Source organism: Anguilla rostrata, chromosome 10, assembly GCF_018555375.3.
Source record: "Anguilla rostrata isolate EN2019 chromosome 10, ASM1855537v3, whole genome shotgun sequence".
Lineage (NCBI taxonomy): Eukaryota > Metazoa > Chordata > Actinopteri > Anguilliformes > Anguillidae > Anguilla > Anguilla rostrata.
The window spans coordinates 43,803,604-44,089,498 of record NC_057942.1 but is presented as its reverse complement, the minus strand read 5'-3'; the positions used below and the strand labels follow the sequence as shown (position 1 = coordinate 44,089,498).

The following is a 285,895-nucleotide window of genomic DNA, read 5'->3' as shown; positions in this document are numbered from 1 at the left end:
TGATTCCGATCAGTGAATGTCCATGCATGACAGTTAGACCTCATTTCAGGTATTCTTACAATAATTGATTCTCTTCCAATAGAAATAAAAATAAAACACACACCAACTATAAACTGCTTAAACTACAGATGAATGATGCTATATGGAGTCTGATAAAGACACTGTTCCTCACTGGCGGTGAATGGCTGTTTACGCACCGGATCACAGTTTGCACGGACGGGGATGCGTGATTCCATCTGCGCGTCCAGACAGCCCGTCTGTCCGTTCAGCTGCCCAGACCTGTGGCAGCGAGCTCCGGTACAGGGGGCTGCTGTGATGATGGAGAGGACAGGACCTTATTTCCCTTCCTTTTAAATTTTTTTTTAAATCGCAGGCGCACTCGAGGTCGCCGCTCCATTTAGCTCCTCTGACAGGATCGCCCGGGTCACTCCGCGGCTCGCGGGGAACACGGACCGAATTTAATGAGCTTGCGCAGCGCGATGTGCAGATGAGATTTAAAGCACGGGGGAGACGCAAAGGCCACTGCCCGCCGCAGACCGCCATCTCACCGGGCGCCGGCTTCTCTGTGTGGGCATTTCAGAGCGGTTTTAATATGGCACTGCTGGCCCACACTGGCCACCGGGAGAGCTCCCCGCGGTCCGCCTGCTCGGATTGGACGGCCACTTCTTTCAATAGGCTGATTCTCGGTTCAGAATGTATAATGCCAGGGACAAAAAAAAATCTATTTTTTGAATTAAACAAAATGGAACACGAGCAAAAAAGTAATGCTTAGAGAAGTATGCTATAAAAAACACTGTGTGCTCAGTGTTATGATGGGGCTCATAGTGGTTTGGTTTAATCTCAAACACTTGATGGACATACTGCCTAATAAGAGCTTCAAATGTGAACACGGTATAATATTTGTTACTTTATACAGTTCATCATATTATATGTAAGGACAAAAAAAATTAAGAATCATACACGATTAAAGGGTTTGTTCCCGTTGATTATTTCCACAAAGTACTTTCAAACTCTCAGAGTTCAATGTCAAATCAGTCAGTTTGATTTATCAAGAGTGGCCCATGGCTTGCGGTTTGCTAGCTAAAAATTCTGAAGTCATTTGCCAGGAAAAACATTGGGTTTTGTAATCCGCAATTTAGTACACAGTACAATATCCTGCGTTTAACTAACTCTAACACAGTACATATGAGTCAACAGGGACCATACTGTATGTACTTGGGAACAGCTGATTAACACTGAACGTTTTATAGTGTATCAGTCACAGAAGATCGAGTATTTGAATGCAGACGGAGCATCTGTAGCTCATGCCAGTCAGCTCAAAAGATATTGACAAGAAAATTGCAGTGGGAAACACCGGAGGCCTTTGTGGTCAACCAGGGAAGTGTTCGGCAGTTTTAGACCATCATCCATTGCAATAAAACACTGAAGTCAAGGCAAGTCTGCACAGTGGTCTAACGGAAAGAGTAATCGTTTCAGCTTTCTGTGACCTCTAGCTTTTGGGAGAACCTTAAAAGCAGCCTTACAGCAATTTTACTAAAACATGTTAGTTAATGAAATCCATTGCCTTTAGTTAACATTCCAGCTATTTGTTTTATATATATACACACACACAAATTGAACCTCCTTCAGTGCATCCTGTGTGGTTAGGTTCCTGTGCCTATGTGGCACTGAGTGTTAATTCCATCTTTTTCTGTGTAATTTACACAATATTTTGGTTTAATGAAATAAGTGCACTTGCACATTTAAGCTGCTTGCGAGCTTCAAATAAGGCATTTTCTATGTAATCAGAGTGTGTCCTCCTAAGCATGCTATATGTAAGGTAGCAGCTTTTGCTGTCTAGGGTATTGCTAGCATTTAAAGCTTTGTTTCACCTTCAAAGAACCCAATTTGTTTGGGCCCAGTCATAGCTTTTTCGAACACAAGCTGCAGCAGAGAGATGAGCTTTAAGAAATATTTCTAGGTTGTTCTAAAAATCCGACATTGCACAGATGCCCATACAAGATGTCCTAAAGCTGGGTAGTTTTCTTATTAAAAAAAATGTTGCCAACTTGTTTCATTGTAACTTCGATATGAACTAGATCAAAGATATAATGGTAAACGGTTGTTACACCTGTAAGAACACGGAAATAAACAAAATACATAGTGTCGCTTTTATCATTAGCGCTTCTCCTGGGGTAAAATGGCTAACACACTTACAGTATGAACTATAACAGCAGCAGCAGCAGCACTCTCCCTGGAGAGGAATGCCTGGACTGGAGGGCTTAGAGCAGGAGCACCTTGCAGAGATGAAAGAGAGCTGAGATTTAATTCAGCTGGAAAACACCACCTTCACCTGTAATTCCGGCCGCTGACACAAACACACAGGCGAGTCACATCGCTTTCGTTTGCAGCCCGTGGCAGTGGCCGGCTTTGGGATAACAGTTGATGCTGCAATACTGCGGTGTCAGGACTGCTCGGCTATTCATCCTGGGCTGCCATTGTCCACCGGTGCGGTTCTGACATCAGACTGAACGGACTCGACACGTTCGCCTTTTCTTGCTCAAAGGCAATCCAGACTGCAGCTAATGATTAAATTTCTGCGGTGGTCAAGGTTGACTGGTGGAAACAGGCAGGGTTCTGAGAGTAATACTGCCGCGTCACGTATAGCCAAACTCGCTCGTATTCGTGTAAATAAAATTAAACACTGAAAGATACAGTGTATCATCGGAAAATAGCACACACTGTCCATAGTACTCATTCTCCTGCACACTCAGCCTGTGCATACTGGCACAGTTTGGCATCCAAGTGTATTGTTGGGTTTCTGTAAATCTGGATCCACAGGCCTGTTAAACACTGTGCAGCCTGTGAAACACTGTGCGAAAGTGAATCATCATGGCACCACATGCGCAGGGCTCAACATTAAAGCAGCCTGCCAATATCCAGTCAAAAACCAATATAAAGCTAGTGGGCCAATAACCAATATGTGGGAAATATTTATTATATTGCACTTTGAAAATTGAGGTACTGGTCATTTGTTGTTGTTGTTGGTTTGCTTTGTGAGTGTGCCTTTGTATGTTCCCTCCAATCTCTGCCACACCAAAAATAAATAAATAAACAAAGAGAGAGAGAGAGAGAGAGAGAGAGAGAGAATCTCAGACATTTTCTAATCCCTGTGAGAGCAGAATCTTCCTGGCTGTTTTTCCCCCAGGGCCGGAGTGGAGATAAGTTTTGTGTCCACCGACAGCACCCTTACACTTCCAGGACTCGGAGATAGGACTCAATGAGACAGGAAGAACCAGATGGGCTACATTTCTTTTAAGATTAATATAACTGTTTTCGTACCTGTGTAATGTGATCTACTACAGAGCGCTTGGCTCCAACCCCATCATGTGTTTCCACAAACTTTGCACGCACCATTTGCTATGTCCCATCACGTCATCACGTTTTCGTTCAAATACGAGTTTCCTTCCAAACAGACAATTCACCCAACAGTGTACGTCACAAATTCTCTCATGCAATTGCAATGTGCAGTTTTTAATATTCACTGGGTGAAAAACAATGAAACGCCATTGACAGTGGTATTGGGAACCCACATAGCATTGTGGGAATTCACACCAGTACACCTAAAAATAAGGTGCACAGCCCAGCTCTACCATCAAAGAATGCCGTCACTAGGGGGGTGAGGCAATGTTTTGAGTGCATTGCCATTTTCTGGGGTAACACTTGAGAACCCAAGCAGAAGAATTCCCTAAGCAGGGTATTATTGGTTAGCAGAATTGTTATTCTTGAACAGTGCTGATAAGCAGCTAGTTGAAATCCGCATTGATGCTAAAAACTTATTGGGAGGATCCAAGCCCTGCTGAAAACAGCTACACAAAGGGGTCTTTAGCAAAAAAAACACCACCACCAAAGAAAAATAATCAACGTAATACAATGAGTATGACGCCAGGAGCCACTTAAACTCAGCGTTTAAGATTTTGGTTTCCTGCTCAGTGCCTTTCAAAAAAAATAATGTAAGAACACAAATTGCTACTGACACTGGAGAAGCGTAAACAGAGTGCTCTAATGGGTGATCTAGATGCCAGTTAAGGACATATTTCCAAAAACAGTATGAGTCATTGGCTTAATGGACAGCATTTAGAAAATTCTTAAATAAATGGGTGAATGGAGGGAGGTGTAGTGAACACCTACTCTTTATTTAGGAACATCTGCACTGACCCACACAAGAAGACCCACAAATGTTTGGCACCTCTTAGAACCAGTGATCAGATGCTTGAAGCCATTCTAATTGTTATAAATTCACTCATTCTAACCAAAGCCTAATCCTTTCGTAATGACATGGACCCAGAGGACATGGGAGTGTTGTGCTGCATCGTGTATGTCCTGCAGTCCTTCACCAGCAAGGGGTCCACAAGCCTCTCTTTCAAACTACCCATATCAAACTATCAGTCAGTCCCTGCAGAAACCATCTTGGCAGCAATTTATATGAATGTCCACCAAGAAAACTAAAGCCTGCTCCTTTTAGGAAGAGGGGTAAGGCTGACCTGAAATTAGTGACCTGCCATACAGTGTTAAAATATTTTGAGATGAAAAACAAACTGCTTGCAACAGGGGCGTGTAAATAAAAATCAAAGGCAGCAGTCAAATGTCATACATTTAAGTAAAGTAAAATGTCTGGTACTGTAAGCATAATCATTGTAGGCTGGTTTATTCTTGTTCCATGAACCGGCATTCATGTGTGAAAAGCCACCCATTTGAAAATGCGCTTCTCCTGGATCGCACTGGATTGTAACCATATGAACTGACACTTCCCGTTTGGTCTTCTGTGCTAAATGTCCTTTAATTTGCAGTGTTGAAGTTCAAAGTGACAGTCCCCATCAGAAATTTGTGAGCCGTCATATTTGTTATAGCCGATGTTTTAATGCATTGACCTTTTATTGTTCTACCTTTGCTCGGGACGTGTTATGCCAGCGTTCGACATTCACTCGTCAGCTACCCTCCTTTATTGAGGGCTTTATGAATTCTGTCGAACCGACTCTTGAACTACTTGATGGGGTCAATGCTGCACTATGACGGAGCCATTTTGTCTAACCATGAATTTCTTCCAACAATGTCTTCAGCTCCTTTAATATACCACTACAGGGTGAACCGTCTATCTCCACAAACCGTGTATAACATCTGCCGTATGTCTAAAGGTTCTCCATTGCATAACACCAAATTGGGGGAAAAACCCCCAATTCGTCTATACTTTTTAGCTAATGAAAAATGCTCCCATTTAATAATCAAAAACATTGATGTTTCAACCCAAACTGGTCTTCCTCAGGGTGTTTTTCCCTGTTGATTTGGGCTTCTGCCAGGCACTGGTCCTACGCTATATTGGATGTGCATGTTCCAACCCAGCTCAATGCAGAACACTAAGTTTACATCTGCTTTTTCCATGGTTGAATAGGCAGTCTTATATTAGTAGAAAACTTTGCATTTATCTGATGTTCTGTTTACCTAATTTGTGAAAGGTTTCAAAAATCATTTTAATGGTGGTGACCAGTTTGGCAACTTTCAAGAAAATATTTCCCCCTGCACTAATTACACTCTGTGCTTTACATGCCAAAAGCACTGCATTTGGCAACTAGACCCATTGAAGGTCTTGCCAAAGTAGCTCACTCTGTCTGAGATGAACACCGCCAGTTGCTTATCGCCAACCTCAGACAAACGCATTTAAACATCTGACAATGCCCCCGGCCCCTGAGGAGTCATTTCGGTGCAGATACAGCTGTGTTTGCCTGAATGACTCTCAAATTACCCGAGAATAACTGTTCCTGTGAAACAAAACAAAATGTGCAAAACACTGTGATCCTTTGAATCTGTGGATCCATCAATGACAACAGGCACAATGTCAACTGTTTTGACCGGTTCTTTGATGTTCTCTTTATAGAAATCATTTCAGCAGCTCATTCCAGATATTGGTTGTCTTTCTAGCGTTTTTTTGTCAGTCTCTTGTACTCTTTGTACAATAATTTGTGCAAAATAAATGAAATGTGTCTGTGTGCACTCAGGATGTTCCTGATGTTTGTTTGTTCATGCTTCCTCGTTTTATTGTTTTGCACTGATGAGCACATCCTTTATAATTAGTCTCGTATCTGTGCTTACTTCCAAAAGATTGCTGAGCCTTACAGTGCCTACAGTGACCCCTGGAGGACAGGCGCTGAACTTCAGCTTGACGGCCCAGACGGTCACAAGCTCAAGATCAGTCATACAGCATCTTAAACCAGGAAGTTCTAACCTGAGTGTGTACATGCGAGAATGGCAAAACAAACACCCCACACTTTTTAGGAGGCACTTACACAACCAGGCCCGAAAAGAGAACAAAAAAAAGGAGTAACATACCCAAGTCATGAACACAAAATCTCTCCTGGCATCTCTTCACAAACATTACACCCATGATTAAGGACATAAAACCAAAGCATTAGCTGGAGAGAGAGTCTGCAAATCAAACGGAAATGCTTCACGCACACAAACAAATCCAGCTGTGATTACGTGCGCCATCTCACTCTCCATTTCCCTCCGAAAGCTCAGCCAATCGCGGCTGCACAATTACATCATGCGGTGAGCCCAAAATAAAAGGATAAATCCATGCACAGTACATGTAAGGAAAATGCAGGCATGACGGAGTGTTAAAGAAAGCCTAAGGGTCTTTTTTTCTACTGCGTGCAATTAATTACTGTCTGAGGAATCAAGCCTGGACACCTCGAGAGCCGTCAGTTACCGACTTAATAACATTAACATTTGAAAAAATGATTAATTAGTCATTTGCAATTCATGCCACTGCTGTTCCATATTCCTTCCACGCTTAAGTGATGCTTCTGGCATTCTGCGAGATTCAAGACGCTGGGCCTATTGCAAGAAGCTCTTTCTGACTTCAGGATGCACAGAGCATTTTGAGTCCTGTGAGAGTCAGTGAACTGGCGCAGGTCCTAGATGCAAATGGAGTCGTTTCCCTCCTTAACTAAAGGAAAGGCACATTCAGCTTAAAAGCAGATTCATCCTGTATGTGCAGCTGAAAATTCAGCTCATTTTCTCTGCTGCCATTAGAGCTCCAGGAATTTTTTCCGTTGTATACGAGCTCATTCACATTTCTGTCTGGAATTATTAAAATCTTTAAAAAAAGATACATGTTGCTCATTTTTCAGTAGCCTACATTAACCAAAGATAGCCTCTCCAGCTGATACCAGCTCAAACATATACACTTCCTAATCGTTCACTGCACATGAAGACTTGAACCATGGAATTATTTGACATTATGCATGCATGCAATTATTAGAACCCTAAGAAAAGGAAATATTTGTCGTTATAAAACAGACTTAAGTTTGTCCACCATAATATTAACAAGACCAGAAGCAGAGATTACAGATGTATTGCACTCCAGCTGTAGGCCTGGAAGAGAACTGGTTGAGAATATTTGCTTTGAAACCCCAGTAATCATTAAACTTAATCTGTGTCACAGTTTTCCTGTTCTGTGAAGCAGAAAAGCTTGTGCCTCGGCAACAAAGCCAATTAATTCTGTTTATTTATCACAAAGAGCTTATTTTTATCAGAAAGGTCTCGCATTAGAAGGAATAATCTTTAAAGAAGAGTGGGAAGATCTTTAATTAAGAGCTGATTGCCCCTTGTACTGACTTAATTTCCTATTTCCGGAAAGCTCTGGCTTTATTACAGAGCCCAGCAGCAGTTAAGCCACTTAGAGAACCATAATGCTTTAACCAACTGCTCATATATAAGTGTGTGCATTCATGGGTGTGAATGAACATATACATACATTATACACACATACATATTAATTATATATATATATATATATATATATATATATAGAGTGAGAGTGAGAGTGAGAATATATTCCTTGTATTTGAAATTAAACAATGAATGTAAGGGTAAAGTGTGGACTGTCAGCTTTAATTTAAGGGTATTAACATCCATATCAGGTAATCCTTGTAGGGATTACAGCCCTTTTTATACACCCCCCCACCCAATATTAGGGGACCAAAAGTAGTGACAAAGGACAACTGTAGCTTCTCAGCTGTTCCTTGGCCAGCTGTGTGAATTTGCGTGATTTTAATAAAAAAAACAAGCCAGCACAATCACTGCGATAGGTTCCATTTAAATTGTGAAGGAAGAAATGTACCTATAATGACATGATCTTATTTGCATTGATTTCCCTTGCTCTCATTACTTGTGAGGTTGATTTACAGCTCTAAGGAGCTCCAACACTCATATCTGATCCAGCCAGGTTTGGATCTAAGCAATGTTTGCATTAATGTTGTCATATGCTGTATAAAGCCATAATTTTAGTGCACATACTTATACTGCCCTTTGCCTGTGGTTAGACCCCGTAATTCAGCTGTAGAGAATTTTTATTTTATCTAATAGTCTGAATAATTAGCAGGAATATGCTCTGTGTAGCCATCATAAATATTCAATGTGTTGATACTTATCTGAGCAGAATCCAAATTGTGCCTCAAGTAACCTTTTTTAAAACGATTCATTTTCCACCTGAAAATGCAGCATTGTTCTCGCCCTGCAGTTAAGGACAGTGGCGATCACTGTGCGGAACCTGGGGAGTAATAGCTACACTGTGGGCTTTATATTGCCAAAGTCACACACCTGAAAATGTGTTAAGCTTGCTGAAACCAAAAGACAGAAAAAAGGGGCACATTTCTCGTATTTTTATTGCAGCTGCCCTGCTTATTACAACTGTATTTGCAGAGAATACTACTAATATACTACAATATGCATATTCTGGAGGAGACAGAAATATTTGCATGAGACATCACATGGGTCGGTAAGTTGCTTCGACTTGCTTCCGATTCATTTGTGAATCAGCTGTTAGCATGGCATAATTATAGGCTTGGGCTGGCATTGAGACTTTCATTTTGTTAATTAACAATTAAATAAAACAATAAAAGCTTTGGTTGATCCATTGTGTCACAAAGCCAGCTGATTCTTCAAGACAACAAACGAGCCAGACATGCAGGCACTGAGGACATTTACACTTAATTGTTTGGACATTAATCAGCTCATTGATCTTATCGATCTTAAATAGAGCCGCAATTAGACACACCTGGAAGCATTCCAACCAATTAGTCACCTGCAAGACTCCATGCATGCTAACCCAAGAGTCCGTCGAGGAAAACGTTGAATAGTACATATTATGCAGACATTAAAATATCTGAAAATTACACACACTGTCTGTGCACTGATGGCTACTCCTTCACACATTTGCATAGTCATTCAGGTAATTAATCACTGGTACTCACCAAATTGGCTGTAGAGGTCTCCCTTAAGTGATCCCTTCCTTCGAGCAGAATATGACAAAAATTAGACCTGCACAACATCTGGAGAATTCATCCCTTCACCACCTACTCAACCCAGTCCAGGTGCTGGTCATGCTCCGTCTGGACTACTGCACCTCCCTTCTGGCTGGCCTTATATCTTCAAAGGCTCAATCAGATCCCACACACCTGCCAGATCTCTCAGTTCTGCTACCTATGAGCGCCTGGCCCCTCCCCTAACCCCTAACCCCTCCCCCCCGCACACCTGTACCACCAGGTCACATCTCCTATCTGATCTGGCCCCCCAGGGGTGGAATGAGCTTCCCATGTCAGTGTGGAGAGCTGAACACCTGACAAATTACTAACAAATTGCTTGTTAGCATTGGGCAGGAAGTCCACTTTGACATAATAACTGCACAGCCCAGATGGAGGTCTATGGAGTGAAAATATTTATATAAAACCCTTTTCTCCTCCATAGCATTTAATCTATTCCACTCCATTTGATACATATCCTGTTTCCACACCACCACAAACACAACTAATGAATACATTTATTCACTTAAAGATAAATGTAAAGATAAACCAATATACTGAGATGCTGAAAGTCACATTGGAAGTATAATAACGGAGGTTTCCCCATTCACAAAGTTTCCTGATTGAAATGACTTTCTCAGTAAAAGAAATAATGTCCCCGGGCTTTTAAGATTTTCTTGCGGCACCATTTCTTTATTTTCTGTAAAACGGATTGTTTGGAAATATAACAACGGACTTCCTGATTTTACATCCCAAAAGGATCTGATATACCGGCTGTCATTATTCATTAAATGTATTCGTGTAGTTTAAAATGTGCTTCCATGCTTAGTGTGCAAAATGTGCTTTTTTGTGGCATTTATAAAACTGGAGATAATACCGTTTAATGCTGTTTCTTGGCAACAGCAAAGTCTTCACTTCACTTCAAATGCCACACTGAAAAATAATGATGACTATTCAGAATTTTTACATTGTGAGAAGAATGTTGGAGAAGCCCGTTAGATGCAGGGGCAGACAGCCGTTCGGTGGTTTAGGGGAAGGCTTTGTTAAGAGGGTCGCGTGGTCCACAGTGTTTACAGGCTGGCGATCCCATAAATCAGTGTTAAAGGAAAACAGTTGGATATACTGTAAAATTAAATGTGTTCAAACAGCCTAGTGACATAATAAATGGGAGAAAATAAAGATGCAATTTCGGACGTACGTCGTAAGTCTTACTTTGGTGATATAACTGAGTGGTTGGCTGCACTAACGTCTCACTAAGTTCACAGAAAAAGGCATTACAGTGTTCTAATTATGTTTTACAGTACAAAACGCAATAATTACTGCTCAAACCTGGACCAGAGCCATTTTATAAATCGCAGAATGCAGCAGGGATTTAGGGTAGTTAAGCTTCTCATTCACAGAGTTTTTTGTTTGTTTGTTTGTTTTTGTTTTTATCTGTGTAAGGTACAGCACCTTTGCCTCAAAAAGAGGCCCATGTAGCGTCCTGCTCTGTAGTTCTGAAATCAGATCCTGACGATGACTAGCAGTTCTGCCGCAGAGCAGCTAATAATTGTTTTATTCCTTTTTTTTATTCTTTTAACCTTGTTAAGCGACCTTGGGCTCTGAAAAGACGCTACATAAATAAAATGTCTTCAGAGAGAAAGAAAGTCCAGCAAAAACGAATAGGGTTCAAGCACTATGTGTTGAACGTAGGGGTCAGATGTTCACTTTTAATAGAAAAAGAAACTCCTGGAACAGCGTGCTATAAAAGAAAAACCAGAACATAAAGTCACCAAATGTTTCTCTCAGCCTGTTGGCAATTTAAAATAGACTCTCGTCCTCTAAACCACAGCCCAATAAATTTACTCATATTCCACTTCCTCGTGCATTTACAATTTGGCACTTCTTTTGAATTTTTTTATGTTTTATTTATTTAGCTGTGGTTCTCATGGAAACAGCTGATGGAAAACAATCCCTTTTTTTGGCATATCGCAGTACTGAACGCTTATTTCACTGGCTGCTGCTGCGAATCCTTCGCCCAGCGCTGAGCGGGCGTCGGTGTTCAGCTCGATACTCTCTCACAGCGCGTACGCCACTCCCAGGACCTGACACACCTCGCCTCTCAGGGTCTTAGGCAGGGGGCCGATTTAGGCGGGAACACACCCAAATTTCCCAGAGAATCGTTGACTGATTTGCAAGGGCATTTAAAAGAGAAGAGGCAGGAGTACTGAAGACCTGAAAACCCAACGAAAAGCACCTTTGCCTAAAATACCTTAATTCCTTAATTAAATGCTAATCTTATACTGACCACCACATACATTGTTGAATGCACCAAGTATACAAGGAAGAGTAAACAGGAAGTTATTTGTTAACATTCAGTCATCCTTTGACATACTAAAGAAGGTATAGATTCAGAAAAGGCCAGAAATTGCATGGTCAGTTTAATACTAAAAAACAGAATGTTACTTTCAGAATATGAACGTATTAAAAATCCTTAAAATAATTAGAAAACATCTTGTCATCCACAGGAAAAGCGAGATAATTCATATTTAAGCACAGCCGCACAAAGAACTTGCTGTAAATGCTTCTCTTACTCCACAAAATGAAGTTTTCAACAGCAAGCAGCACAGAGGACTGTAGAGAGCTCACTTTATTCCCTAATTTTGCATGCATTATTAAAAAGGAATAAAAAAGAGAAATATGACCGCCTCATTCGCAGTGTGCCTGCACAGAAGTGGCTGACAGAATGTGCCAGATAGCTACTGTTCCACAGGAGGTCGATTACACGGGCGTGTTGAGAAAATAACTCGTATTTTGTCTTTTCCCGACAGCTTTTTAAACCCCACCCTCAAATTAAATTGACACTCCAGTGCGCCCCTCTTCTGTGCGTACTGTGCGTTCAGCCTTATTTAAGGCCCCGCTCATTTCCAGCTCTGCAGCACCTCTCAAATTGGTCATAGTCCTTTCGCATCTACTGAAGTGGCGCTTTCTAAAACAATTCCAAAAAAGTCTAAAAGTCAAACTGAAGTGGGAAGGGAGAATGCAAAGCTGTTTTTTTTTTGTAGATCCACTTGTAGGTGATCTGTGTGCGTACAATATGCACTCACTGAAGATGTGTGGCCATCCCATAGCCAGTAGAAAATTCTGCTGATCAGTAAAAAGCTTTGACTTGGGACATGTGTGCCAACCATGACAACAATAACCTGTCAACATAGCCGTGCATATGCCTCTCACACAATGAAGACAGACCGAGCTCTCTACATATTTACATCTCTACATAAACTAGTAAATCAATGAGAATGACAGCTCTTTCCTTGGAAAAAAGTTAAAATACAGTAAGCCTACAGCAATAATCAGAAAAAGCAGAATTTGATTGTTCACTCCTAGTAAATCAAAGAGAGTATCAGTTCTTTCTTTAAAAAGAAAAAGAAAATAAGCCTACGGCAATAATCAGTAAAAGCAGGATTTGATTGTTCACCCCTCTTTTTGATTGCTGCAAATTATTCTAAAAAATTTCTCGCTAGAAGAATAACTAGCTTCGAGTCCTATTCTAAAACATTTCGTCCCACTATTCTAATAACTGGCCAATCACCCATAAATCCTGGTAAATGAATTCAGCAAGCACTAATGAGAGAAAACATAAAACTCTTTTCTCTACGATCCCAGTGGAAGCGGCTGTTTACTGCGAAACCCCAACCATCTCTCATCTCACCACAATTACCATCTTTTCAGCCGGCTAGCCTGCCAAGGTTACGGTGCTTTAATTCCAGGGTTTTTAGCACGCTCCAGACAAACCTGCGCTATGTTTGCCCGTCTAATCCTCTCAAAGAAGACTAAATCAGACTGGAGGGTGGGGTAGACTCACTAACATATTAATATATTTATCCATAATTTTTTTGGGGTTTGAGGTTTAAAAGTGGCTCAGTCTCCCAGGAATGAAGGTGCTGGAGGGAACGGGACAGAGGAGAACAGTCACTCGTCTCAAAACCCTTTCCAGACTTAACCAGCCCTCCAGAAACAATTCCTTAACAGCAGCTCCATGCGGCTGAATTTCCCTTTACTTCAGGCATGACTCAAGTGATCTTCCCCTAAAGAGAGGCCTTGCCATTGGCCATCAAGTTTCCATTTTAAACACATGCAACATTCTTCTGTCATTTGCTGCAAAAACATATTTCAGGGTAGCTTGGTGACTCATCTGGCTTGGACACTTTTTCAGCAGAGAAACACCGTATAGCCTTCACAGCAACAACTGTGGCTAGTATCCCTGTGACATAGCTTACATTTGGCTATAGCATCATCCAGAGAAGAAGGGTTTCAGTCCGCCTGATTGCCCTTGTATCACTATGCAGGAAGGACCGGTCATGTTAGCTGAGCGGGAAGTCTGCTTCTTTGACACAGGCGCAGTCACGGGCCGATTCCGTGACGAGCCTGTGAGCTAGGCTACGTGATTCGTTAGTTTGTTAAAGACCGCGCAAACTCCGTGTTTCCCAAATGCCGGTTGATAATACCGGATAAGGGCTGCTGGTGCACGTTTGTAATGTTGCGTTTGTCTGTGTTATTTTTGCTGCTTATATGTGTTAAATGTTTCGCGTGTAAATGTTTCTGTTTAACGTTTTTTTTTTTTGGCTGACTATTACAAAGATCACAGCAATTTTCATTGACCGTTTGCAAACACAATGTTAATTTTACTCACTTCCGCGCCTCAGCTCCACGCACTGCCAAACGGAGCAAGGCACAAACCAACCTAATGTACACGGGGGTAGATGGAAGCTACCACTGCAGTCTAGGTTGACAGGTGGGAATTTTTTATTTAGTATAATGTGCATGTAATTAATTTAGGGTGCCTTTATTTTATTTTCTTATGTTATAGATTATTTCTGCAATTGGTATCATGTTTTCTGTATTGTTCATTTATTGCAGTTTGGCTGTTGTTAAGTTAATTGGTTTAATTTATGGTAGTGTACGTCAGGGGAGGAGCTACTTAGCATAAAGTTCCTCCAGTCAATCATGACTCAACTTTGGGCCACAAAGTGCAACAAATGCAGCTGGGGACTCCAAGTTAAGAGAAAATAAAAGATAAGGGTAAAGGTTGGTTGGGGGAAAAGTTTCTTTTAACAGATTTTAACAGATTTCAACATGTAAGTCTGCCGTATTCAGAGTGGCAGTCTAAGAGACTGGACCACACATCCTGTCCCGTGCCCTCTGTGCGACGCCCTCTCGTCCTGCATGTGAATCAATGCCGCCACTGTCTGCACCCGAGCCGACCGGACCGCGGCCCGGCTCCACGGCACTGGCCTGATCCCGGGGCACACAAACGCCTTTGGGTGGGAGGGCTGAGAAAATTCAAAAGGCCTAACACAAAAATTTCAGGAATGTGTGAAACAAGTTGCAATTAAATTGACATTTGGGATCAAGTGTTCACATTTCAAAAGAAAGATTCCTGAGAGAACGCACTGTTCAAGGGTGAAACAGACTATTGATTCTACAAGCAGTGGAACAGAGAAAATGAGAGATGGGTTTTTTTTCTATTTTCTTTTCTCTTTGTGCAGGTTTTAATTAAAGCTGACAGGAGGTAGGAAGCTGCTGAGGCAGAACACATTCAGGCTGGTTCCTCTGGCTGATTAACTCCTACAATGAAGGAAGACTGGCTGGGCTTCTCATCTTATACCTTTACTTACCCTCCATGTTCAATATATTGAATTTATGACACAAAATGAAATGCACTTTTTTAATCTATGTACAGTGGTAGAAAAATGGAGCCCATCCCAGCATGCAGTGGTCGAGAGGCAGGAACGCACTCTGGACAGGTTGCCAATCCATCACGGGGGCCCACACACCATTCACTCACACAATTTAGAGCCTCCAATTAGCCTACCCCTAGCCTGCCTTTGGACTGTGGGAGGAAACCGGGGTGCCCAGAGGAAACTCGCACGGACACGAGGAGAAGATACAAACAGAAGGGCCCTCGGTCGGGATTCCAGCTCCGTACCTGCAGGGCCCCTTTCAGGCCACAGAGCTGTTCCCCTGCGCCCCCTTCTTCAAGGTATCGGGGGTGGGGGGGGGAGCTGTGAGATTCAGCGATGATCCTCCCAGTGAGTTAATGCCTCAGGCGGATTTGCCAGACACCTCTCATTAACAAGAGAGGGGGGCTTAGTTCCGGGCTTCGTCTGTGATTTAGAGCAAGTCTTTCAGTTGTGAACGTAAGTATTTAATGCCTTAAATACAGCATATTAAATTATGGACTTAAGACAGTGCTGATCCTTTAGATACGTGTACACGCTGGCTCATTAATTTCCTCGGTGGGTTTGTTTTGGGTGAAGTTTAATATATTCTGAGAACAGACAAATGCACAGGAGAAGACTCAAAACACAAACGCATGCAGCCACACATTCTGATTAGTGCAATCTGCACGCCAAGCCTGCAGCTCTGACTACATCTGAACCATCTTATCTGTACATTTCGGCACAGATAGCAGTTCCTCATCCAGGGGAACATTGGGGTGAACATGAGACAGAGAAACATAAACCCTGCTTCTTCATCCTTAACTTTCCTAAAACAAAAAACCATACCCACACTGGCTCTTTTTGGTTAAGACTGGACACTCCTGCTCCAGAGCAATGGTTTCTGGGACTTGGGATGAGTCTTTGTAGAACTCAGTAGCATATTAAATGTGTGATTAGAGCACTCTTTGATTTTAAAATGTAGTTATGGGAGGGAGCAGCTTTTATCCAAAACAGAGGTAGAAGACGTCCAGTACACGTCTTACTCCCTGTGCAGGAAGCGTCATGGAAACAGGGTCTAATCAAAGCAAAGGCAAATGTCTCACATCACAGGGAAAATGAATATAAATGTGCCTTAAATATATAAAAGCACTCTACTCTTTTTCAGGGAAATTGTTATATTATGCTTTTATTCTCATAGCCAGGTGTGTATTAAACTTGCCTTTTATCTGAAATAAACACCAAGACTATCTGTCACTTAATGAATGTGGAAAAGATCCATCTTGCGCAGAGCATTCTGTGGGCAGGTTTGCTGCAGAAACTTGGACACTCTGAACAGGGCTGAGCATCCCCCCCCCACCCCTACACCCCCCTCCCACCCCCCCACCCCCCCCCCCCCCATAGCTCCCGTAGGTGATCACTGTATTTCAGAACTCAAACCTACCCGGTTAAATAACAGTAAAAGTTAAAAAAGAGACCCTGAATGCAATCAACAGCTATGCTGTAAATAAAATCTAATAAATCACTCTCATTTTACCTTGCTTTAGCACAATACTGCATCTACTGGGGCTGTGGTTCAGGCACAAGCCTTTTAAAGACCATTTAAATTATGTTCTAGGCATTTAGCTGATGCTCTTATCCAGAGAAACTTACAATTAGGGCACAAAAAAAGGCCTAGATTCACAAATCACCAACATTCCAAGTAGCAGTCAATGAGAGTGTAATGGCCGAGCCACAACACACCAGCGAATCAGGTAATCCTTTGTCACTAGAATTAACATAGGGAAGGGAAGGTAGGGTGGATGGACGGACAGACAGACAGACAGACAGACAGAGAGCTAGACAAATGGGAAGAGGAGAGGCCCCAGGACTGAGCCCTGGGGAACCCCATTAGAGAGGGCCTAGGACAGAGTCCTGGGGAACCCCATTAGAGAGGGCCTAGGACAGAGTCCTGGGGAACCCCATTAGAGAGGGCCTAGGACTGAGCCCTGGGGAACCCCATTAGAGAGGGCCTAGGACAGAGCCTTGGGGAATCCCATTAGAGAGGGTAAAGAAAAAGACCTCCTCCATACCACCTGACAGGAGTGGTCCATGAGAGTGCAGGCCCAGAGATTCTCAGATCCATCATGGTGGTGAGGAGTAGCTGTGGAAGCTGTGTTGATGGTTAATGATGCTGAAGGCAGCAGACAGGTCTAGGAAGACTAGGAGTGAATATGAAATATACACGTAAATGTTCAAATACACATATGAATAGGAATTGTTATGCAAAGATGACCCAACAAAACCCAATCCTCTAATGAGTCTTATCTCCTGGAATTCCTATCCAAACCAATGCAGGCTGTTCCTGGTTTCAAAACTAAGACAGTGGCCAAAACGGCGAGTTTTTTTAGGGGGGAGGAAATGCGTTGCGGTGAAGAGTGGAGACGTGCGTCCTGCGTTAAAGTTTTCCTTTCCCTTTTTCGGCATCTCATTAAGTCACCCTGGGAGCTGGACTGAAATTTTAACAGCTTCGCTAAATAACTTCCAGCTTTAAAAAGCCCCACGTTTGTTTATTACGTCACAATTGTTGTTGGGGCGTTGTGGAAATAAGTTGCCTTAGCAGCTGAGTTACCATGTGGTTCCTTTTGCACATGAGGCAGCAGAAGGGCAGTATGGGTAATATTAAAGTACAAATGTTTGGGGTCACTGTCATTGGCACTCCAAACAGAAGAGCTTGAGCAATGACAAATGATTTACTGGAGAATTGCAACATCTTAAAATAATATAAACTGTTTTTTGCACTAAGGTTCTTTCAAGGTCCTTTATTGAGCAAATAATACTGATGCTGTCTGATAAGTTTTTTGCAAGCATATATATATACAATATATATCTGCTGTCAGGAGTCATTCCACAGGAAATGGACTAGGGTGTTGGGTCTGTGCATGATCACTATGCATGATATCATTATGTTTTACTAATTTAAATACACAAATACTGCCTGAAGGCAGAAACATTGGAAACACGAGCCCATAAAACATCAGATTCATGGTTGAATTTTGATGGGCAACCAGTTACAATTGTCCTTTCTCTGGTAGCTAACCAAAAAGATTTACTAAATGGTGGATAGGAATGTTCAGATTCCATTTAACAGCTAAACCCAAGCAGGAAGCTCTACCTACCAATTCACTGTAATATTCTGAAAAATTGCCCCAGTCACAATATCACTACAATACCGAAATGCTGATTGTTCAAGTAATTACATTTCACTTCTTAGCTCATGTATAACAAGGTGTAACACTTTCTGTCCAGAGACCAGATGCGACCGCACATCAAAGAATAAATCCACACTATGAACCTCCAGCATATTTGTATTTTGTTGACTGAATTCTAAAGGCTTAATGAGCCCAGCGGAGTACGCCAATTGAATGTAATCCTTTTTTTATGAATTTAAGCAGCATTAAAAAGTAAAACCTTATGAATACTTATGAGTTTAACTTGCATTCCGCTGTATGGGGTAAACAAACCACCGTGACTAAAATATGGATGTATTATGAAGTCCACAATGTTAAGTCTCAAAAGGGACACCACTGCTTTGGTCTTTTAAACTGGAAAACCTCCTCAACGCTGGATTGTTTCTGCAGCACGTGAAAATGGTGTTTCTGACAGGGTACAATGATACAGGGTACAATTATACAGCCGCTTTTATGGAAGCATTCAAGATGCACATGCCTTAATGTGCCCACACTGCACATGTAAAGGATGTGTATTTACTACATTTGAGGGACAGTTAATCGCAAACTCACAGTCTGATTCATATCTTCGTATGCTCTTCATCTGAACCTCATCTGGCTGAAGGCTATGCTCATCACTAAGGAAGTGCACATTCACTGCCACCAAGTGGCTGAAAGGGTGAACTGCAGGGTCTCATTCAAATGAAGAAACCCTTAAACAACCCCCAGACTTTGATGGCCATTTTAGTGTCGCAAAATCTAATAACACCATTATTGCTTCGATCATAAATTATGTATTCTTCATTTCTGAAAAGCAGTGCCTCTCCATTAAGGGGCGGCCAAAAGCATGAACTGCCAGAGTGGGTCTCGTTACGAGGAGTGAAGTACATCTTAAACATCGTCCATAAAACCGTACGCACGCATTCACCGTGTTACCTATTCCACGCTAACATTACCGGTAAAATATAAAACTGTGAAGAGCACCTTCCAAACGTTCCGATTTGACAGTCACTCCAAAGTTAGGACAGTAAGTGCATTTTATACGCACTATTATAGAAGGGTTCATTTGCCACCTATTTGCTACAGAAGGAAGCAGAGCAGAGGATGGGGTCTTTAAAAAGCACATTGAGTGTGTCGGAATATTATCATAAAAAAGACACGAGACGTTTTAAGATGGATAAACTGCCACTGCCACAGTACAGGGGAGCATTAAAAGGACTCATTTTTGGGGAGAGGTGGGCACTGAACCAATGAACCAATTGAGCCAACTGAGCAAACGAACCAAATGCTGCATGTATAAATGACCAGGAAAAGAGTTTGTATCCCTGAACATATGCTAAATCTACCTTTCCTTTGTTGATAATTGCATAAAATAAGGTGAATGCGAGGATATGCAACACACTTTATTAAATGCATAAATTCCTTTAGAGAAACATCTAACATTGAAACAGGACCATTGCAGATCGTGTCATAAAACCCTGAGGGGTAAAATAGTCCTCACAAACATGAGAGGATTATTGACCTGAAAATTAAATAATTTTTTCCTCATTTGTTAATTCTCAAAACATGTCATTTTACACTGACTGTTATTTTAAGGTTGCGGTACTGTCCAGCTAGTAAAAAAAAATACTTAAAATGACACAAGCTACCCAGACCGAGCAAACAGCATTCTAGTGTATACATCATAATTTACAAAAGTAAGCTGTAGGTGTCTCGCAAGGTACTACCATTTCTGGTTTCCAATTTATTTTATAAAACAAATGAATAAATTTCTTATGCAAGACATTTTGTCAGCAGTACATTTTTTATTTCAACAATTTACAAGTACAGGATTAAAAAAAAAAAAAAAGAAATAAAATATCCAATAAGAAAAAAAAAAAAATAAGAACAGCCAGTCAGAATCAATGTTATAACATTTCAAGTCACTGGGAGAAATTTAAATGATCTAATGGCAAAAAAAAAAAAAAAAATTTTATCCTCACAGCCTGCAGTTTTATATTTGTTCAGGGCATGGATTTGAGCGAGAAGGTCCATTCAAAACCTACACTCAGATATACATTATACTAAAAGCTATTAAAAATGCAACAAAATGTACATATTGCTTATTATATTGTAAGAAAAATATACATACTGACATTAAAGCAGATGCCTATTATGAAAGTCTATGAACAAGAGAGGGGACAGAGAGATAAGGGGGGGGGGGGGGGCACAGGGGGTCCACCTCAGACGAACTTGATCAATATTGCAGGTGTCCAGTAATGCTTGTGCCCAACAGGACAGATATTCCAAAGATGTTGTTGTCACTACAGTATCATGCTTCCACTCTTCCAAAACTGCATTGCCCAGTTCAGCACAACCTCCTGACACAAGGACACACCGACATACTCGATGATCCAGAATGTCTCGGTTAACATCTGCAGAAAATTTGCACAACAACGCACCAACACTCAGCCAGCGCTCACACCCAGCAGCATGCCGATGGTGCGTTCCCCGTTAAGGTCCAGTGGTCATGCCTGTCTCCAGAGAGCTGTTTCAGTGGCCTTAGACCCTCACGGTCAGTGTGTCACCAGCAGGAAAAGCACAACTACTTAACGCAGAGCAAAAGCCATTGTGTCACCAAGCAATCACATAACAAGGGCTGGTTATGAAGAAAAATGGGAATCAAATGTGAATCAATGTATATAGCACGCCTAGCACGGCTCATTACAAAAAGTTACAAAAATGTTTCCTCAACAATAATGTTGCATTTTTAAATCTTTTAGTATATATCATGGTTCAAATGTTGCAGGTTGGGAAACTGGTTCCACGTGGGTTTCAGAATCATCCTCTAGTCTGGCACTTGGACCACCCTGTATTATATTTGTCTCTTGCAATACAGGTGACACCTGTAGCTACTGATAGTTCTGCTGACTTTATATTCATCTTAGAAAATATGGGTAGTTGTGGACTTGTGCTGCTCAAAAAAATTTAAAAACAGCTTCTTATTAATTGGCAAAGCAGAAATCAAAGCCCTCCAGGCCAAGCCTTGCTAGTCTCCAGGAGCACTTGGCTAAGCGTGGTCCCGCTATTGGTCAGTGGTTTGGGAGGACCGTTTCCACGGTGAATGTGTTACTACAGACAGACCAGCTCTCACTGCAGATTTGATCGTGTCTTCATTTACTTCAATTTATCTTATTTTGTACATACAATGTGTGTCTACCAGTGGGAAAATATCTTATTTGTCCAACAATACTTCTAACAATATCAAATCATAAGGCTCGGTAAATCTTTCCTTAGATACACGAAGCAGAACACAGAACAATGATGCCATCACTCCAGCGGTTACAAAGTCTTCTGTTTTTATTCCTGTATCCAATCCATTGAGTTGTTGAGCTGCTGCCACCGTCTCTTTATCCAAACAGTAGCAGCAAGACAATACACACCGAATTAACTATTATCAAGGGCACTGTAAAACAAAAAAGAAACATGATTTTGATTATGAAATTATACAATTCACGAATAATAATTAAAACCGAAATTTACGAATTTGTCGTTGCATGAAAACCTATATTAGTTGCTACAAAACAACAGAACCAGGAACGAATTGTCAGCTGATGTGTATAGTCAATCAGTCTACTTAATTCAAAGGAAAAACAATACTATACCTCTACACAAAAATACTAGCAACAGGAGTACCAATAGCTGCCACTAAACGGCATTACTGCCATTATAAACGATTGGAAGGAAAAAACTTGCTACCAGACAATGAACAACCACAAGTATCTTGCTTGCAGGGGTTTTGGAAACAAAAGGCTCCATTAAGCATGGTTCTTTCTTAGAGGCCTAGTCCTGTTTACATGTTTTGAAGACTGTTTTGTTTAGTTTCCCCAGTACCGTTCCGCAACATACCTCTCATAACTGTCCTCACAGAGCGAACAAGATTCAAAAGTTGAGATTTAATCCCTGGTTCATCACCAAACCCTCCGATGCCTTGGTCCGCACCCCAGCCAACTGAAAGAAAAACAAAACATATTTTAGGCATTTAACTAGCGAACGTTAGAGCTAATGTTAGGCCATACAGCTATATATAGAGGAAGAACAGTACTTCCGTTTCTCCAGCAGAAAAAAAAAGATATTTGACGCGAGGTATTGTATTGCACTGTCACAGTAACAAAAAACTGTTCCCAATCTCCCACCAAAAAAGAACAATAAACATCAAACACTGTGATATTAATGATAACCAGCCAACTAATTGTCGTGCCTTCCGACTTCAGATTTCATGGGTGGACTTGGGAAAAGTGTAGCCAGCTAGCTTGCTAGCTTAGCGCGAATAAAACAGGTATTAGAAGATATCTCTGAGAGGCTAGCCTCACGTTAACGTGATCGACCGATAACCAAATCAAATGACCCATAACAGCTGCCTAATACTTCTTAACTAACGTCCTCTAGCTAGTAATTAGCTAGCTAGAATTTCCTCCACTCTCAGCCAGCGAACGTTACCACTGCATATTGACTCAAGAGCATTCTGTCATTAAATAACAAGACACAAATTCATAGCTACATGCAGTGATTAACATTACATACACACCTTTACTCAGGAACCTCTCTTCGTGCAAAACTGCAATTGCATTTACACATAGAATTGCAGCCTGGATAAGGGAGTATAAAGTAAACGCCATGCTGGCACCGTCTTTTCAGGACTGGTGTCGTCAGCTATCTGCTATGGCATTGCAAGAAGGACAAACTGTGCGACCAAAACATGAAATTGCGTTTTTGAGAATCAGGCCCCCCCTTGTTTAAAGAAAACCGACATTTTTTTCTAGTTAAATAGGGCGAAATGACATAAAGAGTGCATTGTCATTATTTAAAAAATATCTTTAAAAAAACTACTGCTCTTCAGGTTTGTAAACACATCGTGTGCGGGTTCAATCAATAAGAGTGACTGCTAAACAATTTAATCAATATTCATATGCAGACCAACAGCTGTCAAATTAAATTAGGTCAATTTGATTCCTGTTGAAAGCTAACGAAGTACAAATTAAGCTTCCACAACTTGTAGCTACCTCTGATCTTCAATGTGAAATGCAATGTGAAAGTTGGAGCAGACGTATGTGAGATAAAATTTTACAGTTTGTGGTATTATCATTTCACATAACATTAATATTCACAACCAGTCGCAGTTTCAAGATTACAATTTTGACAACATTGCTTGACCTATCATTAACATCCTGTAATTCACCATTTTACATTACATTATATCTTCTAAATATTCTTTTTTTTTTTTTTAATTGTTTTTTTTTTTGGGAAGCATTTAGGTTTTAGGAAGATAAAGCTATTCAGTATTTGAACTTAGTCTGTCTCTATGGAATGGACAAAATAGCATTTTCTCGTTAAATTATACTTGACATTTAGGAATAAAGCATTAGTCTCCTCTTTGTATGACCAAAAGAACGGTCGTCAGCCCATTAAAGGAGTGTGGGTAGGATGTCTCCCTCTAGTGGACGCAAGACAGAATAACACGTTCTAATCAAGCCTGGCTTCAGGAAAAGCACGCATTGACATTCTGGAAAACGTTTTCAGCCTTTCATCTGTAATGTATGTTGTAACTACACTTATGGGTAAAGTGTAAAATGTTAAATGCATTAATATGGAATGGTTATATATAAATGGATAAGACTTTATAGCCCTAATGTTATTAATATATATATAGAAGTGCTTCTCAGTAGACATTAAACTTGCAGGACTTACTGAACATGGTCTTACTGCACAGCACTTATCCTTTTCCAAACTTATTTTCACCTGAGCAATAAGCAAAACGGTCTTTTAATTTGCCATCAACTTCAGTATGTAATCGTTTACAAAATTTTATTATGGAAAAGATCCACCTTTTTATATTTAGCATTGAACAACTACATGGAATTTCAAAGTTTTTTAATATGAAAGTTGTGCAGTGACAACAGTTCATCTTATCTGAATGAATTGCGCTTTGTGTGCATTTTGGTACTTCACCAACGCAAGGGTTTACTTACTGGTGTTCGTTTTAAATAAAGCCAAGAGTTTGGCCTTGGGAAGGCAAGTTAAAAAGCAAGATTCTGAAGGGGGTAAAAACCAGCCCTTTTGTTGAACACATTTTAGTCAAAGCATTCCTTTCTTCAGACAATAACAGCCAGACAGCCAAGGTCATGAGAATAAAAACCTTTATTAGTGTATTCATGAAGTCTGCATATGCAACACACCTGAAAAGCTTATAGTCTGTAATTCGACTGTTCTACCAATACATCCCTCTACTGGTAAAACAAGCGCACCAACTGTTAAATGCTTTTGCCAAAATTAAAAATAATTATATACACACATATGTATGTCTGGTCCACGTTCAGTTGTGTTCGGTTTCCTTTCCTCGCTGTCTTCAATAGCAGGCAGGACGCTCTCGCTGTGTCTATACGGCCACCCAATCAGAACATTAACACTGGCCACGTCATTCTGCTCTTTGAATCTAAACCCACTAGCTGCACTTACAAAGTACAATCACTAGTGCAATAAGATGATCAACTCAACAAAATGGAAGCGGGAAGGGGGGAGAAAGACGTTTACAAACCCTGCCGCTGCCGTAAAATGCAAAAGAATGACAGAGCTGGATGACAGTTGTTAGTATGTTGTACAGACACAGAGACGCGCGCGTGTAAACGTCCCGTTCTCCCTCACAGGCCCCTCCCACTAGTCATTCCCAATCCGAGCTGACAGAACACTGCCGAGTTTCCGGAACATTCGACATTTCGTCGTTTTTTTTATTTTTTATTTTTTTATTTGATTTTTGTTTCTTTTTCTTTTTTGTTTCTTTGTTCCCCAGTGAGCACCCACAGGCTTTGGGAAAATGGTTTGTAAGAAGAGCGTGGAGTGAAAGGTTTTTCAAATCGCCACATCGCAACAAAATCAAGAAGCAATGTACTGTACTTCATGAGCGACATGACCAAAAGTTACACAGAGAGTAAAAAAACTAGTCTATGTAGATAGAGGTTGGAATAAAAGGCATTTTAAGTTCTAGTGGCCATAAATTTTATTGCACCCGTACATATTTTCCGTTAAAAAATGTAAATAATTACGTCAGGACTTGTTTAGTATCAGGGGCAGTGTGTTGACCAAGGCAACGGATTTTCCTGGAACCAGACTCAAAGTGAGAACCCACTTTTTTTTTCTTTTTGGGAATGATTCGTGCTTTTACAGATCGTGAGGCTCTTCTTAAAAACAGGACAGTCTAAAAAATATTCAATTTCAATAAAAAGTGAGCGAGCTACAGAGATTTTAAATATATTTATATATAAAAATACATGAGAATACAAAAAGTAGCTAAAGAAAAACAAAAACGAAAAAAATCTCGCCAGTGTAGATGATATTTCCCGTGGCCCTCCTCCGTTATCCTTCGAGCTGTAAGAGCGAATCGTTAAAGGTCTGAAACGTTGCGTTCGCGATATTCTCGCCGTCCGGCCCCAGTCCAGAGAACACCGCCTCTGACCGAAATGGGGCGGGGCTCTGAGGCGTGTGACGGGTGTGATGCGTACCGAACGCCCAGCGGGTGACAGAGTGAGAGAGCGCTGGAAAAAGGGACAATGCCACACACTGGCCAAGGGCCCAAAACACGCTCGTGGTCAAGACTGGTTGTTTCTGTACTTTATTTTGTCGTTTAACATTCCTATCTGTTCATGGACAGGTGTGTCTTATAACAGCACACCTCTGGAATAAAAAGGCAACATTCTAAGAGCGGGGAGAAAATGGGAAGAATTTAACATTTGAAATTTTTATATATATTTTTTTTTTAAAGAGATGGGCTTGAATTTTGCATTCCTTTCAGAGAAATAAAAGATTATGAAAAATCATGGCTGCAATCGTTATAACTTTGCCTCAAAGCAGAAGGCTTCTCTTAGTGAATTTAATTTTGGGAGTGAAACATTTAGCAACACAAAGTAACCCTTGGTCCAGCTGATAAATGATACAACAGTGTGCCGTTCACACACTCCGCACAGAAAACTGATGCTTCCGTCAACAGAAAACTGTCAAAACTATAATACTGTGCCAAATATCAAATGTCTTCCATTATCGCTCTCTCCCTCCCCCTCTCCCCGAGTCTCCAACAAGTAATCCCTGGACTTCTCAATCAAAGATATATTTCATCTGTACCACTAATAGACTTAATATTCAGGGTTTTGGGAAAATAATTAAACAAGGTGCATGAAGCCGATGTGTTCAGCAAGTGCCATGTTCTATTCTGAACAGTGGGAAAGTCCATGTGAGCGTTTGGGGTTTGGGGGTTTTGGTTGGGGTTCAAGGGCAGGATTGGGGTGGGGGGGTGGAGGGGGGGGCAGGGTCACAAGTACTATGAAAGACTGGTTATAGCAAGTCTTTTTTTTTTTTCCTTTTTAGTTTTTTCTTCTTTTTTCCGTTTTGTCTTTTCATGGTCACGGTGGGGGGGTTGGGTTGGGGGGGGGTGTTTATGACATGCTGGAGCAGCGCACAGAGGGGGACCCCATCTGGGTCAGAACTTTATCCAGCCACTGCAGCGGCCCGTTCAAATGCAGCTCGATCCAGCAAGGAGTGCTCGTCACAGTCTGCCGTCTGCGGGACACAGCCACAAAAAAACAGCCTTAATGTAAATAATCAATACCCAATACCGTACATACTAGTCACCATGACAGCAGGAGGAGGAACACGATGGCAGTGCCAATCTCTCATGGGAGACCCCTTTAGTATTACTAGCACCGAGGGGTTCGCAGGAGGAAGACTACTACCACCCCAGACTATGTTCTGCATTATATACCCACACTACACCCATACACATACTAGACCCATTCTATACCCATACTCACATACCCACACGATGCCCCTCTCCCCGCTCACCTGTACTCCGCCCCCCAGCCCTTGACGAAGCTCATGCGGATGGTGCACATCCTGGTGAGCTGGTACACCGCCTCGAAGCCCTGGTTCACTGACTGGGCCAACAGCGCCGCAAACTCCTGGTTATTAAAGATCTTCAGATTACACCCTGAGAGAGGAGAGAGCGGTGGGATTAATCTTTATTAAAGATCTTCAGATTACACCCTGAGAGAGGAGAGAGCGGCTGGATTAATCTTTATTAAAGATCTTCAGATTACACCCTGAGAGAGGAGAGAGCGGTGGGATTAATCTTTATTAAAGATCTTCAGATTACACCCTGAGAGAGGAGAGAGCGGCGGGATTAATCTTTATTAAAGATCTTCAGATTACACCCTGATAGAGGAGAGAGCGGCCGGATTAAATCTGCTTCTGCGTCCTCCTCAACTTCCACCATCATCACTGACCGAGCGTCACGATTGGCAGGATCTGCTCCCATTCAGATATGCCCAGCTGAGTTTATGTTCTCTGTACTGCAGTTTATCCAGACAGAATATATAAACTGTGGCACGTATGCTACAGTGAGCTGTAACAGTCTGATCTCCCGACATTAATCAACGGGACAGGCATCTGCTGTTTTTCTCCAGTCCTCTGTGCTTCCCAACTCTCCTAGCTCTCTGGTGGGTAAAATGAGTTTCCGGTCCAATATTACGGCTTATGAATATTAATGAAGAGGCGTGCTCAAGGACTGAACTCCACTGCCAACAGTAGTGGGACATGAATATTCATGAGATGCATCAAACTGGAATGTTTCCACTTCAACAACAGCTGAAGCTGGTCGTATGGTAAGACCAGTGAATCCATGGCATCTGCTGTGTTTGAAGCCACAGCTAATTATTAAAATTCGGTGTAACCCAGACAGGTGTAGTGGGCGGTACTGAGAAACACCATCATCACCATTAAGACAGAAACTGGACAGATAAGAAATTAATGTGCACCATAACTCACACATTTCACTCTTCAGCTCTGTTGTGTAAATGATTGTACACTTTGGTACAGTAGAGGCAGCAGGTTTAAATTAGTTCCTGTCCTATTCTGTATGGAATGCATCAGAAACCAAGATTTACAGACCACAGGTACATTGACACTTTTAATACAGACACAGGCTTCTCTCACCTGGAGGAATCTTGCAGACCGTGGCTGGGTGCCACCCATACCTCTGGTTGCAGTTCGGACTCTGAACAAAGATGGCGCTGTCACTCAGACACTCAGCGAACACCTCCCCTCCGATGTAGTACAGCCTCACGCCCCTTCCTGTTGCGACAAACGGAGCATGCATCACTTCCACTTTTTTAGATTATATTTTTATATTAGCTATACATCCTTTCATAGCCTTGTGAAGAGAAACAGTTACACTCCTCTTCCTGCAGAACACTCAGACATCTGGGGAAACCCAGACAGTTGGGCCCGTGCACCCTACAGGGGTCTACTGTACCTATGTGCCTGCGGGTCATCTCCACGGTGGAGGGGCCTACTGTACCTATGTGCCTGCGGGTCATCTCCACGGTGGAGGGGCCTACTGTACCTATGTGCCTGCGGGTCATCTCACGTGGAGGGCTACTGTACCTGTGCTCGGGTCATCTCCACGGTGGAGGGGCCTACTGTACCTATGTGCCTGCGGGTCATCTCCACGGTGGAGGGGCCTACTGTACCTATGTGCCTGCGGGTCATCTCCACGGTGGAGGGGCCTACTGTACCTATGTGCCTGCGGGTCATCTCCACGGTGGCGTTGCGGTTGACGTTGGACAGCAGGCCCAGGCAGAAGCGCTCCGAGTTTGAGGGGTCCGTGAAGCCGTCCACGGTCAGGGAGGGCTGGGAGGCGTGGAAGGTCTCCCCCACCCGCTGGTTCAGCTCGTAGTACGCTATCGAGCACCAGAAGGCGGGCTCTGAGTACGTCACCGGCTGGAGGTCTGAACGGGCGGGGGAAGGGGGAAAGGGGTGTGAGATACACCTGACTAAATAACTGTCAATTTACAGGGTTTGGTGGGATTTCATCATTGTGGGACAGCAGGTTCAATGCGTGACTCCAAACCTCACCTTCACAGTGATGGGAGTCGGTTTAGGGTTGGAGTTCCAAACAGAAGAAGCACAGGCAAGTGCTAATGGCACGGAAGGGTTTATGGCTTTTTGGGGTTCTAAGCGGGACGGTGCAGCCTATTAGCATGCGCATAATAAACAGGTAGAGCCTTACCCATGCTGTGATTGACAGGTGACAGTGTACTGGGCGACAGTTCTGCAGGAGAACCTGGAGAGGGAGCAGCAAAGTCACTTTTACAACTCAGAGCAGAGCTGTAAGAAGCACAGGGGACATCATTCTGAAACGGGACAGGAAAGGGCACCCAAAACTATGGCTACAGCACTCGCCCTATACCCCAGGAGTCCTGGGGCTCTCTACTCAGGAACATGATGTTTGGATTCCCCCCCACCAACCCACCCACCCCGCCAGCCCCGCCCCTGTTCCTTTTACTCAAAGATATCCAGCAAAGCATGACGTTTATTCCCATTCACTCTACCTAATGTTAAAAAAAGCACCTAACGTGCTACCTAACGCTAGAAGAGAATGTACCTGTGTCCATACTTTGATTCATCTGTTGGTCACTGGTCTCCCCATCTTCGCTGATGTATCCAGGGGGTGGGGTCTCTGATGGCAGAGAGATGAGAGAGGAGTGATGAGGAGGAGGAAGAGCACACAACGGTCAAGCATATCCCCTGATTTTAACCAACCCTGCATTCAGTTCTGATCTATATACCGATATACAAATCACTTCAACATGGGGGTTACACACAGAACTTTATTTTCACAGAGACAGCAGGATTGGGCGCGGGGTGCGGGGGGGTCAAACCTGGTATGTAATTGTTGGGGGGCTCAATCCCGACGGGGAAGCTGGTGTTCTCGGGGATGGAATGGGTGTAGTCGTCCAGGGGGGGCAGCTCGGTCAGGATCTCGGTGTGTCTGGGCACCAGGACCGGAGGCAGCACTAGGAAAGGAGATTTTCAGAGAGAGGTTTCTCAGAACTGGGATTCCCTTCCCTTCAGACAGAAAGCCTCTAATTCCCCAAGTCTGCTTTTATACTGAGGAGGACATTCATCACAAAACACTCCGAATTATAGGGCCAAAAAGCAACTAAAGGACTTTCATCCAGACGCCAGCATATTCATCAATTACCCAGTTATATCCTGCACAATAACGCCTGATATGAACACCTATGGAAAGTGCACGCTGATATTATGTCTATCGAATATTTGAATTCAAACTTAACACTTTCACCCAGAAAGACTGTGTTCAATAGAGCAGACCTGTGCCAAGGCAAATGTCCCTGCAATCCAGTCATTACTCTGATATATGTTTGGCCTGATGGTGGCGCTACAGGAAAGGTCATGAGGTTACAAAAAAAATCAAGACAAAAAATGCACGAGTTACATTAGAATTGGGAATTATAATTAAAGGAAATTACAAATAGTTTTATATTCTTGCAAGACTAGATAAAACACGCCAGAAAACTTCCAGCTTGCGCTGGTATGCTAAACGTGGTGTGTCCAGCCAGGAAGGTATGGTCCATTTTCCCCCCCAAAAGAATTCTGCCCCAATTATTATTTGTTCATTTAATGAAATGCAGCAGCAACAGAAAAGTTTACACACACAAACCACAATCTGCCTCAAGTGATTCAGGGCTGAAATGCAAGTGGAAAACAGCTGAGGCAAGACGTGGATGTTTGGTGAAATCCAAACAACAACTCTCTGGGCACTGCAAGGGAAAAAATAAACAAAAAATCCCAAAACAAACAAGTGTGCTGCTGGAAGCTGTCCGGTGGGAGAGGGAGTGAGCGGTACCTGGAGTCCCCACCCGCTGGTTGGGGTTGGGGGTTGGATGGGGTTTGGGGATGGGGTTAGTGCTGATAAGAGAGAGTGCGTGGGCAGTACCTGGAGTCCCCATCCACTGGTTGGGGTTAGGGTTGGGGGTTGGGGTTTGGGGATGGGGATGGGGTTGGGGGTTGGGGGTTGGGGTAGTGGTAGGTGTAGGGGTTGGGTTGGGGTTGAGGTAGTGGTGGGGGTTGCGGTTAGGGTTGGGGTTGGGGTTGGGGTGAGGTTGAGGTAGTGGTGGGGGTTGCGGTTAGGGTTGGGGTTGGGGATGGGATTTGGGGTTGGGGTTGGGGGATGGGGTTGGGGGTAGGGGTAGGGGTAGGGGTAGGGGTAGGGGTAGGGGTAGGGGTAGTGGTGGGGGTTAGGGTTAGGGTTAGGGTTAGGGTGGGGGTTGGGGATGGGGTTTGGGGATGGGGTTTGGGGATGGGGTTTGGGGATGGGGTTTGGGGTTGGGGATGGGATTTGGGGTTGGGGGTTGGGGGTTTGGGGTTGGGGTTGGGTTGGGTGGGGTTAGGGTTAGTGCTAATACGGGAGAGTGAGCAGTACCTGGCGTCTCCACCCGCTGGTAGTGGTAGGGGTTGACGCACACCTCGTCCTTCTTCAGGTTGAAGGCGTACTCGCAGGTGTCGATGGCGCGCAGCTCGTGGTGGCTGTGCAGGTCCGGCCATCGCCACAGCCGGCAGTAGATGACGTGAGGAAGACCCTTACGGTGCGAGACCTGCAGGCGCCCGTCCAGGGACCTGGCAGAGCGAGGAAGAGGAAGAAGGGGAGAAGGAGGAGGAGGAAGGGGGGAAGAGGAGGAAGAGGAGGAAGAGGAGAGACGAGAGGGGAGAAAGAGGAGGAGGACGAGGAGGGGGGAGGAGAGACGAAACAGGGAGGGGGGTGCGTGCGACCAGAGCAGCAGGGACAGAGTGGGGGGGGGGGGGGGTGGATGCGGGTTGGACGAGAGGGGAGGAGAGGGAGAGGTGTAAGAGAGAGATTGTGTGAGGGAGGAGGAGAAAGTAAACAGTGCTGTGGCCTCAGTGGAAAGGTCAGCTCAGTGCATTTATAACGTTTATAAATCTTTCAGTGCCCTCGCTCTCTAATGCAAGCGTCCATTTCATGCATGCTTTGGCTGAACATTCAACCACTTCTAGAAAAAAATAAAAACTAAAAATGAATTAATAAAACCAGGAACGCATGAGCTTGTAGATAATGCTAGGATTGCTGGACACAAAGTCCCAAAGGAAAACAATCAAGAACTGAAGATTGCAACACACTTTAGAGGGAATGAGTATGTCATGAAATGCAACTAGCCAAGAGAAAAGTACATATTATTCAATACTCGTCCATTTTGTTCACAGTTAGCAGCTCACTGATATTATTTTTATGTATAAGAGGAATTGTTAAGTTAAACTGTAAAATAGTGTAACTAGGAAATTATCAAAATTAACCATTACATAGGATTCATAATGACAGAATGGGACCATTCACAACTAGTTATCAGCTAGCAAGTACCATCAATGCATCTTCTACTTAATTACAAACTGAGCAAGTTTTCAAAAAATCACTTTTAGCAGAAATAAATGGCTAAAAGGTTGGCCTGAGGCTATACTGTAATATCATGAACACAAACAGATTGCATTGATGATACTTGAACTGCTTAATAATACTGGCTTGGAACTTATTATTACCATTAAGAAATGATATACCATAGTTTTAAAGCTATGAAACTGCAAAAGAGGGTCAGACAAACACGTGGACTATTAATCTGAAGAAATTTTTTAAAAAAGCAATAGAGAATGTTAATTGTTAATTCATGCACACACATAATCACTTTACAAACAAACAACAAAAAACATGGTTAAAATAAGCAGCATTAAAAGACATTGGTGGAGAGATCCAGCAGCCCAGTGGAGTACCTGCCCCATTGTGGCTGTGTGCTGCAGTACTGGACAGGAGGTATTCACCTGGTTTGGTCAGGGTAGCTGTATAGGCCTGAGGTTTCCCACTGTTCTATCGTATTTGGTGTACTCAGTCCCCAAATTTCAGAGCAATTGCTGTGCACAGAAAATCAAAACAACAAAAAACAAAACAAAAAGAAAAAAATATGATATAAACATGGGGCATGATTCATTCAAAAATACCAAGATGAGTTTAGAACATGAAGGAAACACAAACTAGGCCTCTTTTACAGGAGAAGGTCGCAGAGTCCATGATTATTATCATTATAATTATTTTAAGATCTCGTTATGACCCACCATCTCGAATAAGGGAGGCCGTTCTAATGGAGAAACAAAGGAAAAAACAGGTAATGATGTACAATGGAAAACCACAGCTCTGTAGGCCTCTACAGAGGAGGCCCAGAGACGAGCCTTCACTACACATGCATCTCAGTTTCAGTGTATTCATCAACCCAGAGCACTGTCAAAGGAGCAGGAAATGGCCACACAGCAGTTTCCTGTGGCTGCTTATTAGAGACAGGAAGTATGATCATCTCATGAATATAACAGTGAATCTGGAAAAGTGTTCACAAATGCATCCACAACACACATTTTAATTTCACATACGGGCACACAGTGTCAGAATGTGTAACGGTTTTCAAAATAAGACCATGGAATGGAAAATGAAACTCGTACTTTGATGGTCACATGACAGAACATGTATCATCTAAATGTGGTATGCAATGAATGAAGCCCCGCCCCCAGTCCTAACCTGAGGACCAACACTCGTAAGGCTAGTGTCACTGCCTCTGAAATGGGACTGACTCTTTAATTAAGCTTAAATAAAATTCCAAATTACACACACAAGTGCACACACACAGACAGGCACGCACACACACTTTAAAATTAAAATAAATCAGTTTTTTTTAAATCTTTATTAAGGTTTCTTAATTTCTGACGTAGCCAAACTAACATAGCTAAACCATATTAATCTCAGAAAATTTATTTCAGTAGCTACCTTCTAGACTTTAAAATGCATTCATATCCATTTAGTTGTGGTACCTCGTGATAACCTACTACAGCTGACTACCTGTGATTCAATACATTTAACCTACAAAACATTTTGCAAGACAGTAAAGTTTTACCCTTTTTGTTATATTTTCAGGCTTGTGTTAAAAGAGGGTGCTACAGAAGGGGTTAACTGCGAGCAATGTACCACTTTTAAGGAAAAAAAAAAAGAAACATTCTGTAATCAACCAAAATGTCCTGAAGTTCCACAAAAAATGTCTCTCAAAGTCTGCGAGGAACCCAGCATGTTCCTATGGGAACGTGTAATGGGATGTTCCTTAGGGAGCACGCGATGGGAACACTGTGCCAGCTAAACCTCGCCTCCCCTGGGCCCCCCTGCTGAACGGAGTACCACTCTGACCTTGACCAGCAGTCAAGGTCATCACCGCCCCAAAATCAAGCATCTTAGCTGGGTACAATGGCTGGCCACACTAGCCAAAATTCACCATTCTGGTAACCCATCAGGTTTTTGAGTTGTTACTGTTGGTGCCTCAGCAATTCTGCAATCTCACCTAACATTAAAACATTTATTGAACTATTTAATCCATTCCTGAACAAGCCAACTCTGACTGAAGCGGGGGCAGACCCCAATGCAGATACCAGCTTCACTCCCAAACAAACACATCTGGCCATGCTGTGCTCACCGTCACAATGAGCGTCTAACCAACCAAACAAAACCAGCATCAAGCGTGTGTGTTACAGATCAGGTCCGAGTGCTGAATATTTAACCCAAATCAATACGGGATTACCCAAGACTGGCGCTAATCTGGATTATGAAACTCCAGCAGTGGTTGTTTTTGCCGAGCGTTACGGGAACGGTGCGGAAGACGGGCGAGGTCACCATACGCACCGCGCGGCGTATCCGGCCTGCGCTCTCAGGTCACACGGGGGCACAGGCCGAGCCCACGATGCCAGCTACTCTGCTGAGGGCTCTGTCCATGTCCTGACTTCACCCCGGTTCAAATAAGGCCTTGCACAAATCTGGCCACGTAAAGCACAGGATAAGGCTCTGGAATATGGAATCCTTTGTGCAGATGTCGTTATTTGAAGTACACACTCCTTAATTAACCCCACATGTAGACCTCACCATTGTGCCACCAGAACAAATGGGTTCACTCTGCATGCTGCATGAAACGCCCAGTCATTAGGTCTCAGAAAAACCAGTGAATTTTCACTGGGTATACTTTTAATGTTAAAATACAGATCCCCCATCTTATTGTACAAGAGCAGATCGATATTCATATCCAACTGGACCAGACTGCATAACATATACTGCAACCCAACGGCTGTGCACAGATCCATATGCAACTGGACCAGACTGCATAACACATACTGCAACCCAACGGCTGTGCAGCTCAGCTGGTGGTCTCCACAGAGAGTAAAGACAGCAGGAGAGAACATGCTGGCCTTAGTGCTCCTAAACAGACAAAGGAAGGCCAGGCACTGAAACAGGGGTGCAGATGTGATCAGGCATTACGGAAACGGAGCGTTCTGAGGGACGTGAACCCCACACTGTACCAGCGATAGAGGGATGTGACCCCACACTGTACCTGCGATAGAGGGATGTGACCCCACACTGTACCTGCGATAGAGGGACGTGACCCCACACTGTACCTGCGATAGAGGGACGTGACCCCACACTGTACCTGCGATAGAGGGACGTGAACCCCACACTGTACCTGCGATAGAGGGACGTGACCCCACACTGTACCTGCGATAGAGGGACGTGACCCCACACTGTACCTGCGACAGAGGGACGTGACCCCACACTGTACCTGCGACAGAGGGACGTGACCCTACACTGTACCTGCGACAGAGGGACGGACCTCAGTACAGAATTTACACTCTAGCGCAACACACCAGGACAGGCGTGTTTTCCGAGACGCTCTTTACGGGGCTGTGCATCCGCACAGGAAGTTCACCCGCGTGCCCCCCCCCCCCCCACTCACACCATAAACAATAATTACATCTACATCCTGGAGGAGGGGGCGGGGCCCAGCTCCCCGCCCGGGGCCAGCGGCCTATCGGCTCCGCTGCAGATCCGTGACCCACTTTCGGGGGAGTTAAGTCCTCTTCCTGGTGATCCTATTGCAGCTAGACCACGGTTCCATCTGTTTCCACCCCTCTAACAAGCAGCGCCAACGCATACATACCGCATCTTATTTTAAAAATAAATAAAATGCCACCATTCAAAAGCTGGTCTGACACTACTCCCAAGTCTCTTTTTTTTTCTCTGGTGACCAGAAGAGATAGAAGCCTGACAGTTCTCAGCGGTACACCAATATCGGGTTTGTTTGTACCGCTTATCTGAGAGCGAGACCTTCTCGGATCAACCTGGGACAACGTTCTCCTGCGTGAGGGGCCTTTGATCAACCTGGGACAACGTTCCCCTGCCTGAGGGGCCTTTGGAACTGGCCTTCTCACAACAAGTCAAAGAGGAGAGCAGGGGACGCAGTCTACAGTGAGACTGGCACACACAGCCTCATACAGCAAAATGGAAAAAGAGGTGAAAGCATCGTTTGGAAATGCGTATGTCATGAGCTTTGGACAGTATGAAACGCACACGCCACCCGACTCTGACAATAAAAGAACAGGCTACACCTGAATCAGAACAACAAAGCAACCAGGGGGTTTACAATATTTAAACACGTGGACAATACTGTCCCAGCGAAAATCTAACCAATACAGTAAAGACATTTCCAGAATAACTGACATCTTGGCACTTTAGCACAGAAAGCCAAGTCACACAGCATCTCAGAGAGATATTTTTAAGGTTGCCCTGGGGAGGAAACTGCTATTAAATCCCTGAAGAGACCGAACCTCCACCTTTAATAAGCTCAGGCCCTTCAGTGAAAAGGATTAGGTCTCCAGCTTCACAGAATCCTGCTCATCGTTTACGTGTTAAACACATTTCACCTCACGGCGTCAGGTTCTGTACCGGGGCTCAGAGACACATGCGAGGCTGACCCAAGAGCCACTGATGAGCAACGACAGGAAAAGCATCACATGCACCCCTCTGAGGAGCGAGGGGCTCTCCAAAGGTCTGGCACAGAGATCACATTCGACAGCTCCCAGAGGGCACAGGCCGCCTCCTCAAGCTGAACCGGCCAATAAGGAGCAGAGAACACAAGTACCCGGTGCTCTACACACTGCCCTGCCCACACACACACACACACACACACGCGCACACACACACACACACACATGCACAGACACACACACACACACACACACCCAGCGCTCTACAAACTGCCCTGCGCACACACACACACACACACACACGCATAGACACAGACACACGCACACACATACCCAGCGCTCTACAAACTGCCCTGCGCACATGCACACGCACACGCACGCACGCACGCACACAGCTGGCTGTCACGTTCAGCAAACCCGCGCAAGACGTGCCGTTCTCTTCATTGCGGTACAAACGACCTTAAACTTCAGTGACGTCTTGTATAAATTATGAGCGTTACCTTGAGAACAGCCCAGCGGTTCGGACTTGGCAGTCTTTAACTGCATTCTGTGCAGCTGTGATAGTGTGTGTGTGTGTCTACACACGCCTTCCAACCAGGGATCTGCTACACAACATGCTGCACAGTTTTAAGAGGCAACTCGTACTGAATTTATTACGCAATACAAACGGACGTCGCAAAGCCTAAACACTGCACGCACCTGGGCCTTTATGAAGTGCCTTGGCAGGCACTATTTAGTTCTTGTTACAAGTTTAAATTAACCGGTTTTATTTGTTTCTATTTTTAGCGCTGCACAGTGCAAGGAACACAACAGCTGACTCAGAAATGAAGCCCATTCAAACCAAAACTTACTCCTCTGTTTACATGCCTCAGGCATTCTGCTCAGTAGCAGGGTAAGAAATATGCATGTACATGAAAATATTTCTGCTACTCTTCTATGCGGAAATTCAAAAAAGATGACTGAGGTAACAACCTTGTTACGAAGTCAAGACCGCACGGAAGGAGAGTTCTGCAGCCGCAGACGACATCCAGCAAATCTGAAGTTTGTTTTTCATGAAGTTGAAACCAACGGTTCACGAAAAAAACGTCATCAGCGAAAGTCGCTGAGCAAAAGGAAGACCGGGCTGCTAAATGGCAGAATGTGAATTCAAATGTAAAACTAAAACATCCCACCATCGAGGTGAAAACCCCTGAAACCACAGAGTCATTTAAGCTAAAGCTTCACATGTTTCAGGGGAGAAAACACGCATTTCTGGGCTCTGCTGAACCGATAGCAGAGGCTGTAGCAATAAGCGCTGATATTTACATTAATGAATGGGCATACCACATTAGGGAGGGAAAACGATCTCACTCATGTTACTTTAGCAGACTGACGGGGGGGGGGGGGGGGTGAGAAAGTCTAATTGCTGTACAGAGCAAGCCACAAGCTTTTAATGTCCAGCAACTGCAAACACTGAGGCTGGCACGCGATAAGCTCAGTGATCAGGCTAGCCAAGTAGCCGGCTAATGGAAATGTGTGTGCCTTAGCACGCAGGCTGTAACGCACAGTCTCTGTTCATAGGGCGAGAGTGGGGAGGCGCGATGCTACTCTGAGTTAACCTTCAGGTTCCTCAGTCTGAGGAGAGAAGCTGAACCTTCCCCCAGTGCCCTCACACAGGCTCCATCTTAAATCAATACACAATCTGCAGCTTCTGTCCCCACTGCTGACCAGCAGGAAAAGCATTTTCCCCAGTTTCAATCTGCAAACATCTGTCACAGAGCAAAGAGACTGAGCCCAATGCTTCTGCCTCAGCACGTCTTCAGCCCAGAGGCCAGCTCACTGCTGAAGTGCTGGAGACTCATCCTTACTCTGGAGAGCATATGCAGTCACTGCAGCTGATCTCCTGACTGCTGCTCATCCTTACTCTGGAGAGCGTATGCAGTCGCTGCAGCTGATCTCCCGACTGCTGCTCATCCTTACTCTGGAGAGCGTATGCAGTCACTGCAGCTGATCTCCTGACTGCTGCTCATCCTCACTCTGGAGAGCGTATGCAGTCGCTGCAGCTGATCTCCTGACTGCTGCTCATCCTCACTCTGGAGAGCGTACGCAGTCGCTGCAGCTGATCTCCTGATTACTGGCCGTCGGCCCGGCTGGTTGGGGTCACAGGATACTGAAGGAGTCCGAGAGCTCGCACAGCTTTGAGGCTCTGATACAGTGTCTGCCAATCACAGGCCAAAGCATCAGACAACACAAGTTTGTGTTCTGTGGAGATAAAAAGCTTTGTCCCTCACAGAGACATCATACCAACGCAAGCTTCATTTCTAACCTCAGCATAGCTCCCTTTCCCACTGAGCTAGCGACAAAAGCAGCATCTATGGGCATGTCTAGCTGACCAATTAAAACCACGAAACGCAACAACAGACTTTCAAAATGTTTTGGGAATTACGAGCACCAGCTGGATACATATTAACGCGTGACCGAGCCTCTAAACAAGGGAACAGACGACGGGTGGGCTTCCAAAGCCACACACTTAATTTATCGTCTCCATACGGATGTGTATTAAATGCAAACACCGTTCAGAGCGCTTGAGTTTGTCTGCAGAGACGACACGCAGCGTACAGAATGAAGACCAGGAGACCAAACAGGCCATGCTAAGATGCTAACGCAAAGCAGGACTTACTGCCTAAGTTGAGGGTCAGCTTCGGAAACGCTTTTTTTCCCCTCCTGAAATGCTCTTAGAGAACGCTAAACAGAGTAGCGTCAGGCCAGGGGACACTGAACCCTGTGCGGTTTGATTGACTCAGCCATTATGAGGCCATGGTCATTAAGCAGAGTAGTTTATTCTTTGGCTCAGTGAGATTAATCCCCCTCTCCACACATGCATGGAATTCACCACTTAATATCAATGATTATTTTTATTTTAATTGATTCATAGCGTTTCCATCCTAACCCATGTTACTATGCCGCTGAAGCTTTCTGAGCTCCTGACTGCCCAGATTCAAGGACACACAAAACCTGCACATTAGGCTGCATCACAAGCACTACGAGCAGTTCATTCTGTCTAAGCCTGAGCTCCTTAACACCAGCACCCATTCCCCTGACATTCAGAGCTGAACACAGAGCCTGATTAAGAATCAGTCTCCAAGGACATCATTTCTGTAAAATCAAGACTTAAAGCTTCTCAAGATGATTGCCAAAAACTCTCATCAAGTCAAGCACTTTTTAAGAGTGCAGTGTAAAATGCTACCTTCATAAACTTTTGAAGTGCTCCATTAGAGTTTTTACACAGCTGAGGATGTTCCGGAACCCTGTGTTCCCTGTGCCTCTGGATGAGGTCACACGTCCAGGTGCTGCGAACTGACAACAATTTCGGAACAACGACCCATGATGGGGAAAAAAAGTCTCGCAGCTCATTCGGAAAATAAAAGTGATTCTGCATTTACTCACAGAAAGTTAAAATTGTTTCATAAAACAACTGCAAAGAAATGAAGAAGCGCTACACATAAGACTGGGCGTTCAATAAGCTACCGATTGATATTGAAAACGAGCAAAAACTACTAAACATTAAACTGGAAAGAACGGCGATTTAAAAATATACATTTCCATGTTTGAACCGTACGGCACATCCGTTTACGGGCTGCACACACGCTCAGGTTTACTGGAACGCCTGACCCAGAGGGAATATTGTTTTAAGGCGTTTCAGATGAAATCCATCCACTTTCAGAGGGATATTTCCATGTCTTTGCCTGGAAAATGGTGGAGTTTAAACAACCTTCAGCAGCTCAGCAGACAGGCACAGGGGCTGGTGAAGGTCAAACAGACCCCAACGTTGGGTCGTTGAACAGTGAGGCTCACTAACAAAGAGCACGAGGGAGTTTTTCACTACGATACATTCTTCTCAAAGCGCATGTAACCTATGCGAGGTGTGCGAACACGCTGCTCCAGATTTTTTAAATTAAAAATGAAGACTGAGATCATTAGGATTAAAGTGCAATGCATCATCGGTGTAGCTGTGCGCAGCAGTGGCTGCTCCCTAATCCCTGCTCCTCAGGAAATGTGGCTGTGCACTGCTAGAGCATCACTGAAATGAAGAGGAAACATTTTTAAAACTGAACTGAATTAAGCACTGTGATCTGATTAAGGGCGATGATCACCATGCACCAGCAGTTGCATTGGAACTGTGCTGGATTTTCCCCAAATGTTTCCCTGGATAATGTTACAGAACTGGGAGCATAATTCACATTTAAAGTTCCCATTACTTTCCAAAGGAAGCAACTGTATCCAAGCTTTTCTTTAATTGCAGGGTTTTTTTAATGAAATAGAGAAGAGGGGCAGTTGGTAAAAAAAAATATATATATATAATAAAATATCCTCCATAGCACTTTTATGAACTCATCTGGATTGTACAACTTGTTTACTCCTTTCAGTCTGGGGCTAAAGCATCTCTAGCTGGGAATTAGACTTGGAGAACACAAACACTGCAGTATACATCCTGGTGTGTAACACTTATTTTTTACGTTTATAAACCGTATCATAAAGGAATTCTCAAAAGGGAATACTGCCATTTTTAAGGCAGGAAAGATTCCACTTTCAGCTGCGCATTTGAGTGACAGCAGTCACAGACAATGCCCTGACCAGGAGAAAACATTCCTCCAGGTGGAAAGAGCAAAGAAAACGTGCTTGTTCTGGTAGGAGCCAGAGCCTGCCCCATTCTTAATTATGTTTCCCGGGACCTCAGGTCCAGTTTGCACCTCTTCCTAAAATATCTGCTGCATATTGGGAAGAAAGCACACCTATTTTCTTATGATACGACACAGCAGACCACATGTAATGTTAAATACACCGAATAAGACTCACGTCTCTCTCTTACTGAGTCCCTAAGGCCAGAAACCTGCCGTGTTAAACCTGGCTCCTCTCCAGCCAGAGATAAGCAGATGTAAACAGCAGAGGGCTGGAGAGCTCAACCACGTCATTGTGCAACACTCAGACAGCGAGGCAGAGATGGGACGCAGACGGAACAGGTCAGTAAGAACGGACGTACGCCGTTCACACGTTACATATACCTTTCATTACATTCAAGATGTCAACATGCCAGAAACTGCACACCCCATTTTTCTACAACCATGGAATCTGCAGACTGTGGATTTCAGAATCTGAAAACGGAATTAGTAATTCCAAACTGGAATCCATCATTCGGCATCACTGTTCTATCATCTGAACCAAAGAAATAAGGGGAGCGTTTTGTTCGTATCGATCGAGACTCGACGCTACGCGAGAGGCACAAATCGATCCGCTCTACCTGGAACAGGCCGTGCGCACTGCGTACTGCGTGCCGACACATTTGTCATGTTTCATAAAAACGTGCTCGTAAAAAAGCAAATAAATCAACTTCTTTTTCTGTTTTTCATTTTTTAAAACATCAGTTAGGAATGCGTGATCATAAGCGTCCCGCTGCAGCGTCCTCCCACAGGCAGAAGGGCAGGGAGGAGCGCGCTCTCTGAGGAGCTCGCTGGGGCGGGTAACGTCAGCACGCAGGCTCCTCCCCTGTCTCAGGCTGCTGGGTACGCCGCTGCAGCGACTGGGCCGGGAGACCGCGAGGCTCGGAGGCCAAAGATCACCCAGGAGGCCGTGCGGCTGAACGGGGAGGTACGGCACGGGAACCCCGACGAGCAGTAACCGCTCCGGCGTGCGCGTAGATCCCGCCAAAAACGCAGCGCCACGTGCCGTTTCCTGCCACGGCCGGCGCGGGCACCACCCGGGCGGCTCGTCACCTGACGACAGAGAGAAGCTGCTCCACAGGCTGCAGGGACGGCGTCTTCACCGCCAGGATACAGTCTAATATCAGCCAGAAAGTGAGGGAAGCGAAAATGACTCTCGCAGTCTGATTCCGTCGTTTCACTTCACGTTAATTACTGAAAGGGACTCGTCAGCACTGTCAGAAAAAAGCGTCATGTCACGGTTTACACACAAAGCCACAAAAACGAGAGTGCTGATGACTGAGAGGCCAGGATCCTCCTGGAGCAGGACAGGATCCTCCTGGAGCAGGACAGGATCCTCCTGGAGCAGGACAGGATCCTCCTGGAGCAGGACAGGATCCTCCTGGAGCAGGACAGGATCCTCCTGGAGTGGGACTGCCACTGTCTGTGAAAGTAGCACCGCTCATTCACAGACACGGCACTGCTTTCCTCTCGCTGAGGCCTTTACTGGAGCTCCCTGCGCCAATTTCTCACCAACACAACCAGGCCAGAAAAAGAGTCACGTGTCCTGACATCTAAATGCTGTTGGGGAGGGCCCACTGCAGAGCAAACTGGGGAAAAGGCTTCTCTATCCTCGGTTTCACTTAATCCAAAAACTGTCCACACACCCCCTCGCCCCCTCGCCCCGCCAAAAACAAAATCATACCTGAGAAATGTCATTTTAGCAGGAGAGTCTGCAGGACGAGGCGCTCGTTTAGCGAAAGGAAATCGTTTCATTGCAGGGCAAAAACACTCCTCAGAAGACGATGTTTCACCACAACATTAATCAAAACAGTTTGCTCCTGATCGACTCCAGCATGGATTATGCATGTGCCGGGAGTATATTTAGAACAAAAGTACTTACTGGGATTAAGGGGTCCATTCAATCTACCGCCAAGCTTTCAGGCTGCGCGAAAACCTGAACGATCAATTCTGAGAAACGCAGACGCTTTCCGCTATTTTGGTGACATGCGTCACCTTTCAAACAGACATTCCAGTAATGATAATAATAATAATAATAATACCCTGCCTTCAGTTTGCCTGTTATCTTTTTATTTATTGTTGTATTAAATGCAATGAGACAGACTTCATTTCTCCCTTAATGGATATTTTTATTCATATAAATAAAACCCAACTATAAAAACGAAGAGATTATGACACAAGTTTATAAATGACTTAATGCAATCTCACCAATGCTTGAATGCTACATAATCGTTGCCAAGCAATCATCCACTCTGGCGGTCTCCTTTAATGCTCCAGGAACAGATCAACCAGTAAATCATTTTGGGGACGCTGGTGCTCATAGATCCCCTCTCCTCTAGCCCCCCCCCCCCACACAGCCCCTCCTTTCCACACATTTTGATGGTTCATTAACTCCACCACCTCGCAATTTAAAGAGGCCATAAAGTCTACAATTTTAAACATTTTGCAATGTTCTTTATTTTTTTTGAGCCATTTGCTGAAGTAGAATATCAAAGACAAATAAATTAGGCTCCCCCCGCCCCCCCACCCTCCCTCACACACCCAACACATATGCATGCATCAGCCACCTGATTAAAAGCAGAATTGAGACGCGCTGCTGAGCGAGGTGTGGGCGTGGCCAGGGCCCGGGGCTCGGGAGGGTGGGGGCTCAGGGGGGGGCTCGGGGGGGGGGGCGCTCCGCAGCCTACCTGGGGATGGTGACACACTTGGTGTTGCAGTTCTGCGTGGTGATGGCCTTCTCCAGCTCGTCCAGCTGGCCCGTCTTCTTCAGCTTCTTCACCAGGCTCTTTACCGCCTTCTCGCACCACTTCTCCTCCTGGCCGTTCTGCTCGCCCCCGCCCGCCCCGCCCGCCCCGCCCGCCGACTTCTTCCAGCCCAGCAGCCGCTTGACCACCGGCGGCGTGAACGGCAAGATGGAGGACATGACCGGGGCTCCTCGGGGGGGTCAGACGCAACACGCGAACGGCGGGGGAGGCGGTAAACACAGAGCGGCGCTCTCTCGAACCTGGGCTCGTCTCACCGGGGGGTGGGTCTGTTTTGGGTTTTTTCTTTTTGAGTGAGTGCTGGACAGGAGGGATGGAGGAGGGAGAAACAAGAGAAGGAGGGTGGGGGTGCAGAGGTACCTGAGCAGAGACAAAAGAAATCGACAAGTCTGTGATGGCAGTTCTCACAGAACACAGGCTCAAAAGATTATAAATCATCAGCTGCAACAGTATGACACCCCCACCGCAGAGAACATACTAAGCCCTGATTGGTTAGCATACAGCCTGTCACTTCGCAAGACAGAATGAGCAGTCAGCAGCCAGTTCCTGAAAGCAAATACTTTTAGGCATTTTAGGACAACTGTAACGTTATTTTAGAGTTGGCCTTTCGGTCTTTCGTTTGTTTAAAGCAAGGGTTCGAGCCACACATAGGGCGGCCATTTTATCAATCTGAACACTTAATTACTACCTTCAGTTCAATTACAGTCATTTATTCATTTTACATTGATAACTGCAACATACAGATACAACCTACTGGATTGTAGGTCTCTCTGTCTGAAATTGCGAGGAGTTGTATTACATTCATATTTGTTTCATTTTACACAAGGCAACCTTTGCAGTTCACAACTGCTGGCAGTTAATCCTTTTACGGTCGCCTCATACTGGTTTATAGAGACTAAACAAACACACAGTAATGGTACAGACTGGCTGATGTCATTCAATTATACAATATCCTTGGCCAAGTGAATAATAAAGAGCATTATATTCAGACTATACACCCAGTGTAAAATAAACTGCAGTCACTGGGTTACATCAAACCTATTTATTCCTAACAATTAGGCTAAATCATACCAAATCAACTCAAGGCTGTTCTCTGAAATGGTAGTTTACCTTACAATTATCTGTAAAGTACAGATAGTGTTATTTTTGCAGGGATGAGGCAAAAAACATGAATGATCAGGAAAACAGATTCATTATATTAGCTTAATGACATTTCAACGGCAAATATACATTATAGCATTCAACTAAACAAATGCACAGAACATAAAGAGCAATAACAAACTAGTGATGATATTACAAATTCTTTTCATCTAATATACTTTTATTTTTCCTCATAATAGCCGCTCGCCTAAATCAGAATACAGTAATCCAGGTACAGAACACGGGCTGCGGAATGTCCACATGGGGTGTGATCACCAAACTGCGCAGCTTCAGTGAAAATGACACACTGATCGACACAGGCTTCCAGAAACTCCACAACTACATTTGCGATGTTTTACTTGTACATGCTTAGTACCCTATAAACATAAATATCCTGTGAAAAGCTTGCCTGTAACATGTCAGGCAGTTATTCAGTAGCCTAGATAAAGTAGAAATGCCTCCTATTGATCTTTGGAAAAAATGTTTGCCTAAACAGTGGATCCTAAGTGTGCACTGTGTGTGTATATACACATGTAATATTTCTTCAATATACCTTTATCAATTGGAACATATTGATATGGATTAATAGAGGCAGAACTAGACATATTTCAGATGAAAGGGAAATTAACGTACAGATCTCAGCTGAAACGTGTTCATATTACTCCACCGATCAGGCATTTTCAGTTAAAGCTAAACTCAGACATGGATGACTAAGAAGTTTGAAGTTAATTTAAATGTGTCTTACAGAAGCAGCGTAAGGTAAAACACTGGACAGTCCGTAGATAGCACTCCAGTCCACCACAGGGATTCTGTCTTAATCCATCACTCACTGCCAGACATGAAGCACGAGGTAAATGGGCATCGAGCACTAAAGGATGCAGGACTGTTCATCTGGGGACTGAACCCCATCCTGAGGTACGGAGAGGAGCACAGACTAAAACTCAACTAATGATTACTGAACTTAACTTTAAAGGCTTTAAACAGGTTATCTGAGTGCATTCTGTGTTTGCTAAGTGATATGGTTCAGCATTTCAGAACAATATTGACATCCCTCCCCCAAAAACGTAAACAAAACTATACACTAGTGCATCAGCGTTGGCTAGTAAGATATGAAAGAGCTGATTCTACAAGCAGGTATGCTCCCTTTAGCCAAAGTGCCTGTTTGTGAGCAGAACATCACTGCATGCAGGGACTGAAACTTCCAAGGAAAACAGTGTCCTTGCTGAAGAAAATTATTCTTGATTAAAATGCTGCTAATGTATTTCTAAGCTTCTCCATCAAACCAGGTTATGCTGGCAGCGTGACCACTCAAAGTAAGGAGGGGATCACACATGTCAAACGTTTCAGGGTTCTCTCATTTAGAGTGGCTTTGAATAAAACAGCACACGCTCAGATTTCCCTGGAGTTTCCTCTCATGTGCAGTGTTCTGGACTCAAACACACTTCAAACAGCAGGTAAACATCCAGGTGGCCTGAATGGTTTCAGCTTGACAGAAAGATGCAGAAAGGGTGAATTCAGGAGGACCAACCAGTTTGGAAAAGATTTTCATGTTGGCTTCCCTTACGCTCAGATTCTTGGGTAATGTGTCACCATGGCTGAACTGCACTTTCATGTCAACTGCATCCACATGACAAACAAGCCTAACAAAGAGCTCCGGCAAGGCCCTCCTTCTCCAGCAGGGCTAAGCTCGAAAAACTCAAATTTAAACTGCATCACCCGTCACTAAGTCCAGAGTGATCTACAGAATCTATTTATTTAAAAAGTCTGGAAACCCTTGAGCTTTATCTGGTATGTTCTAATAGCACGATGCAAACCAATGCAAATGCCCGCAGTTACAATGACTTTCCAAGGTTTACCGTCAGGATTCCAAAGCTTTGCATGGTACAATAGGGGGTACCACACCCAGCAACATGGCCAAAGCTTTACCCAAGCATTCTTAAAGCATAACTACGCACAGGAAAACGTTCTTTCCCTGAGCCTTATGTACCTGTAACACTGCAAATGTTTCAGTCACTGCGGTGGCATCCATAAAGACCAGTCTGTATATTTATATGCCCTCAGATTCTTGAGCGCTTATAAAAAATTAAATCTGAATTTTGGTAAGTCTGCACACGCAGCACATAGGCTTCTGTGTATATATGTCCACTCATATGTGTGGAGTATTCAGACTTACCCCCAACTCCCATTTAAACTTAATTTCAGTGCATCATGTCTCTCTGCCCTGTAAAGAAGGAGTCCTCATGCTATAGGGTAGCAGCAGGTAAAGTTCAGGAGCTGGAGCTGGGTTCTGGGTTCAGAAGCAGTAAACAAGCTGCTAATATCCCAGGCCAGCTCACAGGCTTTAATCTTTTCAATTATTTTCAGGTGAGAAATGTGACACAAGCACTCAAAACATTGCAATGTTTGTCACCTAGCTGAAATGCTGAATGTGTCATTAAAATGTGTTTCAATATTTTATCAATAGTTTGTTTGATTAACTAGCACCCCAGCAGTAGTGTTAGTCATTAGCATGTCCGCTAGTGAGAGAATCTTGTTATGGTTTTCAAGTTTTGTTTCATAATATACAACTATTTCGAGACAAAAGTAACATTATCATGACTTTGATGACTACGTTGTTTTAATGTATTTCACAGCCTGGCTAATTTAAAGCTAGCAAACTCATGACAACGTGAGAATCTGTTCACTCAACTGCACTTAAATTAAAATGGAGTTTCATTAAGTACGACTGTTGTAAGAAAAACACAACTGTTCATGTATCGTTTTGATATTTTAGTAGGCTAAATGAAATACTGTTTTGCATTTAATCCTGTAATGAGTATTCACCTTAAAGCACTTGAATCTAATGTTTGAGCGTTTTCCATATAATGAATAAATACTAAATCTAAAGCCTGATAATTATTGTGAAGGAGGTGGACTCAGTGACCCCTTACTTGAGGACGGACTACTCATCGAGTCATCACAAAGAAAAAAATAGTTAAATCTCCCACCCATAGACCTGCATGGTACACAAAACCTCTGATTTCATTAGAAAGACTTAGGGTTGTGCTGTTACAGACACAGGAGTCTTAGAATAAACACATATATGAACTAAGGGAGGAAAATGCTGAATATATACATTGCCTATTCTTCCATTTAATAAATAAGCACACAGTACACTGTGTTAACTTTCTTTCTCCCTGCCAGGGGTCTCCGTACGGAAGGTGGAGCTACCTGACTCAAGTAGTTTGAAGCAAAAATAATGACAGATTTATTATAACCTAAATCAACAGCAACGCAAATACAATACGCTTTCACGGTGTGAACTGTTGTTATCACTGAGGGAAAACAACAAAGATGCAATTAACAGATCATAAATTGCATAAACAAAGGTACGGGGAAAACCCCACTATGACCTCGCCATCTGAAACTTTTCAATAAAGGCGCACAACGGGAGGTCCTCACGTGCAACACGTTTGCATTAAAGTCATAAGTCAGTGTCACCCAAAAACAATGCATTATTCAAATTGTGCCCGACAAGAGAACTGACGGAATTATTTTGTCTACCGAAAAAAGACATCACCAACTGGGACATGTGATGCGTCGAACAAAAGAAAATATTTAGCGCGTGAAACCTTACAATTTTGCACACAGCACGCAAGCGCTCGACATTTTACCCATCTACTCCGAAATTATCACCAGTCCTGAAAACACAGTTACTCCAAACACATCCTATACCGAGCGGTATCTAGCCATGTATCGAGAGGTTTAATTTTATCCATATTCAGCGTAGCTAAACTAAACAATTAATCGAACTGTTCGGAAAATGTTTTCAGCCCCTAATTGGCTATCGTCATGCACTGTTACCCATATCGTAGCCTACAACGAGTCGGCTACACCAGCCTATTGGTATTTGACACACAAAGGTTTCCCTCTCCGGAAAGTGTCTCTTCAGTAGTGTTTCTCTATCAGGACAAAAAAGAGCCCAGTTAACCATTCGGCAGAACCGTTCTTCTCATTCCAATAACCTGGTGAATGATGCAGTCGCATCGCTCTCCACGACTGGGAAAAAACACAATTAAAATGATATAATTGTATGTTCTTAACGTTATCTATTGAGTTAGGCCTATTCATTTCCTCATCTTTACTGTCAGCAACAATTGCCGTTACGTAACCGTTACCGTCATTTAAGTATTCCTACAGCCATACTAACCCAACAAAGCATAGCCTATAGCCTAGCTTCTTTTCAGAGCAATTTGAAATATATTACAAACGTAAATAACCACGGCAATTCGCTAGCATATATAAAAATGCATATGTGAATGTTACTATTAAGTGAAGCCCGTAATCATAATGTCGTTGGCAAAGAATCTTGCCATGTATACAAAATAGGCCAGGCCGTTCCTGAAGAGCATTATAGCCTACACACGCACACAAATAGCCGACTGAAAAAAATACACGTTAGGCTAGATAAAGAAAAAGAAAAAGAAAATCCAATACTCACCTCAAATGACCGGGAAAAGTACGCCGAGAAACAAGCTATGGTACTGTGTGTTTGAGTTTATCAAATTCCTTTTGTTTCATCTGATTCTGCCGATGTAGTACCACAATCTTATTGCTGATACTTCTGAAGCTACAATGAAACAATACACCCAGGACAAAAATACATAGCCACCCCCATGATTCAACAACACAGCACCGAACAAGAGTATGCCCCGGTAAGAACTAGTGATATGATCGACCAGCTCTAAGCTACCTTGCTTTTTATTTCAAATTTTAGCAAAGATGATAGATAAAACCCGAAATTGTAGTAAAATGCATCAAACCCGCCCTTCTTCTCCCCACAAGCATATGTTCCCCTTACACAGCAAAACACCGCGCGAAGACGATAAAGGACCGTAGGCTCACTAGAAAGAAATGGCCTGGTTTCTTTCTGCAAGATTTATGAATTAATTTGAAAGAGATTATTTTTTTCTTTCGCCGAGTCGCCCTGATACACTTTCAGACGAATGGCCTCGCACACACCAACCAACCTATGCTCAGACGCGACACTTTCCTGTGATTAGTCCCGCCTTCTTACTTCTGATTGGATACAGACGGTAATTCAATCCCCAGAGCAAAACGATATTCCCGTATTGAGTTGGCAATATTTAATGTCAATCGTGCCGTTTCGTGCGCAAGCAATCTTTTTGTCATACACGCGGACTGGAGGTCTGATTTGTCAATAGTCTCAGTAGACTTAACGACCGGACAAAGGCATTACTTATCTATGAGCTCGTCTTAGATTCGGTTAATTTCGGGGTGGGGTAGATGTCCCGTTTTTTTAATTGAATTATTTCAAAATATTTACCGCACACTGCAGCAGTTTATGCAGCTCCGCTAAGCAATGAGGTAAATAGAGAACCGAACTGCTTTCGTCACTTTACACGTGACTCGTACTAAAGCGAAATTCCTAGAACGGATTTTTCCATAGCCTACACTTGACAAACAAATTAAGCTAGTTAAAAATAGAAAATTAATATTTTATCGTGTCTATTTGCCATATGTTTTATTGTATACATTTTACACAGGCCACGCAATATCATGCAATGCTAAAATTCGCAAAGAAAAGGCTAAAGCTCTTATTTCAGCTTGGTTACTGGACTACATTTCCCATGAACGAATAGGTTGTGCTTCGGGGTTTGTTTTTTTTACGCTATTCACTGATCTGTACAAGCTCTTGATCGACAGACAGCCGTCTGTGAATCAGTAGATCTGCAACTAGCCCCTGCTATGTCGTCCAGCGGCCGTAACATCCGCCATTGTGATTGGGGGACATCGTGTTTTTAACATTGAATATAGCCTACCGGCGAACACTTAGCCTAGCTGATTCCGAATATGTTTTCACACCGAAGCAAGATCTAAGATTCTACTAGGCCTAGAGCAAACGCGTGGTTTCCTTGTTCTTATTTTCTGGACAAGGAGAAATGCATGTTGGACGTGCTGGTTGAGATGGCTATACTCTCTTATGGCCTGAATTAGGCTCTAAACACGAGTAGGCACTAGCCTACAGTATTATTTTTCCATCATGACGATAATTTTGTAAATTTTTTCATCTTGACATCCTTCACAGGCTGTTGTTTTTCTCAGTCTACATTATAGGATAAGTAAACTGCAACTAACTGTAAACACAAAAATGAGAAAACATTTTTTTAAAATAGGCTATGTTGCTTGGGTGAGGGGAAAAACTCAAAAAGAAAACGTGTCAATGACTGAATTACTTATTAACAGAAATGATTAAGCACGTGAGAAGGGTGGCTCAAGAGTCGAAAAAAGGATCACAGATGGAGAAATGCAGAAGTTGGTTGCATGTTGGGGTTACCAAGTCTACAAAACTACAATTACACACCACCTCCATCCCAACAAGCTATTTGGAAGGCTTGCCAGAAGAACGCATATACTGTTATCAAACCACACATTTACGTTTAGTTTGCCAACCACAGTTGAGACTTTGCAACCTGGTTCTGTGGTCAGCTTTTGTTTGAAACGAATTTTATATTTTAGGTTGAAAACAGGAGGTTTTCACTTACTATACTGAAATAAAACCAGGTCTTCGACATATTTGTGGTTTTCTTCTGCACAAGAAATCAGTTTGATCGAGCGCTGAGTTGCCACGTTTGGACACTGAAACATTCGATGAGGAAAACAACGCCCCCTAGTCCTAGCTTGAGTATAACACCACACATCGTAAATCAATTAATCGCGTAAATGCTTCTTTAATTGTACCACGTGGTAAGCTTATAAAATGCGTTGCTTTGGCCTTGGGTCTGTTTGACACAACTTTATCGGCGGTCATGGACTTATTGGTAATATTATGTCTGATAGCCTTAAGCAACTCCGGAGGTTTATCAGGTGGGGCACCGTTCGGCAAGATGGTCTTTCCCCCCAAATGGAATTACAATAATCGGTAGCTATAGGAAATCACTGCTTAGCCCAAAAACAATACAAGGTCATGTAATGCACAAGTGGTCAAAATTGAGAATTAATTGGACACAGTCATTACGCCAATCACAGTTATAGGTCGTATTTTTAGGTTGTAGTTATTTAGGCTACCCTATCTAGTTTGGTGTACAGGCCAATGTAAAATCAAGAGTATAAGAATCCGCTCAGACTGACCGAACAAACGGTAACATATCTTGATATTGGCTATTGAGGACTACAGACAAGTATCCAAATTTTTTTGTTTTGGATAGGGTGATTCCTAAAAGTGTTCATGTTAACATCGAGAATAAAATGCCGTAAAAACTTGGAAATTGGCATTAAGACATTGTAACGCTTTCGCTTTCAATTTAAGAGCCTACCAAGTAAACATTTGTAACGGTGTCAAGGGCCGGTTCTTTGTTTATTATTGTTTGGTTTGGTTTCTAATAGGAAGAAACAAACCTGTTCTCCAATCTGTCCGCAGATTTAGACGGGGCTGAAGCTGCGGAAGCGGACACACCAGCGCCTCGGAGGTGCACCATTGGCTTTCAACTATGCAAGGATGGCAGTGAGTGCGTCCTCATCCGAAATCTCTGCGACGGAGAAGAAGACTGCAAGGATGGATCTGACGAGGAAGACTGCTCAGTAGGATGCGAAACAGGCGAGTTTCTCAAACGAAACCAATGGAAAGAAAGTTAGGTTTTTACACGGTGGCATTATGTTTGCCATCATCTGTTCATTAAAGCCCCAACGATACAGTAGAGATGCGACAAGCTGTGATAATATTAAGGTAGGCTATTGGCTCTTCGAATTTGAACGAATGAGTCCATATATAGCCGGAACACACTCCTGGCACGTGTCAAAAACAAAATGGTGCATATTGTATTTCAATGTTAAGGATTTTAAGGTTTGAATTTTAACTTGTATGTGTCAAGATGATTTGCCTAAAACAGGTAAAATTGGAAATATCTTGGAGCACAATGTATCCCCCTAAGCATTTCTCTCCGAAGTATTTGAGATCTGATCATAGCATTTCTGCAGATATGTTATTTGCTTAAATAAAACTGCCTTTGCAGTTTTCACTTAATGTATAGGCTTTGACCCTTTTCCGGCTTGAAGGTTAAATCCTCTTTATGGCGGCTTCACACGCTGGCATACTGAAGGGTTTAAAAAGGCATCTTGTAAAAACGTGTTGCATGATGCGGTGCCCCTTCAGAGCAGTTTCAGTGCGCTCATGGGAAGAAGTGCATTGATAAGACGGAGGTGTGCGACGGAGTGGCTCAGTGTCAGGACCGCTCCGACGAGACGGACTGTTGGAAGCCCACGCCGACCTGCGCGCTTCGCTGCGACAACAAGACGCGCTGCGTCCCGGAATCCTTCCTCTGCGACGGCGAACGGGACTGTCTGGACGGCACTGACGAGGCAAGTTGTGGTGAGTTCCCACACCACTGCCATATTAAACCAGAGTGCAGAGATTTGGGCTCAGCTGTGCTGCTATAAAGGGCCCAGATTACGTATAGAGTTTATTAAACCTTGGTAGCTTTCCCTACCGAGGCCCCGTGGTTTTAAATGGGGTCATTTTTGCTGTATTATACCCATTGGAATTCCATTTACGAAGCAGCAAGTGGAAACGGTGTGTGGACTGCAGTGTGTGAGACTGTAAGAGTGATGCTCTGTAGAGCTCCATGCACTGATGTGATGGCGATCTTGCGCGGGTTTCCGGTTTGCGTAGTTAGCGGTTTGCGTAGTTAGCGTGTTTCTCCCCCTCCAGCGGACGAGGCCTGCGGCAGCGGAGAGTTCCGCTGCGGCAGCGGCCAGTGCCTGTCTGAGCACGTGCAGTGTGACGGGCACGCGGACTGCCCGGATCGCTCGGACGAGAAGGGCTGTGGCAGGGCCTCGGACTGCCCCACCCAGCGCCGGTGCCCCCGCAGCGGCGAGTGCCTGCTGGACGAGTGGATCTGCGACGGGGAGGACGACTGCAGGGACGGCACCGACGAGAAGGCCAGTAGAACGGCCCATATGATTCAGTCTGGCAGCTTTCTGAGAATCAGTTTCATAGAGACTCCTATCCGTCCCCCCGGATCGGGGTAGTTGTATAAGCTTAAAAGTTGAGACCGTTCTTTTGCTCACAGTTTGGTCCCCCCCCCACTTCAGAAATCTCTCCTGCGCCCCTGACTGCATGGGTAAACTGCTGCCTTCAGTACTGTCTGCACTGGCTTCCTGAAAACTGTCCAACTACAGTTTTTCAGTTCTACAAAACTGCACAAGAGTACTTCACTGCAGCGTGCCGTTAGCTTATAAGAGTTCTGATTTATAAAAATGATGTAACTCGTACAGCGAAGTGGTTTTCTGGGGGATTATTTGAAATCATTCCTGAAGTGCACCATTTGTGTTTCAGGACTGTAAGGTGGCCCAGATAAAGTGTGGAGAGTTCCAGTGGTCCTGTGCCTCTCAGACCGAGTGTGTCCCGACGTCCTGGAGGTGTGATGGTGTGAAGGACTGCAAGGATGACAGCGATGAAACCGGATGTGAGCCGAAGGGCCTCTTGCTAAAAACATAATCAAGCTCAGGCATATTATCTCCATCATAACCAGCTTCTGCATTCCTTCTGCTCTACGCTCTTACTGTAGAATGTTCCAAATATACACGCATTAGGATGGATCTGGTCAGAGTAAGGAATTTGATCATGTTGTCCAAGTTTACCCTCCCCAGCGCAGCCGCCCCCCCTTCCCCATCTGTCACTGGGCCGTTCCCAGCTGAGTGGTGTTCTGTGTGCAGGCCCGGGGGTGAAGTGTCCCTCTCACCAGTTCCAGTGTGGCACAGGAGAATGCCTGGACCCTAGCCTGGTGTGTGACGGGACCTCAAACTGCCCCGACGGCTCGGACGAGGGGGGGGCCTGCGCCAGCAGCAACTGCTCCGGCCCAGACGCACCCCGCTGCGCCCAAAACTGCTACCGCGTGCCCCAAGGCATGGTGGGTAATCTGGGGGGTAAAATGTAAAATTACATTTTCAGTTTTAAAGGATTTGAGCACCAGTCCATTTTTACCGTTTCTTCCCCCAGAGATGTGCCTGCATGGCGGGATTCAGGCTGCAGACGGACGCCGTGTCCTGTGTGGACGTTAACGAGTGTGAGGAGACTCTTCCACGGGCGTGCAGCCACACCTGCCTCAACACCCAGGGGTCCTACGAGTGCAGCTGTCACCCTGGTTACCTGCTGGAACCCGATGCCCGTAGCTGCAAGATCACAGGTATAGAGAGGATAAATAAGGTACAGGAAGTCTAATGTCCTAAAGTTTGGGAAGAAGGCTGCCTGCTTAGGCTCTTTTGAAGCATGAGCTGGGAATTGAGTTCTCAGCCAATGGCAAGCTTTCTTTGAACAACCAAATATCAGGACCTGTATTGGTCATCATATGGTGGTAATTAATAACTTAAAACAAAACAAAAAACACCCACGTCATTTTAAGACACTTCTATTTAAATTCCTTAACTTGATAGTCATAAACCTGGAGATATTTCATAAGGCTGTTGCAGTGGTAAATTCTCCAGGTGAGCATTCCCCGCTCCCTCAGCAGGAGAGCCGGCGCTGCTGGCAGCCGTGCAGCACGAGCTCCTGCTCTTCAGCCTCCGCAACGCCACCCTGGACGTCCTCTTCGCTTCGGGCAAAGGCGCCGTCCTCTCCCTGGACTACGACTGGAGAGAGCGGACCGTCTTCTGGGTCAGCCGAGACGCAGACAGCATCAAGTGGATCTCGCTCGACCAGAGGCACATGGGCACCATGATCAAAGGTCAGCAGGGTCAAAGGTCAAAGCGAGAGGTTGGGAGGGCAGAGAGGTTAATGGTAGGTTGCCATGGCAGTAAAACAGACTTCAGACTAGATTAAATTAAGTCCAGTACTCTGAACAGATAAATGGTCAGCGCTACTGCTTTTTACCCGATTTGTATTGCGTGGATTTGTAAGAGCCTGTTCTGTACTGATGAATTCAGCTGAATGGTCTCCACCTCTCTAGGCGTCAAACTGGACTGCATTGCAGTGGACTGGGTGGGAAGGAACCTGTACTGGACCGATGGTGTTGGGGGTCAGATCCTTGCCACTGGACTCAACACCACTGCCACCGATGCTTGGAGCTTCACTGTGGTTCTGGATGAGGATCTGGAGCAGCCTCACTCTCTGGTGCTACTGCCACAGAAAGGGTAAGCAGTTACCCCAAGCAGGGGCAAAGGACCTTATCTGTGTTACGATGCACATGGTGCTCAGTTGTGGCATTTTACTGCAATGTTAAATGTCATTTTAAAATTCTAGGTGATTTGAAGTGACTAAACTTTAATTATTGGTTTGATAATGGTAGATTGTTATAGTTTAACTGTATTTTTTGGGACACGCTGATCTTCCATTTTGTGGCGTGTCGCGCGGCAGGCTGATGTTCTGGTCTGAAATCGGGAGCGAGCCCCAGATAGAGCGAGCGGGAATGGACGGGTCGGGCCGGGAGGTGGTGGTCAGCCGGAGCCTTAGCTGGCCGGCCAGCCTCTCTGTGGACCCTCTGGCAGACCGAGTCTACTGGACCGACGAGAAGCTCAAGTGCATCGGGTCCGCCACGTTCGACGGAGGAGACATCAAGGTACGGAGGAGAGGAAGGGGTGGGTGGATAAGGAATCCTAATACTACCTGGGAAGCAGACATTTGTGGATGGGCAAAGAATGAAAATGATCATCATGGTGGAAATATTTTAGAATCCGCCCACTGTGATTGGTTCGGACAAGATTCTGTGATCCATGGAACAACCATTTTCACCAAATTATGCCAATCTGAAACTCTGGCAATGGCAATGAACAAGAATGAGTAAGCCTGTGACAAAAATGAGAGGGAAACCCACATGGTCACAGCTTCTCTCCCCTCCCTCCACCAGATCATCCAGTTGATGGAGATGTCCAGCCCCTTTTCTGTCATGGTTTTCAATGATAGGATTTACTGGTCCGACACCAAGAGAAGAACCATACAGAGTGCTCACAAGGACTCTGGGAAGGACAGGGAAGTTCTGCTCAAACGGCTTGGGCAACCTTTTGGGCTTAAGGTAAGGCCCTTTTGGCTTTTATTTTGGTTTGGATGGTCATGTGATCAAGTTAGCTTTGTTTGTACTGGTACCGCTAGGGTTGTGGGGATATCAATTGAGTATTGAAAATTATTTTCTTTGTACAAGAAAATATTTGAGCTTGGCTTCTATGCTAAGTACCATGTAGGAGTCTACAGAGCTACCAATTCTTTGTGTAGCTTAGCTTTTGGGAAAAAGGCCTGTTTAATGCTCATTTTTGAGCATTGCATTTTCCCTGTATTTTCAGCATCTGCAGCTCATCAAATGCAGGGCCTCTATTGCGCACGTGCGTTCTCACACATCCCTGATAGAAAGATCTTGTTCAAGTTATTGGAATGGTTACCTGGCCAGTCCGAAACCAGGACTCTGACTTTGGACCCCTTCTTCCTGCCCAGGTGATCCACGAGCTGCTGCAGCCGAACAGGGGCGACCCGTGTGCCGAACCGGCCTGCTCTCACCTGTGCCTGCTGGCCCCAGGTCCGAGGGGCGTGTGCCACTGCCCGTCCGGCCTCCTGCTGGCTGCCGACGGGACCACCTGCGCTGCTCCTGCTCCTGAGGATGAGTCCTTCCTGCTCCTGCTGTCCCCCACTGCAGTCACACAGGTACACCCTTTCAGCACTGGTACGGTGCAAATGTGTGTTAATGCACTGCAGATCTACCTGCGGGGGGGGGTAAGTGGGGGGTAAGTGTGTGATGGGGTAATTTTGTGGGGGGGTAAATGTGTTGCAGATCTACCTGCGGGGGGTGCGTGGGGGGTAATTTTGTGGGGGGGTAAATGTGTTGCAGATCTACCTGCGGGGGGTGCGTGGGGTAGAAGGTTGCAGATCCGGGCGGGGCGTGGTATTGTGGGGGGTAATGTGTTAACACCTGCGGCACTGGACAATCTACCGCGGGTGCGTGGGGTATTTGTGGGGAAAGTGTTGCAGATTACCTGCGGGTGCGTGGGGTGCAGCTGCAGTGGCGAGCACCGGCGGTCGCTGTCATGTTAGAGCGCGGCCCTGACTGCGGTGCGACGCGGCTGTACCTGGCGGACGCGGGGCAGGGCGCCATCGGGCTGTACGGGCTGGGCGTGGCGCTGGGGCCGCAGGGCGTGGCGCTGGAGCCGCAGGGCGTGGCCGTGCAGCTGGAGGGCGACACGGTGGCGGCGCTGGCGCTGGACTGGGTCACGCTCAACGTGTACTGGAGCGGCAGCGAGCGCCCGCACATACGGGTCACCGCCCCCGGGGGGAGGCGCAGCGCCACGCTGCTCCACAAGGGGGTGCAATCCCCCGCCTCCCTGGCCCTGCACCCCCCCTCCGGCTGGCTCTGCTTCGTGGACCTGGGCCGGCCAGACCACCCGGACCCCGCCCGGCTGGAGTGTGCCTTCATGGACGGGCGAAACCGCACCCTGCTCTGGAAGAGGGCTGCCACGCCCACCTCGCTCTCCTTCTCTGACGACGGAGCCCAGCTCTACTGGGCCGATATCGGTGAGGAAGAGGAGGAGTCTTCACCCTGTTCTGCACTAACACTCTACACTCTGAGTAGGGTTGCCAGATTGGGCACCATACGGCAGCTTTAACACGCAGTTGAGGAGGGTGAGAGTGATGCTGTTGGAACCAAGCGGGTTAAGTGGAGATAGATGATGGAATTCCTTACAAACTAGTGGTCAAATTTAAATCAGTTATTCAGACCAGACATTTATATTGTCCAGTCAGGACCACAACCAAAATGCTTTAAATCATATACATATCTGAATTGGAAAGTAAAATCTTACACATTTTTTTTAAATCAAGGTTGTACAAAATTACTGCAAATTTGCATTCCTGAATTCAGTCATCTTGTGTGGGTTGATTTTGCAGATGCTGGGGTCATCGCTTCGATCCGACTCGATGGTTCTGGATACCGGGAGCGTCAGACTGGGGGCGGGTCCATTCAGGCGTTCGCTTACGGAGACGGGATGCTCTTCTGGGCCACACGCAACGGTTCTGTCGGACTAAAACATGAATATCCACTCGCTGTAACCCACATCCCTGCGCAATGAGCCTCTTACGCCAGGAGATGGTGCTGTGACTTTAACCTGAAGACCAATTGCTCCCGTTCTGCCATTTTTAAATTATGCAGCATTTGGTCTTCAGATATGCAAATTGATTAAAGTTGGCTCATTATTGGACTGCCTACTTTGTACAGACGGTGATTTAAATTAGGTGTAAACCTGATTGATCCCAGCTCCCCAGGACTATATTTGAATGTTTAGGCAATGCATATTTTTGTGTGATTCAGATTTTAGTCTGGACACTAAGCTGTGAATTCTGAACTCTGCTCACCTGCGTTTATCAGATCGTGACTGAAGGTTTCTTGGCCTGATCTCTGCAGACACGAGCAAGGTTTGGTTCGGGGACGGCCTGAAGTCCAAAACGCTGTGGTTCGAGGTGAAGACGGAAGTGGTCAGTTTGAAGGCTTATGGCAAGGGCAGTCAGAAAGGTCAGACTCATTTCACACCTGTGGTGTCAACCCCACACCGTTTAACTGTGATGCTCTCTTTGTCTTCTAAACACATTGATTTCAGTGTTTACCATTTAAATGCCTAGGGCAGGCCGCCTACATGTTTTTTCAAGCCGCTTAAGATGCCTAGAGGAGAAGCTGTGCGCAAAAAATTAAGGAGGGTAGTCATCAGCTATTGTTTCAGTGATCCAAAGATCCTTGTGAAATGACTGTTTTTGACCTTCCCTGAAAAATTGAATTTACTCGTCTTGCTTTGGATTATGTTTTCTTTGGTGGCTTTGTGATGTTCAAAATTTAGTCCTTAATTCCCCCCCCAACCCCACCCATACTGATGTCAGGATCCAATGGCTGCTCACACAAGAACGGGGGCTGCAGTCACCTGTGCCTGGCCTTCCCTGGGGGGCGAACCTGCCGGTGCGCTCAGGACCATCGCCCCGTCAACACCACGGACTGCGCGCCGGACTGCCCCCCCGACTCCAGACCCTGCCGGGACGGGCGCTCGTGCACCCCCCTCTCCAAAGTCTGTGACGGCCACCCCGACTGCGCGGACCAATCAGATGAGGACTGTGAGTCAGGTGAGCCTCCCCCCACCCCACGGCGATGCTGTGACTGACTGGACAATTTACAGTTAGTTATAAATTGTAGAATTGATAATCGTATTGTATTAATAATCAATTCTGAGCTAGTCCAGCATGTAGTGGAGCGCATTTAGTTGATTAGCCAGCTTTAATTTTAACGGTTATTACTGATATACGATTTGTCTGAAAAGACTGTTGGCTTTAATTGGCACAGAAGAAAACCAGACTCATTTCAGACAGATTTCCTGTGGTTTTCTGCAGGTTTAAACAGCTCAGTGAAGACACCTGCCGATCCCCAGGACGGTACGCTCCCCCCCGTGTCCGTATCCGGGGCCACGCCCGTCCTGGCCACGCCGGTCCCAGCCAGGCCCACGTCCCCCCCAGAGGACGGGCGTGTCCCGGTGGAGAGCCTGGACGCACAGCCGTGCGGGGAGCGGCTGTGTAACGGGCGTGGCGGGTGCGTGAGCCAGAACGGCGAGGCCGTCTGCGAGTGTGAGGCGGGGTTCAGTGGAGAGTTCTGCCAGGACGGCGTCTTCGCCTTCGCCGCGCTCCGCACCCCCCTCGCCTACGGCGCCATCGCGCTGGTCGCCGCCGTCATCGTGGTCGGCGTCGTGCTGGGTGTGAGGAAGAGGAGGATGACTCAGAGGTACCCGCAGCTGTTAATTTTCCGTTGTCCAATGACGTGCTGTCGTTGTGGTCAGTGTGCAAATTGCTTACAGCCTGCAGCTGCTAATGACCCTGAGGCTAGCAGGCAGTCACATAGATGTTGAAAGCAGCTGCGTCTTGGTCAAGTTCCAGCATCTGTTTTGAGCCTCGCATTGTAAACCGTAATTTACATTGGCGTATCTTGCCGTTGTTCTTGCACATGCTCATTTGAGTCTTGTCTACAGGAGGGCAAGAACCGCTGCCAAGGAGACCAGCTTGATGGACATGGAGAAACGGACGGAGGCGTCGTCCAACCAGAACGGCAAAAAGGACACATGTGACCCCACAGAGGTAGTGCTGTCTGATACGTGCACTTCAGAATCGTAAAGGAGTATCCATTCAGTTAATATGCAGACCATAGCCCTGTCAGGCAAGTTATTGAATGCAATGTAGCAGGACATATTTTAACTACGTATATTCCTTATTCACAGGAATTACCTCCCCTGTAGACCGAAGTTCTGCATCACCTGAAGTGTGCACCCTTTGTATTAAATAAATCAGATTTTTGCATAACCGATCTGGTTTTTCTGTGAACTCATGGTTGAGCATCAGATCTCCAGTTTGAGCTGGATCTTGGATGAGTCGGCCTAAGAAATGAGTCCGTTTATTGCATTGATTTAGGAGCCATGGCTCATTGCTAGTCCCTGTCCTTTATAGATCCTCAGCAAAAATGTTTGCCGGGTGGGGGGGACTGTTAGAACTTCGGTGTTATTTCATAATTTCTGAGGCTGCTTCGAACTAAAATATTGGTCCCAAATGTCCCATTAACAGTTTAGTAGTAAGAAATTGATGCCATGTGTATCAACTAAAAATTTATAGGCCTATTGCCCAAACAACTGGTTGCGGCAGTCACAATAATTGCATGTTGTTCTTGAAAGCTTTTCTCTCCAATCATTTCTCCCGGTTTGGAATGTCAGAGACTGCTCTTAAGTGTATTTAGAGGCTGTCTATCAGAGGTTAGGTTGGTTCAAATATTAATTTTTTGAAAGAATTTCACTTGGATATTGTAGGATGTATAAATAAAGGTGGATTCAAATCATATTGAGTGTAATTTTGTTTAAGGCTGTAATGCAGATAGTCTTGTACATATACCCTTTCCAAATGTTCATTTTATATAGCCTCTGTAGGTCTACATGTGTACTGAGTCTGAACATACCCCATTCAGTGCGCTGCTGATACTGATCAGGTATACTGTAATTCAGTCTGAATGCGGGCCATATTGACTGAACCCAATACTTCACCCCAGGCTTTCCTGTTCAGGGCCAGTGCAGTCCTACTGTACACCACACGGCGTTTACAGTCCATAAGAGCCTTCATACCCGCTCCTTAACCGATTCCTATTTTTCCTGAAATTCTGCAACCCTGGTGGCGTAGATCAGATCTCCAGGGTGGGCTGATCTCCATGTGCCTGAACCTGTCGACCGCAGCTGCTTGCCTTCACTTGTGGACGTGAAGTTCAGTTTTAATCTCTTCCAGCTCAAAGAAATGGGAAGGTATTCTAATGGAAGAGAAGAGTAATTAAAAACCTGAACCACATAAATATTCCTATGCACAGAAACTGTGGCTTGATTTCAAGTACCTCAATAGCCAAGGAATTCCATATGGAAAACTAAGGTGTGTCATTGCGTTCTGAAAGTTCGGCAGAATTTGCCCTCCCATAGAAACATTAACCCCCATCAATTAAATCACTTATTTAAATATTCAACCGTGTATTTACCACAAACTATTTGCCACTGAAGTAAAAGTGCAAAGAGTTAGTTATCCTTGCTATAGATCTGTTGTATTTGTTATTTATAATTCATTTCTGCTGCCAGGGAGTTTAAGAGAAATCTGTATTTTACAGTATTCTACATCAAATTCCTGATTATAGCATTTTCTCAGAAATATTCTTCTCAGTTGATGAGCCTACTAACTTCATTTGAAAGGTGGTTTTTCCCACATTTACACGAGTACTCACTGGAAGGTGGCTATGTTTAAATACAGGTTACCCGGAATTGGGTAGTGTGGTCATGCCTTTCTGTTGTTACAGTGAACTATGATGTTTACATTCTTGGTGTAAGTACATAATAGGCACACGAGTTTGAGCTTGTTCATTGTTTTGAGCAACAACGACACCACTCATTCATTATTGGGCAGAAAAAGGTTGTGCAATAGCCTTTCATTGTGGTATTTCTGTTCCCAAAACAAATTTGTGTTTATGAAGTGTTCTCGGTATTTCTGATGTGCCTTGAAATATTACATATCCTGTTTTCAAATATAAACTGTTTAGGGAATGGTTTATTTTTATTTACAACTTGGGACATTCTTTTGGACAGTTTCCACTAGTTTAGATCTCAAAAGCCATCCACCTATTACTTCTGCTAATTAATCCAGTTCATTTTTTACCTTTTTTTTTGTTTGTTTTTAAAACATTAGTGTACTTTCAATGATGACAATTAATAAAAATGTTTTGGAATAAGAATGGCCCAGTCCGGTATATTTGTCTGTTTCTTTGTGAGCCTTTAAGCTAAATCCTGACATTCTCCTCTGCTGAAGTAATGCATGTTATTGTACTGCATGTAACACAATGATGTCTACATTCCTATGGTGTAATTAACATTGTTAATGTGCATAACTATCAGTCTGAAAAGTATGAACCAAACCAATAGAGAGACTGTCCACTCGGGCCTAAAAGACTTGCAGGTCTCTCCAAAACAGATGCGGTGATCAATATTGTCAATGGGTGCACTGAAATCTTAAGAGCACAATTATGGAAATACAGCATCTGTCAGGAGAGGAGTAGGTCACAGAGTACTCTGGGTTTCAGTGCTATGATAAGGTCTAAAACCAGACTTCCAAGATATTACTGGAGTGCGTAATGCAAGCTGTTTGAGGCAGCCTTTTCTAGTACCTCAGGAATGGAAGGTTGAGAGAGGTTTGTTATTAGACGAATCACTTGCATCCTGGTTCAGTATATTAAGAGGCTTGATGACTTATTTTAAGAGGTATGTGCCCAGATGCTAAGGGCACTAAACCTTCCGATGACATTACACTGTAATATTCAAACACTCATTTAGTCTTCCAAAATATTTCCAGACTGCCAGACCGAAAAATGTCTCCTCCTTTGGACCACTTGTTCTGTAATTAGCGGCTGCTTGTTTTGACATAACAGATCGCTGATGGTTTGTTTTAGCTCTTTAATTTTGACGTCTGCTTTTGGAGTGTGGGGTGCATTCCTGTTCAACCACAATAAAGGTCCTCAAAGATTCTGAGCAAAATGTGTCTAAATTCATTATGAAATGAATTTTGATTGATTGAAGCTGAACAATGCAGGAAAAAAACTTTCCAAATTAGGAAGCAACATCCGACTCAGACTTCATATAAACATCTGCAAGACAGTCTCTCCAGCCTCCAGCTAACTGTCGTACTGAAGTCTGGGACACTGACAGCTCTCACAGTCCAGCATCTATAGAATTAAACCTTTTTAGCAATTTACAGGACAAACGCGGACATACTATCAGTACAAGGTAATACCACTGTTTTATGTTTTGTAAGTAAGAAAGTACTACCATATGCTATGAAGTACTCTAAAGCTGAATCAGATTGAAATGGTGTATTGTTGGATTTAACATTTTGTGGAGATTTAAAATATATATATTTCGGAAGTTATTTTTTCATAACTAATGCCATGGAAAGATGAATGACATTACTAGTCTCAGCATAATACATAATATGTATATCTTGATGTCTTCCAGAAAGGAAGATACAAGAGATGAGAATTTTAAAGATCACAATCGTCATTTTCATAATAGTGACGACATCTTCAAAACCAGTAAGAATGTCAATGGTTGTTTTCCACTATACATACAGTACACGGCAACTAGGTACTATTTTGTTATCATACTCCTTATGCATGACAGCAAGAACAGAATATCAGGACAAAAGACAGCAGCAGGGCCCATTATACTGTCTGTTATTTCTCATCAACAGGTCCGCCGTTTTAAATACCATTTTGTGAACACGAGAGATGAGAATTTTAAAGATCACAATCGTCATTTTCATAATAGTGACGACATCTTCAAAACCAGTAAGAATGTCAATGGTTGTTTTCCACTATACATACAGTACACGGCAACTAGGTACTATTTTGTTATCATACTCCTTATGCATGACAGCAAGAACAGAATATCAGGACAAAAGACAGCAGCAGGGCCCATTATACTGTCTGTTATTTCTCATCAACAGGTCCGCCGTTTTAAATACCATTTTGTGAACACGATCGACAGCAGCTCGTCTGAGTCATCTGAATTATCTGAATCCTCAGAATCCAGCGATTCAAGTTTTTCTTCAGAAGAGACTTTGGTTCGAGAGACAACGCGACAGCCAATCACTGCAGATCGGACGACCCCCCCAGACTTTTCAGGGACGGTGGTGCCCGTCATCGCAGAAACCACACCTCAGCCAGCCGTGGCAGACACAGCCCCGCCCCTAACCGTCACCATGGCAGCAGTCAGACTTCTCATTGCCAACACCACTCCTCAGGAAGTTACAGATGAGAGTCCCACAGTCGTCATGACAACAATGGCACCAGTAACTGCAGAGACAAACAGTCAAACAGAGGCTGGTAGAACTGCTGTGGCAGAGCCTGTCACTATGCTGTGTTATACTGTTAGAGCAGATAAGGTAAGGGACCCTAAAGTTACAGAGAGTAGAGGGGATAGCTTATAGCTCATGACATGCAAAATCTTGGGACTTTGGGTAACATGATTAAATGCTATTGCTATGGATCAATTTTACAATTAATTTTTATAGGCCCAGTTTTTTTAAATGTTTTTTTGTCTGGATGAGTGTGTTTAAGATACACCTGGTTATTTATATGGTATTCAATTGCCAAACTGCCCAACATTACATTCACATTTTGTCCAGCTCAACTACACGTTACTGTAGAACAGTACAAACTGCAGAATAGAATAACAAAACAAACTGCTCACACATTTTGACTAAACCTAAAATTACAGCACTCATTTTGTGCATATTCTAAACCTTCTCTCACATGCTTTAGAGAGGATTATGTGTTGTAATTGTAACAAGTGTGTGTGGTTCACTGTAAAAAAAAAAAAAAAAAAATTAAAAAAAGACCAATCAAGAGGATTGCCAATTTTAGCACTGGAATTAGCAGACCAATAAGAATATCACCACTCTCTAGAACATTTATTTACATTTGTCTTTCTTTTACAAATAAAGCATTACCTACAGAATAAACCATACAAGAAGCACTCTGTCTACGATTCCTCTCTCAGCAATACCAAGCTGTTCAATATAAGCCCAGCAGGAAGAGAGATAATATAATTGTTCTATACAAATGTGACTTTTTGTACAAAATGGTTCAATTAGCTAAAGCTAATTAAATAACTAGTTGTCATCAGGCTGCATTGGGAAGTCACGTGAATCGGCTTGGTTTTATGCAAGTTCACAAACAAAAATTTTAAGTTCAACAACACTTGTAATTTTGACAGATTGCATGTCATTACACATTTAATATCAATATATACTTGACTTTCCTGAGTTTCTCGAGAATGGAAAAAATTACAATAAATTACAAGCAACTAATGCACGTAAAGACCACCATATGATTCAACACAGAAGCTGTAACAAGGTAAATAAAAATATATACTTGCAGATTATAAAGAAGCTGGAAAGAATCCTAACTGAAATGAGTGGTGAATTAAATCACCTTCATTGCCCCAATGTTAGTATTGCAGACAGCAGGTGGTCACATGACCAGAGGGGAGGGCTCAGTCTGTAGGTCCTCCCCCACCGCCCTGGTTATGGTTCAGTCCACCATGTTCGAACACCACTGCTCCAGCCAGCCCACAGACAGAAACGCTCCCCACTCAATCTGCATTTCTGCTGAACCACTACGATTCTTCATTTCGGGATCGAAGACTACAGAAGGACGCTGGGCGAAAAGCTCTCTGTGAAAGACTATGTGAAATATTGCAGAATAAAGCTCCAACAGCTGTGAGGGACCAACACAAACCGCTACACCACCGCAGGCACTCAAACCCAAGAGATGGGTGCGATTCGAAGGTCGGATCGGAGAAAGTGAAATTTCAGGCAATTTCCGACACGGATGGAAGAGGATTTAAAAGAACGATATTCAAGGATCAATCCGAGTAGACTCAGAGAGACTGACTCCATGCAGAACACTTCACATTCTAAAACGTGTAGGCTCCATTTCACCGACACGTGGCAACTAAAATAATAAAGGAAGAAGTCACCCAAAAATGTATTTACCATGTTTAGATGGCAATACTAAACCCAGAATGTGATGCATTTAATACTCTGTCAGAGTACTCCTAAGATTCTGATACATCACATACGACGACACGAAGACGCGGCTCCCACGCTAGCGCTACCCTAACTGCCCGCCGAAGATTACGCTTTCTGCTACCTGCCATCATCTTCATCATCTGTGAAGCTGCAGGTACGCGTCTGCCAACCAAGCGATTCAGCGTCAACAGGAGGCTCCCCATCTCGTCAGCTTCATCTCGAAAGAGTTCACTGCAACATCACCGTCAATGTTCACCAGATGCTGCTGAAACACTCCATACAATGGAAACAGTGCTACAATGCTACACTGGAAGACCCCTTTTGAAGACCACAACAGAATTTAATAAAAATCTGATTTATAATTTACGAATACCAATCAGGCTATATTTGGTACAGCTATATATTCAAATATTTGAAAGATTACTCCCACAGCAAACATAAGTAGCAACAAAAGGATAGAGCCAACTGTGGTGAAAATGTCCTTTAACACAATTATAAGCAACGGTTTAGTTAGTAATATTGACAAATCAAATCACCCCTTGTGAACAAACCAATTGTATACAATAAGCAACAAACAAAATTAATTAGAGGAGCCTGAAGTTCTGGGACTTCCTCCGGGAAGCTGGAGACTGGGTGGCAGGAACGGGGTCCGGGATTGGTGCAGGCAGCGGAATGCGGGCGTGTCCTCCTCCTGTGTCACTACGGCGACTGCTGCTGTTGCTGTGGCTGCGGTTGCCGTGGCTCCAGCCCCCCATCCTGGGCAGTGTTGTAGGAGCCGCAGTTGCTGCACTTCATGCCCAGGACGTGGAAGGGCACTGTGCAGTGTGACTGGCAGTCGTTACAGATGATCTGCAGTCACACAGAGGACACCAGTCAGAACATCGCCAAAAGCGCTTTATAATCAGCCAACAATAAAGATTAGTCACACCAATTACATAAGTCTGGCAGCTGTTAGAAACTGGTTTGGAAAATGTAAAAGCGAGCTCTTATTTTGACACGCTACGGTAGTCAAGTGACATGGCTGGAGCCAGACCCTTCCCAGAGGTCAGAGGGCAAATTCCTAACCCCAGCATGGAGGGCGGTCCTTTTCCAACGCATGCATTTCTTTGAGTGCAATGAGCAGGATATTCCAGGAGTGGCTGGGTCACAGCCCTCCTGTGTCTGGGTTAACAGACTGCCCCACCCCCCACCCCCCACCCCCCCCACCACCATCCACGAACGACCCGTCCCAGACGGTCCACAGCACTACCTTAACGGTGGCGTCCTGGTACTCGCTGGGCATGGGGGTCTGGGAGATCTCCTTGTCCATGTCCTCCCAGCAGTCCTCCATGTTCCAGGCCGAGCGCATGCACAGCGGGCAGCGGTACGCGCTGGAAAGGAAGTGAACTTCTGTTAAAAATACTACTTCCTGCACCATATACTGCAACCCTACTCAGGTGCTACACACAAGCTATGGTACTATATATACTTTCCACATTCACTTGAATCAAATTGAACACTTCACTGGTTATTATGCATGAAGTTACTTTTTACAAGTGATCCACCCTCATTTAGATTTAACCGTCTTGTTTGTATAAATTACACTGATCATCTGGAAAGTTTGGAGACCCCTTCTATAGATTAACTCAATATTCAAGAGGGAAGCAAAACCTTGAATAATTTTTTCAGTACAAAAATAAAAAATAAAAAAGAAACAAGTCACCAACTACAAAAAAAGTGGTAAATCTTACCCAGTTTTACACATGTCTTCGAAACAGGTTCTGTAAAAAAATAATAAATGTTAAGTAGAGTATTCAAAATGGCTGCCTAAACAGGGCGGCTCTTTAAGGGTATTAAAGTGAGCGGTCTGAATATGTCTTTGAAGCTTCGAGATACTCATCTTTAAGAAGCTTTTGGAAAAACAAATACTGCATTCACCTGTAAAAATATACAGTTTTTCCCCAAACAATTGCTTCTATGGACTTAAGAATCTGACAATATTGCATCAGTAAAGACAAAAAAAAAAACCTACTTGTGTAGAAGGTGACCACAAGGAAGAACATGAGCTCCTATTCTGGAGGTGTGGATATCCTTCATTTGAAAACAACAAAAACAAACAGAGATTTAGGTTAGACTGATAACTCTAAGTGGTGCAGAGGCACCCACTTGCAGGACAATTCAAACTGCTTTAAATGATTTGTCAACCTGTCAATTTTCTCAGTTAATTTATGCTACATTTTCCTTCTATTTAAAGCCCCTTGTGAGGGGAAAAATACCTACACGGTCAATTTTGTTTGCCAAGTCAGTTAAACCACAATTTCTGCTGTGCAAGCTGGTTAGGCTTAGTTACTGATTACACAGCCTCAGATACAGGCTGTATAAACGATCACCTAGTGCTTCAGAAACACGTGCGGTTTGTAAATCTGGTTAATGCCTTAACAGTACTGTAAGGTATATCATCTTTTAAGAACTTTGAATGCATACACACTTCATCACGCATTTTTTATTTCACATAATCAGATGAGTGCCCTCCAAAATGATGTGCGTTGATTGGTTCAGGACGTTAGTGAAATCTGGTGGTGTAGTGTATGGTTGGAGCAGATACCTGCAGACACTGAGGCCCACAGGACCTGGGGTTGAGCAGCCCAGTAAAGAACATAATTCAGTAGGTTTATGTTTGCAAAGGGAGGATACACAAACTACTGAAAACAGGGCTGACCGTAATTGACACCCATATTTTTCTGACTTTATCAAAGTTTTGGGAGCGAGTATCTCAGTCTCATCTGTGCGTAAAACCCGGGTCCAATCAAAGTTCGAATGCCGATCTTCAATTGAAACCAGATGTATATATTGTATGATGTATACAAGGAAATACTTTTGGGGGGCAACATAACCAGTAATCACAGGAGCCTAAGCCATTCACACAGACGGACTACTATCGATACGTGGGATTGCCCAAGCTTACCTCCATACACACCGGGCAGTTCTGTCGTGAGACATTCTCAACACACTGAAACCAAGAAATTATAATTACTATCAAATAATCAAGGACACTTATTTTTACGCAAAGGTACCTTTGATTTATTTTTTTCCTCATCATAAGGGTGGTTGAAGCCATTAACATACAGGAGCTAATGATCTGGTTAGCCATACATGCACACTGAAAATAATTTTAAATAATGACAAATTATTTGCAAAAAAGCACCTTGTGTTTTCCTTGCAGATCGCTAACCAAGCATAGATTACACTTCGCACAATGGAAGTACTTTTCTCTTGGTCCAATCCTGAAACAGAAAATAAAAGGGTGTTATTTGACATTCAGTTTGGATGCCTAAAATCAGAAGAATTAATATTTAAAATCCTTCTGAATATGAATAAACTGACTACAGGTCAATCCGGATGGTCCAAAGTAAAGCACTTTCCATACCTGTTTGACACGTCCTTCAGCTGAAACAGAACTGCTTGTGGCAGAACTAATTATACCCCAGATTCATTCTGTCAGCAGAAAATGTCAAAAAGACAGTATGTGCAAACTGAGATATCCATCCTGGCCTAATTCTAAAGATTAAAACATTACTTTTGAAATCCTTACAAGGGATAAAAAAAAATGTTTTAGCAAAACACTGCTGAAACACTCAAAGAAACAAACAGTCAGTGAAATGTAGAGCCATGTTACCAGCTCACGCCATTTCAGCTTCTTGAGCTACCACTTGCACAAAACAAAACAGAACTGGTGTAAACACACACAAATGGCTTTCTGAGCTGGTTTACAAGCGGTGCACACACTGCATGCACCGTCACTCTGACTGTCGCGTATGCTTTCCAGGAATTATTAGGCAGCACCAAGTAACTGTCGCCTGCTGATCGACGGTTCAGAAGGAGCTGCCTGGAAGGAGGCGTGTGCAGTAGCCGCAGGGCTCGGGGAAAAGCTCACCGACATATGCCACACGGCTGACAGTGGTACTGCTTCTTATCCTTGTCAAACAGGTGACAGACGTCGCAGTAGTACTCCCCGAATTTCACACCGCACTGCTGGCATGTCTGCTGTGCCTGCACGGGTAAAGGAGAAAGCCACATCAACACTGAAGGGGGGTGTTTTCACATCACGGTACCCGGCGGTCATTCTGTGGGTCAGACTGGGTGTTTAAAGAGGCAGCTCAGTGAACACTGACCAACACGCTACAGAGCAACAGAAACGGCACGCGCAATGCACGCTGGACCGAGTCATCCCAGGATTTTCACACAAAAGGTTATTGTGCTATAAAAGTTGCTTGTTGGCACTTTTAAAGAATTAAGACTAATCTGCCTCCAGTTACAGTTTGAACAAACAAAACAGCTATGACCTGGAAGTGGTATTTAAAGCTCTGCTACTGTATGCTCCACAAAGAGGTCTGACCTGTAAAGATGGTAAACACCCTCCATGAATTACGATAATTGACTTGCTGTTGAACCAGCCACTGTCCAGACACTTTCTTTTTTACCGCACAATATGAAAATGAGAATCACTGAAATGCATGAGCATGCTTTTGTAAAAACAGATTTCACAAACGATTAAATGAACAAACAATAGTAAATACAATATTTTGCCTTTTTTCTGTAATGAAAGCCAGGCTGACCACCTTAGAGCTTCATCTGTAATAAAACTTAAAACACATGTCACTCAGGTGAGCAGTGACTATTTGGGGTCACAAAGCTTGCCAGGTCATGTAGCAGAGACAGAAACTCTGGGGTATTCAAGACCAGGCTTGTCGTTTGTAGGTAAACTGAGCACTAGGTACACTTTTGTGGAAGGAAAATGGTGAGTATTGTTGGTCTGAATGGCACGTTCTCGTCATTATATGTTGTGTTGATGGCATTCAGCACAGAACACGACTTGCTCTTCAGCCAGAATACCAGCCATATCTCTCTTTAGCCTCGCTTTGTACTTTGACATTGTCACTGAGCAGCAAACACAGGTTTCTTAGGACCCTACTGTGTGTGGGGCGGCAGCGAGAGCTTACCGTTTGGACCGTGTTACACACAGAGCATTTGACCTCTTTAACCTGGAAGCGATCCATCTGATGGTTTTCTTCAGCATCGTGGCACAGTCGACAAACATAGAACTTCCCGCAGCAGGGAGCCTGGAACAGCGCAGGTGGAATCAAGCGATTAGAACCGGGTTTAAGTCCAGCTAAGCACACGGCATTTGAACCATAATGTTTCGTCATTTGTAAGCTCTCAGTGGTTAACTTAGTAACCATAAAAATGAGACTGATATCTCTATTGCACCCACACAACAAGAAATTATATCTGAAAACATGGCCTCAATAAAATATGATAATTGTAAACCTTAATTGCAACTTCCTATCTCGAACCATTTAGAATTAGGGCCTAAACCAGAGGCCTAAACTCAGACTATAGCCTGTATCTCAGACTGTGCGATTTGACTCACTTTTATCCCAACCAACCAAAAAACCTCCATCTTTGGACTAAATTATGGCCTCTGCTCAGTTCAGAGCGATTCCTAAATCACACAAATCAAAGTGACCACAGAGGCTCCCAAGTTTTCAGTGAGCACCCAGACAGGCTACATGTACGAACAAACTCAAATCATAACACCTGTGAGTGTAACGTAAGGTGGACTGCAAGTGCACAGCAGCCAGCCAACTATTCAAAGTGGCACAACCAGCCCGGTGAAATGTCTGTCATCGACGCCTTTAAATACTGACATGGCAAAGAATCAAGAAACGTTTTGAATTAAAGGCTGACTCTGCCCTGGCCTTTGGGACTGAATATTTCAGAAGACAATAACTCCATTAATTTACCTCGGGCCAATTACATTTAAATGACTAAACTTAATCCAAAAGTTGTATAACTTCTCTCGTCTTTAAACATTCAATGGGTGGTAGCCAATACATACAAGGGGCGACATAGCTCAGGAGGTAAGCGCAATTGTCTGGCAGTTGGAGGGTTGCAGGTTCAAACCCCGCCCTGGGCATGTCGAAGTGTCCTTGAGCAAGACACCTAATCCCTAACTGCTCTGGCGAATGAGAGGCATCAATTGTAAAGTGCTTTGGATAAAAGCGCTATATAAATGCAGTCCATTTACATACATACGTACGTGTCAAGTATAATTACCCTGTTCAGCAAGACAATTTCTGAACATTAACATTCTCCGAGAGCAATGGGAATAAAAGATCAGAGCAGACAAGATTTTGATTGTGTCTGAAAACTAGGTGTAAGCCTCGCAGTTCAAGCTAGCTGTTCAGGGAAATAAAAACATGGGTGGCAATTGCTTTTTATCCAGCTACATTGCCTCCGTATGAAGGATGCGAATTGGCAAATAATCAAATACGTTGACCATTGTGTCTGCCCGACAATGCAAGTAACAAATGTTGGAGCTGACTGTTGAATTTGACCCGGACAATGAGCCACAACATACCAGTTAGCTTGCTAGCTTTCTAGGTAAACTCCTCAAAATTTTCCGAGGCAAGGCGTAGCCCTGGCAGCTTTCTGCTTTTGCATGCTACTAGTTCTGACGCTAACGCTAGCAGAACGCAAGACAAAATTTTACCAGACTCCAGAGTACCCAGTTAATTTAGCTAGCTCACCGTTACATTAGCTAGCTAACTTAGCGACTCATTTTTGAACAGCTTATTAACGTGTTTACGCGAAATACACCCGCTCCCAGCAACAGAAGTGCAGAAATGTCTACCTAACTAGCAAGCAGCAATAAACTCATTGCGCAACACACTGGGTTAACGTTACGAAAATGTCATAGACTAGACCTAAATTATTACAAGACTCCCTAGTTCACCAGCTACGTAGTTAGCATTATGTAGTTTTATACCACAGTGATCTACTTCGCTGCACAACGTTAGACTCGACAGTTGGTCATATGCCTAGACTACAGCGCTTACATATTTTTCAGAACGCATTTTGTACATAAAATAAAAACAGAATATGCCTTACTTTTAGTAAACAGCTGCGCACATAATGGACACATCCAGACTCAGAAGCAGCCATTTTTATGCTGGTGTCCCATCCAAATATTTCCGCGGAAGTAATTAGTCTAGGCGTTTAAAGGTAAAGCGTGACTTGGCTTGGAATATATAGAAGTAGCAAGACTAGCCTATAATATGCGATGAGGTTAGTAATTTGGTCCACAAGTAGTGGACGTGAACAGTAGTTGGTTAAGCCCACTCCAACTCCAATTTCACTTTCTGGAGTTCATTTCACATTTGATGTTAAAGGGATAGCTCATTTTCTAGAGTTTTATTTTATGTATTTCTTTCTTTGGAATATTTCACCTTTGGCGTGTGTTTTCAATTGGGACAGAGAGTTTTCGTGTGCAGTGATTATTTTAAACACAGAAGTTTCTGACAACCTGCCAGCTGTACAATGGCAGGTACTGGGGATTCAGGTGTTCGTGATCTAAAGCACTTCATGTAACAACAAAGCACCTTGTACTAAAGCATTATGCCTGCAGAGATTGTAAATGTGTTATTCTATGATACCTTTATTTACCCAAATTAATTATATGCCAATTGCATTGGTAAAAATTAGCATATTGAATGCAAATGATTTGTTCACCCTCCCATAAAGTTTAATTGCTTGGGATTTATTGTGTCTAATTTCTGATCATCAGCACCCAAATAGCAATATTTATTGCCCTCACTGTGCATGTTTTCCCGTATTCGTGATAAACAATGAAAAATAATTCTGCTGCAGTAATTGTTCATTTCTTCCTCCATGGATAAAGTGCCTTAATCTCCCTATTCTTAATGGATAACGGATTACCCACAGATTATTCTATATGCAAGAGGACCCCGCCTGTCCAAGGCAATGCCTTTAGCAAAAGCATCAATGATAGTAAAATGAACTTCTACATATTTGTATAGAGGGCATGGACAATGTTCTTTTTTCATTTTTATTTAGCGAATACGTATATAATTCAGTGTATACTAACCAATTCAATCTAGAAGCTTTATAAACAGACTTTGTCATTGTCTGGCTGCATTCGAGAGATAAAACCGTTTATATTCAAATTTTCTTAATTGTCACTGCATTGTCACTTCATTTATATTCATGAATCTGTTTCCTTGCTACCTCCTTGGTTGAGAGGAACAGGAAGTGTTAAAGCGCTCCAGCCTAAAAACACAAAGGGTACAATTCAGATTAGGGCACCAGAACTAAGTCACAATGAGAACTCACCTGAGAACTCATCAACAGAAAAGTATCGTATCTTCACTATAGCTCCTAAATCAGTGGCACTTGCTTCCATTAATATTGGTGTTGTTTTCTAAGGTTCTTATCTGTTTTCTTTCATGTGCAATGTTGACCAGAAAATTATGGCAGAAACAGACATGGGGAAGGACATAAATTTGGCGTCAAAATATTAAGATTCGATATTTAAACAAAAGAATATAAACCATGTTCATCCTGTCAACTGCTGAGTTATTTTCAATCAGAGCAGTATTACAGGATGTCAGGGTCCACCCAGGAGATTTACGTAGACAAGGCAAAAGGAAGTTGAGAGCAGGAGAGTGCATGCAAGAGGATAATAATGTATAAACAGCCTGTCAGTGCACAGATCCTTTCAGTCAGTGGCGTTACAGGGTCAGCGCTGCCTCTTGCTAGCATCCTCCGTTCTGGTGTAGCGGTACTGGAGACACGCAATGCTGCCAGATTTAGAGGTCCCACCTGCTTAACGCTTTGCGGCTTCTTCTGCCAGCCAACGGGAGTGAAAAATGCTGAGCCTCAGGAGCAGGAGGGCAAGCCTTTTCCCTAATTACAAAGTTGGGCTGAGCGCGTGCGATGGCAGAGACTCCGAGGGGGACTACAGCATCCCATTCGCTAAGGACAGCTGGGTCAAGCAGTGGAATTCCATGGAGGATGTGAGCAGGGACATTTACGACATCTACGCCGAGTATGAGGAAGAGGAGAACCAGTCACCTTTCAGACTCTCCTTGCCTGCCAAGAATTACATGCTCAACCTCAACGTAGGGGGAAAGGTGTACCAGATCTCCTCCAGGGAGGCAGCAAGGTACCCCAAAACCAGGATTGGGCGGCTGGCTATCTACACAGATCACAACAGGAAGCTGGACCTCTGTGATGACTACACCGTCCAGAACAACGAGTACTTCTTTGACCGGGACCCGGACATCTTCCACAACATCTTCAACTTCTACAGGACGGGCATGCTCTGGATTAAGGATGAGCTGTGTCCCCGGAACTTCCTGGAGGAGATCAACTACTGGGGCGTCCGCATCAAGAACGCCCACCGCTGCTGCCGGATCTCCTTCGAGGAGCGGCACGACGAGCTCAACGACCACCTGAAGGTGCAGCAGGAGCTGCAGGACGAGGTGGAGATGGAGGAGAACGACGAGCTGTTCGAGAACATGGCCATGGGCCAGGTCCGGCGAGCCGTCTGGCACCTGATGGAGAAGCCCTTCTCCTCCATCAAGGCCAAGCTGATGGCGGTGGCCTCCAGCTTCTTCGTGCTGGTGTCACTGGTGGCCATGTCGCTCAACACGGTGGAGGAGATGCAGAACGAGTCGCCCGCTGGTAGGCAGCGCGGGAGGACCTACGGGGAGTGCGTGGAGAGCTTCTGCATCGCCTTCTTCACCGTAGAGTACCTCCTGCGGCTGCTGTCCACACCCGACCTGCGCCGATTCGGCCGGAGCGTGCTCAACGCCGTGGACCTGATCGCCATCCTGCCGCAGTACCTGCAGGTGGGGCTGGAGCTGCTGGAGACCGAGGACTACGGGGTGCAGGACAGCGACCTGAAGACGGTGGGGCAGGTGGGCAAGGTGGGCCAGGTGCTGCGCATCATGCGCCTGATGCGCATCTTCCGCATTCTGAAGCTGGCGCGCCACTCCACGGGCCTGCGGGCCTTCGGCTTCACCCTGCGCCAGTGCTACCAGCAGGTGGGCTGCCTCTTCCTCTTCATCGCCATGGGCGTCTTCACCTTCTCCGCCATGGTCTACACCGTGGAGCGTGACGTGCACCAGACCAACTTCACCAGCATACCCCACGCCTGGTGGTGGGCAGCGGTGAGTAAAGCTGTATCTGAAGTAACAGGCCACTTTGTGTCTCTTGTATCTCTTCTAGAGGTTCTGATCAACTTTCCATATGATATACAACTTAAAAGAATGACAACAGTGCTGCGTAAGTCGCTCTGTATAAGAGCGTCCACTAATTGCCTGTAATGTAATGAAATGTAATGTTTGTGTGTGCATTTCTCACTACATAGTGCACAGGTGAGCTTGGTTATGGAAAGGCAGTCATGGTTAATTTGAATTCCCCCTGTGCCCCAGGTCAGTATATCCACAGTGGGATACGGGGACATGTTTCCGGAGACGCACCTGGGCCGACTGTTCGCCTTCACCTGCATATCCTTCGGGATCATCCTGAACGGCATGCCCATCTCCATCCTGTACAACAAGTTCTCCGACTACTACGCCAAGCTGAAGGCCAACGAGTGCATGTCCAATTTCAAGAACCGCGGCAAGGTGCGGTTCGCCAAAAGGGCGGCCAGGAAAATGGCGGAGTGCTGTGGGGGCACTCGCCACTCCTGACCAATCAACAGCCGCCCCGCTCTCCTGAAGAATGTACTGTATGTGAAGGGAAAGCATAACTAAAATGCTATACTTTTTTTATCACTACATAGACTGTAAGCTGAGCTGCATTTAGTATACCGTTGTGCAATGTCCATAACAAGCCTAGACAGTACAAAGAATCTGAGCCAAACGTGATAACCGGGAAACTTTTGTGTGCCACTGGTCCGATAAGAAGAGGGAAGTATTTTCATTGTTGGCTTTCACTCAGCTATAGCCTGAAGTTGTAAATCTGCCCCAGTATATCAGGGGAATATTGTTCAAGCATAGGGTGGGATCAGAGGTAGAAAGTCCAAAGGTCAGAAAGTTAAAGTCCTGCCTTGTGTTTCTACCACCTATGAACTCAGCCAGCTGAATACACAAGTTAGTTCAAATCTAGTTTCTGATCCTGGATTTTTCACCTGTGTGTGGGACGAATTTCATTTTCTTGATTCAAATTCAGGATTTTTTTTTTGTGTTCTTTTCAAACCCTGTTCTATAGTTCAGCCAGATCATTGTAAACTTATTTTTTGAATGACTTTTTTTTAAACTTTAATTATTTTGATTTATATTTAACTGTATGATGGTGTTTAGAATATAATTGTCTTGTTTCTTTGCCAAATATCTGTGAAGAGAAGTGAATAAACCCTCTGGTCACGTTCTGGTCAAAACTGACTGACTTGCAGCTTTCCTCCGCCAGAAAAGTGGTTTCTTTCATTTAACTGCTTCAAAGCTCCATGAATTTATTCATACTAGGCATTGGAACGTATGGCATCACCACTTTCATAACAATTAATGCTTTATGATTGCTTTATAAACAATTATCTCTATCAGAAATTTCACATAACCATCAACATACTGTACTGATATGTCAAGAGGACAGAAATGTCCTCTTGAACCAAGGGAAACGATCTGTTGTGAAACAGCGTTTGAAATAATCCCAATAACCAAGGGAAACGATCTGTTGTGAAACAGTGTTTGAAATAATCCCGATACAAGATGCAGCATCTGGCTGAATGTTAGGGGAAAAAATGGTTCAATTATTTCTTTTTGCCTAGGAGCGTGTGCAAAAGATTTAAACTATCAAAGCCGAATTATGAATTTATAAACAGCTTTCCTCAAGCTACATGTTTCAGTGCTTAGGAGCAGATTAGAGGATAAAGTCATATACTGTACAATGCACAGTCACATACAGTAAAGCACTGCAGGAGATTTATATACAACTAACTCTGATCAACAGTGTTTTCAATATCACCACTTTTCTGCCATAATTTCAAAAAAATAACCAAAAAAGCAGCAAATTACTGGATGGATTCATATTCATATTTGATTCAACATGTTCCTTTATGGTGGTCTTGTGTATTTATCTGCTACGCTTTTATGCAGTAAACCACTACAGCATGGGAACTAGGTAGGGGTCTGCATCTCAGGCACATCAAACGTTTTAGTAACATACAGATACAATAGAAACAACATATAAGAGCTAACTGATGAATCACTTTGAAAATACTGTATGATAAAAAAAAGACAGTGCTGGTGTACATGTTGTAAGTAGGTGTTACATTGTCATGCCACAAATGTAAATGACAATCTTTGGATGATGTTCACTTAATCGGGTCGTCTGAATCAAAACTGATCTCTATTTGCATGCAATGAACAGCTACAGAAATTTCTACAGAGACAAAGAAAATAAAAATCCTTAATTTGTAAAAGAAATAATGGATTTTAAAAAAAAGACAAATAAAATATTTAACTCAGCTCATGAGTATTAGAGCAGTGAGTCATCCATTTACCACAAACAGCCAAAATATCACACTGTTAATCGCCATGGTGGCTCAGGGTGTGACAGTTTTCAGTGCATCTGCTACTGTAAGATTTAAAATGGTCCAGTTGACAACCTATGTTGTTCAGTGTAAACATATGCCATCATCAAATCTGAATAGAATGTCATTTTTATGTAAAGTAACAAGCAAGCCTGTGTCATATAATTATCAAATGTTAGAAGCTAGCCTTAAGAATCTTTATCAACAGTGACTGAGGATTATAGAAAATTACTGTGCATGTATTTACAAAGCTCTCGCTCACATTCGCTGGCGTGCTGTGTAATTGTGTTTTAACTGTACCTAAAACAGGATTCTGCCCAACCTCTCACTCCTTGCAGTGCCCGAGAGTCTAGATCCGGTCAAGAGTAAAGACTGGACTGGAAGCTCGCTGATTAAATCAGTCACAACAGCAGCTGGCACTGTCCTTAAGACACAGAAACAAACCAGACTTATAATGCTACAGATGCGCAAGCTGCGCAAATTATGTGCTGTATCCTTAAAAACAAAAACAAAAAAATCATCAGCACAGACCGAGTCAAAACAAATTTTGTATGCGGAATACAAATAAATTGCTCTACAACTACTCGCTATAGCAAGTACTGTACATACCTCTGGAGCATGCATACCTGTGCTTTTTATAGACTTAATTTGTACATTTTTGTAAATTTACACTTTACATATGAGTTATGGGTGTTAATATGGGTGCTCTTGCACATGATAAATGATATAAGCTTGCCAGGGTTTTGACCTATTGGCTTTCAGAAATCTCCGAGTGCTTCATATAAAAATGAACCATGTTAATCTCTAGTTATTGTTCTTTAGATACAGATTTCCTACGGATGATTTCTGTTTGGCATCTGGATGGTTATTACTGCGAGCCCTAATCCTCTGCTGGATGGCCTCTGGGGGCATAATCACTTCCTGTTAGGAAGCTTATGTCACAACCAGTTTGCCCTCTACCCCAACCTTCTTCATGCTGAATCATGCAGTTCGCCCTCTACCCTAACCTTCTTTTTGCTCAAATTTTGCTGAATCAGCCATTTGTAAACAGGGAGTAAGCGTTCCTTGGTGTAACTTAGCATTTGATAAAGCAGTCAGAGACAGGAATCAAGGACCAACTAGTCATGAACAGATTTGGGCACTGTGGATTGGCATGCGATCTATTGGAACGTACTGGAAAGCGCTGCACTTGTGTGGAGTGTGTGGATCGCCAGAAACAATAAAACGTGTCCTCGTGGGGTGTAATAAGGAATACAGGCAGTCACGATGGAGAATCAACATGTAATTAGTAAAAGCAGTGCTTAGTTTCATAGCCTCCATCGACTGACACCTTTCCATGAAGCGGCAAGTGTGTAATAAGCTGTAATTCACATTCCGGACTGCAGGAGGCAGCAATTTTACATATGGCAACCAACCAGTCTGAAATGGGAAGCAGAAGAAGAATTACATAATATCCGTGATGCGTTCTGCGTCACAACCTTCTACTGTCCTTCTGCAAAATGGTTCCTCCAGTGCAAGTCTCACCACTCATTAAGGTAAATGCTTTCAAGTTTCAGCTTGTAAGTAATAAATAAATTGTTTACTACAATATTAACTCTTTGTAGTTATTGATCAGTCGAAGTTGCGGGTTGTTGTAGGCAAATTGAACGTTGTCTATCTCAAAGTCGATCGCCACACCGTTAGCAGTTCTAGCTATATGGTAACGCTAATGGCCAGCTTAAGTAAAAAAAAAAACCTATTTTCAATGTGCCTGCTCTGTGCGGCGTGCATGAAGGTCACTGTCAGCGTTAGCTATCTATCTTGGACTCCATATTTGCCGTCAACATTTATAGTAAACTGGAAATTGTCTAATATTAACTGACTACCGAGCTTGTAAGGCCTTACGAGCTTTCTGAAGGAGTTTCTGAAGTATTTGGTTAATCTTACAATTGGGTTTTACAACGCTTAACAAAGGTCGAGGTTATTTCTAGCTACTTTTAGGTCTGCATTGCAGCTTGAACCATGGAAGGTTTTATTTTAATTATTTTGTTTTATTCTCAAGTAGTCTTGACTAGATTGTATGTGGGCAGGGGTGCACAATTTGAGGTCCAGATTTGAGTGTCCATGCTCAAGTGGGACTTGCCCTCCACAATAGAGACTGTGATATTAGGAAATGAATATGATGACCTAGAAGCTGAAATAATTTCATAATTTTAGTTCAGAATCAGTACAACGCGTGGCCCCTCTGTTTGGTGTTCTGGAGTTCGGACTTAAAGCAAAAATAGTAACATTACACAGAGGAATACCCCAGACTGTATTCTCTGGAGTAGGAGGCTCAGAAGCCTGCATCATCTACATATCGTCTGATCCGCACAGGTGTTCTATCCCCTGCCCATCAGTGCTTCTGTCAGAATACAGAATGAAATTGTGTAACTTGCACAAATTTATGTGGTGTGTTTACCCTGGGATGTTTGCTGTGCAGTTTACATGCTTTCTTGCATATTACATAATTTCTACTTCTAATTCCAGACAGCGAGGTGGTCAGCCTTGCTGGTTGGGATCATCTACGGGAAAAGGAGATATGGTGAGTCGCAATGTCAGTTGTGATTATCAACCCGCAGGCTTACTTTTAGTGAGTAAAATAACGAATGTTCTGCTATTTTGTGGGCCGGTAAGTAAAATAAAGAAAATAATGAATATTACGTCTTCCCCTTCATTGTGTCTGTTGTGGTGTGATTCTCAGACCACCTTAAGCCCATCGCTGAGGAGGAGAGGAGGGTAGAGGAGGCGGAGAAGAAGGTGAGAGAGGAACAGGAGCGCATCGCCAAGGAGCTGGCAGAAGGTAGGGTCTGGAACCTTCCGTACCACATAACCCTTACTAAATCTGCCATCCCTGTTTACCTGTGTTCCTGCATGTGCACAATATATTTATTAATCTGTAATAAAGAGTAGCTGCATACCTTACAATACTGTATGAAATCAGACAAATACTGTAGCAAATGTTCATTTGCATATTAATATTTTCCTGCAAGAATAAATGCAGTTTGTTATTTAAGTTTTGGAATTAGAAATGAGTAGTTTTGTTTACAGCTCATTACAGAAAATAACTATATCACTGAGAGCAGAAACATAAATACACTGCACCTTGGGGAACAGATTTGAAGCTTAAATAAAGGTCACTGTCAGTTAGATCTCACACTTGTTAATGATTTGGAGCCTTTATATAGTCATTTATTTTGTGGGTGTTGTGGATGTTTTGCATTTTATATGGGTATTTTTGCTTCAGTGGACCTCAAGAGAATGGCTTGAAGAGATGATTTTGGCATTAGCTTAGTGATGAATGCATATTGTGAAGAAGTGTTATTGCTGTATGTGATGGCCAACTCTCTGCTTTTTCAACAGCCAATGAAGACACCATCCTGAAATAAATCACCACTGGATCAATATAATTTATATTTCAATAAATATGTATCCTCTTTCTGCTTTCTCAGTTTTCTCCATGTATATTCATATTTTCCAATATTATGTTCTTCATTTTTCCCGCCTCTGTCACATTGAAAGAGGGTGTGTCTGATTAAAAGGGTGTGATCATCCGAGGTTAAAGAAACCTGTTTGTCCCTTCCTTATTTCTGCAGTACAATCAGTAATTGGCACAATCACTGACTGGTGCGTCATTCTGGCAAGAAGCAGAATCTTTGAGGGAAACCAGTTTCTGAGGGAGGGACATGAACCAGAACGCGGCTGCCTAATTGTGTGCAGTACATTCTGTACAGTAGAACAGGCGTTACGAAAATGGGATAATTTCTTTGATAAATGAGTCAGAATTTTCTCAGGTGCCCCTCCCACCAGGTTTTCCTTTCCGTGTCCTTGTTTCAGAAGATTAGAGAGAACAATTACAAGGGGATCATCTGAAAATACTATCATTTTTGTTTATCTTTAAATCATAAGGATTCAAAACAAATGACTTTTCATCCCAGGGCTATGACATAATCCTCCATCACTCTGTTGTATGGAACCTTGATCCAGTACACACTGGAGCACAGATGGAGTTAAAGATTTAAGAATGAAATAATCTGCCTTAAACACTAGAGACATTCAATATTGATATTTCTGGATCCAGGTTAAATAAATCCTAAGGATATGCAATACTGTATTTACCAATAGCTCTAAACGTAGATCACAAAAATGTACTATTATTATTTAATCAAGCTATACAAATGTTGCAAAAATTAAAGTAAGCCATTATCAAATCCAAAATGAATGAAATCTCTGAATAGGACATGCATGGAGTTGGGGCTTGACCCTGCCTGTTATATGACCTGCTTCAGTGTCAGAACACTGGCCCTCTTTCACAAAGCTTTTCTGAAAAAGTCATGTTTAGTGTTCCATGTGTCATTAAAAAAAACAGCAATAATAGAGATTCTGAGAATATTTTTTAATTTTAGAAAATTATAAAAGTTTTTAAAGGTTCCTAGTGTTGTTCTCCGAACATTTATAAATGCATCTTTGAAAATTGAACTCAGGAGAGCAATTTGGTTGCACGTACACACAAGCGATTTGCCACTCGTTATAAAATTTCAGTATTGCAATGGAATTCCCTGGGGCACTTCTGGCATAACACCCAGAACTTTAAAATAAAAATATGTATATTTACACAATACGAGTACCTTTCAGCACCGAAGTCTGTAATTAGTACCGAACTGATCAGCACTCTTCAGAGTACTTTTTAATCTGAGAATATTCTCCAGATCTTCCCCAGTAATCCACAGCTCGAACTCTGTAGAACCCACAAACGTCCAAGTTTTCTGTGAGGAAATGACAAATGTCTACCATCAGCAACGTGCAAACTATGAAACTATGAGTTTCAAATGAGTACTACAGCAAATCATTTTTTTGATGTATAATCAACTTTGCATTCTTACCTGGGCTAAACACATACGATGTAAAAATGGTATCTTGAGAATTTATCCTTTGGAACATGTTCTGGCCATTGGAAAATTCTACTTCATAGGTTATTATACATCTTTGAAGAAAAACAGACAGGCCACAAGGCTGGTCAATAAATGGATGCTTTCAATTTGAACTTTGTCAAGTGCATGTTTGCTTAAACAATCAGAGGTTTGAATGCAATTAATACTAACTTGGAATTAACGCAATGATCGCTCCACGTTATCAGAACTTGGCCTTGGGTGACGGCAATGAAGTTCAAACCATTTACCTAGGATGGGAGGAATTAGACTGAAGACATAACTTGTAGACTCACAAACCATTTTTTTTGAAGTTGCATTATTAGCATGATAAAAAAAGACACCGTAAATGGAGTGAACACACAATATCATATGCAGTAATAAACAATAACAATAAATAAGTTCATTTAATATTGACCTTTGGAGTTGAATTTCTGAGCTAAAGGCAGCTATAATTTCCTAAAATCTGCACTATTAAAATAAAGTCATCGCACATTTGTAAAGACTCCAAACAGGTTAGACCATTCTGGGAGCATTTACCCACAATTCCGACAGTTGTGGAAGCCTTTCTCCACTCACCTGGTCGGGCTGAGCAGCAGCCAGCGCACACACGTGCACCAGGAGGATGGAAGGCACCGGAAGCACCACTTTCAGCGACAGCGTGCCTTCAGACGGGAAGGGCAAAGGTCCAGCCACCCGGGCATCCTGTGTGCGTGTGTGTGTGTGTGTGTGAGAGAGAGAGAAAGAGTGAGATTGAGAGACGCACACACACACCTGCTAGTCCCTGAGAATGTATTCCATGTTACACCCCTTAGCTCCACCGGTGCCTACAGTGGCCTTCTGAGACACACAGCACAGACAGCATAATAATAACTGTTACAGAGCGAGAGGTGTGCATTTCCTGTTTCTTTTTCCCTGGAAAGAGTCACTTGTATTTGTTTAACGCTCACTTTTTCCGCATAAGTGATGAGTGGACTAATGCCTGTAAAACGTGTAATCCCCCTGGTTAAATCTCCCTGCAGGGAAACGGAGTTAGTGCCCGCTCGCTGTACCGTACCTCCTGCCTCCTCAGCTCCCTGAACTGCTCTGCTGTGGGGAAGTCTGGGCTTCCAAAGCTCTCCCACAGCTGATAGGGGCTGGTGGCGTTGTTGTCCAGGTAGTACGTGACATACACCAGGCCTGCAAAACCGAACATGAAGCAGTTACACTGGCCTCCAGGATTACCGGATCCTTCTATTAACACGAGCAAAAATGCTGGACGAACAGTCGCTGTATTGCTCATCAAATGCTTTCTATGCTCAGCAATATGAGAAAATTACATAGTTTTGTTGTGACACCATCGCTCAGATAGAAAAGTTAATCTTCCTAAAGATAATGCGTTTTGAATGTTTGCAGTGAAAAGAATAACAGCGTATGAATCTCTCACCCTTCTGACCGGAGAAGCCATTGAGCTGGACGGTGACATCGTTGGTAGAGGCTGAGGTTCGGTTGTCCATGCTGCTGTAGATCAGTACTGTGGCCTGCCAGCTGTCTGAGGTCCCAGGTACCAGGGGCTCATGGACGCTGGCCAGGACACCCACCGTGTCATCCTCCAAGTTCCCCCCTGCTGAAACCTGCGCAAACACCTGCCTTTCTCCTGTGGATGAGACAGAACGTTATTATTCCCCTGGGAACGTACTGCAGCCCCACAGCGCCCTCCAGTGTTTCAGTCTGAAAATGGTTATATGATCAAGTCGTTCCTCTCCTGTTTAAAAAATAAACTGGTTGTTTGTGAACCAGAGTCCATGTTTAATATATATTATTAGATCACTAATTAGGTCAGATTCAGTAGTCCTGGTCTTTGTACAATTCTGCACAGAAGAAAACCACAGTGCCTACAAAGTGAAACAGCATTAGTCTATAAAGAAAAGATGATGTAGCAGGAACAACCAGAAGTTAAAAAATGTTGGGACAGTCACCTAGCAGCGCCAGGAGCCCAAACGCAGTCAGGACGGGCTTCCGCAGCAGCTGGACGTGCGGCGGGCGGGTGTTGTTGACCTGGAAACGTGCGGTCAGGGTGCGCTGGGTGAACTGGTGCGGGTGGTAGCTGAGGAAGGCGTTGTCGTTGCTCAGCAGGGCGTAGTTTATGGTGCTGTTAGCGTCAGCCATGAGCTGGTTCTGATGCTGGGAGATCACCTAAATAATAATAATAATAATAATACGTGTATATTGTGCACTAAGATTTCAGAATCTTAATCTCTTGACGGTAAAGGGCACTCTTCCCCTCCTCACCTTCAGTGCCATGGCTGCGTACGTCACGTCCGCCCTCCAGGTCTGGGGCCTGGACCAGCCCACCAGCGGGTCCGCCTCGTCGTTGAACACCGGTGTGGATCGGAAGCGGGGGAAGCGCTCCTGGATCTCCCGAACCGTCTCAATTTCCTGCAGCATGATGGGAAGGGACCCGCCACCTCCCTGAAAAAAAAAAAAAAAAAGCTCTCTCAGTACAAGTCTCCATGGAGACATGGAAACATATAAATACAGAAATACAATGTCTCAACACATTGAGTGAATTGTATTTCTTATATTTTGCACCTGAGAGCTGCAGTATAAGACCTGCTTTTTCCGAGAGGTGCAGTACCTTCTTGTGGAGGGCGATGTAGTCGAGCCGCACGCCCGTCTCCCCGGTGAAGAAGTTGGTGCCATTGTGGCAGTGCTCCAGCATGGCCCAGCAGTATGGGGAATGGGGGGGCGTGTGGCAGGAGTCCCCTGGGCCCCCAAAACGCAACGCGGGGCTGGCGTCCCGTAGCCCCTCAGAACAGGCATCGTAATAATTTAAGAACCCTGAGGAGATCACAGATACAATATTGTACTGTATATTGTAAAAAAATGCAATACAGTTGTTCAAGTTTTACAGTTATTCCAAGTTCACAAAGCCATTTGGCATTTCAGAGTTTACCTTGAATTGACATGGTCACGTTGTCGAAGTCATGATTGTTCGGTTCATTCCAGGTTTCAAAGTTCCACTGAGAGACATACCCGAGGCCGTATTTCTCTACAAGCAAGCGTGAACGTTGCGTCAGTAGGACAGACATGGGCAGCAGACACAATAAGGTGTCAAAGGAAGGAAGAAAACTCAACGTGCACTTCAAGTGATCCACATCATTAGACATGAGAGGGAAAATCCAGAATCCAGATCAATCTACAGCATGTTGCCATGGTGAACCCACCGATATATCTCTTTGCAGTATGACAAACCAGCTTTCTCCATTCCACCACCTGCTGCTTATCTTCAAAGTCAGTGAAGTAGTTGGACACACTGCCCATCAGCTCAAAACCTGAAAAACACACATAAAATGTTGTTTCAAAATGAATGAACACACCCAAAAGTCAAAAGTTAAGAGGTCAGGTGCACACATTTTGTTGTAAGCACCTGGATGTGAGATCAAAAATGTCTTCCAAGGCCAACGTTACCTGGTCTAAGTCCGTTTTGCCACAGGAGATCTATCAGTTGGTCCAACTTTGTAAAGTTGTAATGGGGTACTCCATTTACAACTCTGCGAAGACATTGCACAAAAGGATTCATTCATTAAACACGAAAAATTAAAATTATGATGACAGTACAGCCAAACTGTAAGGCAGCAATACTGCTTCCAGTTTCACTCTCGGTGGAGAATGTAGTTCAGGACCGAAAGCCCATCACTTCAGAATCACCCGGAGCTCTGGAGCTCCTGCACTTACCGAGCTGTGAGGAGCTCCATCAGCCAGTGGATCCGAACCTGCTCGAGCCCCCTGTGGGGAACCGAACCCACATAGGCCATGTTCAGCTGCTCGTCCCTGCTCAGGTCATACTGGTCTGCACGCGTGTGAGGAAGAGGAGGGCTGAGGAAGGAAACGCACACCAGAACACTTTTACGGAGGGCTCACAGCTTAAACAACAAGTTTTTTAAATGCAATTATTAATCATCAATAACAGCTTAAAAAACCAAGTGCCCATATGTCAAGAGAATAAAGTGACATCACTCCATATGTATGTTCCATTATCGCTTAGAAGTATGGAATAAAAAACACAGCTCCTTTTCAAGCTGCTGTCTGCCCACATCGGGAAAAGTACCATTTATGCGCAGTCTAGCTGATGTGGCAGAATACGAACGTCCAACTGAGCAGAGAAGTCAGTCTTGCTCTATGGGGCCGGTTCGATACTGCAGAACTGCTCGAGCGAGTTGCCACAGACAGACGAGATTTGATTCCAGACAGCCTGGCTCGATTAGTGACACTTTAAAATGCAGCCACAAAGACGCCAACGGTTGGCAATAGAGATGCATCTGGAAAGCTAACCTACCAAAACCCTGTGCTCCTCCAAAAATGTTTCAGATCCCTCAGTGGAGTTTTTGCGTCCACAGTGATCACGAAAGAAGTGCCGGAAGTATTCGGATATGTTGAAAACAATACCGAAAACAGCAGTAGCAATTCAATGTTATGCTGTATCACTTCCATGCTGAAAGTGCGCTGATTTGAGACTGTAGCAACTAGCGTGATCTGATCAGAAACGGTGTCTCCTTTACACGTATATTTGTCAATGCATTCATATTATACTTTTTAAAAACGGATTGCGTTCTCTACACAAGCCAAAGAAAAACTTATTCATTATGGACTGAAACGTAAACAACAGCTACAACAAATCTCGGAAAACACGCATTCGATCTATTTAGGCTCGTTTGCTTTCTTGATCAGGTGACCCGGTCATGTGACAGGCTCACAACTTTTAGCTCGAGCTTGTCGCACATTTCTCGATATAGACAGGGCAGAAATAAAATCAAAATAAAAGCCAGAATTTATTTTTCCGCATTGTTAACCAAAAATAACGAAACATTATCGCAAATGCACATCTCTGTGCATTTTGGTCTCTTGTTCTTCTTGACTGCTGTGAAAAATTGCATTTTCCAGAAACACTTAACACCTGTAGAACAAGTCGTGCCCTGCTTCAAATTTTTCTCTGTGGTGTTTTTCAACATTTTCTTATTGAGAAGTATCCAAAAAATGAAGCTTGCCTTTAAGATGTTATGCTAAAAACAAAAAAGAACGCATTCTGGCTTTAATTTTGAATGCTTGTAATTTTGAATTAATAATTCATTTATTTTTTGTGAGCTTACATATTAGGGCTAAAACGGCTTTGATCAGAACGCGAGTGAATCAGTGTAAAACGCAGATTCTGGAAATGCCCTGAGTTCCAAAGATACAGCGTTCCATGGGATAGCACGACCACCGGCGAAGAGCAACAGGGTGACATCTTGCCCACTTCTCCCAGACAGTGTGGGAAGAGTTTCACTCAGTTAAACCAAAGCAAACTGAAGTCACTGTCATGTTCGAGGAGCCAGCGTATTCAAGTTGCAAACGGGTAGACTGCAGCCAAAAAGGGATGCATAGGCTACGGTCACCAACAATGCTTTGGCATGATGTGGTTAGGATGATGCTCAATGTGTATTAACGGATATTTCCCCTGTAATCATGCACGCACGAGCAGATCTCTGCGCGCATCATCCCAATCAGCAGATCGCCGGTTTTATGTCGTACTATTGTTCAGCAGGTGGAGACATCCCTGAGCCAATCACCTTGATGTCGACGTGATCGGAAAGAAGCAAACATTTAGAATTTCAGTTAATAAGCTGAAAGAAAGGTGCCAGTTTCTCGGAGACAACCGTACAACTCTGATCAGTAGACTACTGGGAACATTTCAGCCTGCAAAGCGGCCCGGGAAAACCAATAAGAAGTTTACCAAATATTTTCTTCGCTGAAGATTAGTTACCTTGTTTGTCGTCCATCGCAGCGTTTGATCGGGCGCTTATTATTATGCCTGGTCGGAAGAGGTAAGGGGCACGAGCACTGATTCATTAACTTGATTAGTTTTGTTACAGACCAGATGATGTGTACCATTAACGATTTCGAGACGATACTTTTGCGTTTAGTTGCGGTTAACTATGTAACAGTTGAAATAAGCAGTACACGTCAAATCAAATCTCGGGTTAAAAGCAAGCAAAGCTCGTTTTAAGATCAAAAGTGAACTGTACGAGCAAAGTCGGGGCGGGATAGGCCTACGATATGTCAGAAATAGGCAATAAAATAGTTACTTATGAATGGTTTGTTAACTGCTCATTTGAGGGGAAATGCAAGTTCGATGGACTAACCTAGTATTTATTCTCTATCTGTAGCGAAGCTCTTGCATTTTCCCTTGTGTCAGGGATCAATCTGGCAATGGCACGACTAGCGGACATTTGGGATAGCATCGGAATCATGGAGGACCAGCGGGTGGAGCGCATGCAGACTGTGAAGAAGCACATTGAGGTGGGAAGCGCTCTTGTTTGACATTACCTGCAGAGTATGTATACGGAGTCTGAGTAATGCCGGCTGCGGCTCGCCCTTCTCCTGTCATCACTGAAGACGTTAACATTTTCTTGTCTTCATTCATACTTTGTTTTTGTTGTTGTTGTTGTTGTTGCTGCTTAGCCTAGATGATTATCTTGCTCCAAAAAATTTGAATGGGAAATGTTCTATTTTGCACAACTGAGAAGAATTTCCTGCATTTCACCGTTAGTTCTAAAATAAATGTTTTCCCGTTTTGGCCTTTCTTGAAGGGTCTTCTGAATCAAATGATTTCAGAGGAGGAATATTTGAAGAAACGCATTGGAAACAATATCAACACTTTCCAGAAGCAGCTGGAGATCTTGAGTATGGAGATGTCTGTGGAACCTTTTGAAGTAAGTTAAGACTGATTTTGTTTCTGCTGAAGGCAGAAATTGTGATGGTTTTAGCGCTTTGTGATGGTTTTTAACGCTGTGTGATTGTTTCAGTGCTGTGTGATTGTGTTACCGCTGTGTGATTGTTTCAGCGTTGTGTGCTGGTTTTAGCGCTGCGTGATGGTTTTACCGCTGTGTGATGGTTTTACCGCTGTGTGATGGTTTTAGCGTTGTGTGACGGTTTTTAGCACTGTGTGATTGTTTTACCGCTGTGTGATGGTTTTAGCGTTGCGTGGTCCGTTTCGGTGACGCATTTCTCGCGCCCCACAGCTGGAGGATGACCTCTCGGTGCTGCAGATGGAGAAGAACCTGCGCCTGCGGGTGGAGGTGCTGGAGAAGGAGCGGGGCGAGCGTCTGAGGGAGCTCCGGACCCTGCAGGAGCAGGACGAGGAGCTGTGCGAGGAGCTGAGCGCCACGCCCTTCTACCTCCCCCCCGGCAGCCTGCCCACCCGCGCTCAGCTGCAGGAGCTGCGCCTGCACATCCACACCCTGGGCCAGGAGAAGGTGTGCCCAGTGTGTGTGCCCAGTGTGTGTGTGCCCTGCATGTGCCCAGTGTGTGCCCTGCATGTGTGTGCCCTGCATGTGCACAAACATTGGCGTCCCAGTATGATGGTATTTATCAGAGTTTGATTTGAGCTACCTTCCAGCGTGATTGATGGATGGACTGTTTCCTCTGCCGCCCCCTAGAGGAGCAGGGTGTTGGTGTTCTCGGGCCTCAGGGAGGACATCCGGGGTGTCATGGCGGAGATGGGCCACGAGCCGGAGACCAGTCTGGAGAAGGAGGCCGTGTGTGACGACACCGACACCTTCCTGCTCACGCACGACAACATCAAAGCCCTGCAGCTGCTGCTGTGCCAGGTAGCGTGGGACGTCTGTGGTAGTGCGGGACGTCTGTGGTAGTGCGGGACGTCTGTGGTAGTGCGGGACGTCTGTGGTAGCGTGGGACGTCTGTGGTAGTGCGGGACGTCTGTGGTAGTGCGGGACGTCTGTGCTATTGCCGGACGTCTGTGGTACTGTGGGACATCTGTGCTATTGCTTGTGGACATTAGCAGATCCAGGTAGATTAACGTGTGTGTGTGTGTGTGTGTGTGTGTGTGTGTGTGTATTATTTGGACAGCTGGAGATGAAGAGAAAGTCGCTCACGGCGCTCAGAGATGAGCTGAGGGGAAAGGCCTTGTGCCTGTGGGCCCGGCTGGAGAGCCCGGAGCAGGAGCAGAGGGCGTTTCGGGACGCCCTCCCCAGGACCCTGTCTGAGGAGATTACGCAGGTCAGCCTCTCTTCCCTCCCTTCCCAGAGTGGAGCCCAAGCGCGCTGGCGACCTCTGACCCCTGTCATCTCCGCGCAGTGGCAAACGGAGGTGGATCGGCTCGCCCTGCTGCAGAAGGCCAAGATGGAGGAGGTGATCGACAAGATTCGGCAGGAGCTGGTGGCGCTGTGGGACCGGTGCATGTTCGGGCCCAAGCAGAGAGAGCCCTTCAACACCCACTTCTGCAGCAGTGAGTGCCGCACTTGCAAGCACTACTGCCCTCTGCTGGCTGCTTTTAAAACTGCTGCGCGTGATCCCGCTCACCTGTGACCCGCAGGTAGCTTCACAGAGGAGCTGCTGTCCCGCCACGACAAGGAGCTGCTGAAAGTGAAGGCCTTCTACGAGAAAGCTCGCCCCCTGTTGGAAACCGTGGAGAGGTGGAACAAAAACTGGGTGCTCTTCCACGATTTTGAGGTGTGGCCAGTACAAAGGGAAAAGGTCAAAGCCTGGCTAGCTGGCAAACATTTTAGCGCTCCGTTTTAATTTGAGTGGAATAACACCAGGTCTTATGAAGGTGGCGCAGGTGCAGTGTCTTGTATGTAGCCATGTCTGTCCCTTCTCTCCGATAGAAAAAAGCGTCCGATCCCAATCGCTTCTCCAACAGAGGGGGCGCTCTGCTCAAAGAGGCCAAGGAGAGGGTGAGAGTTCAGAAGCTGCTTCCCAAGGTACCACAGAACTTACCTGTCTTTCATTACACTGCAGTTATTTGGCAGATGCTTTTATCTAAAGTGACAAACAATAAGTATCTTTCTTTTTCCTGTGTGCTACAGTTATTATTATTCCATTTTAACAGTAACCATGCATGTTGATATAATATTTTTAAACAGAGTTCTTTATATAGAAGTGTGCTATATGTTTAGTTTTTAATGGTGATGTGACGAGTGGGTAGAGTTTTTAATGGTGATGGGGTGAGTGGGTTGAGTTTATAATGGTGATGGGGTGAGTGGGTTGAGTTTTTAATGGTGATGTGATAAGTGGATTGAGTTTTTAATGGTGATGGTTGAGTGATTTGGTAATTGGGGCTGTAATGGTGAGTGAGATGAGTGGGTAGGGGTTGCACTGGAGAAGTGATCATGGGGAGGTTTTCAATGGTGGGAGAGTGGGCTGAGTTCTCACAGGTGGAGAGTGAGTTGAGGGTTGAAGGGAGACTGAGGTGGTTGAGGTTTATATTTTGGTAATGGGTAGACTGGTGACGTTTTATGGTGATGGGTTGAGTGGGTTGAGTAATACTGGGGCTGTACCTGGGCAGCTGGAGGAGGAGCTGAGGAGCGGGGCGGCAGCCTGGGAGAAGGATCATGGGACGGTTTTCCTGGTGTGGGGCGAGAGGGCCGCTGACCGCATCACCAGCCAGTGGGAGGAGCTCCAGCTGCAGCGGGGGAAGGAGAAGACTGAGCGCGTGCGTTCAGCCCAGCCGAGTCCCACTTAACCTGCACTGTTCAGGCTGTTCAAAATGGCGTTACAGAACCTGCTGTGATCTGTTTTACTGTGGAAAGGCAAAGGCCATGTTGATTTCCTCTAGTGGTGATTTCTGTGAAAAGGGTAATTTGGTTTAATTTTGGTTTAATTCCAGATGACAAAGAAAGGAGAGAGCACTCCAGTGAAAGCTCAGGGGAAGAGATCCCAAACTGGAGCCAGTGGAGGTGTGACACCCAGCAAGACTAGAAAGGTAGCATCTCTTGACGGCGCCATTTTAACCCAATGCCGCATACTTGCATATGAAATTTGAGTTCCTTTTACCAAACCCAAATGGTATGCACATTAGTTCAGTTAAGCATTTTGAAGGCTGCTTTTCAAACTGAAACAGTCTGCTCTCCTGTTTCTCCCTGCAGGGGCCCAACCAGACAATGCTGCGTACGAACAGCATCAGCTCGTCCAGCTCCAGCAGCAGCACCCCCAGCGCCTTCCTCAGTGTGTCCATCAGGCCCACACTGTCCTCTCAGAAGGTAAGAGCCCACTGAGCGCCCTACGCTATCCTACGCTAGCAGTGTAAACACTGAAGTCAGCTTTACGCTATCCTACACTAGCAGTGTAAACACTAGAGTCAGCTTTACGCTATCCTACACTAGCAGTGTAAACACTAGAGTCAGCTTAACGCTATCCTACGCTAGCAGTGTAAACACTAGAGTCAGCTTTACGCTATCCTACACTAGCAGTGTAAACACTAGAGTCAGCTTTACGCTATCCTACGCTAGCAGTGTAAACACTGAAGTCAGCCCCCCCACCTGTGCCCCCCCCCTCCTCAGGCCCAGCAGAAGAACAGGACTCTGGACGTGAGCCAGCGCACCCCCCTCCAGGAGTTCAGCAGCGAAAAGAAGCACTCGAGGGTCGGCAGCTACTCGGAGTTCACCGTGAGCCCTCCTCCCGCCCTCTGGGTGCCCCCAGTCCAGTATTTCACTTCTGCTAACCGACTTCTGCATTAGCAGTGCGAATCTAACTGCCCTTCATATGCTTCTTACTGTCTGCATTAGCAGTGCGAATCTAACTGCCCTTAATATGCTTCTTACTGCTCCAGTACAGTGAGTGTGTAGGGATGTTCGTAGGTGCAGTCTTTTTTAAAATATTAATTTTTTTAGATAAAATGTAAAATGGTGAATGTGCTTGCCTCGAAGTAAAAAGGTCTGTGTGTGTGTTTGTGCCTGCATGTGGCATTTGTGTGTGTGTGTGTGTGCGCGTGCAGTTCTAAGAACAAAATAAAAAGAAATGAAGAAATGCATAATTATGTTGCATTATGGGAGTTTAACCATGTGTGTGTCCTCCTGTTTCAGAGTGAACTGTCCAGGAAGGTGAGCGGAGACGCGATCCTCAACTCCACAGCCAAGGACATCCTGTGATGGCCGCCGTACGCTGTTCCTCAGTTCAGAAGTGCCTTTATCCGAGTCAGTCAAATACAGTTCAGAGGTGCCTTTATCCGAGTCAGTCAAATACAGTTCAGAGGTGCCTTTATCCGAGTCAGTCAAATACAGTTCAGAGGTGCCTTTATCCGAGTCAGTCAAATACAGTTCAGAGGTGCCTTTATCCGAGTCAGTCAAATACAGTTCAGAGGTGCCTTTATCCGAGTCAGTCAAATACAGTTCTTTCCTATATTTTACCCTTTGCTTTTTTAGGGATGATCATTTTTTTGAGAGAACTTGTGAATTTTGAATTAGTGTATCGACTGTCATGATTGTGATTCGAAAGGGGGTTTGTTTTTGTTTTTTTTACCGAATTGTGGTCATAGTGGTATAGCAGTGTGTAAAAGCTCTGCTGCTTCTGCAGGAGTTTGCTGTTTCTTAAGTAAAGCAAGCATACAGGGATGAATTGCTGCAGAGTCTGGAGGTTCTCAGGTTTAGTAATGAAAGCTGCCTGAACCCGTTTATTATTTTTAAAGGAACATTTTGTTTTCAGATGTGCTCTCTGTTGCTGCTGTTAGTTTTTAACCATTTTATTAAACATCATTTCCAGAGTTTGTATCGCATGCTCAGAAGGCATATTTAGCTTTTAAATGTTTTACGTTTATCCTCAGAACCAGACTTTTTTAACCCTGTGATTTAATCTTGGGGCACGCTCCAGTCTTTGTACGTATTCTGGCCCTTGAAAAGAGGTGTTCATACATTTTATTCTTTTAGGCAACATTGATTGGTGCTGTTCTCTTCTGAAAACCCTGTTACTTGATTTGTTTTGTCTGTCTGCATCATTTTTTGTTTTCAAATAAATATGTAAATATTGCATTTTACGTTGTACTTCTGTTTTGTAAAGTTAATTTGAACCTTTTGCCTCTTTTATCTTTGGCATAACATTTAGAAAGTGTCTGCACAAGTTAAAGGAAATTCTGTCGAAAAATGAAGTCATCATGATTTTTTCAGTCCATTGAGATGTTTTGTCCAAATATGTGGGAGCCAGTGGTCCTGTGCACTCAAACTACATTCAAATCACAGACTTCAGTTCCTCTAGTTTCCTGAAATCCCAAAATCAGATTTTAATATGAAATAATGACGACGAGGTAAATCCATACTTAATTGTAAACGTAAAAGAATAGTTTGCATCTTTTATTTTGCCCACTGCCATCTAGTGGCGCAAAGCAGGAATGCATTTCATTTAAATGCAATAAAATTCCATTAAATGCATTCCTGCTTTGCACCACTAGATGGCAGTGACAGCTCAAAAAAGATGTATACCTGTCTCACTATCACCATTCTGTTTTAAAGCACAAGTAAAGCTGATGAGTTTGAAATTGGGACTGAGAAAGGTACTCTGAAATGGCCAGCTGCCTAGAATCTCTCTCTCTTTTTATATCACACATTATGTGATTAAAAAGCGAGTCATGTTAGATAAGAATAATCCATCCAGCATTGCTTTTGTCTGTTTCAGGTTGAATTACATCAGATAGTCAGATACAGTTCATTTTTATCACAAGAAAGCAGGTAACATGGATAATGCACCATTTCAGATGCCGATAATTTATAAGCAAGCAAGAAGATGTCGTGGGGTAGAATCTGTGAATCAGGCAAAACACAGGGCCATAAATAGGTTAAAAGAGGTACTTTAACGCCCTTGCTCACAAGCATCACTTTACCACATACACACACACACACCTTCAAACAGGAATGTGTGTTTATTGTCAAATTGTATTTTGATGGATCAGATACTCCACTGTACAGTAATAATAACAATAATTCAGAAGCCATACAGTGTTTAGTGAGCATGGGATTGCATTATGGCCTGTACCTACAGATAGCTGGAAAAGGGGTGCAGCGTGCCAGCTGTCCTGCCATACCACCATATAGACTGTAATTTGGATCATCTTCAAACAATAGTGCAGTTTTTGTAGCTGCGATGGCCGAGAGGTTAAGGCGTTGGACTCGAAATCCAATGGGGTTTCCCCGCGCAGGTTCGAACCCTGCTCGCAGCGTACGTCGTCTTTAACGATCTTATGGAAGTGAACAGAATGTCAATCAATCACGTGCTTTCATTGAGCCAAGCTAACATTTCACCTGACTGTAAGGCTATGATGGCTGAGAGGTTAAGCTGTTGGACTTGAAATCCACTGGGATTTACCTGCGCAGGTTCAAGCTTGGCTCTTGTCTTCTAAAGGTTTCTTGAATAACATGATCTCATGCAGTAGGTCTCCGTGTGTAACACTGACTGCAAGACAAGGGAGCACAACAAGAGTCGATCCGTTTCAGGATCTTGTGCCAAATTATGCTGTTAATTATATATCTCAATCATACTTTAATCCGACATTTGTACGAACACCCGCTACAGCCACAAACTACAAGATTTTCCGGAAGATTTTCCTGTGTTCAAGGACAGGAGTGAACCAATTTAATTCACAGAGATGTCAGAAAACTAAAGCTAACGTAATTGGTTGGAACCAAAACCAGTACACAGACCAGCCCTCCAGGACCGGAGCTGTGTGGCCCTCCTGTAGGAGAAGGGCATGATGTCACTGGAGTTCGAACGAAGGGCTTTGTTTTGTCAAGCAGACATGACAACCACTATACCAGGCACCTGTAAGTTAGTCAGCCTAACATACCACGGGGTAGATTGTACTTTGGATCATCTTCAAAACAAAGTGATGTTTTTGTTTGAAACCACCATCAAAGCTAGCCAGGGCTGCGATGGCCGAGAGGTTAAGGCGTTGGACTCGAAATCCAATGGGGTTTCCCCGCGCAGGTTCGAACCCTGCTCGCAGCGTGGATCTCCTTTAAAGATCTAACGTAAGGCTACAAGGGTTCTTGGAAATGACACATACTAGCAGAAGTGCATGTGTTATGTTTCAGAGAGTGCTGATCATGCACAGGCTTTCATTGAACCATCTTAAAAAACAAGGTTGGTTTACCGTGGGGCCATTTTTACCAGCAATAACTGCACCTTGGCTCCTCACTGACTCACTCAAACACCTCTATCCAGCCCCAACACATGGAACCCCAACACAGGGAACCCCAGTCTAGTCCAAAAAAGGCCCAGTTTTAGCTGAGAAACCGAGAAACATTTTTTTTCATACGTATTTTTCATTGCACACTCCTCATAGGAGATTTTGCAAATCAAATAGAGATAAGCATTAATTTCAGCCCAGACAATTAAGGAAACGAACAGAAATTCAATTTAAGTAATTAATTAAAAGATCCCCATAGAGCGCGTTTCACTTCATTAACTTAATTTCAATTCATTTCCCAAATTGACCAGGAATTGGCTCCAACCCTGCCAACAACGCTCTTTTTGCAACTATCAAATTTTGCTTGTATGTTTGGTCCTCATATTTTACATTTGTTAATTTTGGTAAACAAATGTAGGGGTGTATGTTTTTTTTTCAGCGTGTACACTATTGTTTTCTGTTAATCGCTGCAGATCCTGAACTCATAACAATAAAGGACTGAATAAAGTAACTGCAGCCCACTTTCATCAGTCAGTGAAACGTTAATGAGTTGCGGAGAAACAGCCGAGCAGCTCCATGTTGTCCAACTCTTCGTGTATTTACTCGTGTAATAACCCAGCGGCCACCTGTCACCGATAAACACCAGGATGTGGGCTGATTTGGCGGACGATGAGGATGGCCTTATTTCAGTAATGTTCCGCACAAGCAATTAACGCTCCTGCCAATAGCTTCATACTAATGCAGCGACGGCCATTTTATGGCCATTGTATCATGGCATTGTTTTTCCCCAGTGAACAGAGCCCAGTGGGCACTGCCTATTGATTCCTGATCGACACACAGGAAGCAGCGGTAACCCGCGGAAACCGGGCCTGTTCCTCACGGTCTCAGATGTCATGTGACCCGGGAGCGATGGCACGCATTCGCGGTGACCTCAGCCTCTCTTCACGCATCAGCCCATCAGGGTGATCGATCGCTCTGTGGCTGATTGATTGCTCTGTGGCTGATTGATCTCTGTCCAAGGGCAGGGCAGTGGAAGTGATGACATCAGCGGTTGTGTCTGTTGCTATTCCGAGCTCTTTGCAGGAGGCCAAGCCGAGTTTTATCTGGGATGGCAGTGGATACTCATTCAGGGCGATGAGCCTGAACCTTTCTGTTCATTGTAATGCAACGGACTCACCACTTCTTACTCAACCCAATTTAACTTGTTTTTCTCATATACATTTTTAATCAATGTTTAAGGGCTAAAAAAAAAGATATCTCTTCATGCCAAAAATTGATAATCAATGTTGTTCTTAAAACATGCGCACAGCCCATTTTGAGTGTTCACCCCACTGCCCTCAACCCTCAACCAGCAGGTAACTGACTTACATCTGGTGTAAACATTGTGTAGAGGTGAGATCGCATGCACACCACATTCTGATCTTATAAATAACCACTTGGTCATGGATTTCTGCATAAGCCGCAGTTTAAATTAAATTCTGATCATAAGATCGTCTTGTAAACGAGGCCGTATGTGCGGGTGAATCTGCAGCCAGTATGAGGATGAAAGTGTACTTACAAGCGCGGCAATTAGTCCAGCTGTAACGAGAGAGAACTGACTCACATTTTAGAAAAACAAGTATAAATATTAATAGATCCTGCAGAGTGAGCTGTCAAAGTGACAGGTATCCAGATGGAGGCACGCAAAATCGCAACTGTTATTTTCCAGAATAGGCCTGTTTTGGGCTGTGATTATACATTCAGATTGATTTTCATTTGGCAGAGGCAACTATATAAAAATTAGGCACATATGACATGCAAGAAATATTAAATCTATAAAAATGTTGCTCAGAATTCCTCAAAAGGATTTCTTATGTGGAATTTGGATTGTCACAGTTCCTAAAGCGAAGGTTATCGAGATTTGTGGTCAGACGGGGATCAATCCCATCAATAATCACACAGGACATTTTGGGAATGAAAAAAAAGGCAACAGGAGAAAGCATCAGAAGCATCAGCGTTCTGTTGGGTGAGTCTGGCATCATTAGGATTCACCAGCAGATGGAAAAATCCGAGCAGCCGCTCCATGCGGAACAGAACGTGTGTCTGGATAATTCTGTGCGTCTGCCTTCGCACCTCTGAAGTGCAGCATTAACTCTGAGGTCAAAAAAGTCACACCTTTTTTTCCATCGTGCACAACGGCAAGTTTCCATAACCACTGGATTCCAGGAATCAGCTGGCTGTGTGTTTGTTTGTTTTTTCGCGAGGACCTGAAGCGCAGGTCCGAACCTGGCCTGACTGGCGAGCTCGTAAGGGACGCGATGCATAAAACATTAACATCTGCTCGCAGAGACAGGAAGGGATGCGGCTGGCGCTGGAAAAAAAAAAAAAGAGAAAAAAGGAGCTTAGTCCTGGTGACCTGCTCCATGAGGACTTGTGTCTGCTGTTGAGATTTAACGGGGGGGCATGGGGGGGGGCTTCCCCTTTAGACTGGCTGTGAATTCCATAAATGAGATAAATAGTCAAATAGAACAGATAGGAATTTAGCATAATTTGGGGTACAAAAAAACTATCATCGCATTTATGTTGTGTGACAGGGTTTAATTTTAACTTATTTGTACATTTCGTGGAAACTTATCCAGGATGACTTCAGAGAACCTTTCTTGGTTTGATTAAAGTTGAAAAACCAACCGCAGTATTGCTCCTTGTGGGTCTGTGCAGGATGTCTTGGTTAATGTTCTCACAGGTAAATAAGAACCCAGGGCCTGTGACAGGCTTCACACAGGTAAATATGAACCCAGGCCTGTGACAGGCTTCACACAGGTAATTAAATTTCCTGCCGGTCTCGAGGGGGACACAGGGGGGCTCCTAAGAGGAGGACTGGCTAACACACCCCTGAGTCAATATCATTAACGAAATATCCCGGACATCAGCTCCTATCACACCACCGTAAGTCTCTGGAAATGAAGTCATCCGGTCTTTATAGACACGAGCCAGGCTCTGTCACTCTGCTGAACAACATCATTAGGGTTTAGTGCAGAGGTAACCTAATGGAGGACTGAGCCGAGAGAGGCTGCTGTAACAAAGTGACCCTGGACTAATCTGGATCTATACTGCGAGCGAGAGATTAGCCTAGCTAACGGCGCTGACTCACTCTCAGGTCCACAGGAAGGAGCGGGATAAAGTGACCCTTTGGGCTCCAAGGTACAGTCTAACTTGGTTTTTCATATATTTTGTTTGTACCTCTTTTAGCTTTGTTGCCCAAACTAAAATTCCCAATAACTCTCTTAGGCCCGTGTCTTCACAGAAACGTCTTTGGTCTGTTTGTGAGCTATCGGCTCCAGCACCCCCTGCGACCCTGCCCAGGATTATCGGGTATAGATAATGGATAGATGGATGTGTGGTTGTTTGCGAGCTTGCGAAATGTCATATTTTACGTGTTTCTGTGGTGATACAGCAGGCAGTCGGCCATCTTCCCAGGAGCAACCGATGAGCCAGTGCCTAAAATAAGAGCGTGGCATTGATGTTGGCAGGGGGCAGCTTAGGAGAAGGCCTCGTTCCTTCTCTCTCAGTCCAAGGGGGAGGAGGCTGCCTTTGATCCAGACGGGAATAGCTCAAAGAGTCTCTCTCCAGTGTAGAACGTGCACGCGGTCACAGGTTCGAGATCCCAGTGTCAGCAATGTTGTGCTGCTTCCAAGCCTGGCTGTTTCTCACTAACATTCTCATTAAGGTGTTCTTTTTCAGTAGTGCAGCAGTTATTCTGAGGTAAGCACGTGGCTTTTGACTGTTGCATTAATCATGACTGTTGAAGCCGCCCATGGTTGGTGAAAAACACAGTGGACAGACAATATCGAACTGCGTTAGCACTGAACAAGGTGGCATGGCTAATGCAGCACCGTGACAAAATAACCACCTTAGAATTGCTTTGATTTAGGGAAATGACGGGGCGGAAATCCTGTTGGAAGAGACGCAACACTCAAACGCACACAGCAGCACAAGCAAATAACCTGATCAACTCCAGGCATTTACATGGACTACGGTCTCAGCAGCAACAGAAGTCATGAAGTAGAGGCTTTGTGGACTGCATAGGCCTAAGTCACATCCAACAACTGACTCGAACACAAACTGACGTCAACATTATTATTATAGAATCAGCGTCGTCTGCACAAACAAATCCACTGAGATAATTTACACAGTAGCCTAACTTTAAAAATAACACGATACCACTCAGGTTTATCGCGACACAGTGGAGAAACCGCAGGGTGGCTGGGGCTGTGCTCGTAGCAATAACACACACTGTCTGGCCTACTCGCTTACAGGAAGAGAACAAAAGGCAAAGACAAAGCATCACCAGTTATACACGAGGCTATGCAAAACACCGCCACCATGACGTAAATAAAATGTCTCACGCTGAGACCTCTTCTTCCTCGATGCACAGCAAGCAAAAGCGGTCACAACAGGCCATCCTCAAATTCCAGCTTCCTGGCAGGGTCCAACTCGGCCACCAATGAACTGAAGCGCGCGCAAGCCTTGCGTTATGCGTTCTATTTTCTTGCGTAAGTATAATATTACAATTACACTTTTGTGTTAACGCTGTTATACGTGAATGCAAAAAAAACGTTGCCCTCACAGACACACTTAGAGAACAAAACATGACGTCCTAGATGTACAGCGCATTATTGTTTGACCTGAAAAGAGGGAATAAAAGGAATCTAAAATTAACGGGAGGGGGTACAATAACATGAGGCATTAAGTGCTGGCGCATGTCACATGATGCAACGCTGCTCCGCTGGGGGCATTCGCTGAGTTTTCAACGGTCAAGTAGCGCTGCAGGCCACAGGCCATTTCAGGGCTACAGGAGGAGACTGCTTCACTGGGAGGACAAAATGGAGACTTTCTAAAACGCTTTTCTTTATGCTTGCATTTATTTTGACCTTAATTCATCTCAATATTTCATTTCATAACTGAGTTACAACGATTTGGGATAGTGTTATACTAAGCCTACTTAATTGTTCACGTTTCTGTGATGGCTGTAACGAATATTAATATTGACAATAAAATCCAACCATCTGTATTTTAAAACTGCTCAATAATATACCGTATCATATTTTGCTAGTTTAAATGGGTATTTTGTGTACTTTTCCAGTGCATTTTTTCTTTTAATTATTAGTCTCCGTTACAGATTCAAAGTCTGTGAGAAAAAAATTACCTTTTTTTTTTTTGGCATGGCAAACTGTAATCTGATTGGATGTGCCCAACTCAGGCACATCAGTTAAATGGTGCTGGATGCTGATAGCGGACTGACATACTTAACTGTGGTGCTTAAGCTTAAACTTGTACTGGTTGCAGATTTCTAGCATGCTAAATTCTGTTTTCCCCATAGCACAGGAAGACATCAAATCACTGCTAATACACGTTTGCAACTTCAAGATGACTTTCTGTCATCCTGGTAATGTAATAAAAAAAGGACTTTATCGTCTAATTCATACAACAGCAGGACAAGGTCAACTCTGTGCGTTCTCATTACAAATAGTAGCCTAATGTTTAATCTGCCACAGCTTAAGGACACAAAGCCTTGTAGTTGATTTGAGTTTCATTGCTACAGCTCTTGTTAACGATAGGCCTGTATGTGGAACCGTGCAAATGAGATGCTGATTTGGAGATGCACAGTATTGCACAGGCACGGACAGAGAATCAAAGCACCATATGGATAACTTGGCAGCATAACGTTTTCCTCAATGCAGTAGCAATCTTTTTGCAGATGAATCTGCACACAGGGGGGATTCTGTTTGGTTCTGGAGTTCCCAGGGCGTTTTCGGTCCAGCGCCCCTCCTGGCAGATTCCTAGCAGATGGAGAGATTGACACTGCTGTGCCATCCCGGGTGAACGGGAGGCCAAACGAGTTAACTTGGCCGAGAAGTGCAGCAACTCAGTTTTGGCCAAGATGAGCTTCAAGCAATGTTTTGCCATCCAGCCTTGGCAAGTCTTGGAGGCGTGCTGATATGCATGCAGAGATCAGTGTGTTGGAGGAAGGAGAGAAAAACGTGTGCGTCATCAGCATAGCAGTGATCAGACAGGCCATGGGGGGGGATTTACACACCCCAGAGAGGGGAGGAGGGGGCCAAGGACCAAACCAAGGACCTACCAGAAGCAGTCAATATGCCCCTCCCCCAGTCAGCGCTAAGTCCCCTGTGATATTAGTGTGACCTGTAGGGTATCACTTCATTACTGGATCATGGATGAGTGCACTGAGCTGGTTAATCAGTGTGGGTGAGAACGGGTGACACGAGTCATTACTGCCCATTTAAAAAATGTATTTATTTATATATTGTACTTTCTGGTAATTGAAAATAATCAAAACTACATAGAACAGATGTCATCTCCTGAAGCACCACATTTAGGGCAACCAAACCCCAAAATCTCATCTGTGAAGTCGCTCCTGGCATGCCCGGAGGCACCCGACAGGACTGAGCGCTAAATGATGCATAAGCAGGCCGCGGAGAACATTCATTACTCCGATGTGTCCGCCAAACCGCCACAGTTTGTGAAAAACGCAAAGAGTGTGAAACCGCTTTCTGAAATGATCTGTGGAAGGGGGACCGGAGCGCTCTTGTCTAGTGCGGTGGTCTTCTCAGAGAGCGAGAGAGATCAGAGGAACACGCTGAAGACGTCGGGAATGTGGGTCAGCTCTATCGCTAATGCTAACGCCTGGAGCCTCCAGACGTCACACTGACACGGGCTCGTCCAGGAACCCGAGGGGGGTGAGCAGGCCGGTCTGTGATGGATGAGACTTCACAGCTTTCAGCTTTCAGTTTCCCCACCAGGGAATTCCTGCAGACTCATCATGTTGGTTTCATTTCCTGTGGACGTCAGGTGCGTATGGTGCGTCATTCAGCGTAGCGCTGGGCTGAGGGCTGGGGCTGGGGGTCAGGGGTCAGGGATCAGGGGTCAGGGGCCAGTAGCCTTCCTGCGATTGCAACACTATGACGGCATTATCCTTGGTTCCTGAAGTCTGATTGAATACTTTGCAATATCATAAGAATATTTACATTTCATTCTAGTATGAAAGTTATGCATTTGTGCTCTATTCAGAAATAAATGGAACATTTGAGGTATTTCTGGAACTTCACAAACTTACTTATGTACACTGTAAATAACAGCTTTGTAGAACATATTGGATTTACTCAGTTTATTTTCCATTTTAGAAGACATTATCTTAATGAGCCAGTTCTTTGGCAGTTCTCCTCTGCAAACAAATTCGGTTTTAAATGACTTGTGTCCAGACATGGCAAGCAGGGTAAAGATAGTGAGAAAGTCAACAGAGCTGTTTTGTTTTCTCATATTAATATTATAGCTCACAGCAAATGTGCAGTGGCAGATTGAAAATGTGGACTCATTCCACTGAGGTAAAAGGCTGAGACTGGATTCTGGTCCCACAGTGGCTGAGGCTTCATTTAGACAGCAGGCCTTAATGCTCAAATCACTTTCATTCTTCAAAGCCAATCTTATCGGGGCAAATGTCCACACAGTAATTTAACGGCCAGATTGAATTTGTGTGTTTGGATAAGCTACATATCTCATTTCTGTCATGCAGGAGTGAAGACAAAAGCCCTTAAAAATGTTTTTTGGCAAACAGCCACTTTTGTGGCACCTCTGCAAATAATTAATTTATTTGAAAGTATAATAAACTAGATACAGCATGTGTTTGCTGAAGAGCAGTATAATGGGCTGAAATACTATGAGACCTGCAGATCCTGGGATTAGTGTACCGGGTGCTTCTACAGAGGTAAATGCGTACTGTTCAGAAACAGAATCACTAGCAGTTTAAACTTTGCCGTGAACGCTCACCCGATCTCAGCTTAAATAATACACCTCAAATTTCAGGACTGCAGCGAGAAGCACCAAGATCACCTTTTACTTGCAATTGCTTAGCAACTGCCATTGCTTAGCAACAGCAAGAACCACAGCCACAGTGAAGTGCATTACCTAAGCTGTAAGCACTCACACTGTCAACCAGTGATGTTGACTCACGCAGATATCTGTACGTGAGCAGTGTAGTTAACTAAAGGTAGCTCCCAGTTCTGCATAATTCTATCAGTTGTGTATTTCACATTATTTTAACATCTGGTTAATGGTATACTTGAGTAATATCCAATTTATTTCACAATATCTCTATTAGACCACAAGTCCAATAACAAATCATTGTCATAATATTATTCCTATTACTAATTTGAAAATACCTTTCTTTCATACAGAGTACCAAATGAGAGGGAGATATGACATCACAATAAGGGATTTCTTTTCTCACATCCTTCGGGAATAAACTATGTGTTGATGAAGTCATGTTTTCCTCTGCCCTGTGCAGGCACACAGAGTGCTGTGCGGTCTGTCTCTGTACAGCGCACAGCCGACAAAACACACGGGAGAACATCCAGTCATTGCGTTTCAGTCCATTACCTCCCAGCCTCTTCAGTGTGTCACTCTGAACCACTTATACTGAAGCATTCAGCCATGGGGAACAAATATGTCATTTGTCACAGGAAGTGCTTGTTCTTGGAACACCGTTACAATACATTCGCAGTTTACAATCAATAACAATGATTCGTAGATGATCCCTATAGTCAGTATGTTTGGAAAACAGTGCATGCAATGGTATGGCTCTCATTTCTCTGGGTAAAACTGGAACATACATGATAACTACATAAAAGGTGCACAAATACAAATTTGGTGTTAAAGGGAAATCTAAGTTCTAAGTACTACTTCCAAGGATCCTTTCACATTATATTTGATTGGAGGCCTGGAGCTTGATATGGAAAAGTCATTAACCTTAAAACTGTACCCTATGGATGGAAACACACACACGCCCACGCACGCACACACACACACACTTAAGAAACTTATTTGAGTTTCAACCCACTGTACCTTGCATTGACAACATTTTCCCATCAAACCACCCATGAAATTGATAATGTTTCAAATGTAAAATGTTATGGAGATAATGGGAGTGTAAATAAAGGTGGTAAGGCTGCTGTGCATCTGATGTGGAAACACCACGTTATTTACAGTCCTCGTAGGTACATCTCGGCTCAGTGACTGGTTCATCAGTCATGACCGAGCACCCTCACAACACTCACACAAACACCCTCACAACACTCACACAAACACCAAATGTGTGCTGTGCCAGCAGCGAGAGCCGGTCGGAAAAATGCGGTGAAACTCGCCGTTCATCTGAAACACCAAAACAAATGGGCCTGCCTGCCAGAGAGGAGAGCACCGGGCACCTCCAAGGGAAAAAACAAAACAAACGCTGCTCATGCCAGGGTGGGAACGCCATTTTCCCCTGTGACGTTCCCCCTGTGACTGGGTGCTCTCTTGCCTTCTCAATAAACTGAAGTGTAAATTAATATAATAGCACAAATCTACAGAATGATACCCTTTCAGCATTCTATCTTAAATTCAAGCAGGAAATGATATTTACATCAGCCAGTACACTGTGAGTTTGAACTTCAAGTATAGACTGATGCAGTTTCAACAAGAATTCCACAAAGCTATTCAGCAAACTGCTCGACCCACTGACTGATGTCTCTAATGGATCCGTTCCATAAATGAAACATAATATTTATCTTGCGCGAAGGATAATCTTTCTGTTTTTCTAGTCATTGCATCACAGAGGATGCCATTAAACAGGCCCATTAGGGCTCAGGGACAGCCGAAGGCCGCATGTTATTCTCTTAGCCCTGCCATTAGCATTAATCTGCCCTGCGTCTGGACCTCCAGCTCCGCCACTATCACAATAAACCTGTGTGTGTGTGTGTGTGCGTGTGCGCGTGCGTGCGTGCGTGCGTTTGTGTGTGTGTGCGTGTGCGTGTGTGTGTGTGTGTGTGTGTGTGTGTATGTGTGTGGGGGAGCAAGGGTCACTGTTGAGGCTCATTACAGTAATTTACAGTAATGTTCTTACTAGTTTTATAGTCCCCATGTAAACAAGGAGCATCCTCAGACCTCCCAAAAAAAATTCTGATTTAGCAAAGACTGCAGTTACACAAATAAGCCCCTGTTAAAATCACCCGGGGGACGCCGGACAGAGCCAGCAGTTAATGAGCTGAAGAGAACAGGAATGACAAGCCTCATTAATCCAACCGTTCGTTTGTGAAAGCCAAATCTGTCTTCGTTCATCACTTGTACTGCAATAAACCCTTTCAATATAGCACACACTGCACTCAATTTATAAATCACTGGTAAAAGAAAATGGAATTTCAAAGTGTTCATTAGACCCCTGAGTTCAGTATCAACCACAGATCCAACTAATTTGCTAACATCCCTATGAAGAGCATTTGTGTAAATAAGAAAAACCGGTCCCAATACTGATCCTTGTGGGACTCCATTTCCCAGAGCACCTTGCTCAGCTATGCTACAGTTTCTCCTAGCATTGTACCTTACAGCCAATTTCAAACCCACTCTGAAATAACTATTGTAACTCTTACAGACATTGAAAATGAAAATGAATCTTTCACATGGAAGTCCAAATAGATAATGTTAGCCTGATGCAAGCTTTTATTATTATTATTATTATTTTTTTTTACAGTAATTAATACACTAATCAGAGGTGTTCCTGAAATATTTAAATGTGGGCAATTATATGTGCTCTACCATTCGCTACAGTCAGATGCACTTAATCCAAGGAAATATGTGAATACACAGAAACACAGGAGCTGAGCATTTATGTGTTCACACTCAAACACACATTGAGGTTCACATGCGAAATACGTGCACATTCACATAGACACGCGCACACACACACAGATCACACCTCTTTGTGTAGCAATTCATTATTTCAGGTGCGTCTCCATGGAAATCATGAGCTGCGCTCACCCTCCCTCACCGCCGCCCCCTCACCGGAAATACCTGAGGCACACGGCCTGCTGATTAAACAGAAGGGTACACTGGGGGGGGCACACACCCCCCCCCCCCCCCCCCAAGGGTACACGTCTCAGAGGGAAACAGTGGGTGCATACACTCTCACCCGCCCTCTCCCCCCACTTCCCCTCCTATGGCTAACCTCCTCTCCACCTTACTGGAAATGTCTCTGGGATTCGGGCTATTGATTACCCAGAGGAGCTGTGAGGTGCGTGTGTTATCATGCTTGGCAGGTAATCGCCGGATTAGACTGCTCTGTTTCAGGAAGTGCCTCTGCCACGTCAGACCTCCCGCTACACACACCGTCACACGGACAGGAAGGGAAGGCGGAGGAAGGGAAGCTCGCTAAAAATCATACATGCGCTTATACAACTTGTATAATAACGCTATAATAAAGCAAAAGGGATATTCAGATCTGTATTAAAACTGGAAATACAATGGAAATGGTCTGTCTCGGTCTCTCTCTCTCTCTCTCTCTCTCTCTTAATCCATGACTAACAATAAAGATAGTGTTGCACTCCTTGTTTTTTTGGGTTTTTTTTGTGTTGCTTCAGCTTCTGACACTTTCCATGTTCAGAGAATTGCTCATGATGCATGTTGGTCTGTTGTGTGGGAAGACCTGCGGATGCACTTCCTTTGCGTGGCTGTTCTCGTCATCTTTCCCTGGTAAGCAGAATTCCAGGGAAATGGGACAGAGGGCTGGGACTGGGCAGTGCTGGCTCAAACCCGGCAGGTCTGATTCGGTACTACTCAGCTGTGACCTGCTCAACAAATTTTATTTGCTCTGATAGATACCTTATTACTTTTCTGTTACATCCATTCTACCACTACTTTACACCAGGTTGGCCTGTAGAGGATGGGCTCTCTATCTATATCATGTTCATATTATGATATGTTTTAACTATGATGGGTTGTGAAATGCTGAAAATATATTCAAAATGGCTGCTCCATTGTCACAAAAAAAAAGCCAAATCAAGAGAGCCAATATATTGGATCTCCATAGTAAGGGGGGAAAAATGATAAGTGGAGACAGTTCCGGGAAGTTTCAGAATCACCTTTCCCGAAAAATACTGCAGAAAAAGAAACTCCATGTTCCACCCCCAGGCCCTGATGATGATTATGACACTGTCTGACCGACAGCGACGAGAGACTCGACAGCCCGAGTGCCTGGCGGAAATGGCCGCTCAGCCCTAAACCGCCCCCTTTCAGGCGCTGAAGCACACACTAGAGAGGGACCGCAGGGAGAGCACCAGGGAACTCAACGGAAAATAACCTTCATCTGAGATTTATTCATCCCGAAAAATCTATTTTCTGTTTGCAAAATGTATTACAGTTGCATGAGATGCAAATTGCTGTGTCGTGTCAACAGCAGGCCTCACAGAGTTGAGTGTCCTTCTGTGTGTGTAGATGGAGGACAGAGCAGAGTTGGGTGACAGAATGCAAGAGTGACACACGCACACGGACACACAGACATAGAGATGCACACACACACACACACACACACACACACACAGCGAGCCCTCAGACCATGCGGTCCTGCGATATTTTGCCTGACACCCAATAGCTTTCATAATGGATTTGCCGTTCAGATGTCCCTTGTGACCTCCAGCCAGCGAGGGGGAGGGCAGGGGGTGTGGCTACAGAGGGGAGGGGGTGTGGCCACAGAGATGCAGGTCAGGCCGTCTCCCCACATCAGCTGTGGAGGCACTCGGAACACCGCTGGTCACATGACACACACAGAGATGCGATGACGCACTGATCTATATATCAGTGAGCTGACAGCCCTCTTCCTGTTTAATCCCCTCCACAGGAAGCCAGCAAATAGACCACATGTGGCTGCACAGACAAACGGCTAAGGGCTGATTAGAAAAGTGTCATTACCTCAGAGCAGAGACGGGAGCGGCCAAATGTGACCTCCATCACATCAGGCTCAACACGGTAATTTCATTTGACTTAATGATTTTACCCAAAAACAGGGTCACTGGCTCACAGATCACAACAGCCCTATTACTGCAGACGAGAAGGGCAAAATGGAAAGGAACTACACTAGCACTAATCAAAAACTAAATAATATGAATTATATTTTAAGCTTCTGTTGAGATGAAGTAATATGTGCACACAGTAGCCCCAATATTTCAATTGTTATTATTTGCAAAATTATGTTGACAATGACAACCTTTACAGCTTGCAAGCAGCATGCCAGTGCTTTGGGTCAGCGCTCGCCATTTACATTCAGTTACTGGTGTGGTCAGCTTAAGTGCGTGCCTGGAGTTTACTGCCCTGCAGTTTTTCCTCTGGAGATCATGGTCATAGTGTCATATTAAGGAGCACACAGTCTAACGCATACCTGGGAAGTTTACACAGCTTCCTTCTCAACTGTACATTTAGATTATAAACCTGCCGCCACCGCCAAGTCCCACGTGAAATATGACGCCCGAAAGAAAAAATTATCACCACCTGCCATGAAACAGGCGGAGATGAGGATTAGTATTCAAAGCACAGAAGGTGTGTGCCTGAGCACTGCCTCCGAGCTTTAGCTTCATTAGGAGAGCGTGGCACACGTGCGGTTAGGTTTGCAGGTGCTATCGGTGAGTCGTGTACACGTCAGAACCACGTTTCCCCCGTTAATCTTCCAAGTGACACGGAACCGTCAAGTGAAACACATAAATGCTCATGGGCGATTTACCCTGAAATACAGAGGATGTGCCCAAGCAGATCTTTCCACTGGTTAGTCCAGGCTGGATGTCCTAGTCCTAGCTCTCCGGTTAGTCGTCAGGAAACGGGCAGGAGCCCTGAGCCACCTGAGCCGCTCGGAGAAGGGGTGTGTGAGAGCATGCGCTCTGTGAACACCCAAACACACACACCCTTCCCTGGAGAACCTTCCATTCACAGAGGACGGATCTCCTGTTGCCTGGTAACAAACTGGCGCAAAGCAGCCTTTTAAATGCGAAAACTCAGCAGAAGTATCAGCAAACCTTAGTTTGAGGATCCTTCCTATCAGCTGGGACACCTGGGGTTAAGCAATTATGAGCATAGAAATCATGAATAAAATATTGTCTTTGGGCAAAATGACTAATCTCCATCTCTGAGAACAGCTGCCTTGTACAGACAGTGCTTTTAGATCAGCTGGGCTATGATGTAATGCAGTAATACAGACGGGATAATGCCGTGGGAAAATGTACTTATTCTTATCAAAAACCGCTGCAGATAAGTAAAATACTTTATAATGAAATGATAAAGAAGAGGGCTAAAGGAAGTGTTTGAACACAGTTGTGTGTGTGAACACGAGCTTGACAGAATTACAGCAATTCCAGAGTCCAGTCTTGAGTGAGTGTGAACAGCCTTTGCAGGCAGTACCCTAATAATGTTCCATTCTAGCTGCCATGGAGACGATGGCTGAAGAGAAGCCTTCCTAAAACTGACCAGACCCTGCAGGTGGTCCATGACCAGCAGGGGGAATCTGGAGAGCGGTGAGATGGAGATCCTAAACCCAGCTTAACCCTCCCTAACCCTGGGCAGCGCTACCGCTAATTACGCGTCACCCTGCTGGTCACCCTACCAGCCACCGTCGGCACCGGCACAGGCGGGATCTCACCCCGGACTCTGGGGCCCGTCCGCGCTGGACACCAGACGGTTCTGTGACCTGCCAACAGAACCCCAGCGAGGCCCAGCAGCCGCGGAGCGAGGGTGAGCCGTGTCGGGAAAGAGCTGCGCCTTCAAAACAGCTTCTGCCGAAATCTCCCGAGGACGATGACGTGGGCCCCGTCCTCCATCAGAGAGCGGAGTGACTCATCCTCCACCGAGGGGCTGCGAGGCACTTTATTTATCACTCTAAAGAGAGCCCAATCAATCAGCAGGAAAGAGCGCGTCCTTGTTTCTGTTTGAGAAGTTCACAGCAGAAGGACTCCTTCTCCCCGGTGCCGAGGGCTGTTCCAGGCGCCAGGCCGCTCATGGGGGACTGACGTCAGCGCCTTCCCATAACACCCCTGAGGCTTCTCCTCACTGACCCTCCCTCCGCCAGCGCACGGTCCACCAATCATACGCCGCCGAACCAAGAAGGGCGTGGCCTGCGGCCCCTCGTGCATTACACACGTGCCAGGAGAGCCCACACAGCCCAAACACGGGATCACCTGAAACCCTGCTGAAATACGCCAGCGCCATCGCTCCAGCCTGCCACAGTCCTCACACAAACCATTTCACAGCCACGAAACTAGTCTTATATTTTTTTTCCAACAACGGATTAATATGCATTAATCCAGATCTCACTACAGCCAGTCTGAGTGTTTCAAAATATATGCAGTGAAGGTGGTACGTTACTCAGTTATTCCCTGAGCAGGCCTGCCCCCCAGACCTCCCTCACACACACACACAACTTCTCACCCCCCCAGGACAAAAAAAAAGATAAATAAACCGTGAAATTTGGCTGGTAGACATCGTTGTGTTGGTAGCGATGTTGGCATGAAGGTTTCCCTCCTTCTCTCTCCTGTTTGTTCTTATAGTTTATGCTATCTTCTTCACAGACAACAATCACCCACCGTCTAATTTCAGTGTATCAGAGCATTTTTACAGAGGGGGGTGGGGGTGTACGCAACCCAACCCAACCCATCCCATCCCAAACCACCACCATGTGTTGCACCTCCTTCTGTGCCAGAGTGCTAATCACATTTCAGCTGAGGAGAGGGCAGAGGGATTTATTGAGCCAATGAAACTGGGGCATGATTAGCCAGACAGATGGAGAGGGCCATATTGGGAATTAGGAAAGATAAGAGCCAAAGGATCCTCAATGACCATGGAGGCGTGACCTCAGTTTAGCTTCCCGTCCGAAAGGAAAGCGTTTCCCTGGGGACAGTGCCCCCATTGCTGCATTGGGCGTCGGCTTTCTGCTCAATACAGAAGGAAGACTTACTAGTCCCTCACTGGCTCTTTTCCTGTTTGGTCTCCTATCCACATATTAACCAGGCATAGCCCTCCTCAGCTTCAGCCAGCAAGCAGGGCAATGTCACAGTTGTTTCCCTTTAGAATGCTAATGCATTGCTTAGGCTTGAATTATGCATAGGTCTGTAGTTGTCAAACAAGGTAACCAAATTGATTAATGCATATTTAAATAAAATAAAAAATCAAATTAAAAAAAACATTTTTCCGGTCGCAATGGCAACACAATTTAAACAATGGTTGAGAATGAACAGATTACTTTTTTTAGCTAGATGTGGCACTGTTCGCACATCCACAGTAACAGGAAAACAGCTATGAAATTGGAGCAGGGGTTCCTGTCGCACTGGTGGACATGTCGCACGTTACAGGTGCATGCGTAGAATTATTCAGCTAGTTACTTCCAGTTACTTCCAGTGAATTTGCATTAACTCCATTAATGTTTGAAGCTCTCCTCACTTTTGTTTTCAATGTCAGCAAGTCCACGCTTAGAATGAAAATGATGTTCCAGCACCCTTAACCTGTAGTTGTCACTAACGTAGTAGCAACCCCATAAGTAAATAAGCACGGCAATGCTCTTGTACACTACTATGACATATTGAAATCAAATCCAAGTGGGCTAATATTGTGTGGTACGAGCGGAGGCCTATGACTCTAGCTCGCGGAGGTGGGATAAAGCATACTTATTAAAAATAGCCTCAAATCTAAACCAAATTTATTTAGAATGCTTGACATTGGTTGCTTCCTTTTCTGCCACTCCAGCCTCAATTTGACATTGGCTTTATGAATGAAACGCGAGTCAATGAATGATACTATCAGATGACGTCAGCGTGCTTATGACGCCGCTCTCCTTTTATGGAACTGGTGACTTGAGCTCATTCATAAAAAAGGGAGAGGTGACTGCTTGCGATAGTAATCCTCTCCGGAGAATAAAACAGCTTTCAGCACAGAGTAGAAACGGCTATATGAACGATTGGATGTTTCACGTGTGTTCCGTACACATTTAACCCAAACATTTTTATTTTTTGCCGCTATTAATAGCCTACATGGGTGAAATGGTTACAATGGATGAACTTTACGAAATGGAATGTAACGTTTTGAAACGATTACTGAATGAAGACGGCGAAAAATGCCTTGTGCTGGACTGCAGATCATTTTTGGCGTTCAGTGCCGGGCACATCAGGGGCTCGGTGAATATCCGATGTAACACGATCGTTCGGAGGAGAGCGAAGGGCACCGTCAGCTTAGACCAGATTCTGTCGGGAGATGACGAGGTCAAAGCCCGACTCAAATCCGGACTTTACTCTGCAGTTATTTTGTACGACGAGAGAACGCCGCATGCGGACACAATAAAAGACGACAGCACAATGACTTTGGTTCTAAATGCACTGTATAAAGATTCTTTTGGGAGTGACATCTATCTGTTGAAAGGTAAATATCGTGGCAATAGTCTGATGTTGGTCTCTGACAAAATGAAGGAGATATAATATTTCATTTAATAATTTACTACTTTAGCTTAAAATATTATATGGGTACTATATAGAATTTTGGCTAGGGTCTATGTCTATCTGTATAGTCGTCATATAATATAGAAAGCAAATAATGGCGATGCAGCCTTTAAATCATATTTTAATTCATTTTAATTTAGATTTCAGTCTGCCCTAAAATACTCAATGGGCAAACAGGCTTATCGTATACCTTGAAAAAGGTACATTCGTTTGTAATGTGCAATACGTCAATCACAAAACCAATGCGCATAGTAGCCTAGCTAACGATGATGTAATGTCCCAGCGAGTCCTTCTAGCCCACACCAAATCAGCTCTGCAGAGGCGGTTCCAGGCCTGAATAACTGTCAAAAATATATTGTTTCATCAAGACCTAGACCCGGGAATTATCATAGTCATTAAACGTAACAGAAATCACATTTATTTAAACATTCTTAATCTGAGATGAAAGATATGTAGGCTACATTTAGGCTAATAAATGTATAAACACTTAGAGGGTTACATTCAAAACGTAACAGGATATTTTTCGGATAGACTGGTGGCCTACTTAATGTGGCTTTAAATGCGTGGATCTATAGTTGTTTCTGTTATAATATCCTATGCAAGGCCTTGGGATTTTTACTCTAATTTTAATCAGTAGTATGGACACATATTTTTAATATAATATGTATTTAATTTGACACGTAATACAATAAAAGGCCATGCATTTTGAAGAAATCAATTTGCGTGATTACGTGATTCACTAACCACGCAATTAACATGCAGCATTGACCTGAACTGTACATTCGCAGCAAGAAAAACGTTTGTGAAAACTGGATTAAAAACCAATGACAACGCATGAAAAATGTAGACGTTCAATGTTTCTAAGAAAGGGTAACAACAACGTAGGCTATATTTGCATTGAAAGTATTTATAGTATTACAGACTGGTAGCCCACAATTGCCTGAAATTTGTGATGTGGACTGTTGCACGCTTTTAATTTCCTTCTCTGGATGTTTATGTTTTGTGTGGCAGGAGGATATGACAGATTTTTCTCCGAATACCCCGAATTCTGCTTAAAAACCAAAATGCTGTCAACGTCTTCGTCCAGTTTCGATGCCTCCGAGTCCAGCTGCTCAACGTGTGGTACACCTCATCACCACGACCAGGTAACTCTTCTATGTGGAGTTCAAATAATGAATATGTCAATTTAATATCTCAAACAGCAACACCTGAATTAGGGGGTTACATATGACTTCAGTTATTTCTTTTTCACTGTTCTAAAGAGACTTGGAGACTCTAGTCCATAACTGACCGCCTGCTGTATTTGTAGGCTAATCATCTGCATTCGTATTTTACGCATTGACCGTTTAAATTTCACCCACAACCCCATATAGTGCGTCAAGTGGTCAGACATATCAATACTGTCAATGATTCTTAAAAACGGCACCTTAAGTTAACACTTGACATAATTTAACCGAAATAACGTAATGTCATTGGTGAATGATGTTCTTCCTCTCAAGTAATCAGCTACTACTTGCAAAGTCTCCTGTAAGGGTCGTGAGGCTCGTCTGAATTTCCAGAACCATATATTCCATATTCCATATGCTGAAACACGCTACAAACTAGGAGCATTCAATAAAAATAATATTTTTGAAAATATTTTTACTGCAACATGTTTTTGTCATCCAAGACATAATTGTAGCCTATTATGACAAAAAAAATGAAAGTACACAAACTTTTTTCTGTCGGGTCTCAAGAAAGTCTCACTTTCAATAAAAACAGACTATTTAGTTCAACATAATCCTGTAATGTTCCAGAGTGCTCTGTGAAAGCAAAAAGCCAGAAGCCCTCGCCCACCTGGGATTTTACCCAGCAGCCCTCTGGTTACATACCATGTTTGTGTCTCCTTTAGGGGGGTCCGGTCGAGATCCTTCCCTTCCTGTTCCTTGGCAGTGCCTATCACGCCTCCAGAAAAGACATGCTGGATGCCATGGGGATCTCAGCCCTGCTGAACGTGTCCTCAAACTGCCCGAACCACTTCGAGGGGCTGTACCAGTACAAGTGCATCCCTGTGGAAGACAACCACAAAGCAGACATCAGCTCCTGGTTCGCCGAGGCCATCGAATACATCGGTAGGTGTCCGCAGGGTCGACGCGGGCGGGGTGGAATGTGCTGATGGTTCTGCGGGCCCTCGTGTGCACTGTACTGCACAAGTCAGTCATTCAGAGTCAGTTGGATTTATTATCAACATGGCTGGACTGGGTGTTTGTCACAGAAGGCCCGGGTGTCACGGATTCTGTGATTTTTGCCATTTTTTCGGCAGGTCTGTGAATTTCCCTGTTTGTTTGCCTGACTGTATAAAGACGACAATGAGTGCACGCTCAGTTAACGTAAAAGGGGAGGCATTAGAATGGCCTTCGGGTACTGTGTGTTGATAATGAGGGACAGATGGTCAGGAGTTATTATTAATTAGAAGTTATACTTGCATGGCCTACTTTTCCTCTGGCATCACCATACAGGCCGTATGCAGCTTTCAGTTCTTTCTGTAGCATCACATCCAAAAATAAATAATTTAATGTGGATTGTGAGGGACTTCTGTTGGGAAGGGCTAATCAAAGCTGAACTTTACACAAGATTTTAGATTCTACATATACAACAATAATCTGAGCACTGAAAGTTAAAACAAATGTTGTGCAAGATGACATGTAAAAAAGAAAAAACTTAAAGGTCTTTTTTTGTTGTTGCAAGTTAAGGGAAAAAACAGACTGCAGTTAGACTATGGAGAGGCCCCCAGACCTAGATTAGTGCTGTTCAGGATCTGTGAAATGCTCTCTTTCATCTCAGTGTGTAGATGTGGCAATTTCCATTGAAATGGGGGCATTTCTTGGGGCAGTATTTGTGCTGGAGAGCAATCCTGGGGATAATTTAATTACACGGGGATCTGTGATTGCGGCCCCAGGGGGCCCAGTGCGCTTCCTGTTCTGCTCGGACTCAGGATGCGATGCCTTTATTACCGCAATTACACGGATATTTGCAGTTCGGTCCCATTGTTGTGTGTTCAAAAGCACAGCTCGGCAAGGAGCAAACTTTTTAAACGTACATCCCTGGTGTAGAATACTTTACCCAAACATAGACACTAACTACAGCCAAAATCAGGAAAAACATAGTTAAATGAACGTTGACAAGTAATATTGCACATTGTTTGCATTAAAAAAATAATAATCATCATATATTTTTTAATCAGAGTTGATGTTGAAATGTACTGTATCTTTGAAATGGACTTGCTCTTCCTTTGCATTGTTCTAATCATGACACTCCATTTCCCATCATGCCTCACATGCCTGTATGAATGACAGGCTAGCTCCGCCCCTTGCTGCTCTGCCACTCACCCCTCCCTCTCTCTCTCCCTCCTGGCGCAGACTCGGTGCGGGACTCGAGGGGCCGGGTGCTGGTGCACTGCCAGGCGGGCATCTCGCGTTCGGCCACCATCTGCCTGGCGTACCTGATGAAGAGGAAGCGGGTGCGGCTGGACGAGGCCTTCGAGTTCGTGCGCCAACGCCGCAGCATCATCTCGCCCAACTTCAGCTTCATGGGGCAGCTGCTGCAGTTTGAGGCGCAGGTGCTGGCCGCCACCTGCTCGGCGGGGGCGGGTGTGGGGGCCGGCAGCCCCTCGGGCGCCCCCCGCGGGTCCCAGGGCCCCCCCGTCCCGCCCTCGCCCTTCGTCTTCAGCTTCCCCGTTTCCGTGGTGACGCACGGGCAGCCCTACCTGCAGGGCCCCATGGCCACCCTGCCCAGCTGCTGAACCCCGCCTGCCCCCCCCCGCCCCGCCCCCACTGGGGAGGGTGGGGGAGGGCGAAAGAGCAGAGCTTCCCAAACACGAGGGGGGAGGGGGGGGGGGGTGCCTGAGGGAAACTTGGATGGCGGGACACTTCCGAGGAAAGGAAACAGAACATTTGTTGTCTTTCAAGAGAAGCAGCTCGAGGGTCAAAAAACAAACAAGCGAGGAAAGCTTGTTCCCATTACTGCCGTGGAACACAAGATACGGCTCTCTGCAGAGAGTCCAGGCCCAACTGCAGATTATGAGACGAGGAAAGGACAGATATGGGGCTTGAAGAATCTAAGGGGGACAGTTGGGTTCATTTCCAACTGACAGCAACTGCGTTTAGTTCACATATTTCAAAGATCCTGAAGAGTATTCTGGGTTCTCCGGTACGTTATAATCATAACATCCCCATCCTGGGCCAGATGGTCCATTTAAGTTGGACCTGGAAGCTTTAAAAATGCCAAAGACGTGTCCTGGCTGTTGAAGTGGACAGTGCTGAGGAGCTGGGGGAGGGGTGAGAGTGTTTTTGAAGTCCCTCTGCTCTTCTTCTACCGTTGAAGCCTTCCTGACTTCCTGAAGAAAGGTGAAGTGTGCTCCTGGTGGTGTGTTCCTCCGCTACGAGCCTGGCTGACCTCCCTCAGAAACTCTCTGTTCTGCCACGTCTGTCGGTGCGCTGAAACCAACAACTGACAAAAATGGCACCATTTTCCTGAGAGAGAGACTGGGGGTACAAACCCGTATTCTGTCTGAAGGTGCCAAACAGTGTGGCAGTTGGTTGGAGGAGAGCCCAGCGTGCAAGCTTGTCTTTGATTACTTGACTTGTTTTTGTCAGTGCCTTGTCACCCCAAAGGTACACAAACTTTCGGACGGCCGAGCTTGCCCTCAAACGGACAGAACAGGCAGGATTCTGTCATCAGCACAGCGTTTCGAACACTTTTTACAAATTTTTAACACAAGCTGATTTTTTTTGTACTCCGTGTTTTGGACTTCCTGAATTTGAGCAATAATATTCTCTTTGATGTCTCCCTTATTTTGGCCAAAACGCCAGAGATTTATTCTGTGGTCGAAAGTTTCTACTACTTGTCGATATTTGTTCCAGCCCTCCAGAGATCAGGTCATGTGGCCTGCTTCACGCCTTGCTCAGAACTACCTAGAAAATCAAAAACAAAATTTGCTAAAAATGTCTGAAAATGATGAATGTTCTCGGTCTGTACCTCCATCTATGGTTTTCAGCACACCAGACACAGGTCTGCCTGACTCTCAAAAGAAGGCGAATTTATGAACTTGTTGATTTTTCTCGTGCTTCGAGTTCAAGGTTTAAATTAGCTTTTGTTTCATCCACAAATCTCCAGAGGAGATTGTGAAGACCAGCAGACATGGGCTGGATCCAGTTAATCTGTGTAAAAAGTGTAGTGAGTAGAGGACAGGTCTGTACAGCCCACACACTCAAGTGCAATGCTTCACACAGCATACTCACTCTAGAGAATGTCGCCAGAGAGCCCTAGACATGGGAAATCAGAGTAGTGAAGTTTAACGATTATGGACCCATATTTATCATTTATCAACTTCTGCTGGTCAACTTAAAGGAAGTACATGAAAATGTATATCCTGCACACAGAAAATAAATCTAATTTCTTAATAGTGTCAGCTCATAACATTAGGCAATAGCAGCATGGGTATTTCAATTTCATTTTTGTACCTATAAGTGTGTGATTTTGAGACACAGCTCTGTAAAAAAAAAAAAACAATTCTTAATTAACACCGCGACCCAAAGCAGACTTTGGCTGCAGCAAATGATTCTTTGCCTTAGAACCAAGGAAGTTGAAGATATTTGAAGAATGTTTTGAGCCTTTTATAGAGCACTTTCATGTGATGCAATACCATCGTACAACTGTATGTTGATTTGCAGTGTACACTATGCTGAGAATAGACAGTTGTAGTGACTTTTATACCCATTTATGAAGTGTTGTTTGTAACGAAAGTGTATATATATATATAATTATATATATATATATATATATATATATACTCACCGGTCACTTTATTAGGTACACCTTGCTAGTACCGGGTTGGACTCACTTTTGCTTAGATCGGAGCACCCGCAGCAGGGCGAAAGCTGTCGTCCAGCCCCTATGTGGTCCAATTTCGGTGAGCCCGTGCCCATTGGCTCCTCAGCCTCCGGCTCTTAGCTGACAGGAGCGGCGTCCGGCGCAGTCTTCGGCTTCTGTAGCCCATCATTTTCAAAATTCGACGAGTCGTCCGTTCGGAGATGCTCGTCTGCATACCTCGGTTATAGCGATTGGTTATCTGGCTGACTGTAGCCTTTCTGTAGTTTCGAACCAGTCTGGCCATTCTCCTCTGTCCTCTGCCATCAACAAGTCCTTTTCGCCCGGCGGAGAGCTTCCGCTCACTCGTTTTTGTTTTTTTTTCGCTGCATTCGCTGAAAACCCTAGCCGTGGTTGTTCGCGAAAATCCCAGTAGCTCAGACGTTTCGTAAATAGTCAAACCAGCCCGTCTGGCACCAACAATCTGCCCGCTATCAAACGCTTTTAAATCCCTTTTCTTCTCCATTTTGCTCGGTTTGAATTTCATCAGATCGTCTCGACCGTTGACACTAATCACTAATTCGCGGCACCTGGGTTGAGTTGCTGCGGTAACCACAGAGGTCAAGTCAAGTTCATTTGTTCAGGTGTACCTAATAAGTGATATATATGTGTGCGTGTGTGTGTGTGCGTGTGCGTGTGTGCGTGTGCGTGTGTGTGTGTGTGTGTGAAAACGTGTGCAATTGTCATGAATAATTTTTTCAATGCAATACTATCTTTGTGGACTGAGATTTGTTTTGTCCCAGCAGCAATATCATTTGTAAAGATACAATTTGTGACCCTTTTTGTCATGCTCTATATTTATTTCTAGAATTCCCATTTAAATATACATTTCTTAAACTAAATATGTTTTGAGTGTATTATTTCTGGAGTGAATCTCAGACAAGCACAGCTCATAAATAAAAATTTAGGATAGAAGAAAATCTCTTAATATGGGGTTGTTCAAACAATTTGCATGATACAATGCATAAAGATTATTTTCTTCAGGAAAACTTTCAGAAGAGAATTTGACATTACCCCGTAGCTATTCAATATTTGCCTTTTAAAAATAAACTTCCTCTAAAGTCAAGGATTGATCTACTCAAGGTAATAAAACATTAATATGCATCACTTCCATTACTGAGATATGAAAAGGTAGAATAGCAAAAGAGATAGAGTTTATTGGTCTATGCTGATGATCGGACAAGCATGCACAAGCATATTCCCTTTGAATATGGTGAGCACTATTGATCGGTTATCTACTATTTAAAATAATCATTCTGTTACAATTCTCTCAGCCATTTTCTGTGGGACTACATCTATATGTTCAAAGTAAATTTGTCAGTATATTTATGTCTCGCAGCAATTCAAAAATGTAATCACATCAAATATTTTTTTAAATACATCAACTGTTTAATGTCTGTACTGAATTAATTTGGAGTACACACAAAAGTGCATTTTTTTTACACAAATACTGCAAAAAAATTTTTAAGAGCAATTGGAATATGTATATGTATTATAGCACAATTTATAAATACATTTAACATTTAGTTTTGATATTTGTAAGGTCCTTTGTTAAAATAGTTTAGTATATGAATAATACAACATATAACAGCTACCTGGAGCAATCTTTTAAAATGAAAATAATTCATGAGAATCTAAAGCGGTTTTCAGTAACACAGGAAGTCTTGTGGAAGAATCATTAATAGAGTATAACATCTAGATAAATGTTTTGCAGGATTTTTGGCATAATCACCAGAGCCCTCGTGTGGCGACGTTTGGAACTACATATACCGGTCATCAAACGCATCTGGTTATGCCGCCGCATGATTACGCTGGGACACCACGGTCGGTGAAAAATAAATAAATTAAAAAAAACAGCTCGAGAACCTCAGTGTATTCTAAAACAAAGGCAACGGTGTTACAACGGGGTTAAAATGTATTGATTTATTTCCATCCTTGGCCTTTTTAACGTTAATATATAGGCCAAAGACAATAAACATATAGGCATGCCGTCAGGAGAACACTGCACACCGTCACAGTTCTACGAAGAATGCGGTTTTCTCCAACACGCCCAATTTGCAATAAACTCATGAATAAAATGCGGTGAAGAACTGAATGTTTAAGAAATACAAAAACCGAAGACCACTGTTAAAGATGCCTAAAGAAGAAAAGATTGGAAGAATGGTTATTTTCCTTACACATCTGAACTTAATTCAAATGTTGCGAGAAATGAATGACGTAGAATACATAAAAGTGGTGCGTAGCATTCAAAGTTGCATTATGTTACTTGAGCCTCTTCTTAAATGGATTTATTTCTCGCCAATTTCTCACACATATGTGCATCTAATATTCAGAATAAAATCTGATGGGGAATGCATGTCAGTGCCTGTCAACTGTCGGCTTAGTTACGACCTCAATCTGATGACCCCTACTGGTAAACAATGGAAATGCAAGCAGATAACATTCACACGCACGTTTCCGCCTGTATGTGCACTGGAAAAAATAAAATAAAACTCAAAACGCTGAGAAAACAGTAGACAAAGATGACGCGCCATTTTTATTTTATTAAAACTGATTTACAGTGTTGAGTGTTTTAGTGGTCTTGCGACTACTTGATAAGTGTTAAACACGTCAGCGGAGGGCTTGGTTAAGAAAAAAAAAAGTTTAAAAGACAAGCAACAACCAAATAACAAGGGTTTTCAGGCACAGGGCAGATTTCGTCGGACAGCTGAGGGTTTTGTACACGACTGGCGGCCGGTAAGAGAATAGCCAGCCAGTTGTAAACAGAGTAGAGTTGAGAACTGCCCAATTTGCTATTGGTAACGCTCTAGCATCTATGCCACACAAACCTACATCCTAGGCTCATGATGTCACATCAGGCTGACTTCATTACCCAGAGTTCATGCCTTCATCATGTGACCACTTCTGTCTTACAGTTCTGGCTCCTGCAGTTAGCTTAATATTCAGTGGTAGTGTTACCAGTATGTTTAACCATAATCATCTGAAAGATTTCATCTTATGGTGACAAAGGAAAAAACATCAAAAAAACCAAATAAAAAATGTGGGTATTGGATTGAAGGAGGCACACCTTCCACAGTAAATGTTTATTCAGAAAGCGCAGAGAATACCAAACAGGACCGCTCAGTTATACGATCGTGTTGCTCCTCCAAAAATAAAAGAAAAAGAAAAAATACCCAAAATAATCCCACTTCATTTACAATACAAGTAAAAGCCAAACGTCATCATTAAACATCAAAAGCTTTACAGTGTCCTTTACACAACCTGTACATTTATGAACATATCTTTTTCAACAATGTCCTTTTTATTTCATTGTAAATAACTTAAATGTTTCCTGCATTAAAAGTGCAATTCCTTAAAAACGGGAGTTATGCAGATAAGACGATGGGACTTTGGCGGGGGGGAGGCGTTTGGGGAGGGGGCGTTTGGGAGGGGGGGCCTTTGGGGAGGGGGCATTTGGGGGGGGGACATTTGGGGGGGACGTTTGGTGCAAAGAGCAGGCAGCTGGAGGGGTAGATTGCTTTCTCACATTTTCCAGTAGAACAGCCCCTCAGGTTCTACAACCTCTTAAAAACCAAAGTAAAAAAAAAAAAAAAGTTAATTACATTTGCTACACTCTTTTCCAGACAGGCCTCTTCAGCCCACAGAAAAGCCTAAAAAAAGGCAGACCCAACTCTGCGATACGGTCCACTGGATGCCATTTTAAAAACAAATGAGAAAATAATGCTACTCATCTTAAGGATAATAAAAAAAGACAGAACAAAACCAACGGGGTGAACACAGTTTCGCGATTTCACGGCTCGAGTTAAAACTACGGCGGATGAAGCAACTCCACAGGAGGGAACGTAATGGAGGACAGGCAGGGGGATGGAAGGAAGCGGTTTGGAGGACAGGCAGGGGGATGGAAGGAAGAGGTTTGGAGCACAGGCAGGGGGATGGAAGGAAGAGGTTTGAAGGACAGGCCGGAGGATGGAAGGAAGCGTTTGGAGGACAGGCAGGGGGATGGAAGGAAGTGTTTTGAGGACAGGCAGGGGGATGGAAGGAAGCGGTTTGAGGACAGGCAGGGGGATGGAAGGAAGCGGTTTGAGGACAGGCAGGGGGATGGAAGGAAGCGGTTTGGAGGACAGGCAGGGGGATGGAAGGAAGCGTTTGGAGGACAGGCAGGGGGATGGAAGGAAGCGGTTTGGAGGACAGACAGGGGGATGGAAGGAAGTGTTTTGAGGACAGGCAGGGGGATGGAAGGAAGAGGTTTGAAGGACAGGCAGGGGAATGGAAGGAAGCGGTTTGAGGACAGGCAGGGGGATGGAAGGAAGTGGTTTGGAGGACAGACGGGGATGGAAGGAAGCGGTTTGGAGGACAGGCAGGGGGATGGAAGGAAGCGGTTTGGCTCTTTTCCATGTGCTCACCATTCAGGGTGCCTCTCTAGGCCAGGGGCCCCAGGTGAGGTGCTGCAGAGCCGCAGGGCGCTTTATCAGCACACAGACCGGATCAAAGGCGCTACTTCAGCGCAGCGGGTTCACCCACCGAATTCTCCTGGGTCCAGCTTACGGGGTGAAAACAGAACACCCCCACCCCCGCGGCCCCCGCGGCCCCCCAGGACCAGGACCGACCCGTTACCAGACCGCTCTCCCACAGCCTGTAAACGCAGCAACAGCACACGCCGCGGTCCAGCGCTGGTTCCCGCCGCACCGTGAGCTACGCCTTTAAGAGAACCCAAAGGCCAAGGCCAAGGGGCGGGGTCAGAACACCGCGGGGGGGAGAAAGCGGGATTTTCACATGAAGGCAACCTCCATAAACACCGACAGGGAAGGGGAAAAACAACACAGGCAGCTTGTAACCAAAAAGGTTTCTTTCCCCCCCAGTTAAAAAAACTAGCTCTTCACACGAATGTATGAGTAGAGGGTGATGGGGTTGGGGGGCTAACTGCCGTTTGGACCCAGAATGTGTGTTGTGTTGGGCAGCAGTCTGCAGTTACACAGGGAGGGGGGGTGGGAGGGGGCCAGAATGTGTGTAGTGTTGGGCAGCAGTCTGCAGTTGCGCGGGGGGGTGGAGGGGGGTGCTGGACTAGGACTTCTGCTCCGCGCCAGCTGTGGGTTGGGCTGTGCTCTCTGGCTTCATGATCTGGTACGTGATCAGATACTCCGGGAACGCCTGGAAACAAGGAAGAGAGGGGGGTGACTACGACGCCCATGGACCATCTACAGACCATCACACAGACCATCTACAGACCATCACACAGACCATCTACAGACACTTTCACAAGTCAACTTCATACGCCTCCCGCTGAAGATGAGGTACTCCACATTAACCCAAAGTTAAAGGCTCACACTGACCTGCTCCCCTCTGTAGATGACGTACTCTGCGTAGGCCAGGCCGTTGACGCTGGGCCTCCCGATGACGGAGTGGTGTCCCGGGGGAGCGTGGGCCATCTTCATGGCACTGAACTGCAGGAAGGACTTCCCCAGGGTCACCCGGCAGAACAGCATTTGCCTGCGGGACAGGGAACACGTAAACACCCTGAAGCTGAACCCCAGAAGCCAAATCCCTGAATCTGAATCCCTGTATCACACGCAAAGGCAGCTGAGGCCTTCTGCGTTTATCTCCTCCCCACCTGTAGCCCCGCCCCCCCGGGTCTCTCACCTGTAGCCCCGCCCCCTCGTCTCTCACCTGTGGCAGATGTAACAGGACCGGTCCTTGTGGGTGGGGCAGCCGGTCCCGCCCCCGATGCCGTACACGTACTGGTTGCTCTTGGACGAGTTTTCGGCGAAGTAGATCCCGGCCCCGAACATGCCCCCGATGTAGGCGTGGCGCTCGTCGAAGCCCTTGTGTATGATGGCGTTTATGAACGGAGACCCTGGGGGGGGGGAGGGGGAGGAGGAGGCAGAGGATGAAGGACAGAGTGGATCAGAATACTGCGTCTGACACACGACCAAACAGCACAATAATTAACCTCAACCATCAACCGCTGAACAAAGAGCTACATATTAACATACACATATACATATATATATATACATATATACATATATATAGGATGTATATCACAACACCTCACAATACATTGGCAAATATACAAATTATTGCCACTTCAGAAAATAGTAATACATTACACTTGTGTGAAATATGTTCATCTTCATATTTTCCATGTAGCTGCACATGTATAATATATTGCAGTATATTCCATATCCATGAGGGCAGGCTTGGTTACCGTGGAACAGCATGCGCTCGTTGTGGTGGTTGTGGTTCTCGTCGGAGATCTCCTTCTGCCGGTGGGTGTACCGCTCTCTCAGCTTCTTGTTTACGATCTTCTGGATCTGCAGGGACGACAGGAACAGACAGATGGTGCAATGAGTCCAGACTCCGAGCGTCTGTGTTCCACTGCAGGCTCAATAACAGCCACAGCCATGATGGGGGAGGACTGTGGCACAGCGTCCAGAGAACTGGAGCTGCGGGCTCCAATCCAAGGTGGAGCACTAACAAAGGCTAATGAGAGCTTATATAAGCACATACTCACAGAGGCTAATGAGAGCTTATATAAGCACATACTCACAGAGGCTAATGAGAGCTTATATAAGCACATACTCACAGAGGCTAATGAGAGCTTATATATAAGCACATACTCACAGAGGCTAATGAGAGCTTATATAGAAGCACATACTCACAGAGGCTAATGAGAGCTTATATATAAGCACATATTCACAGAGGCTAATGAGAGCTTATATAGAAGCACATACTCACAGAGGCTAATGAGAGCTTATATAAGCACATACTCACAGAGGCTAATGAGAGCTTATATATAAGCACATATTCACAGAGGCTAATGAGAGCTTATATAGAAGCACATACTCACAGAGGCTAATGAGAGCTTATATAAGCACATACTCACAGAGGCTAATGAGAGCTTATATATAAGCACATACTCACAGAGGCTAATGAGAGCTTATATAGAAGCACATACTCACAGAGGCTAATGAGAGCTTATATATAAGCACATATTCACAGAGGCTAATGAGAGCTTATATAGAAGCACATACTCACAGAGGCTAATGAGAGCTTATATAGAAGCACATACTCACAGAGGCTAATGAGAGCTTATATAAGCACATACTCACAGAGGCTAATGAGAGCTTATATAGAAGCACATACTCACAGAGGCTAATGAGAGCTTATATATAAGCACATACTCACAGAGGCTAATGAGAGCTTATATATAAGCACATACTCACAGAGGCTAATGAGAGCTTATACAGAAGCACATACTCACAGAGGCTAATGAGAGCTTATACAGAAGCACATACTCACAGAGGCTAATGAGAGCTTATATATAAGCACATACTCACAGAGGCTAATGAGAGCTTATACAGAAGCACATACTCACAGAGGCTAATGAGAGCTTATACAGAAGCATATACTCACAGAGGTTACTGGGCAGGTACACACACACGGCCCAGGGGCAGGTCAGCGTTATTGGGTTATTGGGTTATTCGTGGCGCACTCACCTTTAGAACGTTGTACCTGACGAACACGCCGCCGGCGTTGCCTCCGTCCCTGTGCTCCCGAATCGTGCTCTGCATCTGTAACGGGGCAGAGGAAGGGGGGGGTTAGTTGAGGATGGGGGGGGTCAGCTGAGGATGGGGGGTTAGTTGAGGGGGGGGGGGGTTAGCTCAGGATGGGGGGGTCAGCCCAGGCCGGAAGGCTCCGGAACTTGGCTGCGTCCCGCCGCTCGCCAGACTGAGTGGAGCTCGTTAGCGCGCACATGGAAGCCCGCGGCGAGCCCCGCCCCTGAAGGCTGCGCTCAGACAGCTGGCATCCCCCAGGCCGCCAGAGAGAGCGGCATTCACCCTCAGAGGTGCAGGGCTTCGGAATGTTTTTTATTTTTATTCAAAACTCGAGAACTCTGTCGCTTTGTAGCGACTGTTACGTCAGCATTAGAACGCTCAGTTAGGAACGTTCTAAACCACGCGTTTGTGACCTCACACTTTGAAGGGTTAATGGCGGGCGCGAGGCGGGCTCCGTACCTCCTCCTCCACGGACTGGAACTCCTTGTCGTCGGGCGCCAGGTCGATCAGCAGGGTGCCCTGGCTGGCACAGTGGAAGGTCAGGTAGGGGTTGGCACCTGCAGCGGGGGGGAGGGGGGAGGGGGCAAAGCGTGGGGGTGTTAGTGAGATGTGTGGTTCAGTCGTAACACTGAGAGACTTCATATGTGCCTCTCGAGCCGGTCCAGCCCGGTCCGGACGGGGGGTGCGTGTGCGTGTGTGTTTCGGAGGTTCTCCCGGACGGGGGGTGCGTGTGCGTGTGCGTGTGCGTGTTTCGGAGGTTCTCCTCCATGTTCCTCACACCTTGCTGCCCGCCCAGCAGTCTCTCGATGCCCTTGATGAGCTTGTGCCGGTGGCCGTAGGCGTTGATGCCGATCTCCTTCAGCTCCTCGTGGCCCATGTCCGCCAAAACGTCCAGCGTGATCTGGGACAGGGAAAGGACACGGCCGTTAGGGCAGGACCGTGGAGAGGCATGGGGGGGGCTGTGGAGGGGGGGGGGCTCGCTCACCTGCTCCCGCTCGAAGATGTCCCGCAGGTGCTCCAAGCCCAAGCTCTTCAGGAACTGACTGATGTTCATGTCGAGAACCGTGACTGTGGCAAAGACAACAAACAGTGAGAAACACACAGACGCTAACTCCACAGCAGCCTGCAGCTGCGGGTTCGACTCCCTTTGAGAAAAGCAAACAGGAGCAGAGCTCTCGCGCTCTCTGTGATGCTGTGTGTGAGACACTCTTCTCCCTGAGAAGCTCGCTGCTGAAGTCGACAGGATGTCAAAGATGTCAGCTTTTTAGCTCGTCCAGAAACATGAAACGAATCAAAGCTAAAAGATTCCCTACAGAAGGCAGAGGAATATAAAACAACTGTGTTGGTTCCCATTCCTCTTTTTCAGATCTTATTCTCTTAGTTCACATCTCTACTCAATTATGGGTAAGTCTAAGTGATGCGTATTATGGAGGCTGATAAGCAGGGACTGGGTAATTGGAGCTCAGAAATGATAGAGCTCCTCACAGCGTGGGTTTGGCTAAATTCTAAGACAACCATAATCACACCCGTCCAAAAAACAGCTTGCAGATAAAACAACAAAAAGGTTGGTAATGTGTTTGTGGGGGTCTGGCCCTTTGGTTTTAGTTGCTGTAGGAGGATGTGGAAAGGGCAAATAATTGCTCCTAAAAGCCTCAATAATAGTTGTAAATTACGTGGCAATGTTTCGGTTCCCTAAAAATCAATGAAACTATAAAAGCGAAATGGCTAGATAACGATATGTGGCCAGATAAGGGCGAAGCTAACACATCTGTGTGTGAGAGATCCACTCCCAGCCCTGCTTCAGCACACTGTCTAAAGGCCTCAGTAAACCAGACTGAACTCATGACTGTACTACTGCCACTGCATCAGGAGCGAGGAACTCAAGAGCACGAGATCTACCTCGTCTATGAGACCTCTCTGCCCTTCTGTATTTGAATCAGACAATTTCTCATAAATCAACCAGAACAAAAACGAAATAATAACACCGTAAAATTGGCTAAATTTTCAGGATATAACTTCACTGTAATTTTCTTAGTTTAAACCGTGAACCCCCAAAATGCCCCAATAGCAGCTCATGTAAAGCTGGCAGGTAGTCAGAAATCTGAAACATAGGTTACTTCATGTCACACAGAAACCGTCTGGGGCACCTGAAACCTTAAACAAACCCCAGGAGGTGAGCGACCCCTTTGATCAGCACTGTGAAAAGGAAGGCCCCAAACGCGCTTCTGACGACACTCACTCTCTCCCTCCTTCCTGTCGGAGCCCGTGGCCCCGTCGGCGGCCCCCGAGGGCCCGGCCCCGCCCAGCTCGGCCAGGGGCCCCGCCAGGTTGTCCACGCTGCTGGCGGCGGACAGGCAGGACGGCGTGGAGGCGGGCGAGATGACGGCGGCGCTGACCCCCGCGGCGCTCACCACCGTGGCCTGCGGCTTCAGGCAGCTGGGCAGGGCGTCCGGGGGCATGGCGTCCATCAGCAGCGCTCTGATGTCATCAGCCTGCGACAGGGAGAGCCAGGCGTTTACACTTCCTCCCCCCCGCACCTCTCACCTCTGCAGCTACGAACCAGACTCTCAACCCATTAAGGTGCACAAACACAAGCGTCTGTTCTTAGCTGAACATTCTGACGCTGATGTCACAATCACTGCTGGTGATGTAACAGAAGGCAACAGAGTTCTAGAACAGCGAATAAGAATTGAGGAAAAACATTCTAAAATACAGACTCTGCAAAGTGTTAAGCCAAGATATCATACTTCACTTATCTTCACTTCAAGGGCTTTGGCCAACAGGTCACAATTTCAGCACATATAAGAATCTGCACAGAATGCTCAACTCAGCTTAGAGCTAGGCACAGCAGCAAATACTACACATAGACGGTCAACATAGATAAAATAATAAAAATCTCATGTATCTGTGAAAGTGACAGGCATCAGCCGGGAAAACATACTGGCAAGTAAAATCTACTCATTCTTGTTAAAAAGACAAAGTAAACAGCTTTTCCTTCTCGTGCGAAATTCTCAGGCGCGGCGGCGTACCGTGGCCAGGTCCAGCGGCGTCTGGCCCTCCTGGTTCTTCATGGTGGGGTCGGCGCCGTGCGCCAGCAGGAGGGCGCACAGCTGGGTGCGCCCCTTCTGCGCCGCCTCGTGCAGCGGGGTGAAGGCCCACTTGTCCGTGGCGTTCACACACGTGCTGTACTTTATGAGCAGCGCCGCGATGTCCACGTGCTGGGGGCGGGGCAAAGGCCTCATTAATATTAACGTCCCACAGGAAACAGTTCTGCATCGTCACAATCACTGCTATGCACAGAGCGTTGACCTGTGCATGTCAGATTTAACCCATAATCTCCTCACACTCTTATAGTCTTTACTTCAGTCACACGCCAATTATTATTATAACATCATTATACCGTTACATAAAATCATCACATAAACGGACAAGCATGTCAAGGAATCTCCTCTACAAACCCCTTCCGCATAACCAAAGTAAAATTCCAAATAAATTTTTTTCAAAAAAAGGTAGCAAAAAAAACGTTACAAAAATAAACTAAAAGGAGATGAACAGAATGTCGATATCACATCATGACATCATTGCCTCCCTGGTGAATGAGTTTGTGCTGAAATGATGCAGGCAGTGCATTAGCATCCCTGTGTGAGGATGATGCAGGCAGTGCGTTAGCATCCCTGTGTGAGGACGATGCAGGCAGTGCATTAGCATCCCTGTGTGAGGACGATGCAGGCAGTGCATTAGCATCCCTGTGTGAGGACCATGCAGGCAGTGCATTAGCATCCCTGTGTGAGGACGATGCAGGCAGTGCATTAGCATCCCTGTGTGAGGACGATGCAGGCAGTGCATTAGCATCCCAGTGTCAGGACGATGCAGGCAGTGCATTAGCATCCCTGTGTGAGGACGATGCAGGCAGTGCATTAGCATCCCTGTGTGAGGACGATGCAGGCAGTGCATTAGCATCCCTGTGTGAGGACGATGCAGGCAGTGCATGAGCATCCCAGTGTGAGGACGATGCCCTCCCTGCTCTGTCCTGGGCTGATCTCCAGCTCTGAGGCTGATCAGCGGAGCCTCGTTTGGCTGCTAAAACGAGGCGTGCTCATTACGCAGCCGGGCCGCGCCTGAGCGGAGGGCTCGGCCAATCACGGGCATCCAAACGCCGCTGCTGATCCGCAGCCCAATCAGCCCGGGGACGTCTGGGTCGGCCATGACACATCCTGCCAGTTTCCATGGCAACACTGCGCCCCCCCGCCCCGCAATGCCGGATCAACAGAACCGCACGGAGCCAGCTACCCCAGGACCGAATCCCGGTCCTTACATAACTGGACAGATGTCGGCACCCCCCGGCACCCCCCCTGCCCCCCCGCCCGTTTGTCCCGCGAGCGAGCCCAGAGAGAGGGCTGCTGTGGTCTGTAATGAGGACGCGGCTGAAACAGGGGGCATGTCCAGGCTGTTAATTAGCCTTCCGATTTTCCACGAAACACGGAAAACTCTTCCTCTTCCCATTTAACTGTGAACACAGCTGCAGAGGTGGAACTCATTACTGAAATCAGCTGGTTGAGTTCATGGGTGGAATAAACACATGGCAGGACTTTTACTTCCTGACCCCTGAACTTCCCAGCTCTTAAAATCTCTCCCTCTCTGATGTGTATTATGAACTGAGCAATTTCACTCTAGTGGATAAAAAGAAAAAAAGACAGCTTTGGCTTGAAAAAAAGGGGTGTTTCTCCACAGAAAAATAAACGTTACAATACATGACACTGATGAATGACTAGATCTCCTAAACCCGTTAACGTCTTATGGTTCAATAAATAAAAAAGGGTGTGGCTGCCTGGACCTTTCTTGGGTAAAATTTCAGTCTATGTTCCCATCTATGTCCACAGCGGTTAAAGCGGTGAGTGTTTGCTTATCCATCTCCCTGGAGCGCCAGGGTGTTGAATTCTGTCTGGACCCACGGTCAGGCCCCTGGTGCACGCCGCCCGTTGTACTCACCCCATAGGAAGCAGCGTTGTGGAGGGGGATGAGCCCCCCCTTGTCCTGCGCATTCACATCTGCCCCGTGTTCCAGCAGGTACTCCGCCACCTCCAGATTGTTGTAGCCAGCTGTAGAAGAGTAAAAGATGGGGTTAAAGTAATTACGCTGCTCCTCCAGTCTGCTGTCCGATGGCGGGCAGGCTATACCAGCCCTGGCCTTCTGAAAAGGGTCAAACTATTTCTGACCATATTTTTCACACTTTTCTTATTCGAGTTCTAAAAATGTGTGATAATGTGCCACTGAACTGCACAGCCATGCCAATGACTTCCTCCAAGGTGCAGAGCTGGACCGTCAGGTTTAAAGGTCAAATGAGCAGCAATGTTAATGCAATGTCATCAAACTGTGACCGTTAACACTGATAATCAGAAAGTTTATCTGGATTCTGAATAACACACAGAGTCGTCGGCTTTCACTGTAGGCGAGAACAAATTCATTTTTAAAACCGAACAGAAGCTGCATCGTGTTCCCTGGTATAATTGTTAATATATTATGATCATTTTATTAATCATCAGTATTCAAAACATTGTGCCTTAAAACTTTTGTCAAACTTTTCCTCTTGCATGAAAACTGCTAAGACATATTCAATGCAATTATTTACTCCAAATTTAATTAAGAGCTTGTGTGAAGCTCTCTAATCAGTTGAGAGTTTTTGTGGTGTTTAATTAAAGGATTATAACCGTCATGGCACAACTAGGACCTGAGGAAATACAACCCTGAGCTCGGCTAATTAACAGGGCCGATATCAGCGCCTGCATTAGCATAAAGATGATCCTTAAAAACACGCTGTGAGACTCGGCGCCATGGAAACGCAAGCCGGCGCCATCTTCCCAGGACAGGAAACCGCTGCTACAGTTTCACACGAATCGCATCCAAGGCCCGTTCCCCTGGTCGGGACTGGAGGAGTTACACACCTGCCAGGTGCAGGGGGGTAGAGTTGCGCCCCTGCGTGTCCCTGCAGTTGATGTTGTCGGGGCAGCAGAGCTTCTGCACGCGGGCCAGGCAGCCCTTCTTCGCCGCGTCCAGCAGGGCGGCGTCGCCCCGCAGCAGGTCCTGGATGTCCGTGTCGCCCTCCTTCACCATGTCCAGCGGCGTGTTCCCGTCACGGTTCTTCTTGGTGGGGTCCGCCCCGTGCTGGGGGGGGGGGGGGGGAGAGAGACCTCAGGGGGGTGGGGGAGACTCGTATGGACGTTTCTCAGGAGTCTGAAAAGGCCTCTGGGCCTGAGCAGGGAGGGGGCGGGACTCTGTATTTAGCGGGATAACCGGGGGGGGGGGGGTGGGGGGGGCTACCTTCAGCAGCAGCTTGCAGATCTCGTATTTGCCCTTGGCAGCGGCCTCGTGCAGAGGGGTGAACTTCCACAGGTCGGCCACGTTGACCGACGCCCCGTGCCGGACCAGCAGCTCGGCCACCTCGTAGTGCCCGTAGGAGCAGGCGTTGTGCAGGGGGACCAGGCCGCTGCGGGGGGGAGGGGGCACAGGGGTCAGCGTAGGGGTCAAACACACCTTATTGTCGTTCACATTTGGTGTAGGTGACGTACCCCTTGTCCTTGGCGTGGACGTCGGCGCCGTGGTGCAGCAGGTACTCCACCACGGCCACGCGGTTGTAGCCGGCGGCGAAGTGCAGCGGGGTGGAGTGGCGGCCCTCCAGGTCCCGGCAGTTCACATTCTGAGGGGAGCAGAGCTGCTGCGGGAGCAGAGCGGGATGTGAGCAGGACGCAGCGCAGAACAGCCACATTCCCTGCTCACATCCCTCTAACCCTGCTCACATCCATCTAAACCTGCTCACATCCCTCTAACCCTGCTCATATCCATCTAACAGCCTGCTCACATCCCTCTAAACCTGCTCACATCCATCTAACAGCCTGCTCACATCCCTCTAAACCTGCTCACATCCATCTAAACCTGCTCACATCCCTCTAATCCTGCTCACATCCCTCTAACCCTGCTCATATACATCTAACCCTGCTCACATCCTTCTAACGACCTGCTCACATCCCTCTAACCACACTCACATCCACCTCACCCTGCTCACATCCATCTAACGGCCTGCTCACATCCATTTAATGGCCTGAGGCACAGCGCTCACCTTCACAGTGTCCAGGTCTCCGGCTTTGGCTGCTTCCAGAAGCCGGTAGTCCACGTCGGAGTTGTGCACCGGAATGTTTTCTGAAAAGGGAAGAAGGTGAATCTCACTGCTGCCCAGAGCGGTTATGTTCCAGATTACATACTGGCCTTTTCTCAAAGAGGGTCAGGCCAGAACATTCCTCTCACAGTTTTCATTATTGAGAGATACAAAAATGCAAAAAGAAATGAAATTTTCGGGGGAAGCGTAGATAAATTCAAAGAATACTCCACATTCGAGTTTTTAATTGAATGACCCGACAACTGAAAGGGTCTGCTCTGGCACCTGTAGAAACGCTTGTGGTGCCTAAAATATTTTTACTGGATTTATTCTCCGTCAGAACCAACACAGCAGCAGTTTTGTTGGACCTGGCACGGAACTAAACCTGACAATGTTTCTGTGAACAGAACAGCATTCAGTGCTATCCCCAGTAAGCACACATACGCACACGGACACGGACACGGGCACGCACACACACACACACACACACACACACACACGCTCGGTACCGTTGAGGATCTGCTGCACGGCCTCGTTGCCCATCTGTGCGGGGGTGAAGCCCTGCAGGGACACGATGGCGGGGTCGGCCCCGTGGCTCAGCAGCAGCCTGCAGGTCTGCAGGTGCCCCGCCAGAGCGGCCCTGTGGAGCGCCGTCTGCCCCAGCGTGTCCAGCGCGTTCACCTGCGGGGGAGGGGAAGGGTGAGGGTTTACCTGCAGCGGTGGGGGGGGGGGGGGGGTTACCTGCAGCGGTGGGGGAGGGGGGTGAGGGTTTACCTGCAGCGGTGGGGAGGGGGAGGGGGAGGCGCGAGGGTGCGCCCGCTCACCCCAACAATTTCTAGTGACAACAACACGGCTACACCTGAAGCGTGCCAGTGGATGAAAAACAAGCAAACAGCAATACAGGACCGTCGCTCAGTGATGATATCACGCTCACGTCGCGCAGTGATGACGCCTCACCTTGGCCCCGTGCTTCTGCAGCGCTTCCATGACGTCGTTGTGGGCTCTCTCCGCGACCACGTGCAGGGGGTCATGAAGCTGCAGGAATGGGGGGGGGGGAGAGGCAGACATTAGCTCTGCTTGCTGCTGAAACGCGAACGGGGTGGGGGGTGTAACGATAAGGGGGGGGGTTGGGGGGTGTAACGATAAGGGGGGGGGTGTAACTATAAGGGGGGAGGGGGGGGTTGGGGGGGGGTACTCACTCTTTGTTCTTCTCGTTGGCGTTGGCTCCCTTGCGCAGCAGCAGCTCGGTGACCTGCTTGCGTTTGGGGTGCGGAGAGGCGACGGCGCAGTGCTGCGACACACAGACACACACACAGACAGACACACAGACAGACAGACAGACACACAGACAGACAGACAGACACACAGACAGACACACAGACAGACAGAAAAAACAGTGAAAACCTACAGGACAGTAGCTCTGTAGTCAGGTTTAGGCCTGCAGTAAGAGGTGGGGGTAAGAGGCCGGGAGATTGGGGCCTGAAAGACTCACCAGCGCTGTCTCATGGGACTGCGGGTGCTTGAAGTTGATGATCTCCAGAGCGAGGGTCTTCTTCACCTTCGCCACGTCCGCCTCCCGAGCCGCCTGGAGCAAAGTGTGACCTTTGAACTCATCTGCAGGTGTAAAAGGGGGAGGAGTCAGGACAGCGGAACCTTCCGGAGAACGAGCAGCTCTAAGCAGTGCAGGACCCGTCATGGAGGTTTCTGAGAGGCTCTCTCAGCTGGCCAAGGAGGCAAGCTTAACCCGCTCCGTTCAACACCAAAAACCATTAAAACCACGAGGCTCTGGGGGGGCCATTTCGCACTGGGGGGTTCCGGCGGGGGGGGGTTGGGGGCTCATTCGGGGCGGGTGGGGGCCGTATCCGGGCGGGTTGGGGGTTGGGGGCCGTATCCGGGCGGGTGGGGGGGTTGGGGGCCGTATCCGGGCGGGTATGGGGGGTTGGGGGCCGTATCCGGGCGGGTGCGGGGGGTTGGGGCCGTATCCGGGCGGGTGGGGGGTTGGGGGCCGTATCCAGGCGGGTGGGGGGGTTGGGGGCTCATTCGGGTGGGTGGGGCCGTATCCGGCGGGTGTGGGGGGGGGGGGGGGGTACTCACAGGTGAGCCGCTCTTTGAGCTCGGGGGTGGGGGCCATGTCCACCGCACTCTTGCCGTGGCAGTTGGCGAGGGTGGGGTCGGCCCCGTGGCTCAGGAGCAGCGAGCACACCTCCACCCGGTTCTTAGACGCTGCCTCGTGCAGCGGAGTGAACTGCCACAGGTCCATGGCGTTAACGCAGGCGCCGTGCTGCAGGGGGCGACAGAGAGACACGTGAGGCACCGCCCCCGCCACGTCTGCGTCCAATCACTGACCGCACAACAGCCTAATTTACACACTGTTCACTGTGCGACCAATCAAAACACTACTCTCACAACAGACTATATATACACACTGTTTACTGTGTGACAAATCAAAACACTACTCTTACAACAGACTATATATACACACTGTTTACTGTGTGACCAATCAAAACACTACTCTCACAACAGACTATATATACAGGTGTGCGTCTGTTCCCACAGGAGGGGCGGGACAAGAGAAAAATCTGATAGTAACTGGAAGAGATGCCAACATTTTGGAATGGAGACGTGTCTACAGGTCAAGGTGAGAGTAAAACTCAACAAGCTAAAAACGTGTCGAGCTCTGCTGTAGTGCCAGTGCCCAGGAAGCCGAGATGAGAGGGCTGAGGTGTCAGACAGAGAACAGAGTCTCGGTGAGGCTGTGAAACGCACGTTAGCTCAGCTGCCAGGCCGGGCTCTTACCTTGAGCAGCAGCTCAGTGACCTCATAGTGCCCGTAGGAGCAGGCGTTGTGCAGAGGGACCAGGCCGCTGCAGGAGAGAGGGGGCACACGGGGGGGGGGGGGGTTAATGTTAAGAGCGAGAGCTAGGCTGTTAAAGAGTACATGTTCACTGGCTTCTTCTTCATTTGGGTTCTACTTGCACACACACGCTCACACACACACACACACACACACACACACACACACACACACACACGCTCACTCACACACACACACACACACACACACACACACCCTCAGAGAGAGGCCCTACCCTTTGTCCTTGGCGTGGACGTCGGCTCCGTGCTGCAGCAGCAGCTGGACGATTCGGACGCGGTTGTACCCGGCCGCCAGGTGCAGGGGCGTGGACTGGAACAGAGGGGGGAGAGGGAAGCCTGCTCATTGGGTCCCTGGCCACAGAACGACCCCACACCACACCCACTGACCTCTAGGGGGCACAACCATGCTGGGCAGGACCAGCCCATCTGAAGCGAAAGCAAGCAGCTCGCTCCGTTGTGATAGGTTAAAACAGGCAACGAATCAGGAGTCTGTGCCCTTCGCTATTCCTGGATTCGTATTCATTGGCCGTCTCTGAATCTGTCCCTCCCATTGGGGTAGGACTTACGCTCTCCTCAACCAGCAGGCTGCTTAGTCCCTCCCCCAGTGACCTGCAGACACCTCACAGTGTCACATAAACTTCAAAACTGCTCTAAGAGTCAGATCCCTGCTCACTGAAGAGTCAACTCCTCTCCTGGCCACAAATTAAAGAAAAAAGCGTACATGCATTTTGTTTGAAAGCTGAGGAGTGCCAGACTCCATGCAAGAACGTGTCCATGTTGTGAACTACGCCAATGTCTTCTCATGAAAATTAACTGCTAATCAAAATAGTCCACCTCAATGATACATAAATAATACCAACAGAAGCCTGTATCTCAAATCAGACAAACACTTTTCCTTCTTAGACCAACCTGCTCCAAGTCTGAGGAGCTTCAAAACTGGGATCATGGCCACAGAAAGGTATGGCAGGGTTTTCAGTATTGATATAGGGGAAGAGGGCGGGGTGAAGTTTTCCAGAAGAAGAACAGCGGCAGGTTTAGCTCATTAAGACGGCCCTCTTGGAAAAGCGAAACGTAATTAAAGCCTAGAACACACAGTATGACTCTCGACTAGCAGCTGCACCGACTGCCACGTTTATTTCTGAAACCCATGCGGATGCAGGGTAATGCTGCTTAATTTGGGAAGTGTTAGGTCTACCGAGGTCTACATGAGATCAACTGCGATTCAGTTCAACAAGGTGTCATTTGTTTCATTCGCAAAAGCACATTAAGCGACTTCACCTTGACACTCCCTTTCTACGGACCCACAGAACCAGAACACACTCAGGAGCGAGAGACATAACAGCGAGAATACGCCGGCACCAGAAAACTGAACACTGAACAGAAACCGACGCAGTGTGCTTTATTAGCCTAAGCTGTGCGGAGTCATGTGACGTGGTCATGTGACGTGCAGTGTCATTTTCGGCCCCGCGAAGCTTCATAATCACGTCCTCAGGTTGCGATGCACGCCACAAATATGATGGTTTCAAACTCGTGTGGTACGACAACAGCGAATCCTAGAATTCCACAAATAGAGACTTGCAACGGATTCCACTCGCGTGACAGGTACGCACAGGTGCGCTGCATCTGCTGCTATTGTCGGCGAATCGTACTGTGCGTTCTGGGCATCAAAGCGTGGATGTTAAAAAACAAAAGCACCAGGGCACCAGAGCCCCGCAGTCCTGATTAAGACACAGATAAGCAGCATTAGCAAAGAAAAACACTCACAATGCGCACACACAGGGGGATTCAGCATCGTGCACTAGAGTCAGAATAAGAGGGGGGTACGGCATGGCACTCAGAACCAGCCCCGTGTGGGACATTAAAACCAGGGTGCAAACTCCGGGAGGCGTGCTCGGATCATCGTGTGCGGGTGAGAATGGGGAGGGGGGGGCAGCCCCTCTCAAACAGCCAGACGAGAGCATGGCACATTCCACAGATGATCCGCTTTCGGGTTTTTTTTCTCCCTGCGTTATTTATGTGCCAGGACCACCCGTCTAACGGAACAGGTCAGGAGTTTTCAGCAGACACGGAAAACTGCAAGGCAAACCCGCAAACATTTCGTCCGACAAACTCAGCACGATGCAAAAAAACAGGCTTTTATTTGGTGCATGCATCTGATGATAGAAGAAAAGAAATAATCAAGGAGAGGAAAGGCTCAAGCCTTAGACTGGGGGGAGGGGCTACAGGGGGCAGGGGGAGGGGCTTCAGGGGGGTTAGGGGGTACAGAGCAGAGGAGCATGGGGGGGCAGTATTAACAGCAGGCAGTGTGAAATTTGGAGCTCCTCTCGGGAGGGAAGGCACCCCCCCACCCCCACCCAGTGCAAACAGGAGGGGGCCCATTGGTGAAATGTGACCAGCAAAAGACCCAGGTCCATAATGTGCATTAAAAAAAGCAAAAGACCCAGGTCCATAATGTGCATTTAAAAAAGCAAAAGACCCAGGTCCATAATGTGCATTAAAAAAACAAAAACAAAAAAAAATTCAGAGCCAGCTTGGGTAAATAAAAGATGAAAATTAATTTTTTTTTTTAATTAAATGAAAGAGAAAAAAATCACAATAGTGCATAAATCTAAGAGCTTTTATTAAAACAAACTTACCAGCATTTTTTGGGATGTCGACTGATAGACAATGTTGCCAGAAAAAAACAACAAAACAAAAATGATAAAAATGATAGCATCATGTTATTATCTCAACAACAGTATCTTTCCACAGATTTCAGCTGATCCTATGAAGACACATCACACTGCACCAGAATTTAAGAAATCAATTCTCTGTAAAACAAAGTTTAAAGATGACTAAAGAAAATGGAAGCAGTCTTGTGGGGGAGGGCACAGGACTAAGTAACCCCCCCCCTCATACACAGTGTTATATATGGGGCAGCGGTATTGGCTGCAGGCTGGGAGGAGAGATCCCCAGTTCAGGGCTGGGGGGCTGGGGGGCTGGGGGGCAGGGGGGCTGGGGGGCAGGGGGGCTGGGGGGGCCGCAGTGTTAGCAGAACGGCAGAGTCGGGGAGTGCTTGGGCGCTATGGAAACACACAGCAGGGCTGTTTGTTTACAGATGCTACAGTCAGGCGGTCAGGCAGTCTCAGCCCATTGGTCATCGCTGTTTCTGGACAAAGCCACAGGTCCTCTCTTCCAACACTTTACTGAACGGTGGAGGGGGAAAAAAAACTGTGTGATTCTTAATCAAATTTCAGAAATTGTGCCTGCGTGCGAGTCTGTGTATTTGTGTGTATGTGTGTCTGTGTATGTCTATGTATTTGTGAGTGCGTGTGTCTGTGTGCCCGTGTGTGTGTGTGTATGTCTGTATATGTTTGAGAGAGAGTGTGTGTGTGTGTGTGTGTGTGTGTGTATATGTTTGAGAGAGTGTGTGTGTGTGTGTGTGTGTATGTTTGAGAGAGTGTGCGTGTGTGTATATGTTTGAGAGAAAGTGTGTGTGTGTGTGTGTGTGTGTGTAACTGGAGGGTGTCTGAATCTCCTGCAGTGTACAGCTGGTGTAATTTCGCCCGTCCCTCCCCAGCCCTGATGTCCCATCTTTCTTTCTGACAGCAAACATTACCAACCAACAAAATATTTTACATCAGGAGGGAATCTTGCTCTGTGACCAGGCCATTCTGGAAAACTCCTGGTCATCTGTAAATGCAAACTATTTTTTATTAAGTTTCTTTCCATACATTTAGGTCCATGCTTTTTTTAAATTTTTGTTTTGTTTATTATTATTATTTTTTCGCATGACCTTTAAATATGTCCTGCTGAGAGTGGGCGGGCTTTCTCAGTGAGTTAACCCCCCCCCCCATGCCACCTATCAGAGCACCAGCTCATTTTTTGTTTACCTTTTCAAAAGCAACAAAAGAGCGAATCAATGCACTCCCGATAAAGGCTGAATCAAACCCGAAGGCTGGGAGGACATGCAGAGAGTATAAATGAGGCTCACGCTCGGCATACTGTCCCCTCAGCTGGGCAGGCGGGGGACAGGCGCGGGGGGGGGGGGCAAAGACGCGTTTTAAAGAGCGCTTTCTTACCGCGCGACCAAATTCCACTGTTCCCTCCCATCTGCCCCACACCTTTCCTCTCTCTCTTCCCATCTATCCATTCCTGTCCTTCATTTTTTACAAATCATAACGGTAACCAGTAACCATGCCAACAGCGATCGCTGGCTGCCCTCCGTTGCCATGGCGGCGGAGCGTGCTATAACCACGTCTCAGCAGGAAGACCCTGCGCTCCCAACGAGCTCACACGCACGCACGCACACACGCACGCACACACACACACACGAGCTCAGCGCTCCACCACAGCACACGCACACGCACACTCACACGCACACGCACACGCACACGCACACGCACACGCACACGCACACGCACACGCACACGCACACGCACACGCACACGCACACGCACACGCACACACTCACACTCACACTCACACTCACACTCACACTCACACTCACACTCACACTCACACACACCCTCACCAGCTGACTGGGTCGGTGCAATGACTCACTCAGTCTCAACGGCTTCACAGGTCTGCCATCTCTCACGGTTCTGTTCACTGTGCAGCATCGGCCATTTATAACCATTTACTGAACCCCCCCGGTGTGATAAAGCGTGCACAGCATTGCTGACCCATAACGTGTTCATAATGAAACGCATACATAATGCACTCAGAGTCATAAACGGTGACTGTGAGCCCACACCCTTCCTGCTCACCCAGGCTAGCACTGCAACACACGCTAAGCTACTCCTTCCTGTTTGCACAGACGCACACGCGTGTTCACATCGCTTATTTGAATAACCTGAAAAACAAAAAAACTGTTCCCACGGAGCCAAATTTATACCCAAAGCCTTAGACCCAACTGAGAGTATTATTCTGTTAAAGCTATTTGCTTGTAAATTTCCAGAGCAGTTTGAGCTGACAAAAAGAAAACCGCTGCTATTCATTCCAAATGACAAAAACAAAATGGAAAATGGCCCAGGATTAAGAGTTTTATAACGAGAACAACGATCGAGCCTGTTTATCAATTAATTGAAATCTTACAATTATGTATATAAAGATCCTTACACTAATGCCCCCTCTCACAGGACCTGCCCCTACTGCCCCCTCCCACAGGACCTGCCCATAATCCCCCCTCTCACAGTACCTGCCCCCTCTCACAGGACCTGCCCCTACTGCCCCCTCTCACAGGACCTGCCCCTACTGCCCCCTCCCACAGGACCTGCCCCTACTGCCCCCTCCCACAGTACCTGCCCCCTCTCACAGGACCTGCCCCTACTGCCCCTCTGCAGCAGGGCGTAAGGCCTCTGAGCTGTGCGGTAAAGCAGACGCTGCGTCTGATTTGTATTCACGGCTCCGCTGAGAGGGAGCCTCTTACTACGCAGCCGACGGCCTCTAAAGGCTTCAAAGCAAACGGAGACAGACCCTCACGCAGACTGACCCCGGGGCTTTCACTGAGACAGACCCTCATACAGACTGACCCCGGGGCTTTCACTGAGACAGACCCTCATACAGACTGACCCCGGGGCTTTCACTGAGACAGACCCTCATACAGACTGACCCCGGGCTTTCACTGAGACAGACCCTCATACAGACTGACCCCGGGCTTTCACTGAGACAGACCTCATACAGACTGACCCCGGGGCTTTCACTGAGACAGACCCTCATACAGACTGACCCCGGGCTTTCACTGAGACAGACCCTCATACAGACTGACCCCGGGCTTTCACTGAGACAGACCCTCATACAGACTGACCCCGGGGCTTTCACTGAGACAGACCCTCACACAGACTGACCCCGGGGCTTTCACTGAGACAGACCCTCATACAGACTGACCCCGGGGCTTTCACTGAGACAGACCCTCATACAGACTGACCCCGGGGCTTTCACTGAGACAGACCCTCATACAGACTGACCCCGGGGCTTTCACTGAGACAGACCCTCATACAGACTGACCCCGGGGCTTTCACTGAGACAGACCCTCATACAGACTGACCCCGGGGCTTTCACTGAGACAGACCCTCATACAGACTGACGCCCGGGGCTTTCACTGAGACAGACCCTCAACAGACTGACCCCGGGCTTTCACTGAGACAGACCCTCATACAGACTGACCCCGGGGCTTTCACTGAGACAGACCTCATACAGACTGACCCCGGGGCTTTCACTGAGACAGACCCTCATACAGACTGACCCCGGGGCTTTCACTGAGACAGACTCTCATACAGACTGACCCCGGGGCTTTCACTGAGACAGACCCTCATACAGCCTGACGCCCGGGGCTTTCACTGAGACAGACCCTCACACAGGCGAACGCGGACGCTCTCGTTCACGCCGTTTCCCGAGCGACGGACGGACGTTTAGCCAGTTACTCTGTCATCGCGTCCATGGCGATTTAGGGGTGAAGAGGGGAGTTAACGAGAGACAGCACTTTAACAATAACGCTCCACTGATCCAATACGAGCGCACTAAAGCCTGTCCATAAGAAGGGCCCAGACACACACACACACGCTCACAAACGCACGCACGCACGCACGCAGACACACAGACACACACACACACACACACGCACACACGCACGCAGACACACACACACACGCACACACACACACACGCACACACACACACACACGCGCACACACACACACACGCACGCAGACACACACACACACAGACACACACACACACAGACACACACGCACACACACACTTACAAAATCAGAATTATAGAAGTCTATTAATGTTAATGTCATAAAAACCTAACGAGCGGCTATTTTGTAATTAACTGGCCAAGTGGTTTGATGCTAAAATCAATTATAGAAATGCTTTTTGCACACGTGCATGTACAGCAAGATACAGAGCTGTGCAGTTTGTGAATCATCTAAAAATAATGCCACCTCTAATTTGTTTCAGTTAATGTGGCACGCTCATTCTAGAAAGAGTGCTTTAAGAAGCTAAAAATATTTTGAAAATCTCAGCAGTTTTCTTCCCCCTTCAAGGACTCTGAAACAGTTGAGCCAGTGTGTGTTCATCTGAGTTTAACGAGCCACTTGTTTTCCAGCGTTAGTGTGTAGTCTCACTGAAATTCTAAATGCGGAAGTTTTGAACTTTGCGACAGAAACCTTTCGTTTGCAAATTCCAATATGGCCGCCAAAGTGCGGTGTGCTGACTGTTTGCTGTTTATCAGCTCAATTTTCACTAAGGAAAGCATGGACCAAATAAACAAACGATAGGTCATAATTATGATTAACGTTCCTGAACTTCATCCTTGGCCCTAACAGTGCCCCATGAAATGTATTAGAAAATGTTCCTTTCTCAAACATCGATAAGTTTGATAAACTGCTGTATCACCACCAAATTTATCTTGGTTTTTCAGAATTGTCAACTCTGCTTGTGAGATACTGAGACATCTTCAGTGACGAAGAACGCATTCTCCTCATCTTGCGTCAGTGTTTTTTGTGAATGTTCTGAATGGGAATGGAAAAATCAAACACAACACAATCTCTGCTGCCCATCAACACACTGCAGGTTTGGGCAACAGTCCTGGCATACAGAAATATGGCACCATTTCAAAACCGGAGCCAGAGAATCGGGGATCGAATATTAAGAGGAACAACAGAGGCAGGGGCATCAGCAACTACAGGCCTGTGGTGATGCAGGGGCAGGGCGAACACTGTGAAGGCTATGCTGTGGATACTGTGAAGGCTGTAACGCTGGTGTCCTACGGGCTGACAGTGATGTAGGGATGGGTGGACACTGTGAAGGCTACACTGTGAAGGCTGAGGACACTGTGAAGGCTGAGGACACTGTGAAGGCTACACTGTGAAGGCTGAGGACACTGTGAAGGTTGAGGACGCTGTGAAGGCTACACTGTGAAGGCTAGGGACACTGTGAAGGCTACACTGTGAAGGCTGAGGACACTGTGAAGGCTACACTGTGAAGGCTGAGGACGCTGTGAAGGCTATACTGTGAAGGCTAAGGACACTGTGAAGGCTACACTGTGAAGGCTGAGGACACTGTGAAGGTGGCATACACTGGTAAGGCTGGGACACTGCGAAAGCTGAGAGTCGCTGAGGCTACACTTGAAGGCTGAGGACACTGTGAAGGGTAACTGTGAAGGCTGAGGACAGCTGAGAAGGCTATACTGTGAAGGCTGAGGGACGCTGAAGGCTATACTGTGAAGGCTAGGGACACTGTGAAGGCTACACTGTGAAGGCTGAGGACGCTGTGAAGGCTATACTGTGAAGGCTAGGGACACTGTGAAGGCTACACTGTGAAGGCTGAGGACACTGTGAAGGGTACACTGTGAAGGCTGAGGACGCTGTGAAGGCTATACTGTGAAGGCTGAGGACGCTGTGAAGGCTATACTGTGAAGGCTAGGGACACTGTGAAGGCTACACTGTGAAGGCTGAGGACGCTGTGAAGGCTACACTGTGAAGGCTGAGGACACTGTGAAGGTGTGCCGCCAGTGTCTTACCTTGCGTCCGTCGCTGGCGTGACAGTTGACGTTTAAAGGAGTGAGCAGAGCCATGAGCTTCTCTTCATTGCCGCTCCTGCAGCAAGACAAAATTTTATAAAGGACAGGACGGGACAGGACGGGACAGGACAGGACAGGACAGGGCAAAACAGAACAGAGCACCCCTCTCACTCAATCAGCCACAGGAGGGAGAGGGAGACACACAGCCACAGAACAGCTTCTCACAGAAAGATTATAAACTTGCGAAAAAATTGAGAGCACTGAACTCCTGAAGCAAGATAATATTTTAGAAACAACAGAACAAAGTGTGAGACTCAGTACATTAGTCACAAGTGTGAGAGTGAGGAAGAGAGAGACAGCGAGAGAGAGAGAGGGAGGGAGAGTGAGGAATAGAGAGATTGTGAGAGACAGAGAGAGGGAGAGGAAGAGAGAGACAGTGAGAGACAGAGAGAGAGAGAGACAGAGTGAGAGAGAGAGGGAGGGAGAGAGGGAGGCTATGAATTGAGTCGTGTTTCCAAAGTCAAACCAAACCAGACCAGGCACAATAATCAAGCTCCTCAACAGAGAAAGGAGTCCATCTAACCACACAAAGCCGTATTCAGCCTCCCGGTGAAATCTCCGGAGTGAGCCTGTTGTAATACACACGCACGTGAGCGTGACACAGCTGGAATAAGCATGACGCAGGAATACAGATGTGGCCTGAGAGAACCCTGATGCTCCACCCTGGGGGTGGGGCAGTTCCTTCCTGCCCTAAAGAGGGCGCCCTTTCCCAGGGGCAGGGCCGCACGGTTAACTTCATTTAGCGTGTTTATTTCCCACAATGCCTCGTAATTTACCGCCCTCCCCCCCATCCCCTTTGCGTGCGCAGCACACACAGAACTGCAGGCGTAAGCCTGATGTGCTGCAGTCTTACGCAGGCCATGATTTCTAAGATGCAGCCGCGCTTTGTCTATTTTTATGTCTTCCGTTTTTCCAGAATAGCGAAATAAAATGTGTATTGAACAAGGTCTGCAGCCCATCAGCCTACTGAAGCCTGACAGCCTATCGGAGAAAACTTTCAGGTCATTATTCACTTTTAATTAGCCTACAATTCTAACGGAATTCACATAAAATCAGTCAATATTTTCTACTATATCACTGAATTCACTTAATTGTCCAGGCCTACAGACCACTGAGCACCAGAAGGCCTGAAAACGGCTGTTTATCTGTCCATGAATTATAGCCCCGGGTTTGGAATGCCACTGTCTGCAGGAGCGAAGTGTTCTGGCATGAGCACCTCCTCGTCTGACCCACCTCCACCTCCTTCTCTGACCCTCCTCCTCCTCTGACTCTCCTCCTCCTCTGACCCTCCTCCTCCTCTGACTCTCCTCCTTCTCTGACCCTCCTCTTGCCCAGGAGAAGCCTCCCTGCCCCAGTGTGTGGAGTAAAGCCAGAGAAACGTCTATGCGATGCCTCTGAGTGGGTCTGCAGCTGTTAAATGAGCTTTAGACTCATTTATGGGGCCAGTTGATGGGCGTGGAGAAGATGGAGAGAGAAAAAGAAGAGATAGAGAATGATGGAGGGATGAAGGGGAGAGAAAGAGAGCGAGTACTCACCGTGCAGCCTCGAGGAGATCGTCCTTCTTGTATTCACCTGGGAGGCAGAAAAGCATGCTGTCAGAATGAGGGAGACAGAGACACAGCAGCTACAGGAAAACCCTATCAGCACTAGAACTGAACTCGCAGCTCCACAGCCCACACACACATACGCACACACACACACAGTTGCGCGCACACACATGCACGTAAGAACACCCCTGAGTGCAGAAGGCTCCCTGCCAGTGCCGCCCCCCCCAGATCCCCCCGCTCTCCTCTTCCTGGGGTGCGTGCGCTCTCACGCTCGTGTAGGTGCGTGTTCCCGGAACGGTTGCTATGACAACCAAGCATAAAAGAAAACATTTCAGACCTCCCCCCTTCCCTCCCCCTCATCTCCTCAGCCCAGTGACTCTGCTCGATGGGGGAAATCGGTAAATATTCAAGTGGGGGGGTCGGGGGGGGCTAGGAGCAGAAGAGATTAAATGAGAAGTTAACCTCTGGTACTGCAGTTGCTAAAAACATTTGAAATGGCCTGCACACCAACAACTGCCCGGGCCAATCCAAAATATACGCCAAAACTGAAATATCAATAAACTTAATACAACTTTAATTCACCGGAATACAAGAGGAATACAATACTCAAGCAATTACTAGAGCACAGGGTAACATTCATCTCCAGCCTTCAGGAAAGCCCATCACAGATTCTGAGCCTGTGTACATGGAAGATTAAACTGGTGTGGAACAGAGAGGACTGTCACTGCCTGTGTGTCACCAGTGTGTCAGTGTGCGTTAGTCACCAGTGTGTCAGTGTGCGTTAGTCACCAGTGTGTCAGTGTGCGTTAGTCACCAGTGTGTCAGTGTGCGTTAGTCACCAGTGTGTCAGTGTGCGTTAGTCACCAGTGTGTCAGTGTGCGTTAGTCACCAGTGTGTCAGTGTGCGTTAGTCACCAGTGTGTCAGTGTGCGTTAGTCACCAGTGTGTCAGTGTGCGTTAGTCACAGTGTGCAGTGTGCTAGTCACCAGTGTGTCAGTGTGCGTAGTCACCAGTGTGTCAGTGTGCGTTAGTGCTTAGTCACCAGTGTGTCAGTGTGCGTTGGTCACCAGTGTGTCAGTGTGCGTTAGGTCACCAGTGTGTCAGTGTGCGTTAGTCACCAGTGTGTCAGCGTGCGTTAGTCACCAGTGTGTCAGTGTGCGCTAGTCACCAGTGTGTCAGTGTGCGTGTCAGTGTGCGTTAGTCACCAGTGTGTCAGTGTGCGTTGGTCACCAGTGTGTCAGTGTGCGTTGGTCACCAGTGTGTCAGTGTGCGTTAGTCACCAGTGTGTCAGTGTGCGTTAGTCACCAGTGTGTCAGTGTGCGTTAGTCACCAGTGTGTCAGTGTGTGTGTCAGTGTGCGTTAGTCACCAGTGTGTCAGTGTGCGTTAGTCACCAGTGTGTCAGTGTGCGTTAGTCACCAGTGTGTCAGTGTGCGTTAGTCACCAGTGTGTCAGTGTGCATTAGTCACCAGTGTGTCAGTGTGCGCTGTAACCCAGAACACGCGTCTCAGTCTGACGAGCGGTAGCACGGCGCTCCGCTACTCGGGCTCAGCCAGACCCGAAAGCCGGACGGTTACACAACGCCTGACTGGCTGCAGGCCCAATCACAGCCGCCAGCGCATCCGCACCGAACGGCAGGCCCAATCACAGCCGCAAGCGCATCCGCACCGAACGCTTCTGCTAAAAGCAACTGTCCAAGTCAGATGGGAATTAAAAAAAAAACAAAAAAAACAACTGTTATTACAACAACAGCCACTGACAGCTAGAGGAAATCGCTTCAAAAACCAAACCAGAAAGCAAGAACAGGATTTACATTTTTTAAATCCCTATTCATCATTTGCATAGATGTGTTTAATCCCCTCGAATGAAATAAATAAATAAAACTGAGCAATACCATTATAATAATTTGCTAAACATCGTTTTACACAAAGCACAGCAAAGCAGGACACTAAATTGCCCTGAATTAGCCCTGTGAAATGTTATGTTTCACATGTTTCAAGGCTTGACACACTTTTTGGACAAAGTGAACGCTGGAGTTTCTGCCTTCTGGGTCCTACTGGGTCTGTCAGTCACTTGCCAAGAGCCCCAAACACACAGAAGGGCTTCCTCATGTTCCTGAGTGAGCAGTACAGATCAGAGCCTGGACCCCTGAATAAATCACCTGCTCAAGGTGCAGATCAGGTGCAGCAGACACAACAGGATGTGCTGTGTGTGTGTGTGCGTGCGTGCGTGCGTGTGTGTGCGCGTATGTGTGTGTGTGCGTGTGTGTGTGCGTGTGTGTGTGTGTGTGTGTGTGTGTGTGTGTGTGTGTGCGTGTGTGCGTGTGCGCGTGTGTGTGCCAGGAGACCTTTCAAAATGCGGCCCGTTATTTTCCTCCTACTCATTAATCGCTTCCAGTTGGCAAATTAGCCGCTGCAAACATGGAAGATCCTCTTTAATCTCCCATCTGGAGCGTAAGCTCTTCACAGATCCACCCTTTAGTCTGGCTGCTTCCCTGCCCCCCCTCCCCCCTTGCCCCCCCCCTCCTCGCTTTCCCACGCATCGGGAAAGCGCCGAAATCCAAAACTACAATTTCCATAACCCCCCATTCCTTTCTTCTTCTTCCTTTCGAAGCCCTGTTGACATGTCAGCAGCAGTCGCCTGTGAGCAGGCAGCGCCCCCAGGAGCCCGGGACGCTCTCCTGCAGCTGAGAGCTCGTTTGTATGGGCGGGAGTTTGCGGGAGTTTGCAGGAAAACCTGAGGTGACTCACCTGGCTAAAGCTCGGCAGAAGCCCACAGACCTCCTGCCAGGCTCCCTGCCCATTAGTCTAAACCTCAGAATTCTTTCATGATTTTGCCACTAAAGTTTGAAATTATATCAAACTTAGACTGCACAATGACAGCATCACCTTAAAGGGGGGAAAGCAAATCAGACTATAATATCTGAAAAGCAGCAAGGCGAAAAATCAGAGAAGAAAACTGCTTTAAACATCACAGGGGTCTGAATATTACACTCCCAATTACATCAAGTTCTTTCCACACTTGCAGTTCACAAATCTCCCCTCTTTAAGCACCGTATTACAAAGCTTCGCAGAACGCAAAATTAGCTATGCAGGCAAGAAAAACACCAATTTGCACAGTAATTTGTTATGAAAACAACTTTCTTAAAGACGTTTTTAAGAAATGTCACCAGCTTATTTGTTCCCTCAGGCCTAACGGCACATAGCTGTCTGTCAGATTTATTAAGAGCCTCGATGGAATTTGTGTGTGCTGCGTGTGCAGGACCAGCGTGGGGAAATGAGCATGTGGGAAATGAGCGTGTGCAGGACCAGCGTGGGGGAATGAGCGTGTGCAGGACCAGCGTGGGGAAATGAGCATGTGGGAAATGAGCGTGTGCAGGACCAGCGTGGGGGAATGAGGCCCCTAACTGCCACACCACAGCATGCAACGCCAGACCCCCTCAGCCTCCTGCTGGCGCAGTGCAGGACTCCACCACAGGGGGGCGCTGTGGAGCCCCAAGGGCACAGCTCCACGCACTGATTCACAATGATCTAATTCTTTTTTTCCCCAAACACCGTGAACCTTGATATACAAGCTGTTAAAACTGCAATAATCCATGCAACATTGGGAAGTGTATTGTTTGGGGGGGGGGGGCATGGTTGGGGGGAGCAGGCTACACTGAGCCGTCGTTCTGTGGAGCAGAAATAGCTCAAGTTCCTGCACTGGGACCCTGGCTGTAATTAGCTTTTTAAAAACAGGCTGAGATGCTAATCAGAACTGTCCTCACAGCTGAGCAGAGCTGAGAGCAGCACTGAGCCGGCAGCACACAATCCGTTCTGAATGACATTCATGCAGATGCTGGGCCAATCTAAACTGACAGGCGACTCTGGAGGGTTTATGAAGCACGCATGGAGCTCACTGCCCACAGGTGAGCTTTGCAGCTTGTGATCAGAGACATGCCTGCACTCCCTTCAGAAACAGAGCAGCAGAATCAGAGACATGCCTGCACTCCCTTCAGAAACAGAGCAGCAGAATCAGAGACATGCCTGCACTCCCTTCCGAAACAGAGCAGCAGAAACCATGTGCTAACGTTGCCACCCCCCGTCCTGCACACACAAGAGGCTTCTGAACAGCAAGCGCTCAGGTGATTAACTGGCATTAATGATGGCTTATGTGACGGCCCCCCTCCGCAAAACAAGCCCCCTTCACTCCGGTCCTGAACGGCACTCTGTCAGCAGAAATAAACTCCCTTTCTGGAGAAGGAGGCCAACCTGAGAAAAATGCCAATTCAGAGGAAGGATACTGAGGGGAATGAACACACCTGCTAACCGCAAAGAGGACATCGCGTGGGACCGTTACCCACGGCGATTAGCGGTAATCCGGCGAAACGAGAAAGAAAATGCGAAACGGACCAAAATTGGGCATAGCAGCCCAACGAGAAAACATTCCGACTTGGATGCGTTCCTGGGGGTGTTTTTAAATCACAAGAGAAGCCGTGCGCTCCATGTTTTTGTCGATGTTCGTGGGAAGATTAAAGCCGGCCTGGGGGAACGATGGGAGCCCATGACCCGACAGAGAACAGGCGGTGATTCCTTTAAAAACACGCACCCCTCCGCAAGCAGGGACTTCTGCTGCAAGTACATCTATTCCTTTCACATTCCCATTTCTATTATGCCTCTCCTTACATTAAAAAATGAAGAGATTTTCAGAGAGAACAAGCAAACAAAAACAGGAGCGAGGCGATCGCGGCGTCCTGATCTTCAAACTGAAGTCAAACACCAAGGGCCCGCTGGATCTCTGGGCTCTGATAAAGTGGGCTGAACAAACACAGCCAAAGAGGATTTAGTGGAAAGTGAATCTACGTGCGTACAATAGGCTAAGTTCTAATGTTACACTAGTGCCCCAAGGAGCGACGTTTAATTAAACACACATTCACTTTTCACACTGACTGAGCGAGACAAAACTTCACAGTAACGAAAGCGTAAAACACACAAACACACACTGGACTCGTCTGATTTAAATCACTCACCCGGAGCGCGATGTAAAAGGTTGATCTTCTGAATTCCTGCGCGTTAATTAACAAAACGGCAACGGCTCAGCTCCCTCTGATCGATGGACGAGGCTCCCGAGTCTGACGACATCGTCCAAACTACTGCTCAACTCATATTTTTACTTTGCAACACTGCATTCAGAGTAAAGGGAGTTTCTTTCCCACTCTAACTGAAGACATGCCTTTTCAGATGTTTCTCATTTGCCAGTCGTCCAATGAGAAACGGCTCTGCAGGTTATTCACGTAGCTGGAATACGCGTGTTCACTGAACGGACGTCTCTGATCAGACAGACGCAGGGCTGGCCCAGGGCTGGCTCAGGGCGATAGGCTCCAGACACCAGACGGCGTTGGGACACAGTGAGATAGCATCTCGCCCTTTTCAGGCTGGTCATGAGTTTCCCATGAACAGGCTCTCTCTCTTCTGGGACTGTCCGCAGGAAGCGTATGATCGATGAGCAGAGGTACCAAACACGAGTGTGAAGCAGCCTACTGAGGTCCTCTCTATCAATGCTTCACTGTTCCACCCCACATTAAAGACCACAATGTCCTCGCTCCTTAAACACACACTCTTAAATAGACCTACGCAGCCAACTTCCTTATATGACCGCATCAGAAGACACTGAATTTACCCATTAAATAACTAATAAAATAACAATAAATAAATATATAAATGCTGTTGCAAAAACGTCCAGACACACAAAGACATTACTGAGAGTTAAGAATGGAGCTTATTAGGGTCATAGTGAACAATCCCCCTGGGAAAGACACCGTCCCAAATAAAGACAAGCCCGACTGAGCTCAGTAAACAAAGCGCTCATTCCTTCTCTCTCGCCCGTTTGACCAGCGTGGGAGAACGGAAGCGCTCAGGCGAAAACGTCTGAGGCCAGCCCGGTGAAAGCAGACAACTGGAGGCGGGCCTGTAGAGGCACTTCCTGTGCCTGATCAAGATGGCCGCCAAGCTCCATTTACCCCAGGGAAGAGCAGTCAGTGGGAGGGGCTTAACGCGTTGCCTAAGATTTCTCTTCTGGTTTGGTTTAACTGAAAGTCTGAGGTGCTCCAAGTCCCCTATCGTCAGGTTAACAGAATTTAAAACCCGATACCAAATCTGGCTGTAAATATTGGTTTATTTAGCATCACTAACACTGGGTTACGACCAACTGCTCTCCACCAGCAGGGGCAGCGGTGATGGCTGGTGTGCTGGATGCTGTCTGTACTGATACAGCTCTATCGGGTTCTGCTCTGGAGGAACAGAGCCGGACTCTTATCTCCTCTGGGCAGAGAGGCTAAACGGTGAGAACCCGGCGGGCCGACGGCAGGGAAAGGGATAACCCGTTTAGCAGGAGCGCCGTGCTCAGCGCTCTTCTCCCGGACTCCTCTCCCGCTCATTCACAGCGAAGTGTCAGCGAGCGTGGCGCTGCTGCAGAGGGCTGAGGTCAGGAGCGCAGAGCGCCCCGCTACACCGCCATCTTCACAGCTCCGTCCGCGACGCCAGCGCGTCTCTTTCTCCGTTTCCCACTCCAGAAACGCGCAAAGCCCCTCAGACTGCCGGCCCTGGTCTGTTTACCGCCGATGGTTCAGACCGTCCGCGCGGACGGACCGCGGTACAGACGGCGCTCGAGGGACGCGTGCGCGGGACGGATCTGAGGACGGACGCAGCGGTGGCAGGAGGGGCCTACGAGCCGTTCAAAATCGGGGATAAAAGGAAAAACTGTGAGATCTTTAAAAAACACTTCCTATGTAAGGAAATAAAATCTCTCCCCCAGCGCGGGCAGAGACTAGGGGAGCTGAAAAAAGGACCAATCAGACGGAGGCCCTCTGCCCTCGGAAGCTCGACTTCCTGAGAAAGTAAATGTTAGGAAAGGCTGAAAAACCGCCATTCTGAAAAACCCACATCTCACAGCCCTCGAGTCCTCAAGTCCCGCCGGCAACTGGCAGCTTATTTCTGTGACCATTTCTTGCCCCTCGATTATGACAAAATGTCAAAGCTACAGTAAACACACACTGAGCTGGAGCTCAGAACCGCTCAATAAAACAGAACTGACTGGAGCTCAGACTCTTACTGTCCATCAAGCGCCTCTCGTCCACAGCAACTTCATCTCGGAATGCTCCAGGACGAAATAACACCTGAGGAAAGAGCTCATCTGGGACATGCCAAGCGCTTAGAACCTGAGGTTGGCCAACTGAATGCTTTCACTGGGTTCACTTCTCGAACAGGTGTGTTTCCCCCCCACACACAAAAAAATCCACTTATTTATTTGTTCATCAATTCATCTATGTTGTTGTCCTTTACGTGGCTCCAGCTGACACTGTAGAGTTTTGGGAAACAGTCAAGACACCCAGTCCTCTAGCGAGATTCTGTCTGGAGAAGCAGAAGGCCCCGGAACACCAAGCAGAAAGGAGTCTGGCTTTACCACAAAGGGGCCTGTGTAAAAAACTAAAGCAAAACAAACGCACCGGGACGAACCCCAGCCTGTCTCCGAGGTAGATCTCACTTCATCTTACTCTCAGTAAAAACTGAGAAATCGCACAAGAGCCCCAGAGTGGACTGAGCGGCTGCAATCGATACCCAAACTTCATTACTGACCGCAAACACCGCGGAGCCTTCATTAATCTCCCGCCTCCAAACGCTTAACGCTACCACACGCGATCCCTTATTTTCATCTAAACGTCATCGCTAACGCCCCGGAGGTGCCGGTCGTGCCTGAACTCGCTCAGTAGCCCCGCCCACAGCCATTCCCCACAGCCATTCCCCACAGTCATTCCACACAGCCATTCCCCACAGCCATTCCCACACAGCTATTCCCCACAGCCATTCCCCACAGCCATTCCCCACAGTCATTCCCCACAGCCATTCCCAGGGCACGGCTAGCCACCGCGGCTACGCTCAGCGCTCAGCGCTCGTTTCCATTTATATCTGTCATTTCCCTCGGGCTGCACCAGTGCGTTCTGCAGATCATGTGACAGTGCACACCTCGTCATCTCCACCCGGGTTTAGGACAGCCCGGGTCACTGCGACCGCATAAAACCCATCACATTTTAACACCTGGATCATGGAGTCCCCTTAATTCAGCCAAAAATAAAACAGGCATCAGAAGCACAGTACTTTTAAACCGAGCACGTCATCGAATCAGACACTCATTTCCTTTCTGAAACTCGGTGGAACCCGTGAAGTTCAGTGTAGGACTGAAGAGGAGCCACAATCAGAAAGCCAGGCTCGCAAGCTTTATGACATGGCACAGTTAACCTTATGCCCACACATCCGGCACAAGGGAAGAATAATTACGAGAAGAAAAAAAAACACATTCCCGTCACTCCCGCCAATTTGAACGGATTCTCTCCCCCACAGAATGTTGAAGAGCAAACGCAATTACCGCTGCCTCCGCGGCGGGTAAAGGTAGCATGATCAGCGCGAGCTTCGTGTATATTAACCGATATTAACGCAGTTACTGTGCGCGAGCTCTGTGTGTATTAACTGGTATTAACCGATATTAACCCTGAGTTACTTTCCCTACGTGAATGAGTGTTCTCATCAAGCGCCCTGACCAAGAGAATAGAGCATGAATGTGTGACAAACACCCGAAGGGGGGGGGGGGGGGCGGGTTATGCTTATCAGCAGCTCTCCAGGATGCTGGCTGAAAATGCGATGCACTTTAGCCCTCCGCTTTATCCAGCTCAGAGTATAGAGGCTGCATTTAAATAGACTACTTTACTGTTCAAGGGCACAAAAGTCATGCCAGACCGAGTATTCGAACCGACAATTCTACTCGAAACCTTCAAATACGCGCATCATCGCATGGGCTCCCAAAGTCATCTGAAAACGCATCTGCAAAGTTGTTGCGATAATAATCTACAATACACTTTTTTAAAAATATTAAAAGCTCAAAATATTAAAAATGGTTTATCATTTTGGGCATGTCAGGGTAGCTAACCTGAGTAAGGAACAAAGACAAAGCACAAAGCCGGAGTGCATCTGAGGGAAGTATAGCTACGGTCATCCGTCAACATTTCTCTCCAGCTGATAACGCCGCACCGTTAGCAGGAACAGTCTCAGCGCTGGAAAGATCGCGCTGGGACACATTTCAGACGGACACATTCCCAAGGAGATCCCTTTTTTAAAAAAAAGTAGCTAGTTACAGTAACTAAATGTAGAGCTTGCAGTGAATTTTACACGACTTAAAACATGCTAGTTGACCAAGCAATTAAAACTCTTAAGCAGATGATCATTTTCAAATTAATTCATGATTAATTAATGTTTATTATTTCAGTATTGTAATGTATTGTACAAAAATGGCACACACAAAAAAGTGCACATATCTGAAAAATCTCTGCCTTGTAAACTTGAATATATTTCACATGAAGATAATGTTAATTAGGCTTCATTGGGCAATTAAAAGAATAATGAATTGTATTTAAGGGCTGTGCAAAGACTTTTCCAAAAGAAGCATGGAGGTGTGATGAAGCAATTAAAAAAGATACAGGTAACAGACTGAAATGTGTTTTTAAAATAATTGGATGATAATCCTTTATAACCTTAAAGACGCAATAACTGCCTGATGAGAAATGCAGATCAGAATCTCATTACTGGTGCAATTAAAGTTGAGTAAGAGCTCTGTACACACAACACAGCAGCATGAGGACAGCCAGGAGCCAGAATCACGGATGCAGAACATGGAGCCAGAATCACGGATGCAGAACGTGAACACAGTTCCAGCTGCACAGTGAGGCTGGGATGGCTAATGCATGCCAATGATGAAATAAACAGAACACCTCACAGGACCTTCAGCCTCTGATGCAACTGACACAGGCGAGAGAGAGAGAGAGAGAGAAATGGCATGCAGTTCAGTCACAGAGAGAGAGAGATAGAGAGAGACTGCATGGAGCTCAGGCACAGAGAGAGAGAGAGAGAGAGACACAGAGAGAGAGAGAGTGCAGTTCAGTCAGAAGTTGGAAACTGCCCTGATCGCCATGGAAAATGAATAATCCATACACATCTGCAATTGCACATGGTTTTAACCCCCTCAACCACACGCACACAGTTAAAAATGAACACCACATTCCACACATTATATATGCGTAATTCATTTTTAGGGTACTTACATTCATAATTAAAATCACTATAATTTAGTCATTTATTTTCTGCTACACTACAATACCCATAATCATCAGCCTTATGAAGGTGTGTCAGGCCGGCTGCCCTCAGGTGTGAAAAGATCCTGTTATAATAACCTTCGCAGACGAGAGAAGCGCTCACAGCCTGGAGCACATCCTCTCCCAGCTCAGCTCTGGGGCTGGACTCTGCCATGAGCCATCCCCCCCGTGCGTACTGACCAGCGAGGAAGGAAGCCATCGCAGGTCACGCCTCACTGGAGCATCATGGGAAACCTGACTGGTGCAGATGACTCATGGTCGGCGAGGCCTCAGGCCTTCTGCTCCTGTCTTCAGATCACTGGCTGAGACAGCGCTCGTATTGGCCTTCAGAGCGCAGCCTGAGCGGGAGGCCAGTTACAATCAATAAAGATCATCAGCTGCTTGCGTCTGACTGAACGATGCTCGCCCATAAAGATGTTCCTAAACATCAGCGCTGCTGCAGACAAGCCACACCCGGTAACTTACTCAAAATAACCCACGAGCAATAACATCAGCCCAAAACTTAAACACGGCCAATTTGTTTCTACACTAAATTTGTCAAGATGACTCGAGAACAATCCATCAATGGAAATTCATTCTGCATGAATAACAAATGACCTCAGGAGAGGATGGATCGCTCCAGCCTTCTGAGCGGTGAGCGGCACGGCTTGCGGGAATCCTGATTGGTTCTGAAGCATTCTGCTCCAGTGATCAAAGCAGGAAGTGACAGAAAGAAGAATGGAGCAGAGAAAAGCACCTCCCCCCTCCCCCTCCCCATCCCTGTCCTGATAGCATTCTAAACAGCTGAACAAGCTCCATATGCAGATTAGTTCTGAAGAGGAGTGAACGCCATGTAACATTAACAGTGATCTACAGCAGCGATTTTTTTTGTTTATTCTTTTTTGGCTGATACTTTCATCCGGGAAAGCAGCGGAAACCGAACTTTGGAACAATCCGAGTTTTGAAAAGTTAAAATAGTCCAATTCCACTGCGGGCATTTCAGCCCGTATCCCAACCTCTGCACAGACAAGCGCATACTGAGCAACTCAGCTCCAGTACGGTTCAGCAGAATATCACCAGCTTCCAATTATTTCTAATGAGATAAATATGGATTAAAAAAGAAATTAAACACTACTTCTGCTAAAGGAGAAACATCGTCTAGTTTTGTTTCCCCCTAAACCATTCTATTTACTCTTGGGCACAACAGACCATAATAAAAAAGCCCCACTTTTGCAGCCTACCTCAGAAAGCAAAGGGAAAACACTCCCACAACCTCTCTCTCTTTCTTTCTGGGAGAAAACAATGTCTGAGTCATAAAGGAATGAGAAGAGTTCAGCTCTGACTCGTGCTTAACTGATAACCTGAGGTTTGAGGGGAAGTCACGGGCATCAAACCCCAATGAAGAGGAAGAGGGCAAATATGTAACGCTGGAGCATCTTAAACCCTGAGTAAATCAGTCTGTATAAACAACCTGTCACTCACCTGTAGCCATTTTCTCCCACTTCACAGTCCATAGGGACTGTGCTGTACACCACTCGTTTCTACTAAAAAACATACATAATTTTGTGTTTTTCTGCTGTAAGATGGGTGGTGCTCATCTTGGATTATGACTTCCAATTTAATAACTGCAGGTCTAAAAAAAGACTCATAAGCAATATTTGTATCCTGATGGTGTTACTGCTTTTATTAAAAGAAATATAAAAACAGGCAATGTTTAACTTTTTCCCCAATGGTAGGGTCACTCCAGGAAAAGTCATCGCTGCTGTTAAACTTAGAAAAAGGTCATTTTTGCTGCTGCGGAGGACACAAAGCGTAAGCGTACAACGCTGTCATCTTCAGCACAAAGTGCCAGAGCCTGAGCCAGAGGACCTGAGGGACCGGCGTTCAGAGGTGTTTAGTGTTCAGAGAGCTGCATGGGGAGCACAGCGGAGCTGAACACCGGTGACTGCACACGGGGCCCGGCGCCGTTAACCCTACTCGTTAAGTGCTAATTAAACGCCCCCAGGTTAAACGGCTCGCTGTTCACCGGGCGTCGCTGTTCTTGCCTTTTATAGGAGGCAGAACACACACTGCGCGCAAGGGCAAGTTAATGGCCATGTTCTCTCTGAGCACGCTCAGGTATAGCAGGCTTTTTAATTGAGCAGCTATGTTCTGGTCCTTAAAAAAAAAAATTGGCACCAAGTGAACTTAGCCGATCCCTGGTCTAGTGGGTCTTACAGCCCAGTCTCAAATACTGGCCAGGACCGGTCTGATTCATGTTTAATTTAAAGGCTGTCTGTGCAATGCTCCCTTCCAGGAATCAGAACATAAGAGCACAGCAGCACAGAGCAATATCCTGTCTCTCCAGGACACCTTCTGATGACTGTGGATCTCGCCTGACAGAGCACATCTGTGTGTATGAAGATGTGCGCATGAGGCAGGCTCATATTTAGAGTGTGAAGGGAGGCGAGTAAGCAGAGGTGGGCGATAAGCTGCAGCGGTTTGTTTCTTCGCTGTATCTCAAAGCAGGAAACGTGTCATCCTGCTTTCAAAAGCGGGAAGTTCCTGGAGCTACAGGCCGTGGAAAATTTGGGATTAGTGCTGCATGCGCTGGGAAGCTCACGACTTCCAGCGCTCTGTCCTCCTACATCAAGAGCACGCCATCAAGGCACGCCTTCGAGCCTTTTAAACTTCAGTACGGAGAACTCTCCTAAAAGGGGTTTAACACTTTGGTTCCTTAAGTTACCTCAGCTTATACTCATTTACACCTTATGCATTCAGCTTGCGTGAAAATCAGTCATTCTGTAAAAGTCATCCATAACATTCAGTTAACCTGTGAGCTCGCAAGTTGAATAATTAGTGATCTCAGTTACACAGGCTGTTCAGTCACTTTTATGACCTTCTACTGGGAAAGTGAGGCTTCGCCAACCTCATAGTGGGTGGAGCCATCATGCCATCATTCACAGGCCAATATCAACCAATCAAAAGAAAGCTTTCCATTTGCGTAAAATCGTTACGTTTTAATGGACAAACAGCAGTGATCAGGGACGGGGAAGCTGTTGTGTCTTGGTTTCATCATCAGTACTCCCTCAGGTAACGGTCTGGATGCCAAACTGTTTGCTTTAGTCTGCTTCCTGGTGCTAAGCCTTGGAGAGAGAGGCCCTTTTGTACTTCACACATCAGTCTTAGCGTTTAATCGTTTCTATCAGAAAGCCATTACCGCTGGGTTTGACGGTAAGGAAGACGCATCACTTTACTCCCCAAATTAAGCACACAGCACAAGCGCCCTACAGACAGACTACTCTTTATCCAACTCAGTGTTCACTTCCATGAACATGAAGCAGATCTATTATCAAACGAGCTGAGAAGCACAGGCAGTGCTAAACGCTTTGACTAAAGGCTCTTCCCCATCATTAATTAACTATTTTAAACGTAGTTCAAAAAAAAAACAAAGAATTATGAGAAACAGTGGTTAAACGCTCAAACTGAAATTATGTGGTGAAAGGACAGAAATGTTTCAATTCCCAAAACAGAGGGGGCTCCTCACATTATAATGACATTATCGTTATATTTAACTGGACGAGCTCCGCAGAATTAGATTCATTAGGATTTCATGAGCAAACGTGTCTTTTGTGATAAACCAGGCAGTCAAAGAAATGTGCTAATTAACATCATACATCAAACGCCTTAAAAAGGCCTTGACACTTGTGTCATATAACAACGCTTCTGGGTTTTATGTTTGTGAATCTGAAAATCTGCAACAAGGACTGCAAGACCATCGCCTAGTTCTTACGATGTTAAAATCAAACGAAAGATCTGTAGCGTGTAGCTCAGTATTGCACAGGCAGGCTTCATTTTGTAATTTACATTCGTAATGGTACACAACAAAGAAAGAATGCCAAGAAATTGCATGTTAAAGGTAAAATGAATGCAATGACATAGATGACAGCATATTCTAAAAACTTTACAGACAGGAGACTACAAATAAAAATTAACTGAATACCTGGGAATCTCAGCAAAAAAAAAAATGGGCCCAGTTATTTGGATTACGTAATGTCAAAAAGATATGAGGATTATTCCATACAAGTGCCTTCCATCTAAAACACTTGCATTGAGTACCAGTGGGAGCTTAATGTTATGAGTTTAGTTGATTTATACTGAATTTGTCAACATTTGGTGTGCAGCGAATATGGTTTTGCACAGATTAGCGATGTTAATTGCTCCTGATCTGTGTATAACAGCCAACGGCTAATAATGTTAAATTGTTGATTTGTTTATTGATGGCTAATTACTGAGTAAAGAAAACAGGGCTGTCCAACACATTCAGCATTGCAAATGTACAGTAGCGATCATCCAGCACCTCTGCGTATTCCACACAACGACCAACAATTTTAACCTAAGGGACGGTCTGGAAAACCACATATTTTAAAAATCGGAAGCCACCGCGTTTGTTTTGGCAGAGCTGATTGTGATCAAAATCGTCGATACCGAAATAAAACGAGAGTACGCGAGCAAGCGTGCGGCTGCGAATTTCAAGCATCCCTTTAATTCCTGAAGCCACGGCGCGAGACGGCCCTTACCGACGGCACTCAACACGAGCCGGCTGACTACAAGCCTGTTCGGCGTCACAAAGGAAAACCGCCTCCCCAGCTCGCGCTCGACTCTGCCTTCACACAGCACCAGAACAAGACGTCCTGTATTTCCGCTTGCACCCCGCGTCCGTCCTAAATTGAAATGCGCTGCGTAAATGCTGAAATGTTCTTTTTCCCCCTTCTTGTTTATTTCAGCTATAATTTGCTCTTCAGAAGTGAGCTGGCTTTTCAACAGACAGTAGAAACGATCCATTTAAACATGAAAAATAAACGGGCGGAGGAAAATACTGCAGACAGTCGTGCATTCTGGCTTGCCCTCTGAATGAACTCGCTGGAGAATGTCCAATTAACTCTATAAACCTAGGAAGCCAAGCAAGACTCGCCTCAAGATGAATGTGGTCATCTCCCACTTCCTCACTTGCTCTCGTTATAAAGCAGTATACGGAGACAGAGATGTGTACTAGCCATCTTTACAACCGAGAGAATTTAATGGTCAAGTCACTTACTGCATTGATCCTGCGGCCAGTTCGGATCAATAACAATAAGTTTGTACTACTGGAAATTAAGATTTGATAAATTAATGCATTAATTTACATTCTGTGACAAAAAAGCATATTTTTCTTCGATAACCTATACACCTATACAGCGGACACCGCCGTTTTTGAACTTTTATTTCAACATATTACCATCTGCCCAACTCCACAACTGCCTTAGCCGCTAGACAGACAGACGACAGAGAAATAAACGTTTTTTGAGCCGTAACGGGGACAAGATAATTTTCTAAACCTTTCACAGCGGAAAATGAAAATAAATTAGCATGTACAGACGCTCGCCAGTGGCCACGGAGGAAAATGTGTAGGCCGTGATAGCGAAACGATAAAAGTAATGACAAGATTCTCAGCACAAACCATTTTTTTACCTTATAATTGGTACTCAGCTAATTACTGGGCCTAATGTGAAAAAACTGTAATCAACACTCATCAAGTACGTGACGAGTTATATTAGGATCACAAGGAAAAATCTATTAAAGATACATTAAGCATTTAAAACTAACAATGTGGGAACATTTTACTCTTTTACAAGAGTGGCCTAATAAAGGAAAATCTTACCCACTTTACAGCCACACCAGACAGCACTGTACTGCAGTTTCGGTCCCACCGGCTCACTGGGTGAAACCGGCTAACGTTACCCAGGAATCCCGCCACACGTTCATTACAGCTCATCAGTTCAAATGGCGGTTGAATGCATGCGACCCGACGAGCCATCCAGCGGCCCTACAAATTCTCCTTTTTTGACATTCCCACTCGTTCAGAAACATTTCTCCACGTAAAGAACATCTTTATTCAACATCCCTCTCAACTACTGGTTCCAAGCTAGTTATTAATACCTCAAGATATCAAGGAGGTTTTGGGATGAGACAGGTGTATCAAACGATCGTTAAAACTACATTAAAATATCTCCCAATGCAGCCAAAGCATATGGAGTCATCATTGTATTACAATGCGACACAACCTGTTGTAGGAACATTTAACATCTGTTTAAATCCCCTTAAATATCGCAGAGGGAAGACTCCTCTCCACATACAGGAATTCTGCTTAGGAGCAGCTGTTGCAGGTGGTACAGAACTTTACAGAAGGATTATACACAGAAAGCCAGTAGCAGCATGTGAGTATTGGCCATCATTATGGGATGTGCACAGATACGTGAAGCCTTGATGTCTGTGAATTAGCACAAGCTTCTGCCGTGAAGCTGCGAGGGATTTCATTAATGAAACGATCGGCCGCTGTGATCATAAAAACACGGCAGCTAAATGGCCGTACATAAAAGAGCCGGCTACTGCGGCACGTTGCAGGTAACGAAAATGTGTACGTGAACGCTCCTCTCTGGGGAGAGTATTTAAATAACTACAGACCATCATGTGTGCTTCAGAGTCTCATACATACAGGAAGAAAGTTCTGCAAATGGCTCATGACTACATTTCATTCAGGCTGAGAGATGGAAAACAATAAAAGAAATACAAAAGCAATGCTAGCAATGTGTTGCGTTTGATAGTATCCTTATTTCACCCCACTTGTGCTGTGCAGAAAAGCTGTATTTGCAGACATGTACACAAGCCAGCTAGGCCGACCTTTCCTGAACTGGAAACTTGCATGAAACTGAGCCTATAGCTTCACCTGATGAGTGACAAACATATCACTGTCCATGCCAGAAATGCACTGATGTACACCGATCTCTGGGGAAAATAGATAGGTATGAAAAGCACCTGTTCTTTAACTCTTTAAGGTGTAAGACCTGAAATATGTGGTTAGAATGTTCTTAGCTGAACATTCTAATGCTGATGTCACAATCACTGCTGGTGACTGAAAGCAGTGGAGTTCTAGAACACTGACTTAGAATTTTGGGGAAAAAACGTTCCAGAAAGCGTACTCTAAAGGGTGAATATAATTAGACTGGCGCTCCGCTCCATTGTGATGTCATAAAGAACCAGCACGGGCTCCGCGATGCTCAGCGCTGCTCAGCGCGTCTCTCCACGCAGAGCTGCACTGGAGCCTGAGGCGCTGCCCTGACGCGCAGCTCGGCGTTCGCATGCGCGAGGTGGGAGCCCAGCGCGCTTAGTTAGCGAGGCAGCGCTGCATCAGCCAGGTCCTCTGCCCGCGCGCGCTCATCGCCACGGAAACAACCCAGCACACGCGCGCACAACCACTACAGCTTCAATGAGAAACAAAAAAAAACGTAAACACAACAGCAGACCCCCCCCCCCATGAATGATACAGTAAGACACAAGTCAAACACACACACGCGCGCACACATGCGTACACACACACAAACAGAAATCATTCCACCTTTTCAAATCAGCAACAAAGAACAAAGAGGCAGAATAAACTATTTACAGAAAGAGAGAGAGTGTGTGATGGTAGAGACGGAATGGAGTGGGAGGAGATACAGAGAGAGGAGGAGAGAGGAGATGAGAGGGCAGAGTACAGATAGATACAGAGAGGAGGTGATCGAGGAGAGGTACAGATACAGAGAGAGAGAGAGAGGTACAGGTACAGACACAGACAGAGAGAGAGGTACAGGTACAGACACAGACAGAGAGAGAGGTACACGTACAGATACAGAGTGAGAGAGAGGTAGAGGTACAGATACAGAGAAAGAGAGAGGTACAGATACAGAGAAAGAGAGAGGTACAGATACAGAGAGAGAGAGAGAGAGGTACAGATACAGAGAGAGTGAGAGAGAGGTACAGATACAGAGAGAGTGAGGGAGAGGTACAGGTACAGAGTGAGAGGGAGAGGTACAGAGAGAGAGAGAGAGGTACAGGTACAGACACAGAGAGCTGAAGTTGGGGGTGGGGGGGGTACTCACCGGTGAGCACGGCCTTGGCGGACGGGTCGGCCAGGTCCAGGGCGGACTTGCCGTCGGTGTTGCGGATGGTGGGGTCGGCTCCGTGCTGGAGCAGCACTGCGCAGGGGAGACAGAAGCAGTCCTTTAACTCGGGCAGGCACAGGCTGCCCGTCCCGCTCGCGGGCACCGCCAGCGCTCTCCTGGGCATGGTGCGGGCACAAACGGGCATCGCACGGCAGCGTGGCGAGGCGGGGGGGCTGTGCACACCGCAGAGAGGCGGCGAGCTGGGGGGGGGCCCTATGTTACTACGGGAGTCGGACTCCAGGCAGCACGGAGCCGCTGGACTGCAGGTACGAGCCCGTGGAGCGCTGAGTATCCTCTCATTCTGCGTTCCCGTCTCCGCCGCTCCCCCTCGCTCGGCCGCTCCCGCTTCCCCTCCCTCGCGCTCGGAGACGGCGTTCCGGCATTCCGGCTGTTTTAATTTCCCTCCTCAGCCCGAGTCTCAGCGCTCCTACGCCACGCAGCGTCCCCGGACTGAGCTCCAGCGCAAACACACCAAACACGCTGCGCCTCTCTCTCTCTGTTTCTCTCCCTCCCTCTTCTCTCCCTCCCTCTCTCTCCCGCTCGCTCTCCCCCCTCCCTCCCTCACTCACTCTCTCACTCTCTCCCCTCTCCCTCTCTCTCTCTCCTGCTCTCCCCCTCTCCCGCTTTCCCTATTTTCCTCTCTGAGTCCCTCTACCTCTCTCTCTCCCTCCCTCCCTCCCAGCTTAAAATCCAGCGCTCCAATCCGAGAGTGGAAGAGGGGCTGGAAAGGGCCTGGACTGGCAGAAGCACCCCCTCTCCTCCGGGGGGGGGGGGAGCTGAGCTGATAAACAACAGGAGATGGAGGTGGAGAAAGAGCAGCAGCAAAAACAAGGCTCTTCCTCAGAAAGAGGGAAAAATGAAAAACAGCTTCACACTGCAGGAGAGCACACGACGCGTCTGACTGACGCCCAGCGGGGAGAATCTCGGATTGTAAAAACAAACAAACATAACGAACGCTAATACACGACTTAACGACACAAAAACCTTGCAGGAGAAATGAAATGTGAGGGGGGGGGAAGCAAGCCGGGGATTTAATTAGCAGCCCCCCCTGCACACGGTACTCTCCCGTGGAGGGGGGGGGGGGCACATGCCGTTTTATTTCTGACGGAGGCTAAAGACACCACAGAATAATAACCCCCTTAAAAGGCAGCCGTGTAGCATATTGATTATTGACATCCGTACGGTATTGGATTTTCTGTTTTTCTGTGTGTACGCTCGCACAGGAAAGAGCTTTTCTGTGTAGGAATTCATTCCTCCTGTGGTTTGTGCACAAACTGAATAACCACCCAAAACCCCCAGCATGGCTCGACTCGGAGTGTAACACGGTCTGAATTCTTAATTTCACAATGGACAATTCAGCTAGGCTTACTCTATCCTTATTTTGGTCTTGATTTCTTAAGGCTGATCACCCATAGAATTAATTAAAACTGCCTTTTCAAATTCATTCGCAGATCATGGCAACGTCCTACTCTGGAGCTAGAATGAATTCAAACTGTGTTAAACAGAAAGGCTCAGAGATGACTCACCACAAAACCGTTGTCACCATCGGGCACTCTATAAGAACGCCACAGGCCATTCAGCCCCCCGTAGCCAAGCTCCTACCGTGCCACAGAGATGACCCACAGCAGCCACACAGGAGCGGCCCACAGAGTGAGCCACAGGAGAGAGCCCCACGAGCGAGCCACACGAGTGAGCCACAGGAGCGAGCCCCATGAGCGAGCTACACGGGCGAACCCCAGGAGCGAGCCCCACGGGCGAGCCATACGGGCGAGCCACAGGAGCGAGCCACACGAGCGAGCTACAGGAGCTCATCCCTTCCCCACCGGCAGAATGCTAAAACTGTCCTTTCAGTCCAAAATGTCATTACACCCAGATCTGTGCCACAGTAAACCTGACCTGGAGCAAAAATAGAGACTCTCTCACGACTGCTGTATAAACAGCACAGCATCAGAGGATGAGACTCACACAGGGCTGACTCACACGGCCAGCACATCTATAAAGAGACGAGCCACAGGCCAGGATTCAACCAGCCTGCCCGTCAGCCACAAGCTCCTACCGTCCACAAAGACTGTAATCCATAGCCACGCTTTCACAAAGACTCACGGGGAGCGGGCACACAGCAGGCTGGCACTGGCAGGAGCCGAATCGGTCCACAGCCCCCGAGAGGCTGGCATGAGGTGTGACCATGGTGGGGGTGGGGGGGGGAGAGGGGGGGGGGACACGTGCACGGCCGTCTCAAGCTGTTCAGCTGCCCGCGATGCCGTTTCATCAGGGGAAGAGAATAATTAATCAATACTGCAGCCGAAAGAACCTCCTTTCCCTCCTTCCGTGGACGCGATCAGCGAGATCGTAAACAGCGCACAGGAGACGATGAACTGCAGCAGGGCCAGCGGGAGCAGCAGGAGCAGCAGGAGCAGCCAGCAGGCCAATCCCAGGCTGACTAACTTTCAGCTCCTGTCAGATGGCACTTGGTCATGTGGTCACACAGCCTGTCTCTGATCCAGCACTTACGTGTGCAGCAATCTGCTCCTCCTGGAGCTGCAGCTGTCCCCAGCTCACCCCCCAAACCACTGCACCGCCTTCATACTGAGTGTACAGTCTCACGCTGGAACACTTCTGATGTGCTGCTGGGCTCCTAACAGGACCAAGCTCTTCACATTCTCAGCGCTCATCTTTATTTCTTTGGGAGCATTTCTCCCCCCCGCTTCTCTCAGCATCCGAGCTGACAGAAAAATGACTTTCTCCAGAAAGTGCGGGATGGAGTCCGCGGACGCTGGGTCCTAGCAGCACTGCGGTGGCTGTGGGGAGGAACAGGCTGGTGGGGGGCAGCGGGGGGGACAGGCCGGTGGGGGGGGGGCAGGCGTGGGGACAGGGGTTGGGGTGTGCAGGCCGGTTGGGGTTAGGAGGCGGTTGTGATTTGGCTGGGCGGGCGGTGGGGGCCGCTCGGTGCCCGTTCAGCCCTCCCACGCTCCCCTGACTCACACACGGTCACACGCTCAGCTGCGTCTCAGCGGCGATGAGGACTGACAGACACGTCACCCGCCCCCGCGGCTCGGCAAAACTGCCCTTCTGAGCACACACGCGTCAGGTCAGGTCAGGTCAGGCCCACTCCTGCCACTGCCCCTGACCAGGGCCCTGGCCTCAGAGCTGGAGCTGCTCCCTGGACCCACAAAGGTAAAGGTGACTGAAAGCTATTCACACACTTCTCTGCTCCCCGCCCCATCCTGCACAGGCTCTGCTCCCCACCCCATCCTGCACAGGCTCCCCTCCCCGCCCCGTCCTGCCGTCCCCTCCTCACCCCATCTGCATCCCCCCCCCATCCTGCACAGGCTCCCCTCCTCACCCCATCCTGCACAGGCTCCCCTCCCCGCCCCGTCCTGCACAGGCTCGGGTGGATCCACAGATTGCACTCCACAGCCGCTGACAGCAGAAATTAGTTTTCCAACCGCAGGAGAAAAAAAAGCCATTTGTTTGGGTAAATTAGAATGATAATACACTCTGGAGCAGCAGAAGGTAATAAGCGATTTCTCTACTGTCTGTGAAAGTCAAATAAAGCAGACAGCTGAAGAGGAAACTGTTGCGCAGGGTTTCTGTTCTGAATTCTCAGGCAGAGCCCCTGATGTTATTTATAAGATTATGGGATGCCGGACATCATCATATTCAGGCTCGTACGGACCTTAAGCTACAGCCATGCTGGAAGACCCTGAAGGAGGGGGGTCTGTCTCTGGGGGGGGGGAGGGGGGAGGGGTTATGACTGTACCCACTGCTTTACGGTCACTGTGCGAGTGCAAAACAAATCCCCTATTTTAGGGTCATTAAAGGGAACAGCTACAGTGGGAACACTTACAGTACTGAGATGCATCACCCATTGGTCCATATGAATACCACTCAACAACAAATCTACAGACAACAAACACCACACTACCTTTAATGTAAAAAAATAATAATAATAATAACTTCCCAAATCTACTGCCACCGATAAGACACAGAGCATGCAGTAACACTCATGTCCACAGAGCTCTTCTGGCCATTTCAGCCGATTTTTCTGGAGTACTGCAGAGACTCACACAGCGGCCGTACGCTGCAGGCCTCTGCAGGCCTGGGGAGAGGCCCGGGCCTCTGAGGGAGTAAAACTGGAGCATTCTGAGGGCTGCACATCATCATCATTACCGACCCGTGGGAATACAGCCTGGCAGGGAGGCAGGGAGGCTCAACAGACAGGCCTCCAGGACTATCAGGAGGACATTAGGACTGGAGAGCAGGAGCCTTACCGATGCAGACGTCGATCTTGCCCTTGATGGCGGCCTCGTGCAGCGGGGTGTAGTTCCAGTTGTCGCGGGCGTTGGGGTCGGCGCCCTGGCAGAGCAGCAGGCTGACCACCTCGGCGTGGCCGAAGGAGCAGGCGTTGTGCAGCGGGATCAGCCCGCCGTCGTCCCGCGCGTGCACGTTAGCGCCCGTCTCCAGCAGGTGCTCCACCACGTCCTTCCTGCCGAACCCTGCCCAGGACACACAGAAACCCAGCTCAGACCGCGAGGAACTCGCTAACACACCAGTGATTTCACAATTCAATTATTAGTACTGAAAGCATTTCATCAGATAAGGGTGAACGTACGATTTCTGACAGAAAAGTGCGTGATCCATTCACCGTTCATCTAAATTTTCAGGGTAACATATTGAAATGCTACCGCACCATACTCCCAATTTTGAAAGTACACTGCAACATCAGTGTAATATAAAATTAATCTCTAAAATAGACTTGAATTAAGAATGAACACATTTTAATTAAACTGGAACATAGCCTAGTTATTCAAACCACTTTAAGGAACAAACAGGATATTCTTCAAAACAAGCAAATTACAAAGATCTGCCAAAAATTAGCATTGCAGCTGTACTTTGATATATTTTAAATTTTTGTTTTGTTTTTTGGTCTAGTTACAGACTGTTGTCCTCAAATGTTCACAAAAAACAATTACAGCCAGCTGTTACATAAATAACATGAACTTAATTGTGTAAAAATATTCCATACCACATACAAGGACCTCCAGCCTCACGCACCTTGATATATATAGCCTATATATTTTAATTTATTTATTCCTGATAGACAGCTCCATCTTTGTCTTAATTTTACACCATCAATCTGTGAGTCAGCTCTGAGTCACCACAGCCCACCAGCATCCAGGTGCCGTGTACCTGCCCCCCTCCCCCCTTCACTCCACTGGCACAAGGCCACCATCATCTCCGCGATATGATCCACAAGCTTGGCACAAACGCAGAGGATATATTGGGCTTCGTGGCTTCTGTATCAGTGCTGACATGATTTGCGTGTGGATCAAAGAGAGTGAATGCATTACCAACTTCAGTGTAATTCAAACCGGCACCTCTTAACGTTTCTTTTTTCTCCCAGCTTCATAAAATAAAACTGTGCTTGAATAAATGGGTGCCACACCATTTAAATCACAGTCAATGGTTTCACTCCCATTACTTCTGCTACTGCAGCACACAGAGAGCAAATTCACTGTGAATAGCCTAACATTTACTAGCCGCAACATCCATTATGCAGAGGCTTTATTTTACTTTTACACGTTTTATTTACAAGGAAGGTCAACTAAGCAGTGAACCCTCTTTAGCAATGATGTCCGGGGCCCACTGGCCCCCCTCACAGTTCACTGTTCCAACAAGAATGACAGAAGAACCCAGTCAAAAACACGAGCCAGGCAGCAGCAGGAGACGAGGACGTGCGGCGCACTGAGCCGCAGTGAGAAAGAGAGGGTTCACTTAATGCATCAGCACAGACCCACCATGACACTCACGCTAAGGAGAGTAAATGGACACAAATCTCCGGAGCTTTGCAGAAATGGAGTGTGGATTTGAGAGCCCCGCAGCTCAGGGCTTCATCACCTTAAAGGGCAGAAGCACAGGCCGTGTGTTCTGGGCTGTAATTGGCTGGAAATCCCCGCTGAACCCTTACGGGTGATTACAGAACTCTTCCTCCATTTATCACAGCGTGTGGGTCCAGATCCCCAGCCTGTTCTGCAGCAGCCAGGCTGCAGCGTGTGGGTCCAGATCCCCAGCCTGTTCTGCACCAGCCAGGCTGCAGCGTGTGGGTCCAGATCCCCAGCCTGTTCTGCAGCAGCCAGGCTGCAGCGTGTCAGGATTTTAACAGACAGTCAGACCTGCACTAGCATCCGCTAAAACATTTAGCCTCACGGCTACCTGGCCGTGGCCCTTTTAAAAAATAAATCAGGCGGCCGAAAACTATTCCAGCACTTGAATGCCATCTTGATCTAGAAGGAGGGTTGAACGGTAAGAGTGCAACTGTACACTAATGTCAAAGGGGCTGGTTTTCATACAATAAGGGGGAAAAATATGAGTTGTCAGGAAAATAAATTAGAAGTGCAAATGAAAGCGACCAGCAGCAGCACACAATGACTGTATCAAGCGCACTTCTCCCGCACGCACCTGGCTCTCTCCAGACCTCTTTAGACAGGAGGACTGTGGGAGCTGACAGGCGGTGTTTGACAGAGGCGCCCGAGTCAGACGGGCCTGGACTGAGCAATGAGGCAGGAATCCATCAGGCCTGGCGCTGTCAGCCTCCCGACTCGCTGGAGCGCGGCGCTGAGAGGAATACTGATGCCGCCTCTGAACGCCTCCTTTGTGGCGTCGCTCACAGCATCTCCACAGCCGCGGCTCAGAGGCTCAGAGCCAATTAACACTCAGAAGAGTGGAGGGTTTATGGAATGTTCTTTCAGTCAGTGTTCTAGAACTTCCCCTGCTTTCAGTTAACCCTCAGTGATTGTGACATCAGCATTAGAATGTTCAGTTAAGAACATTCTAATCACACATCTGTGATCGCACACATTAAAGGGTTTTTTGAGTTTGAAGCGTCTGATACTACGCAAGACAGAGGCCATGGCCGTGTTCTGAACCAAGGACAGGTCACAAGAAGTTTTTTCACAAAAGATTTTTCTAAAGAAATACAAAGGCCCATTCTGTCCTCAAGTAAACCCAAAAAGAAACAACCTTCCCAACTTTCACGACCGCCAACTGGTGAGTAAGTTCGCATTATGGCAACATGTAATAGAGAGGCACTGATCTGAGAGTGATCAAAATAGCCAGCTAGCTATTCTCTCCCTTTGCCTTATCATTAGCATAAATTATTTAGGCCCTTGATGTCATAGGCAGTAGAACATGCAACCTCACAAGCAGCTTCCTCTACATTTCAAATTTTCGACTCCCTGTTTTCAGACAATACTGCCGCAAGAAGCGAAGCGTTTTGCATGCAGATTTATTCAAATGAAGTAAAACAGGCCGACACCCTAAAGTCGCTTATGACGAACACTTAAAAGGATCACTTGATACAACAAGCTTTTATTCTCGTGAGACAAACCCATCTTTTTTCTAATGAAAATCTAATGTTTACTTATACACCAGGAAGTTCTAATTGTTTTATTCACACACCAGCAGGAACACATTCATTAGTATATCTCAAATAAAAGCACAATAGAAAAATGATTCATGCTAAATTACGTCTATTTGCATTTGCAATCTTTTTCTAGTTAGCTGTTAGCATATCCGTACCATTGGACAATACTAAAATAAAATAAAAACATTTTAAGCCCTCTTATTTTGTAATGCTTTACTCTGCCATACTTTTACAAAAAGCACAACTGCAAAAAAATAAATAAATAAATAAAAGATATTTTTCCTGCTGGTGGGAGAAGAATGAAGAACGAGGAAAAAACGGCATTTTCCCACCAGATAGCAAATTCCTGACTCCTCAGGCCAGCCCTCTGGGGACCACAGCACTAAGACCCACATATCCTCTGTGGAGTCCTGCAGACGGAGAGCCTGTTCGATGGAAAGCAGCCATATGACTGTGTGTTCAGAAACGCAGACTGCCTTCTGGCTTCTACTGCTGCTCAATTCATTTCAGTGCAAAAAAAAACCTATATCTTCATTTTCATCCTATACACGATCACTCAGAGTTCATGAGCTGTGAGTTCCTGAGCTTGAGTGGATTATTCACACCTCAATCTCAGTCACTTCTCAATCTCAACCAGTCGTCTGTTAAAGACTCAACGAGAAGTGGCGCTGATTCACCTCTTATAATGATGCTTTATGCACCAATAAAACTTTCACCGAAACTTCAATCAAAACTAGGAACCGAAATGCGACACTGCAACAACACTGCAGCTGAGCCCCTTCCTGTCTGCAGCACTTCAGTGCCTGGCATGAGCACCTGCTCATAAACTTCACTCTTCCTGTAGAAAGACAGATCAATTAAAAAAAAGATTGTCACTCTAGTTTCCCCAAAATGTTGCACTGGTTAAAACCTACAACCAACATCTCCACAACCACCCCAGCCAACCAAATTAAGCGGCAATCAGATTACAGCAAGCCTATGGCACAAAAGCTAGCCGAGTTTACCATATCCTCCGTCAGAGTTTGAGCGTCTGTAAATCTACACTTAAGGAAATGCAACTGCATATTCCTCTTCAAGCCAGGCACTCTTTTTTTATCTTAAGGGAAACCCTTTCTGCATTCCTTTGACTGGAAACTGTCATTGTGCAGTAAGACTAAAGACCTGAGCCCCTGGTACAGGTTACCATCCCACAGTAAAACTGGCCATAACTGAGGCTCTAGTCTTGTGAATGTTAAATAATGGCTCTGCCCTTTAGTGATGCTGCACGTCAGTATGTTGTACTTTTTAAGACCTTTTAAATCCAATATTTCTAGACTGGCAAAAGCCTAGAACAATAATTATCTCTTAAAAAGAGATGCATAAAAAGACCGCACAATGCCTGCCATTGTCTACAAGGCACAATTAAAGAAAGAAAACTAGTAATTTCATATGTTAATATTTAAATGCGTTTTGAAACGCCTTTGTTTTTTGTCAACGAGAGACTAAAAGAGGTTGAATAATCTCTTATAATATCTCACAGCAACATCCTTTCCCTTCGAGTAAACAATGGATATATCTGTCCTTCCAAAAATAAAGAGTAAAGTTAGAAGTGAGTGAAATTTTTCAGTAACCCATCTGAGAAAATGATTTACCAAAGCCTCGAGTTGTTTCTAAACGGTTGTATTCAACATGGTGGAATACAGAATTGAAAATTTAAGCATTGAAAATTCTCCCAGGGTTCAATTTTCATCTGATCAATCAATCAAGTAAAACGCATTTGCTATGGCAATTTAAAAAACTGGTTTATGAACAAGCCCTGAGATTCTGATACATTCCAGTACTTCCTCCAACATCAGTGAATCGTAAAATTAATTGACATTTCAGTCAGTGATCGGTGAAATTAGATGTTCATCCAAGTTAGGCCTAACTGTTCATAATACAGATATGACTATTTTCTTTCTCAAATGTCAGGTGTAAACACAATATCTACATAAATATTTATACAGCTCATTGCATGAGCTATTCTAATTCTGCATCCTAATGTCCAGTCTAAAAACTGGGTGGGCAAAAACTGAGAACTCACAACCATCCGGAAATGACAGTAAATGTGTTTCAATTACGCTTCCCGAGTCAAAACTAAATAAGATAGTTAGCCAAATTAAATTAATTACGAGAACTAGCCTAAACGTCAACTAAAAAGTTAAACCATTTTCGTTAATCCTGTTATACTATTGATACCCGTACAAGGCAGAACTATGATGACTAACAGTTAACTGACGTTAGTTGAACTCGTTTGACTAGTTATGGCTTCTACTTGCACTGATCCATCGTACCATCGTATCAATTTGTAATTACGACAAATTATTTCTAACTGTTAGCTAGTTAAATTAGATCAGCTAATGTCAGCACTGTGTGTATGTACGTCAGTGTGCTAGCTACTTAGCTTAGCCGGTGCGATCTGGCCTTAAAACAACCTCTCGTGTCGAGAAAGCTAGCTGTTGTTAGCTTGCTAACGTTGCTCGCGACACATAAACAGTCTACACCGTCAGCTAGCTAGCAAGATAAAGGCGATTCAAAACGAAAACAACGACGAACTGACCTGCAGCGAAGTGTAGCGGAGTAGATTTGCGCCCAGCCATGTCCTTTGCGTTTACATTTACCGAGTCCACAAGTCTTTTCACCCGCGATACGTCTCCATTGCGACAGGCCTCAAACAGCTCCCGAAAAGCCCCACTGGTTCCGCAGCCGCCGCCCCCCGGACTAGTGTTGCCTGAATCGGGACTCGAGCCTCCACTGCCGCCCCCGCCGGTGGTTGTTGTACTTGAGCTGGTGCTGCTGCTGCTACTCAGGGCCGGAGCAGGGAGATCGGGGGAGGCCAATGTTATGTCCGAATCGCCGTTCTTATCCTGTTCGGCGCCCACCGGAGCCAAACTCGCTGCGCCCACTGGCGCTGACGGAGAACCGGGAGGAGTTGAAGAGAGAGAAGTGTTCCGAGGAGGGGATGGCAGGCTTTGCTGCTGCTGCGAAGAGCGACGAGACGCCGCCATTTTCACAACATAAGTCCCTCTAGTAACAAAAACAGGTCTCCTGGACTTCCGGGAAATGGACAGTTCCTATTTCCGGTTCAGATTCTCCAATGGTTCAAAACTTGGGCGAGGGACCATTGAGTTCATTGCGAGGGACCCACATACATTAGGACTAGCGCATACTCGTTCTTTCCCAATGGCTTTAGTCGGATTGCTAGGGGGACCAAGGTAATACCTATAAAGGTAGCCAGGTTCAAATTAATAATGTCGATTGCACGGAAATGACTTAAATTATTCTTCACTATTTCACTTTAACACTTAAATAATAGTGGCTTTGAATAATTTCTGTCACCACCAAGGTGTAGAATTATTGCTCATTTTCATCTGCAGACTGAAAAGGCTTCTCTTCAGTTTGCACCTGGCAAGTAGATTATTGGATTTTGCAAATATAAAAGAATGCCATCTGCATATGAAGTTATTTTATGGGAAGCATCTAAAATTTGCATTCCGGTACTGTTTTTGTTTTGGCTGATGCAGCAAGGGGTTCTAAAAATATGGCGGATGAGGCTGGAGAGAGTGAAGATCTGTGATTTGTGGCTCGCTGCAGTGTGAAGCATTATGACGAGAGACCATCAGCGGCTGGGGGATGCTGTGAGTCAAACAGGATTTCAGTCCATTGAATAAATGAAAACCAATATCTGAAACTGAACTTCAGCATAGTGAATAAAAAGTTCCAGTTGACACTGTCAAAATGCTTTTGGTGTTGTGATGCAATGACTTATTCAGATTGTAATTTTTTTTTTTTGGGGGGGAGGGGCTTATTAGACTGATTGTTTAAATGCAGGTTATTTGTGTGGAGTGTCTGCCTTTGATGAAGCTTGTTATGCCTGGGTGAATTAGATGTGTGATTACCAGTTCCGTTCTGTTGGCTGGTGCATTACTGGTGATGTTATGTCACAGTTGATCAAACTTATGGGGTGGTAATTGTAGCAGAGGGTTGGATCCTCATTAGCTTTAATCAGAATCACAATGAGTGCAGCATTTCTATGTGTTTGAATAGATGAGGATGTCTTTAATTTCAGTGGTCAACAACAGGGCTAATAATTGCCCAAGTGCTAATAGAATGTAGAATGTAATGTAGTGTGTTTTTCTGTTCATCGGATAGTTTGGAGAGGTCAATATTGTCCATAAATGACCAATAACTGATGGGCTGGGCTTATAATGAATTATGTAGGAAGCAAAGGGAATCTTAGGCAAACTAATGAAAGGCAAATTAACATGTTTTTTTCTACTGGTGAAGGCTTGTCACTGTCTGTTTTCTGGACTCTTAGGTAAGTATAATAAAAAAGAAACTGCAACCTTGGTAAAAAAAAAATAACATAAAATAAGCATGCGGCGCTGGTTTAAGAGGCCTATGTTTTGTAGGGACAACATTGAACCCGTGCCTGCAGCAGAAATAACGGGAAGGAGTCTTTGCTGTAGAAACTTACACAGCAGAATTTTAGTAAAAGCAGCTTAATGCAGTTGAGGTTTCTACTACAATCATCCATCTTCTCAATATGATGGCTGCAGGTGCCATATTTCTGAGGGATCTGACTGTGCAGAATATAGAAACAGGATGGTGAGTAAAATAAAATGTTGGTCCCTTTTTATCTTTCCCTACATGCTGACTTACAAATATCAATCTGCGTGACTCTGGCAATATTCCTGCCTAATGAGATTCTGGAAACCTGTATTAATGATGCTCTTGTCATGCCAAGAGTCGCAGCAGAGTTCGTGATGGATCGCTGAGAGGGATTAATATACTAGGAGGAAAAAAAGGAGGAAAAACGCTGCCATTTGAGAATAAAACTGCATCCTCACAAACACAGACACACAGCACGTCTAAGTAAATAAGGACTTACGTGATGGATCGGTTTGGAAAAAGACATTTAAGATTCAGCTCCACCTTCAGCACATTTTCAGGATCAAACCTTACGACCTTAATAAACGCTCCAGAAGATGGAATCGTTCAGTCCTGGCTTTCTGTTATCAGAGCTCAGACTGGTGATCCGTACCTCTCATTTGTTATGTCTCTACACATTAACATGCTGTCTGTAACAAGCAGCCATTACAGGCATTTACTTTGCTATTTGGTTCTGCTTGGAGTAATGAAAAACGGTCCTAAAATGTTCTTGAAAAATCTAGAAAATAAAGGGAGGTCAAAGACGAGATCGCCAGCTTTCATCAACCAGAGAAATATTACATTTGAAAGGCGTCTCTGTCTAATGCTAAGCGTAGTCCACTTTCTTACCAGGGTCTGAGCTTTCCTGTTACAGAATATTATCCGCTTTGTGGATATAATTTATGACCAACCAAAGGGCAATGTTCTCTCTCAGGTTCAGGATGCTGTGGCATTAACATTTACTGGGATTTCATCATGATGCTGAATTTCCTGCCAGATGTAGGTCCCACTCAGCAGAATAAATAGACAGGTAAGTTTCAAGCGGGCAGGTGACTGATTAATTTTAGCGCAAAATGATTCAGAGACCATTACTTAGACAATGACATTTTGAACTTCCGTAGTTTGTGAATATGCCTCCTTTTACGTCATTTACAAGTATTTTGCAGTGGGTGCAAGGCAAAACACAACATAGTAGGAGGCCTAGCTTCCATAAATTTGATTGCCCCCCCCCCCCACCCCCCAGCACACACACCATTATAAACATACTACACACAATTATGCTTGAATTTGTACACTGGAAAGAACACCCAGATGTTCCATATGAACAGATATATAATTATACTGCAAAATAAAACTTAAACAGAGAGCTGTTTGAAGACCATAACAAAGTGTTAATGTGCACATAAAAATACTTTGATTGAATCCTTATATTTGAGATATGATTTAAAATGAAAAAAAAAAACATCTGCCAGCGCAAGTAATTGGTTGAAATGTTAAATGATGGTTGCTGGTTCTTTTAAGAGGGAGTGTTTTCACCACTGTTCAATAATGCACAATAAAATGTGAGTGAGTCACGCATGCCTCTGTTGCCAGGGAAACAACAACAAACCTTTCCCCACTGTGGCGAGAAGTGCCGGGGCAGGACCGTAGAGGAGGACTACAGGACCCCGTAATTACAACAACTGGAGTCTGAATGCAAACTACGCAAATCTCCGGCTTCTCTCCTGGTTCAGGGGTACTCCACAGGCAGATACGATCACCTCCAGAGCAGGGTTCTGCGCTGTTTGTGTTGTTTTTGCCGTCCTGCCCGGCGCTAACATGCAGATTTGAGATGCCGATCTCGTCGGGAGCGGCAGGGCGAGTGGGGGTGGGGGTAAACGCCTCCATAACATGGAGCCCCGAGGGATGGAAGCAGGACCCCAATCTGCCCCCCAGGGACTGCGATTCCTATCTGGTGAGGTGAGTCAGGGTTTCAGTGGTTTGAGGACATATCTAAATGCAGAAAGATGAAATGAAACCAAAACCTGTTTAGGCAATTGATTCACAGTGACATATATTTTGAAGGCCACTTTTGGCATTCATGTGAAGTTAAATTTAATCTGAAAATACATCTTGGCCAAAAAAAAAGTACTGCATACCCAATATACTGATAATATTATACTATGTATTTTACTATTATGTGTGTGTGCATGCACGCATGCATGTTGTGTGTGTGTATGTGAATGGGAATGGCCTCAGCCTTAAAGTGGAACTCATAATTTGGTATGTTCTGCATTGCCCTTGGAATAATCGCTTGTGTCAGGAAAGAATCTTTCATATGTTATCTGCAAAAGGGCACTTTGGGTGTGGCTACCCCAGGGTTGCGAAACATGCCACTCGGGCAGGCAGCTCCAGGATGGAGACAAATATCCAGAATATTGGAACATTTTAATTAAATGCTGTAAGTTTTTAAACCATATTTTATGGACAAATCAATTCATCATATAGTGAAGTTCCCCTTTAACTGAACACTCTCAATTTATCATTGAAGTAGCACCAATGAGTACAAATTGCATCGCACATTTTTTCATTTTATTAAGCTGTATTCATAGTGTGAAAACAATACATTTCTGTTTATGAGTGACAGGTTATTATTTTATCTGCTTATGAATGCAGTGTGAGGGGGGGGGGATAAAACAACACAGGTGCATACAGACTAAAGCATCTTCATTATTGAATCTGTTCTTTCTTAAAACTCTGTGTGGTGAAAACCTGTTAATTGTTAAAAAGTAATAAATGATGCAATATAATACACAACTATCTGCAAACACTGCAGCCAGTGGAAATTGGAGCACAAGCTTGTTCACTCAAAGGTGGCTTTACCTCATGTCACAGTTCACTAGTCTAACACCTTCATCACACCAAATTCAGATGTAGAGGAGACAGAGATGTGCTGGATTTCACCTTAAGTGCCGGATGCAAAATTAGCAGGTCCTCTAAAAATACCACCTCTTCTGACATAATGATAACACACAGAAATAGTTCAAACTCAACATTGTATTAACCTCAAACAATAGTGGGTTTTTAAATATTTTAATCCCATGCCTACAAAATGATGTTTTCTTGTGTTTTTTTTTTTAAACATTATGGTTGTATGAATAGTTTCCTTTAATTTCTGTTTCTACTTTTACAAAAGTTAATTTTCCCTCTGTCCCTAAGGACAGAAAGGTGATCACTCGTAAGTATCAATCAAGGTGATCGCCTCCCTCCTCTTCAGGCCTATGTACAGTAACAGCACCAGGCACCCTTGTATTGAGTTGTGTACAACATTTTATGAAATGACAACTGCAAATTGCACATGTTGCAGATACTTAGAAACGCACCCGGAGGCGAGGAGAAGAGGCAACACTGACACTTCAGTGGTAAGAGAAACCAGCGCCGCCGCAGCATTCCAGTCTCAGAGAGGAAGTCAAAACAGCAGGAAGCTAACCGCTAATCCTGAGACACTGCGAAAGGTTCCCTCGCCATCTCCAGGGACGCGAGCAGGAATGAGCGAGATGAGGAATGTCTTTTTCTATATTTACTACGTCTGATATTCCGTTATGTTCCTGGTCTCGCAAAACCTCTAATTGTTATTTCCAGCAGGACAACAGATCTCAGAGGATGTATAATCAATATTAATATGCAGATGGCAAATAGGCCTAAATGCAAGCTCAATTCTGCAGAGAAAGTGCACTTTGATTATGGGGCTTGGCTTTGCCTCTTGATAGTTGGTAGTGCCCAGTAAAACCACATGCCATTGTTTTTATGTTTAATACACAACTGTGATGTATTTCTAATACCACAAAAGGTCACCCGTGATCACACGAGTGACCAGAGACCAAAGGGCAAGAACAGGACCGGTTTCTCAAAAGGTAAGGGACCGAAACCTGACCGGCCACCATGAAAATAGTCAGCTAGATGTGGTATGAGTAATTCAGTTTCATAATTACACAAATCAAACAGAGTCCAGGCTTTAAATAGCTTTTCGGGCTTTCTAATAATACTTAATGTTGCCAGTATTGCTCAAATAAAAAGTTAGTAGTGTGATCAAAAATAATAAACAGAATACAACTATTGCATGATCAATGACCTGTGACCCCTCCCCCCCATAATATTTTACCAGTTGTGCTTTATTGAACATTGCTGCATTAAAATATAAACCAATGCCTGGAACAGGATTACATTACATTACAGGCATTTGGCAGACCCTCTTATCCAGAGCGACGTACAACAAAGTGTATAACCATAACCAGGAACAAGTATGTCGAAAACCCGACATACAACTCTACCGTATTGCATATTAGCGTCTCTTTACTGCACCTGTTACAGCCCTAAATGGAGAAACTGATGCACAGCGACAACAGGAGAGCCAAGATGGCAACGCCACTGGAACCCAGTGCAGCGGACCCACTTCTAACAAATCTTCCATGTGTGCGATCCTATAAAAAAATCATCCTCACATAACCCTGGCCATATACACCGGCAGCCTCTCTATATCCTGCAGTGCATCAATCACACAGAGTGCCACAGATTATCTTTGCAGTATGAAAGTTGTGAGGACCAGTGGTGGACTGTTATACCACAGCTCCCCAGCTGATGCCTGTGTGTGTGTGTGTGTGTGTGTGTGCAACAGAAGCAGCATTTCTTAAATACCTGAATATTCAAGGAAATCAGATATTTGTGTAAATCGTTTGATTCAGTATTTGAATTATGCTTTCACTGGTTTTGTGTAATTGTGTTCTATTAAGTATTGTGTAAGACAGTATTCTACTGAAGTTCTATATATAGAACAGCCATTAAACTGTATTTGCATATGAACATAATGGAGTCTTTGGTGTTAATGGCATTTGATCGTCACTTTGTTCTTGAGAAACCGTTTCCAGCCATTTCACACAAACCCACTGCAAGAGCCGACTGCAATTTTCCTGTCACTGATGAAAGAAAATGGAGTGAGAACCTGAACTCAGCGAGAGTGCATTCAGATGCCGGCATAAAAATGCATGAGATATGAATTATGCATCCTGCATACACAGAACATGCAAAGGCATGGTTAACAGACCTTCTGTAAATTATTACATGGCTTAAACACAAAATGATTTTTGTATACTGTATATATTTTTGTAGTCATAATACGGTTTTTCAAAAAGGAAGTAAGATCGCTTCAATGTACTTTGGATACTTTATTTTTATTGTGAATTATTGTATAACTTTGTACCAGACAAGACCAGATATAATTGACAGAATTTAGTCATCTGGCTTTTAGCAGAACAGGTGACCAATTTGGCACAATTCACAGATCTTCTGAATGCAAGGCATTAAAAGCTCAGGGTGGTTGACAAACGCCAGACGGGTGAATTAATTCAAGGGATTTATTTTAAATCAGTGATTCCCAGACCTCTCCACAGGTACCCTCAGTCAAATCCAGGCATTTGATGTGTTCCACCTCAAGAACACCTGATGCAACTAATCTTGAGGAGTTGCATCAGGTGTGCTCGAAACCTGGATTCGGCTGGGGAACCACCGTTTTAAATTTATACACAACAAAACAAAACAAAAAATTGCAATATCAATATCCTGTTAACATTCCCATCACCACATACAGAAAAAGTGGAGATAAGAAACAGGTTGCCATACTGATGAGATTACGTGAACACAAAAACACACACTGCAATACCTCAGTGGCAAATGAATGTGTACAGGAAGAGCATACTGTAAAGGGGATTCTTCTGTCTTTTTTTATCATCGTCATGCCCAAATATTGGTGAAATACTTCAAAAATAAAAGCACTCCATTTTCAGCGACATAATATGTGACATATACAGTATGACAACAGCAGGCATTTTTCTGCAGGCATCTTTTCACTCTTTAAAGTAAACCACTGTAAGTATGGATGAGTCATTACACAAAAGCCTCATTAATGTGGCTGGAAGTACATTCAAATTCCACACTTAAGCAAGTTTGGCTTTTTTTTTTGTTAATATGCATTTCTAAGTGGGTGACTCATTATGGGTGAAAATACCTTGAAACCTGAAAATACCTCCTAAATGTTAGTCAATGATAACAACAAAACAAAACAAACCTGTCCCTTGGTTGTCAAACAAAGCGTTCCCATGTCCATATGTCCAACAGAAAGAAAAACAAAATGGCCGCTGTGCTGAGGCGTCCGGGTCATGAAGCACAGTTCAGATCAGAGACCTCCCCCCCCCCCCCCACCGCGCTCTCTGACACGGGGAATCCGGAGCTCGTTAGCCACGCGCCGCGATCAGTCACTGCTGTCGTCCCCGACAACCATGTTGCTGTACATTTTCTGCTGCTCCTCCTTCAACGTCTCCTTCACCTTCCCTCTCTTCAGGCCCCCGTCCCTGCAAGGCCACGCGGCGCACCGTTAGCGCCACAGCGTTAGCGGCCCACTTTCACCGTTCGCAGCGGCCATTTTGTTACGCTTGTTACAGACACACGCATTAATCTAATTACGCCACGCTGAGGACGTGTCTAAAGCTGACGTAAAGTGACGAATGTACTAAAGAGCCAGGCTATTTCACATCCTGATTGCTAAAGTGTTTTTCCTAAACCAGTGTCAGTGCTAATTCTCCTGAACGTAAATATATTATCACAGTTACGTTAAGTTTTCAGTCACATCTGGCTCATTTTGTGATGGGTCCTAAAATATCCCAAACATTGTAAAAAAATCCCAGAAAGTCAGACATTAATTTGCTGGTGGTGTTTCCACGGTAATTAACGCTACATCTGGGCACAGACCGTGATTGACAGCCTGGAGCCGCGTGTGCAACAGCACCCCCTAGTGGCTAGAAACTGCAAAACAATCTCCAGCTCTGCCCAAGTATTATAATGCACAGCATGGGTTTGATCCACAGCTGGAAAACAGCAGTCTTAAATAAACTAAAGTTCCAGCCAGAGGATCCCACTGAGGCAGAATAAGGAAGGAGAAACGTCACATAGAGAAAAATTGCCTCACCTAATTTAAATTCAGTTTGTCACATTATGTATAACAGATCGGTTCATAAATTGTTTGACAAGCCGTACATTTACAACAAATTATAGAATTGGTCAGATGTTACAAAGGAACATAGTATTGTACAGCAGTGAACTGAGTTGGTAAACTAACACACTGAGAACGTTCACTCATTGTGTACAACAGCAGACTGAGCATAGATTTGCAGCGTATACTGAACACACGTTCTCACATGAATACTCACGTTAGGATTGCAGTAGAGACAGAAAAAGCTGAATATCTTACCATGACAAGTCCACCAGCCCTCCCTGGTGTGCGATAGCAGATTTCACCCGGTTGGCAAACTGGACAGCATCCTCTCCTTCCTGTAGTCCAATCAATCGCAAATGCAAAGCACGTTCACACTAGAATACCATATAAGGAGGTTGAAATTCCATTTCAGGAAATTTAAAGAGATGTGCAAAAAAAGAGGTGGGGAAGGTAGGAGGGGCAGGTATAGGGTAGAAGGGGCAGTTGAGAGCTCATACCTCCTGCTCCATGGGGGGCAGGTACCACACGTTGCAGACGATGGCCCAGCTGGTCATCATCCTCAGCAGGTAGCTCACCATGCTGTACTTGGCACTGTTCCAGAAGGCATCGCCAAACTGGGGGTCGTACTGAGGGACAGACACAGTGAAAGAAAGGGTCACAGAACAACACTCCTCCTTCAACACAAGCATGTGTTAAACTGGAAATATTTACATCCTGTTAGAAGTAGTGAGAAAGGGAGCTCATACATGTGCTGATGTGTGGGTGCATGTGTGTGCGAGAGAGAGAGAGAGAGAGAGAGAGAGACAGCAATCCAGAATTCTGGAATGTTGGGCAGCACACACCAGTACTGAAGGTCCAACAGTGGAAAGACAGAAAGAGGAGGAGAGACAGGCCCACTCAGTCTCCCACAGTGACAGGGGACAGTATTACCTTGATGGCCACAGGATATATCGTTCCTCCAATCTCAAAACTGCCCTTTTTAAACATCATGACCGATGTGTTGTTGATGCAGGTCCCTGTGACAGTGGCACAGTCATTTCACATAAAAAAATCCCACAGCATTGCACACAACCACAAGCACAACCACAACCATGAGCACAACCATGTTGAACAAATGACAACAAACTGTGTCTCTCACCTTCAGGGAAAATTAATATGGGAAGCTTGGTCTTGTCAGCCACATGATCTTTCAACCTAAAAACAGTAAAAGTGGACAGTGAACACATTTTCAGTGGTGAATTCTTAAGGTTCCTGGGTCCTAGCACCAGGCTAGCAAAATAAATGAATGAGCGTGTGTTATTAGCCTGTTCAATATGTAAACACTGCGTTAATGCGCCTCGACGATCTCTGATCTTTCCAATGTCACCTCCTCCACCTGCTTTATTATACAGCTGCCTAGCCTTCTGTGAGCTGTGTGATTTGTTGCGGAAATTCCAGAGTATTTCTGGGGGGGCGGCGAAGGCTAGGAATCGTGCCTGCCTACACAGAACTGCATGCCAGGGAGGCAGAACACGGCATGCTGGGAAGGGGCACTCACTGCAGGGAGAGGTTTTATATTTCACATCTCCGGAGTTACCGTACATTTATATGAACCGTATAATAAATTGCTTAAAACTGCTGTTGAACACTGCAGCTAATGCCAAAGTCGCAAACTCAGATACAGACCGTGGGGCCAGCTGTGCAGTAAAAACTATTCCAGAGACTGATCTGCTATTCTGAGCATAACTACGGTGTTGCAGAAAATACGCAAAAAGTAAAATTAGGTAAGAGTTCAGAACAGAGTTTAACATGCGGCAGGAAGACGCTTTCATTTACCATCTCACCTCTGGGTCACAAGATGGCGATCTTTCATCTCTGATCTCTCAAACCAAATATGAGGACAAGATCTCACCATTGACCTCTGAATGACCCCCATCAAGCCACCATGCACCTGACCCACCTACGAATTGTGGAAAATTGAGCATTAACCCTTTTAGATCACAGGTGTGTATATTTTCAAGCAGAGTTTCACTCAGATCTTTGTCAAATAAGATAAAAAGAGATTCTTGTACTCATAAAGTTCCAAGATACAAAGCTAACCTCACTAACCATAGCATAGCAGCCATCATTGGCCAGAATTACGACATCAATCGGCGACGTGTGATTGGCCACACAAATCCCTCCCTTTTTGGGTCTGTTTCCTCTGCACAACAGAAACACAACATAAACACAATTACAAACATAAACACAATACAAACACAATTACAAACACAGCAGTACATTCCATCATACAGGATCCCACAGGATCCCACAGAGCAATGCTAGCTGTGATAATGATCGGAATCCACAGTGATCGGGTCACAGCTGTGCTCTGATTGGTCCTCACTTGTTGTGGTAGTGGATTGTGGCAGACAGGCCCCTGGCACAGATCCTGTAGCACATGAGGTGGACCAGCTCACTCAGCCAGTTCTTCGCCCTCAGGGAGAAAAATACACAGAGCTGAGGACAGCAGGATATCAATACCGAGGACATGCGGTATTTTTACATTACATTACAGGCATTTAGCAAATGCTCTTATCCAGAGCGACTTACACAACCTTTTTTTACATAGCATTTGCATTGCATCCATTTATACAGCTGGATATATATGGAGCATTGAAGGTTAAGTACCTTGCTCAAGGGTAGAGCGGCAGTGTCCTACCTGATTAGATTACAAGCCCACTTCCTGACCCATGATGCTCTACGGCTGCCCCTCCTTCGCTTAGTAACCACACGGCTAATTCAGCCACTCACTGAGCTTCTGACCACATTCTGTACCGGCAAACTCACCTCTCCGTGCACAATTGACTTGATTGATGAGTTATTTCACGCATCATGCATGACATGAATCTGCATAAACATCAACCGCTCCTGACTGTTCCTAAGACGTTCACACATTAGTGTGCCCTGATGTAGATTATATCAGCTGTGCGGAATGCTTTCTCATCACGACAGCTTTTAATCTTCACTGACAACATAAAGACTGTGCAGGAGTGAAATGGCGCTTCGCAGCATTACCACGGGAGCTGCGTAATAAATCTGAACAGCCGGCTGCCGTTTACCCCGCTCTCGAGGTTCGGTTGCCAGTCCGAATTTATTTGCAATTCTGATGAAAGAAACACGGTGTGAAACAGTCGGGAGACGAGCTGAATGACTCATGAACTCCGCGCCGGGGAGGCGCTCGGGCCAAACCATCGATGATTCATTACCTGCTGCTGGGCAACAGCCCGACCACAGACGTTCCGATCGCCAGCCAGCTCAGACCAATGGCCGCCAGGGTGATCCTGGAACAGAGAGAGAGTGGAGGAAAGAAGAGACTTCTCAGACAACTCCAGGTTTTGTTAACACACTATTCAGCTACAAAGACCAGACGACACAGCAGCGAGACACAGACCCCGCCCATGAGCACAAACACTGAAACTCAGCTGGGAGGAAACACACACAGACGTGGGCGCAGTAGGCTGCTGGGTACACACGGCGAGATGGAGACAGCGTGTGTGTTTTTGGGCAGGTACGTGGCAGACGGGCGGGGCGCACCTGAGTGGAGCCAGCAGGCAGTAGCGGATGGCCACGCCCAGGCCCCAGAGGATGGTGAGGCGGAGGCTGATGTACTGGAAGTCGTTGTTGGTGCGCGTGAGCAGGTTCCAGGAGACCAGCTCCTCGGAGCTGAAGCGCTGGGTCACCTGGTCCTCCACGATGCTCTCGATGCCCTTCCTGTTGAAGTAGAAGACGTCGCTCAGGGTGAAGTCCCCGCCCACCGGGGGTTTGGGACGGCACCGCCGGAGGTCCCCGATCTCCTGCTCCATGGACCCGTCCCCCCGCTGGATGATCCCTGGAGAATACGGGGGACACGGGGGATTTGGGAGAAGTGGGAAACGTGATGAGTCGGTTTAAAGGGAATGTTAAATATCGCTTCAGTCCGGCAAGAATGACAGCCCACGAAGTGGGATATTAAAGGACTTCCACAGAAAGTGTTAAGTGCTGGTCAATCTTAGGAAGCTCTATAAAAATACTGAGCTAATCTATGTTTAGGACTATGTGGAAGAATTAAAAGGCCGCACACAGTAATACAGGAACTGAAACTGGTCTAACCGATAAAAGGATATTATGTGGTGGGGAGGAACTAATTCTGAGAAAATGTTAAAATTATTTTGATTGTGTTCAGCCCATTTCGTTGGTTTCTGTTTCTTTAGGTTAGTGTTAATCTTTCTTCTGTTTGTTCGCAGTGCTTCATGAAGCAAAATAAATAAATAAATACAACAAAACGCACAAAAAGGGAAAAAAGGTTCATAATATGATCATAATTCAAAGCATTTCCTCTATTTTAATTGGAATGTTTTCATAATTTTTGGTACTTTCTCTGTTTCTTGGTGTGAGGGTAAAATAATAATAATAACAATAATAATACTAATAATAACAACAATAATAGAAGACTTTGAAATCCGTTCAAAGTCATCCCAGTTGACACAATCACTTTGAACTGATTTCAATGTCCGATAAAAGTAGGAAGCCATGACACTGTACACTTGGTTTGTGCACGTATAACAATGAGTAACCAGACATATCTGGAAGACATTACAGCACTCAATGTAGGTCAAAAGCCATTATCTATGAACTTGTACCGACTGGCTACGATTTCATCAGAGGTCTAACTGATAATGTCACACAATCTTCTTCCATTGACAGTGAAAGCGATAAAGCATCATTTTAAAGAACGAAATATGACAGAGAAATGTTTGTTAAGAATCTGTGACTGTATTTCCAGTGCATCTGAGGGATTTGAGCCAGTGTTGCATTTGGATCTCAAAGGTTCAGCTGTAAAGGTTTGTCGCTGACCTGTTGGCTCTGCAGCTCCTGACGCATTAAGTAGCGGAAAGAAATTTCCGCAATCTACAAATCTTGGGCGCAGCTACAAGAAGTGAGTTGCGAAACGCGGATTCTTGCAACACCTTTGGTGCCGACTGGCACAACCTGCCCGGTCTGCCTCAGCAGCCGGTGCCCGCGCGAGGCGGTCTGTCGAACGACCTTGACCGACACGCTCAGACAGTCACGCTCGTGTCCCCGAAACCGTCTCTGAGCGCGTGCGACCGCGCGCGGTCTGAAGTCCACCGGACGGGCCAGTGGGGAGACTCTCCGCCCGCGGTTTTGAAATTCGACCCGGAGATCAGGCCCGAGTGCCCGCTCATAAACTGGCACAACAAACCCAGAACGGTCCCCACTGAGACACAGCCAAAGGCTGGGAATCGGGACGGGCCAACAGTTTCAACATACAGTATACAGACACGCACACGAGGGCCAATCAGTGCACATATACAGCAGTGCGATTCTGTAATCAGACTGTAACAGAAAGCAGAGATAAAGGCATCTGATAATATCGGGAAATGTTCAGCGTCAGTGTCTGCAGTCAGAACCATTTCACAACCCCCCCCCGCGCCCCATCTCATCCAGGACATCGAAGAGACCCCAACCCAAAAAGACAAGACTACAACCTTATCAATCATCAGATCCTTATCAGACTCCAGTTTGATTTGCAATGCAGCCCGACACTGTTATTGCACCGTTAAATTCAAAAACAGCAGACGGAAAGTTCCTGTTTGACAAGAACACAAATCATGCGCAAATTCTGCCAGCGCGAGTGAGTCACGCTGGCGCTGCGCAGCGACGCACTCACCGTTCGACGGGGAGGCTTTGAGGCGCTGCTGTTCGCCTCTCCCCCTCTGGATCCGCAGGGTGGCCCACTGCAAGAAGGAGAAAGCGCGGGTTATTCGAGGCGAGCTCCCACACACCACCGGACACGCTCCGCGCGTGGCTGACGGACGGTAAGCGCACACATCGCTGGGCTGCCCTGCCAGCTGAGAGCGGGCACACAGCCACCGCTTAACATCAGAAGCCCGACTCACTCTTAATTAACGGCTGCAACCCCCCCACCCCCCCGGGAGCAGATAAGCAAACCCCCGAGTGAATAGCACCTCCATGCCTACGGCGGCCGTTAATTAGCCTGCCTGGAAATGACACTGAAGCATGTTTACCCCTCAGACGTTTTAATTTGACTGAATGCGTAAGCAGGGCAGGGCTGAGAAACTCCCAGGACCGCACGTGAGAGCGAGGATCAGGATGACAGACCGCAGGCGGACGGAGGGTTAGCACGTTAGCACGTTAGCACACAGGGTTAGGGTCAGAGACTACAGTTAGGGATTCAGGGGTTACCCCCACAGAGTCGGCACGTTAGGTCTAATCACGAGGGCGTCCCAGCCTTTACAATGGCTGTTATACTGAGGCTGGCCCGAAGGACGGCGTTACCTCCAGAGTCTTCACCAGGACCTTCATGTAGACCTCGGTGATCCCCAGGGAGACCCCGAACATGGCAGGAAACATTATCAGCGCCACCACGGCGGAGAACCACATCCTGAGAACCGCGAAGGCCGCATCCCAGCCGTCCTCCATCGCTCGAATCCTTCGTTAGTCCCGCTCAGCTAACAAGAGAACTCATTAGTGAGGCAGAGCATAGCACATCAGGGCTGCAGTGCAGTGTAATGGGTAAGGAACTGGTCTTGTAACCTAAAGGCCACAGTCTGATGTGGGTAGGACACTGCCGCTGTACCCTTGAGCAAAAGTATTTAACCTGGATTGCTTCAGTATATATCCAGCTAAATGGATGCAATGTAATCTACTTCTCTTTGGAGTGTCTGATAAATGCCTGTAACATATGTAATGTATTAAAATATTGGCGGAAAGAGACCACCTCCCACTAAGGAGACCAAACGCTCTATCTTCTGGCCAGGAGGTTCAGCTGCTAAATTGTTGAGGTAAAAATAAAAAATGCTTCTTTTTTTTTTTATTTAATTTTTTTTTTGGGTGAAATCTAAAACTCAGTAATCCACCGTGACATCTGAGGTCACTTCCGTAAAAAGGCTGCCTTAGCTTGCTTCATTGCAACATTGCTGCATGTGTTAACTTGCAACAATGTTGCAAACTATCGCTGTCTTCCCCTCCCTCGGGATTTTAAATGTGAGAAAACGCACCTTTCAGCATTTGTCCGTTTTATCTAAAAAAACAAACAAACAAAAAAAACATCCAAATTGTAAAACTGCGAAGAAGCAAACAGAGAAGTGTTTTGCATGTGCCTGACTACGTTTATCAGCCTAGGATTGCAACACAACTTTAAAGTCCACGAAGCACAACTCAGGATCAACTACTGTAACCGGGCACTCACAGGTTCAGTGTATGGCCGCGCCAGATTGTGTGACAATTTAACGAGCGCGTCAACCTACATATCCACGATATATACGTTATGAGTTTTAATCAAAATAACAGAACAATGGTAATCACCATAACCGCTGTTATGCAACCATAAAAGCGTCTAACATATCCATACAGTAGTTTGGACACCTACTCCCACCGCACAAACTTTCATGCAAGACATTTCGGCTCAAATCAAAAACAATACCCTAGTTAGCAAACAGGCTAACTGGCTGACATTACTCTAGTTTGAAATCGAATGCAACCAACCTGAAAGGGGTTCCTCAAAAAATATTCCTCATTGTTCAACTTTGAAATGTTCGTGGCTGTCTTGATCTACGCTCAATCGCATTTCAGGAACTGACCTGCCTTCAGTACCTAACTATCTTTCTACTGATAGTAGCTCAAAGTTCAAACAAAACACTGAAATGTCCGTCAACATTGTAAACAGCGCCATCTTGAGGCGAGTTCGGAAGGAACAATATTTGTCAAAATACCACGAAAAAAAAATACTCAACTCCAGAAGATTTGTTCTTTGGACTGGGCATAGATATGGCGGCTTCCATCTTTCTTGTAGTTTTAAATAGATTGTGCTAAACGTTCAAGTTCAACACCAGGAGATTAGGTGCTCATTGGGTTTCAGCTTTCGCGTCTTTGGTGGGGTGTGACTCGTTGTGACCTGTGCTCCAGATCCATTGTTAAACTGCTGAAAGAATCGAGACACGATACTTTAAACCGCATCCTGGAACCGCAGAGGTAACATATGGTGGACCAAAATGCCATGAAATAAAAATAAAAAATAATAAAATCTGACATAAATGGGGTATTTCTACATTTATTTCATTTCTTTTATTTCTTTATTCATTCATTTCTGTATGTATTTATTTCATGATTCATTTATTTCTGTAGCCTATATATTTATTTATAATCTTCAAAGTCTACTGGTCTTCTGCAAACCCACATCACTGCAGGTTTGGGTATCACTCAGTGATGTTTTTACACAATACATAAAAGGGAAAATTTAAGTGAGAATCAACTTGCAGGACTCCATCAAGCATGGGCATGCAAAGCACCACACGTCAGCCCCTGATTCTGGTTCCCCATGATGCCTGCCTGTACTGCCCCCAGTGGCGGTGGAATGAACTTACCATGAAGGTTAGGAGATCTTCCACTGCAGTCTGAAGACTCGGCCGCTTCACACGGCACACCTTGCCTCCTTTTCCTCAAATTTCACCTTGATTTCATGACACGTATGCACTTGAAAACCGTGCAGTCTGTGGACCGTTTGTACAACACACAATTCTAACATTGTGTCATCAGAATTAAAAAGAAAATGGATTGAGAAATCACAAATTAATAATTGCCACAGTGCACAACTGTAAATAAATTGGCAATACATTTGGGGATGTATGAAACATTTTCCCAACGGACAACATAACCAGGACATTCTTGATATAATTCCACCAGCCTAAGCTTACTTTCCCAAGAGCAACACTCACCCTCCCTTCTGAATATAGCCTACGGTTCAAGCCGGGAGTTTAAGTTTTCATTTGCATAAAGTCAAAAAGTATGAACTAATGTTACTCCAGGGAGCCAGATTTCAATAGGAACACGACATCATCATTTCAGAAAAAACACAGCGACACAGAAGGATACTGGCATAGCATTTATTAGTGAAGACACGGACAGTACATATCAGCTGGAAGCGTTCCTCGAGCATCGAGACCCATCGTCAAGACCGGAGAGTGATGACCTGCAACACCTCATGCGCTTTTAAATGCATGTGAACGTACAGCCCCCAAAAAATACAACAGCACCATCGGACAGAGAAAACAAAACAAACAAAAAAATAAAGGGGCATCTGAAACGTCAGTTCACAATCACTGCATTCCAAATATTGGCAAAGGGAAATGAAATCGTAGACGGTACAATTTGGAATTTTGATTCAGTAGAAAAAGGTGCACTTACATCTTTTAAAACCTTTATGAATCAGCAGAGTTATGAATTGTAAAAACAAATGCCTGTTTTTTTTTTTTTTAAATGTTTAGGCAGATTATACTTTGGAACTGTGGGTAATGACATCACAGATTCTGGTGTGCTGGATATCTGCATCCCAGCCCTGGTAAGCGATCACTATCTTTATTTTACAGCTGCTAAATGTGCTGAATCCCCATTGCATTTCTTCCTCGTAGCTAGTTTGTTAGGTACCCAGTGTAGATTCAGTAGGCTTCTGTGACATGTGCAATGAAGAGAAATCTAAATAAATTTTCAAGGTCTTATTCAGGAGTGGAGCAGACCCACAAATAACAAGCACCAAATACATGACTGAACTAGCTGCTCGTCTCTATGAGCTCTTTCTGCCTTTACTGAGCAGACTGTCGCAGTGTTCACAGGGACGCGGATCCGTTCAAACCTTTCTGAAGCACCAAAAAAACATACAGTGTCCCGCAGTAGCAGGAGTGAAAATCTATTATATTGCTCAGCTGACCAATGAAATGTTCTTTCAGCTGCTACGGTTTGCATGTTATACTGATATTTGGATATCTTATACAGCTGCTATCATAAGGCAGCTCATACTGTATCTTATACAGCTGCTATGATAAGGCAGCTCATACTGTATCTTATACAGTTGGTATCATAAGCTCATACTGTCTCACACATTTCCACAGTGAGCCTTGGCCACACATTTCCTCATGAGTGTGTCTTAGATACACATTAGACAAACAACATTGCTTCATCATAACATCTTTTTTTTTAATCTACTGCCTTTCGGTGGGCTTGAAGAGGGAAACTGCACTAGACTGAGATGAACTTAAAGCCCCAGTGTTAAGTGTTCTACCCACCCAAAGGATCTTTTTTTTTCTCGTGTCAAATTAATAGAACAATTAGTGGAATATTTGTTTCATTATGTACAGCACACATCGGTGTGAACAAAATTACATGTAACTTCCCTACAATTAAATCTCACAGGAGACAATCATTGTTTTGAGATCAATCCTTCACTTGCGTGGCTAAAGGTAAAGCCAGCTTCTTAAAAACGATGCAAATAAAGTTTCCAGTTGTTGGTAAAAGAACAAAAACATTTTACGGTTACAATGTTTTCAGAAAGACATGGAAAAGGGCCAAATCAAATATTTTTTCCTAGTTTTGGACTGATATAACAACACACCTGCAGTTCAAATTTTTCACAGGATTCAAGAATTTGTTCATTTTCTCTCAATTGGCAGTCAGATTTATGGTTTTATGACAATACATTTATGAAAATAACATTAAACCTGATCACCAGGAAACCTGGAATGATATATTATAGGCAAAATAGGAACTTATCTAAAAATATCTAAAGAAATACTAATAGAATTCACATGCTGAAACTGTGCATTCAACATTCCATGATCTTGTTAAAAAATGAGTATTTTATGACTGGATAAATTAACAATGTGGTAGTTATAACCGCCACTAAAAAACTGCCAGAATTTGCAGTTATATATACACACCGGCCATTATAAAGCTATTTATTATTACGAGGACCAAAAACCCTCGATTCATATATATTTAATTTTTACATATTTATATAAAATAATTACAAAGGAGGGGAAATGCCAGAAAAGGCACCTGTCCTTGTTATGGCCTGCAGTCTGACGCTGTGTATTCTCCAACAATACAGTTCAAGAAATTAATAATATTATAGATATTTTTGGGTTTTCATACTGCCATTGGAACTTGGTAGTTTGGGTCTGTTACAATAAGGTAAATTATTAGGTAGACATAAAGTTTGTGCAATGTTTCAAATATCCAAAAAATATACTGGATCCAAAACTTAGATTCTGTTGATCGGTTCATGATACAGATAAAAGACACACAGTAGGTTGTATTCATGCACATGTGCTTTCTGACACTTTCCACAGGCTTATATTCAGCCAAACTATTCACTCAGCTAAAGGGTCAGCCAAATAGTCTTGAACCAAAGAGATAATTATGCCTTGTGGCTCTATACACTATAATTGGGTCATTGTTCAATAATGGAGAGGTACCCACTTTAAGCAAACCTTTAATCCTTTTCATTTTCCCAAAAGTGGAATTAGTTCCCTGGGCGTAGAGTACAGGTGTAATTATCTGGTTCGATTATCATCGCTTGATTTTTCTTTTCTTTCTGAAGGTCACATGTTATGTCCAACAACGGCTCTGAATCGGTTCTGTAGCCCATGGGTATCACACACTGAGGGAAGCACACTCAAAGTGAAACTGGTTTTCTGCTGTCATGATTTAATAAATAAGGAAATGTCTCTTAGTTACGGGTTCTGTTCTGCACCTCATTTAAATGTGCAATCGGGTTAAATGTCCTTAGCGGCGTTTTGGATCTGTTTTCAAAGCAGACTTTTAACAAAGTTCTGAGAGAGAATACTAGGAGTAATACGCAAGTGAACTCTGAAATGAATAATGTATTTTACCACAGTATTCATCTTCAGGGATGAGGATGGTGATTACTGTTTTTGCCAAACGTATTGCTCAGGCTGTGCGCTGAGACCTGGTTTCCAGTACGCACTTCATATAGCATTGTGTACTGATGGAACTCTGCCTGAACCAGAAAATATATCATGCATATATCATCATCTTTCCCCACCTTATTTGTAAAAGCTGTAAAAATGTGTAAAAATTTTCCCATGTCCTAAAGATTATTTCACATATACTGAAACGGTCCCTGTAGTAAAATACACAGTCACTGCTATTACAATCATTCCAAAAAAATAACTGAAAACTCACAGCTGAGTGGACGTTGCCATAGCACCAGCGTGAAACAGTGATGTCATAAGAGATGCTTTGGGTGGCCAGAGTACCCAGTGCTCTGTGGGAATGCCTGAATCACAGACAGAGGGTCTGTCCTGAATCACAGAGCAGAGCGTCTGTCCTGAATCACAGACAGAGGGTCTGTCCTGAATCACAGAGCAGAGGGTCTGTCCTGAATCACAGACAGAGGGTCTGTCCTGAATCACAGACACAGGGTCTGTCCTGTCTGGGTCCTGTTTGCTGAAACACTGAGAACAGACTGTACAGAAAAAAGCACCATGAGAGAACGTACAGTCCCACGCACAAAACCGCCGTTCCTCAAACAGACCGTCCCACCCCTCGGTGGGGTCGTGCCGAAATGGAGAGGAGCTCCTGCTTCGTACCACAGCAGACGGATGAAAGCCGGGGTGCGTGTGGATGGAAGGGGGTTTGTGAGACCCTGTCTGGGCTGGGGTGTGAGCTGTTGCCTTAAGTCCATCGGAGGAGGGGTGCGGGCGGGGCTTGGGCGGGGCGTGGTCGCCATGGTTACCCCGCGCAGGTGATGCAGCACTGCTTGCGGATGGAGCTGAGATCGCAGCGGCCCAGGAGCTTCAGCTTCTCGCAGAAGCGTGTGGACATGCTGTCCTTACTGCACCACGGGACTACAGGGGGAACAGGCAGGAATAAACGGCCCATGCAGTAATATAATAAGTACTACAGATATAATGGCGGGTAGACTGCCCTACCTGGTCTCCTCCTGCACTCCCTCAGGTTGCACTTGCGGAAGCTGTCGGGCCTCGTTCTCTTCTCACACTGGCTGCCGCTGTCCCCGAGCTGCGGCTCGCCGGATTGGCCCACGCACCGGACCACCCGGTGCTGCACCCCTCCCCCACAGCTCGCTGTGCACTGGAAACACAGCACAACAAATACACATTAGCACCGCTAGGTTCTTTTGGAATGTTCTTTTTTCAGAATTCCAAGTCAGTGTTCTAGAACCCCATTGTTTGCAATAACCAGCAGTGATTGTGACATCAGCATTAGAACGTTCAGCTGAGCCTGAGCTGGGATTTGTGTAAGTGCAGGTGAAAGAGAGATTTAAATCATCTGCCTTCCACACTCTAAACTATCAAGAATGTGCATGAAGATGATATATGATCATGATATATATGTGTCACAGCTTAACTACACAGCACACACCGCCTCTGCCTCACGCTCTGCTGCTGGGAGTCTGACCCTCCTCTTACGAGCACTGAATCTGCTCTGAGAGGAGGAGGTGATGACTGTTCTGTTGCAGCATGCTCAGTCTCCATTCCAGCTGTCACGACAAGTCCTGGTGAGAACCAGCTGAATGTGTTTGTGTTTCTCTGCAGAATCCGCACTTAAACTGGCCGGGGAATAAAGTTTCAAAATAAAAGTAGCGTGCTTTTTTCAGTAAATAAATTTTAATAAGAGAATTCAGTAATGTGATCTATCCCAAAAAGAATTGCCTATGTGTGCATGTTACTTTTTCACCTTCAATCTTAAGCAATGTATTCATACTTATATTGAAAAAAACTTCAATAAAACCATTCTTGTGATTATCCAGAGTGAAAACAGTGATTTCAGTTCAGTTAAATACATGTAAACAGCTCTAAATGAATGGAAGACACACAGAACTATCCGCAAAACTACAGTCAGCCATAAAGGTGGATTACTACTGGTACCAATTTTGTTTATTTTATAAATAGCTGACTACAGGCTCAGCCACAATTTATATAATCTCCAGAAGTTCCCAGATGAATCATCAGCTGAAGGGTTTATCTTGAAGGGAGATTGTGAAGCATGCAAAGATACCATCAGTAATGGTGAGCATGTGTTGTAGTGGAAAATTGGCTTAAAATTGAATGTTTATCAAACTTAACGGGTGCTTTCTGGAAGGAGAAGCAGCCTGTCATCACAATACACAAATCTGAAGACAATGACCCTCGTTTCCTGCAGTTTAAGGGCTTTCATTTGATAAGAAGTTGCAGCAGACAATCGATACTGATGTGATTTTCAGGAAGTTCCAGACAGTTACTGTCCTTCAGTTTGTCAGTGAGACGTTTGTGTTATCAGCGTATCACTGCTAGGTTTATGGTTTATGCATAAGCACACCGGAGTGGGAGAGTGAGCAGAACTCATGCAGACCCGATCAATACATCGATCAGAAAGGCCAGACTGACAGTTAGTGCACGCCAGAGTGCAATGGGAAGGACACTGAAGAGGCGAACTTCTCAGACGATATGCGCTCTGCGTCTTCCCTCTCCGTACTAACGCGACCCGAGCGTGTAAAGCGGCTCGTTTACACTCACGCCCCGATTCCTCCGCTCATCTCACCTCCTCCCAGTCCTCCGTCGCCCACTGGCTGCAGCGGCGCTGGCTGCAGGCCTCTTTTGCTGTGGGCGCTTGACTGGCGGTGACCCAGCGTTTAGCTCACTCTGGACATGTGAAGGAACCAACCATTTTTAGGCCCTCCCACATCTTGGACACTGCAAGAGCGCAACATAGGCCCCCCACATTACACTGAAGATCGCCAGACAGTAGGCCCCCCACATTACACTGAAGATTGCCTGACAGTAGACCCCCCCAAATTACACTGAAGATTGCCTGACAGTAGACCCCCCCCAAATTTACACTGAAGATCGGCAGACAGTAGACCCCCCCAAATTATACTGAAGATCGCCAGGCATCTGCAGTCAGTGTCCTCACAGTGCACATTCTGCACTGAATCTGCACTGAATAAACAGGTCATTTATCTCCCTCCTCTCTCTGTGAGGCTGTGAATACAGAACACGTAACAGCTGGTGAAAATCGCAGAGCTTGCTATGGAGGTGCTGCTCGAACTGGGGAAATGCCAGCAGCTGCCAGACTAGAATTTTAATGCATTATAAAGATAAGAAATGTCTTCTCAAATGTAAGAGGAAAGCTCATTGTTGCACTGAAATGTGGCCATATAAAATAAGAACATGTACTTGCTGTATTTTTTTTGTTCAATTCTACATTGGCTAATCTGTTATGTAACAGATTTGTATTTAGACTTGGTATTTAAATAAATAAAATGAAATGTACTGAAACAGAAATACATTTTAAATCCGTTCAGACTGAAAAAGCCCTGCTCTAGCTATTGAATGAGGTGTGCTTTGTTAGGGCTGGAGTGAAAACCTACAGGATGGTAGGGTTTATCACTGCTGTAGGACTGGGGATAGGGTTAGGAGACCGAAAGAGTGCTGGAACATGGGACGCTCGCTGTACCTGGCCCCAGGGTGAGGTGTGCCAGTCCAGGCAGGGCAGGGGGGCACAGGGCAGGGAATTCTGGGGCTTGTAGGCCAGAGCCTGGCAGTGGAAGGGCCGCAGCGGCCGTTTGCTCTGGCTGTCGATGCACTGCACGTCCCTATGCTTGGTCCCGCCCAGACAGCCTTCTGGACACTGCGGAGAGCCAGGAACAACCAGGAACAATGTTCCCATCTTTAGGAACACTGGGCAACTGGTCGTGGAGGTCAGGAGCTTCAGAAATACGCCCCAAATGAGGCTCAGTAACTCTGCATACTGAAATGATTTCACAAGGGCGATACTGATCGCCATACCACGCATTCCATTTTTACAGCTATTTTTAGTGTTCCTGCACTTCAGCCCTGACCACTACCCACTTTCCCTCTTGCTCTCCATTCTGTTTCCTCTCTCTCCCTCTCTCCTCTCTCTGTCCATCCCTCTCTCTGGTCCTCCGCTCACCTTACTCCAGTTCCCGCTGTGCCAGGTGGCACAGGGACGCAGCTGGCACCTCCGGGCCGGTTCGGGCATGTTGAGGCTGGCACAGTCGCTGTCCCGTTCGGAGCTGCAGGTCACCGTTCTCCACACGGCACCCAGCCCGCAGGTGGTGGAGCACTGGAGCAGGACAGAGAGGATGCTGGGAATCCATCGGTTTTAAATCACACACAGCCGGATCTCACCGGAAGAGTTCACACTTAAAGACCAGACAGACTTAAAATCCAGAGGATGGTTTCTGCCCCTACCTCACTCCAGTTCCCAACCACCCAGGAGACGTCTGCCATGGCGGTAGGCTTGGGGGTGGGCCTGGCGGTGGCCTTGGCAGTGGCCTTGGAGGTGGGTTTGGCGGTGGACTTGGCGATGGGTTTGGTGGTGGACTTGGCGATGGGTTTGGTGGTGGACTTGGCGATGGGTTTGGTGGTGGCCATGGCGATGGGTTTGGTGGTGGCCTTGGCGATGGGTTTGGTGGTGGACTTGGCGATGGGTTTGGTGGTGGACTTGGCGATGGGTTTGGTGGTGGCCTTGGCGATGGGTTTGGTGGTGGCCTTGGCGATGGGTTTGGTGGTGGCCTTGGCGATGGGCTTGGCAGTGGGCCTGGCGATGGGTTTGGGGGTGGCCTTGGCGATGGGTTTGGCAGTGGGCCTGGCGATGGGTTTGGCAGTGGGCTTGGCGATGGGTTTGGCGTTCGGCTTGGCGGTCTCGTAGTCGCTTCTGTAGTTGACCGCGGCACCCACCCGGGGATGGTGCCCCTTGGGCAGTGGGCTGGCACTGCTCTTCCTAGGGGGCACGGTGGTGCTCCTCAGCCCAGTTTTTAGGACCCTCACGGTTGGGTGAATGACCTCGGGGGTGCTGCCCCTCTCCGGCGTGCCAGGGCGAGAGCGCTGGGTACCCCTGGGCCCGCCCCCCCCGGGCCCGCCCCCCCCGGGCCCACCCGCGGGCCTCTGCCTCCACTTAGTGTCGGGCTTGATAAAGGGTGGGGGTTTCGGGGCAGTCCGTGGGTACTGTCCCATCGTCCTCAGCGTACGGTGGGTGCTGGTGTGGGGCGATGAGGTCGTAAAGGTCACCGTAGAGGTAGCTCCCGTTTTGGGTGTGGTCACCGTCCGAGAGGCCCGAGTCGTAGCACCGATCTCCACCTCGTCCTCTGTGGCAGCAGTGGCGTGGTCGCACCCAGGGGTGTATACGGTCTCTGGTTCCGACAGCAGGAAATTGGGCGTGCTCCCTTCTTCCTCCTCCGTGACACCCGTTTCTCCGGATCCCCAGCCGGCGGGACTGGGAATCGGGGTGACCCCCCCCTCGTCCACGGCCTTGGGTTCCTTCACCACAATCAAATTAAACTCATAGTCCTCAGGGTCAATGATGTCAGGAGGCGGGGATGGGGACAGAGAGCGGGTGGGGGTGCTGGCAGTAGGGGTGGAGGCAGGGTTGGTGATGGGGGAGGTGCCAAGGTTGGTGGAGGTGGTTGGGTAGGTGGCAGGGTTGGTGGTGGGGGAGGTGTCAGGGTTGTTGGTGGTGGTGGGCAAGGTGGCAAGGTTGGTAGTGGTTGACGTGACAGGGTTGTTGGTGGTGGTGGTGGGGGAGGTGGCAGGGTTAGTCGTGGGGGACGTGGAAGAGTTGTTGGCAGTGGTGGGCAAGGTGGCAGGGGCGGTGGGTGATGGTGCCACAGTTGAGGAGGATTGATAAGGCCCCCAGGGCTGCGTTTTGGGGGCCAGGGTCGTTGCCTTGGGGACGACCCTCCACACCTTCTTCCTGGTGCTGGAAGGGCAGCTCTGCAGAGCACACAGGGACTTGGAGCGGGGCTTGCTGGTGATGTTGCACCTGACTTTGGGGGCGGTAACGCAGGTGACCGTCCGAGACCTGACTCCTCCCCCACACGTCACAGGGCACTGAACAAGAGAGCAAAAACCCCGAAAACAGGAACAAAGGTGAAATACACAAAATGCACCGTGTTAAGAAACAATGCACAGGGATTTAGGTAAATCGGGCCAGAATGGAGCTCACCTCTCCCCAGGAGCCCACGGCCCATTCGGACCCGCAGGGCAGGTCCCGGTGGCACGGCACCACGGGTTTGGGTTTGAGGAGACTCCGGCAGTCCCCGGGGTTCAGGACGCGCTCCTCCCCCCCGACGGTGCGGACGCACAGGACCGTGCGCTTCTTCACCCCAGAGGGCCCACAGGTGGCCGAGCACGGCTGCCATCCCCCCACCCACCACCTGGGGGCGACACACAGAACATGGAGCACACAGCAACACGGTAAGACACAGCAACACACAGTAGCACGCGATAACACATGGCAGCACGCGGTATGGTTTGCTCGATATGAAAATAATTTGGGCTCTAGGGTCGGGAGGGCTGGCAAGTATTCAGCAGTTCTCAGGGGGGCTGCAGGTTGTACTGGTTTTGGCTCAAACCTTAAAATCAACAACCCATTTAGACTTGGGAAACCAGTCGATGTACATTACCTGTGCCATGAATCTCTTTAATAAATAGCAGAAGTTGGAATTAAATGGCTTTGCTACCCCTCCGTGCCCACTTCTGGGGTGGAAAATATGGGGGTCATATGTGCAAAATTTAAAGAAACTACATTAAATTTTTTTTTTTAAGAATTAGGGAATTGGCTGATGTTTGACGGATTTAGGCCAACCATTCATTTCCTACAGCATGGCTGTGATATGTGGCCTACCTGGCGGGACAGTCCATTTTCTTACACCTGCGGTGTCTGTCTTCTGGTCGCTTGTCTGGATTACAGAGGGACTCTTCCACCACCCCGACCTCAGCTTCAAAACACCGCACCGGCTGATGCTGGAGCCCTGTGATTGGACAGCGAATAGACCCTGAGACACTGGCTGCAGTAACTGACAGCTGCCACTCACACATACACAGCGTATAGACTCACTACATACATTTCCCTGTAAAGTTGAATCACTAATACAGTTAATGTAGGACCGGATAAATATATATTCTGATATATATGAGAAGAAAGACAGACACACATTACCTGCCCCACAGGAAGTGCTGCAGTCGGTCCAGGCCCCGAATTTCCACCTGTACTCAGGTGGGATGACCTCGTTGCCTTTCTGGCGTCTCTTCTTGATGGTGTACTCGTACCTGATGCCCGGGTTCTTCTCCTGATACAGCAGCTGGACAACAGGGTGACATCATCACCTCCAGAGACCTATACTCTATATTATAATGTATTGCAGACTTTGACAATATGTTTATCAGTCTTACTATGCTTACACATACTTCTGGAAAATTTCTGTGGGTATCTTTATCTTGAAAGCAGAGGTATAATTTGTCCTGCCTAGTGTTTCATACATACAGAGCAATGGGTTTATAGAGCACACTGCTTACCTGGATCATGATTGGCTCCTTGGTGGGCCCGGAGGAAGTCAGGTTCTCCAGGTTGCCTTTCCGTTCGTAGTGGAACATGGCCCCCCCCGCCTTGTAGTCCCCGTTCCACTGGATGATGTAGCGCCCGTTCAGGTAGTACTCCTCCGGGTCCTGCCCCCTCAGCGCCAGGAAGTTCCCCGACTCCTGGACCTCCTGCACCAGGATGTCCCGCGCCCCCTCCGGGATCAGGCCCACGTCCACATAACCTGCAGAGCAGGGGGGGGGGGGCAGGGGTGAGGGAACGGCGGGACATGCCCGCGGGGGGGTGGGGGGAGGGAGGGGGGAATGACTAAAAATGACTCACTGGGGGAGACGAGAAAACCAGCGGTCACCCTTACCGTAGCCCTCCCCCCCGTCAAATTCTTTGTGGACCGTCTGGCAGGTGGTGCCGTCCCCCAGACACACCCCACATCGGTCCTCCATGGCGTTGGAGTCGATGCCGTAGTCACAGCCCACATCCTGGAGCCACGTTTCAGGAGAGGGGGGCAGACACAAACGCACAATAAACCACAACGCACAAACACACAGAGAGAAATGTGCACGGTACAGATCATATGCCTCTTCAAAACCCTTAAATGCCACTTCTTAAAGCAATACAAACAGGGAGAAACATGTCAGTTAGACACTACAGACACTAAAATAAACTAAAAATATTGTCCTTACTTCAATTTTAGAAGACCAAGGGTGCAGTCACAGTCACTGATGTGTACCATTGAAACAGTTCAAACCTGCTTGCCTCATAAAAGTAAGCCAGTTAGCCTTGATAAGAGAGGTGGAGAGAGAGAGAGAGAAAGAGAGAGAGAGAGAGAGGTGCAGAGAGATGCAGAAAGAGAAAGAGGCAGGGAGAGTGAGGCAGAGAAGGAGAGAGAGGTGGAGAGAGAGGAGAAGAGGAGAGAGAGGTGGAAAGAGAAGCAGAGAGAGAGAGAGAGGGAGGAGGCCCGTTGGCAGGCAGAGAGGAGAAGAGGAGAGAGAGGTGAAGAGAGAGGCAGAGACAGAGAGAGGAGGCCCGTTGGCAGGCAGAGAGGAGAAGAGGAGAGAGGGGTGAAGAGAGAGGCAGAGGAAAAGAGAGAGTAGAGAGGAGGAGCCTCGTTCAACGAACCCTAAATGAGACTGTTGAAAGAGATCAAACAGGGAGAAACATGCAGTTAGACAGCTAAGACCTGAAAAAGAGAGAAAGAGAGTGCCTTGGCGCAAGTTTTGAAGACAAGGGTGCAGGGCAAGTCACTGAGTGTAGCAGATGAAACAGAAACCTGTTGCACTAGAAGAAAAGTAAGCAGAGGTTGGATAAGAGAGGCAGAGAAGAGAGAGAGAGAGAAGAGAGAGAGAGGAGAGGCAGTAGAGATGCAGAAGAGAAAGAGGCAGTGAGAGTGAGGCAGAGAAGGAGAGAGAGGTGGAGAGAGAGGAGAAGAGGAGAGAGAGGTGGAAAGAGAGGCAGAGAGGCAGAGAGAGAGAGAGAGGGAGGAGGCCCGTTGGCAGGCAGAGAGGAGAAGAGGAGAGAGAGGTGGAAAGAGAGGCAGAGACAGAGAGAGGAGGCCCGTTGGCAGGCAGAGAGGAGAAGAGGAGAGAGGGGTGAGGAAGAGAGAGGAGAGAGAGAGGGAGGAGGCCCGTTGGCAGGCAGAGAGGAGAAGAGGAGAGAGGGGTGAAGAGAGAGGCAGAGAAGAGAGAGAAGAGGGAGGAGGCCCGTTGGCAGGCAGAGAGAGAGAGAGAGAGAGGGAGGAGGCCCGTTGGCAGGCAGAGAGGAGAAGAGGAGAGAGGGGTGAAGAGAGAGGCAGAGAGAGAGACAGAGAGAGGAGGCCCGTTGGCAGGCAGAGAGGAGAAGAGGAGAGAGAGGTGGAAAGAGAGGCAGAGAGAGAGAGAGAGAGGGAGGGAGGAGGCCCGTTGGCAGGCAGAGACGAGACATACCGCCACTCTACCTTGCACACGCCGTTGACGCAGATGCTCCTGCTGTGGTTGAGGGTGAAGCAGGGCGTCCCGTCCAGCACCGCGTCCAGCATCTTCTCCGAAAACTGCTCGTCCACCGGGCGGCAGTGCAGCTCGCAGGGGGTCGCTGGGGCCGGGGGGAGAAAGAGAGGAGCGATTGGAGAAGTGGGGGAGAGGCAGGCGCAGGAGCAGGACAGCAGAAGGATATAGATGAAGGGATGAAATAGTGCAGAGATAGGGGAGATGAGGAAGGAAGGAATGCGATAAGAATAAGATAAATGCTGCAGACATTTTCCATTCTGAAAAAATACGAAAATCATAATGAAGCCTCAAAAAAAGAAGAGAAAATAAGGAAGCAGCTGAAAATATTCGAATGTCTTCTTCAGGATGTCATGCTTTGTAAAATTATCATTCATTATCGTAACTAGCGACAGCTAACTAGTCATCATAACCAGTACCACCACCATGTGACTGAGAGGGTAGCATGAACGATGCTGATGGGGACTGGGGTAGGGCCTGTTCTGAGTGGTTCTGCCGTTTTGTTTGTCGGGTGAGGTTGTGGGTGCTAAGAGAGAAAGAGGGTGGCGGGGGCGTTTCGAGAGGGAGAGGGGGGCGCGGCGGGGGCGTTTAGAGAGAGAAGGGGGCCCGGCGGGGGCGTTTACCGGTGTACGGGACAGGCACCCACTCGTACAGCTCGTTCTGGTAGGGCACGGTGTCGAACTCGCTGCACTGCATCTCCCGAAACGACGGGCGCTCCTTGGCGCACGGCTTGGTGTTGCAGACGCGATAGCGCTTCCTCTCGCCCGTACAGTACTTACCGCCAAACTCCGGCCTGGAGAAACAGCACAGTTACACGTAGACCTCTGGACAACAGCACAGTTTAGCACGTAGAGCCCTCTGGACAAACAGCACAGTTTAGCATGTAGAGCTCTCTGGACAAACAGCACAGTTTAGCATGTAGAGCTCTCTGGACAAACAACAACACAGTTTAGCATGTAGAGCCCTCTGGACAAACAACACAGTTTAGCATGTAGAGCCCTACCAAACGTTTAATGTAAGCCTCTGACAAACAGCGTTGCATGTAGAGCCCTCTGGACAAACAAAATGAGTAGAAAGCTCACCAATCTGTTTTTAAATGAGTAATATCCTTAAGCTGTCCTAAACTGAGAACGTGATGAGTCTGGGGTCACCTGCCCTCCAGGTAAAACCCGTCCGTCACAACCAGACATCGCCATGGAACACCACGCAAACGGACACATCTTACACACGTTTCCGCGGCGACACATTCGCTTTGGTTGCCTGGGAAACCGCGCTGCATCATAAATCAACAGAACAATTCCCGGCTCTGATCCGCAGTGTCGCTATGATAAACTACTCGGCTTTCGCAACAATTGAGTTTGGGACTAAACGATTTTTCAGACGCCGGTAAACGTCGGCAATAAGGCTGCATCCATAACCTTCTCGACATGAAAATATGCACATTTCCGGGAGTGGAAAAAAAAGCATCTGCCAACAGTATTTGGATTCTGATTGATTCTTTATTTCTACCCACATACACTATCTACCCCACTCCATACCCGTAAGAGAATAGACATTAAAAATAAGGGAATTATTTTTTGAGCTGCAGATAGGTGACTTCTTGCCATTTGCTCATAAACAAGAATATGTCAGTAACTGAAATATGCATTTCTCTTAATGCTTACCAAATGCTGAAAAACCATAAATAACATGGCCTCTGTTAACTGTTATATTTACTGTAGCTCCCAAGCTTCAGGTGCAAGTGCGTGTGTGTGTGTGCGTGTGTGTGTGCAGGTGTGCGTGTGTGTGTACGTGTGTGTTTGTATGCGTGTGTGTAAGTGTGTGAGTGGCCATGGGCAGGTGTGTGCCCATAAAAACCTGAAAGGATCCCTAATCAGCAGCTGCAGGGAGGGGGAATGAGGGAGGAGGGAGGAGGAGGGCGGTAATGACTGAGCAGTGGTGATTGGGGAGGGGCGGGGGGGGGCCCGGGGGGTGGGACGGGGGCGGAACGGTGACTCACTTGGGCTTGTTACACTCTCTGTTGGCGGCCTGTACGCCGGCCCCACAGGTGCGGGAGCAGTGGGACCAGGCGCTCCACGCCCCCCACCCACCGTTCACCGTCTCCGGAAGCTTCCCCACGACCACACACTCCCCGGAGATGCACCACTGCGGGGGGGGGGGGGGGGGAACCAACGGCACACCGTTACACTTCCCACATGCTTCCAGAAACACATCGGCAAAATCGTCCATAACTGTCTCTGGTGACACTGCCTCTGTGAACGCTCTGTCACCCCCACCGGTGATGGTGATGGTGACCCCTCCCTCACTGGGCGACCCCGTGGGCAATTATCTGCAGTTTTGCAGGGCCACAGTCAGCCAGACCATAAAATACACCACCAAACCGAAAAAACCAGTGTTTTAACAAGAACCGCTCAACAGCCCTCTCTTTAAAAAACTGGGCTTCTCAGCCCCTGTCCCAGATTACCCTCAAGTCGGTTTTTGTTCCAGACAATCTCTTGATAAATTAATGTCGTTAAAAGCTGAGCTCCAAGGCTGTGTAGCTCCATTACTCTGCGCTGAAACGTATTCAAACTCAACGCAGGTTCGGCTTCACTGGCGTTTCAGTTTCAGGTGTTTTTGGCTGATTTCAGCTGTTAATCAATACAGAACCATCTTCTTAAGAGGAATCATTTGCCACAGTACATTACAGATAATGAAAGCTGTATTTGCCAGAGGACTGGTTTGACTCATTAAAAGTCCCTAAATGAACATGGAACATTTATTCTTTGTAATCTTCCGACATAATGCAGCATCAACAGGTTAAATAATCCCTCATTAGGCATTTGAAGTCCCTAATTAAAAACAAATAGCAGTTCTTTTTACTGCAGGAATTGCAATTAATACTTGAATTAAAAAGTTCTCCAGGATCAGAGTTCAGAATCCCTGAAATAGATAAGTTTTGTAGAAACTTCCTAACGACCACAAAACTATTTCCCCTTAATGTTAACAGAAATAGATCTACACCAACACACACACACTCACACACACTCTCTCCCTCTCTCTCTCTCTCTCACACACACACACACACTCTCTCTCTCTCTCTCTCTCACACACACACACACACACACACTCACACACACTCTCTCTCTCCCTCTCACACACACACACACTCACACACTCTCTCTCTCTCTCTCTCTCTCTCTCACACACACACACACACACATACACACATTACGAAGCATCCAGCTACATAAACAAATAAATGCAATGCTGTAGTGTAAAACTGAAATTCTGGTGCTCTTATAATACACCAGAGTCCAACACACCAAAATGAGCCTGTATGTACCTTGTCTTGCCCACATCTGGTTCCGTCTGCGGGGGCGTCCAGCTTGGAACGGCAGGAGCTGTTCACAGAGCACCACAGAATCTGGCACATATTCTGCAAGAAAAACAAAAAAAGAGAAAGAAGTCTTTTTTTTTTCCTGTGTCACGTCCATAGACTGTGTAAAAATAGGTCACGTCAGAAAATCCCAATTATTTTCTACCATATTATACCATAAGAAATACAGTATATGTTCTTTATGCTCAACAATGTGAGAAAATGACATGATCTTATTCGGATACCACTGCTTAGAAAAAAACAAACAAAAAATACAGTATTTATATTGCATAACCAGAGTGATTTACACAGCTTACATTCCATTTACACAGCTGGACATAAACTGCAGCAGTGCAGGTTAAGTGCGATGCTCAAGGGTACAACGGCAGAGCTCTAACTTAGAACTGGTCTCGCAGCCTCTAGGTCACAAGTCCAGTTCCCTAGCCATTATACTACATTGTATGTTTTATTTGAATCTTTTGGAGCTGAGGTGTTCTAGTCACACAGTGCAGCTCGAGCAGCAGGAGCGATGCAGAGGGAGGTTTAGATTAAAGAGCGGAGAGCGGAGAGCATAGCTCGTCACTCTCTGCAGCTTAAGGAGGCCTTGCCCCAGGGGCAAGGGGAGCGGCTCCATCAGAACCACTAACCTGGAATGTGAGCTCAAATTATCAGAGGGGCGTGGCCTCTACACCAAACCTGGACCAAACCTAGCTGAGCACTCGAGTTCAACCAGAACCAGGAGATCAACCAGAACCAGGAGATAAACTAGAACCAGGAGATCAACCAGAACCAGGAGTTCAGCCAGAACCAGGAGATCAATCAGAACCAGGAGATCAACCAAAACCAGGAGATCATACCTGTTTATACAAAGTATCAGGGCCACTTCAATGAGTCAAGTAGTAATACTAACATATCAGTTGTGCAACTCTTTGGAAAGGCCTTAATTTTATTTCATTCTTTCGTACACTCCTAGAAAAAGTGGCATCCATCATTTTACATTTGAGTACATTCTTGTGGTGTAGCTATGTGTAAAGTCATGTTTTTTATGTATGTACATGTTATTGTTGTGTGGGTCTGAAGGCAATAGAGCTTTGAACAGCATTTATATCTTTGGTTGTAAACACTATAATTTCTTACCCCTGATTGGCACTTTCAGATGAACTACGGTTTTGACTTGGATGGGGAATGGAATGCACTGGGAACCATAGATTTTGGGTTTTGTGGTATACTGTTATTCCTGTTTGGAATTTGTTTCTTGGATTTTTATACTAGTTCTACCAAACTACTAGTTCTTCTATCTGATGTTTTACTGGGTGACCCGCCTGACCCACAGAGGTGCAGGAAGTGAGGGGGCGGGGCTCCGTACCTCCACTTCCTGGCAGAAGGTGGCGTTGGGGCCGTACTGCAGCTGGCACTGGTGGTGTGTGGTGTACCTCACCCCTGGGGCCACCAGGGGCGTGGTCAGGTCCTTCTTAGAGGGCCGGTCATCCAGACAGGACCCCCAACCACGACTGCGAGAGAGAGGGAGGCGAGGAGAGGAGAGGAGAGGAGAGGAGAGGAGAGGAGAGGAGAGGAGAGGAGAGGGGAGAGGAGAGGAGAGGAGGGATGGAGAAGAGAGGACGGGGAGAAGAGGAGAGGAGAGGAGAGGAGAGGAGAGAGGAGAGGAGAGGAGAGGACGGGGAAAAGAGGAGAGGAGAAGAGAGGGGAGAGGATGAGAAGCTGCCTGGAGATCTGGTGAAGTAAACTCACCATAAAGTAAACAGAAGCAGGACTGGGACGCAGAGCTCAAATAAACTCCACAAATACCACACAACTCCACAGCAAAGGATTAACCCAGCTGTAGTGATGGAAAAACCAAACGTGGGAATCGCTCATGTTTGAATATACCGCATGTAATAATGAAGCACTCAGTTTGACTCACAAAAACCTTTAGCCAGTGATTCATATACAGTTTTTTTTTTGCATGCATAGTTTGGTAAGTTGTTTGATGACCTCATCGAACTCTTCTTGCACTTATTTTTAAGGCAAAGTTACTGAAGAATGTTGACTGAATCCAGGCCGCAGACCCTCTACAACCCAAATGGACCAGACAGCGACCCCACCCTTCTTTCATGTGTCCGGTAAAAATGATATTTCCACCAGACCTGTTTATGTTTTGTCTGCATCGATGCGTGTGGAAGATTGCAGACTGCAGATTTCCCAGCCCAGGATTACAGCTCAACTCTCTTTCATACGCTTTGGCTATCAAAGCCAAGCCGTATACATGCAGTGGTCTTAGCAAATGTCAAGGCGATGAATCAGATCAGTCTCGATTATGTCAGTGTCAGTCATTCCAACAAAACAAGGGGGAACACAAAAAAAAGCTCTTTTGTGTGAGGCAGCGCAACGTACCTCTCAATGCAAGGCCTAATCCCCGCTCACACAGCACATGCTGTATTACAAGACTGCGTTCTGCACACGTGATAATCTCACACGCGAACACTGACCCTAATCCTGCTCTGCTCCCCAGCAGTAATTACCTCCCACGTTTGTGGAGTGGGAGTAATCCGTGTTTACAAAGAAACTCCGCAACATTTACAGAAAAGGGCCTAAACAGAAGAAAATATGAAATTACCGTTCTTTTGAAAAGTATGGCGTGATGTGCCTTTATTCTGGCTGGATGAGTCAACGTTCATTCTGAACGCTGCAATTTAAGGGCAGATTTACACAAACCATCAAACGCGTACGCCACTTCCAGACAAGAGCGCATCGGACACGCGAGCTTTAAAGAAAAGAGAAATTAGAGGACTATGTAAATCTGCCTTTCGCCCTAAATAGCTGGTTAAAATGCCCTCACTTTGAATAGAACTTTTTAACCCAAGTTTACACTGAACAGTCTCCATTTTCAGGTCTCCTAGGTTACGTTCAGAATGGGACTCTGGCGTTGACGGGGGGTAAAGAGGACTATAAATGCCACTGAGAAATTCAGGACAGGGGTGAGGCCTCCATTGGGACAGGCACAGGCTGAGCTAACATTACTTTGCGTTCAGTTAGCAGACACTCTTACCCAGAGCGACAGTGTGAGAGAGCGTGTAACGCAGAGCAGCGATACAGACCAGACTGACAGCACTCCAACGCCCGAGCCGGTTATAACAGGTAGCAGGTGAAGCGAGGGAAGGGGGTGGGGTGGGGGTGGGGGGGGGGGGGGGTTGTGGCGTGAGGGGCGGGGCACTCACTCCAGGAAGCGGGTTATGTACTCCTTGCTGCAGGGGGACCAGGTGAGGGGGGAGGTGTCGTATTTTAGCTGCCGGGACATGATGAAGGGGTGTTTGCCGTCCAGCTCACAGTCATTCCCCTGCCCATCATGGTGGATTCCAAAACTGAAAAAGACAACTTCTTTTACATACAGTTCACAGTTCACTTTACTGTCACATTTGTTACACACACACACACACGCACGCGTAGACTCACACACACACACAGTATCACACACACAGTATCACACACACACACACCTGTGCCCCAGCTCGTGAGCCACGGTGAAGGCGACAGGTAGGCCGGAGTCCTCGTTGATGTTGCAGCTGCGGTGGGGCTGGCACATTCCCGACAGGTGAGAGAGACCCAGAGTCTCACAGGGCTGGTTCAGCCCAGCGCAGATATCCTTCCTGCAGCACGCAGAGAGACACTGAGCAACATCACGCTGAGTCACCGCTCCAGTCTTACTTTGTGTAAATTTATCTATGTGATCTGATGGCATGGCATACAAATAAACTTGAATCAATTAATCTTACTTCCCATAAATATATTTTTGTGTACAGAAAGATGAAAGGCACTCAGTAACTGTTTTGAGAGTTTCAAGAGAAACTGTTTGTTCGTCACACTTCCTGGTCAGCTTTTTTGGTGATGGGTGGCCTCGCTGATCATGTGACCTGCTCTCTGGGCCTGTGTGGCGAACCGTGGGAGAAAGGCAGCCAATGGGGAGAGCCCTTGCCTGGTGACGAGCACGGCAACGTCGTGGTGGGCGGGGTGAGAGTCGCTCTGGGGGTTGATGTTCTTCTGCCAGGAGCAGAAGCTGCTGAGCGTGGTGTCGGCATGGTGCATGATCTTCAGCCCCTTCTGCAGAGGGAAACCGGCACGAGATAACAGAATAACACACACAGTCTGCCTGGCAGTGCAGTTCACAAAACCATCCTCTTTACCAAAACGAATCAGACATGTCAGTGCCAAACGGGTAGACTTCCTGATTTACTGTGTAACGGTCACTATCTCTAGTGCAAACAAACGTATGATCTGGCCTGAGGTCAATAAAAAATAATGCCAAAGTACATATGTATAATAAATATGCTACTCATACACATACCATATTTGCTTACATCTAAACAATATCAACACGGTCAGGCTACCACTCATCCTGGGTGGTGTTGCCTGAGTGCATGCATGACAGCTAAAGTTATGCCAGCGGGACCTTTGGGCCTTGTCAGGTTAAACTATGACAGACAGGTCAAAGGGCAAAGGGCACCCAAATATCAGTCTCTCACTCTCCAAGCCAGAGGCTTGTCCAGGGGTCAGTGTCCCCATCCCCCTAAAAAAACAGAACATGCTGCAATAACACTGACAAGAGAAAGTTCACTGCAGAGAAATTTTGGAGAAAACATGTGGCTCCAATGCAGTGAAAGACTAAACAAAGAAACATCTAACAATAAAAAAAAACATCACTAAAATATCCTGCTGAAATGTAAGAACTTTGATGACTATGAAACAGAAAAAACACCAAATGCAACATCTCAGTGCTTGGAAAACTGAGACAAGGAGGACACAATCAGGTCAGCCATGATGTACTGCCTGCAAACAGGGTCAGGAGGATGTATGCGCACGGCACACGCACACGGAGAGGCTTTGGCACGCTCCCAAGGGCAACACAGACCACTCGCCGGCGGAATGCAATCTGAGGACAACGTCACACACTTCAGATGCCGCGATGGCACCAAATTAAGATGGCTACCCACCCTGACAATGCTTAGCTCCAAGTAACAGCAAACTGTGAAGAACAAGAGAAAGACTTTTAGCAAGTCTCTGCCCATTATTAGCAATGAGCCCTGCTAAATGACCTGCAAAATGATCTGCTAATGCCACTTACAGATGCAATGTCGTCTTGTGTTTTGAATATAATCGTTAGGGTAGTTGACCATGCTGCAGTATAGTTGATTAGTACGTAGTACCAGTTACACGCTCACTGGCTCTGAATCTGTACAACTACTGCACAGTATTTGATCCGAACATGCTTATCTGATCTGTTTCGTTAGTCACTCTGGATAAGTCTGCATGATAAAGGCTGTATTGAGTTGAGATAATACCCTAAGCACTGCCAAAGTACTGCTGGACACGGCACCCAACCCCATAACTGCCCCAGGGGCGGCAAACACAGCCTTGATCTCAAACAGATTACTTACTGGAGGTGCCATATTTCTGCAGAAGTGTATGAAGCAACATTTTTCTTCAAGCTCTTCAAGCTAGAACAGAGCAATGTCTTGAAATAATTGCATTCACTATATATTTATTAAGAAAGTGCTAACATATTTTATCAGAGCAGATCAGATGCTACATTTGAAGCTAATTTGCGGGCTGCCAAACAGAAACTACATGTCTGAGCGAAGCACAGTATCCAGTAGCAAACAGCAAGAACAAGTCACAACACAGACACTCGCAGAGACACACACATCCTAACAGCTCTGTCTAATCCCGACTAACAAGCACCCACCAAGCCCTGTAGAGCCAAAGGAAGCTGCCTTCAAACGCATTACGAAGGAAGTAGTTAGGGTCACAAAGATGCCATAAGAACAGCACCAACAAACCAACAAACCAGTTCAATTAGAGACGAAAAGAGTAGCTAGACGACAACAACAGTGGTGGAGCGACCCAAGAGGCGGATGGAATGGTCTGACAAACTCCAGAACATCACAGTGCCTGTTAATCCCCTTACACACCTTCTACGGAAACAGACCACCAACCCGGGGGGGAAAAAAAAACAAATAATGAGAAAGTAAGCAAAGACATCTGACTCTGGGAGTATGGCAGCTCAGCAGGACCAGATGGCAAACCGACAGAAGCAGTTACAGCTGGTCTAAAGATCTCTGCCAGCAAGTTCACTATTTGTTAGGGCAAAGTTGACTTGTTGAAATCTCTACGGATGAGGAAAAAGGGCCACATTAGAAAACTAACTAAGAAACATGACCTACAGGAGTATAGTCAATAGCCCATTGATTGGACTGCCCTGTTCGTTCAAAACTTCATGGACTATTAGAAGCCCTTTGGCAACCTCAACATGACACAACACATCATCACAAACTGACTTCCTTACCCGTGCAGGCAAGACAAATATCCTATAACACACAGAAGGTGACTTTCCACATGGATTTTTGCTAAACCTGCAAGCATAAACTTAATAACACAAACACCAAACCCACCAGAAAGAGACTGGGACAGAATGTCAATGGACCACATCCCCTGAGGTGCTACCCCTTCATGACACGTGGAAGGAAATGCCCAAATGGAGCAGAGCGTTTACCTCGTCCTCCTGCAGAAGAATGAGCCGCACCAGGACGATGTGGATGGCGTTCCCGATACTGGCATCGTGGAAAATCCCCGTCACCTGTGAGCATTAAACCGGTTATCTGTTTTACTATCTGTGTTCATCTGAAAAATGTAGATTTTTACAATAGAAATGTGCGACGTGTAACTACACATTAAAAAATCTCATTATAAGTTATAATGAAACAGAGTCCAGTAGGGATCATAAGGAATCGGTCAATAGAGAATATGTCAGAGTAAAGTGTGCTGTAATACATTTTCGATCTTCCTTTGCCATAAGACTCTTCATTTTACACAAACGGTTTAATTTCAGAGACCTTGAGTGTCACACTTTTCACCGTCTGTCAGTAATTGCCATTCTCAATAGAAAAATATTAACCTCTTTCTAAGGAATCATTTACCATGTAACACTTTACAGGGAATTAAAGCACTGACTGATCTCACAGATTAAAAGTCCTGGGATGAAAATACTAATGGAAATAATCATTATGGCGCAGCTGTTCCTGACATCATCTGACCTTAACCAGGTATATCAATCCCTCATTCAATATAGGATACCAATCACTCAGTCAATATGGTATATCAATCAACTCATTCAATATTGTTTTTAAATCACTTATTCAAAGTGTAAAATTAATTATGATTATCAGTTTTCCACAGGTCAGAGTTTGCAGTTCTGGTCAGAGCAGAAATCAGCTCATAAATGGGGTCACTCCTGCTCTGGTTCCCCTGAGCTGCTCTCACAGAGTAACGCTCTTTTTCCTCATTATTACTGGGGCAGCAGCTGTCCCATCTGGCCCTGGAGCTCACATCTGCGCGAGCGTGTCCTGGATGAGCTCATAGCTGCTCCGCGCTGGAGCCCCATATTCTGCCTCCCTGCTGACTAAAAAATCAGACGTCCCTGCACACCCTGCAGCACTCCCCCCGGTCAGTCTCTCTCGGGCGCTCCCCCTCTCTCACCATGTTCATGATGGTGAAGATGTAGGACTCCACGTTGTCGCTGCCGTGGTACTCGATGAGTTTGGAGTCCGCCACCGCCAAGGTCTCCACCCAGCGTTCGCGGCTGACGGAGCGCTGGACCATCCGCCGGGGGCCTCCCGCCACCACCTGCTCGCTCTCCCACTGCTCGCGCTCCCTCTCCACCCGTCGGGACTCCTCCAGCGTGTCTACGGGAGAGAGGGACAGTGACCTCATACGTCCGCCATTTTGTAGTCAATATGATTTCATTCAGCCTCTCTAAAGCTGTATTATCATTTGCTCCTTTGCATTTTATTTTATTTGCATTTAAAAATGCAGAATTCTTAAAATTAAAAATACCTAGTTTCTCGTATTCTTAGTTTAACACAAAAGAGCATGGATAACATCATTCACCATGTGTGCACAAACCCCCCAATCACTCAACCCAAAAAATAACATTTCCTAAGACATTATGTTCCTTCAGTGAGAAATATCTGAATATCAGCTATTCCCTGGTGTGTTTGTTTAATCTCACTTTCTCGGGAGATCAGCTATTAGACAAAATCACGGAAGCACCCACACAGACTCCGCCGTCCCCAGTTAAGACCCCGTGGTAGGAAAGATGGATGCCCTCAGGGAAAGAATTTCCATGACTGGATCCAGATTAAAAAATGACATCCAAAATGAATTAATGGAACATATAACGAGCCAAGATTACAGAAAATGGTCACACTTTACAGAAAAGGAGCAAAAACCAGGCATGAATCCCCAAATGGCAAGCACATGACATACAAACCTCCCCGATGGGAGGAAATCTCAGGAGGAACCCAGCTATAGAGGGGGAGCCCATCCTCCACTGCCTGGCCTGGTGTAATAGTGAGCATTTTGTTAGCATCGCCCTATCACTGGGGCTGATGTGACCTGATGTCGAGCTCATGGTGTACCTCACCTTTCAGACCGCAGGCGCCCGGCCGCCCCCCAGACTCGGCGCTGCGTGGGCGTCGGTGGCGTACCGGCCCGGCTGAGCTCCTGTACACCACGTGGGGCTCATGTCCCGTCCCACTGCCGGCCTCGAACCCCCGCACCGGCTCGATGAAAAAGTTCCCATCGGGCAAGCTGAAGAATCCTTTCTGTGGGGAAAATAAACACACACACAGACACACACATGCACACACAGACACACACGCACGCATGCACACACATGCACATATGCGCACACACACAGACACAGATACAGACACACACACACACATGTGAACAGGCACATACACGCACACACACACGCACGCAGGCGCACACACAAACAGAACACATAAATTAGCCACACGGTGACTCACAGGATTAACAGTGTATTTTTAAAGCCTCCTCCTCACTATCTTCTACAAAGCAGGCATTGGCAGCAGCCAATATTTTATTCACATGGACTCTGACTTCTGGAAAGAAAGCACTGCAGCTGCCCAAAGTATTCCCACAATGACAGACTGCTTGATTAATGGTGACTGCCATACGGTAGCAGTAGCCCACAATGCAATGCTGCATTTACTGTCAGACACAGTTTGCAGCAGTGATTCTCAAAACTACAGATGACACGTTCCAACCAGAATGCGTAATGTGGGCTGCAATAAAGATCATTCTGTACTGGCTTCCGAATCCCCCCCACAAGATCACTCAGCGCTGATAATCGGGATTCGCCCCATTAGAGCACAGAGTGTGAATCTGTTCTGTGTGCTCGTGTACATCTGCATCAAACAGAGAGAACCGGCACGCCAGCATGCAAGCCAAACGCGCTGAGCCGCTGAATTACATTTCCATACACTGTAAAAATAATACTGTACGGTGATCTGAGGTTGAGCATAAACATGTTCAAGGCATTTCTTTTTTTAATGAACAGTTTGACAGGTCCAGCAAGAACATAGATTAACTATGACTGTGATGAAAAAAGCTGCACTTGTAATGCAAGTCAAAGAAAAAAAAAAAGAACATAAAAAAACACTTTGCTAGTTGTTCCTGACCTTTGAATGAGTCTCCAGGCAGGTCAATACAAAACATCCAGGTTGGAACAGCATTCGTAAGCCACAAAAATAAAATCAAAAGGAAGAATGTCCTAAACAGTTAAAAAGTGCCAAAAGGCAGTTTATTAACGATCAAAGAAATGTTCCAAAGTGCAAAAAAAAACAGTTGCGATTTTAGTGTGTGTCAGCAGGGTTGCCGGGATAGCCTGGAGATTCGGCCGCCAAGGTTCAGGACAAAGACCGTTTGAACCCCGGCCAGCATCCCACACTGTGCTGGGGGGCTCCAATCTTCTGGGGGCATGACATCCAAAAAGGACCCCACCCCCTTCCTTTCATGGGACCTTTTCCTCTCACAGAAACCAGTGAGCTCTCTAAATAATGCCATGCGAATTCACACCGGTGCCCACACTTCCTGTGCTCTGCCGTAGCTCACACCTGTGTGCTTAAGGTGTGTTTCAGGTGTGCTTCAGGTGAGCCCAGACACGCCCCCTTCCCCATCCACAGCCTGTCAGAGGCACTTCCCAGTGAGCACTGAGACGGCCATTTTGAGGTGCTGCGGGGACAGACTCCAATCTCAAGACATTTTTTTCTGTCTAAGAAGGTTTATGTTCCTTCACAGTTTGATTATTATCACTACGTTAGACAGCCATATCTTTTTAAAGTGATTTATACCGCTTATATTTTCACTTTTCCAGCTTGATGCTCCAGTACCTCTCTGAAAGATTAGACTACCGTAAAACCTACAACGGGCTTCAAACCTACAACCTTCTGGTTATCGTGCACACTGTGCAAGAGGTCATTTTCTTTGAAGAGTTGGTCTCAACCATGCATGGAAAGAAAAACAAGACAAGGCACCAGGTTCTTTACGCCCTGGACAAAGACAAGGCTGAATTCTACATCCCCCTACAGCTGCAGCCCAGAGTCGGTACACCTCATGTGTGACTGAATTCTCCTTCCAATGCATCTGTCATTGAATGTGGTGTTGCCAGATTTTTGTATGTCTAAGCTAAACATTCAGTCACTTCCAAAAGAGAGCAATACAACCCATGTTTAAAAAGGCTAAATGATACAGAATGCTATAGATAGAGAGATAGAGAGAAAGACATAGACAGAGAGAGAAAGACATTGAGAGATACAGGGAGAGAGAGAGAGATACAGACAGAGAGAGAAGGAGAGCGAGAGAGCTTGCACTGCAACAGGAGATTTCCTCTTTCATTCATTTCTGAATCTTAATTTTCCCTAAAATCAGGTTTTTCTGCACTTAGCTGAACAGGCTCCCTGTTTCCCCTCCGAGCCCCCCCCCCCCGGGGGAGACTAAACTAACAGAGGTCCCTCTTCTGAACACAGAAGCCATGTGGAAGTGGTTTACTTCTTCCTGTGCTACCTAAACTCCCTGTAGAGCTCTGCGGTGACTGCCAAGTAAGCAAAACAAAGCTCACAGTTCAATATAAAAAAAGGTTTTAAAAACACCCTTATTGAAGGTGACTGAAGGCTTTTTGTCCAGTTATGTAACTTTTGTGATTTCAAGATTTCCGTTTCAAATACAAACGGTCCATGTCTAACGAGGAGTTAAACATTCTCAGCACACAAAAACCAGCACATAAACACAGCCAGCTCCTTCGGTTCCCTTGTCCAGATATCAGCAGCTGATGTTTGCTGGATTAGAGTCAATGTTCAGGAATGTATTTAATATTTAGGAGGAGCACGGTGTTCCTCTAACTAAACACTCGCCAAGAAGATCTGTCCATGGAGCAGATATCAGTTTTTTCACATGGAGACTTTGAGAAGATCCAGTGAACTTTTGCCAGATACTGGGTGTAGAAGCCCCAAGCTATTTAATGAGTGGCAGCTTGTTATTAATCTATAAAAAACCTTCAGTAATTATATTTATAGATGACCTCATTGTACATACAAAATAATTATATATATTAAATTAATCAATAATCGCAACCAACAATAAAATTACATTTATTTACTTATACAAGTTATTTATTAACATGATCTGAATAATGAAAAAATTATAATGAAAAAAGAACTCAAATCCAATACACATTTTCCAGTCTGAGAGAATTTTATTCATGATAGAGTTTGAAAAAAAAAAAACCAAGCAAAATGGTCTTACTCTAACCTCAGCACAGCACACATCATCTTTGAGATGCTCAATGGACAGAGAACTGGGCTGGCGGCCAGAGGTTATTGGGTTCAATGCCCAGATGGGACTTCTGGGTTTTTTTGTTGCAGAAGCACAGTGTGAAAAGCATGTGTACAGCTTTAAACCTCTTAAAGCTTTCTAAACAGATGAATAATCCTGCGTGTGATATTTCAGGGAAAGTGCACACAAATTATTTGTAAGAGACAGGCCCTTAAACAGCATATGATTGCAGAATTAAAATTTTCAGGAGAAAATGAGAACACACAGAAGAGCTAAACAGGTGACTACCTGCTCTGTAAATTCTGCCTCCAGGCCACGCCCACTGATCCTGGCAAGGTAACAAAAGTAAAAAAAGCCCTGCTGGCTTCCCTGGCACTCAGCTCTGCTTCAGTTCAGCTCAGTTCAGCCCATTCAACACAGCAGAACACCCCGCGCCAGTCTATAGGCTGTGCTCGTCTACCCTGGTCTTACGGACGAACACACAAATACAGAGTCAGCGCAGATTCAGAATGTGAATAAAATCCATAAAACATCTTATGTGCAGGGCTCCCTGTGTCCAGCTATTCCGTTCCTTCCAGAGGAGTCACGCTGCGTGTGATGTTTTGGTGCTGAAACCCAGGACAGAGGAGTCCACACTGCGTGTGACCCATCAGTAACAGCTGGAAGCTCAGAGCTGTTCGATGTACGAACACGACCCATGCATTAAGCCTGTTCCAAACGACTTCTGACATAAGTTGACACACTCTCACATTTAACAACAATCTGTCTGAAACCATAGGGTTTTTATCATGGGTTTTTTATCACAGGTTTTTAGTATAACAGTAAAAACAAACAGGGCCTTCCACCATCTCTGAGACTTGAATCTACGGTCAAAAAAAAGCATGTATGTAGTTTCAACATAAATTGATGTTGTCATCATTCAGGTTTTCAGTTTTAGGTTCATATGAATTATACCACATATGAAGGACACCCCCCCCCCAAACAGAAGCAGGTATTGTGAGTCATGATGCCAGGGGCCACATTTATATTACTCCATTACATTCTCCACTGAGCTCCAGTCATAATTCATGTGGATTTCAGGAAATCAAAGGATGTTCAGAAACCAAAAGTTTCATCTGTTTCAAAGCACTTCAGTTCCGTTGGCAAGCCTGGAGTTTAGTATAACTCAGCCGTGGCATCCCTGTCATATGGAGGCTTTCTATCCGCAAAGAAATTCTACTATTTTTTTGTTTATAGTGGCCTATAAATCCAAGCCAAGGCAGCATGTTTATCACTAGGCATTTTTACACAAATGGGGTTTCGAGTGCTCTGTTTTATAGACGCCATGTAGACTAATTGGTATTTTCGGACCGCCCCACATAAAGCTTTGATGCAGCATCTGTTATGTCTGGCACAAGGGCTCCCTGATTTGACTAATCACACTAATTGTTTTCCACCTCAAAGGGTCCATGAAAAAGCACCACCATCAAAAAAAGCTCTGCTCCACCATCAGCTCCTCTCTAAACACCTTTGGAAGCAGTTCAAGAAGACATACCTGCCGGTCTCTCCCCATCATGACTCAACCCGTCCCATGGTTTTATTTGTCTTGCAAATTCACAAACGTCCATCGGAGGGTTGCGTAACTTCTCAATCTCAGGTGGGCTGGAATTCCCTCTCAGCCCTCCTCCACACGGGGGGGTGGGGGGGGGGGTGGACAATTACACCCACCTCAGGCTCAAAAAATAAATCAGGAGAATCACCTACGCTCTCCGTGAACACAATCACATACGAGCAGCAGGTCTCCATAGGAACCAGCACACAGGTAAGCAGAGGCTGCAGGGACTGGGGAACTACAAGACCATGCAGGAGAAACATTCCTCTCCTGAAAACATAAATGCAAATGCGGAGAAGACAATCCGACTCTGTGTGAGGTGTCAGTCAGAGACAGGACACTGGCATGCACTGCAAGTCCAGGAGCGTGAAATTAAAATCATTTCAGGATCCAGAGACAATTAATCAGAATATAGAACATTCAGGGATTCATTTTCACCAAATACTCCACTTCAAAGTCAAAGCTACAAAGAACGACATTTTAAAGCTTTTTTTTCCAGTTCGTTTTTATGAGTGGTGAAATGCGGGGTTGGTTCACAGCAAAAACACTGAACAAAAACACTCAACAAAATGAGTGCACCAATCATTTTTGCTATTCATGTTCAGGATTGAATAGCTTTTCTTATGGGGAACTTCTGGACTGATCATTTTTAGAAAGGGGCGGCTGCAGACGATTTGACCTCACAGTGTTTATCATTTCAGTCCGCTGATGATTTGCGAAGCGTGAAAGCAAAATGTTGACTTGGATATGAACCGTCCTGAAGGGGCACCAAATTGCCAGTGCCTCCCGTTTATTTTGGGAGTACGGCGTCTCCCACAGACAGACCCTGTGCTCTGCAAGCACGCTCCCTTTCTTAAAAACACTGCTTACGTTGCAGTTAGAAATGAAAGCACCAGATAACACAGGAAACACAGGAGCACTACAACTTTAAGGCACATGATGCAAGACCATTTCATTTATTTTGGAGCACTGTACTTCGCTCTGTTAAGAGCTAATTAAAAATGCGCAGGAAATCTATCCGAAGGCTATGACTAGTGTATCATTGCTTATAAATGTCCGCACTCTGCAATGGAAAAGTAGGCTGTTCCTCTTAAGGCAAAAATGTGCCCAATGGCAAAGTTAGCATATCGAAGATTGTCAGCAGGACTGTCAGCGAAACAAGTGGTAACACTGGAAGCCTGGGGTAAAACAAAAATAATTAAACAGAAAAAAAAAGTTCCCTGCAGTTTGGAAAAGTTGACTAGTCAAACCCACACAAGCCAGACACTCAGGAATTACTCACAAGTCGTGTTTTGTGAAGGGTGAACAGAGCAGAGCGAAGTGGGATTTAAATTCAGAAAATGCAAATCTGACTAAATTGCGGAATGTGGTCCTTCAACAGAACCCTCTCATTCACTGCAAAGAGTTCAAAGGTGAAAATGAAGAAGGAAGATTCATACAACATTGCTTTAGTCAAGCTTTAGTCTACATTTCAAGGTTTATTTTTTCCGCAAGATAATTAATTCACCACAAAACAGAATCATAATATTTGGTAAGGCATTTAGTAGTTAAATACTGATGTGGCGCTGCTACACTAACATTTCTGGCCATCATTCCTCAATAAGGGGACCATTCCAGAGTTCTTCAGGTTCATCCTAAATATGAATGAATGAATGAATGAATGAATGAATGAATGAATGAATGAATGAATGAATGAAACATTGCATTTATATAGCACTTTTCCAGACGCTCAAAGTGCATTACAGTGATGAGGGGGAACTCACCTCCCCCACACACTAAACACTTTTTTTGTTGTTTAAGAGTGCTAAAATATGGCAGCATCCGCCTTTTGATCAAATTTATGATGGCAGTAGGACAAAAACTTTCTTGGACCAGATTTTTCCAAAGTTTCCTTCAGAGCTTGAAATGGCGCAATTGTTAACAGTCACAACCTTATTACCACACACTTAATAAATAAACCCTTTCGAACTGCCTGTGCAGGAGCACAGTCTTTTCATCCTGAGATAGCTGAAACCATGCTAAGGGAACAGGAGCACAGCCTTTCCATCCTGAGATAGCTGAAGCCATGCTAAGGGAACATGAAAGACGAAGGCTGCTGGTGCTGAAGAGGCGCCAGATGCGTGAGGCTGACCTATATTCCTTATGAGTGTTTATACTAGCAAGGGCGCACAACCCCGCAAGGCTCAAACGTTTCCAAAGCAGCCGCTCGGTCCTCGCTGCGCTCCGCCCCCTCCCTGCGTCGTCCAATCAACTGGACGGAATACTTTCATTCCCAGTTTGGAGAGAGCTGCGCCTGCACCTCTGCTTTCCTAATGTACCGCTGAACTTCTGTGGTTAAAGTAGTCCGCTTATAGCAAAAGCCTTCCGGATGTGACACTCGAAACAAAAAACAAGGATATTTGCTGACAGGCATTTTTTATGAAGATGTATAGCAAGCTTTTTTTTTTTGTTAAATTACAATATCTTATACCCAGTGGGCTACTAGGCTCTCTGCTGTCAGTAGAAGAACTCCACAAATAATCCTTCCACTGTTTGCATTAGACCCCAAGGATTGCCAGTTTCAATCCTGTTTCCACTGAAATGCCAGTGATGCTATTCAGAATGCAGTGGAACTCTCCGCTGGCTGCCAGCCTGCCAATCACAACGCAGCCTTAAACTTCAGGTTTCAAGTGTGGCGAAGCATGCCTGCTCTCTGTCTAATATACCACAATGCAATAGCACCACATTCATGAAAAAGCATGCATTCCAGGGGGGGAAATGCAACCCCGCTAGCGTTCAACCCTTTAATCAGAGCTGAGTTATGCAACGCTGGTGAACAACTTCAAGAGCTGCAAGCGACTGTACGTTCCACGAGCATACCACTGCTGGCCTTCTCAGTATCACACTGCCAAAATTACATGCCATTTGAAATAAATAAAAAAATAAGTGCAACAGAAGGGCTACTTCCTATTTAAGCATTGCATTGTTTGTCCTGATGTGACCTCTCTTTTAAAATTCATAGTTCAAACAACATCAGTGTTTTGGTTCCTATGCTTTTAATTTCCATATTTCTAGCAATCAGGCAGTGCATATACTGCTCGTGCACCAGTACTATTTTGAGCGCTAAAAGACTTCAGTGCTGGTGTCCGCGCTTGGGTTTGTCACTGTAGGGACAGGGCGGTATAGGGTGCTGTGCTCTATTCCATTCCACCACAACAGATATTATAAACAAACAAATAAATAAACATTGAGAAATTATGATGTGAACTTTGCCACTTCTCCCAAAAGAATTAAAAGAACTCATAAGAGTTCCAACTGTCTGATCCCCCAAGTGAACATCTCAGACTACACAAGCGAAATGGCTGTGGGAAGGGTTTGTCTTGTTTACCCCACAGGGGCAGATGGGCCGCAGCAGCGTGGTGCATTAAGGCAATACGCACGCCAGCATTCCAAACCGCTTCTTATGAGCCAGACGTACCGTAGGCCATCCTGCATTACTGAGGGTGATGTACTGTAGGCCATCCTGCATTACTGAGGGTGATGTACTGTAGGCCATCCTGCATTACTGAGGGCGATGAGCAACATCATGAATTTACTGATGACGAGCAAAGTGGTAAAAGCTGCAGGATGGATATTCGGGTAAACTCTTCACAGTTCAACACGTAGATGTGACTTTGTGGAGAGGATGATGTTGAGGGAATTATTTGTAAATAGTTTATATAAGATACACGGCAGCTGCATTACCAAATAGAGGAGTATTGGCAGAGAACAAGCAAAGAAGGACACAGGATCAGATGGATGGAGTTTTGAACAATGAAAAGGCCAGAGCAACTGCAGGATAAACAGTAGGAAAAAAATCCATTACAGTCCAGAAACAATAATACCAGTTACCGTAAGAGTATGACATGATGGAACAGGTACATCAGCGGAACACGTGTAAGAAGATTTAGATGGAAAAATTACAGAAAATGAACAAATCAACTACTTTCAGCATATTTTGACAATGAATTGCTCATTGAAGCGCCAAAGCCTGTGACATCACACTGTAACTTGATCCTTGTGAGCGTGTCAGGAATAGGTTGGGGTTACTGTACTGTAAATATACAGCATACAATGTATACCTCAGCTGTGCATTTCATCTTAGTTTCCAAAAGCCTCTGCAGCACACAATGGTTTACTTGTGGAAGCCAGATTTAATTTGCATAGTGATGATAAACACACAATGACCACTTCTGGTGGGTCTGGAATGAAGTTTGAACATGCAAAATATAGTATTGCTTTTTTTGACTTGTGATGAAAAAATGAAATCACTATTAAAAATCCTAAAAACAGTCTTCATGTGCCCATGGCTTTTGGAAAGTAGGCCTACTTTAAGTAAATACATATGCAGATTAAAAGGTTGTACTGAACTGGCTGTAGGAATAGTGAATGGCTATATTATGAAGTCTTCACTTTCATTCACTAAAACTCTTGCATTTGAGCGCGTACGTCATCGTGCCACATCCCACGTATAAAAACCCATCCTTACCAGCCCGTTGCACGTGCTTACTGCCGCTGTCCCTTGGACGCTGGAATTCGTCACCCTCCCCAGAAGGTGACAGGCATTATGCCCGGAGACCTGTCGCTGCTGGGTTCCGTTAAAGACCCCGGGTCTTCTCTCCAGCACGTACTGGTCCGAGAGCAAATGGCTATTGACTGAGAGGTTAAAAGTTAAATTCCAGCCTCCATGTGGCACCTTGTAGTACACGTACTTTTCCGCGGTGTCCAGGTCACGCTTGCTCCGCCCGCGGGCGAAGTGATGTGTCAAAGAGAAAGAGACGAATTCTCCGTCCCTGCTGACTTTTTCCGGATGGACCACGGAGAACTCAGGATGTGACCTGATAAAGTTTTCTGTGGGGACAGAAAAAAAGTGATCTAAAATTGCACTTCAAACACGAGACTTGCACATTATAAGTTTGTATTCCGACGGTCATTTACATCTCGCTAAATAGTCATGTTAATATCCCATCTGCTGACACTTGGATTTCCATTTGACCAGTTGAGATGGCTCCAGAAATATGCTGGTCATGACATAAAAGTAGCCTGTTAACATTCTGTTAGGGTACTGTTTTGATAATCCACATCAGCGTTTAAGTGCCACGAATTCCGAACCAGATCAAGTGCAAACACGACTTTTGAGAAATGGGCAACAGACGCGGGAAACAGTCTTGTTTCGAGTTTTGTCCCTTAAACTAAATCGGACGCACAGGATTAAACTGTAATCTGAAACATGGACACAGCTACAAAACCTAGGGCTATCATCAAAAGGATGAGTGGGTGCCAGAGACTGAGGTTAACAAGGACTCATGTTTGCAGTTAACTGTAACTGTGGTCAGGATAGTGCTCCCGCAAACAATAAAATATATGTCTTTAAATTAGATAGTTGATAACGGCTGCAAAACAAACACTAACCTTGCTCTGTGTCTGGAAAGTAGAAGCTGTCCGGCTGAAAGCACTCGACGTGGCCGGTTGCCAAAAAGAAAACAAGCTTTAGCAGAAAGAGAACCCGGCTCTCTAGAAGACATTGCATATTTTAACAATCTAAAATAACCCAAAAGGGCTAAACGCAAAGAGTCATAAAAGTAGCATTTAACATTAAAGGCGGTCTCGCGACCACTGAGTTTTAATAGCGACGAGCGGCATTGCAGGGTGAATACGTGATAGGAAACATACATGGAAGACAGTGGAAAGAAGGAAAAGATATCGTGAAAAGTAAGACAGCGTTTCAAGATTGCAAGGGGTGGAGTATTCCAAGACTAGTGTCTTGTTTCTTTTTAGGGGAGCCGAGGGAGTTGAGGGGTAAGCGTTCTAGCTGCAGCTGTATCACTGTGAAGATAAATAACGTTCACCCGTCCCGGGGCAACGGTAAATCAAACATTAGGCTACGCCGCGAAATTGAAAAATCATTAAGAACGTGAACGAGTCATCGCTTTTAAATGTCACGTCAAATGTACATTCAATTTCACTTACAGTCAGCGTTCAACCGCCAACAAAAACCATAGCAGGTTGCTACTTCGTTTCCAAACTGTACGAGAACGTGCGAATGGAATGAATGTTTTGATTTCAGAATGTATATATTTTGCATTAGCATAATAACTCCTTAAAGTGAACTGGCTTATTGAAACTGCAAACTGGAACCTTAGCTCAAACTGCAAAAGGTTGTTCAGGGGCAGCTGGTCTCCAAACTGAAATATGATTAAACTAACATACTGTTATGTTTATATCCCAAATTATGCAGGGGACTAGCTCTGAAACCTGCTGTAGAATCTGAACAGGAGCAATATAGCATCTAGATGAACAATTTATAGCATGTCTACAGCCAGATGTTGAAAAGATATGCACTAGTATGGTTTTTATTTATTTATTTATTTATTTATTTATTTATTTATTTATTTATTTATTTATTTATTTATTTATTTATTTATTTTACTGCATTTACCAAAATGCTACCAAAAATCTTATTCCAGCAGTGGAAACTGGGTCAATGAATGAGTGCAAGTGCATTGCATGTAGGCCTGTCTGCCAGATAAGATGTCCAAGCCTACATAGCTATGACAAACAAATGCAACACTAACAAGCTGTAATGCCAGGATGTCCCCCCTTATGTGTGTACTGCAGTTCTACTGCCAGTTCTTTTTTTAGTGTGCATGAAACCTCACTTCACCCCTGGATCCGTCATTAAAAAATGGTAAACCAGAGGATGTTGCATTCTCAGTGGCCATGTTCATGTTTCAGGCAATATTACTTGCTCACACCAGCCCAGGTTTGATGGTCTTGGCCAACTGTGGCATTGAAGTCTCCAAGGACATTGCAACAATCAGACAGTGAAGATAAATGCAGTCCATTTACCAGGATCTTCATAGTATTTTCCCTTCATATCCTCTGGATTAGTCAATGTAGGAGCATAGGCGCCTGCGATGGTGGCATGTTTTTCATCTACAAGAGTGATTTTGAGGGTCATCAACCAGTCAATTCACGGCTTAAGGTAACTGGTTATTTCAGAAGCCATGAAATTGCTTATAGCAACACCTGCTTCACAGGGAGGGGAGTACTGTATTTAGAGGGGGCTGCTCAGTTGCTTGGATGGCTGCCTAGTTTATCCACTTCTTCTACAACTGGATACATTGTCCCGGGCCCTGGGGGTGGGGGTGGGTGTCAATGGTCTGTAAACTTGTGGTAAGTATTACTAGTCCAGACCAGGGAATATATAATTTAATAATGCAAGTTTTTCCCGGGCCAGGGAATTTCACCCGGCAGCTCTGTGTGTTCTTAATTAAATTAATCATAATTCCTGTCTGCACAAGCAAATATTGAACATGCATCACCAGCTCCTGCCTTGCTCAGTAATGTCAAAATGTCAAAAATAAACGCATATGCAAAGTTCAGACTGTACAGATCTGTGCACTTTAAGTGAAATGCCATTGCCATTGCAGCCGATGATTTAAATCCACCTCCCTGGTTAATGTAGACAGCGAGAAGAAGGAATCACTCGCACTTTGCAAAAGAAAAACAACTGATATAACTGGCAGCTTCATAAACTGATGATAGCACAACAGCATTAACTATTAGCATAACAGCTAAAGCTGCTGTGCTGAAGTGCTTGGTTAGAATTGAGATAACCCCAGTGCCAGTTGTGGCCTTCAGCCAAATACTTGGGCATAGCTCGTAAGGTGCAGGTTAGGGTACAGTGCCCATCTTTGCCCAGCATCTTCAAAATGTACTGTATGTAACGAGTTGAAGATTTTCTATGTACTCTCAGTGTATATATACTGATGTTATATTTTAAGCCTTACGTAGTCTAGAGAGTGATAATTGTTGCAATAAAGAACCGTTTCTAATGTTGATCTTTTGAGCCTGGGAATTCTCCTCAGCGTATTACATTTGGATTGTAGCAAGTAAATAGTTTTGAATGCAAGGGAATCAGACACGGTGGCAATATTTCAGTCCAGATTACAATACCTCGCAGTCAAGCCTACGATCAGTTATGGTCCAGACAAAGCTGGAGAAGTCTGCGGTGTTTTGTGGGGGCAATAAACTTTCCTTACTGTCGCCTAACAACAGCAATGTGTTGTTTATGGGCGAGCTCTTGAATAGCGGGGAGGATTCTTGCCTTTCACGTGTCTGCGCGGATAATCCGTCTGATCTGGACGCTATACCGCCATGGAGAACGCTTGGCGAGGCCCGCGTGTTGGCACCTCCACACTGTGCCCTGTTTACCCGTAGCTTTTCCCCAAATGCCTGCTCTCCTGTTTGTTACCTCGTTCCCACTAATGGGGTGCCTGTTCAGGGTCCCGTTGCGTCATACAACTAGTCCTGAACCGACTAGATCAGGGGTGTCCGATCTTATCCGAAAAGGGCCGGTGTGGGGTGCAGGTTTTTGTTTTAGCCCAGCAATACGACACCTCATTCAACAAATGACTCATTTGAACGGCAAACAGCAGTCAGCACCTTAAGTTGGCGCCAGTATTTTTTCTGGCCTCTTCTGGCTCTGCGATGGCACGCGAAGAACACGATGAAGCTTGATACCAACCATTTTAAACCACGCGTGAGCAGAGACCGAACCCACAGTTGTAGGGTGCATTGAGCTCCGTGGAAGCTAGCCGCTGGGGTTCAGATGCTAACGAGAGCCGCCATTAGAGCAGCCACCCATTCTGCTCCCCGTCTGAAAGTTTCCCCCGTGATTAAGAAGCGGGACGAGCTCGCACGCTTCATTTCACTGGAACAGCAGGGCTTAAGCACGCACGGCTGGGCCAAGCTGCTGGGGAGTCCCTGGCCCAGGAACAGCCTCCCTGCAAACACTGTAATGGGCCACCAGTGGGGGGGTGCCACATTCCCCACATACTCACCTGTCTGGAGTCAGTGAGCTCTGGGGGTCACAATACTGATGTTACTCTCAGTCTGGAGAAAAAATGTTTATTGAGATGGACCTCTGGAATTTGTTCAGTGTTAACAGAAAACAGCTCCAGTTTAATTAAGAGGTACCCCACCCCCCACACACAAGAGCTCAAGAACCTTCTTTCAGTTTAAGCAGCCAATGACAAATTGATCAGTTCTTACAATTCACTTTTAAAAGACATTTTTCAAAGCCATGGCCTGGGGTAATTAGCCTTAGGGGTTTTTAAATGGCTAAATTATGGTTGGGTGAAATGGCTCTGGTTCTCTGAGATCTGTGCGATCAGTGAAAGTATTAGTTTAGGTGTACAGTATCAAGTATCACTTAACCCAGCACCATTGCAAGAGCAGCCATGGTGTGTGCTGGGTGGGTTCTGTAACGAAGTCTTGAGCAACAAAGTAGTGGAAACGAACAGAACAACTGGCTTGCAGATTTGGTTGCTTTACAATTCCTCAGACTTATCAGTCCAGCCCAAGAGAACTGAATTGGCCCAAGAGGCAGAGAACAATGCCAGGAAAAATAGCTGGCCTGCTCCCCTGCCCTGTCAGTCATTCAACTCTGCTGCAGCGAGCTGTCGAATGCTGTGTTAACCCTTAAGAACCCGTTTAAGTTTGTGTGTGTAATTTCACAGAGGTGAACTGAAGTCAGTGGGAGACTAGGAGGTAAGCCGTCCATCACATGCGCTGCAGATGAACTAAAGGAAACATTCTGCACCTTTCACAGCACAAGAGGGCGGGGCTGTCTGTGTGCTCACGACAGAACCAAAACCATGGTCACCCAAAGAGGTTTTTGTGTAATTCGTATATAGGAGCTCAATGCTGTCAAAAAAAACCCCAATTGAAACCCTTTACATGTCTCACTGGATGTACGTACATTGTTACAGATTGTATGTTGCAAGCATATTTCTTTAAGATATATTCAGGCTTTGCTTGGTCATGCAGCATTTTTGGTAATTTGACAACAGACAGTTTTTTTCTTGTCTTTACTGCTGAATCACTGGATGTCTTCCAGCACAGACTGAAGATCAGCCTCCTGACCCAACCCCACCCCTGACTACGCCTATCTTATGCAACAGATTGAAGTTATTATAGTTTTTTGTAAAGATTTAATGTTTTTATGGCTATGCTGCTTTATATCGTGCATACACTCGTTAGGTAATGTAGTTAGCCGGGTCAGGTACTTTTTCACATTACTGTGATAATTAACAGTAACAAATGTACATTGCTTGGCTTTTTATTTCATACTAAATCATACAGCTACGTTGCCCAACATTTTTGTGAGGGTTCACTAAGACAAAGTGAGGAAAGTGTTATTGGGTGTTGCCCATCAGAACGTTCTTCTGCTTGAAGCAACATGGAAGGACACACTGTCCAATCCTGACAATCAGAGTCAATTAACAAGCTTTGATCGAGGTTCAGGGTTTGCCTCAAGGGCTTGTATTAAAACCCACACCTTTGCAGCATTCCTAGAAGAGCTCACCCTCACCCAGCGTGTCCTGGTGCGGTCTCTTATGAACCCTCACCCAGCGTGTCCTGGTGCGGTCTCTTATGAACCCTCACCCAGCGTGTCCTGGTGCGGTCTCTTAGGAACCCTCACCCAGCGTGTCCTGGTGCGGTCTCTTAGGAACCCTCACCCAGCGTGTCCTGGTGCGGTCTCTTAGGAACCCTCACCCAGCGTGTCCTGGTGCGGTCTCTTATGAACCATCACCCAGCGTGTCCTGGTGCGGTCTCTTAGAACCCTCACCAGCGTGTCCTGGTGCGGTCTCTTAGGAACCCTCACCCAGCGTGTCCTGGTGCGGTCTCTTATGAACCTCACCCAGCGTGTCCTGGTGCGGTCTCTTAGGAACCCTCACCCAGCATGTCCTGGTGCGGTCTCTTAGGAACCCTCACCCAGCGTGTCCTGGTGCGGTCTCTTATGAACCCTCACCCAGCGTGTCCTGGTGCGGTCTCTTAGGAACCCTCACCCAGCGTGTCCTGGTGCGGTCTCTTATGAACCCTCACCCAGCGTGTCCTGGTGCGGTCTCTTATGAAGCCTCACCCAGCGCGTCCTGGTGCGGTCTCTTAGGAACCCTCACCCAGCGTGTCCTGGTGCGGTCTCTGTGAACCCTCACCCAGCGTGTCCTGGTGCGGTCTCTAGGAACCCTCACCCAGCGTGTCCTGGTGCGGTCTCTTGAACCCTCACCCAGCGTGTCCTGGTGCGGTCTCTTAGGAACCCTCACCCAGCGTGTCCTGGTGCGGTCTCTTATGAACCCTCACCCAGCGTGTCCTGGTGCGGTCTCTTATGAACCCTCACCCAGCGTGTCCTGGTGCGGTCTCTTGTGAACCCTCACCCAGCGTGTCCTGGTGCGGTCTCTTAGGAACCCTCACCCAGCGTGTCCTGGTGCGGTCTCTTAGGAACCCTCACCCAGCGTGTCCTGGTGCGGTCTCTTGTGATGCTGCATCAGGCCGTGAGGCCAGCTGGGCTGGAACTCGTTCAGGGGGCCTCGGACTTGGGGAGAACGATGCAAAGTCAGGGCGGAGGGATATTCCCGCCTGCGTGCTTTCCCATGAAAATGGCCTCTCACGGATTTCGCCAGAGATTGGCGGCCAGCATCGTCCCTCTCGTGTCAGCAGTTAAAGCGTGAGCGGGGAGGGATAAGTGCAACGCTCTGCCTTCCTGTATTCTGGTGAAATTCGTCTTTAAACCCTTGAACAGACTGACTGTGAGAGCCTGACTGTGCTCAAACGAATAGTCAGAGGTTGAGGCTGGTCCATCTGTTCTCTTAGTGTCAAAATGGGAATGGGAGCAGGGAAGGTTTTAAGGTGCCATTTCCAGGTTCAATAGAACATGGTAAGTATGGATAAATAGAACGGCCAAGGTTTTGTAAAAACTAATGGTTAATAGGGTGGGGAAATGTAAAAAGGTTTGGCGCATTGTGATGATATTAAAGATGTAACCATCGAACTAGTAGTAGCAAACTGGGTATACTTAAAGTTTTACAACAGTTTGCCACTGGTACTGGTTTAGAGTGTCAATTCCCAATTTCGTGTAACATGCCTCATGGAATTGAATATTGTGCACACAAAAATAAAAGTTGATTGAACTTGAAAAAAAAAGCTAGGCCTACCTTGTTTTTACGAAGCCAGCATTTCTGCGAACCTGCAAAATGCCTACTCTGAATGTAAATTAAGCTAAATGTTGCAATCTTGGTTACTTTGCAAAATCAAGCAGTTTAAGATGCAACATTTAATTACATTACCACTGAATATATTATGTGGAGCATACGCAATGGTGTGATATTCCTTCCTGAAATAAAATCTCTCAAAACACTTAAGATGTGCTTTGAAAACAACATCTATATTAATATTCCTATCCAGTCATCAAAAACTTACCCTGGAGCAATAAAAAAATGCAAGTGTTTTCAGATTTTTCCACAGAAGGTGGTATCACACCATAGTTATATATACTTGGTCCTTCTGTTGAGTGACAACAACAACAGACTCCAAATGCAAATGTATATTATTTCTTTAACCACCATTTAAAAAACTTCAAAACTGACATTGACATTATGGACAATTAAAATAATGTAACAGAAGTTTGTCCCCTAAGTTGAGGTTTGTGAATACAGAATAGGGAACTGTAATATACCTCCCCTCCGGGCCACAGCTGGCCCGCAGCTGGGACAGAACACGAGGAAGACGAGGAAGACAAGTTCCAAGTCACGAACCCAACCGCTGTTAGTAATCAAACAGTAATCATAAACGGCCTTCCAGTGTTAAACATGTAACTGTTTTACAAGGAATCATATTTGAGATCAATCCAGCTTTGAGCTCTTGGCCTGGCTGTTAGTTAAATAATACAGTGCTGCATCACAGCGCCATATTAGCATGTAGCCATTATTATTTCTTTTGGTGGATATATGCTGGGCTAAGCAAGACAACACACTGAAAGCAGTATCCTACATTCTTGAACTGACATTACCTTTGCTATAAAACTGTAGACTCCACTCTACAGAGGCTGTGCCCTGTTACCTCATACTCCGCGCTGTACTGTATAAATGATGCATTGTGTTCGGTTCCCTTGTTTTGTGGAGTCTGTGTAGACGCCTGCGTCTGGGTCCGGCAGGTGAAGCTGAATGATGAGCTGATTGCTGATGACTCACACCTGTGTCCACCTGACAGCCCAGGTGAATACAAGCCTGGAGGCTCTGGCAATCCCATCGACCTCCGCTCACCTGCTCGGGTTTCTGTAGAGCTGGGGTGTCAAACCGAACCCCAAGGGGGCCGCAGTGTCTGCCGGTTTTTTTGTGTTTTCCTTTCAATCAGCTGTCAGGTAAAGCCTTGAAAAAAAGGTGTGTGGATTCCTTAGCCAATCAATGACTTACATTAAGTGAAATACCTCAAAAACCAGCAGACACTGCGGCCCTCCAGGACTGGAGTCTGACGTGTGTGCTTTAGAGGAAAGGCAGCTTCTTTTCTTTGTTTTAACACCTTTTTGGATAGATTTAGGTCAGAGCAGGAAAGCTGTTTCTAGAAAGACTCACTCCTTTTCCTTGGCCTCTGTAGAGAAGGAGAGCGCACTGTGTTTTTAGGTTTGGAGAAGCTTAGCTCTGGCCCGTCTGCTGTTCTGATCATCCTGTCAGCCTACCTGTGGTAAAGTGATGTGTGTTTTTGTCTTACTGTTTGTTTGTAATAAACAGTACCCTAGTGAATGAAATAATTGTATAATTTGAGCAAGCACCTGTACACTCAGTAAAAATGACTACATACACATTCCAATCTTCTGTGCAAATATAATGAGTGACACATACAGTAAATTGAGTGCTTAGTAAACATTTCTTTGCAGTTGAAGGTATCTATGAATTCATTCACAATGTTGTGCATTTATCAGTAAACAAACTGGTTGAATAGCTGAATGTTGAAGTGCCACAGATTTCTTTATGGAGATTTTTTCTCAGCTGATGCCATAGCATGTAAGACTCCTTAGCCATGTTAGCTTCTGAGCAAGTTTCTAATGAGAACAAGATCTTTTAAGAGGATATTTTATTACTGATAGGGATGTAACTGCCCATACATACTCCAAAGGACTCATCTTGTCATTCATTTTTATTATATATTTTTTATTTTGAAAAGATTTTAAAATACGACCTTTATGATTCAATTTGAATTGAGGCTTTGGGAGCCTTTTTGATGGATTAATAAGATCTACAAAAAGACATTTCTCAAAGTAAGAACAGTAATGAACAGCATTTGTTTTTAGGGTCATCTGGGCCCGTGTACCTTTCATACATATACAACATCTTGCAGACTTTGGAGACTAATCCAGTTTCTGATACTGCTCACAATTGGAAACAGTGGAGATCACCTTCCGCTGATGTGATTGGACCAGCCTCCGCGATCTGAATGAGGAAGTAAAACGATTATCCTTCATTAATGCTATGCTTGGTCAAACACTGCCCTCTGTTGGTGAATTTGAGATCAACACCACTCTTGAACTAAGCCAGCGGTGTTCAATCCGAAACAAGTCCGTGTGGGCGCAGGTTTATGTTTTAGCCCAACACTACGACACCACGTGCTACCTGTCAAGGTCTTGATTAAAGACCATGATTAATTAATTAGTTGAGTCAGGTGTGGTAGTGCTGGACTAAAACAAAGGGGCAGAAAAACGTCTCTGGTAAACTTCTGTGTGTTTCTGTTGGCAAGCAGCGTTCTCACTCGTTTAGAGCTGTAATCGATTCATTTACACAGCAGCATCACAATGACAAAGCTTTTATGCACAAGAAAGCTAACAAAAGGTCTAGAGTTGATTCTAGATGTGAAATTTGCATTTGGAGTCTGTTGCTGTTGTCCTTCAACATAACAACCAGTCTCCATTTTTAAAGAAATTAATGAATTTTGATATATTGGACATTATAAACAAACATAAATGACAAGGAATTTTTTAAATATATTTAATGTGGATATTGAATAAGGCAACATGTCACATGTTTGCGTTTTTGAATTTTCGACAAAGCGTACATGTGACGTACACAAAAATGCATGAAACTACAAGCAGTGGTCTCGTCAGTGACCATACTGCTGTTCACCAGTAGGTGGCATTGTAGACTAAACTAAACCCAACACAAATCAATCAAAGGGCTTGCACTTTGGAGTGTTATTTCTAATAAAAAGCCTGTTGGCAGTCCTAATATTTTTTTTGATTTGACATATCAAACCAAGCAAAACGAAACTTAAATAACTGCCAACACATGGGAGAGATTTTATGAGACGAACAACTAAACCAATTATGAATAGATTTCATAAAAACAAAGTTGTATGATAATACAGATAATTATTCTAAAACTGTGATATTAGGAAACTAGTACCCTTCATTGTCCCCACTTAACTCATTGGAATGAATGAGACATAGTGAGTGTGAAAGATTAGTGATCAGCAGCTGGGTTAAATTTCAACATAATGATAAATCAATGGCTGATTGCTTTTTTACATTATTGAATACAAGCAACAGTGTTGGTGCTTCATGTCTAGCCCCCATGTCTTTCCTCCTAAAACGTGTCTTGTCAAGAAAATCTATATCAGTTAGTAGGCTATCTTTGTTGCCCTAGCTGCAATTACATCATTGCATCATGCACGGATTGTCATTGTCCAGCCATTGGTGCATGCTCTTGAAGACTCCCTCCACCCCCTTGTCACCTGGGGTGTTGTGATTGAGTTCCACTGGTTCTCTGTTACAGCCTGTTATAGGATCCCAGTGTCCCTGTATTGTGTTATGTGCCACAATCCACCTATGGGACGAAAAGACCAGGCAGTGAACAACATGTGGAACGATGTATTTATCTTTTAACATTAATAGGGAGGTATTTTCATTAGGGTACCGATTGATCCTCTTTGCAACACAGCCCCTGCCTTGTTCGGATTTGTGTGGGGTCTCACAAGATTCTCTACAACGCGATTTAATCCCCGTCTAATGCACACAGTGCAGGTCATATCAGTGCACGCACTGCAGCCAAACGAGCGGCCATAGTGCTCTCCTGAGCAGGGGTCTGCATCGGCCCCTAATGAGCCTAAACTGAAACAGATGAGTCAAAACAGATGGGGCCGCATTATTAATGACTGTACTTTACGCAGGAAAAACCTCTCTCCTTAAACACGAGGCCGGGGAAGCACAACACACAAATAGCAGCTGCTTCCCAGTCGCGCTGGAGACCGGGGCCGCAGTTAGGGAGTCAGGCATAACCACACTGCGGTTTGTTCTTAGCCTTAAATAAGGAGCTTAATCAAGTGTTACATTTCGTCACTTCGGCACGGGAATAAAAAGTTCGCATGTCAGTTAAACTGCTGAATAAGATTGCGCTCATAATGAAAACAGCTATAAAAAAAGAGAAAAGAAAAGCAGTAATTAAAATAATTATTTTTCAATTTAGGAAAACTGGCCATGCCACTAAATTGAATCCAGGCCAATCGATCCTCTTCAAACACCCAGCCACTCCGGACTCACAGAGAGCAGAACAGGCCTCCGCATGTCTGTGGGAAGTTCATCAGCCCGAGAGAAGACATTAGGAGTTCCCGGAGAGCCATCGGTTAGTTAAGTAAGAGAAATGTGGAGCTACGTGGAGCTTATTAAGAAGGTGAGAAGTGAGTTTACTGTCTGAGCGAGGAATAATTGTGCTCCTAAAAGTGACTTCAAAAGGAGGTGGAAAAACCGTTAGCGATGCTTGGAGCGACTTCTCGGCGGAGCGAGCCTCTCTGAGCTCGAGCTCTGCACAGCGTGGTGGAGCAGACCGTAAGCGCGTGCGGCAGTCCGTGAGGCAGACGCGTCGTCTGTCTCCGCACAGTTACCCCAAACCAGCTCTTATCAGGACAGTTTGCAGGCCAGATCTGCGTCTTTTCTGTGCAGACACTGTGGTGCACTTCGGCTGCGAAGCGCCATGACTCTCCATGCTTGCGGTAATGCAGTGGGAAATCAGCTACTGCACTAGCCCCACACGTCACTCGTTTTCAAACAGACATGGACATATATCTATCATAATTAACAAATTATTCAGCGTAAATATGTTGTTGGTTATGAGGACATTGTTCTGATACGTGAAGCTTTATCTCAGTATTTTCTATGTTCTTCATCACAATTATTTCAATTATTTTTCCCTTTGATAAACTTTTGCTTAACTGTTTAACCCTTTACACGGTGGTGACATGTTCTTATTAGCAGACCCTGCTGTAATTCGAGGGCCTGCCCTCTCGAATCCTAAATCCTGAATAACTGGGGCTGGTGTTAATGCTATCTTTTATGGTCCATCCACATAAAACCAGCTCAGAAACTGTTCAAGAGAAAACGATGAACTGCTATCTAATCTAAACAAGAAGTGCAGATCTATTCTGCAGTAATTAAATGGAAAATGGATTATCATTGTATTCCGTGCCAGTTAAAGGGAATTTTAGTGAAAGAACAGCCGATTGACCCTTTTTTCCTACAGCAGAATTTTTTCCATTCAGTTTATTATGCCAAAAATAATATGCGCTCCCATTCGTCTCTCTCCCAGGCTGTCTGTGGTCTTTATCCGCTTCAGAATGTTGAAATATGCAAAGTTAAATTTAAAAAAAATGATTGACTGTTGAGAAATCCTTAAAAGCGTCTGCTACAGCTGCAAGCTTTTGCCAGTGAGTATTGTGTGAAATGAAAGGAACCTCTAAAAACCTTCGTATTTTTAGTCCATTTCAGTACTTAGCCTCGGTCGTTACACTTGAAGTGTGGTCGAGTGGTTAGGGAATTATATTAGGCAGGAGGTTGCCAGTTTAGGTCCTTCACTGTCCGTGTAATCCGTGGCAAGGTATTTCCATCAGTACTCCCAAGGTACAATTCCATCAGCAATCTAGCAGTAGGCCTCTTGCGTATATCTGTGAAAGTGTAAACTGCATATGGATAATGGTATCTGTTGAGGAAATTAGCACTTTAATACGAGGTCCTAACTTAAGCTGTTTGACTGATAATTTCTGATCTTCAGCTTAGAGTTGGTGACACAGCTGGAAGGTCCTAAGAACAGGGGTCTGGACTCCCACACTCATAGAGAATGGGTACCGGTCATTCATGTAATAGACAGAGATTGATAAAGGCCTTCTCCTCCTGAGCGTTTTTTTGTATAAATGCCATCGTTTTATTGCCTGGCTGAATGGCGCTGGTTTTATTCCCTGCGGCCGGACGGTGGCACAGCGGGAGGGGGGCAAACGTGGATTTCCTGTGCGTTATTGAAACTCTGTTCCAACAGGGATTAGCTGTTCTCTCTCTCTCTTTCTCTCTGTCTGTCTCTCTCTCTCTGTGAAGAGGAACTGTCATCTTCTTGGCTAGGCTGCCATTATGCTTCTATTGACCTCGCAGACCTTAGAGGTCTGCAGCAGAAGCCCCACTGCATTGTGGGGAGGGAGACCGTATTGCATTTTCATATCTGCCAATCACACGGCCCCTCATTACTGAATTAATGCCATGTCCTGGATTCAGCCAACATTTGACTACTTTGACTCACTATTACAAGAAGGTGTTTACAATTTACAATTTAGCCATTTCACAGATGCTTTTAGCCAATAAGGAAAAAGGTCAAGGACAAATGGAAACTGTCTGCTCATTGAAGCACCAATACAAATCCCATAGGCCTGGTGAATCTGGTAGCAATTCTCCCGCGTTGATTCACGCAGATGAAATTATGCTCGGCAATTAGCAAGCGGTCACGTGACGGGCTGACAGGAAGTGACTGTTTGTGGAGGGAAACAGAGCAGAGCGGGACTGACGCATCCAGCGCTCAGTCAGAATGGCGTGCCGGCCTAATTGGACCCGTGTTTACTCACACGGTGATTCACACACTGCCACTCAGAGGGTACGGGAAATGACCTACCGCACGGCTCGCATTAAAGAGCACACCCAGCAGACACTGACCGGGGTCACCCGCATAGGCTGCACCAGCTGCATGCAGGTAGCGCAGACAGGTAGAGCACACTGGAGTGTGCAGGTAGTGCGGATTAAAACGGGCTGTCATCGTTAAAGAGGTGTTGGGCCTCCGTGCTGTTTGGTATGGGCCCTGGCAGAGTCTGCCTGTTTCTGCAGTTTATGCAGGGGGAACATGACACCAGTCCGCTATCAGACCGCTCAAACAGCTCAAGCAGCTCAAGCAGCTCGTTCTTAGCCGAGGTGGTAAACAGCGTCTCAGACCGTCAGTCCAGAATACCCCATAAATACCCCATCGGCTGGGATCTGGTGACGGAGAAGGCCGGGACACGTGGATGACATCACGGCATGATGACTCATTGCCTGTGGAGCGAGGAGGAGCATCGCCGTCTTGAAAGACAGGCCTCTCTGCAGGAAAGAAAATCTTTAACTTGGGGTGAATCTGATTACATTACATTACATCATAGGCATTTAACAGATGCTCTCATCCAGAGAAACTTACACAACTTTTACATTGCATCCACTTATACAGCTGGATATATACGGAAGCAATTCAGGTTTTGTCCCAGGTTTTGCTCATGGGTACAACAGCAGTGCCCTACCTGGGAATCAAACTTGCAATCTCCCATATGAGTTTCAAGCCCACTTCCCTAAGCATATGATCACTCAAGAACACAAAGTGGAAATTGTCACTGACTTATCAGTTCAGGGGAAAATGTCCCCACCAGAACCCTTCATTGCTAGAGAACTTTCATTTTACATTTTATTATTCATGTTTGAACTTTTCAGCAGTAGCATTCTGCTACGAACTATATGGATCATTCAACAAACTGTATGAGCCGTCATTTTTGTGACACCCCAGCTGTTACATTTGACGGTTTTCTCCAGAAACCAGGCCTGGGCCTGGGCGTGTTCTGAGCCCACTTGTGCCCAGCTTCTCCCTTTCAGGGATCGGGTTTACCTGGGGCCGTTTCTGGAGGCTCACCTGTCCAGGTGCACTTGAGAAGGATACCTTGCGGAGCCGCCGAACACCTCGAAATGTTCATCGCGGACGAAGTGGGATTGGTGACGCCGATCGAGCGCAGAGCGAGCTGTCCCGGATCCTGCGAGCGTTTCTGCCTAAAGCCGACGGTAACTGTCATTACAACACGGAGCTTTCTTCAAATAAAACGTGCGAAGCGCTGCATCTGGTCCAGCCCGTGCAGCGTATGGAGCAGCCATTTTGCTGTGCTTGCTTGGGCGAGACCATGGCCCAGACTTTAATTAGCTAATGAAATGTAGGTTTTGCCTGTAGCTCACAGCTTCAATTTTGTTCCAAAAAGGGTGAGAAACTGAAAATGTAATTTGGTTAAAGCACACACATGAAGCACCTCACAGTGGCCTGGATTCAGTCAACATTTGAAGTAACGTCAAGCATGTATTCTTTAATTCACAGACACTTTGGGATGAGAGTTAATTTTGGCATTTTGGCTGAACCTGCCAAACCGCTTTTTAATGAAGAAAAATAAACAAGCACTTGATTGACTGAATCCAGGGCTGTGTCTCTTTGCAGTGAAGTGACATTTATCTGAAGTGTGTGCTAAAAGGGGACGGGGGGCGTGGGGGGGGGGTCTGGGGGGGGCAGTGGGAGGGGGAACAGGAGACGTGTGAGCTACATGTAATCGGGAGTCTGTTTCCTCGGGGTGGTAGTCCATCACCCCCCCCCCCCCGCACTGTGACTGCTTCTCTCTAAGAGCCCGGCTCAGTGTCCAGTTCCCTTTCACCCAGATGAAACGCTACAGCGCCCCAAACAAAGCCTTTGTTGTCAAAGGTGTTTCTGAGCCCCCGATATTCGGTTTCAGATCAGCATTTATCTTAAGCACGACTTTCAGGGTCGGGGGAGAGGGGGAGGTGGGTATAGGGGGGTGAAGCTCAAAGTTTCTTTGAGCTGGTGTTCAGAATCTGAAATTTGTGCACAGACCAACATTAGTGGTCCTTTGGAAGGGGGGGTGGGGTTGTCTTTACATGTGGGGTACCTGTTTGGTGAGGGTTCAAAAGCATATAAGAACACAGACTTGGTTCTTTTCATGAGGTTCACCTGTTTAAGCAAACCGTTTTTTTTTTTTTACTGTGCGTGTGGGCAGACAGAGAGGTGTACCTGTAAGATTCACAAAAGCACTGGGCTCTGATGTGGTTGGAAAGCCAGACACAGGACAATGTGTCCTACACTGAAGATGAGCATCAAACACACGGCTTGTCTGCCTGCCAGGTGTATGCAACACGTCTGAGGGTTTTTGAACCTGTTTCAGATGTGTCACTGTGAATCAAATTATTATCATGTGATTAAAACCTATTGTTCACAGAAGACAAGAATTGTTACAGAACATGAATTACAGAATACAGAACATAAATGTGACTTAAGAACTATGCAACTGTACAAAGCAGGTTATAAAAAAACAAGGTTTAATATATTGTTATGAAACCACAGTGGTTTTGTTAGATTAAGTGCAGGTATTTGTAGCTCCCATACCTTTACCACTGTTCCACAAAATGTGATTGTTTTAGTTACCTGACCACATTAACAACCAGATATAACCTTTTCCTTCATGCCACTAACCACAAGCAGTGCAAAACTCATTCAAGCTCCATGTATAAATGCTTCTGAGTTTAATTCTTAAATCTGTGGTGACTTAATACCCAGTAAGCCAATGAATGAATTAATTAATTAATGAAATGATGAATGAATGAATGAATGAGGATCGTGTATGGAATGCGAAAAGCAAGTTCCGTCAGGAAATTCTTGCTTTTGCCGACGCAGAGGTACAGTTATTCCGTTTGCCTACTTTTTGATTCATAATTTTGGTTTTGGGCAGTGAATGACTTCTCCAACTTTCCAATCATTTTTTTCTGTGTACATTTGGAATCAGAGGGGAGTTTTGGGTTCTTCCCAATGAGTGTTTTATGCGTATCTCTGGGAGTTTATAATATACCCTGCTATGAAGAAAAAAGTGTGTTTTTATGGTTATGTTTTGGTGATTATTTTACTCTGGTACCAATGAGCGCACTGCACTCAGCTGATTAAGTGTGAAGTAGGAGCGCTTTGGGCACACACTTGACCTGTAAATGAATGATTTAGTTTCCTGAAACCCATCCTCACTGATGCAACCCGCGGCCGCCTGACGTAAGATTACCTGACGAGCGTGTTCTACACACCACGGAGACAGAAAACAAGCGCCGCAGCCATCCCGGTCACATGACACCTCGAGAAAACCGGACGACCGCAAAGCCATCAAATATTTACGCTGAACGCCGGGCGATGACATAGCGGAAAAATGGCGGTTACATGGCGGTTCATTCAGTTTTCACACATTATTTACCACATTTTACGACCAGTGAGGTCTGCTGTGAGCAAAATAAGTACCTGTTCAAAGTTGTTTCGCAAAGTTTAAAAAAAAATATGCATTGTTGCAGACTTGTTTGACTGTTTGTCTTACTTTTGAAAACACTGTGCATAAGCCATTCAATATGTGTATTGTATTTTTCTTTTACAACACCGTGGCTGTGTTCAGAATACTTAAATAGACTTGTTATAGAGTACCGGTACAATGCAACATGTATGGGTTCATGTCAAGTTCTTAGCAAAGTTAAAAAAAGACTAAGAGCAGCGTACGTGTTTGTGTTGACCAAATCAGCAGCTGGAGCTAGTTTGGGTTTTAGGTACACCTGTGAAAAATAATCAAAACCCCGAAACGGCTATCCGGAACGTTCCCTGTGCCAACCACAGGTAAACACGGCCAGAGAAACACTGCTATGGAAGGGCCTTCTGTTTCTGTCCAAAGGGAGATGGGGTCCTGGAGAGAAAGGATTGCATCACACTTGCAGGTCGCCCTGTGTGTGACAGCTCGGGGCGTGGCTGTGCCACCTGCCGACAGGTTATCCGCTCAGTCGCCTGTCCTCTCGGCGTTAGCCTGGTAACGTGCTGATCCAAACATGGAGGACGTTCTCTCTGTGCCATCGCTCTTCGTCCCTCCACGGGCCAAGGCACCACTGAGGCGACTACGCTCGGCACTTTTCTGGTTTTGCAACTCTGACTCATGGTTTTTAATGAATCACTCATGAATCACTCATTGGGGAGAGCTTAATAAAGCAGGAGAACACACACACACACACACACGCTTAATTCAGCAGGAGAACACACACACACACGCTTAATTCAGCAGGAGAACACACACACGCTTAATTCAGGAGGGGAACACACACACGCTTAATTCAGCAGGAGAACACACACACGCTTAATTCAGGAGGGGAACACACACACGCTTAATTCAGCAGGAGAACACACACACACACGCTTAATTCAGCAGGAGAACACACACACGCTTAATTCAGGAGGGGAACACACACGCACACGCACACACACTCCTTGTTCTGTCCCGTTATGTCACTCGGTCGACACGGTAGAACTAAATTGTTAATGAGTCTTGAGGAGAACGATAATGCTACACTAATGCGATTTTGGGAAATCAGTAACGTAACAATGGGTGGTCCATCGCCAAAAAAGTTTATAAAATAATATGCCTGAATGACCCTTTTTCTGAATTGAATCCCAGGTGGTCTGCTCAAAGTAATTGAACTTGGATCACAGTTTCAAAGTCTACGAATTTAGGATGCAAAATTTAGAAGTAGCTCATAAATGGTATACTTAAATTATAGTACCAGGAAATACTTTAAGTATACTTAAAATGGGCCAATTTAGTTTTATAAAGTACTTCAAAAATATACCTAAAAATAAACCTTATGTAATTGAGTATACTAAAAATAACCTTTCATGAGCCAGGTCTTCATAAGGGGTGTTTTCCTGCCCCTACAGGAAATCCTCAATTACCCAGCGAGCTTTATCTTCTGGTTTTATCAATGTCTTGCCGAGCGCTTGCATCTCATTTGAAACACACGCGATTCTGAGACCCCGGCGATCCTAAGTGTTTCCAGTGACCTCTCTGTTTCCAGTTTAAACTGTGTCTCATTATCAGATGCGACAAGAAAGATTTTCTAAGAAACCAACCACATCACAGGCAACATTGCACCTGTTTCCATTTACTATGTAAACTGTTCCGCCTGAGACAGACCATCTCTGTTCTCCCTTCTGATTTGGAGTGTCTTTGGTACAAACAGATATGTCGTTAACCTTTTACAGGCATGTATTGCGGCATTAAAAGCTGATTACAGCCTGTTTTCCAGCCTCTTTACGCAAGTCTCTGTACCGCAGAGCGATGTTTAATTTCGCTGATATGTAGACAGGAGTTCCACTTCTGAGGTATTGATAATTAATCTCGATTTATTAAATATTCTGAATTCAGAGTTAGGCAGAATAGTTATGGAACAAATCACACTGCCCTTTTTTCTTAAAAAAAAAATACTCCCCCCCCATCATAGGGGAGCGAAAGTCCTGGGACCAATATCCATAATCTGAAATAAACATGGTTGCAAATCCTTTGCATTCACCTGATTGTTTGTGGGTAACAGACATTACCAGAGGCCGGGTATCTTCCCTGGTGATGCTCTGCCAGGCCTGCACTGCAGCCATCTTCAGTTCCGGTTTGTTTCCTGCCATTTTGCATCTCATCTTCAGCAAGAGAAACACTTGTTTAATTGGATTCAGGATTGGGTGATTGAGTGGGTGGGTGATTTATTTAGCCAGTCAAGAGCATGACGCTCCTTGGTTGCTTTAGCAGTGTGTTCGGGGTCATTGTCCTGCTGCCAGGTGAAGCCCCGTCCGATGCCATCATGTTGCTGTGGTTCAGACCGGCTGCCATGAGTTCTTCATATGACACTGGCAAATTGGCAGTTTGTATTGAGCTAGTCTTTATTATTTATTTTTGTGGCTGTTTTTACATTATCTACTCCCATAGTTTTTTTTGTGATTCCTTCAGCTGTATGTTTACAAAGCATTAAACCTGTAATCTTACAACTTTGCGATAAATTACTAAAAAAAAAAGAGGCCTGTTTAAATAAACCTGGAATGCTTTTCTAATTTACTGGTGAACATTGAAGCATCAGTTAAACTTTTTTAAAGGTTTTATGTGCTGGAACACAGTGATGAGTACTGTGGGAATGAAGAAAGACGTACAGCAGACCAGGCTCTGTTTACAGAAACCGGCGGTTTGTTTTCCAATCTGAAGCGTAGCCTAACCGCCACGACCCACCGCGAGATAACCCCGCCATTTGTTATTCCAACTGCCAGATATTTCTTACATCATTATTTTACGCTCCCCGAATACGGACGCTCCGATCGCGTCGCTGAGATTTTGTTTTTTAAATCGCGCTGATAAGGAGCCGTAAGGGGGGCTGAAATGGGAGGAATCCAGACGGGTAAATACTACACAGCCCATTTGGCAGTCCGCTGGAAATATGGGTGGACGGTAACGCGCTCCTGGGAGAAAAATGCGTGCATGTCTAAGCACTCCGAAACGGACAGGGGCCATTTCAACGACAAGGACAGAGCTGCGTACAGTTTATTACTGGACATTACCGATTGGGGAAAAATGAAAGAGTGGATTTAAAAGCACAAAGAATATTTTTTCACATGTAACGTAAAAGTTAAAAAGAGGAACATTAAGTGCGTCTTAGCAGGATCATTTGCATCCGCCCAACCCCCCCCCCCCCCCCAGAGAACCAGCGCTGGGATGCTCAGCTTCATTGGCTGAGGCATGCAGCTGCTATGCGCAGATGTTGCAGACAGATTGCAGGTTGCTGGTTAACCAGATGCGGTTAACGGTACATGGTGAGTCATAACCCCCCCTGATCATAACCCCCAGTCCCTGGAGCATGCTATGGCCAGTAAAGCACTGCCCTGGGGGTCAGAACCCCGCCCCCACATCTGGAGCTAGCGCGGTCTGGATGCACTGCCAGACCATGGGGTGGTACCAGTACTTTAACAGGATGAGTCACCAGGCTCATCAAAGTTAGTTTCCTAATCTCCACAACATCAAAGGCATTTATTTCCTGAAAAGCAAGTTAGCACATGGTGTCTGCTTACCAACAAGTTATTTTATTACACCATGATACCAACATAACTCCATTAATTTTTCATTCATTAATTCTCTAAGAATTACATGGACTAGCTTTTGCTGTCCACTACCTAAAAATTTAGAGCATGAACAATGTTGTTGTGTTGGGACAGCGAGGGAAATGTGTGCTTAATTATCTGGTTGTTAATCACGGTTTGTCTGTAGTAACAGGCACCATGCAAGCCACTATGTGATCAGAGTAGCAGCAGAATGTTAGGTGGGAGTACAGAGCAATGCTGTTTTGAATAGTGCTCATGCAGTGGTTATTATGGTTATTACCAATGCCATATGAGAACCTGCCTTGTGTTTGCTGTGTTCACTGCACCGCTAATGCTTTCAAACGCATTCAGACTGTGGTTTGATATTATGACATCTCAATAAAAATAACTCAGCCAGAATAAATACATTAATTAAGAAAGAAAAGACTTTCTTAAAAAAAGCTTCAAATGAGATCTGTGATTCGTTATGCTCAGACTGTCCACAAATGTGCTTTTCAAAGGCGAGCGTTAATTAAAAAAAGAAAGAGAAGGACAGTCATCCAGAGGGCCGAATGACTCTTAGATAGTACGATGGAACGAGGGCCAGAACCAGGAGAGAGGGAGCTAGTCCTGCGCAGATGCTGGAAGGTGATTAATCCTGCGGAGCAAACCGTGAACACTGGAACATGATCTGGAACATGGTGGCGGGATGGGGGATCTTCTCATATCTTCCATTCACATATCTGTGGAACATGACGGGGAGACGGGTCTCCAAAGCGCAGCTCTTCCGCTAACTTCGCGCCCGCCTGAGAGCTCGCTGCGGGACATCGCTCTGAGCCGCCGGGTGTGTTTGGTCCGGGTACGACTCTGAGGAGCTCTGCGTGTTTGTTACGGTGGTGTTAGGGGGACCAGATGCCCCGTTTCTCCCAGGACGGCCCCCGTTTCTCCAGTTCCTTTTTTGTGTTTGGATGTTTTTGTTTTTGTGTCTGACTGGCCGTGCGCTCGGGACCCCCTCCTCTGGCCCCTGTGAGCCCCGTCTGGGGGCCGTTACCCTGGCAGAGGGTCCGGGCCAGGGCCTTTATTAAACACAGGACTGTCCAGGAACCGCACTCTGGAGGAGCCAAGCCCGGAGGGGGGGCTCATATTTATCAGCTCCACGGATAAAGGCGAGGGGGGGGGGGGCACGACGCGCATGCAAATGAAGCCTCCTGGGCCCTTTCTGCTTGATTGCGATGCACATCACGAGCGCCCGGTATGGGACCCCAGTGTCACGGAAATTTCACTTCATTTCGTTTCAAATAAACATCGTTCTCCGCATCTCCCCAGGTACATAAACTGCGGCTCTGTTCTGATGTGCAGGAAATGAGGGCCATGTCATACATTACCTCGGATGCAAACTGATGTTGAAGCAGTGCAAAAATTAAAACACATTTTCATTTTATTGACCAGAATACTCAGTCATATGGACAAAAACAACAAAGCAATACAAATAAAGTGTTTAAATATGTGCCTGGATTTCAATCAGCTGGTGATCAATAACCCTGATCAGTTGGTGATTTGTTTTTTAAAAAAAGAGCATTGATGACACTGTGCAGGAAGGTGTGGATGTGTGGAGGGAAAAGATGATGTAACAGTTCCCAGATAATGCCAGCGCAAGTTTAACTCCGCTCCTCTTCTCCGTGACTGATGACTGGAGGGAGCGTATCTCCAGCAGAGCTGATAAGTGCGATCAGCGCATTAAACGCAGACCCGAGCGTGATAGGAACCCCAAGTTCCCCGCGTCAGTGCGAGCTGAAGGGAGAATTAGCATCCCCACATCACCACAGCAAACACAGCAGAGAGAGACACGTTACTGCCAGGGAGTCGATCGGGACAGCAGAGCGGGTTTGGGATGAGTGAGAGGAACGAAGTCCAGATCACGGAGGATCAAGTGGAGAATGGTGGGAGCGGAATGTGGGGGACCGGTGATGGGAAAGATTCGGAGGAATTCTCAGGGAGAGTAACCTGAGCCAGCCTGAAAATGAGAGCAGGGCAACAACAACAACAACAACAACAACAACAATAACAATAATAATAATAATAATAATAATAATAATAATAATAATAATAATAACAATAATAATAATATGCCCTGCAGATTGGCAACACCCGCCCAATGCATGCTGGGATATGCTCCAGCACCCCCCATGACCCGGACCAGGATAGATAATGGATGGATGGATAATAATAATTATAATTATAATAATAATAACTAGGAAGATAAAAAGTTAACAGATGGAGGAATATGACACTCAGAATATGGACAGGAACGTAAAAGACAGCATGAGGATTTGCTTTTATTTCATTCATGTGAATTAAGGAATACAATTAAGGTTGGGAGGAAGTGCCATGAAGGAAAATGCCAAGATGGAGACAGTCCAGAGGTGAGGCTAGTAAAGAGACCAGAGGAAGTAGCAGTATCAGCAAATGCACCAGGAACAAAATCAAAGAGAAAAAAGAGATAAAGAGGTCAAGAGTATATAAAAGGGTATAATAAAGACTATATTTAGTTCCGATTTTACACACTTAACTTATTTAATTATATAAATTCAAGTGTACTTTTGATTCGTCATGTTTAAGAATGTTTGTTTTATAATTCACACCATGAAATTAATAAACAAATTTATGGTATCATATTATCAGTTTGTTTTTGAAAAGCTTAAATCTTGCAATTCCCCATCGCCCCAGAAAATGTGCTCCTCTTTAAAAGTATTATGAATAGCAGAACCTTAACATTGGACAAGGAATCACATTGGACTCATATAACAGAAATCGTGGGCTATAATTCCCAACAGATAGCCATTTGCTGAAGAAATGAACAATGATGCCCAATCTAATCTAACTGGGATTTGGAAGTTGGCAGGTCAGAATTTGGTGGCTGTAAGGAATTTGTCATAATCTCATCCTCCAGCACTTCCAACAGGTAAGATATAGTGAAACTTCTTTATGCCAATTATAACATATCAGTGACATATTTAAGTAGAGTGCAGATACTGTAATGTCACTAAACCACCCTATACATTACTACATCTTATCGAGCTAGGAAGCCTTTGAAAGCTACAGGGCGAATTCATCTTGCATGTGGAAAGCTTTATGTGATGCAGGAGATTGTCCCCGCAAACCACCTTTAGGTTATTATCTGCAGTATGCCACTGTGTCCTGCCAAATGCTAACAACCGATGTTAAAAAACATGACAGTTTATATTCTGTCAAAAACAGTTCCTATTGTCGGAGTAAAAAATGTTATTGCTTCAGAAATATCTCTTCTACTAAAAAACTAAAAAAGAAAAGACAGTAATACTGTCACAAAAGGCACATGTGGACCCAATTCTTATTGTAAATGAAAACAGTCTGCTGTGGTAGGGGTATTTTGGTAAGGAAGGGGCATTCTACTAGCTGGATGAGGCAATGTCATTCCATATTCCAGTAGGCCAATCTGTAAGGAGGAAACAATGGTTTGTAAACAAAACAAATATAATTTTTGCCCAGTACCATTAAGTGAGTGGCTGTGCTTACAAATGTTGGGTTGCTGCCGTATTGCGAGCAGCGACGGTCTGCAAAGCTGTTGGCGTGTGCTCCAGGGACAACATACACGAAACATTCCATCGCCAATGCATTTCATACATGTCAATTTGTATGCATTGAATGATATTACTCTTTACCCAATCGAACATGTTTTATAGGGCCACCTGGTTGTTTGAGTCCTCTTCGTTTTCCTTTTTATTACCCTATAGCCAAATCCTACCCTGCAGTGAACACATAGAAAACCATAAGAAGAAATAAACCTCTCTACATCCTATTGGCCAAATCAGGAAGTATGAATGTGCGTTTGTCTTGTTTGTGTAAATTTTACAGTATCATTTTTATTACGTGAACTGTTGCCCTTTTATAAACGTTTACACTATTTACGCTCAAAGGGTAATTCACAGTTCACATATCATGATCTTACAAGGCAGATGTGCGTTATTTTGAAATATGATCAGAAAAGCCCAAACATGATGGACAGGCTGAGCAGTCCCCTGTCTAAAGGAAGCTGAGGGATTCCACAGACTGAGCTTGCATTCTTTTATATGACCCTCACATAAATCCATCCAAACGCTTGCAGGCACAGCTGCGATCTTCATTTTGGGATTTTAAAAAAAGGATCTCAAAAATGGCCAAGAACTGAACGCAGTCGGCCATATTTTTGTTTCTTTTACTTGGAGGAGCGAGGCTGTGGCAATGTTGAGAATAACCTCTGAAAAAGACTGTTCTTTGAAAAAGAATATCAAATTTCAGACCTCTGCCAAACTGCCATTTTAACTATAAATTTTATCACTGATTTGTTCTTTTCTCACAGTTCTGAATACCCAGCGTCTCATCACTGAAGTGCCGTCCATCAACACCAGTGTGTGCAGTCGAGCGAATGCGCTGCTCTGTAGCGTTTACCGGCAGCTGCTGCGTCCTTTCTGCTCCGTTTCTGGGAGAGGCTACGCTTCCTCACGCACCTCCCTACGCTCTACAGTTTGCAGTCTGTCCCTTTTCGCCCGTTTGTGCATAAAACTGTTTGGCACCTGTGCCTGCTGAACACCAAATGTTGAGTCTGTCGCCGGTGTCAGTCTCTGGTGTGCTGGTATCACCAACACCACCGGCAGATTCTTTAATGTTTTACCAGTGAAATGAAATTAATCCGCGCGTAGGAGAGTCGAGCTCGTCGGGCCACGGCACAGGAGAAAATGGTTAACGGCTCGCTCGCCGTTCGCCGCACATGAGGAAGCAATCGGAAACCGTCTGAAGCATTAAGCGCTTGATGATCAGATAATGGCGAGCGCTCTGGAGAGTCTGAGCTGTAATCCGGCGGGTTTCCACCGCCGTGCCCGGGGCAGGCCGGGCGGTGATGGCGGTGATGGCGGTGATGGCGGCCGCGGCCGAGCCGAGGGGCGAGCGAGACTGTTGTTTGTAATTACCCGTCCCGCAGACGCGCTCGGGGGGAGCTGCAGTGCCCGACTCCGCGCGGCGCTACAGAGGAACGACCACAGCCCGTTAGCCCGGAGACATTCCCACTGTCGCTAATTTCAGAAAGTTCTGGCCAGGTGCGTTTGCCCAACCTTTCAGCCCTCGCGCGTTTGTAGCATTTCATATTTTATTAGGTAAAAGGTGTTTATGTAATTGTAGCCATAAAGTCAATGATCAAATGTATAATATTCTTATTCATTTCTCTGTAAATTTACATTAAAAAAACAATGTCTTAATTTATGTTTCTGAATCTTAGGCAAAACAGTGTAACATTAATGGAAAGAAAAAGAAACCTTTTTTTGTAGCAGTGTCTCATGCAATTACCTTAAGGGAATGAGTGAATTATGAATTATTCAACACAAAGTCACCGTTCCAACACATCACTCGGTGTTGGAAACAAAACAAACAGAAGTGCAGCCAGCACGCATTTGCTTTTGAGCTATTCAGCTTTTCAGCTTTTCAGGTTTCTAATGTTGAGGAGAAGCAGAAGCAAGGGATTCTACTCTCTGATCAGGTACACAACTGGAGGAGACCTGACGGTTTGGTGCAGCAAAACTGCATTTTAAAATAAAATGTACCCTTTCAAAGAGGGTCGCTGGCCTATTGTGGGAAGGTTTAATTCCATCTGCTGGTTTTAAGTGACAATCTTGGCTTTCACTGGTGAAAAACATCGAATGCAGAAGTTCAGTGGCATGTTTTTACACCATTTGTCCTCAAGTGCTTTCGCAGTTCTGCAGATAGTAATAAGAGATATATTACATCTATTCAACCATTCCATGTTTTTCATGTGGTCACACCAGATGGGCCATGATGGCGAAAAGTGGTCTGGAGTCAAAATTTCCATTTCTCTCATAGTTAATGCATGCAGAAACCTATTTTTGCAAATGGCCTTGGACATTTTATTTCCCACAGTGGCGGTTTTTGCAAGGACTGATCTCACAGGTTGCACAGGTTTGACCGAAACCCTCTTCAGGAAAATATTTTCCTTCCACAGATCTCAATTATTTTACCATCAGATATCTGAGTAAGGCATCATTCGCACAGATGTTTGTCTGAGCGTGCGCATCTTAGCATGAATATTCAGCCACTGCTTTGGCCGAGGAATAACAGTGACTCATACGCAGCAGGTTTCTGTTTATTTATTGAAATGCACTTTCTCAGACACACCTGCGAAAAGCACATCGCGTGCGCAAAAGTTCCTCATAAAAATGTTCTGCAAGAATCCAGTGTTGATTAATATCAACATGGAAATGTAGAGGACATTAATGCATGTTTACGTTTAATTATTAGGCTGTCATGTCAAAGAAGCAGTTAACAGTTAGTTTTCATGCAGCTGAAACCTTGTTCCATGAAGTGTTTCTCCCAAGTGTTTCCTCAGAAATGGCCCAATTTGCCAAAGCAAGTCCAGAGATACCAGTGCATGGATGTCTGCAATTGCATTCATTTTACAATGTTAGTTACAATGTGGGTCCTCATGGAATACCTGTACAATAGTCCTGGACATATTAAGATGTTTATATTGTAATGAAGCAATATTCTGTTAAATATTATAGAGAGTGTAAAGTCATCCATTCATCCTTATTTCCACTGACTGCAATACCTGGTGTTTACGTTATTGTGGGGAAAAAGAGAAATAAGTGCATTTTGGAAGATTTTAGTTTCAACTGAATGTGAAGTTTCTGAGAAAAACATTGAACTGCAATGAAGATTAAGAACAACATTGTAAAAAATTTGACTATGAGTCAAATTCTCATTTAATATTGATTGGATTTGACCTATGTTAGTCACTTTGTAATGTTTTAACCACTCTGGAATGTTTCATGCCTGGGAGTGTTCTGGTCATATGTTTGGAAAAATTGAAAAGTAGCGGTTTATGGGCCTCCTGTAAATCCTTGCAGAGGGGCAAATGGTTTCTTTTATCAGGCCCCGGAGTCTGTCTGTCAGCCCCCGCTTCCCTTCCCTCTGCCGGCCTTAATTGTGGTGCGGAGACAAAGCACAACTGAGGAAGCGCTGATTAGATTGTGCTGTTTGTAGGGTGTGAGATAAGACACTGAGTGGAGACGGGAATGAGATAGGAGCTAGCACAGCGGCCACAATGTGTGTGTGTGTGTGTGTGTGTGTGAGAGAGAGAGTGTGTGTGTGTGTGTGTGACTCTATGTGTGTGTGCATGTGTGTGTGTGTGTGTGCGTGCGCACGGGTGTGTGTGGGGGGTTGGTAAATTCATTGGAAAGATAAGCAGAAGCTTCTTAACTCTTTGAAAGATTCACTGCTGTTTGGAGCCAGAAAGTGCTCCAGCTCACATCGGGTCCTGCTCTGCTTCCCTGGTCACGATGCACCACAGTCTGCAGATGTCAGACTGAAGCAGAAGTGATGATGGTGTGAGCGAGAGAGAAGAGAAGAGAAGAGAAGAGAAGAGAAGAGAAGAGAAGAGAAGAGAAGAGCCGGCTTAATGGAGCGATAGAGCAGTCACTGTGACTGCACTGGGCACTGAGGAAGGAGCCGGTCAGCCTCAGAATGCATCTCCTCCTCATCCTCCTGAGCCTGATCCAGACCATCAGGGCTTAGAACAGAATCGATGGAGTGAAGTGAGTGGCAGAGAGATGAGGCGAGATAGGTGAGGAGCAGGCGAGTGAGATGAGGGCAGGAGGTGGAGCGAGGCGAGGAGAGAGGCGAGGGAGGAGATGAGGCGAGGGTACTGGCTGCTCTTTATATATAACTGACTCCAGGTCTGATGGGGGCTGAGGGCGTTGCCGAGAGACACCAAACATTACTTCACTCAGCCAGTCGCAGGCTGTCTTTCTCCTGGCACCCAGCCTCACATGACTGACATGTTTGAAAGCCTCTGAAATGCATTTGTCTCTCGGTCATCATTAGAGACGGCGAGCGCGGCGTCCGCTTCTCGCGTGGGTTTCTCCATGGAAGACAGAGGTCGAGTTACTGAAACGCTAGATGACCACACAGCACCGCTCGGTCATTGAGCAGAGGGAAACGGAGAGGCTCCATTCGGATATCCATCAGACCGTATTATGTAATGCCAAGCCTGCTGTAGCCCTCAGCCAATGGGAGAGGTCGACACAAATATTTGGTATTAGGTCTTGATTGACGGCGATTGTGTTATCTCTTTTCTTACCGTTCGGGCTCCCGGTGCCTCTGGGAATACACGTGTACCAAGAGCCTGTGGGAGAACAGAGAGAGGGAGGAAAGAGATAGAATGAGAGAGGGAAAGAGAGAAGGAGATATTGAGCAAGGTAGAGAGAAAAGAGAGAGAGAGAGAAAAGAAGAGAGACAAAAACTCTAATAAATTCAGAACTCTGCGAGCCACGAGCTCAACGAAGACAAGAACCACCTGGACCAACTTGTCCGAAGGCTTATGGGTTCAAGCCAAACTGGAACCAGAACACCCTGGATCCAAACCGTAAACACAGAGATATCCTAAATCAACAACTGAAAAATCGAATTTGCCTTTTGAAAACAAATACACTGAAGACAAATGAAGAAAAAGTACAAAGGAAATTTGAATGCTGTCGAGGCTCTAAGCAGAAACATTCAACTGGCAGAATACCGAGATATAAAAAAAAAGACAAATTTGAACAAATCATAGACACAGCGAGCACAGAGAAGGGTGGGCACTCATAACACTGGGATTCCAGAGAAAAATCCCTCAGACAGAAACAGGTGACCGAGAAAAACGTGCTCTGTCTGCCATCCCGCTGAATTGCACAATTTTAAGGGAGGAATTTCCCCGAAATGTAAAAAACAGATCCTGAAATGTGTGGAAAATATCCGTCTTTCTTGGATAGGAGGAGATCACTTCAGATCCGTCGATCAGATACGACGGCTTTTTGGAAACAGACACCCCGAGGAACACCACCAAACTTCTCACCCATGAGAACAGAGAATTTACATATTTTACATGCCATTTATTCCATTAATATTTACGTGAAATCATTGTCACCGCTATTGTTCTAGCTATCATTACATAATATATTTAGATATTTATGTATTTTATATTTCATATTTGCTTTGCCAGGGCTGAGTATTACGAAGATATGGCATTACAGAACTTTTAAAATTTGAATCAGACAAACAGATAATATATATATTGTATATATATATATATAAGCCAGAGAGCTTTACACTAATTGCACATTGAAACAGGCAAAGCTCGTTCCACCACAGGAATGCGGGCTGCTCTGTGCAGGGCTCCTACAGCCTGTCTCTGATCCTGGGTCCTGCCGGTCTGGACACCAGCACCTCCACGCCAGGACAGACCCATCAGATAAACTACATCCCACCTCCACTGCCTCTCTCTGCGACACCATTCGCTCCTGCCGGGCCCCTTCAGAGCCAATCAGAGGGCAGGGAGCTGGGAGAGATGTGTGGGGATGGGAGGGAGGGAGGAAGGGGGACAGGGGGCATGAGAGAAGGAGACACACACACACACACACACACACGTGCACACAGACAGACACACACATAGACGCACACGCACACACACACACACACACACACACTTATACACACTTATACACAAACACACGTGCACATGTAAGAAGGAGGTACACACACACACACACATGCACAAACACAGACACACACATAGACGCACACACACACATGCACACACACAGACACGTGCAGACACGCACACACACAGACACGCACACACATACAACAGACACACACACCTACACACACACACGCACACACACACACACACACACACACACACATACACACAGACACACACACCACACACACGCACACACACACACACACAAACACCATCAAAGCAACTGTTTTTCGTAGACTGCCGATTAGCCAAAGAGATTACAGCTGGGGCCCAGTGTCAAATAAATAAGGTGAGAGGAGCAACGCAACTCCCACACTGTGAAGGAGAGGTCTGCTCTGCCTAATGCCCCACGCCACTCCAGCCCAGAGGGAGTAGAGCAGAGGAACGGAGCACATGCACTCTCACAGAGACAGCAACAGGCAGAAGCAGACAGACAGAGGAGCAATTTCAAACAGACTAAACTAACCCACGCTACACCAGGGATTACATTTTTCTTTTCTTTCAGTCTTTTCCCCCACTCTTTGTGCTAAATTGACAGTGCGTCTCTCTTTTCTTTGTCTCTGGGAGATAGCAGTGGCCGTCTTTTTTTTGGGGGGGGATTTTCTCTCTGAGGTCTCGGTGAGGGAGGCACGGAGGCGAGGGACTGGCGGAGGCATTCCCAGCTACGCGCGGCCGCGGATTCCTGTCCGGACGAGGGGGAGCAGAGGGCGGCGGCAGCGCTCGCGTCCGCGGCGACCGGCCGGGGGCCCGGCCTCCCACGCTGCCCCCCCTCCCCCCCCCGGCCCTCCAGCATGCTCCTCCACGCGCGGCGCTCACCATGCGGCCATGGAAATTGACGGGGGGCGCCCGGGCCTGGCCTCGCCGGTGCCAGCTGCCCCTTCTGCTGGCGCTGCTGCTGGCGCTGCTGCCCGCCGCCTCCTGCGATGCCCGCCGGCCGCGGGCCGCTAACTCCACCGCTAACTCCACCGCGGCGGCGGGCGGGCGGCACGTGCGCAGCTACACGCATCTCCAGGGAGACGTGCGGTGGCGCAAGCTCTTCTCCTTCCAGAAGTTCTTTCTCAGGATTGATAAAAATGGGAAAGTCAACGGCACCAAGAGCAGAGACGACCCCTTCAGTGAGTAACCGAAATAATTCATTCACTCTATTCTTTATTTTTACAATGATGTTTTAATACCTGCACTGAAAGGATGCTTTTTTTCCTTCCTTTGCCTGTCACCCTAGAATAATAACAGCACAAGTTTTATCTTAGGCAACTGCTTCCTATAAATAGAATTTTAAATTTTAGTATATTATTATGTTAATTTACTGAAGGAATAATAATTTAAGAGCCACAGAGGAGATCTCAGATTTCCGCCCAGTCTTGTCGCAGCACACTGAGCGCAGTTTCCTCAGCGTGTTTGACGGGGGCTGTTTCTGTCTCGCGGTGCATTATGCACCCCTGTCCCGCTGCAGCCGGCTGAGGGTGCCTCACTCACTTCCGAAACGCGCCAGGCGCTCTCTCTCAGCCACCTTGTGTGCACATGGCCATTAATCAAAACGCGCTTCGTGTGTTTTTCGTGTGAGCCCGCGTGCAGGGGCTCTAGCACCAGAGAAAGGGGAACTATTCAATATATCGTCTTTGGAATTTCGATGAAGCATTTTTTCCATTTATTTGATGGTTTCATAGCCATGCTAATGAAAGAGAGTCAGTTAAAATATGTGCAAGGACTTTTTTTTATCAATAATTTAAATATTCATCATTTGTTTAAATTAGGACACGCAAGTTGCAATTGCTTTGCAAGTTTTAAGGATTACAAAATCTTTAATATAAATGAATGCTTTCAACCTTAAATTTTATTGTTCTTGCAAACAAAAAAAATTTTTGGAACATAATCTCACGTGTAAATTTGACACATATTGTGTAATGATAAGACTCGCGAAACACACCAATGTATCTGCAAGACTTCACTGGGGATTATAATATTCGTAATGATTTATGATGCATCTACAGCTAAGCGATGGAATCTCTCCCCAACTTCAGAAGCATATTCTCTCACTCCAGACTGGTATTCACAGGGCTGGCAACATCCATAAATTTATGGTCTGTTTAAAATGATTTATTGTTTTTACTGTTCCTTTACCTGGGCAGAGAAACACATTTTTGAAGACGCATTCTGAATCTTGAACTCTGTGGTGAACATACTGTATCTTTAGGGCAGTCTGAAGGAAATCTTATTCATTGGCCGAGATTGTATGAAAATTACCACCTTTAAATCTACTGCTCCTGCCTTGCAGCTTCAGTGTTTGATAACTGTAATTTTTGTGTACTCAGTTAAAGTAACAACCACCTCTTTATGTACTGAAGTGCATTCTCACTGGGAAAGTGAGTACGTTTATGTGTGGCGGGTTCCAGTTAAGCCATGTTTCTGCGTTCTCTGTGTGTGTACTGAATGTTACAGCCCTCAAACCCCAAAGAAAACACTTTGGATGAGGGCGAAGACCGCCTGAAGACATGTGCTGTGACGTTTGGCAGTCATGTTTAACCGGATGAAAAAGTTTAAAATGATCATTTCTGAAATGAGATCTTTGGACTTTTGAATTGGGCTTCTCATGTATGACACAGTATTAGACGCTGCTGGCAGTGCAAAATCGAGCAGGTTTTATGAAAGACTTGGGTTCTGTTGCGATGTAGCATTCCTGATAACACTAAACTATTCAACACGGCGATGCCTTGACCACTGTCCCGCTCAAACAATCAGTGCAGTGATTGTGATTTTTGACGGGGACGTGAAAACTTTGTTCAGCGAAGTTTCCGCGCTGTATTGACTAGTGAAGAGATACAGATAACGCCATTGGCAATCTAGGAAAGAGGGAAGTCATTCTCCTGTTAGAGCAATGCGTAGAGATTGCAGTGTCTTGGTAAACATTGGGGGAAAAGGTTTTGGCGCATTCTCCCGTGAAAAAGCAGAAAAGGCACAAACAGGCAGTTTTGAATATCATAGCTAGCCATCCTCCTAGAATGGAAAAAAACGGACGTAATAAAGTTCAGCAGTAACAGTGATTTTGTTTTTGATAATGTGTGCACATTAGCTAATCCGATGCAACATGATATATCATAATTTGTGCATTTTCTAACAATGTTTTAGATTTTTTATAAATTTGTTTGCAATGACATTCACTGTCAATCCTCTCTGGTGCCACAAATACAACATCCCCCCCCCCCCCCATGTATCATGGTTCCTCTGGTCGTTTGGGGGGTCGCTCTCCGCAGTGACTCCTCTGGTGGTTTGGGGGGCCTGGTGCTTGCAGTGGCTCCTCTGGTGGTTTGGGGGGTCGCTCTCTGCAGTGACTCCTCTGGTGGTTTGGGGGGCCTGGTGCCTGCAGTGACTCCTCTGGTGGTTTGGGGGGCCTGGTGCCTGCAGTGACAGCTGTGTAATTTGTTCCGTCCCCAGACACAGCTCTGCTGGTGGTTCACAGAACGGAGACACACATCTGGTCTGGCCCCTATGAACTGCCAACAGTTGTTGCAGCATAGAGTAGAAAGGCTCACAGTTATTACTGTAATTTTGAATTAGGAAATTAAAATATATATATAAATATATATAAACTATATTTTCTTGTTCACATATGGAAATGGTTAGATCATTAGCTTACAGTAGGTAATGTTCATATTTACCAAACTTGAGCACATGATATTGCATAAAAAACCATCTGAATTGATCTGCCATCTGCTTGTATCATATGAAAAGGTTACACAAGCAGCAATCTATCAATACAGCTGACAGGGCTTCCAAGAACACAATAAACCCAGAAACCCAATCACATTAATAAAAGCTAACTCTCCATAAACCCGTTCACGCAAGGTTAAGAGGTGGAAATGCCCTGTGTGGTGTGAACTGATCCCACTCATTTATATGGCAATGTGAAAGGCGACCAGTCTTTAAAAACGTGAGCTACTTGCCTTGTATGTAAAAGGAAATAATGGGGGGATGGAGAGAGAGAGAGAGGGAGAGGAGGAGGGGGGGAGGAGAGGGAAGAGAGGAGGAAGGGTGAGAGGGAGAGTGAGAGGGGAGAGAGGGGGGAGAGGGGGAGAGAGAGGGAGAGGGGAGGTCCATGTGAGAGAGTAAAGCATGTCCTTGCTTCTCTGACACTCGTTTTGGTATCCTGAGTGATTCAGGAGGGCGGGGCTAATGTGCCCACAGAACCTGTCAGTGTTTTACTCAATGCTGCCCTTGTCAAAAAGTTAGGAAATCAATAGAATGTGAATGAGAGAAGAATCAGCATCCTCTCTCAGGCAAACAGTCTCAAAGTCTCAGAGATCAAAGTCCAATGTTAAAGATAACTATGGGTGTCTCTCTCTCTCTCTCTCTCTCTCTCTCTCTCTCTGTCTCTCTCTCTCTTCGGAGCGGAGGACTGTTATGGTAATTCCTGTTTATCTTCCGTTTGCGTTCACGGGAGAAATGGACTCGCAGTGGCTGACCTGCACATTAGCCACCTCTGGCGTCCGAGCTGTGTCATGTAATGCATCATGAGCAGACATCTGCCAGTCCCTGGAATGTAAATGCAGTCTCCTGCCCTGATCCCAGTGGGGTTCAGGTCTGTAAGTACATCAGCGCAAGCCCTGCTGTGCTGCAAGCTTGGCCGTCCTTTTACACTGATTGTTTTACAAGGGTGTGCAGACATTTTTAGGGGCAGGGGTTCAACCAGAAATAAGTGCACCCCCCATACACAAACACCGACACCCCCACCAAATATCCCAACAATGGTGCTTCACTGCTAATGAGCCAGTCGTATTTAATCTAGGAAATTCCGTGGAGATATTCTCAATTGGACCTGTTTTGATGTATTTTGTGGAAATGGTAGATTCCTGCATTTAGAGCATGGAATCTGTGTGGTAGCTGACGCTCGTCTGCATAACGCTCCCACGTGACTAAAGTCGTAATCTTAGAGTGGGCACACTAGCACGAGCAAAGAGATGAATCAGCGTATTAACTTTCATTTCTGAGCGCCATGGCAACAGGACATTTAGTGTAACACATGGCGGAATTTTGGTGCTTTGTTACCGGCGGACGATTTCAGACAGCGGGCTAACAGAACTGCGGTGCTTTTATTACCCTTTAAAACAAGGCTTTCTGGAACGGATCTGGCCGAGTCTTATCTTTGGTCTGGATTCGCTACTTGTGTTCTGCTTTTCTTGTTTTGTTCCGCTCATCATTTAAAGCAGTTCTCCCAATAATTAATTTCATCTGAAGATACTTCATTACACATTACAGATATTTGTACAGTTATTCTGTACAAAATGCGAAAATGCTAAACACACACAGGACATGTGTTGATTGAATCCATAGGCATTTCCCATTCAGTCCAATGAAATAAATAATAATCAAAACATCCAAGTGCTGACTTTAGGTTGGAGTTAAAGTCACACACTGCAACAAACTGGTTCCTGTACTCGTGATTAGATTGTTCCTAGCGTGGTAGAGAGCATTTAGCAGGTCTGTGTCTGTGTCTGTGGTTCAGGGTTCAACTGCTACTTAGATTGAGAGGTCTCCGAAGCAGGATTTTTTCCATTCATGTTGTCAGGTTTGTGGGCTGCCATGAAGCAGAGGTCGTGGCGCTGTCAGTCTCCTCCCCTTCACCCAATTTTCAGCCGGTTTAATCTGGTTCTGTTTATTTAACATCGCAGATAGAGCACGTCTATGCTCTCAGCCATCCCTGTCCTGTTGTCTATTGCTGTTAGAAATGGGATACTTTCCGAATCCTTTCCCCACCTCCCTGCTGACTGTTGTGTGGAGTTAAGTACGGGGATGGGGGAGAGGTGGGGATGTGGTGTGATTGTCTTATATGTCATTTCCCTGTTTTTCTGTACACTGTAGAGTTCTGGGGCTATTATCACAACACCCAATGACGTTTTACTGCGATGGTTCTCTGTGATGCTCATAACTGGCTTCGGCCAATGAGAACTAATTAGATGAGAGGCATCCGTGTCTTGATGGATGACCGGCGCTAAGTTTCGTGTATACAGGCGTGTGCTCGTGCATCTGTGTGAGTAAGGAAGCGTGTGCCTGTGCATGCACATGTATGTCTTTGCTCTGCGCTCACACACGCTTCCCCGCATCCTGACAGTATTTAAGTATTTACAGCCGTCTCGATGAGGTTCACATGGGAGTTCTCGGCTAGGCGTGCAATAAAAGAGACTTACGAGAGACAGTGAGCGAAAGAACAAGGGTACTCTCGGCGTACCTTTCTGTTTAACCTAATCTTAACATCTTCACGGACTCTCTCCTGTTTGAAGCGCATATAAAAAACACATGGCTTCCATTTTTCACTCTGTTTCGGACAGTTTGGGCTGTGCGGTTTTCTTTCAACGCATGGGGTGCTGAGACTGGAGCTGAAATATGTGCCATGCCTGTCATTTCTTGTGTCGATGAATGGAGGTATCTAATGAGCACACTCAGAAAAAAAGAAAACTTTTTTCCCCTTTCTAGAGTTTTTAACTCTAGTTAAAAACTAATTTAAGTTGATGCAACAAACTTCCCCTTCGAGGTAGCATTTACCTTAACATAACAGCCACTAAAATGATCAACCATTGCAGAGATGTCATTCCACTACTTTTTAGATGGATATAATATTTTCATACTTTGAATTGTGTAGTTAGGTTGGAATATTATACTGGTTCAATGACATGCGGTATGAAAAACGGTTAAATCTTGGGCATTCAGGTCCTGCTCCTGCACCAGTGTTGGTTTTAACTGTGGTGCTGAAGTAAGCACACAAAATTAAACATTAATTCCTGTCACCAGTGCGTTGTGGTGCTCAGATAAGGACAGAATGCGATTCTGCCTGATAAAGTGTAGCACACGGTAACTGAATGACATCATGTGGAATCCTACATGTTTCTCTTCAGTGCCTTCTTCCTGGTTCTGCTCCTCAGTAGAAGCACTGCAGAAACATCAGGGGTCAGCCTCGTCTTCCAGGTGAATCCATGGTCAGGTTTGCTCGGTTATTAGTCTCTTGTGAAGACGATATATTTTTTGCAATACACAAGACGCTTGGGAATTCGGATGGGAATTCTAAAGAAAATCAATAAGCCACCTTTGGTTTTTTATTTTTATCTCTCAGATTCCCCTGCAGCCAATCAATCAAGACCTCACAGCCTTAATTAACCAGGAACTGGGCGGTGTTTCAGCTCACCATGTCAGAGCAGGTCAGAGCTACAAGGGCCTCGTCCAATAAAACGCAGCTTGACTGCTTACACTTGCATATAAAATATTAATCTGAAAGTAAACATTATGGATAAAAAATGAACATGAAATCAGTAGATTTACATTGTGTTAATGTTTAACTTGCATTATATTTGATACTTAGTTCAAGACACCGTGAATTATACGATCAGAGACTGAATTCAAATGTCAGCTCACGGTCTGCTCAGCCACTCATACGAGACTTTTAATCTGTTTATCAAATAACCATGACGCTGTGCTTTGCATGCAAGCAGGAGATCTGAAATTATAAGCTCCTGCAACGAGCCTATATTTATGTACAAAGAAGTGTTAGAAAAAAAAAACCCCATGTTAATGCTTGTTGTCACAAACCGCTAATTAGATTCTTCTGGAGCTCATCACAGACAGCCTGATGTGGCTGGGGAAGGGGGGGGGGCGCTGCCATTGGGGAGGTTAAGTGTGGCTTCCCCATGAATCAGTTCAAGGGCTGGGGGACCCCTAATGAGGTCTCTGTGATGTAAGAGTGGTCTAGTACGGCGCTTACACCGCCCCCCTAAACCAACCCCCCCCCCCCCCGCACCCCTCACCCCTCCCCACCTGAAGACAGCGCTGTCACACAAATATATAACCCAAGATGAAGTGATGGGGCCTGCTTTGGTTCAGGGTACAAGTGTACCTTGTACTTTGTGGTATGTTCCGACCACTATAGCGTAGCCTTGCACTTGAGCTAGTTATGGTAGTTTACAGTTTGGTGAACTGGGTTCTTCCTGTGCCTCAGCTTATTTGGCGCACATTGTGGGATTTAACTGCGCAGCATGAGACTGGTGTAAATATTAGCGTTTGCATGACAGAGGCTCACACCCAGGGTGAATTACAGAGCCTGCGTACGGCGCTATCCATATGCAGCGGGATGCTCTCTCAAGCAATTCTGGGAAAATACAAGCGCTGTGAATCGAGTAGCGACCTTCTCATTACAAGTCACTGTGCAGTGCTGCCCCTGTGCACCGGCAGCGTTTCTGCTTGAACTCGGTAAACCCTTAATGAACAGATTAAGTTTCAGAGGGGGTGTGTGTGTGTGTGTGTGTGTGTGCGCGTGTGCATGCGTGTGTGTGTGTGTGTGTGTGTGTGTGTATGTATGTCTGCGATTTGACCAGAGGGACATCTGGATGGGCCCTTTTTAAAAGGGCAGGAAGGAGGAAGGAATGGCAGCTAATTATCCATTGCATGCGCTGGAGGCTGGGGGAAGGGGAGGGGGTGGGGGGTGTGTGTGTAGGGGGCGGGGGGGGGCAGGGAGCTGGTCTTATCCATGGCAGATCTTAAATCCCCCCCCGCTGCTTTATGGGACACTAATGCAACGTGTTCCCACAGAGGCCCCCGTGCAGCTGGCCTCCCGTCCTCTCGTTTGGGAGGGGAGCTGCCGTCCACCCCCGCTCTCACGTTTAGGCTGCCCCCCCCCCCCCCCCACCTTACAGGGGTGTTTCGCCATGTGGGAGCATTTCATCTCATGACGGTGATGTACGCAATCCCATGGCAACCATCGTTACAGTGGGTGCCATTGACTTTGAGGCTTTTAATATTGCGCATTGCTTACTTTTCGTGACACCGCAAGAAAAACAATTAGAGAAGAAGTTCCAGGAAACAGTTTCTTATCGCAGTGCCGTTTGTGTGAAAGCGTGTGCCTTCACAGCAGTCCTCTCCGTGTCGTGCAGTGTTTACACAATGCAGCAGAATTCAGCGTGAGCGCATAAGAGTTATTATGATTCATACATCCGGCCTTTGGTATCTCCGCGCTGACCCCCCCCCCCTCAAATGGGGGTTCACGTTTTGCCCTGAGCGTGGAGGCCGGGGCTCTCCTGTGAAAGCCAGCGATGGCGAGACAGAAAACATGTCCCCGCCATTTTATGGGAAAACAGCTTAGGTAACCCAATTCACACGCACCCCCCTCCCCCAACTGTCTTACATGTGTTTCAGTCCTGGGACACATGTACAAGAGGGCAGGGTCCCATTTGGCCGGATGCTGGTGTTCCAGGGGCAATACCGTGTTTTTTGGAAGATTCATTGCGGCAAGAAAACCATCTGCAGGAACGTGTCCCGGTCCTGTGAAACGATCGGACCAAGGGCAGCATGCCGAGGTCCGTTAATGAACGAACGGATGGATCTTTGTTAAGAGTCGAATCGGCACTCCATTGGAACGCCTGAAACGTTCGGACCATTCCGTTTAACACAGTAATGACCGCATAATGACATCATAATGGCTTTGTGATGGCGCATAATGGCCATAATTTCTTGAAGGTTAAGAGGCAAAATAGCTCAGGTGGCAAAACATAAACGTTTCCTTACATTACAAGCAGATTTCTGAAGGTTAGTGACCATTATCAGCTAAGGGCCTTTGTCTTTCCCCTTTTCCACAAAACAGGACACTATCTGCAAATGTTATTTGCTATAAATACTCACAGCACATAATATACAGCATTCATTGAAAATAAAAGTCTCAAAGCACTGTAAAGAGGGAACAAAAAAAATTTGACAAAAACAATAATTAGGGTATAAGTGAACATATTAGAACAGAGCACAGAAAGTAACCCATCTGTGAGCAATGTTAACATAATCACAAGTACAAATCAATTTTCAGCTAACCAATGATGCTGTCATATTTAGTTATGATGCACGGTAATAGGAAACAGACGTACAATTAAAACTATATTTCTCCCTCTAGGGTAGTATTTAAATTAGATTACCCCGACATTTAAAGTTTTTCTTTAGGCAGCAGGATTCAGTCATAAATCTGCTCTTATGGGGCCGTGAATCACGCTGAATTAGCCAGAAACAGACGTGTAAATGTTAGGAGGACCTGCAGCACTAATGTTGCTTATTCCTACGGGAATGCCAGTATAATTTATGCTCTTCTACTTGAGTGGATGACTGTAGAATGAACATGGCTTGGGTCCGAGAGGTCCAGAGACTAACCAGCTCTGGAATTGCCCATAAAACTGAAGCACCTGATTAGAACACTGGAACGGTCACGGTCGTTTTTGGAACAAGACATATTTTTTCTTGATTTGGCTCTGTACTCCACAATTTTAGATTTGCAATCAAACAGTTCACATGTGGTTAAATGTGGTTAAAAATTCTCATTAAAGGGTATTTTTATACATTTCGGTTTCACAATGTAGAAATTATAGCATGTATTTTTTTGTATACAGCACAATTTGTAACACATGCGATTACAGGAAATATAATTTGTGAAATTCACTAATTCACTAGCACTGAATATAGAAGGGAAGAATGTTCTCTGGTGTAGTGTTATAACGTTTAAAGTTTGTGGTTGAGCAAAACGGTTAAAGTCTGCGGGCCTAAAAGTATCAAAGACGTTGGTCATGTTGGTGACAAAGTTGAATTTAGCTGAGCTCAACCATAAAGTCTTACTTGACCACAGTATGATCTATGTTCATGAGATCTGGATGCTAGCCAATAACTTTGGACGTGCAGAATCTCTTTATTAAATACCGATATCTTCAAAATCCAAATTTTGTGCTTTTTACAAATTGACGTAGGTCTACAATTTCTTTCAGCATGCTTCTTCCTCTGAGCACCACGTGCAGCATTTGAACGTTCACCCATGAAAAACGGCAATAATATCTTCAAAAGGGATCATTACACACAGCGGAAGGGCTTTTAACAGCCTTCCAGCCCTCTGGTGCTGAACTTAATTTAACGCAGAGGCGTCAAACCGAAGACCGGATATGGCTGGGAAATAAATCGCCCCGCCGCCCATCAGCGAGCGACTCGGGTCCCAGACCGCCGAACAAGAACGTCTCTCTAATCGTTTGAATCGAGCGTGTGAGCTAATTATTGAGCGTGTGAGCTAATTATCGAGCGTGTGAGCTCATTATCGAGCGTGTGAGCTCATTATCGAGCGTGTGAGCTCATTATCGAGCGTGTGAGCTCATTATCGAGCGTGTGAGCTCATTATCGAGCGTGAGCTCATTATCGAGCGTGTGAGCTCATTATCGAGCGTGTGAGCTATTTATCGAGCGTGTGAGCTCATTATCGAGCGTGTGAGCTATTTATCGAGCGTGTGAGCTAATTATCGAGCGTGTGAGCTCATTATCGAGCGTGTGAGCTCATTATCGAGCGTGTGAGCTAATTATCGAGCGTGTGAGCTCATTATCGAGCGTGTGAGCTAATTATCGAGCGTGTGAGCTCATTATCGAGCGTGTGAGCTCATTATCGAGCGTGTGAGCTATTTATCGAGCGTGTGAGCTCATTATCGAGCGTGTGAGCTCATTATCGAGCGTGTGAGCTCATTATCGAGCGTGTGAGCTAATTGCGGTCTGTTCCTTTCGGGCCGCTGTGCTCGTGGCGGTTGCATTTTTCCTGCCAGTGACGTGCATTTCGACTCCGGCCGCAGAACAGGACGCTGCGCATATTTCCTGTAAGTATGTATGCGTGTATTTATCACTGTTTGTTTTCCCTGACATTTAAAATTTCCCAGTTGCTGCCCGTGGCTTGTTGCAGAGAACGAAACTGGGCGGGGCTTCACCGGAAAGTTTTTTTTTTCTTCTTTTTTTTTCCGCAAGAGATTGCACAACAGTGGGTTCAGGGCAGCCATCAGCAGCAATTCAATAAATAGGCTTGTGCAGCACAATCGAGCAACACAGCACCTTCACCGCTTTATGCTGTTACACAGGGGACTGAAGACTAGTATAAAGCATGACAACCTGACTTCTGCAATACTGATTGGGTGATCAGGGGCACTGTAAGGGAGGGGGGTTAGAACAATTCTAAGGGCCCTAACTGACAGGGGCCCTCAAAAAATATTAGAACACAGGATTCTCTGGGGTGGTGGGGCCCAATGCTGTAAATCAATGCTGTAATGCTATGACGTAAGTGGCTTGGAGTGACATAAAATAAAGCGCACAAAGTATACAAACATGTCTGCACGTAGTTAGAAGTACACTGCTGACTGTCCAGTTATCAGACAGGCGGCAAGAAGCTGGCAGAGACCTCGCTTCCACTGCCTGATGACACCTGACTCGACCCGTTGCTGAATTAGCTGTCTATAGTAATGGCGCCCAGCGGAAGGTAATAAAGTATCTGGGGAAACATTTTGCCTCTGCAGGTGTCAGAGTGACGGCTGAGGCCAAGACTGTGAACATTAAACTAAGAGGGTTCAGACAGGACAGCTCAGCTCACAGTGATTCATTCTTCCACAGAAAGCAGAAGAGTCTTCAGGACTCAGGCCCGTGCCTGGGGTTCGTGTTTGGTAGCTGAAGTGAGAGGGAAGAGGGATGGATCTGGCCTTCAAAGTAAAGGCTCGCTCCTCACCGGGAACATGCTCCAGCACTGCATCCAGATCAAAGATTCGGGTCACTGCCTTAGAAGCCAATTCAGGGTGAACAGCACCGACTCCATTTTACAGGGGATTTGTTCACTTCATGGACCTGGACACATGGGTTCGTTGAGAGCTGATGGCAGATCACAGAGCCGCTCAGTTCAGGGTGTGTAGGATCGATTCTGGAATGAGACCTCATCCGCTCGTTACAGCCCTGTGTAAAAAAAAAAGCTGATATTGCTAAATGTGTCGTGACAGAGTGCTTCCAAAAGAATGCTGGGAGATTTCGTGAGAAGATCCCAAACAGGCGGAGACTGGCACACAGGGCATAGGCTGACACTGACGCTTTCTTCCAATGTCTTCATGTACTCTTAGAATTCTTTGTTTCTTGGTGGAAAAAGTAAATAACTACTCAATACAACAAATGGGGCCAAACAGTTTTAAAAATTGCACGATATGCAGAAAAAACAAATCACAGCGGGAACAGCTAAAACCACAGAGAAAGAAAACAGAATTTAAGGCGATCGTGATAATACATCATGACCATTTTCTTCTGGCCAACTTTGTCTTCAGCACAACTGATGAAGACCTCAGTCATGTCAATGTGTCCATACCAAATGGCAAATCATTAATCGAACAGCTAATAGAATAATAATCTACAATTGATAAATTTCATCATTTTTGGCAGGTTTTTATGCATATGTGGGTATTAAATATATTAAATCTGTTATTTTATAGATTTTTAAATTATTATTATTGTGCTATGACCTATGAAAATAAATTCCAGTGTTCTGGGAAACCGGGACATGAAATTCCAGAGATGCACCATTTTGGAATTAGTGGTCGGGATCTGAAGAATAAATGAAGCAGAAATTCTAAACTGTGTCATCGGCTTGCCAGTGGCTGTTTGATTTTAGGAAGAGCTCCAGCATCAATCCATAACTGCTGTATTATTTTGGATGAACAGCTTTTTTATTTCAAACTTAAGCATTTCAGTTCAAAGGGTACTTCTCTTTATCTTGGAATTTGGATATGAAGCTTGTTGTTTTTGGGTTAGCTGTACATTTTTAAAGTAAGTTTTTCCCTTTTGCTGCAGATGAGCAATCACATTTTTATGGCGTGTTCTATTGCGTCTATGATCCCACAGAAAATAAATGATGAAGCTTTTTTTTTTTTTTTTCTTATGCCACATTTTCAGGAACTTTTCCCAGAACACCACTGCTATCAAGCTGTCAAGCACAGCTGTAAGGCTGTGTACAGTTATGAACGTTAGCCAGCAGGGATGTCTAATTATCACGCGATAAACCAAACTCTGTCAGTCCGACAACAAAACAGACGTAGTAAATGAGGATGGGGTGGACCGCCAGTGGAGTTCAGGGCAGTGGCTAGTTCCAGCAAGGGGTGCGTGATCCTGCCCAATATCAACACATCTCCAGACTACCCACAGGAACTGGGCGAAAGCTTTTCGCTAATCAGGGGTGGGCACTGTCCTTTCAACAGATGGGGCACGTGGGGGGGGGGGGGGTCAATCGCTACAACGGAATCACAAATATAGGGCAGAATAACAAAAATAAGTCTTAAAATGCTTAAACAGCCTAATGCTCCATCCACATAGTTACAACTCACAGTTCGAAAAACTAAGCTTGTAAACTAAGTTTTTATATATATACAGTTTTCTTGAAGGGTGAGGGATTTTAATTCATTATTTCATGACTCTGGGGCATGTTTTTACATTCACCATGAAAAAACAACACAGCCATTGGTTAACCTGTTAGCAACGTCTGAAAAATGTCGGAATTAGGAAACGTGAGCTCCTTTTTTTGTCGTTTGTTTCAAAAGATCTGGTTACAAGATATCACCTGTTAAAATGCCTCAACACTTGAAGCAACTATTTAAAAAGCAGGGGGAAAAAAAAACCAAAGAGTTAGGCACCAGGCCAACAGAACAGAGAAAGAAAGGGCCTCTCCTTTGTGCAGGGAGAAACTAAAAAAAAAAACATCTAGACATTACTCAACTGATCTCCACACCTTGCCTGAGTCAGGGCGGTAGATTTTTTTTGTCGCAGTTTAAGTCTTTTGTTGTAACTCTGCCTTTCAACTCTGAGTACAGACACAGAGGGCGAGCAGGTGAGTGGGTCGGGGGCCCAGAGAAATCTCTGCTTTTTCGGCCGAACTCACCACATCAAAGCAGCCCCAAAACAAACACGAGGAACAGGTGCTTTTTCAGCACCATATGCTACGTATTCGTTTTACATAAGAGGGCTCAGACGGAGGAGGTCCCTCTCCTCCACACAGTGCTCCCCTCTCCGGCCTGAGCAACTCTGAGACTGCGTAGAGCCTGCAGTGTGGGCAGCTGTCTGTCTGCATCCGTGGGGTCGGAGCACTCCAAAGTGTCTTATGGCACATCAAAGTGTCTTATGGCACTCCAAAGTGTCTTATGGCACTCCAAAGTGTCTTATGGCACACCAAAGTGTCTTATGGCACTCCAAAGTGTCTTATGGCACTCCAAAGTGTCTTATGGCACATCATTACATTACATTAGAGGCATTTAGCAGACGCTCTTATCCAGAGCGACTTACACAACTTTTTACATAGCACTTTACATTGTATCCATTTATACAGCTGGATATATACTGAAGCAATGCAGGTTAAGTACCTTGCTCAAGGGTACAACGGCAGTGTCCTTACCCGGGAATCGAACCTGCGACCTTTCGGTTACAAGCGCAGTTCCTTACCCACTGTGCCACACTCCGTCCTCAAATCAAAGTGTCTTATGGCACTCCAGAGTGTCTTATGGCACTCCAAAGTGTCTTATGGCACACCATCACCATCGCAGGGGTCGTGCTAACCCACGGAATGCTGCGGCTTTGGAACGCAGGACGTTTCAAAATTAGAATTTTACACAAATACACAAGCATTCTGATAAAAAATGCATATAATTTGCCAATGCACAATAAATGTGTCTTGATCACAATTTTATTCTTGTGACACTTGTAGCAAAAGCGGGATGAAATAGCAAGATTAGTGATTGTAAAATTAGTGATTGTGTGCATGTGTGTGTGTTTTCTGTTAGTGAGTACTTGTGAGGACACTTTTTTCACAAGAGCCATTTTGTTGTCCCCCCACCCCTGGTATCCCTCTTTGATCACTGATCATTAAGGCCTCTCTAATCCCTCCCTGTCTCTCCGTCATCCCTTCTCTGTTCTCCTCGTCCTTTCATCCCTCCATCTCCCCCATTCACGGGCCGGCCGGGCGGCCTTTCATCCCTGCTCCGTGCCTGGAACCCGATCCCTGGTGGAAGGGCCGGTCTCAGGTCTCGGGTGTCTGTTGTGTCACGGCGACCGGCCGTGTGTCACCACTTCCCCGGTGTTGATTAAGCCTCACCGGACGCGTTAATAATGAACGCATATTAAAACACTCCAGGAATGTGTGACATGCCCTCACCTCTGTCTGTATTATATGTTCATAAACTTGCAAAATCAGTAACGTCATAACAGTAGAGCAGTGGAATCGCAGCGTAAACACCGGCTGTGTTTTAAGATCATTTTTGATTGGATCATTATTGTGTATTGACCTTTTTCAAAGTGTTACAAGAGCCAATTCATTCATACGGTGTGCAGCCATTGGCTGGGTAAATCCAGGTGATGGTGGAACGTTGGGCTGTAGGACAGGACTGGCCGAGCCGAGGTGGGGGTCATGTGGCAGGAAGAAAGCTACGCACTGACCCCGGGGGGGGGTGTTTGGGGGGGGGGACAGGCAGGCAGGCAGATACCGCTGAGCGTAATGGAGTGTAACTGTGTAAAGCCGTGGAAACGGCCTGTGGGGGCAGATGCTCTGTCTCCGCTGACCCTCCTCTCTCTGACAGGGCGCAGGGCCAGAGCTGCTCGCCATGGCAACAGGCCGCCGCCGCCTGCGTTTCGGCCGCTGCTAATCCCTCCTCATCCCAAACGCCTTAGCGGGTTTAGCTAATTGACTTTGTGGGGAATAAAGGAACAGTTACCGCTACATAAACCCTGCATAAACCCCAGGCTGGAGAAACGCGTAGCCTGATACGGTGATACAGAGCTTTGGGGCTTTAAGCTCGGCTGAGTCTCTCTTCTCAGAAAACAAACAAACCAGAAAAAGAGCGCTCCCAGAACACAATCTGGCCAGCAACTGTCGCGGGGCAGCTTGTCGAGAGGGTAAAGCAAAGCGCAGAGTCTTTCCCCCCCTCTCCTCGCCCCCCGCCCCCCGCCCCCCGCCCCCCCGTGACCGCAGAGTCGCAGGGGCGGCGTTTGGGAGCTGTGGGGTAAACTGAGAGGGATTAGAGACGGCTCAGACCGCACAGCCGCTGGCCGGACGCTAAGCGCGCGTTAGCGCCGCGGCAGATCCTCAGCGGCTAGAGAGAAGGATGGAAAGCATTACGCTGGTTGAGCTTCGAGCCAAAACGAAGGACCCCCCCCCCCACCAACCCCTCCCCCCCGGTCGTCCCAGCTCCCGCCCCACCAAACCCGCCCCGCCCCTGACCACTGCACCCCCCACCCCCACCACCCGGTCGTCCCAGCTCCCGCCCCCACCAACCCTGCCCCTGCCCCTCCCCACCACCACCCAGTCATCCCAGCTCCCGCCCTTCCTCTGACCGCCCCCCCCCCATCCCACCCCGTTTCCACTGGATCTGAACCCTCCATGCCTCAGGGCGAACGGCAGGCAGTGGATCGTCCACCACAAAGGACACCGAACGCTGGGGTATGAATGCCAGGCACAATGGCGCTCCACGGCCCGCTGGCTCGCTCGCCCCTCCGTGGCGCTCCACGGCCTGCTCGATCGCTCGCCCCTCCATATCGCCGAACGGCTTTATTTCCTCACAAAGCCCATCTGCGGACAACGCCTCCACAGCATCGCAGGGTCGTTCATAATTAAAGCCTGGAACAAAGGCTAATTATGACGGTCCCTGAGAATGGAAATTTTAGACACCCCCCCCCCCCCAAAAGGAAATAATGAGGTGGGATTTCGAGGAGAAAAACACAGGCATCGCATTTCATCTCTGTGCTGCCCTGTGATCATTCTGCTCTTCAGGGTACGCAGGACGGGACGAAACAGAACACCACTGTCTCTATGAGCACAGCGTTATGGCGGTATGAATGCAGGCGTTTATGAACGGTGTGTGTGTGTGTGTCCCTTTCTGCGTTACAGGTGTGCTGGAGATCAAATCGGTTGCCGTGGGGATCGTGGCCATCAGGGGGCTCACCAGCAACTACTACCTGGCGATCAGCAAGAGGGGGGAGGTGTATGGAGCAGTAAGTTTCACCTCCACAGATCTACTGTGAAACCCCCACTACTGTGAAACCCTCACTACTGTGAAACCCCCACTACTGTGAAACCCTCACTACTGTGAAACCCTCACTACTGTGAAACCCCCACTACTGTGAAACCCCCACTACTGTGAAACCCTCACTACTGTGAAACCCCCACTGCTGTGAAACCCTCACTACTGTGAAACCCCCACTGCCGCCCTTGTGCTGTGTGGTGGTGGTGGTCGATTATCGTTGTACATGATGTTCACCATAACGCTTTGCAGCCAAGAACATTTTCTTCCCTAAACTGGCATAGCCATCGCATTTGGAATCTCAGTCTGTCACAGTAATGTCTGTAAATTCGGAAAAGGGGCAGACCAGCAGTCGGGGAATGTCCCGTAGACTCAACCCTCCATCTCTAGGGGGACATTGTGGCCATTTTTACATTCCTCTCTCGGACAGTGCACATAATAATAAAGCACAGGCACGGGTGATACTGACTGTGACCGGTTTCATGAGTGAGTGTTTCAGTGCCGTGTATCTAGAAGCTTTCCGGTGTCTATCTTTAGTCATTTAGACCAAATCATCTTTAGCTGCAAGTCATGTGCCTGTCGTGGACATAAATATTTGAAATCCATTAAATTTCACTGTGGCTTTTATCTTGCTATTGTTGTTGTAATTTCAGGAAGAACACATGGCTGTGATTGGTCTTTAATTTGACAGATGTTGCATATACAGTAGTCATGTGAATTATTTAAGAATCATCATTTTTCCCCCCTCCCCCATTTTTTCCATATTAAAGTCAACACTCGTTCCAATACCTCCTAACTCTTCCTGAACTCCGCATTTGTTTGATGTTGGCAAAGAGCCTTCTTGTCTCGGGTCTAAAAAAAAAAAAAGTAACTTTGTGGTGGTTTTAGAAAATCGTTCCACTTCATTGCACCTGAATGATCCCTGAGTAAAAGCCTACTTCAAAGGGAGCATGCTGTCATGAGCCTCCCAAACGCTGCCTCCTCTTCCCTCCAAAAACACGGAGCCCCTCTAAAATGGAGGCTTCACGTGAACCTCGCCAGCTGCTGAATTACTCTCCTCCACACAAGTGTGGGCATCTACAGCTATGCCAGCCTTTCAGTGCTGCTCTGGTCCCTTAACTGGATCACTTTCATCAATTAACATATGTCTCCTTATATGTTTCCATTATGTTGATGTTTTCTACATACAAGTATATAATTTGCTATATTCCCAAAAAAACTAAAAGCTAACATTGCTAGAAAACAGTGGGTAAATGTAAAATCTATAAACCTATTTTCCCTTTTTTGTAAGCTGATATTATTTCCTTATTTAAACATTTAGACACACCTGCCTCCAGAAACATTTAATTGGCTCTCTTTCAATTGAAAAAATAAAAAACCTATAAAGCAACTGAAAAAAGCATTAACACAATGTGATAATCATTCATCATGCTGCATACACCTGTGTTAATGAGACCTGAATCATTAGCATTGGCTGCAGCCTCGTTAGCCAATCACACAAATACAGAATTACATCATTAACCAATCGCGCAAATACAGGCTTGCATCATTAACAAATCACACAAATACAGGCTTGCATCTTTAACCAATCACACAAATACAGGCTTACATTGTTAACCAATCACACAAATACAGGCTTGCATCGTTAACCAATCACACAAATAAAGGCTTGCATCGTTAACCAATCACACAAATACAGGCTTGCATCGTTAACAAATCACACAAATGCAGGCTTCCAGGGAAATGGGCAGGTAAAGGCAGAGGTTATGGCAAGTCATTCTAATGAGCAGTTCAGGCTTCAGAACCACTTAAACATCTAATTCTGCTTTCATTGAATTTAAGCGATAAAAAATAAGAATATATAGTTCATAACAAACTCAGTCTACAGGGCCTACATAGGAAAACTGTAATTGCCATCAGGCAAGGGAGGGAAGGTTTCATTTGGGTGGACATTCGTTTGCCGGATGTGCTTCTCTGGTTGATCAAATTTACAGCCAATTCTGCCCAATAGTTTTGACAGCTCAACAGGTGTATTCTGAAATGAAAGGGCTCAGCTAGATGCACTTAGAAAGGTGTGACGGCCCTGTCAGATTAGTAACAAAGGATTTTACAGCAATGAAACCAGCTCACGCTTGTAACTGGACATTCAAAATTGTGGGGAATGGGGAATAAAGGAACACTTTAAGAAGATGATGGGTAATGAACTTTAGCACTGCAGGTGTGTGGACTGTGGGGGGCTTTAACTTCATCACCCTGGCAGATCCATGGCATCACTCTAGTCCATTTACCATCACTGATGTCAAAGAGCAAACATTGTGCATTTTAAAGATCAACAGCATCATAAAATAATAATCAGCTATAAGCAGATGGACAGTTTCAATAATGTTTTATTGCATATGGCTGTATATATGAAATTGTTTGACACAGTACAATTTAAACACGAATAACACTTATGTTTGATAACCGCTGAAACCTGTCAACAGCATCCAGAAAATTAAAACTCTAGGACTTGAGGGTTGCCTAGCGCTTATGTGATGAATCATTTCAATTTCTGGCAAATCAAGTTTTTTTAATTTCATGGCAAATCTCTCTCATTCTATGTCTGCCTAGTTTTTACAAAAATGAGGAATTCAGACCTGAATTTGGACAATGTAGTATAATTTGTCTGAACTTGTGCTGGGGAGATCCGAACTGTTGCTCTTACTCGTTAGAGTACCGGGTTATATTCTGTTTATGTTCATCACAGAACCCAGTAGCCTTAAGGGTTTTATTTGTGCCGAAAGCCGGGATGAAGGCCCACACACTGTGCCCTCTCGCCCTGCAGAGAGACTACGGCGTGGACTGCGAGCTGAAGGAGCGCATCGAGGAGAACGGCTACAACACCTACGCCTCGGCAGCGTGGAAGAACGGGAAGAAGCAGATGTTCGTGGGGCTGAGCGCCAAGGGGAAGCCGCTGAGGGGGAAGAAGACCAGGCGGAAGCACAACGCCACGCACTTCCTGCCCATCGTGGTGTAGCCGCTGAACCCCACCCCCCCCACCCCCCCGACACCCCCATCCCCCCTCGACCCCACCCCCCGCGCTGGGTCTGCCGGGACCGTTTTACTGCACTGAAGAAGGACGATTTCCAAAGACGCTAAGGCAAAAAAAAAAAATACATTCACAAAAAGGACATCTGTTCTAGAAGGAAAAGCACTATTTACAGGAAGAGCCTGAACTCAAGTGGCACGCTAAGTGTCTCGCAGTACGTGCATTTTTGGGATGTTTGTTTTTTTGTTTTTTTTGTGAGTTGTGCGCACGGGACTAAATAGGAAGCCCTTTCTCTGTGCCAAACTGGTTTAAAATGGCTGATCGTTAAAAAAAAAAGGAGGATGACACAGGAAATGTAAAGGAAACATGTTTCCTACATTAGGCTACTTAAATGTCACGTCAGAGTGAGCTGACAGGGCAGGACTGAGGCCGTGGGGTTTGTGTGCATGTGCATTTGCGTGTGATCGTAGGAAGAAGGTATTTATGACGTACGAGCTCATTTCAAAAGACTTTAAATGCACACCACTGAAGTCCCAGGCCCACCTGCTGAAGACGCAAACTCGCTGGAGGAACTCTGGGCACGGAGGAGTCCTCTGAACAGAGTAACCGCCGATATGACTGGCACACGGAGTCACAGCATCGTATTCATCCACTGCTTATCCGGACCGCTCGCAAATAAATTATTTATTTTATGTAATATTTAAAAGGGAAAAAATAATACAAAGTGGTCAATTTTATTTTCATTCTTCTAAAGTTCTTCTTACACTTTTCAAATACTTTCTTTGAGACACGAATAAATTCTCTTCCCTATCTGAATCGTCTAGAATTGTTTGTTACTAGCAAATGATACACCACAGTTTATTCCTTACTGCCATGAGAATTAACTGATGGTTGGATTGATTAAATCGAAATACACTTTTTTTATTTTGCCCTTCAGTGTTTTGGGCAATCCCGTCTTTTAACCTGCTTTTCCATGCATTTAATAGCTACATGTATTTTAACTGAATAGGACTACTGCAGAGGCACTAGAATTTATCCAGTGTTGATAAAAAAGAAAATCATAAATGTGAGTGAAGCTTCTTTATATTGACATACGAAATATGAAACATATCAAGGATCGTGCCAATTCAAAAACCCTCCCTTATCCCTGTGAGGGGAACCCTAAAAGTTAAACCGTTCTTCCCATAAGAATCTGCGGCTGGAAGACCACAGCACGGGACCAGCTGGGACTGCTTTCAGTCCAGGGACTGCTGGAGTGATGGTGAGTTGGGCTGATTTTAATAACTGAGAACTGCCATTTGATGAAGTCCACAGGCCCCACAATGTTTTTTTGGTGAGTTTTATTTTGTTTATTTTTTTTTTAAGACTTCCAGGAACAGAATTAAGTTTCGAACAACAGGAAGGATTTTCCAGGCGACTTTTTCCAGGCGAGATGTTCTTTGGAGAGTCAGAAATGCGCTGTGGTATTTATGAAATGATTCAAAGGTGAGAAGGTTTTGTACAGAGGCCTGGACCCATGAGCAGAGATTAAGGGGGAACTGAAGAGGCCGTGCCCCCCCACCTGGCCATGCCCCCCCCACCAAATCTGCAATTCCAAATCTCTCAACCCACCCACTCCCATAGCCACCCCCCCTCCCTATACTTAAACATCAAACTCTGCTTTTGCCTGGACCCCAAAACCTCCCGTTCAGTAGGTGGATCAAACGTGTGATTTGGTATTGGTTTAGCTGAGCCTTGTATTTAACTAATTCAGGAGTGGGCAGAGAGGTCCACATCTGTTTCGACAGTAAGACACCACGTTCGTACAAACGGTCTAGTAGGCCCCAGCTCTTCGGGTCTTTGCTGAACACAAACCACTGTTTTTTATAGGCTCAACAGGGAAGTGAATGCTGCATGAAGTATTTGCTCCTTTATACTTTGACAAATAAAGAAAATCAAAAAACAAACAAACATAATAATATAAATTTAAATGTGTTTTCAAGACAATGGAAAAACCAGGACAAGGTACAACAGGTAGGGTCGATAAATAGATACATGAATGAATGAATGAATGAATGAGTGAAATCTTTTCTACAGTAAAGAGATCTCTGCTTTGGCCAAAGGCCACACAAAGCTGTTTTCAGTTCAGCAGCCCATTTGTACCTCACTCCTTCAGGACTTATTTTTGGCGGGAAGTGTTTTTGCGATTTCTTTGAGGGCTGGCGTAGACTGCAGGTGGCCAACAGCTTGAACTAGGTGTTGACTGAAGTGTTTCAAAGGCCAGGGCCAAAAAAGGCAGCATTGCATTTGAAGCCTGGAGCAGACCTGTTGAAGTGCTAAAACCCAAGGTGCTGGCTGCAGGAATGTGTTGCAAGGGTCCGTGTGCCCTCACACAGCTCCCCAAGAAACACCGCATCACGCTCCAGCACCGACATCTGGCCGAAGAGTCCTCTTCCTTTATCACCCATCTCTCAGTGGAGGAAAACAAGTCTGCTTTCTCTCAGCACAGCAGATGCTCTGCCCAGCTCTGATAATTACGGTACTTAACCACAGGGAAGAAGGGGCCGTTTAAATGGAGGCGGAATCGACTCGATCATGCAACAGGGATGATGATGGTTAAAATGCACTGGGGGATCTTTTTTGGTACAAACTGACAGCGCGTAAAACCTTGCTATCATACATGGAACACTTCCTCTCATTAATTCACTCAAATGCAATTGGTTATGTGTTATAGACATAACTGCTCCTTAGAAGACAGAGCTCTATGACATCATTGATTTTGGAATTTCATGACCTAAATCGACCAATTAAAAACTGAGGTCATTAGATGGTGATACTCAGTATTGTTGAGTGAAGAAAGTTCCACACTTGCATGTCCAATTTTTTTGTTTGTTGCAAAAAATATTTTTATTGTCATTTCAGCTATTGTGCAGCTTTTGTCAGATTTAGTTAAATTACTAACATGCATTGCAGCTTTATTTGGGCTTTCTACTGATGGTTGTCTGTGGTATTTAGAGAATGGGCTTTAATCTTTCCATGGAAAAAATAAATATCGGGTCAAAGAGTACATTTACAGTGACGTGCAAAATTATTCAGACCCATGCACAGATAAAAATCATGACACTAAAAATATAAATGTACTATTTTTCTGATCTACACAACCTACTCCACACAGTCAAAACAAAAACATAGTACTGGCCAACCAGTGTTGGGATTTCCACCAGATGTAACACATTGGAATCTGACAACAAAAAAAAAAAATCCAATTTCGTCTTATCTGATCAAGAAACCTCACTTAATTGCTTTCTTGCAAACTCCATATGGCATTTGATCTGGGGTTTCTGTGTTTTTCGTTGTAATGGCTTTCTTCTTCTCAATGCTTTCCATGCTATTTATGTGGAGAGACCAGGATTAATCGGCTCATGGACATTTTTCCTCATTTTTTTCTCGATCGGAGCCATTGAGGGCTTTCAATGTCGGAACGGTGGTTGCATGCCAGCAAGCAAATTATGGTCTGTACGCTGGACCACCAGACAGCCAATCATATCATACGCACAGTATCATCTCATACACCCACATTTTATGTGCATCATTAACTCAAGCACAGATCGAGTACCTCACCATTATTTCACTTATAACGCTACACTACACCACTGTACACTGCTGTTGTTGAGAGCCACAGCTATTCCTGGGTCACACGGTTCAAGTTGTGGGTGTGCTTAGTGCTGGAGCACTTTGGGGCCACAACAACATTCTTGTATAGGGGCCACCAAACCCCTGGGGCCCGCTCCAAACTCAGCCAGTATGACAGGATCTGCTGTCGCAGTGAAGAAGATTGGGCGATTAGCACGACCGGCCCACAAAGCCTAAATCTGGGCCTACATGCACGTGCGTGATTTGCATGACTTCCTGTTTCTGAAATGTTCCTGCCACCCTAATTACCCTTTCTAAACACGAGAGCAATTACAGCATTTTCAGCCAGCATGTCCCCAGTGCAGTTTGTGGAGGAGGCTTCCAGTATTGCATATGGTCAAATTAGCATTAAATTTACACACTTTTATTTTTTTTATTTTTTTGCATGAAATATATGATTTGAGTATTGTAGCATTTTGATGGAGAGTTTTGTTAATTTAAAATGAAAATGTGAAAAATGAGTCAAGACATTCACAGAAAAAAAAGAACGGTTAAAAGTGGTATCATTTCAAGACCTGAGGCAACAAAACCTAAAAACGGTGCGAAGCTTTGAACACATCTGCAAGCCACTGTACTTGTGAATAAAATGCTAATATTAGCAAATTGCATTTGCAAGGTTTGCAGTTGCTTGAGTTGAAGTTAGATTGGCAGCATGCCAATAAACGATATGCATGATAGGCCACTAAGACCATAGTTCTCACGTGTAGGCCTGTTTTGCACAAAAGAGAAAATAAAAATTGCGTGTTAAAGCTGCCGCCTCATACCATATATGTGTCATGTTCATATCCAGTTATGACCGAGGTATTTATGTGTCGCAAAAAACCACAGAATGTGAGAGAATTTATTGGCTGTGGCTTATTCTTTCATCCCTTGACCAGAAACGGGAGAAAAACATTCAGCACCATCACTGGAAACCAAGACTGTCGACCACAGTGTCAATCATTTTCTCATTCTTCGCTCGACTTGACTGGCATTTCTGTCAGTTCAGTTCCAAAAAGCGCTTGTTTTTTCCGCCATTAAAGACAATAGCCGCTCTTGTAGACCGATTTAGTGTTTTCGATTAAGGCTGCGGGATTTCATCACTCCAGCACGGCCTTGTGTTACTCAATAAACTGTTGCTTTGTAAGGCACAAACTTTGCTCAGAAGGTCCTAAAGGGTGAGCACTCCCCTGCAAATTGTTGTTGTTGTTGTTATTGTTTT

General features: G+C 45.6%; 13 protein-coding genes, 5 long non-coding RNA genes and 2 other non-coding genes across 36 annotated transcripts in view; 11 read left to right on the top strand and 9 right to left on the bottom strand.

Moving 5' to 3' along the window:
- The window catches only part of LOC135233631 (ciliary neurotrophic factor receptor subunit alpha-like), a 200,200-nt gene extending 190,817 nt beyond the window's left edge, over nt 1-9,383 (bottom strand). Inside the window, exon 1 of the mRNA XM_064297384.1 lies at nt 9,291-9,383. Coding sequence (XP_064153454.1) covers nt 9,291-9,368 — 78 coding nt within the window. The 5' untranslated portion in view covers nt 9,369-9,383. The remainder of the gene's footprint in view (nt 1-9,290) is intronic.
- A 12,184-nt stretch (nt 9,384-21,567) lies between these two features.
- ier3ip1 (immediate early response 3 interacting protein 1) lies at nt 21,568-22,973 on the bottom strand. The gene is made up of 3 exons (XM_064297383.1): nt 22,814-22,973; nt 22,135-22,236; nt 21,568-21,691 (listed from the first exon to the last, which is right to left on the bottom strand). The coding sequence occupies exons 1-3, from the start codon at nt 22,902-22,904 to the stop codon at nt 21,636-21,638; spliced, it is 249 nt and encodes an 82-aa protein (XP_064153453.1). The 5' UTR covers nt 22,905-22,973; the 3' UTR covers nt 21,568-21,635.
- Nucleotides 22,974-24,405: 1,432 nt separating this feature from the next.
- smad2 (SMAD family member 2) lies at nt 24,406-53,113 on the bottom strand. 8 transcript variants are annotated; one of them, XM_064297379.1, is made up of 11 exons: nt 52,976-53,113; nt 44,363-44,797; nt 32,959-33,048; nt 31,556-31,749; nt 29,991-30,125; nt 29,714-29,788; nt 29,339-29,392; nt 28,845-29,057; nt 28,264-28,401; nt 27,115-27,259; nt 24,406-26,832 (listed from the first exon to the last, which is right to left on the bottom strand). In XM_064297379.1, the coding sequence occupies exons 2-11, from the start codon at nt 44,596-44,598 to the stop codon at nt 26,709-26,711; spliced, it is 1,404 nt and encodes a 467-aa protein (XP_064153449.1). In that variant the 5' UTR covers nt 44,599-44,797; nt 52,976-53,113; the 3' UTR covers nt 24,406-26,708. The 8 variants fall into 8 exon arrangements, with proteins under 8 accessions (XP_064153449.1, XP_064153450.1, XP_064153447.1 ...); XM_064297380.1 differs by lacking the exon at nt 52,976-53,113 and adding an exon at nt 50,904-50,927; XM_064297377.1 differs by lacking the exon at nt 52,976-53,113 and adding an exon at nt 50,587-50,765.
- On the top strand, nt 52,289-61,877 carry LOC135264512 (low-density lipoprotein receptor-related protein 8-like). The gene is made up of 20 exons (XM_064353231.1): nt 52,289-52,444; nt 52,998-53,174; nt 53,730-53,945; nt 54,285-54,514; nt 54,912-55,041; nt 55,292-55,485; nt 55,575-55,761; nt 56,086-56,298; nt 56,521-56,704; nt 56,928-57,129; nt 57,418-57,582; nt 57,996-58,202; nt 58,387-58,440; nt 58,553-59,066; nt 59,439-59,561; nt 59,953-60,060; nt 60,420-60,656; nt 60,921-61,305; nt 61,550-61,655; nt 61,796-61,877. The coding sequence occupies exons 1-20, from the start codon at nt 52,387-52,389 to the stop codon at nt 61,811-61,813; spliced, it is 3,708 nt and encodes a 1,235-aa protein (XP_064209301.1). The 5' UTR covers nt 52,289-52,386; the 3' UTR covers nt 61,814-61,877.
- Nucleotides 61,878-64,706: 2,829 nt separating this feature from the next.
- On the top strand, nt 64,707-65,376 carry LOC135233628 (uncharacterized). The gene is made up of 3 exons (XR_010323892.1): nt 64,707-64,870; nt 65,099-65,175; nt 65,334-65,376. It is a non-coding gene; the product is annotated as an uncharacterized LOC135233628 (long non-coding RNA).
- A 1,161-nt stretch (nt 65,377-66,537) lies between these two features.
- On the bottom strand, nt 66,538-74,763 carry rchy1 (ring finger and CHY zinc finger domain containing 1). Its single transcript, XM_064297374.1, has 9 exons — nt 74,607-74,763; nt 72,656-72,775; nt 71,590-71,705; nt 70,861-70,939; nt 70,621-70,665; nt 69,688-69,746; nt 69,407-69,436; nt 68,926-69,046; nt 66,538-68,525 (listed from the first exon to the last, which is right to left on the bottom strand). The coding sequence occupies exons 1-9, from the start codon at nt 74,658-74,660 to the stop codon at nt 68,376-68,378; spliced, it is 774 nt and encodes a 257-aa protein (XP_064153444.1). The 5' UTR covers nt 74,661-74,763; the 3' UTR covers nt 66,538-68,375.
- Nucleotides 74,764-75,752: 989 nt separating this feature from the next.
- On the top strand, nt 75,753-79,077 carry kcnv2b (potassium channel, subfamily V, member 2b). The gene is made up of 2 exons (XM_064297373.1): nt 75,753-77,689; nt 77,954-79,077. Exons 1-2 carry the CDS (start codon nt 76,385-76,387, stop codon nt 78,212-78,214), a joined length of 1,566 nt encoding a protein of 521 aa, XP_064153443.1. The 5' UTR covers nt 75,753-76,384; the 3' UTR covers nt 78,215-79,077.
- Nucleotides 79,078-81,457: 2,380 nt separating this feature from the next.
- On the top strand, nt 81,458-83,641 carry LOC135233625 (uncharacterized). Its single transcript, XR_010323891.1, has 4 exons — nt 81,458-81,590; nt 82,564-82,618; nt 82,778-82,876; nt 83,437-83,641. It is a non-coding gene; the product is annotated as an uncharacterized LOC135233625 (long non-coding RNA).
- Nucleotides 83,642-84,450: 809 nt separating this feature from the next.
- idua (alpha-L-iduronidase) lies at nt 84,451-91,146 on the bottom strand. Of its 3 annotated transcripts, none has more exons than XM_064297366.1 (14): nt 90,784-91,146; nt 88,719-88,859; nt 88,452-88,534; nt 88,208-88,315; nt 87,937-88,032; nt 87,619-87,821; nt 87,273-87,452; nt 86,960-87,176; nt 86,428-86,637; nt 86,059-86,180; nt 85,581-85,706; nt 85,176-85,252; nt 84,957-85,057; nt 84,451-84,839 (listed from the first exon to the last, which is right to left on the bottom strand). In XM_064297366.1, the coding sequence occupies exons 1-14, from the start codon at nt 90,909-90,911 to the stop codon at nt 84,739-84,741; spliced, it is 1,893 nt and encodes a 630-aa protein (XP_064153436.1). In that variant the 5' UTR covers nt 90,912-91,146; the 3' UTR covers nt 84,451-84,738. The 3 variants fall into 3 exon arrangements, with proteins under 3 accessions (XP_064153436.1, XP_064153435.1, XP_064153437.1); XM_064297365.1 differs by lacking the exon at nt 90,784-91,146 and adding an exon at nt 89,320-89,735; XM_064297367.1 differs by lacking the exon at nt 90,784-91,146 and adding an exon at nt 89,092-89,112.
- Nucleotides 90,141-96,784, top strand: LOC135233624 (protein regulator of cytokinesis 1-like). Of its 5 annotated transcripts, none has more exons than XM_064297370.1 (15): nt 90,142-90,844; nt 91,187-91,319; nt 91,610-91,732; nt 92,042-92,275; nt 92,459-92,629; nt 92,889-93,038; nt 93,117-93,267; nt 93,355-93,491; nt 93,647-93,742; nt 94,327-94,473; nt 94,648-94,743; nt 94,907-95,020; nt 95,321-95,425; nt 95,843-95,939; nt 96,120-96,784. In XM_064297370.1, exons 1-14 carry the CDS (start codon nt 90,828-90,830, stop codon nt 95,906-95,908), a joined length of 1,740 nt encoding a protein of 579 aa, XP_064153440.1. In that variant the 5' UTR covers nt 90,142-90,827; the 3' UTR covers nt 95,909-95,939; nt 96,120-96,784. The 5 variants fall into 5 exon arrangements, 4 of the variants coding, with proteins under 4 accessions (XP_064153439.1, XP_064153440.1, XP_064153441.1 ...); XR_010323890.1 differs by having other exon boundaries at nt 90,143-90,844; nt 95,843-95,975; XM_064297369.1 differs by having other exon boundaries at nt 90,141-90,844; nt 93,117-93,271; nt 93,359-93,491; nt 95,843-96,784.
- A 1,099-nt stretch (nt 96,785-97,883) lies between these two features.
- Nucleotides 97,884-97,965, top strand: trnas-cga (transfer RNA serine (anticodon CGA)). Its single transcript has one exon. It is a non-coding gene; the product is annotated as a tRNA-Ser (tRNA).
- Nucleotides 97,966-98,668: 703 nt separating this feature from the next.
- trnas-cga (transfer RNA serine (anticodon CGA)) lies at nt 98,669-98,750 on the top strand. Its single transcript has one exon. It is a non-coding gene; the product is annotated as a tRNA-Ser (tRNA).
- A 16,883-nt stretch (nt 98,751-115,633) lies between these two features.
- Nucleotides 115,634-123,007, top strand: LOC135233620 (dual specificity protein phosphatase 4-like). Its single transcript, XM_064297364.1, has 4 exons — nt 115,634-116,181; nt 117,270-117,403; nt 118,150-118,369; nt 119,657-123,007. The coding sequence occupies exons 1-4, from the start codon at nt 115,797-115,799 to the stop codon at nt 120,037-120,039; spliced, it is 1,122 nt and encodes a 373-aa protein (XP_064153434.1). The 5' UTR covers nt 115,634-115,796; the 3' UTR covers nt 120,040-123,007.
- Nucleotides 117,988-122,234, bottom strand: LOC135233622 (uncharacterized). Its single transcript, XR_010323888.1, has 2 exons — nt 122,094-122,234; nt 117,988-118,306 (listed from the first exon to the last, which is right to left on the bottom strand). It is a non-coding gene; the product is annotated as an uncharacterized LOC135233622 (long non-coding RNA).
- Nucleotides 123,008-124,688: 1,681 nt separating the features above from the next.
- tnksb (tankyrase, TRF1-interacting ankyrin-related ADP-ribose polymerase b) lies at nt 124,689-178,592 on the bottom strand. Its single transcript, XM_064297360.1, is given in 28 exon segments — nt 124,689-127,313; nt 127,496-127,652; nt 127,830-128,016; nt 128,371-128,476; nt 129,662-129,736; nt 130,181-130,278; nt 130,502-130,622; nt 130,707-130,789; nt 131,961-132,213; nt 132,751-132,939; nt 134,711-134,820; nt 135,664-135,883; nt 136,040-136,205; nt 136,288-136,433; nt 136,836-136,915; nt 137,381-137,552; nt 137,829-137,893; nt 137,896-137,906; nt 138,071-138,162; nt 138,364-138,485; nt 138,966-139,152; nt 139,668-139,734; nt 139,960-140,054; nt 148,254-148,329; nt 149,849-149,885; nt 167,951-168,046; nt 172,285-172,509; nt 178,015-178,592. Coding segments are annotated over 28 exon segments (3,771 nt in total). The 5' UTR covers nt 178,463-178,592; the 3' UTR covers nt 124,689-127,226.
- A 36-nt stretch (nt 178,593-178,628) lies between these two features.
- LOC135233621 (uncharacterized) lies at nt 178,629-184,883 on the top strand. Of its 2 annotated transcripts, none has more exons than XR_010323887.1 (6): nt 178,629-179,092; nt 180,820-180,915; nt 181,479-181,844; nt 183,232-183,286; nt 183,715-183,778; nt 184,236-184,883. It is a non-coding gene; the product is annotated as an uncharacterized LOC135233621 (long non-coding RNA). The 2 variants fall into 2 exon arrangements; XR_010323886.1 differs by having other exon boundaries at nt 178,629-180,062.
- A 188-nt stretch (nt 184,884-185,071) lies between these two features.
- On the bottom strand, nt 185,072-194,581 carry agpat9l (1-acylglycerol-3-phosphate O-acyltransferase 9, like). 2 transcript variants are annotated; one of them, XM_064297363.1, is made up of 14 exons: nt 194,437-194,580; nt 193,950-193,972; nt 193,228-193,400; nt 192,599-192,665; nt 190,465-190,759; nt 190,137-190,211; nt 189,275-189,364; nt 188,998-189,091; nt 188,733-188,848; nt 188,048-188,103; nt 187,840-187,925; nt 187,407-187,535; nt 187,165-187,244; nt 185,072-186,268 (listed from the first exon to the last, which is right to left on the bottom strand). In XM_064297363.1, the coding sequence occupies exons 3-14, from the start codon at nt 193,369-193,371 to the stop codon at nt 186,169-186,171; spliced, it is 1,332 nt and encodes a 443-aa protein (XP_064153433.1). In that variant the 5' UTR covers nt 193,372-193,400; nt 193,950-193,972; nt 194,437-194,580; the 3' UTR covers nt 185,072-186,168. The 2 variants fall into 2 exon arrangements, with proteins under 2 accessions (XP_064153433.1, XP_064153431.1); XM_064297361.1 differs by lacking the exon at nt 193,950-193,972 and having other exon boundaries at nt 194,437-194,581.
- Nucleotides 194,582-195,819: 1,238 nt separating this feature from the next.
- adamts12 (ADAM metallopeptidase with thrombospondin type 1 motif, 12) lies at nt 195,820-230,574 on the bottom strand. The gene is made up of 24 exons (XM_064353230.1): nt 230,129-230,574; nt 229,206-229,567; nt 219,893-220,073; nt 218,947-219,152; nt 217,964-218,047; nt 215,390-215,514; nt 214,914-215,063; nt 214,635-214,778; nt 212,786-212,930; nt 211,387-211,479; nt 210,061-210,206; nt 208,685-208,854; nt 208,016-208,149; nt 206,441-206,561; nt 206,064-206,308; nt 205,708-205,849; nt 205,393-205,519; nt 204,712-204,922; nt 202,959-204,596; nt 202,678-202,830; nt 202,115-202,374; nt 201,286-201,358; nt 199,677-199,836; nt 195,820-199,592 (listed from the first exon to the last, which is right to left on the bottom strand). Exons 1-24 carry the CDS (start codon nt 230,244-230,246, stop codon nt 199,477-199,479), a joined length of 5,304 nt encoding a protein of 1,767 aa, XP_064209300.1. The 5' UTR covers nt 230,247-230,574; the 3' UTR covers nt 195,820-199,476.
- A 9,726-nt stretch (nt 230,575-240,300) lies between these two features.
- On the top strand, nt 240,301-241,766 carry LOC135264536 (uncharacterized). Its single transcript, XR_010332725.1, has 2 exons — nt 240,301-240,833; nt 241,012-241,766. It is a non-coding gene; the product is annotated as an uncharacterized LOC135264536 (long non-coding RNA).
- An 18,586-nt stretch (nt 241,767-260,352) lies between these two features.
- Nucleotides 260,353-281,838, top strand: fgf10b (fibroblast growth factor 10b). 2 transcript variants are annotated; one of them, XM_064297359.1, is made up of 3 exons: nt 260,353-261,267; nt 277,862-277,965; nt 280,819-281,838. In XM_064297359.1, exons 1-3 carry the CDS (start codon nt 260,970-260,972, stop codon nt 281,008-281,010), a joined length of 594 nt encoding a protein of 197 aa, XP_064153429.1. In that variant the 5' UTR covers nt 260,353-260,969; the 3' UTR covers nt 281,011-281,838. The 2 variants fall into 2 exon arrangements, 1 of the variants encoding a protein (XP_064153429.1); XR_010323885.1 differs by lacking the exons at nt 260,353-261,267; nt 277,862-277,965 and adding an exon at nt 279,752-280,212 and having other exon boundaries at nt 280,819-280,953.
- Nucleotides 281,839-285,895: the final 4,057 nt, after the last annotated feature.

What these genes read in the sequence shown, in the direction of transcription:
- kcnv2b (XM_064297373.1), top strand. Translation starts at nt 76,385, where the DNA reads ATGCTGAGCCTCAGGAGCAGGAGGGCAAGCCTTTTCCCTAATTACAAA. An exon ending in ACGCCTGGTGGTGGGCAGCG is followed by an intron (nt 77,690 to 77,953) that starts GTGAGTAAAGCT and finishes CCTGTGCCCCAG; the next exon opens with GTCAGTATATCCACAGTGGG.
- LOC135233624 (XM_064297369.1), top strand. An exon ending in TTCAGAAGCTGCTTCCCAAG is followed by an intron (nt 93,743 to 94,326) that starts GTACCACAGAAC and finishes GTACCTGGGCAG; the next exon opens with CTGGAGGAGGAGCTGAGGAG. An exon ending in CACCCAGCAAGACTAGAAAG is followed by an intron (nt 94,744 to 94,906) that starts GTAGCATCTCTT and finishes TTCTCCCTGCAG; the next exon opens with GGGCCCAACCAGACAATGCT.
- smad2 (XM_064297379.1), bottom strand. Translation starts at nt 44,598, where the DNA reads ATGTCCTCCATCTTGCCGTTCACGCCGCCGGTGGTCAAGCGGCTGCTG. An exon ending in CCCCAACAATTACATACCAG is followed by an intron (nt 29,789 to 29,990) that starts GTTTGACCCCCC and finishes CTCTGCCATCAG; the next exon opens with AGACCCCACCCCCTGGATAC. An exon ending in GAATCAAAGTATGGACACAG is followed by an intron (nt 29,393 to 29,713) that starts GTACATTCTCTT and finishes CTCCCTCTCCAG; the next exon opens with GTTCTCCTGCAGAACTGTCG.
- idua (XM_064297365.1), bottom strand. Translation starts at nt 89,474, where the DNA reads ATGGAAGTGATACAGCATAACATTGAATTGCTACTGCTGTTTTCGGTA. An exon ending in TGGAGGAGCACAGGGTTTTG is followed by an intron (nt 88,860 to 89,319) that starts GTAGGTTAGCTT and finishes TTCCTTCCTCAG; the next exon opens with CCCTCCTCTTCCTCACACGC. An exon ending in GCAAAACGGACTTAGACCAG is followed by an intron (nt 88,316 to 88,451) that starts GTAACGTTGGCC and finishes TGTGTTTTTCAG; the next exon opens with GTTTTGAGCTGATGGGCAGT.
- adamts12 (XM_064353230.1), bottom strand. Translation starts at nt 230,246, where the DNA reads ATGCAATGTCTTCTAGAGAGCCGGGTTCTCTTTCTGCTAAAGCTTGTT. An exon ending in GCGTCAACGGCGTGTGCAAG is followed by an intron (nt 206,562 to 208,015) that starts GTAGAGTGGCGG and finishes ACGTGGCTCCAG; the next exon opens with GATGTGGGCTGTGACTACGG. An exon ending in TGGTTGGGAACTGGAGTGAG is followed by an intron (nt 202,831 to 202,958) that starts GTAGGGGCAGAA and finishes GTCCTGCTCCAG; the next exon opens with TGCTCCACCACCTGCGGGCT.
- LOC135233620 (XM_064297364.1), top strand. Translation starts at nt 115,797, where the DNA reads ATGGGTGAAATGGTTACAATGGATGAACTTTACGAAATGGAATGTAAC. An exon ending in TGACATCTATCTGTTGAAAG is followed by an intron (nt 116,182 to 117,269) that starts GTAAATATCGTG and finishes TTTGTGTGGCAG; the next exon opens with GAGGATATGACAGATTTTTC. An exon ending in CGAGGCCATCGAATACATCG is followed by an intron (nt 118,370 to 119,656) that starts GTAGGTGTCCGC and finishes CTCCTGGCGCAG; the next exon opens with ACTCGGTGCGGGACTCGAGG.
- LOC135264512 (XM_064353231.1), top strand. Translation starts at nt 52,387, where the DNA reads ATGGACTTATTGGTAATATTATGTCTGATAGCCTTAAGCAACTCCGGA. An exon ending in TCGACGGAGGAGACATCAAG is followed by an intron (nt 57,130 to 57,417) that starts GTACGGAGGAGA and finishes TCCCTCCACCAG; the next exon opens with ATCATCCAGTTGATGGAGAT. An exon ending in AGATGAGGACTGTGAGTCAG is followed by an intron (nt 60,657 to 60,920) that starts GTGAGCCTCCCC and finishes GGTTTTCTGCAG; the next exon opens with GTTTAAACAGCTCAGTGAAG.
- agpat9l (XM_064297361.1), bottom strand. Translation starts at nt 193,371, where the DNA reads ATGGAGGACGGCTGGGATGCGGCCTTCGCGGTTCTCAGGATGTGGTTC. An exon ending in GGGCTGTTGCCCAGCAGCAG is followed by an intron (nt 189,365 to 190,136) that starts GTAATGAATCAT and finishes TTTCTCCCTGAG; the next exon opens with GGCGAAGAACTGGCTGAGTG. An exon ending in CGCCATCTTGTGACCCAGAG is followed by an intron (nt 188,104 to 188,732) that starts GTGAGATGGTAA and finishes TACTGTTTTTAG; the next exon opens with GTTGAAAGATCATGTGGCTG.
- ier3ip1 (XM_064297383.1), bottom strand. Translation starts at nt 22,904, where the DNA reads ATGGCGTTTACTTTATACTCCCTTATCCAGGCTGCAATTCTATGTGTA. An exon ending in AGAGAGGTTCCTGAGTAAAG is followed by an intron (nt 22,237 to 22,813) that starts GTGTGTATGTAA and finishes TTTTTCTTTCAG; the next exon opens with TTGGCTGGGGTGCGGACCAA. An exon ending in TGTGAGGACAGTTATGAGAG is followed by an intron (nt 21,692 to 22,134) that starts GTATGTTGCGGA and finishes TTTGTTTTACAG; the next exon opens with TGCCCTTGATAATAGTTAAT.
- rchy1 (XM_064297374.1), bottom strand. Translation starts at nt 74,660, where the DNA reads ATGGCTGCTTCTGAGTCTGGATGTGTCCATTATGTGCGCAGCTGTTTA. An exon ending in TGCGCAGCTGTTTACTAAAA is followed by an intron (nt 72,776 to 74,606) that starts GTAAGGCATATT and finishes GCGCTGTTCCAG; the next exon opens with GCTCCCTGCTGCGGGAAGTT. An exon ending in ACCAGGACGCCACCGTTAAG is followed by an intron (nt 68,526 to 68,925) that starts GTAGTGCTGTGG and finishes GTGTGACTGCAG; the next exon opens with ATCATCTGTAACGACTGCCA.
- fgf10b (XM_064297359.1), top strand. Translation starts at nt 260,970, where the DNA reads ATGCGGCCATGGAAATTGACGGGGGGCGCCCGGGCCTGGCCTCGCCGG. An exon ending in GAGCAGAGACGACCCCTTCA is followed by an intron (nt 261,268 to 277,861) that starts GTGAGTAACCGA and finishes TCTGCGTTACAG; the next exon opens with GTGTGCTGGAGATCAAATCG. An exon ending in GGGGGGAGGTGTATGGAGCA is followed by an intron (nt 277,966 to 280,818) that starts GTAAGTTTCACC and finishes CTCGCCCTGCAG; the next exon opens with AGAGACTACGGCGTGGACTG.